At 39.6% G+C, this 288,358-nt stretch overlaps 11 protein-coding genes and 1 long non-coding RNA gene across 30 annotated transcripts; 4 read left to right on the top strand and 8 right to left on the bottom strand.

Annotated features, from left to right (window-relative positions):
* The first annotated feature begins 2,265 nt into the window (after nucleotides 1–2,265).
* Nucleotides 2,266–31,675, top strand: tmtopsb (teleost multiple tissue opsin b). 2 transcript variants are annotated; one of them, XM_044177302.1, is made up of 4 exons: nucleotides 2,266–3,031; nucleotides 9,646–9,974; nucleotides 21,844–22,077; nucleotides 27,062–27,555. In XM_044177302.1, exons 1-4 carry the CDS (start codon nucleotides 2,539–2,541, stop codon nucleotides 27,086–27,088), a joined length of 1,083 nt encoding a protein of 360 aa, XP_044033237.1. In that variant the 5' UTR covers nucleotides 2,266–2,538; the 3' UTR covers nucleotides 27,089–27,555. The 2 variants fall into 2 exon arrangements, with proteins under 2 accessions (XP_044033237.1, XP_044033236.1); XM_044177301.1 differs by lacking the exon at nucleotides 27,062–27,555 and adding an exon at nucleotides 30,456–31,675 and having other exon boundaries at nucleotides 2,282–3,031.
* A 26,878-nt stretch (nucleotides 31,676–58,553) lies between these two features.
* and1 (actinodin1) lies at nucleotides 58,554–66,975 on the bottom strand. The gene is made up of 7 exons (XM_044177247.1): nucleotides 66,742–66,975; nucleotides 66,017–66,108; nucleotides 62,107–62,151; nucleotides 61,623–61,768; nucleotides 60,551–60,964; nucleotides 60,157–60,411; nucleotides 58,554–60,019 (listed from the first exon to the last, which is right to left on the bottom strand). Exons 2-7 carry the CDS (start codon nucleotides 66,087–66,089, stop codon nucleotides 58,997–58,999), a joined length of 1,956 nt encoding a protein of 651 aa, XP_044033182.1. The 5' UTR covers nucleotides 66,090–66,108; nucleotides 66,742–66,975; the 3' UTR covers nucleotides 58,554–58,996.
* Nucleotides 66,976–69,402: 2,427 nt separating this feature from the next.
* On the bottom strand, nucleotides 69,403–73,291 carry cops9 (COP9 signalosome subunit 9). The gene is made up of 3 exons (XM_044177248.1): nucleotides 73,100–73,291; nucleotides 71,970–72,042; nucleotides 69,403–69,590 (listed from the first exon to the last, which is right to left on the bottom strand). Exons 1-3 carry the CDS (start codon nucleotides 73,160–73,162, stop codon nucleotides 69,553–69,555), a joined length of 174 nt encoding a protein of 57 aa, XP_044033183.1. The 5' UTR covers nucleotides 73,163–73,291; the 3' UTR covers nucleotides 69,403–69,552.
* Nucleotides 73,292–74,372: 1,081 nt separating this feature from the next.
* otos (otospiralin) lies at nucleotides 74,373–76,021 on the bottom strand. Its single transcript, XM_044176723.1, has 4 exons — nucleotides 75,920–76,021; nucleotides 75,672–75,738; nucleotides 75,140–75,163; nucleotides 74,373–74,811 (listed from the first exon to the last, which is right to left on the bottom strand). The coding sequence occupies exons 1-4, from the start codon at nucleotides 75,962–75,964 to the stop codon at nucleotides 74,624–74,626; spliced, it is 324 nt and encodes a 107-aa protein (XP_044032658.1). The 5' UTR covers nucleotides 75,965–76,021; the 3' UTR covers nucleotides 74,373–74,623.
* Nucleotides 76,022–76,556: 535 nt separating this feature from the next.
* apodb (apolipoprotein Db) lies at nucleotides 76,557–81,469 on the bottom strand. The gene is made up of 5 exons (XM_044177289.1): nucleotides 81,316–81,469; nucleotides 79,775–79,890; nucleotides 79,568–79,689; nucleotides 78,667–78,752; nucleotides 76,557–77,511 (listed from the first exon to the last, which is right to left on the bottom strand). The coding sequence occupies exons 2-5, from the start codon at nucleotides 79,883–79,885 to the stop codon at nucleotides 77,279–77,281; spliced, it is 552 nt and encodes a 183-aa protein (XP_044033224.1). The 5' UTR covers nucleotides 79,886–79,890; nucleotides 81,316–81,469; the 3' UTR covers nucleotides 76,557–77,278.
* Nucleotides 81,470–83,275: 1,806 nt separating this feature from the next.
* On the bottom strand, nucleotides 83,276–167,546 carry LOC122866543 (rho GTPase-activating protein 21-like). Of its 7 annotated transcripts, none has more exons than XM_044176308.1 (26): nucleotides 167,124–167,546; nucleotides 165,890–166,116; nucleotides 124,177–124,365; nucleotides 119,920–119,941; nucleotides 109,218–109,310; nucleotides 108,210–108,288; nucleotides 107,765–107,819; nucleotides 104,524–104,547; nucleotides 101,154–103,134; nucleotides 96,201–96,347; nucleotides 96,000–96,102; nucleotides 95,783–95,819; nucleotides 95,143–95,262; nucleotides 94,479–94,778; nucleotides 93,047–93,111; nucleotides 92,753–92,901; nucleotides 92,510–92,652; nucleotides 92,067–92,225; nucleotides 91,832–91,910; nucleotides 91,640–91,713; nucleotides 91,303–91,392; nucleotides 91,098–91,223; nucleotides 90,958–90,999; nucleotides 90,353–90,458; nucleotides 87,831–87,862; nucleotides 83,276–86,172 (listed from the first exon to the last, which is right to left on the bottom strand). In XM_044176308.1, exons 2-26 carry the CDS (start codon nucleotides 165,965–165,967, stop codon nucleotides 84,505–84,507), a joined length of 5,961 nt encoding a protein of 1,986 aa, XP_044032243.1. In that variant the 5' UTR covers nucleotides 165,968–166,116; nucleotides 167,124–167,546; the 3' UTR covers nucleotides 83,276–84,504. The 7 variants fall into 7 exon arrangements, with proteins under 7 accessions (XP_044032243.1, XP_044032244.1, XP_044032240.1 ...); XM_044176309.1 differs by having other exon boundaries at nucleotides 167,315–167,546; XM_044176305.1 differs by lacking the exons at nucleotides 165,890–166,116; nucleotides 167,124–167,546 and adding an exon at nucleotides 129,330–129,913.
* Nucleotides 167,547–174,132: 6,586 nt separating this feature from the next.
* On the bottom strand, nucleotides 174,133–184,141 carry prtfdc1a (phosphoribosyl transferase domain containing 1a). 4 transcript variants are annotated; one of them, XM_044177072.1, is made up of 11 exons: nucleotides 184,001–184,141; nucleotides 183,631–183,725; nucleotides 182,801–182,907; nucleotides 182,529–182,712; nucleotides 180,407–180,472; nucleotides 178,177–178,194; nucleotides 177,554–177,636; nucleotides 177,143–177,189; nucleotides 176,623–176,699; nucleotides 175,089–175,130; nucleotides 174,133–174,746 (listed from the first exon to the last, which is right to left on the bottom strand). In XM_044177072.1, exons 2-11 carry the CDS (start codon nucleotides 183,661–183,663, stop codon nucleotides 174,648–174,650), a joined length of 756 nt encoding a protein of 251 aa, XP_044033007.1. In that variant the 5' UTR covers nucleotides 183,664–183,725; nucleotides 184,001–184,141; the 3' UTR covers nucleotides 174,133–174,647. The 4 variants fall into 4 exon arrangements, with proteins under 4 accessions (XP_044033007.1, XP_044033008.1, XP_044033010.1 ...); XM_044177073.1 differs by lacking the exon at nucleotides 180,407–180,472; XM_044177074.1 differs by lacking the exon at nucleotides 174,133–174,746 and having other exon boundaries at nucleotides 174,801–175,130.
* A 112-nt stretch (nucleotides 184,142–184,253) lies between these two features.
* On the bottom strand, nucleotides 184,254–187,238 carry enkur (enkurin, TRPC channel interacting protein). The gene is made up of 5 exons (XM_044177071.1): nucleotides 187,004–187,238; nucleotides 186,349–186,494; nucleotides 186,033–186,256; nucleotides 185,621–185,767; nucleotides 184,254–185,058 (listed from the first exon to the last, which is right to left on the bottom strand). Exons 1-5 carry the CDS (start codon nucleotides 187,081–187,083, stop codon nucleotides 184,885–184,887), a joined length of 771 nt encoding a protein of 256 aa, XP_044033006.1. The 5' UTR covers nucleotides 187,084–187,238; the 3' UTR covers nucleotides 184,254–184,884.
* On the top strand, nucleotides 186,200–192,464 carry LOC122866871 (threonine synthase-like 1). 8 transcript variants are annotated; one of them, XM_044177068.1, is made up of 3 exons: nucleotides 186,200–186,280; nucleotides 188,201–189,598; nucleotides 190,887–192,464. In XM_044177068.1, exons 1-3 carry the CDS (start codon nucleotides 186,275–186,277, stop codon nucleotides 191,688–191,690), a joined length of 2,208 nt encoding a protein of 735 aa, XP_044033003.1. In that variant the 5' UTR covers nucleotides 186,200–186,274; the 3' UTR covers nucleotides 191,691–192,464. The 8 variants fall into 8 exon arrangements, with proteins under 8 accessions (XP_044033003.1, XP_044032998.1, XP_044033001.1 ...); XM_044177063.1 differs by lacking the exon at nucleotides 186,200–186,280 and adding an exon at nucleotides 187,554–187,639 and having other exon boundaries at nucleotides 188,206–189,598; XM_044177066.1 differs by lacking the exon at nucleotides 186,200–186,280 and adding an exon at nucleotides 187,645–187,694.
* An 8,169-nt stretch (nucleotides 192,465–200,633) lies between these two features.
* Nucleotides 200,634–207,371, top strand: LOC122866560 (patched domain-containing protein 3-like). Its single transcript, XM_044176339.1, has 4 exons — nucleotides 200,634–201,422; nucleotides 203,095–203,216; nucleotides 204,935–205,080; nucleotides 205,319–207,371. The coding sequence occupies exons 1-4, from the start codon at nucleotides 200,661–200,663 to the stop codon at nucleotides 206,887–206,889; spliced, it is 2,601 nt and encodes an 866-aa protein (XP_044032274.1). The 5' UTR covers nucleotides 200,634–200,660; the 3' UTR covers nucleotides 206,890–207,371.
* LOC122866561 lies at nucleotides 206,720–213,492 on the bottom strand. Its single transcript, XR_006375745.1, has 2 exons — nucleotides 212,353–213,492; nucleotides 206,720–208,730 (listed from the first exon to the last, which is right to left on the bottom strand). It is a non-coding gene; the product is annotated as an uncharacterized LOC122866561 (long non-coding RNA).
* gpr158a (G protein-coupled receptor 158a) lies at nucleotides 210,816–282,247 on the top strand. Of its 2 annotated transcripts, XM_044176337.1 has the most exons (12): nucleotides 210,816–212,186; nucleotides 224,266–224,371; nucleotides 244,733–244,835; nucleotides 248,420–248,646; nucleotides 251,556–251,624; nucleotides 266,445–266,554; nucleotides 268,077–268,315; nucleotides 270,533–270,671; nucleotides 274,118–274,223; nucleotides 275,189–275,335; nucleotides 275,437–275,520; nucleotides 276,005–282,247. In XM_044176337.1, exons 1-12 carry the CDS (start codon nucleotides 211,309–211,311, stop codon nucleotides 277,871–277,873), a joined length of 4,077 nt encoding a protein of 1,358 aa, XP_044032272.1. In that variant the 5' UTR covers nucleotides 210,816–211,308; the 3' UTR covers nucleotides 277,874–282,247. The 2 variants fall into 2 exon arrangements, with proteins under 2 accessions (XP_044032272.1, XP_044032273.1); XM_044176338.1 differs by lacking the exon at nucleotides 275,437–275,520 and having other exon boundaries at nucleotides 210,818–212,186.
* The last annotated feature ends 6,111 nt before the right edge of the window (nucleotides 282,248–288,358 follow it).

Genomic DNA, 288,358 nt, shown 5'->3' with positions numbered 1-288,358 from the left:
CATTTTTTATGAAGCAAGTTTCATTAAATTAACTTATTTTGTTTAATTAATAATTCATCTCTCACTGGAGGTGCAAGAGTATATCTGTTGGCAAGGTTACATTTGAAATCAAAGGAAAAGAAACGCAGACATAAGAGAGCCAGGGAGCAACACATGTATGTGTGTATGTGTCTGTATTATAAGTGCATGTGTTTCCGGGCATTTCCTGCATAATAAGTATGCAAGGCCTATTATGTTATCGACTGCACTCACCAGAAACAGTCCATATGCTTTCCTGACGAGTGATTTCTTGTGGTTGTGCGAATAATGCAGCCCAATTTCTTTACGTCCATAGTGAACGATTTCACACTTCCTGATTTACGTCCAATGCCAAAGTTCATTGCCAATTGATCAGAGTTTACATCCCATCACAGACCTGCAATGAATGTTTTCCTTTTTATTAAACGTAACCCTATAGTCAACGTTGGTTTCTTTGATTCATGACCACAGTCCTTCCCTAACCTTAAAGGTGCCCTGTGGCGTTTTCTTGTAAACAAACAAAAGTTATGTTTACATTCAGTGTTTCTCGCCAAAAGGAATTGTGTTCATCCTTGAGGTCTAAATGTGTTGAATTAATTTCCTTCCTCATAAATCATTTGTAAAGCAGATTTTTTTCATGTTTACTTGCAAGCAGTCTTCTTCACTGCCTCCATGGGTGCATTGCTGTGCTTCGCTGTGTGTTATTGCCACCCGCTGGCCAGTGGAATAGTGTGAAAGCAGCTGCAGGAAGCCCCTACAGTGACATTCGTTTTGAGCATTTCGTCATTGGGAGCGTCTCTCTGAGCTTTTGAGTCTTCACTCTCTGCGTCAGCTTTGAAAATCAACTCATAGGTTAAATATCTGACCAGGGATTGAATCCAAAACCCTTTAGACATATGGTGCTGACATGCCATGTCACTTAGAAATTAATTAACATTTTCAAATAATAAGTCTGGACAACCAACACTTTGAGATGCTTGGATGTGTTTTTATCTTAGAGTCTTTTAATTATTATTATTGTTTTTTTTATTTTATTTTTTTTTTTTACATTTTTTTCATCTAAAACATTCCCTCATGCATAAGGTAAGTGTAATTTTATGGACAGAAGGGGAGACATGTACAACCCGGTTTCTTAAAAATGACATTCATATGCAACTCATTTGCAAGTATGGCGAAAACATAATGTTGCCTAGATTACAGTGTGACAGTAGTGTGATATTGTACCCCAGTAAAAACAATTAGGTGGTTGGTGGATAGTTGGGTGGGTTCAACTCAGGGTTTACGTTATTATTATTTAACCAAGACCATTATCTTTCCTTAACCTCAACCAAGTAGTTTTAGTTGCCTTAACTTCACCAACCTTAACCATAAAGGAAAACGGTCATATGAATCACTTTTGTAAGGGTCATATGGATCGTTTTGGAAGCCACTGACAAACAACCTAACTTGTCATTTAGGTGAGGACTTGCTTTAACTTTAAGGTGCAAAAGAAGTATCTGATCTAACAGTTTCCCTTTTCTGCTGGTTTAAGTCTAAAAAACAACAACGATAACTCCCTTTTGAAATGGTCAAATGTGGGTATCTGTGTGTTCCCGCAGACGGAGAAAGGAGAAGACACAAGACAAGTACTGTGGAATAAGAAAGAGCAGCGGGAGCAATATGAGTACTTGACCAGAGTAAAGACAGCCGATCAGCCAATACCATTGATTCTCAAGCTTTTGACAGTTACAATTACATTCCCTGACCCCTTACACCAAGCTGTGACCCAATCAGGCACAGTCTTATCTATCTATCTATCTATCTATCTATCTATCTATCTATCTATCTATCTATCTATCTATCTATCTATCTATCTATCTATCTATCTATCTATCTATCTATCTATCTATCTATCATCTTGATTTACCTGGTTTGAAATAATGAATGGCCTACAGTGAGTATTTGAAATGAGCTCAGAAGAAATTAGTCCTTGTCCTTCAGACTATAACACACTGATCTCATGTCAGGCACCTTATGGATTCTCTCCACAGCATTAGTGTTTAGATCGATCATGAAGGTTTTCACTGTAAGAGAAGTGGAGTCTGGATCTATACATGCACCTGTCACGCTTTGGAATCAGTTTGCATGGTGTTTTATCCCAAACAAATTGTTATGCAATGCTTTCATAGATGATGCGGGTCTGATGGTGGTTTGAGATTATTACACACATGCACGCTCACAGACACACACACACACACACACACACACACACACACACCACCCCGCCGCCTTATGATGGAGGTTTCTGTCCCACAGCGCGTAAAAAGGCTCTGTGGGTGATAAAAGCTCAGGCGCACTTAGCGCTTAACCGTGGCCGCGCAAGAAATTGAGCGCACCTCTCCGGACCCGGAGCGCACGGCGGAGAGGCGATCATCTGCTCTCTGAATCCTCACTCATTCGCCAAGTAGCTCTCTTGGACTGGACAGTCAAGCTTTTACACATTTCTTCTTTCTTTATTAAAAGCTGCCAACATGCGCGTAAATGCGCCTTTGCTTCTCCAGATGGGTTGACCGAGTTAACAGCAGCGAGACCGGATCGTACCATCCAGCGTGCAAACTTCGGGCAGGTCCAAACTTCGCGGCTCAGCCCGGTATGATCGTTAGCAACGTGAGCCTGAGCTGTGCGCACTGTCCCGGGGTAGGAGCCGGCGGCACGGCGGCGACGGACGCGTTCGAGGAGGTGTCCGGTTCTCTCCCTCCTGCGTCGCTGAGCCCGAGGGGGCACCTGGTGGTAGCGGTGTGCCTCGGCTTCATCGGCACCTTCGGGTTCCTCAGTAACTTCCTGGTGCTCGCTCTGTTCTGCCGGTACAGGGCTCTGCGCACGCCCATCAACCTCTTGCTGGTGAGCATATCTGCGAGCGACCTGCTGGTCAGCGTGCTGGGCACCCCGTTCAGCTTCGCGGCCAGCACCCAGGGGCGGTGGCTGATCGGACGTGCTGGGTGCGTTTGGTACGGGTTCGTTAACTCATGTTTAGGTAAGCAGCTGTTTTCATTTTCTTTGGCATGAGTGAGTGGAGATCTAACGACCAAAACAACACCTTTGAGGTTATTTAATAAAGAATTTAATCGTTAAATCTATATCAAATTTTATTTTTTTTTCTCTCGTTTTCACAGTTAAAAAGAGATGAAACTTTGATTTTGCCAGCCAGTGTATGTGTGTAATTTCGGACATTGCTGATGTACATGCACATGTTGCTGAAAGTGTAAAAATGCCCTTTTTTTTATTTCACCACTCTGCACATAATGCACGTTTATGCGAACCCGTTTTACAAGCACCAAACGTCGCATCATTTCATCAGTTCTTCATCTTTAAATAAGAATTTAAACATGAAAATGGACAACATCCAGTGTTTTCAGGTTTAGCAGCAGCAGCTCACTTTATAATATGTTTGATTTGCTCTGCTGTAAGACATTCACCTCATTATACTTGCTGTAGCAGCTTGCAAGAGCATGAAGAAAATATGATTTTATTGCCTGCAGCAACGGGCAACATAAAACTCACTCAAAAAATTAACAACATGATTAAAATCCTGTTAACCCATTTCATTCTGCAGTTAATTTTAATTAATATCCCATTAAGTGCTGAAGGTAATGGGCTGTTCACTGCTGTGCTAAGCTTGCTAACTGAATTTCCTTCAGAGACATAAATAATATGATACGGTAATGTGTCATGAGTCAGATTTTGTCCCAGAGGTAACTTTACATTTTGGGGGAGGAGGGTAGATGCAGAAGAAATGAACACTAAAAAAATCATAAAACATGAAAAAAGCATTTCTGATCTTATTACATAATAAATCTGCAGTTTTTAGGCTCTTATCTAGGTCCTTAGAGGTTGTGTCTGGTGTTCAAATTTGTGCACACAAGACTGTTGACAGAGCTCTACACCAGTGCTGGGATCAAACCTGTGACCTTTCAGGGTCAGGACAATCACTCTAATCACTGATTAATGTCACCCCTCTGGCTCAGAAACTATATCCTAATTTTCTAGCCATTGGAGCGAAGAAGACCAGAGGAGAGAGATAATTGGGTGTGATCCTGCTGTGCTTGTCAGTGTTTTCATGCTCTCATTGAATTTACGTTTCCTTTTTGTACTTATGGGACTCTGTGATTGAGTGCAAATGTAAGTGAATAATCAGTTGTTAATAAACTTCGTGACTGAGTGGAAATGGAAGTGAATAATCAATTTGTTAATAAACTTCAGTACAGACATCTCTTCTCCTTTACTCAACTCTTCACCTGGAGTGGTTATTCCTCTTAAAGCTCTTGTTTTCTCTGTGGAGTCTGGACTTGAATTACTGTAAGGTGCACTAAGGTGTTGTTGTTCTTAAATCAGTTGTTTTCTCTATGGAGTCTGGAGTTGCAATAAGCCGCCTGCTCTCCTCAGACCATTTTCGATCTGGACTCTGTTTTCTTTCTTTTTCCCATCAAATTGAAGGATTGTGACTAAATCCCTCAATAACTCAATAATACAGCTACTGACAGGGTCAACAGCTTTCCAGTACAATCCTGGATGCTTCAAGCACATCTTTCAACACACAGACATTACCTCTGTAATGAGACATGCACAATTTATATGTAATTTGCAGTGTATCCATGACTTGAAAACTTTCATGTTTAATTCTGCACAATGTTTCTCAGTGTTTCCGAAGCAAAACAAAAGTGTACGTGAGAGGATCATAGGCTCACTGCTGAAAAAGACCTGAATAAGATGCTTTAGGGATTCATTTGTGGACTGGGCTGGTCACTGGCTCTCTAAAACTACTGGAGTGCAGATGGGCCGCCTAGCATCAAAGATTTATGCGAGTAGTGAATGATTGATGACAGTTTGGTCAGAATTGATCAGATAGTGGAAAAACAAGAAATGCAGCCCAGTTTGAAAATGTCCAGAAAAACCTTATAGGGTATTTCACATTGTATTTTGTAAGCAATGGTAAACATAGTGTACAGGTGTAATCTTTACTCAAGAAGAAACAATAGTAATTATTAGAGCTGAAACGATTAGTCAATTCATTGATCAACAGAAAATTAATCTGCAACTATTCTGATAATCAATTTAAGTTTTCAAGCAAAAATGCTGCATCAAAAATTGTGATGATTTGCTGCTTTTATCTGTTTAACGTCATTATAAACTGAATTACTGGATCATTGGTCAGAGCAAGCAAGCAATGTGAAGACGTCATCTTGGGTTTTGTACATAAAACGATTAATCCGTTAATAGTTGCAGCTCTAAACAATTGAAGAATGGAAAAAGTATCACCTTTAGTGGAAGTGAGAACAGAGAACACCATTAAAATTGATCCTTATACATTCACTAGTGGGTTTAAACTCTGCAGAGTTCAAATCAAGTTTGTGTTTTAACTGGAAAAAAATTCTTGCCTGAGGAGGAAATTTAGCTTGAATTGCATTTCCTCTTTAGAGTCCATATTTAGCTACAGTATCTTTGTGCATCAAATTTAGCTGAGCAAATGTTTTGCATGCAAGTGGCTTCCCAGTGTCCATTGGTTGATGTATTTGTTGATAAGTGCAAAAATGAGAAAGGCAGTAAAGTGTACAAAGTAAATGTCTCCTGGTCATTGGCTGGCCATTTGATTACTGTATGACTTTTATACCAAGACAAATACACTAACAAACCTGGATCAGAAGTGATTCCATCTGTGCTGAAGTGAACTACATCAGTCAAGACTTACATGGAAACTAAGATGACCTATTCAGGGTTCACCAAGTTAGCTGTACTGGGTCACTTACAGGCCCCACGAAACAGAAATAGATCTACTTCAGGACTGAAGTGAAAACAGAACTGAGACCTCTCGTTTCACCTACTGCCTACAAGGTGGAATCCAGTTTGTTTGTCAATTCACTAATGAGACATTGCCCGCTCTGCTGCAATTACCCAGACAACATCGGAGCTACTGTACCATGCAGTCAGGGACTGTTAGGATGCTTCAGGTCACAGAGAAGTCTTTTGTTTCTTTCTTTCTCTTTCTAATTTCTCTTTTTTTCTTGGTCTATCTCTCTCTGCTGTCACCGTCTAGCAGTCAACAATCATAATGTGTGTGCGACAGCTGCAGGACATGTGAAAGTAAAAGTTGGGTAATATATTATATATTGGGTAACAGAGGGATTAGTTGTAAGTCTTTTGGCCATTTCTGCACTTTTTAAACTGGCATAAAGAGAAGCAGGAAGCATTGACTGGTTTCTTGATTGAGCCCACAACAAACCAGGTTACTAGGAGAAATCTGATGATTTTATATGATATATTTATTGTAAAATCCTCATACAAGCAGCAGGTCAGTTATAAGATTTCTCCCCTAACCCAACCTTATTTTGGAGCTATAGCTTTTTTTCAATTTTAAATGTATTAGTGACACAAGGCACTACTTCCTGAGGACACAGTTATTCCTTACAGCACAAATACGCCAGATTTTTTACAAAACTGCTCAGCTGTGAAAACTGACTCATTCAGATTTATAGATGATACTTAGTGTCAGCTTCAGTCACACTTTGAATTAAATTATTTTGAATACAAGGATGCATTTCTCTGTGTAGAACTGAAACGATTAAATGATTAGTAGATTGACAGAAAAATTATCGTCAACTGTTTTAATAATTGCCTAATTGTTTGAGTCAGTTTTCAAGCAAAAAATGCAGAACATTCCTGACTTCCTGCTTCTCCAATTGGTTTTCTTTGTTTTACATCATTTTAAACTAATTATCTTTTGGTTTTAGACTGTTGTTCGGGGAAATTAAGCAAGTTGAAGCAGTCTCATGAGGCTTTAGGAAATTATGATGGGTATTTTTCACTAATCTCTGACATGTTATTGACTAAACAATTAATAGATTATTCAAGAAAATGTGTTCATTGCAACACCTAGCTATGCAAAATGATAATTTCTTTCATCCCATGACACTGTTTTGACAGCGATACTTTCCCTGTCTGTTTCTGTCCTGCACACTTGTAAAAAGTCAGTTAGAAACCTAATAGATCATCTGTCTCCAGGACAAATCTAGCTGGGGAAATCAGGTTTCACTAATCGCCTACCTCTTGTTATATACATGATGTTTAAGATATTAGATTACTGCATAAAGACATCATTAACTTGGATACTTGCAGTTAGTGCATGTTAAGCGCACTGTTTGTGTGCTGGAAGTTGTGCTAAGTGTGTAGCGTCTTGGTAATACTGGTAATAATGGTCTGAAGTGTTTTTGCTTTGCCATCAGTTGGATCTGAAACATGAAAGAAGAAGAAGAGAGGGAAACAAAGAGGGAGACAGGGAGAAAGGTTGAGACAGACATGCACATTGAAATAAGGAATATTTACTTTAATAAGTTTAACTCTGTAATCTCAGATTTCAAAGAGCTAAATGACCTCTCAAAATTAAAAATACTCCCGGGAGAAGTAGACAGGGCATATCTTCCTGCCTAATATGTATCAACATGCCACAACCCGAGGGACAGTGAATGACCTAGACACACACACACACACACACACACATTCATAAAAAAAAGTTGCAGTGCATAGTTTTCACTTATTTGTATTTGTATCATTTAACTGCAAGTCTACAATTTATATTATTATTATTATCTTACTTATCTGTATATATTTTAATAGCACATGTCTTATGTTCATGTAAATGTTTTTATTTCACACTTGCTTTGACAATGTTTTTTGTCTGTTTTCCGTGCTGCCAATAAAGCCCATTGAATTGAACTGAGAAAGAGCAAGAGGGTAATACAGATTGAGAAAAACAGAAAGAGAGAGACAAAGGAAAAGAGATGGAGGGAGAAAGAGCACAAAAGCAGGCGACAATGAAAGATGATTAGCTCCTGTGCTGACTCTGGCCTAGGACATTGGGTCATTCATTTTACCATAAATCTATTCCACACCACTCCGGAGTTGGGTGAAGAAGAATCAGGCCTCAGGTGAAAAGCGCATTAAAATGCATGGTGGAAAATCAGAGTCGGCCATGTTTGAATCAAAGCCAACATCAGAGACTGATACGTTCCCTGAATCCCCACCAGGCTCAGAGTAGAGACTGTGCAATCATTACAGGAAATTAATGGAAAAATGGTAGCTGTTAGGAGAAGTTGCCCTGTTGCTGAGGTAGCAGACCATTCATATAAAAGAAATCCACTAAACTAGGCTGGAGAGATCTATTTATTCATGATTATATAATCATTTTGTAATTTCAACATAGTTTATGTTTTCTCATCCTTGTAATAATCTTGCAGGTGATTCATAGTGAGCCTTTGGTCATCAACATTAGATTAAACATAAAGCAATCTGTCTGGTGATTGTATGCAATTACACAATCATGCGAAAACAATGATTGTTATGTTGGGATCACAAGATATTTATTGAAGTGATCACAAGGCAATAATTACATAATCACAAGAAGACAAAGCTTGTTATTTTAAATTTACAAATCGATCATCCCATGATCATATGAAAACAAAACATTAAAGCTGCACTAATCATTTTATTTATATTAAAAATGGATCAAATGACTATGTTAGTTTCGTTTATTATCCTTTCAGAAATTCTCTTTGTGTCTGTGGTAACTGTCAAACAAACACAACCACAACAAAAAAGACAGACCTGTGGAGTCCACGTGCTTTATCTAACCAGAGTGCATCAGTAATGAACAGAGAGAGCTCTTACTCCCTCTTCATCCATCTGCGCACACACACTGAATTTATACTGATATCCAGTGTGCACAGACACACAAACAAAAAATTATTTCCATTATTCTCAAGACTCTCACCCTTTGCTGTTGCTCTCAACTCATCGTGTGCCCACGACCCCAGCCCCCTGTCCACACCAAACACGCCACGGTGTCGGCCAATCAGAAACCTTCATTATGAATAGAGGTGCTGTGATTGTCTGTAATCAAAGTCTCTGTCTGTGGGAGACTCAGTGTAATGGAGGTAAAGTGCCCCTGGACTGGCACTTGCACCGTATGTGCTGATTAGCTCTGATTTAAGACTTAGCCACTTCAGCAACAATTTACTGCTTAAAAACACATTCATCGATTATGCAATTAACATGTAGAAAAAGATTGCACGTGGCTGTGCTGCCATCTGCCTCCGCTCCCATGTAAATTAGTGTTTGTTTCAGTGTGAACAGATTGTAGCCACTGACCAATGAGGAATAAGTATACAATTAGCTCGCCGTAAAATCACGATACTCACGGGTTCACGGTTCGATCCACTCACAATACTTACTAAAAAAGTTTGACTGAAAATATTTAGCTATTTAGTTTGCATTTTTTTAAACCAAAGGGAGATTTTGAGTCACTATTAATGCAAAGAAGGAAAAGAAGCAAATGTAGACAAAAATATTCAGATTTGTTCAACGTGCTGTAAACTGAGGCAAAAACACATCTGCACGAGTTACAAATGTTACAACTTTAGTGAAAAACCACTTCAGTGATCAGAAGAAGCAGAAAATGCACTTCCCTGTAAAGGTTCGTTCATTATCTTTGAGTGAAAGAGAACACAGATGGTCTGTTCGAAGCTGCTCGATGTATTGATAAGATTTACTTGATATTTTGATCCGTTTTTCACTTGTTCTGTACTTGCCCTTCCTCAGGCATTGTCTCCCTAATTTCCCTGGCCGTTCTGTCATACGAGCGTTACTGCACCATGATGGTGCCCACTATAGCCGATGGCAGAGACTACCGCCCGGCGCTGGGAGGGATCTGCTTCTCCTGGCTCTACTCTGTGGCCTGGACTGTACCTCCGCTGCTGGGCTGGAGCAGATACGGGCCCGAGGGTCCAGGCACCACCTGCTCAGTGGACTGGAGGACCCAGACGCCAAACAATATCTCCTACATTGTCTGCCTGTTCGCCTTCTGCCTGGTCTTGCCGTTTGGCGTTATCCTCTACTCCTACGGCAAGCTGCTGCACGCCATCAGACAGGTGCGATTCTGCAAATGTGAATGTTATATGAGAGTTTGTTCCAAAGTGAGATAATTTGCCTTTGTGAGTGTCTATGAGACAGCAAAAGGACTTTAAGGTAGTTTTGAAATAAGACACCAGAAAGAAAGTATGTATATTAAAGTAATTCAAATGCATACCAGCAGTGCACTCCCGTATCTGTGACCTTAACTGATCCACTGACTGTTCAATCAGAGGTTGCGGAGTTGACAAGAGAGGAAAGAATATGAGTTCATACATTTCAAAGCTGAGAAATGAAGCCATGCATCAGCTAATCTCAACAATCTCCAATCAGGTTTGACATCTCAACAAAGTAGTCTATCAAAGCTGCCATCACTAATTTATTTTTTCGTCTTCTGCTTTACACTGCTGCTGACGGCCACTGTGAGATTTTTCTTCAAGTGTCTGAAGCCATGTCCTATTTGCAGAATGTAATTTACACCTTGATGCAAGAACAGTTGGCACAAGAGAGGTTAAGACATGATCCAATTTCTAGATGACAGCCAGCATTTTCTATTCTGATATTGCTGCTTAACCGGTAAAGTATTTTGTCTACTCCTGTCATGTATTCCTAAAAGTAAGTTATGTGCTAATGAAAGCTTCATTTTTAGGGGCTTTTTAAAAACGTTAATGGTGGCACTTGCATTACGCAAACACGAGGGATGAACGGTGAAAGTTTGGGAGGTACGTGTAATACATTTGGAGATGCAGTTTGTGTGAGTACACATGCTTGCTTAGAAATAATATATGTTTTGTTTCAGGTTTGATCTCTTTCTATTTCTCCCCTCACCTGAGTCAAAAATTATCTAGTTCAAACAGGATTGAGTTTGAATTAGACTAAACTGAAACTGAAGGTACTGGCACACACATGGTGTACAACAGTGAGAAAGTTTGAAATAGGATTCATGGCAGCCTAATCTGAGGTCCAGCAAGTACAACGAGATGACGTAATTAAAAGAGCGTCGATTCCCAAATGGTTAACAATGTTGAAAACGTGATGGAAATATGTCATTTACGATTGTTTCATGTATTAATTTGAGGATAGTTAGTCTTCTCATCGCTCCACACAGATCTGATGTTTTCGTCTGCCAACATTCTTCTCTCTTCAGTGACGAGTGATGTCAAGTCATATACATCATGAGTTATTAAGTCTGTTTCTATTGCACTTTGTTGCATTTTGTTTTTAATCAGTAAACCAACTTTTCCACCTCAGCCAAGCATTAAAAAATCTTGGCAGTGCCTGACTCCACCGGGGGCCGGTCAGAGCCACCTCACTGAGCTTCACACTGGCTCCTCGGAAACCTATGGGTGATGTCTCGGAGACTCCGTCCATATTTTATTTCAGAGCTCACTCTCCTTTCGCTTCACAGATTTTCAGAATAATATCCACCTGTCTATTAATTCAATCAACATCAAATTAATTTCTTTCAGACACAGAATAAATAGATTTATTTCCTGCAGCATTCTAAATAAATAGACACCCTCAGTAGCCCTCTATGCTAACAGGGTTACAAAGGCAAAATTTTCTAATCTAGTAGTGTGATAATGTACTAAATATAGTGATGAAACAGGCTAGAATAATAACTTCTCCATTTCCAAACACAGTGTAATAGTATTTCTATTGGCCGACCAATCACATCTGCTCGGTCAAAGCTGAAAAACAGTGAAAAATGTATCTGAAAACAAGTATATACTGATAAGTATGTAAAAAGATGCATAATGCTTATGCTTGTGTTACCATAATCTAATATTCTAATGCTCTGAGGATTGATTGATAGATTTGTTTATTTGAGTGTCCTGCACCTTATGGTGCCCAGTCCGTATGGGCTTACAAGACACTGGACAACAACAATAACCAGGATGGCCACTTGACCAATCACAACATACAGTTCCACAAATTTAACATGTCAGAACATTCACTTTCCATAACAAATAAGGTCTTATTATGATGGATGTGTTCTCTGTCTTAGTTTTCATGCATTTTCTATAAATCTTGCTAAAGCAAAAACCTCCTCATTAAAGAGCCAACTCAACATATTACCTTCAGACAACCAACACAAATCATGGATCCTCAACAGCATTTTTCATACAAATGATTATACAAGTTGCTGTACATGGGGCAATGGAATACAAAATGAAATTCATCCTCAAGAACACTAAGATCACAAAAAAATGCATAAACGCTGCTCTTCAGGAATACCTTTTATATCTGCCTACCTCAATTGCCAGAGGCAAGGTACCAGTTCTTAACTGAGCACACAGGGACCTGCCCTCTCTGTAAATTTAATTGTGAAAGGAAGCAGTGACTCTCAATTTCACCATTACACACCGGTAAGCTCAGTATTTAAAATAGGTCAGAGTACATAGGTTAAAATAAGCAAAGGTCCTTATGCTGAATTGCAGGTTTAATAAGTTAAAACAATAGAGTTATGCAGCTGTGTGATGGGTGTAACCTAATGGGTGTAATTTGCCTAATCTTCGCGAGTCTTTAGACTGAAGTGGAAACGCACACAACAGTGGGCTGAAGAACATTTTACTTCCTTGAAAAGTAGTTCCTGGGGATAAAAGTTCCAGGTACTTTGGGTGGAAACGCGGCTTAAAGTTGTTTGTGCATTACGATAGTGCCAGGCTTACTGTGGAAGTTTTGGGTTGCAGTGAAACAAAGTTGAGAAAACCAGGTAATAGTAGGTCAGAGTAAAGTTGAGAGTGGTACCTTCTGGTGGGAGCTGAGAGAATTTCAAAGAGTTAAGTTAGAAAGCTGAAAGTAGTAGTTAAGGAATGGGAGTAGAGAGCAGCACAAAGGTCTTGTCTACAGGCTGGTGTTAACGACAGGATTACAGACAACTGTCATTACACTCTGCTGAGGCTCTTCATTAAACCTACAGACCTTCACACCAACTGTCAGCTAATCACAGAGAACAAAAACTCTTCACTTAGCTGTATGTGTCTGTATACATGGGTGTCTGTGTGGTGTACCAGGGCTGCAGCTACTGTACCACCGACAACACCAAGAGCATGCATTCATATTGTTTCAAATAATGTGGGGGTTTTAATGATCTGAGGAGGAGTTTATAGTCTACAATTACACACAAATTATACACAGTGGGTTTTGAAAGTTGATCTTTTTAGACTCAATATCTTTAACTTTAATGCAGGTTTGAAAAAGCATCATGTTGGGAGATAAAAGTTACAAAAAACTTAATTGATCAGTTAAATGAAGAAATAAATATATATGGGTGGTTTGCACTGGGAATTTGAACTCAGTATTTCTAAAATCCTGCCTGTGTATCTGCATGTTTGTGTATGTCAGACTGTAGGTGGCAGGTGTCTGAGCTGTCCTTGTTCTTCTGCAAATGTGGCTGCTTGTTTTTGCCTTTATCCTGATAAAATATATCTTTTATGTTATTTAGACCTAAGAATTAGGTTTGCATTGATGTTTGGTTTTCTGCGTCATATGGCTTCTCCAAACTTTGTGTGGGATGGTTAAATGTGTTTGTTCGCTGCGATGAACCACACTGTTCGTTTCTGTGAGCCCTGGGTGTTGATGCGTTGCTGTTTTCACAAGAATTTAATTTGCCACACCATTTGCTGGTTCATGTGCCATGCCTCTGTGGGTTTCTGCCATGTCTGCAAGCACAATGAACTTTTTTTGTGTAGCTTTATGGAGCAGTATCTTGATTAAAGTGTAATTATATAAAATTATAAAAACATAATTCAATAGAAAGTGTAAGATTGGTTGAAATTTCCTCAATACCTCAAAATAGTGCTCACTAGAAGGAAGTGGAAAAGAAAATTAAACGAATTCCTAAGATAAAAGCATAAACCCACATCAGCTGTTCAAACACTTTTACTTTTACTGCTAACAATATTAATAATTTTTAGCCATGCATGCGGCATGGCTCTATGGATGGCAATGGTGGTTGGTCAGTCCACCACTTTGGTCCAGACTATCTAAGTATCTCAACAAATATTTGATGGATTTAAATTTTATTCAGACATTTGAGGTCCCCAGAAGATGAATCCTACTGACTTTGGTGATCCCCTGACTTTTTATCTAGAGCTACCAGCAGGTTAAAGTTTTCACTTATCCTGTGAAATATCTCAACATCTACTAGATGGATTGGTACAAAATTTGGTGCAGAAGTTCATGGTTCCTAGAGGATGAACGACCTTTCCTGTAGCGCCACCATGAGATTGACATTTGTTTTTTTTGTGTGAAATGTCTCAAGAACACTTGGATGGATCGCCATGAAAGTTGGTACAGATATTCATGTCCTCCTCAGCAAGCATTGTAATAACTTTGGTGATTCTCTGACTTTTCATCTAGTACCATCATCAGGTCAAAACGTCTCTCCAATAGTTTGTTTTATGACCAGATCCCTGCAGAACTAATGAGATTCCCATCAGCCTCTGCTGTATTTTGTGTTTTCTACCAATTAGCAAATGTTAGCATGCTAACATGCTCAACTAAGATGGGGTGAAGAAACATTACACCTGCTTAACATCAGCATGTTAGCATTGTCATTGTGATCACGTTAGCATGCCTAGCATTTCACTCAAAGCACCGTAGTGCCTAAGCACCGTGGCTGTATGAAAGAGTACAGCCTCGCAGAGCCGCTAGCATGGCTGTAGACTCTTGTTTTACAAACCCATTCTAATTCTCTAGTGGATAATTTCTTAAGTTCAGGAACCCTGATCACTGATATTAATCTTGCACTATTTTTAAGATCATTGGAGATTTGTATGACAGTCAGATGGAACAAAGACCAAAATATGAATCATGTGCAAATCACCTCAAAGCAAACATCTGTAAGAAAAGCAAGAGACAGAGCCCTAAAAACATTAATGTGACCCAAGAATGATTATGAAAGAAAAAACACTTCAGCCCCACAGCGGTGGGGATTTGTGGTTTCTCGGGAACAGAACATGGACGTGTCCGGGGAGTGGCCTATCAATACAATATTTCGTCCACACAGGTTTATTTATTTTAATTTTGTTAGTACTTTATACTGTGACTGTATTTTTGAATGTGCATTGTTTTCTTTTGTATGTAACCTACTTTTGAAAGCACACTTTCTTTCTGAGGACTTAAAGTATATATAATGTATGGAAGCTTTATATTACATTTGTATGGTGCCACTCTGTTGTGTTGTAATTTGGTAGGTCTACAGAACCATTACTTCCTGCAGTGTCAGAGAAGATTTGCTCTCAAGATTAGTTAAAGTCCTTATACACAAGTTGATTTCCCATCATTGATCGTGCCAGACACCTAAAATTAAAGGTGTTATTGATAACATAGTAGGTATGCTATTAAAACCCACAGCACTCCACATTAGACAGACAGCTACAGTAAAAGTTGACCCTGGCCCAGGCGGACCAGTGACTGGTCAATCAACTTGCCCTGCAACTTGTACTGGCCCCAGGCCATGGGTTATGTCAGACCCTGGCCCACTTCTAAATCCCCTCTGATACACATACACATACACGATACTCTTTGTTATAACGTTACATTGTTTGAGGGGACTATTTTATGGGTTATTGTTGTTCGGACGATTAAGCTAAGATAGCTAACGTGCTAACTTCAGTTTCCGTTTTTTCCACACTAACTGGCAACTATACCATGTGATACCAATATTGTTATACTATTGGCTCACAAGCCTTGTTAGAAGCAGGAACCAAACGTCAGACATCTCACACAGAGATAAATAAACGTTAATTTTGGACCTGTCTAAAAGCTCTGTGGATGTTTTTATATATATATTCGTCTACATAAAAATGTTATCAATGTAACCTTTAATTTGGGCTATTTTCACTGACTAGGGTTGACATCACAACCTGAATTTGACCTTTAGACTGATAAGATGGGTGCATTTCCTCTCTTGGTGCAGTTTTCAGAGAGAGAAAGTGACTCTTCAGATGATGATGATGATGCTTTCTGAATTAATTAAACTGAGAAACAGAGGAAAACAAAGCCAGATGTAGTGAGAAGTCTCTCAGCATCCTGTCAGTGTCAGTGTCAGATTAGGATGGATGGCAGGTATGTTGATGGATCCTCGTAGGCGTAGAGAAGAGGAGATGGAGAAATAAACAGAAAAAAGGGATGGTTGAGAGAGAAGAGGCCTGTGGAAGAGTTATGGCTGAAAATTTTTTCCCTCTGCTTTTAACTACACTGCAGAGCTTGATATTTCGACACCAGGTCACACCAGTCTCTCCGTCCTTTTACAAAATTATTCGAGTTTAAGGGTCATGTGTGTGCATGTGTGTTTGTGACAGGAGAATACTCTTTCTACTACTCAGGAGGTCATCTACCACACTGAGCTAAAGATAAATAGTTTCTTTAAAAACTGTATTTGACTTTATTCTAAACATGTGTAAGTGCATAATTGATTGTTTATTACCCTTTATAAATAATTTATTAACATTTATTAACAATATAACATTTATAACTGCTGACTTGATGGGTTAATGGAAAGTGGGAACTCATGAGCATTTGTTAATGACTTAACTGTTAATGACTCACCAGCAAGAAAGATTTTCTACAACCTGGAAACTCAAAAATTACTCTTAATGGATTATTAATGTTAAGAAATCACTTAATAATTCTTTATAGATAAATTATAAAGCCATTAAAATTTTTAAACCCTTTGGGTGCCTAATGAGAAAGTGGCGGAGTACCTTTTATGTTGCCATGTGACTGTAAATTCTTTTCAACCCATTTCACTCATGGAGTACCTCAGGGATCGATCCTTGGTCCTTTAGTATTCTCCATGACATTGCATTGGGCATTTAAGTTAAAACAACAAATCTGTTTCAATTTCTTCTCTTAACTTGATTTGTTAAATTGTATTTGATTGAATCATATGTATTTATATTTAATTTCACTTTGATCTACGCATTTCTTGTTTTTTGGCTGTGACTTGTTTTTGAAAAGTTAAAAATATTTTGCACTAAAGTTACTAGCATTCATTGACTGTGAGAAGTTGCTCTTTTTCCTTTTTTGTGATTATTCTATATTTTAAACTTTTTTTGCCAACCAACCCAATCTGTAAAACTGATCTAATCAATATCCTCACAATAACAATGGCTCAAATGACTGTGTAAGCCCATAGCCAACTCTGCAGTTCCCCTCAGCACTGTGGAGCATTTACCATCTTTCAGTTCATTGTTTTTTTTTTGGCTCTCAGCTTTAATGTTTTGGTTCACTGTCACTGCTCTCATAAATGTTGTTTCCAGGCACAGACCTTAAGAGTTGTCAAAGACCAAACAGAGCTAAAAGGAGACTGAATATTGGATGTACCTTCATCTGGTGGCACAACTCCAAATGGATGTTAATAGGGAACTGTTTGCTAACTTGTTAGCCATATCAGCTTTATAATGTATAAACTCTAATTTTTACTGTTGTCTGTGAACTGAATAGTTTGGTGACCTACTAACTGCTGAGCAAACCAGTTCAGTCACGTTTTTTTCCATTTCTTTTGACCACATCAAATGAACTGCTGAGCAAAATAAACAAATTAAAGCAGTATGCAGTTTTGGTATCACATACTAATGATATTGTGGGAAGGTTAAGAAAGCTGTTTGTGATTTTGTTGGATGATAAAGCCCAGTTTTTGCAGAGTTGTCAGAGAACCTGAAGGCAGACAGATAACTTGTCTTTGTCCCACGTATTAGTTTTGCATTTGCAAGTGCTTCAGCTGGCTTTGAGCACATTACACAATACACAAAATTCATAGCTACTGGCGATCCACTTCAGGTTATTAAACTATCTTCCAAATTACCAAATTGATAAGTGATTCAACTCATTAAAACAAACATATTGCCAGAATCTGAAAACAAGAATCGTACAGATAACCGCTTCAGTTAATGAGCTGATAACAATCCTAATCATTTTCACAGCTTTGTTATGATGTGATGATTTTAAAATCTAATGTGTGAAGATCTTTGACAAAATTGTTAATTTACCACAACAAAATACAACTTTATGTGGAGAAAAGACAAGAGAAAATGCTCAAGGTGATCAAGATTGGCATCAGGCGTGGAGTGTGTTGAATTTTTCTCTGCTGTCTGCATATTGAATATATGCATGAGTGTGTGTGTGTGTGTGTGTGTGTGTGTGTGTTTGGGTTAGCATGTGTGTACTACTGTCTCTCAGCAGCCTAGGTGTAAGGTTACCTGGGGGGAAGATAATCCCCTGCTTACATAGCATGCTTTTTTCTTACTTGCAGAGCACACACACACATCTGCACACACACGGACTCATTCCCAGAGTTTTGTATTGTGATTAAATCTCTTGTGTGTGTGTGTGTGTGTGTGTTTATGTGTGTATACTGTATGTTGAAACCTGAGACACTGTACAAGAGAAAGAAACTGAGGGGAGAGGCGAGTTTCTTGAGGCTTTCGCAGTTTTTCCTCTCATTGGGAGCTTTATTTGTTTTTATGTGGTATTTATAATGATTTTATTGTTATTAAAAAATCTTACAGCACTTTGTTTAAAATGTTTTAACATTAATGCGTATTATGATGCAGTTATGCAATCATCTGCATAGTTCTCAGTCTGAATGACATGATTTGTTTCCTTTTTTCATATCGCGGATATAAGATTAATAGTTCACATTTGCAAGAGTGATTACATCTGCATCAGTGCTTGTAATACAACAACACTGTTTCCTCTTCTCCATGATAGCTTTTCTATATAGTGTCTAATCAAAAGAGGAAACGAATCACAGTTTGACCATTTGAAAAGTGTAAATCCCAAAAATAGATATTAAAATCTTTTGATAGGTTTATATGTAAAAGAAGTCCCTGGTTAAAGTCCCTGGTACCAACAGTCCCTGGTGGGACCACTTTCCTACGCACATACGGATACAACTCTCCACACATATTTGCAAATAATATTGCTAGAATAATACCTCCTGTAGGTTTTCAGGGCCTTTAAATTCCAATAATCGCTCTTAATGCCAACCAAACTTTGAGCAGACATGTCAGGACACATCATTAATTTTTTACCTTGGCTCAGGTGAGGGTTTTAGATGCAGCAAATAACTGTGAAGTTTTACTTTTCTGACAATTTCATTGTTTTTGCAACTGACACCTTACATCATCATCCCAACTCCTATGTGTGACTGTCTCTCTGATTTGCACCAATCTAGGTTATCACTGACTGTAGCAACAACTTACCTTTTCCTGTCTTGCTCTCTCTCAGGTAGGTAGAGTGGGCTCAGACATGTGTCCTTGTAAAAAGAGAAAGAAGCTCCTTCATCTCTCTGACCGTCCTTGTACTTAAAATATGTTAAATGATGTACTTGATGAAGAAAGGAGAAGAAAATTCAAGATTTGCAGTTGTATGGATATTGAGTTGTATCTACTCATGCACCAGAAGCATTTCTGGGCTTCCTGAAAACAGCTCAACAACAGCAGCTCTGACACAATAAATATCTATAGGCTAATCTCTGCCATGTTTCAGGACTCCTGTGCAGCTCTGGGGCGCCTCTGTCTGCTTTTTCAATTTAAGGTGTGGACTTAAGATTCAAGCCTTTGCTTCTGCACAGAAATGTACAAATTTTGTCTCCTTTGTCCTTCCTTTCAGTGTGATGGACAATCAGGCCGTAGACTTTCCACCTATGCAAGTCTTTCTCCTGAAGCATAGACTGCTTTTCTAATTTGTTTTGTTTTGGACAACTGCACATGGAGACTGAATTAGAAATTTGCCCTTGGTACAACTGGGCAACCACACAAAAGTTTTTACTTTGAAGAACTGATCAAACTAAGTTTGGTAATTGCCTCATATTAAAAGGAATAGTTCAACATTTTTGGAAACACATATTTGCTGTTTTGCCAGAAGTTAGATAAAAAGATCGATACCACTCTCATATCTGTAAGCTAAATACAGCAGGCAGTTAGCTTAGCTTAGAATAAAGCTGAGCAAAAGTTGGTGCAGAGGCCTGAAATATTCGTAAGACATCCTCGACAGCTGACACAGCACCTGTCACCAGGAATGAGAGGGTGCACTAGCTAACATAGAAGGTATGATTTAGTTTAGCAAATCATTGTTCAAAGGGTGGAAGCTCAGAGATTGAGAATTGTGGAAAAGCTGACTGTTGCCTCAAGTTTCTTTTCTACTCTTTCTACTCTTTTCTAAATAATATCACCTTTGGTTTATTTCTCTGTAAATTATAAAACACACACACACCAGTGCTGGTTTTAGCCTTATAAATACTTTACAATACTACTTGCATTTTTCCAAAGCATACAGTACTATCATTTGTAATAAACTTTCAGAGACATGAAACCTTTTTAAGATAGTAATACATCACAGCAAACATTTTTGTCATCTTTCATTTTTGTCAGTTGCACGCCGAGTTTTCAAAAATCTCCTCTTGGTGAGTTTAAGAATGCTAAGACATCTGATTTGCACAAGTACAAATTATTAACAAAACTGCATGGCCCAAAACCACAGTCTGAATCTTTCTCATGCTACCGCTCCCTGACTCTCTCATCTGTTCAATTTAGATTTTCAAATTACATTGCTTTATTTAATGAATATTTAAGAGTTTCTAAATGCAATATTTATACTGGCAGAAGAGGGTGTGATTGTTTGGGTTTAATGTCACTTGAGTATTTGCAGCTCCTGGAAATGAAAAATGTAATAGATTCAGTTTTGTCATTGTTGTGGGGGATCTATCAGTCAATCTATTGAATATGTGATTGTATGTCTCTCTCTCCTCTGAACTCGGGTGCTTGGTTATAACAAGCATCTGTTCCTAGCAGAAGCAGACATTGGCAACTTGTCCCTCTCTGGGAGTCTGTGGTTTTTTTTGCAAATAAGTGTTACTGCAGTGTAAGACAGCAGACTGCAGTGTTAAATCTATTGCATCACCTAAAGAGTGTTATAGCCAGCAAGATTGAAGAACCACGGGAGGGGAGGGCAAAATTCATGCCCCTCTGCCCCCCCCCCCCCAGTAGGGAGAATTCTGTCATTTACTTTATTGTCTTGAAGATTGAAGTTTGAATTTACCAATTGTAGTGGCGGTTTGTTGTATAGGCGACATAGGAGAAGAGGAAAAATCGCTTTGCACTTGCACCCCAGTTTCTTAGAGTCATAAATCTGTCAACTCTCAACACACAGACATGATACACACACTCCTGGAATCAGCAGGAGCTACACTTTACAGAGATGTTGATATCACCAGTGTCTATCATAGATACACATCTACGAATCAGCTTAAAAATCTAACAAATTACTACAGATTCTGTGATGAGGTCTAAACCCACCATGAAAAGACATGAAAATGAAGCAAAGGTTTATGTAGAAGGACAGACATAACATTTTCATGATGTTTCCTCCCTTTCTCCAATTCTGTGGCATTTGTGCTTCCTGATGGAGCACATTGTCAAATTCAGTCATAATAATTGGAAAGAATATTATACAAAGTTTATAGTTTTATAAGGAAAAGTAATACAAATTTAAGAAGTCATAATATTACATAAAAAGTTTATATTTTGCCAAAAAAAAGACTCAATCTTTTAAAAATAAAATTTTCTATTATAGTAATAAGGCGAGAGCACTCTGTAAGGTTATGTGTTAAAATTCTCAAAACCCCAAGAATGGCCTTAACACTCCGAGTGTAGGATGTGGGTGTTTGTTTAGTGTATTGTACATAAGCTGGCCCCAGGTCAGTACACACTGACAGAGAAGAAGTAGGATTGTCTGATTTGCTGAATTTTCAGGCTAAATTTATTGTACTCCAAGTTGATCAGACTGTACCAACAATGTTTTTTTTCTTCTTCTCACCTGGCTTATTTTTGTGTTTGACTCATGGCAATGCACCAATAAAGTTTTTTCCTCTCCCAGGTCCGCAGTGTGAGTACAGTTGTGACCCGCCGCAGAGATCAGCGAGTGCTGGTCATGATTGTCACAATGGTGGTGTGCTACCTGGTCTGCTGGCTGCCTTATGGAGTGGCAGCTCTGCTCGCCACCTTCGGCCCCCGTGACCTTTTGACCCCGGAGGCGAGCATCACACCGTCGCTGCTGGCCAAGTTCTCCACCGTCATCAACCCTTTTATCTACATATTCATGAACAAACAGGTGAGGCATTCTCTGTCACTGTAACACTCTCATCTTACTGCCGGTTTCTTCTTCTGTTGTCATCTCTCTCTGTCTTCGTGCCGTATCTGTCCACGTGTCTTCTGCCTGTTTTCTTATTGTAAAACATTCTGGGTTAGAAAAAAGTAGCTTCTGTGTATGAAATGTTCTTGTAAAATGTTATTTTATTATGAGGTGGACACACACAATAGTAGTTAAGATTTAGGCATCATTACTGATTGGCCCAAGTTGGACTGAATCCCCTCCAGCTGCTGTTAAATGATTAAAATCAGCTGTGTTCTGATCAACTCGCAACTCGATTATTTTTGACATGATTTTTGCAAGTTGAATTGGGACTATTGACATCATATCATATGTGAGTGGGGGAAACAAAAACACTGGCCAAATATAATGAGCAAACACTAAATGAAAGGTGTGCTGTGAATGAGAAGATTATAGTGCTGTTGATCAGGTTTCAGTTAAAGTTTAAGTTCACTCTTTTAAAATTCACTCACCTCCTGCTGTCTTTAGAGTTACCATCACATCCAAACTTTTTCCCATTTTTGCTTTTCCATGCAAACCGCATGCATAAATTAGCAATTGACAGATCACGGTTTCCATTTTGGTACAGGCATACACAGTTCTTGGCAGAATTTTGAGAGCATGAATTTGACTCTATTCATAGTCTACCTGTCGTCTAATGCATTGTCTTCTGTATTTACTCACTTGTTCAGTATGCTCCCTTCTGAATGTCAAGGCAAAAAAATTGGAATGTTGGTGGAAATAGTCGTTAAGTGTTGGGTGCAGGGTTGGGCTCCAAAGAGCCAAATAACTGGATTTTCTAAGCTCTGATCTTCAACAATCTCTTATCGAACTTTTTATGTCTCTTTCCTGTTTTTCTTTTTTAGCACAGTGTATAAAACATTCTAAATTTTATTTGAGGCTGACCGTCGCTTTCGCTGGTTGAAATGAATGTTGCCAGCAGCTATAATCTGCTGTAGCAATTTAATGTTAATTCAATAAATTACTCCGTGAAAGGCCAAAAAAATGAAAGTTAAATATTGTTTAGTTAAGTTGCTCCCTGCAAGCCGGTGTCTGTATTTGGCCAAAGATAATTTGTAAGAAACACAACTGTACGATTGCAGGTGGCCGCAGCTTTTTGCAGTTCAACAAGAACAACTCTAGTGACGTATGTTGAAAACTGAACCTGAATGGATTCAGGATTTGGATATGATAGAAGGATTTCAAACCGGATTCCAGTTTAATAAAGAAACCATCATATCCCAACCCTAGTGGATTTCATTGTGAATGACAATATAGTAAAACACAGTTGTAATAATATAAAATATGTCTTCATAAGAGAAGTTGACAAATAATGTACATTAATAAACACCTAGACAATGTCCTTTATTTTGGTTACGACTACATTATAAACAATTTATGAAATGTTTATATAGTGCTTATAAAAGCTAAATGAGGAGGTTCAAGTAAAGTGTTAACCTTTTTGTGTAAATTCATAACCTAAACTAAACTGCTGTAGATTAGAGTCAGCTGTGTCTAACAACAGATCACATCTAATTATCTGCTCTGCAAAGAATTAGGCACCCAGGCCAGTAAGTTATGAGATTCACACCCAGGGGAGGTTTAGTTGGTGCAAGCAGACCTCACTCTCCATCTGCTGGCTCCTCATTTATAACTTCAGACAGAACACACACTCCCACATCCAGCTAAACACACATGCGAACACACACAAAAAGACAGAGGTGCGACATTACTGTCATGGTGTCAAAGCCATAACAGCATTAACACATAACACATTCAAGGACACAGCAGTTAAAAAAAAAAAAACGAATGAAAAAGCAAGAGGAAGTAATCTGGTTGATGCCACTGGCCTTCCTAATTGACACCAAAGCAAACTTCAAGGTGCTTTGTGCAGCATTTCACTGTCAATAAATCATTACCACAGTCATTAGTAGATTAGTCTAATACCTGCAGACAAACATGAGCATCACACAGAGGACAGCTCATGTGTGACTCGACACTGCTTTGGACATTTTGACAAGAGTTTCTTTTATCCCTCTGCAAGAAAAACTTCCACTTCCAACTTCTTGTTAGTTTAGCTTGCTGTTCTAGGTTGTTCTTGCTCTTTAAAACAAAATAAACCAATAACAAAAACAGGCAGGGTCATGTACTTGGATGAACATAACCCTCCTTCTGGTTGAATCACCAGTACAAATGATGAACAACTGTATTAGAAAATATCTGGTTCTGGTTGAAAGTTGATGCTTGTGTAAAAAAAACCTAAAAACCATAAAAACCTAATGTGGGAAGTTACCTACAACTCCGAAGGTGCATTTCAGTTTGAAACAGTCAATCACTGAGCTTAAAATGATGTTACATGCGCCGCTAACAGCAGGTGGAAGCTAAAGGTTATGCTGTACTCCACTAAAGTCCTGCATTTAAAACCTTACTTAGGTAAGTAAGTATTATTTACTTAAAGTATCAAAAGTAAAGAAAAATGTTCCCTGTCAGTGTTTTACTCTTATATATGATGTTTCAGGATTAATTTTAAGTAAGAGAATTTCCTCAAACCATAAAGGAACACTTCTTCAGTTTATCAGAAAAATTCACATTCAAAATCACCATATTTGGAGATACATGGCTTTCACTGTACAGGAAGGGTATGAACAATTGTGATGTGAAAAGTAACTAGTAACTAAAGCTGTCAGATAAAAGTAGTGGGGTAAAAAGTACAATGTTTGCCTCTGAGATGTGGTGTAGTAGAAGAATAAAGTTGCACAAAATGGTAAAGTACAAGAACCTTATATTTGTATTTTAGTACAGTACTTGAGTAATGTTGGATTCCACCACTGATCTATACAGGCGCTCAGTTAACCAGGAGACTCCTTAGTTTCTATGTAGAGTAATATTCAGGATATCATTACAATAAACATTTGAAACGGCTATACAGAACGGAAAAAAATACTTCCAAAACCAGCGGCTCCTCCCACTTCACAACTCCAGTATGATGGTTGAAAAATGTGGTGTTGATTAAAAAATAAGTGAATTAGATGACATCATCACCAAAAGCCTTTCCTCACTTCTCTCCCTGACATTTATCTCATCGCCTACTAGTGTCATGTATAATTTCACAATTTATATGACATTCTGTGAAGACACTGACCCTGGATCCCTAATTGACAGATGTAGCTCCAGTCAGAAAAAGCACAACAGGATTAGTGCCATAAAAAAAACCCCATGACAACAGAGTGGAGAGTAGGACAAGACAGGAGGGTGAGACGGATGGACAGATGGGGGAAGAAGTGAGGTAAAGAAATTAAAGTTATGATTGCCAGTTGTGACAGTTGGGAGATAAAATCATTGAATGGTGTTCAGTGATTCTTATCATTCGCCTTCTGATTCGTCATCCTCACTGAGATAGTTTTAACCACGTTTGAGTTTTGCAACTGGAATCAGGACCGTCAACATCGTGTGTGAGCGGGAGAAATAATTATATATGTTACAGTAAAACAGTGCAGTTTGCCGTGAGTGCTGTGAGTAATTAGTTGTAGTTCGCCTCACTCTGATGACATCTGGCACCACGTCTCTCCAACCACCATTTCACCCAAATTTTGCCTTTTTTTATTTATTTCTTTGCCTTTTCTGCACAAACTGCATCATAATTTAGTGAGTCAAAACTTTCACAAATGAAAGATTATTGGGTAGAAGTGAAGGGAGGAAAAAAGAGAAGAAGCAATGACAAAGGTGGGAAGAAAGTAAGGGAGAGGAAACCAAGAATTAAAGAAAGCAGGTAAAGAGAAAGGGGAAGAAAAAAAGTGAGGGACAAAGGTCAGATGGAAAGCTGGAAGAAAAGAAAGAAGAGATGAAAGAAGAAGGAAGGAGCAAAAAGAAAGAAAGTGGGAGGATATGAGGGCTAAAGAAGACAGAAAGTAGTTGAGGAGGGAAGACAAGAAGGGAGGGTGGAAGGAGGGAAGGAAAGAAAAAAAGATATGTAAAACAAAATTAGAAAGATGAAGGTAGGATGAAGGATAATGGGAAGGAAGGAAGGAAGAAAAAGAAAGAAAGAAAAGGAAGGAGGGACAGAAGGAAGGAGGAAAGAAATAAAAAACAAAGATATGAAGAAAGAAAGAAAATAGAAGGAAAGAAGACTGGAAAAAAGGAAGAAAGAAAGAAAGAAAGCAATGTGAAGATGGAAAGTAAGGACGAAGCAGTCTCCGAAAGACAGGAGCAAGAAACAGAACAAAAAGGGTTAGAAGGAATAAAGAACAGAAAATGGCAGTAAAAGTGGGAATGAAAAACGGACATAAAGATGAAAGACAGGTAGAGAAAGATGAAGGAGAAAGGTGACGTGCAGGACGGGTACAGGAAGGGAGTTCTTTTTCATCTCCGAAAGGTAACGTAGCTTTGATTTTGATTAGCATGTGATGTTACTATCAGGTGACCTTTCCTTCTTCTCTCACACATTCACACACACTCTTTTATCAGTCTCTGTCTTTTTTTATCTGCTTCTACCTCAGTCCTGTCTCTCAGGTTGTTTTTCTGTTGGACCGCCTGTCTTGGGAGACATTTAACTTTCTTTGATGACTGATTTGTCACGACGGCACTCTGTCTGGTAGTGCTGGAGGGAAGTTTTCCGCTGCATATGTGTGTGATGATTAAGCTACTAACTGAACTTTCAGGGCCACAGATAAATGCACAGGAGGCCGCACTGTGTGGCGCTTTCAGTCTTCAGTTCCTCCCAGCCCATAACTATGGCAGCAGTGTGTTGAGGCGAGTTGAAGACTTTAAGCGCTGCGCAGATTCATGCCGCGGACCTGAGCTGTCATCATGAGATTCACACCTCTACAGGTGTTTCTGCGAGAGGTGCCACTGCTGATGTCGCTCTGTGAATGTATTTTCTATTTCAAGTCAGTCACATTAACTGTTTCACATCATCTTTTGTTGTTTCTGTTAAAATGTTGCACAGGGTTTAAACACATTTCTGAAATTTTGAGAATAAATGCGAATCAGTGCGTGTTTTCATCGACTGCAAGGACCTCTACGCCTCCAGGACCCTGAGGCGAGCAGGAAAGATTATGGCCAACCCCTCCCACCCCGAACACAAACTTTTTGAAACACCCCCTCTGGCAAGAGGCTGCGGTCCATCAAAACCCATCTTCCCGTCTGCAGCCGGCCTTATCAACAAGGCCTGGGGCCCCCACTGACACTGACTCTTATCCTGCCCCATGGACACTACACGCTACATTAATGTAAAGTCTCCACATCCAACTCAATGCTTAATGTAACATCTTTTGGATTATTATCTCTGCACATTGCACATATTCTTTATACTTTATACTCATGAACATTTGTACATTCCTTGATCAATGTTTTGCATCTTCCATCCTCTTTGTTTCAAATAGCTCATTAAATTTTAGAAACAGATTTATTTTACATATTTTCCTATTTTTCATTTTATATTTTCCTATTTTATATTGATATTTATATATGATTTTTGACTTTTGCATTACTTGTTTTTTCTTTTCTCTTACTATGTTTATTGTTGTGCACCAATATACCAAGGCAAATTCTTTGAATGTGAAAACCTACTTGGCAATAAACCTGATTCTGATTATATGTGTGAATATATTCAATTACAGTACTTTAGTACAATTGTAAGGCACTTTACTTGATTATTTCCATGTACTTCTACTCCACTACATTTACATGATAGCTATAGTTACAAGTTACAAGTTTTGTAAAAGCTGTTTTTTTCTTTGTCCGGACTGGACAAATTCTGGTTGTGGCAATTATCTTATCTTATTGAATTGTATGTATTTATTTATGTATTTCTTAATTTTTCGTTTAAGAAACATTGACTGAGTCAATCTAAAAAAATATTGGTTTCAGCCTTTAATAATTCCACTGTGTGTAACTTCGTATTATAAAATGTAAACTACCTCTGTGACATGTGGTGTTTTTATCAGCTACGATGGTGATAGAGACGGTGTTGACGTTCTGCAAGAGTGCTTTTTCTGACTGGACCTGCGAACATTGCGGTGACAGACAGCCTTGATACCTCTCCTTTTATTCTTATTTTTGGGGCTTTCTGGTAGAGTGAAGGCATGTAACAGTGAGTGGCAGCATGACATGAAAGCTTTGTCTGCAGTAAAAGAAGAAGCAGCAATGTGTATTCAAAAGTGTATTCGAAAAATCTGTTTCCATCTGCCTTCATTACATCCTCTCTTCCTTCAGTCAAGCTAAAAGCTTTAAAAAAAACAAAAGAGTTTCTTGTGTTTCCTGTCAGATTAAAAAAGGTGCATAAAAACAGGTGATGAATGACATACATCACCAAGATTGTGTTTGGTCGTTAGAGAGTTATTATATTATTGCACACAAACTTATCACATGTCTGTATGCCCTGCAGACACGAACACACACACAGATTTTGATTGGCAGGTGAGGAGGTCACTCCTCTGCCTTAAAATCCCAATCTGTGCCTGATTTTAGCTGTAATCCCTCATGACATCAGTTTGCCCTCATGTTCCTCCTGTTTTTTTCCCATCCACCTCAGACATCTCTTTCTCCTTCACACTTCTCACCCCCACGTCACACATCGACCCTTTTTGTTTCCCCAGAGGTTTTGCTTTTAAACCAATGTGGGGTTTTTTATTTCCCAAAGAAAGAAGTAGATTAATACATTCGGATTTGAGACACTAGAAAAGTTAAAACAGAGTGCTAATTTTGTAAACTGCATAATTTCCTTGGGGTAACAAAAATTAATTGGCTCATATATGATGAATTGTGAGCCAATGGCTTAAGTATGTTAGTTAAAAAAGCACGACAAACTGGTTTCATTTGTCATATCAATTACTGGATGTCACTTTTTTCAAAGGGTATAAACATGCTGGAGGATACTTACTATGATAATGTTATAAGATGTACTGAGGTGTCATGTTTCATGCAGCACGCCTGTTTGATCTGCGGCGCCCTGGGGAAATGTAGTAGACTTTAAGTATACGTGTGGAACCAGAGAGTATACTAAGTACACTACGTTTATCCAGGGGAGCACGCTGCCTGCTGGACTCCCAACATGGAGGAAAGAAGAGGGATGAGCTGCAGCTAAATGATATTTATCTTTCTATCTGTCTGTCTAACACTTACTGTTACTGTTACTAAAACATGCATTTATCCATACATTTACCTAGACTCGACTACTGTAACAGTGTCTTTACAGGTCTCTTTACAGGTCTGTCTTGATCAGACAGCTGCAGCTAATTCAGAACGCTGCTGCTCGCATCCTCACTAAGACCAAGAGAGTGGATCACATCACTCCAGTTCTGAGGTCTTCACATTGGCTTCCTGTCTGTCACAGAATCGGTTTCAAATACTACTGTTGGTTTATAAAGCACTGAATGATTTAGGGCCAAAGTAAATTTCTGATCTTCTGCTACGTTATGAACCATCCAGACCTCTCAGGTCGTCTGGGACATGTCTGCTTTCTTTTTATATTGCCCTATGTTGCTTTTATGTTTTATGTAAAGCACTTTTGAATTGCCTTGTTGTTGAAATGTGCTATACAAATAAACTTGCCTTGCCTTACTACAACTATTATTCTGACTATACCACCACTACTACTACTACTTGATCTACTACTGCTTCTACTTCTACTATTTCTATTGCATACATTGTTACACGTACTGGACCACAACTATCACTACTTTTAATTGCTGTTACTGTTACCTTCTAGTACTATTATTACAGGATTACAACCATTAAGTGTGCTACTTTTTATACTGTTTCATGTGGTACTACTTGACTACTAATACTACAAGGTCATCTATTACTATGTCTACAACTACTGTTGCTCACCTGGTCTACTGCAGGTCTACTACTTCTGCTACTACTACTATAACATACACTCACGCATACACTGTACTGAACCACTGCTACTATGTCTAGGCTATGGCTACTAGGTGTACTACTTTTGATATTATATCATGTACTGCTGATTACTGTTTTTAACTATGTATCCATTATTTAATTGAGTAGGATCTGTTTGAAGGCTTTTCCATCAACCAATTAGTAGAAGGATAATTAAAGTAATTGTATGTATTTTCTTTCATTTTATCTCATTTAAATCTAATTTTGTTCTATTTGAATTGATTTATTCTGGTTTCTATTGCTTATTGTTTTTGAATGTCACTCTAATGCTTTTCTTTGCTTAAAGCATTTTGAATTGCCTCTGTGTTTGAAATGTGCCTTACTATTAGTCCCATTATCACAACTATTACTATTGTATGTAGTGTACAACTGCATTTATTACTACACTCTTAATAATGACAGTAATCCTGTATGTGTCTTTGTTTGTGTGTGTGTAGTTCTACAGGTGTTTCAGGGCGTTCTTTAGCTGCTCCACCCCTGAGCGAGGCTCCACCTTAAAGACATTTTCGCGACCGACCAAGACGCTCCGCACCGTCCGCCAGGAGAAGGAACACCACTTGTCTGCTCGCGCGCCCTCCTCAGCCCTGCCCACGCCCAGCTCCATCCACCAGTCCTCGCAGGGAGCCAATCACGTGGCTCCATCGCCATCGAATCGAGATTCTGCTGCTTCCCAGATACCTGCTGCTAACAGCCCCAAACCCAAACTGATCCTGGTGGCTCACTACAGGGAATAAAAACAGAGAAACAACAACAGGAGCTGAACGTTTACAGAAAAGAGAAGGAGCGACAAGCAGGGCGCAGGTCTCCAATTAGGAAACAAATCCTCTTAATAGTAGAAGAAGAGCGAGGGCAAAGTCAGCTCAGTGGGAGTCTTAAACAGAAGCTGGGACGTTTTAATCCCAGAACAGGTTATCATTGCTCTGTGAAGTCGGCATACAGGGATACACACAAAATGTCAGTCTCACCCTGTTTACCAGAGGCACTGTATACAAAGCAGGAGACTAAGCACAGTGCTTCATGTTTCATGTTGTTACAGACTTCTTTACAGACCAGATTACAGGCGAAAAAACCCCACATAAATAGGTCGAGGTGTCTTTGTCACGTAACTAAATAATGTTCTTTCTTCATCTGAGAAATTATTCAGGAACATTTTTGGGAAAGCACAGTGTTCTTTGGTGGAGATTTCATAAACTGTTTGGTTGTGTTGGTTTTGTTTTTGGTAAACAGGGCAATGAGGTATTTTGTCAGCTCAAGTGTGTAGCTTCCGTTAGCAGGATTATTCTTTTTTCGATGATAATTCAGTTGAAGAAGGGGGTATGCATTTTTTCCTGACCCCATTTCCATGCCTGATATTTGAGGATTTGATACAGAGTATTAAAGATCTGTTGAACAATTTAATGCAATTTAGAACTGCGAAGGTTTCTATTATGCCTTTATTTACACTTTGCTGCATATAGGCCCTCTGTCATCTATGCTGGGACTGTAATGAAAGCCATTAAAGGGACATTTCACCATGTTATGAGGGATGTGTAAAGAGATTTTGAGTTGTCTTGATGTTTCTGCTGTTTCTTTGTTTAGTGGAAATGTGGTTTTGTGTTGTCTCTTAATGTATTTTCCTTTGCTTATGTAACATAAATGAAATCAAGTCACAAACAGATTTGAATGTCTCAATCTTTTTCTATTTACTTCACACAAAAATTGTGTGTGTCAGCGTGTGTGTGTGTGTGTGTGTGTCTTCCATCAGAAACTGGAGCTCAGTGTCATTTTACCTCATTCTCTTTCCTTTTAGTCATATTTGCATGTGTTGATTAAGCCATGAATTATTAACGCAGGCATTATTTACATGGAGGCAGGCAGATTAACGTTCTAAATTACAGCCTTGTCTCAGTGAGAAACAAACAGCAACTGGCACGTTAGAGTAGAATATAACAACTGACAGCCATGAATGAATAATGAGCTGGCGGCTGCAAACACACAAACACTGGCATAAAGTCAATAATGCGTGTCTCGCTGCACATCTGAGCAGCCGCTCAGTGTAAGCATTTAGAGTTTGGGTGAAGTATTTATCTTTTGGGTATTCAAGTCCTGTAGGATTTAAAAAGTGGTTGAATAATATTAAATCATTTCAAACCACCACTTGCTTAGTATTATTAAGCACCAAGTCTATAGATATATTGGAGGTTTCAGAAAAATCTTGAGTTTTCCAGTAATAACAGACTTGAATGTTGGCGTAAGCGCTATTTACAAGTCGGAAATTGGTTATATCCGTAACTTTGATATGGCATAAATGTGGCATTAGTGTAGCATTTATCTTTTATTTTATACCTTTATTAGATAGTACCAGTAGACAGATGAGAAGAAATGGGGGCGAGAGGTGCAGCAAAGGTCCCCAGTCATACTTGAACCTGGGATATTGCAGTTCATGGTGGGCGTTTCTCAACCCCTGAGCCATTGTCCTCGTCCATTTTCCTGCACTTAACAGGGCTTTCTGAATGAAAATAGCAATGAAATGGTAATCCAGGAAATCCAGTCTAAGTAAAAGCTCTGTGAGTGAGAAGGCCTATCAGACAGCAAAACACTACACAACGATTTATAATACAATAAGACTGTGGAAAGTCATCATAGCAACAACTATTTTATCTTCTATCTTGACGATTGAGAGGTGAACAATACAATTACCTGTTCCCATGACAGTGTATTCTTCCTGGAATGTGCGCTTGCATGTATGTGATTGTCCAAGGAAGTGTGTTGTTGGATGACGTTTGTTTCTATGTTTCTTGTTCGTTTATTTAGATCCCCAGTAGCCACAGTAACAACAACAGTAGCTACTCTTCCTGGGGTCAACAAACAAACAAAAGAAAAACAACACATGACACATAACATCTGGCATCCATACAAGACTCAACAATAATAACGACAAACGCTTAGATGAAACAACGCAGTAATTCAAAACCCGCCTAGTACAATAACATAATGTTGCATCAAAAGTTGAGCCTGGTTCAACTTTTTTGCTGTGCAATCCAGCATTTCTTTTTGCATCAGCACCCCTGTACTGTACTCGATACTGTATTAGAAATGGGTGAGGGGTATCACTGAAATGAGTGAATAGGCTGTGTTTTTACACACTGTGCTAAAGTTGGACCAGAAACGGCCTTTAGGTGCAACTGCAGTCAGCATTTGAAAATCATGATTAGACTTTGTTTACAAAGCATCTAGCAGCACTGAAAAGTTACATTTTAAAAAGATAAACAGCATAAAAACTGTGAGAAAACATAATGTTTGTAATTTGGGTGAACTGACCCCAGAGGAAAAAAATTGCTGCTCACAATAGTCTTTTCTTTGTCTCATCAGAAATAAATCATCTCTTATTTGGAGATTACTGAATCCCCTAACTCCCCCTTTTAGGAGAAATAAGGGAAAAAAACTAAATCAATCTAAGTCAAATTATCCTGTCCAGTTTGAGAATAAATGTAGAAACGCAAAAAAAGCAGTGTTTGAAGTGCTTAGAGGCTTCTCAGATTTTGTTGTTCTACAATTAATGCTCTTGTTTAGAAGGGATTTGAAATGTATTTGTGACAAATCAATGAGAAACTCAAGTTTATATGTAGATATGTGATCTTGTTTTGACTCTTTAACTCTGAGAACAGATAAAATACTGAGACTTGAATTTGATCACTGGGACACATTTCTGATATTGTGCAGGCTCATTTATAAGCAAATGAAGTTTTCTTTTGGATCTAACTGTTATCTCAAGTAATTATTATTATTTCTGACAAAGTGAGATAAAAAAGAACATTTCAAGAAGTATGAGAAAATGGTCAAAATCTTGATGTTAAATTGGGCAGTTATGTCTAGGACATTTGGAATTTTCTTTCCTCCGGGACCCTTTAATAACATTTCTTAGATGTTTTATACAAACTGGCCCTGGCCTTTTTCAGCATGAATATAATCTGTCAGGGCTGCTTTGTGCATGTGTAAGTGTTTGTGTGTGTATGAATCTGTCTGTCTAGGAGGCAATTAGAAACACTAAGGAGTGAACCAGCCATGGTCTTATCACTTGCAGAGACACAGATTACATAATCAAACAGATTAAATGTGGACTGATTATTAGTTCCAGACATCCAAACTAACAGCAACACCCTTTATATAATGTTGGATAGTAAATAGTTACTTTGTTGTGATGGAATGTCAGGACACAGTGTTCACATTTTAATCAAATTATACGGAGAAGTTGCAGTAAATGTTACAAATTGGAGTAGCAGGCCCTAACACTGCTCAGCTTCAACTGACTGTATAATGTTTTTTATTTTAATCCATGTTTAACTAATTAACAATCGCTTTTTGCACTGGACGTTTGGATGCCACTGAAGAAACTCTTTTATAACATGCTACAAAAACTAATTTGATCTCACAGTGCTACAAAAAATAAATTCCTGTAATCTCATTTCTTAGTGTTACAGATACTGTGTGTTGCATACTGTGTGTCCGTTTACAGGTTTGTGTGTTTTTTGAAGCACAGCCTAGTTTAATGTTTGCAGAAAATGATTTGTCAGCCATCCTTGGACCCCTTTCCGCCCGAGAGATCCAGTTGATGAAGTAACACAGGATGTGCTAGGTTCGGAGCAGGTTTATTATCACCATGACAACATGACAAAGTTCTTAGTGTTAGCGATACCATTCGCTAAGATAGCCTCCATTTTTTGTTATACTGAAGAGCAACTTCACAGCTGGATGCTTTTAGACTGTTTAATATTATCAGGTTATGATATTTAATGCATGCTGTCATGCATACACTCAGCTGCAGTTTATACATTTACATGGAGACAGAAATGGTGAAAACAAGCAAGAGTTTGTCAAATGCTATCAACATTTTCCCAGTTATCTACAGGAGAAAGAAAGGAAAAGTACAATTAAGCAATGAAATTGCCCCTTTTTTATGATACATATGGTATACGATACAGTAATTTATTTCTACATACAGTCAGAACAGTGACACTTTCAGCAGACTCTTGAAACATCAAAATGATAAAGAAGCACAGACTTGGTGTTAGTGTTCAACGTGAACTATTTTAAAGGAGATAGTCTTTCATTCTGACGCACTCCCTGAACTATTCATTTTACCACAATGATTACAACAAATGTAAATAAATATTGACCCACACACTGAAGATGAGTCATAAATGATGAATGAGCTCATTTCCAGCGTCCCTTTGTTGCCAGAAAACACTTAGCAAAGCAGAAACAATAGGAAAACATCTTCATTATTAACAATTTATTGTTTGGCATGTCCTTAACATGTCCCTCCTCTGATTCAGTTGTTATTGGATTTAGAAGAAATATCCTATCATCACAACACTGTCTCATTTGTAACTGGATCAAATCCAACCCCACCTGGAGTCGTATTGGAAAAGTGAGTGTGTATCTCCACTAAATTGCTACATGCATCCTCATTAGCAGCTTGATAAAGAGAGGGAAAATTGGTTTTATAATCGCTCCATTTTCAGGATGAATGTCCACTTCGGCTCTAGTGAGTGAAACAGTTTGTAGAGAAGAAGATGCCAAAAAGGCTCAGAGGTTATAGAGACTTGACTGAAATTTTGCTGTTTGCTCACAACCAATCTGTGGATTATCTTGAGTAACCGGGTCATGATTTCTGGAAAGAGACATTGCTGTTGAGTTTTTCAAAATGTATTTTTTTGTGCCATACAGTCCCATTATATTCAAAAAATGCAGACATCTCTACCGCCGATATCTCCAAAACTCGGCAACTCACACCAAAACAATCTAGATGGATACATGGCACTACAGGTAAGGGGGAAAAATTTATTTTTGGTTTTGGGGTGAACTGTCCCTTTAAGTAAAGGTAGCCATACCACAGGGTATGAATACTCTGTTACAAGTAAGTCCTGCATTCAAAATTTTACTTAAGTAAAAGTACAAAAGTATTAGCATCAAAATATACTTAAGAACCAAAAGTAAAAGCAACAATGCGCGAATTGAGGCGATGACATCATGGTTTCCCAAACGCTCCATTTTTAAAAAATCTGCACTTTAGAAGAAGTTTTAAAAAATCTCCCTAAAACTCTGTTTACATGTGGATGAAAGGCCAAAACTTAATGGAAAATGTTTGTTTTGCAAAGTATCCGTATAAGTGTGGACATGGTCTTAAGGTCAGCACTGTCAAGACAGTTTTTCACCATGAAATTTAAACATTTTAAATGCTGGTTTGACTGGTCCTTTAAACAGTTTCAACTGGAACAAGGGCCGACTTCAGTTGAGTAAATTATTGTATTTTAATGAGACCTTTTGAATCCTTTTGTGTATGTTTTTGCTTATTTTAAACTGGGGTTTTCCTTTGAGGTCTACTGCTTAATTGAGCCCAGGTGAGCTGTAGTGTAATCAGCCAGGTGCTCATTGTGTGGCAGCTGCTGCTAGTTAGACTTATTGGACTCCATCAAGTGGGTGAATTGGGAGGGGAGTCAGAATGAGTGTTTGATCAACTTTTTTGTTCTCTTTTCTTCTTTTTATCTCCTCTGTCATGAGCAGAGATGTTGGTTGATTAAATACTGAAGTTCTAAAAGAAATGTTATCTGTGAACAGACTAATGAAGTCAGCTGTCACTAAAATTACCATTTACATATACCTTTTGTTGACTAAATCTTCCCTGTATCTAAAGTTAATTAGACATTCCAAAAGGTATTTAAGCTCAAGTTTTAGATAGCGGTAGCATTTTGACTGTAAGCAGGGGGACCTTTAACACCCAGATTTGTGAAGTTTGCATCTTTTTCGTATGAGCTGATAAATAATACTTGTATACAGTTTGAATAAACCAAATTACTTTGAAACCAGTGTGATGCTGCTAACACCACACCATTCCCTCCAGAAAAGCCAAACCTAGAATTACACTACATACACACAAACTGAGATTACACTTCAGAACATACTAATGTGGTTCCTCTAAGGCATTACCCATACTGTTCACTACATACAGTTGCAGAAATGGGGACTTACAGAGCGGCTACCATTGTACTTTATCAGTGAATGATGTTCGGTTTGATAAAATAGTCAAAAATAAAACACCAGCCATGCTTTAAGATCTCACTGAGGTTTTCACCTTTTAAGTTGCTGAGTATAGATTTCACTTACCAACCATTAGCCCACAAAACCACCTCTCACACAAAGGATAGAGACCTCCTACTGACAAATTACCCTCATTCAGCACAGCAATTATTAACTCCTAGTTGATATGGAGAGGCTCTGGCATAAATGCCACTGAAAACAAGACAATCAAAACACCAAGGAACACTGATCACAATTGCTACTGATTGGGAATCCATCACAAACACATTGCTCACTCAAAGAAGTGCAATTAAAATGTGTTATGTTGTCAGGAGAGAGAATTGATTCCTCCACCTTGAGCACATTAGCCCTTGATAGGGAAGTTGGATTATGGATGCTTAGAATCTGCCAAAAGTACGTGATAAATCAGGCTATTTATGGTAAAATAATTATTTAAGAAAAACAAATTACAAAATTAATACACATCAAACTGGGGGAGAGAGGGAACTGAGACATATGTTAAGAAAAAGAGAGGACAAAGATAACAGAGAAACAAACATGGGCAAAATCGTTAAGATTATATTATTCAGGGAGATCTTTTGCAAAAGAGTCCTGAGAACAAATGACATTATTGCGACAGCTGTCTTGAATCATGAATAAAATGGCTTTGTGGTAAAGGGCATCCTTTGGTTTAAGGGTATAGTGGCAGCAGCATGAGCATATACAGGATATCGCCATAATCCAGTGCTGATAGCATAGTGGATTACAGAGGTTTTTCCTGTTTTTTTAATGGAGAACAACCTCTGTCCTAAAAATACAATTTGAGTTTTTAGTTTAACAAGGTGTTGGACAATTTGCTATCTAAATTCCAAATATTTACAATGCTGTACTGTACCAATTAGATCTCCCTTCAGTGCATCAGTGGGAGTAGGAACATCATTAGTTCAAACTATTGTGAAATGTATACAGTTTGTCATGTTTGAAATTTAGAACAAAGTTTAAATAATAAAGATGTGGAGGTTGTCAAAAGCAGCCGGTAACCTGGATATATTACCAAAAAAAGCCTGTTCAAAACAAAACCAGCTCACCAAAAATGACAACATTGCCATTTGTAATTTTTCCAACATCAATTCATTTACCTCTGACTGTGGAGAACGGGTTATGATTAACATTATTTCCTCAAATAATAATGACTTTATCAACTCATGCCAATAAAGCAACAAGCTGTTTTACCTGTTATTCCAGATATAAATTGTGCAGGGTATACAGCCCCTTTTTAACAAGCTTAATTGAACATATTAGCATTAATATTGGGTTGATGTGAATGATTTTCCCTACTTGGCTGATTGTATTTTCAGTCTGCAATGAATGCAATTCAGTTGACAGGTGGTAGTGTCCTGGAAAAAAAACAATTAATTTGGAGACCAGGTGTGTTAAGTACACGGGTAGCAGCTTTGAAAAAGACATATTTAAACTGCTGTTTGGACTTGTTGAGCCTCTGTCGACTCACTCAACCGGGTTATCGTACAACTTCAAACAACAACCTGAACTCAGACGCACACCACCTGGTTTGGGCTCTTGAGGGAACTGGCTTAATTAGTCAAATTACTACTACCACAAGCCAACAATTCAGTGTGAACCAGCCTCCTCTGTGACTCTGTTCAATCACACAAACACACATGAGAGCCATTTTCCTAACAATGACTAGCATTATCTAACCTTTTACTCATAAATGTAAATCATGTAAATTATTTTTACTTCATGGCCTTGTAAATTCAGACATTTTCATGGTGCCACCATCAGTTTCATCCACTGCCCAGTTAATTTTGACACCTATTTCATGTGAATTATATCTGCCAGACCTGGCTGCATACTAATAATCACTATAATGAAAAGGTCTCATTTTCATCCTCTTATGCCTGCCTCATTACACTCAAGTGTTGGCATGGAAAAAATGGTGCAAATTATCTTCTGGTGACTCACTTTGATGTCTTTTTTTAACCCCTATCATTTGACCAGTAAGTTGATTAACAGCACAGTCAGGACAACCCAACACCTAGCTACTGCTTATGCTCAGTACAGGAGAATGGCCAGTCTTTTACATGTGCTCTGTTTTTTTCTGTCTCACCTCATAACCCCTCTCCTCAGTGCTTGAGCTCACTGTTTGCACACCTGTGCTTCTCGTGCTTTTTACCCGCTCTTAGATTACGTCCACACTAAACTTGCTCAATCTAATAATGCCTTTTATGTGTGAAAACAACATACATTTTCAGGTGGTTTTCATAAAGACCTCTGTACATTTAAGTACACATAAGCCCCTTGAGGCAACTGTGATTTGTGATATTGGGCTATATAAATAAAACTGACTTGACTGCACACTTGCAAACACCCAAACAATAGAACGGCGAATGGCTGTGGTGTAGTGAACAAATTGGTTTGAACAATGGGGTGTCTGATCACGTCTGAAGGAAAAAACCCTGATTAAGAGGGGCAAGACGGGGTAATTATTCAAATGAGGATAACAGCGAACACTAAGGATTTAATGTTTTTGCACTCTGTTGTACATACGAAAAGTCACGAGTAGTTGTGTGACAAACGAAAAAAGAGCTTGAGAGAGAAAATCAAATCGTACCTACTATTGGGCATGCTTGTCAGACTGTCAGTTTCAGAAAGTTTAAGAAATTGTCAGATAGAGATTCCCAAATTGGGATACCAGAAAAGTAGGGGTCTTGAGATGTTTGACAATCCATCAGGCACTTCATCTGAAGATTTGGAGACTCAGTTGGTTAAATCTCTGTTCTGCACCTCTCATCACCTATTCTGCGTTTTTAATGAGTACAAAACTCATGTATTAGTTGTTCTTATTGACATATTTTTCTGTTTCTGTTGTCAGACAACTGAAAGTATAAAACAATGATTTGATTGCAGCTCATAATGTGTTAATCATGAAAAAAGTAATTCATATGCTGCTGCACTAAGTCGTTGATCAAATAACTTTCAATTAATTGTCAGACAAAATAAATGTAAAGGTTAATGGCACATTAGCAACACACTTCCACAGTTCCCAACCGTGTCTGAGAAATCTTCCGTCATCCACACTAAAACACAGTGTTTTCAGGTTAATCCACTCTGGAGACCAACGAAACAAACAAAGGACTTCCACCCAGGAGACCGGGGTTTGTTTAAAGTTACATAATGTTACGTATGTGACTTACACAACTTAAGTACATTATGTTAGTTGCGTAACTTACGTAACATACTTATTTTAACCCAAACCACAATCTTTTCCTGAGCCTAAAAAGGTAGTTTTTTGTTGTTTTTTTTGCCTAAACCTAACCAAACTGCGACCGTTTCACATTTACGATGCGTTTAACGTCACGTGACTTATGTCACATGATTTACATAACATATGCTTACAGCCCATCCTTAACTGCCACCGGTAAGGGCGCTAATTTAAGAAACACTCCTGTGGGTCGTATTAGAGGGTAAAAACAAATGACCTATGTGGTTGTAAGGGCTGGAGGACTTGTTGCTTAGTGAAATGTTGGACCACCGTTTTGGATTGACGACCAAAGATTTGACCATGTTTCTCTCTCTCTCACGATTGTCATTGATGGAACTTGTCTGGCAAAAAAATACCACTAAAAGGTGTGGAAAACCATTTGTTTTGGAGTAATTTTGCTGTCTTACGGTCCTATCCTCCCTCTTTTTGTAGTGGCTATGTGCTGCTCGTCTGTAATCACAGCTGTGAGCTAACATGGTTGTTGCACACACGTGCACACATAACACATTCATTCATTCATTTTGTGCTCTTGGGAGCTCTGAATGAACTCCGAAAGTAAATGTCAAAGGACATGTTGAGTAATGAGAATATTCATCACAGCAAATTACACTCAAACAGTTGCGCGCGCGCACACACACATGCAATATTAGCACAGAGCCTTGTGACGCTTGTTTATTGTCCTGCCATTGACTTCATCCATCATCTCTCACCTTTGTCCTCTCCATCCTGCGGCTGATCACGACGATGAAGACAAATGCTTCTGTTCCTCACCTCAAACATCCTCACCAATACCCTTGACTTTGGGTCCTGCCTGAATGTGGTCGTCACCTCTTTCTTTGCCCTTTGCTCTTTCTCTCTTGTGTAAGAGTTGTAACACACTGTGGCTTGGATACACGGGCATAGTGTGGAAACAAAATACTGTGCTGCTGAAGAGGCAAAATATAATGAAAAATAGGCAGGAAAGCTTCCAGAAGTGTCTTGCATTTTGTATGTTTGAGTGACTCGCATGTTTTCATCTTTCCAGTTAATGTTTACATTTTTACATTATTTAGGGCCACTGCATACATATCTCATTTTACAGAAAATGACACAATTTGAAAATGAGTTTATTGCTTGTTAGATGCTTACCAGTTGTGAACATCTTGGCAAACAATGGGCAAGCCAAGCTCAGCTGGACTGTGATGGATCCTGTGGGGAAAACTGTCAGTAATTGTGCATCTTCTCACATAGGTTGAAGATTCTTCCTCACTTCTCAAAGTCGCTGAGATGTGGGAGATTTTTAGGGTGTTCAGCATTGCTGAACAGCTGCTGTTTTGCTTGGAATATGGATGAGTGCTGTCACTATGGATGACCTTTTCTCCATGTGGAAGAGATGGTAAACAAATGCAGCACACCTACTGCCAGCTGTCAAAATGTGAACCCACAGAGTGTTTGACACGTATTACAATGAAATTATAGCTCAGCCTGTTTCATAACATGTTCTGCTCTATCTAGATAAAGGGAAATGGCTGAAAAGCAGGTAAACAGTGGCTACCATCAACAATGATGTATTAAAGCACACACACACCCACGACGCTCCTACCACAACATTTTCAGACTCTCATTCTACTCTTCACACAACTGGGAGAAACTGCAGCAAACAAGAACAATGTCAAGCGAGTGTGCATGAAGCAACAAGGAAAAGGACCCAAATGCAGACAATCCAGGCAGACAGGAACAGTACAGTGATTTATTGGAAAAATTATGATACATAAGTTTACAGGTAGGGGTAGCAAGTCAGCCGTTATGGCAAACAAAAACAAACTAAGACACTGTAGAAAGTCTCCTAATATCTCCTGAGACTGTCATCCCCACTTTTTGCCGCTGGCCCCAACATTGTCACATTATCCTCCTGTTTTGGCAGGTTGACTCATGCTCTTCTGCAACAGTCTGTACTCTACTTTTGTCCAGACTGTAAAAACAAATTTCCACTATAGAGACAATGAATCTGAATCTTATGGTAAATGGAGTGCATTTATAAAGCGCCTTTCTAGTCTCTTGATCACTCAAAGCACTTTACACTACATGTTAACATTCACCCATTCACACACACATTCATACACTGATGGAATTATAGGCATTAAAAAAAACTTGGAAAAAGGTTAAATTGTGAACTGACTTCAGGCAAAGAAAAGAGACACGTATTAAGAAACTAAAACAACCGCTGAGCTCAAAGGTGAGGTCCAGCCTGGAGCTGACATGTCGATGAAACTGGTTTGCTCAGCTTGCCAGAGGAGGAGTTTGGGTGTGGAGGAAGGCTTTAACGCCGAAAACGCTATTCCTTTGTTTGAAACCTTTAACACGGCTCTTCATGTTTTTCTGACTTTCAGGGAAACAGTTTAACCAGCACTGATTTCAGGAGATCATTAAATCACTTATCTGAGACTTTTCATTAACTTTAACCTTATGCCACTTATTAGTAGTATTACAAATGTGTGTTAAACAATACAGTTTGCTTTACATAATACCGAATAATAGCTACTGTGGTATACAGATTCATAATAGCGATGGTTGCAGATACTTCTGTCGGTCAGTAGGTGGCAATTCTGTCATCTGGTAAACAAGGGGTTAACTTGCTCATTTCATGTCATACAAAAATAAAAGTTGGGTTACACATCAAGGAAACGTGCTGATAAATGTTAGCTGGATTACTAATTGGTTATATAGCCAATTCACATTAATTCAGACTTGGGTTGCAAAGCAAGGACATCAGTGTTTACTTCCCTTAGGAATGTACTTTCAGCATTTATGTCTGGCAAACCTGATCTCAAACCATATCAGGGGGTGAGAGAGGAAAGGGTGTTTGTTCGCGTGTGTGTGAGACAGATAAGGGAGGAGAAGATGTTTTTTAGTTTATCTTCCCTTTTAGTTAAACTAATCCAGAGAGTGAATTTATTGTCTTTAAATTTTGCTGTTGCTCTATTAGCATGACAGGACATGTCTTTCCAAGTTCTGGTCTTGTCTGGCAAGCATCCAAATTGACACCTTTACTGTTTGAGAGGGGAAGAAGTCAGTTTGCAGATCAGAGGTCTGAGCAGAGTTTATTCAAACCTCCTCCTATAGAATTCCACCAGGTTGTAAACGGTGTTGCTGTGTAAGCAAGCCGTGGATCGCTTCTGATTATTGGGCGACCCACTCTACCTCTAAGCCTCGGCCACCCCTATGTTTGAAGTGTTACAGAAATGTAACTAGGTCCAAGTGACTTGGGGTTTTTTCAGACATGAGATGACATTTTGAATTGCCATCACATTAAGAAATAAGGAGCATGTTTGAAAACGGCAAAGACAGGTCATCTGAAGTTTTCCACAAAGCACTTAAATGACAATGCTGCAAAAGATTGTCATTTAATGAAACAAAATGTAATTTTTTTGTCCCGAAGGCCAAATGCTACATCTGACACAAACCAGGTATCACTAATTACCTGGCTAATACCATCTCTACAGTGTGATGCCTGGTGCTGGCAGCATCATGCTTTTCTGCAGCCGTGACTGGGAAGAACACATGTCTTGTTGAAATGTAAATTTCAACAAGACATATGTGCTAAAGCCAGGTCTTAAGCCTCATTGAAAATATTTGGAGGGTCCTTAAAGTAACACTTCAGAGATACACCCCATCTGATGTGACCAGAGCTTGAGAGAATCTGCATAGAGGATGGGAGAAACAGCCAAAAACCCAGATGTGCAAAGCTGGTAGACGCAGAGAGAAGAAACTGTAATTGATGCCAATGCTGTTCCTACAAAGACATAAAGGCTCTGAATACTCATGTACTGAGATATTTGAGCTGTTGATAAATTTGCAAAACAATATTTGAATTTTTTCTGCTTTCTGTATGGAGCATTGTATGTAGATTCATGACAACAGAATGAATGTCTAACACAAGAAATGTGGGGAAAGCGAGGAGATGAACACACTATTTAACAAGGCCACTTCATTTCCAGAGGGAGACATCATCCTGAATATATCAGGACAATTTGTCATGCACACTTGCCTCCAATTCAATTCACTCCTCAGCTTGAAGTACGCATGTTTCAATGAAACTCACACCATACAAACTAGTTCTGCATAACGACTGTTTTGGACTCAATGGTCATGGTTGGGTTCTAATTGGTAATCAACACAAGTTAAACTCTGTGCCAAAGCACCACGAAAATTGGTTTTGCCTCTGCAAATGAATCCACTGATCTTGACAATTCCATTGAATGTATATATTTGTGGAAATATATAGTGGCCCAAAATTTTACTGTTTTAAAATACTGGCGTGACCAAGCTGTTAAATGTCATTATTTTAGTCAACATAAATCAGAGAGGAATCTTAACTGTATTAAATCAACATAAAACTAAAGGTTTGAATAACAGTCTATTTTACTTTGATCTCCTCCCCTTTGTCTTTCCGTCAAGAGTTAAATGTGAAGGGCCTAGGGTTGGGAGCCATCTGTTGCTATTTTAAACAGCTGCTACACACACACACACACACACACACACACACACACACACACACACACCAAAGTATCCAGATGGCACTGCTTCATGGCCACACATGAAAAGTTAGGAAAACATACACAGAAAGAGACACACTAACATAATTCGGACACACACGCTTACATATTCAGACAAATGTTATTAGAATGGACTTTGTCACGAAGGGCAAATGGCTGCTCCACTTTCACGGCCCTTCAGATTTAATTTTCAGAGCATTCCATTACTTTGCTTTAATTAAATGTGGAAAAGTAGACACACAGGGGGAAGCTGAGCAAACGTTACTTCTGTACTCAAGTTTGGACAGCAGTCATCACCAAACTTGACTTGCAGGAGAAAAACCACAAACACACACTCTTGTACATGAACACACATGCCTGGCAGTGTTTTAAAAAGTGATTAATATTTAATCAGACTTGCTGTAAGCGAGGGATGTGCCCTCTTTTAGTGGAGGGATGATGAATGAGAGCTCATGGCGAAGGATAGCAAGATAAACACCAGAGCATCGCCAAGACGACAGCGGGAGGCGGGGACATCTATCACACCAAGGTTGCCCCGACAACCTGTCGTCTGTTGTCGCCAGGCGACCGTTCCATGCCGCTCGCCTCAAAGAGCTGTGGCCCTCAAGCAACACATAGCACAGGATCCATCTAATCACCAAATTATACAACGATGAGAGAAGGAAACAAAAGGGGGAACTTTGAATGGGGACAAAACAGGTGTGTGTGTGTGTCATCTGGCCTTTTAAAAACTCTTTCTTGGTTTGTTTTTCAAGTCCCAACAACCAGATGAACCGTCGACTCACATGGGGAACAGAAACAAAATTACATTTACATAATAATGTCTGCATGTGGATCGTATAATTGTTTCCAACATACCTAATATCTCTGAGTAATTAATAGTAATTTTCATGTAAATTTGGTATGAAATTACTTTATGGTTTTTTGTCTCTAAGCGACCCTGTTTCACAATGATAAAACACCACCTCTTTCTGTCTCTCGCTTTTTCTTCTCTTCCTTGTCCTTGTTTCTCTGTTTCCTCAGGGAACAAGAACATTAATGACTGAACTAGAAAGAGATCCTATGTCTTCAGTAAGAAAAAGCCCTGCTACATACAGTAGAAGTCAAATATTCTAATGTAGAGAAATGCTACATTAAATTTATTTAGCAGATATTCTTGTCTGAACTAACTTATAATTAGTGCATTCGACACCACAGTAGGAACAAGACCTAGATGTCATGAAATAATTGTAAGTGCACCCCTTCCAAACATAGAACTAAGAGCACGTTCACTGCTCAGAGGTTTGTCTTATTTTTGGTAATACCAAAGTGGGGCCAGCCCTATGAATGTGAAAGTCGTTAGGTTGTTTTCCATCCACCTGTTAAAAAACCTGAGTGGAAACGCCAAAAATTAGAAAAAAGCTTGAAATATTGCAAAAGTTTACGCTTGACTGAGGGGGAAAAGTTGGTGTACCGATAATAGCAAAATGCGACAAGGTGCAATGGAAACAGACTTGAAGTACATGAAGCATGTGACTCAAACCTCCACTTAAGTTTCTTCTCCACTGAAGAGATGAAAAATAGCAGCAAACGAAAACATCAGATCTGTGTGGAACGATGAGGAGAATGTATCCTTCCTCAAATGAAGATTTCCATAATGTTTTCTACATTGTTTTTCACCGTTTTAGGTTTGACTGGCGCCCTTTCCAAATCTATCGCACACTAAGAACGGAACATTCTGCTGGTCTTGGATATTATCTGAAGACTAAAGACTTATGATTTCATTGACCAGATAATTTTGTCTCTCTCCAAGGTAAGTGAAATGCTTCACTAGTAGACATTTACCAGAAATGGAAGTCTTTAATGTTACATGTTACAATGTCTTTGCCCAATGTGGGCAGGAGTGACCCAAAGTTTACGTCTCAGTGGTTGTCACCATGTTGTATTTGGTGTAGTGCATCATAGATAGATAGCGACAGACTTTAGACGCAAAATAATAATCATTATCGATGAAATCAGCCTGATAAAATCAGACATGCTCTGCCAGCATTTTAGACTTTCCAAAAACATCTTTCAAAACAATTTACCATTTGGAGGCATTGAAGATATGTTTCAAATAAAACCTCCTCTTGGTGTTTTGATGTTCAATCCACCCAAACATGAGACATCCAAAATGGCACATGCAAAAGAAGTCATATCTTTACATACAAACCACAGACAGGGTGAGGATCGACAATATGTTGATTTACTAAATAGAATCAGAATAGGCAAATACAGACATGTATATAGCACTTTTGAAAAGCAGAATACATGCCAGAAACAGTCCAGATTTGCAAGAAAATGCACTTGTGATTACAGGAACCAACAAAATAATCAGTACGGTCAATAGTGCTAAATCAAACCAACTTCCAGGTTAAAGAACATACCATTACAATTTTGCTTACGACTCAAAAAATTGACACTAAAGTAATGCTAACATACAATATAGATTATCGTAGACAACCTAACTGATGGTGCCTTAAGGAGATATCATTGGATTCACCCAAAGTGAATATGTAATGGCAAAGACAGAAGAAAAAGTCTTAACTTGATTAATGATAAATGTAATGCTCTCACGAGTACAATGCTTGTCACAACTCTTCATACTAGACTCTTCCTGCAAACAAAATCAAGCAATGGCTATGCTATTGATGAATGCTATTGATGGACTGTCTGGATTAGAATGCATTGATATCAGCAAACCACAATAAACTTCACCTTCAATTATTTAAATAATCTCCTTGAACATCCGATCACTAGCAGCCTACATTGACCATATAAAAGCTTATTATGAGCGTCAAACTTCTTGTTAACATCCTCCACCTGGTCAGCCAGTGCAGGTAGTGATCTTCTGCACAGCTCACAAACACTGTAAATCCCACAGAACTTTATACACTAAACAATGCCTAAATGGTGCAGGCTTGCAACCTACTTTCCTCCGGAGTTTGTCTTGTTAAGCCAAGCTACAGAAGACAAATTCCAAATAACCTCAATTACTTTAAATGTCCTAATTGTAACAAACGTGTATAGATCCACAGCTGCTAATATACATTTCTTAAACACCTTGACCAACTTCATCCAAGACTATTCAAAAGCCTATATTTTAATGAGACATGAACAAAGAAACAGCCCAAATCATTCAGTCAAAAAACTACTAAAAAATCGTCACTTCCATCCAGTAATAGTACCTCTTACATCTATGCATTGACTCCACAAGTTGAGTCCAAAAACATATCAGTGACAACTTGCTACTACTCAGATCATGAACCAATTTCCATTAAACTTAGAACAATAAATACGCTGTACAAATTTGATCAACATCTTGTCTCTTTGTTTAAAAAGACATGATATATAAGCAATGAAACACCCTAAAATTCAACTTCAACTTCAGCAACATCAACAATTTCACTACAACTAACCCAAAGTTTTAAGTCAAAGGCTGACTGTTGGAGAGTGCAGGTCTCTGATGTCCTTGACCAAGAGCAAAAGCAAAGTCAGGCTGCTAGAAAGCTGGGGGCAGGCAAGAAATGAATAAGATACTGAATAATATGGGAGGTAAAAGTTTCCCTTAAATCTCCTCATATGGATATTGTAGACTCTTCTTCAGTCTAATCCTGCAGATATAGAGCCTGTGTAAATCTGCCTGTGAAAACTGCTGACAGTGTGTTCGTCTGACCTCTTTCTCTGATTGATACGCAGATGAATCTACATACGGTGATGTAAGGGGCTCTCACATCCATGACTGTTAAAGTAATACACCAACACCACTAACGTCGTCATTATTAAGGTTAGACATCTTACTTTAGATATTGGATATTTATTTTAGTCTCAGGAGTAACTTTATGTCAAAACAAATCATTAAATTGATGAAATAATTCACTTGTTCCCAGTGAAGTGTATCTTGTTTCTTGAACCTTTTGAATTGAGCCTCAGAAACCTGAGACAAGATTTGATTCCCCCCAAAAATTGTCTTGAAGTTTGTATCAGAAATAGGTAAAATAATCTCACAGCAGCAGATTTTCTTTTCACTTGTTTCCTCAAAAGATTTTTTGCAGTGTTTGGACATTGAAAATTTTCAAACACTGGAGAGTTAACAGTGAATTTTAAAGTTGCTACAACAGTCGAAATACAATCAAAGCATATATTTAAATTTTGCACAACAACACAATTGGCATAATGTTGTCATGTTTTTGTAGTGGGAAGTTCAACAATAATCTGAAAATGTTGCTTTTTATGACTGAAAAAAACCGTTGGCAACTTTTTTACTTTAAAAAGCCATTAACTCTTAACACCCACTTCTTTCAGTGGTGGTACATTTAATTTTAAACAATGGATTTTTTTTTTGATTGTGAGACTCATGATGAATTTGTACATAAAGTTTTCAAGGTATTTATTAGCATACTGTGCCATGCATTGTACTTAGATTATTTTTTTGCAACTTTAGGAAAACAGCCAAAAGAAATGAATGTCTCTATCTATACATGTTGTAAATAAAACTTTATTTATATAGCACTTTTTAAAAAACAATTACAAAGTGCTATATACAAACACACACACGCATGAAAAGTATAAATAAGTAAATATATGAATACATTGTTCATGTAACTTTTGATACAATAATAACAAATAATGATAAGCTTTATTTATATAGCACCTTTCGTACGCAAAATGCCACTCAAAGTGCTTCACAAAATAAAATACTTAAAACGCAGTCTGTAGAAAATTCCATGGTGGTAGTGTCCAGTATGCGGTAAAAGGCTGAAGAAGTAGTTATAATCTTAGAATTTTATTTTACTATAAAACTATATATACAATTAAAAAAAAAAAATTAAAAATAATTTTCCATTTAGTACTTGTGTTGGATGGATGGATTTTTATCTGTCAAAAGGTTATTTTAAAGAGTCTTTTGTAAAACGATTTACACCTGAGAGATTTAGTTTCTGTGAGGGAAGGTAAAACAGATAATAAAGGTCTTCATGAGAGACTAATGAGGAACTTTTCTTTGTTTATCAGAATTTTAAAGGGCATTAAGTCATTTGTGACCTTTTTATCAACCTCCACTGCTGACCAGAACAAGCTGCACGAACGTCACTCACCACTAACACACACAGATGATAGAGTGCAGTATGTTTCTGTATAAAATACACCTCTCTGACAGAGAGAAGAGGAGGGAGCGATGATGTTTTGTAATGGGTGACGTGCGCTGGAATATTTCTGTGCATCAAGACACTCTGTGAACGCGGCCTTTTAACAAGCGCCTGCTGTGTGTTTGTATCTCACCCCTCTCCTCATTATCAACTCCCTTTTCTCCTTTCTCGCTCCTAGTGTCTTTTCCTCTCCTCTTTTTTTGTCTTATCTACTGTCTCCTCTGTTTTTTTTTCAGTTTCTTGCTCTCCTGGCCCCGCTTTTTACTTTTTTAAAGATCAGTTATTGGCAAAATGAGCAGAGATGGACCCCCCGGAGGCTTCACCCCATCTGGTACCAGGTCCCAGTTCTGAACACAAGGTGACAGAAGTTAACACCTTTTTTTTATTTTAGGTGATGCATCACGCTGACTTACAGCTTGTGAGTTATTTCTATCTGTCCATCATGTAGAGGATCTCATTTTCCTCAGTTGCTGTGGCAATGTGGTCGACACAATTTATTTGAATTTTGCTCTCCCACTCTCTCAAGTGTATCTACAGTTAGTTTCGAGTGATGGTTAGAATTAAAGCTGTGCTTGTTATATATGTTACCACCAGATTTTATGTTTATTTTTACTCCCAAATTGTTTTTACCTTTTTTATGAATGATTTTAATATGTAACTGTGTATACTGTTTTTTTTGTACATGTGACTGTCTTCTATCCCTGCAATCCCTTGTGGTCCTTGCTCGAAAAGTGCTATAAAAATAGAATTATTATTATTTCAGCCCAATCCTGAAATAGGAAAAATGCTTGCACACTGCTGACTGCCAACTTGAGTTTGGAGATTAATTATTGACATTAGTTTGACAAAAAAAAAAGAATCAAATAACTGACAATGTTTTGACAAGTTTTCATCAGGTAAAGGTGAGGATGCTGCCATACCTATATTGATATATGTTGACAATTAGTGATGAACTGTTGCATTAAATATCTTGCTGGAAACCAGGACACTATTCCCATTCCCAAGGATGAAGAGTACACATGTACAGCGATGGCTCAGTGTGGCTGCAGCCTAAATCTCAAAAATGTTGTCTCCTCCCTACTGTGAGCCTGTAAATTCATCCCATTTAAGGTGGAATTAAATGTCTTGTGTGGACAGAGGTGTAAAGGATGTGCAGTAATTAGTTTGACAGCATAATCTATTGTTAGTCTACAACAAATAATGAGCCTGACTGTTGTTGACAGCGACAGCATTGATGGACATCCACCTTGTCCTCTCCTGTACATCTGCAGCCACATGAGGGAGTCCTGACTTACACTGTGTGTGTGTGTGTGTGTGTGTGTGTGTGTGTGTGTGTTCCTAGCAGTGCAGGGGGTATGGCTTTGTCAGCAGCTGCAGGCAGACTGACTCAGATATATTTGGAGTGACAATCTCTTTCTCTGTCACACTCTCAAACAGATGAGACAAATGCCATCACTCACTTCCTCATTTACTTGCATGGAGTTTGTCTCATGCTGTCTTCTTTAAATTTGTTTCTTTTTATTGTCTTTTGCCCAGCAGGAGTACTCAAACACAGAGGTAAAGATGGAGGCCCTTGTACTTTTTTTCTTTTTACAGCCTTGTGTTCTCTAGCACAGTATTTTATCTCTAAGTATTTGCCCTGTTTTGGGATTAGGAGATTAGGTCAGCAATTTGTAATTTTGTTTTCCTTTTTTGTTTCAATGGGTAATTGAAAGTTGGTTTAAGTTAGTTCCTTTTTGTTTATTTTTGCTGTAGCCAAAATTTCCCAAATATCTGAGTAATAAATACTTTCATGGGTGAAATTTCTTGTTTCTTGTTGGGAATCTCCTTTTCAAGGTACACCAATGTTTACTTTAGCCCAGGTGAATATCTAGTCTGTTTGAGGATTTTATGTGTCTAGGTTTTGACGTATCTGCCTCTGAATCTTTAATTTGTCACCTCAATACAAGTGGATTAATTTAGTTTATGGCACTCACACGATTGAAAAATTATACACGTTGTCGCTGCACTCAAAGTTAAAATTATTTGAATTGTCTGCTGACTTTTTCGCAGTGCATCTAAACACATTATTACGGAGCCCTGGATTGGCCCACAAAATTGTTCTCACACTTTGACTAAATTGTCGAGATAAGTGTATAACCTGCACAACAGACCAGCCTTGTTTATCAGAGTGAGTAACGGGAAACACTGATTCTGAAGGACTATGAGTTAACAGTTTGAGTCAAGCATAGAGGCTGAATTATGTGTAGCTCTGGTTGTTTTACAAACGAACCGCAAGAAAAACAGACCCAAACAGCCAGCAGCGGTGCTGATACATCGGATTATGAGCTGTAGTTTCTCCGGTAAACACACCGACCTCTTTGGCTGTCACCGTCCCTCCTGCCCGGGCTGCAGCTCCTCTCGCTGTCACTACTTCTCCAGAGCCCTCTTCACCCTCTTCGAACTTAGCTAGCGTTTAGCCTTGGTCGTAAACAATTATGTATGTAACATTAGAGCCTGCAGGAAACAAACACGTTTATTATTCACAGGCTGTACAGGTCGTTTTTAATGTCAGCGGTGGACAGAGCCAGGCTAACTGTTTTTCCCTGTTTCTAGTCTTTATGCTAAGCTAAGCTTATCAGCAGCTAGCTGTAGCTTCATTTTTAACAGACAAATGTGAAAGCGGTATCAATCTTGTAATCTAATTCTAGGCAAGAAAGCGAGACAGTTTTTACTGTTATGTTTATGATTAATTGTGCCCTACAAGGTCACAACAGATTGGCACTTTGGAGCAGTTTAATCTGCTGTAATAATAAAGCTTTTTTTTATTTCTGTGGTCAGTTACATTTTGAAGATAAACTGCAGGCACAAGTTGATTTCATAAAGACACAATATCCTTTTTAGAGCAAAAATCAGATAAAAGAAGGGGAAGAACCCAGACAACAACCAGCTCTGTGAACAGAAAGGAGACAAATCACTAATGCAGTCATGACTTTACTTGCAGTGGAAACTTTGTCAGGGCACATTTTACGGTAACCCCTAGGTTGTTTTTTTTTTTTTTCTGCGGGCCACCCAAGAGAAAAACACAAATCAAACAGGACAACAGTCACATTCAGGATGAAAATGGCAGAAGATAAATTACAAGGCTCAGGTTTAGTCTGCAAGCACATTTGTTTTTCTGCCCCCGCAGGTGTTAGTGAAGGAGGGGCAGGAAGATATCAACAATGACTACACATTTCATGGACTTTGTGGTGCAGCCACACCTATCGACGAGCCACTGACCATTCAACTCAATTTACTCCAACCAGAACCACTCCTCTTCTGTCAGTCTTTTATTTGCCTCCCTGGAAACCCTTGCGGTAACATGCTTGAAAACCTATATGCTTATATTTTTACATTGATTCTTAATGTTGAGTTATTTCTTATATTTTCAGAAAAATGTACAGTATTATGACACATTATTCTGCCACAAGCAATTGGTTTCAGTTGAACAATCTGTTGCTAGTAGCAACCACTACTGGCAGAGTTCGTGCAGTTTAACTGACACTGACTGCGTTCAAAACTGCTATACTAGCATTACATACTGATTTGGCCAGAATGTAGCATATAGTATGCAAACAAAAGCTAAATCTATAGTATGCCAAAAAATACCCGGATGTCGAACTGATTTGGGAAAAAGTATCCAATATGCATCAGACCAGTCTACCACAATATAAAGTGCTGGAACAGTCACCATGGTTATTAAAAAAATAAAAACCTTTATTTAATCAGGCAGTCTCAAATACCAGTCACCCCGTGTCAGTGGTCGACAGGGAGGAATACAACCGCACTGTACCTAATAACAAAAAATATAACTTAACGTTAGATTTAAGTTATGTAGGTTAACGTTGCTGTCTTTGTGATCTCAAACGTTAGCTTAGCAGGCTTAACTTAAACGTTATGGCTTTGTTATGGGTAACGTTAGTAGGACAAAAGTAGCGATGTGTTGGTTACAGATAGGCTGTAGCCTAGTCCCAAATGTGGCTTGTTCTCCTTACACAAGATTAAATTTGAAAAAAAAAAAATTGTAAATGGTATTTACATTTATATTCCTCTTATTGTTTACATTTACTTTCCAAAACCGGAAACTGACTAAGCCTGGCCTAGCACTGCAAAAATAAATCAATTGAACAGTTTCATACTGCATACCACTATGAAAAGCAGTATGTAGTACATACTGCGTTTGTCTGTAGTATGTAGTAGGTCGTTCCGAATACAGCCATTGTTATATCCACCATTTTGTCAAATCTGTTACCATGCCACCTAAAAGCCCTTGTTCGACTATTATCTAGTTTTGTCATTGGTGACTTATGATTTCTTAAATTTATTTTTTTGTGTGTTCCGTTTACAGCTAACCAAGCTAGCTACTACTGCATGAGGCTAACGTGTTGCTAACTGTTATGTATTTTACTCACTTTTACTCTTGTTGATCTTTCAGAATCAGCTTTATTGGCCAAGTATGTGTACACATAATTTGACTCCGGTTTTTCATTGCTTGCAAAGTTACACGCGGTTCCAAGAACGATTTTCAGGAAGATAGAAATAGGCATGCAGCCAAAATCAAGGACAACAAGCTGAACAAAGATACGTATAAATATTGAATGATTAATGCAATAGATTTCTTTATATTTGAAGTAGATGTGTACGTACAGAATATACAACATGCACTTTGACTGGTTTCTTCCTGGTATAATGCACAATGTAACTAATTTGACACCTGTTCTAAACTTTTGTGAATCTAGTTTCCTTGTTACTGTACTAATGTGTTACCTACCTATGGTCTAACTCTTGTTTGTTATTAAGTGTTAAGTTTTTACGTGACAACTGAAAAGGTAAATGTTTTTCCCTATCTGGGATCCTCAAAAGAGCTGAGATCTTGGAGAAGACTGTCTCCAACAAGATCTCCAGATACTGTTCCTACAAACTCTTCAGAAGAGGTTTTTGCCATTTTACCCTTTTCCATCCTGTTAGAAGCACAACTTTTTAAGACACTTAAGAAAAGTTGGACCCTAGAATCTTAAAGAACTTTAAGATATTCTCAAACTTTATCTTGAGTTGTTTTAGAAGGTCATTTGCTGTCAGATTTGACATTTTTGAACTTCTATATCTGCCTTAAAGATTGGATTGGCATTTCCTGCACAACCTCAATCTCAAAAACAAGTTTTTAGAAAGTAAGTCTTCTATTCCATTATCTACTTCTTCTTACTTGTCTTCAAGTTTATTTGATAGTTTGTCCATCTAGATTCAATATAATAGGTTTATGACCATAAAAAGAGGGGAACACTTTTTTTAAAATCCATTTGCAGCTGCCCAATTTGATTATTGAATGTATCCTTTGACATGATTTACAGTAAATAAGTACTCTAATGAACAGGCAGCTCCCTCATCCTGCTTAAACAGTGCATGAAAGCAATGGAGATGTTTTACAATTAAAACTGAGGTGATTAGAGTAAGCATTAAGTAGTTTTACTGTCAGTTGTACATAATAATTAGCTCTTTCTTTTAGTCATCGCGGGAAATTATTCCTCCTCTATGCAAATGCTCCTTGCAATTAACGCTGCAGTACAATTTAAGTAATAGTTTATCAAGTAAATACTGATACATGTCTCCTTATATTTATAAATGCCAAAGCCTGTAAACCAGTTAACTGCAGGTAACAAATTATATTAGCAGTGGCCATGATGAGCTCCTTCCAACTCTGCATCCTACTGTATGTTTAAAAAAGTACCACACCTATGACTGTAAAGCCAACTTAGCAAGCAACCCAATCATAACTGTTATCTGCTGGGTGCTTTTTACATCCCTCTCTCCTTTGTAATATTCGCTGTAACACCAATATGTAATGACACAACTTTCTTGGGTACATTTTTCACACTGGAGATGGGAATATTGTCTTTAAGAGTTGCTAAAATCAAACCTAATCTAGAGACATATGTAGGAGTCATTTACACCCTGTGAAAACCCAACATTAAAAGTTTTTATTTTATTTTATATTTTTGTCTATTTAATTATTAATTTCAGTCCAGTGTTTCAGTTTATCAGATAACTTAACAACCAGGTTATATAAATAACACAAGCTTGTAAGTGAGAAATCTTACATCAATGTTTGTTAATTATTTCTGGTTGATTTTGATGCTTGCTCTCGGTTTAGCTCACCCCTATACTTACCTGGGTAGGTGGTATGTTCACTGAGCCATTCACTGGAGTAGGGGGGAGGAAAGAGTTGGCACCTTGCTGTGAGGCTGCAGCTGTCATTTGTTTTTTGTTTTTTGTTGTTCTTTTTCCTGCAGCTTAATTTAGTTTTGTTAAATTTCCATTTAAGGGTCCATTTTTGCCTCTGTTTTTAGTCATCTTTTTTTTAATAAATGCAAGCTTTTTGGTACTTCCTCCTGCCTATTGACCTGCTTCTTCAACATCCCTTTCAGAGTTTTCTGGTTCCAAGCAAAATCATCTGCCCTTTTATATGGGGTGGCGGCACTACACACCCTAATTCTCAATTAAATTACCAAATTAAAGTAAAAAAGACAAGAGCATAATCTCTCTTATAACCACCAACCAAATCCTGAATCTTTCACCAAATCTCTTGACATCAGTGTTTTTTGTTTCCCAGTTTTGTTTATCTCTAGAAGGAGCTACAGTGATGATTACTGTGGTGAATTTTTTTAAAGGTAGCTAAAGTCCAAAGTTTTCTATAACTGTCTGAGCACTACAAGAGCTTCCCCAGAGACGTCTGAATGGCTGCTGCTGTTAATGTGTCTGAGAACTCCCGGATCAATAAAGTCAAGCCTCTGCTCTCTATGTACCACCACCACCACCCCCCCACGCTGTGTGTATTTGGAGCTGGAGAGAACCAGCATGACAAAAGATGAAATCAGAGGAGGCTAAGACAAGAGCAAAGGGGCAGAGAAAGCCCTTTTGAAAAAACAAGCTGTGGGTTGTTGTTTGACTTGGCTGACAAGTCAACCTGAAACCTTTTTTAGACTAAATGGAGAGTTAAGGTTTATATCAAATTAATCAATTTTAAAGGGAAAGAAAGTTAACATTCATCCTGTTTGAATATTGTCTCATACTGAGTTACATTTTTACATATACACTAGACTTATTTTAACATTTTTCCTAATATTTTTTGGAAAGTTAGTCTTTGCTTATTAAGTTTTATTACGGTGCTACTTCACCCAAAATGTATCCCTTTGTAGAAAAGACTTCTTCTGTAGGGCAATTTTGCAATGAGAACAGTAGACATGGTCAGATTGAATTCATTTCAGTTACAGTATTCCAGAGGTAATATGTTTTCATTGTGGGGAAAAAACTGCTATGACAGACTCCATTTTAGGCTGTTTTGAGTGCACTTGTGAGCAAGCAACAAACTGAAGGTGAAAGGAAAAGAATTATAAAAATAGACAAAATCAGTCATAAATAGTATCTCAGAATTTTGACTATTTATACAAAGTTAAGATTATCACTTGTTAAATGAAAAGAGACGTACGTCAACATTTTGACTTTCAAATTCAAAAGAAAGATAAATCCTATTATGAGACAGAAACTGGGAGATACAAAGCACATAAAAACATGTCAAAATATGTCAAATGTCAAATTGACTTACAACTTCATTCCTAACTTAATGTTTTTTCTACTGGCTGAAACGTCGATAGAATCTGGATGTACATGCAGAAGAGGATTAAGAAGTTTCTCTGGATGCTTTGACACTAAGTGGTTGATTACACATAACAGGAAAGGTAGATTCAAGCAGTTATGGAGTTTCATTCATGCTAAAAATCTGAATATCTGGGTCTTTGCTGCTTTGATTTAGATAATTATTTTCTACTTTTTTTTAGCCATGTGGCGTGGCTTTAGGGATGGCCAGACTGAAATATCTCAAACTATTAGCTGAATTGCCATAAAATTATGTACACATTCATGCCCTCCTCAAGAAACTGGAATCACTTTGGGTTTACCTAAACTTAATTTAGCACCATCATCAGGTCAAATTTTCAATTTGTTTTCACTTTGGTTTATGATTAAAACTAATAAAATTCCCATCAACCTCAACTGTACTTTGTTTACTGCTAATGACCAAAAATATTAGCATGCTAACAAGCTAAACTAAGATGGTGATCATGGTAAACATTACACCTGCTTAGCATCAGCATGTTAGCAATGTCATTGTGATGTTAGCATTTAGTGCAAAGCTCTACTGTGCCTAAATACAGCCTCACAGAGCCACTAGCATGGCTACAGACTTTCTTTTTCAATCGGTCACTTGTGAGTCCCCCAACTTTCAAACTAAATCACTGAAGTACCCTTTAATTACTTTATTAAAAGTGGTCTATATCAACCTACATATGTTAGAAAACAAAAACATGTTTTGGGTGTTTAGGTGTCAGTTGCAGGTGTCAGGTGTCCCATGTTGCATCGGTGGACAATTATGGTTGAGTCAAATGTCAAGATTCAGTAAATTAAATGCAAAAAAAAAAATGCTTCCTAGAGCTTTTTAATAGAACATTCAAAATTATTTTTTTTTACATAATCCATCACTGACAAAAAGCAATAAAACATTTTTAAAAAGTGAGACGCATAGATACAGAAGCAAAGCTGAGCATTGAAGTCATTACACATTCGAGTGGTTTGAGGAGGTGGAAACTGGAAAGCAATAGGCCAAAGCAACAGGTCTAAAGCAGCTAAAGAGATGAAAATGTTGCTGAAACACCCTCGGCTTTCTGAGCATGCTCCTACAGCTGAAACCTATTTGTGGATGTACACGCATGTACTCGTTCATTGGGTCCATAGACTTCTCTTGAGTCCCATATCTGGTCCAGGTAGGTCTTACTGCGCACTGCGTGAGGCGGTCAAGGGCTAAGCTACAAGAACGCACAGGGTTGTGTATTCATGTCCATCTGCATGCATGTGTGTTAGCATGTTTATTTCTTGCGGTAGTCGTCTGCATAGGCTCTGCGATCACCCTGACCCGGGTACTGGTCTCCGTAGCGCCTCAGTATGTCCTGGAGGCTAGGCATACCCTGTGAGAGTGGCTGGTAGAACATGTGAGGCTCCTCCTGGCCGCTCTGGTAGGGCTCTGCCTCGTACTGGTCCTGTTCCTGCTGCTCCGGCTGCTGCTCGCTCTCTGCTGCCCCCTGGTTGTGGTCCTCCTCGGCGTGATACTCGGGCTGGGCCTTGGTGTGGATTTGCTCCGGCTCATAGCGACGCAGGCGGCAGTCAGGGTCGTGTTCAGGGTCGCAGTGTGGGTTGGAAGGCTCCAGGACCCCGTTTCGGGTGCCGTCAGCGTTCAGGTGGGGCTCGTAGGCTTCAGCAGGATAGGGGATGCGGCGGTGAACTCCAGAACGTGGCTCGTTGGGCTTAATGGGGTAGCATTCACGATCGTAGCCGATGAAGCAGTCATAGCCCTCCTTGGTTTTACCTGGGGGACCCAGAGGGTGGCGCTCCTCCTGGCCCTGGGCAGGCTCCTCATAATTGGGATAGGAAAAAGAGTGCTGCTGCCTGGGAGTGGGAGGGCCGTGGCGATGCATGGCTGCCTCCGCCTCATGGATTGCAGAGAAAGGATCATTGGGGTTAGACTCTGGAGCAGCCTCCATGCGTGGAGCATATGGGTCATTAACTTGAGCTTGGGCCATGAATCGGCGCAGAATGGCATATGGGTCACTAGCTGGAGGAGAAGCTGGAGCGCTAGCCTGGCGGTACATAGCATAAGGATCAGTAACTCTGTTAGCATTAGCATAAGCATCCCTAAACATGGCATAGGGGTCATTCTGTTCAGCAGCAGGAGGGGCAGCACGAATGGCAGCAGCCTCCTCTTTTTCATCATTTTTGTATGCCTCAGGGGGAGTGGCAAATCTGGTGGCGGTAAGAGGGTTGCAGCCTTCTTCAAAAAGAGGGTTACAGGATCCAGGGCCAGCAGGGGCAGGGGGGTTAGGAGCACGGGGTGCCTGGAGGAACACATCACAGTAGAAACACCATAAGTCATGATAATCAAGGCATAGATGCAAATGAAAACAGAAAGCAGCTGTTAAAATCTGTCAAATAGAATTTTTAAAAATCTATCATGATAATAAATAAAGCATACCACAAGGGAGGCAGCATAGGCACAGAGGGGATCCCGGAGTGGATCACAGTTGGGGTACTGCAGGTAGTGACCAGTGGGGGCTTTCTGCACCAGTTTGGGTTTACAGGTGGGGTCTTTCTTGGGGTCACAGCCGAGGTGGGCGTAGGAAGGCAGAGGTCCAGCAGAGGGTGCATACCCGTGGGCCGCTCTCAGGTGGTACTGCAGACACTCCACGTCATCAGAGGAGCAGATACGCAGCAGCTCGGCCTTCTGCTCCTAAAGCATGAAAAATAGAGGCAGAGATGGTAGCACGCAATGTACCAAATACACTTAATACATCATCCTTCTAACAAAAAGGTGACAGACTAAATTATTCAATAAATTGGAGTCTAACAAACACTGTCTGAAAGCATACCTTGGCAAGGAAAGGCACTGCAGATGGAGCGTAGTAGTAATACCCTGACTGCGGGTCCTTGGCTGGAGCAGCAGAGCGGACATAAAGAGGGGCTGGGGCCTTGACTGGTGCCGGGGCGGGGGTGGCAGCTGGGAGTACCAGGGGCAGGTAGGGGCTCTTGCCCTGGACCAAAGCAGCATATAGGCAGTAGGGGTCCTTGGTGGGGTCACAGGTTTTCACTGGTGCAGGTTTTAGAGGCTCTGGTTTAGGTTTGGGCCTGCTGGTGTAGGAAGCCACGCAGTTGGGGTCATCAGAATCGGAACAAGACTTGTAGATCTCCCCCAGGTGGCGCAAGTAGGCCTTGTATGAGCGGCGTCCCTCAGCACGGTTCTTGTTCTGGAGGTAGGCCAGGTAGATGCGGTCCATCTCCTGAACCTGAGAGGGGAGGAGGAGTTTGATTCAGATGATGCTTGGACACAGTTTGGAAACAAACAAAAGAACAAAGACCATGAAGTGATATCCTACCAATAACCTACCCAAAGAAGGCTGTTTAATATCATACCCATTGTGGGGTTAAAAGGAGTCAAGAAGCACAGTAGGTGTAGTCAGCATTATTGTAGTCAGCTGTAACTAACATGAATTCAAGCTAAGTTTTAAAAGCAGAAAAGCAACAGCAGATGACAACTGAAAATACAGATGGACAGTGGAGAGGTGGATTATGCTGCAGGAGTTTAAAAATTTCTATAGACTTTAAACCTGCATTAATTTTTTGAGGGGTTTTTGCCACTTGGGGCAGCACAACAAGCTATAAACACAACATTCATATATTATCACATTATAAAGCTGATATGGCTAGCATGTTAGCAAACAGTTGCCTATTTACATGTCCAGCAGACATGGAGCAACATTATCATTCATTTGGAGTTGTTTTTCTGTCTACCTGAAGTCCAGTATTCATTCTCTTTTAGCTCTGTTTTTTTCCATACTAAGAATATAAACTTAAGGTGGACTGTCACTTTAAGACTTTCATTTGGAAAAGTAGTAAATGTAGGGGGGAAAAAAGAATTTTTGTTTTGTGTGTGTGTATACTTACTGCCTCCTGGTTGCCGTTGTCGGTGAAGTACTTGTACCAGCCCCAGAAGTCAGAGTGCTGTTTGTACCAGCTGATGTTCCTGCGGTTGCGGATTAGCCTCCTGTGTAACTCTGCAGCAGCAGCGCTCTCTTGGATACGGTCTCCCGCTGAGGCAAGAAAAGAAAAGAGAAGGCACTGCTGATCCCAAGGCTTCTGTACTCACTTGGACATCAAATTCAAGGACTTTCTCATGACTTTTAAAGTTTATAATGAGATATTCAAGGCCTCAAACTTCTTTATATTTGGGGGTTAAACATCATTTATTGTTACTTGTCAAAAGTTACTTTGGGTAACTAATTTGGGTGTTACGCTATAAGCAAGTACTTTCATGGACTCATTTTTCAACAACTTTCATGGTCTTTTACCCTTGGCAAATTGCCACTGTACTTTCTAAAAACAAACACCAATGTGTAAGTATATGCTAAGATCAAAATCACATATTTACCATCTCCTTTTGGCTTTTGCACAATTGGTCCAGCAGACAAGAATGCTACAAAAACAGAGAAAAGCAAAAACAGATGTAAAATCCAGAAGTTGCTGAAGTCAAGATTAAGTCCTGGAAATTGCTTACTCTTTCTATTCTGCCTTTTAAATGTGTCTGTAATAAGTGATGATATATGACATTAAACCTCAATCACTTACAGACAGATATTATTCATTAAATAGGACAGGGGTAATTGGCACTGCCTGAAGCGCTGGTGACTGCAGCTCTTTGTAGATTTTATAGGTGAGCCTGTAACATCAAACCCCATGCTGTGTTTTCAAAAAGCTGTGTACGCACACGTATGTGTACGTATGTGCAGTTTGACCCCATGCAGCTGAGAGAACGGCGGATTCAGCTCTCTTCGATGTTTCTTTCATCTCCACAGGGAAAGGGTGTTAATGCCTTACAGAAGGTGAGGAAGGGGGAAGAATAAGAAGGGAACTGACGACAGGTTTAAAAGAGACATCCAGAGGGGATAATTCAGGGTTATGGGACGTGAGTCGGAAGTGGAAAAACATCAATCTCCTAATTTGAAAAGAGTTTTCCCTCGGGGATCAATAAAGTATTTCTGATTCTGAGTAATCAGGAAGATGTGATATGCACTGTAGCGTGTAAGGTCACAGTTGAAGTGTAACAAGCAAAGGCATGAATTTGCAGAGAAAAACAGAATCAAAGAAAGACGAAGAAGTGAAGGTGACCCGAGGTGATGGAGCAATGTGGAGGAGGAGGAGGCTGGGCTAAATGATGCTGTCTCAGTGTATCCGCTGTATTGTTTTTTACGAGCCTGTAAAAAACTGGCTGGCACATCTGGAAACAGCAGCGCTTTAAGAGGGCAGAGGAGGAGGAGATGCTGACAGGTACTAATTTCTTACAGGACCAGAAGCGATGAAAGGATCTCCTCCTGCTACTACTCTCTTTTTTCCCTTTTAGCCATCACACACAGCAATTTTAAAAACCATTTTTAAAGGAAAGATGAGACTTAAGCAGAGCCCTGCCCCTTTTGTAAATATGCCAATCATGTCTAAAGCAAACTGGAAACAGGTGGTGGAGGAGCAAATTGTCTTCGTGTTGAAGCAATATAGATGATATATGAACACCACGGGCTGTGTTAGAGAGCCACATTATGATTATACATGAAGCACAGTTGAGTTACAATCACTCTTGCAATGCGTGGCAATGACATAAGTCCATGTCCATGAACTGGTGAAGGGCAGAAACCAGTCCAACTAACCCTTAGTCTTAACAAAACCTTGAAATGTAGATTGTGAAGCTATAACTCAAGTATAATTTATTTATTAAGAGTTTTAAAGAAGCAGAGTAACAATGAGGCTTGAAAGCAAACAGAGGAACAAAACACAGACTGCAAAACAACATGAATGTTAAGCGAATAACTTTGTAGATGATAAAAGTAACAAAAGAGGGGGAATGTGGGGTACTTGTACTTTACTTCAGTATTTCTATTTAATGCTACTTTATACTTCTACCCCACTACATTTCCAAGGCAATTATTGTACTTCCACTACATTTATTTGAGAGCTATAGTTTGAAGATCAAGGATTTACATACAAAATAATATGATCTGCTTATAACACGTTGTGCACTGTTAGATTAAAGTACCCAACAGTATATAAAGTTAAAATTAGCTTTACTTCCACCAGCTACAACATAAAGTGCTGCAGACACAGTAATGTATCCATAATAATAATCCAATAATATAATACCACACTGACAGGGGAGATTCTGCTTCCTAATGAATACTTTTACTTTTGATACTTTAAGTACATTTTGTTGCCAATACTTTTGTACTTTTAGTGAAGATTCTGAAATTAGGACTTCTACTTAAGTAAAAGACTTCTTCCACCACTGCCTAAAAGCTAAAACAAAATGATCATGTATTTCTCTACAACCTTCATCCTACCGACTGGGGTACCTACAGACCCGCAGAGGTATACTTTTTATCATATCTGGCAGGTGCTTTATTCTATCATTCCAATTTTTCATGACTTTGTCAATCAATTTGTTCCTAATGGTTTGACATAATTTTTTTTGTTTTAATTAGTGCTTTTTAAAAATACCAATGTATTGAGGACCCCAGTCAAAAGCACCCAATTCCGCGGATGCAGTTTTACTAGATGGAACTATTATTGAGTTAATGTTTGCCATGGGTCCTAATTTAAGTTTAAATTAATGAAAACTAAAAGATAGCAGAATCAAAGGATGGTAAATAAGCTTTTAAGTACTAATGTGGATTGTACTTTGGATAAAAGCTGCAATTTGTATTTTAAAAGTATATATTTTCATTTTTACACAATATGAATACATTAACTCTAACTTTCCTTAAATAATAACATAATCAGTTTTTTTCAGATGACATTAATTACATAACTAATAATGTTTTGAGAAGAAATAAGTTAACATTTTGCTATGATGGTTGTTTCTTACAGTATCTTATTCCTGGTAGTCCTTGTATGTTTAAATATGTTGGTAGGATGAGGGTTAAAAAAAATCCAATTATCTGTAGTTATTTGAAGGTTTCTTGGCCTCCCAAATCTACACAGTGGAGCTTAAAAAGAGACAGAAAACTGATTATTACATGCATACTGTGGAATGAATAGCTCAATCAACAACATGATTATCACTAAGTTGTCATTTTGAATGATGTGAAATTACTGGATGTTTCTCATTTCAATTATTTCTCATTCACAATACTTTTTCTCCATTATTTTGGGGTTGTACGTATTGAACTAAACTGAGCTATTCATTCAAAAAACATTACATACGCTCACCATTCAGTGCCTACAAAATTACCAATTATCATGTTGGGATTTTATCAAATTGTGGCTATGTTGTCTTGAGATAAAAGCTCTGAATTATGACAATTTAAAAAAAAAAAAAAAAAGGTAGGTCATCAATGCATCCCTGTGTAATCAGGACTTGGATGATTCATACGTAACCATAATAGTGCAGAAATGTGGAATATTACTCATCTAATGAGTCATTCTCCATCCATTCATTCAATATCATAATCAGTAAAACCTGAAAGATGCATTTCTGTTATATTCTATATTTGTGGAACCACCAGTGGTGGAAAGTACATTTCTGTACTTAAGTACAACTTTGAGGTACTTGAGTATTTCCACTTTATACTTCTACTCCAATACATTTCAGGGAAATATTGTATTTTTTACTCCACTATATATTATATTTATATATTTATTTGACAGCTGTAGTTGCTTTTCAGATTAAGATACAAAACATATAAGCTTATAAAATGTTTTATTGTTATAAACTGAACAAGAGCTGAAACAGTTGAAACGATGAATCAATTAGTCGATCAACAGAAAATGTGTCTGCAACAGTTTTGATAATTGAATTAAATAGAATTAAAGAAAAATGTCAACCATTCTCTGGTTCCAGCTTCACCAATGTGATAATTTACTGCTTTTTAAAAATATTTAAAAATTTAAAATATAATAGATTGTTCGATAAATATGAATAAAATAATCATTAGTTGCAGGCCAAAATGAAACCCAACAGTATAACACTCACGGGGCCCATTTTCTGCATTGAGTACTTTTACTTTTAATAATTTAAGTATCTTTTACTTGAGTAACATTTTCAACACAGGACTTGTAATGGAGTATATTTACAGTTTGGTATTGCTACTTTTATTTAAGTAAAGGATCCAAGAACTTTTTCCACTGCTGGTGATTACATACGTTTTACTTAGACAGTTTTAGTTAACCATGAAAGCCATGTCTATAGATACTATATACTACCATAGTAACTGTCTAGATGGTGACAGATATTTCACATACTGGCTTTGTTATGTGATACTGTTTGTAATGTCTAATCCACACTGTGTACTCACCAGGCAGCAGCATCACAGCCAGCAGAATGGTAATGAACACACCGGTGAAACTGGTTTTCCTCCTTCCAGCCATGACTTCAGCTCCTACTTTCCTGCCAATATCAAAGACATCAACCTTTATTCCCAAAACATCCCACTCCATCACTTTTATGCCTTAAAATCTTAAAATGTTTAGCTATTTTTTAGTTTCATCAGCTTTTTATCACCAGCGTAATATCCAAAAATGATGTTTCCGTATGTAATCACGTTTTTTTTAATTAATGCTACAATGACAAGATTACAGTACACCCAGCCAGGGTAGTAACATTACATTTTTATCAAGCTATTTTCACTAACTCCCCATACAGCTGCTTTTTAAGAAACAGATCCTCTCAGATCAAGAGTCCAAAAATATGTTTGGTTAGTGGTGAGTAGTGCAGATACACTTACAAACTTTATAAATCACTAGTGGGAGGTGTTAAATTTAAACTCCAATCACAACCCCAGACCTGTGCTCTCCTTGCACCTGGAGAGCTGCTGAAGCGACCGCTGCAGCTTGGAAGTGAACTCTGATTTGGAGGCTTTAAATAAACACGTTGCCACAGGGCTCCTGGCTGGGCTGAAACATTGTAATAAGAGAACCAGGTGCTGTTTGGCAGTCAAACTTGACTTCAACCTGAACTTGAATCCTCGGTAAGTACCTAAAGTAAACATACAGAAGTGCAGAATCACCACAGATCTCTTACCTGTGGTTATCTTATCAGCGTGTGTGTCTGCAGATCCAGATGTGGACTCAAATGATGCCGACAGGCCAGATGACTCAGTCCACCTGGGCTCAAACACTAAGTGTGTGTGTGTGGGGGGGGTATGATAGAGGTTCCTGGTGCGCCCTGTCCCTGCGGCCCTTCTGACAGACTGTCCTGACGAAGGGATCCGGGCAAGGTTTTAAACCAAAAACACACGCAACAAGCATTCCTTAACACTCACACAGAAAAAACGCACAGGGACCACCTGAGGGGGTTAACGGCCACCTCAACAAGATGCCTGATTGGTCCGATGTTTCAGCCAATTGGAGGCACCGTAATTAAAGACAGGAAAAGAAGGAAGATGGGAGGGCTTGAAGCAGAGATGGAGATGGGGAGAGATGGTCAGAGAAGTTGTCTCAAGTGGTTGTTTTTTAATTTAAAAAACTTCATGATTGATAAGCAATTCTGAGAGTCACATTTAAGGTTAGAAATCAGACTCTGGATCTCTTTTTTTGGGGGGGGGGGCAACAATCACTCCCAAACAGGAAAAACAAAGAGTTTCAGAAAGGGACAGAAGAGAGAAAACATGAGGAAATAATGAAGGGGAGCTGAGGTGCCACATAAGCACTTCTCAGAGACCCTCAATGAGAGCCAAACCACAGCTTCTGTCTAAACCTGAACACACACCTAAGGGACAGCTGGTCCACACATGAGGAATTTGATAATCTACAGTTTCCTCCTCAGTTTAACTGTGTTCAGACATGCCAGCGTTGTAAGACACATGGACTGTGATTTTAGTGGGTCTCTGAAAAAGCCATATAGCTGTAATGAAATATCAGCACATCTGACTGACGCCTGTAATTCCTTTATGACACTCCAGCCTTATGAGGTTTGAGTCTTCTGAGGAGGTTTTATTAGTTTATGCAAAAATTAAGATTTTCCATTTAAAACAATATCTGCTTTTTCATACCAAAAGTGAATTAACTCAAAATAAATCATGTTTGTTGAGGACAAAATCAGTTTTTAAACATTATGTTAGTATAGTTTAGAAAGAGGACACATTTTTCTATTTTTGGATGTATTGAATTGAGAAAATGGCCACTATGTGAACACTGGCTCTTATGCAAGTGTTTATCTAAGCACAGAGACTAAACTTCTTTATTTCCCTATTGTATGTTAGCTGAGACAAGCTGTTAAAGTATAGTCAAAGTACTTTGTGCTATATTAGGGCTTTTTGTTTTATACTTTGGGCTTGGTCCCTTAATTCCAATTAAGGGAAATCTTAAAGCCCCTGAAAACTTGGTTTCAAATCTTACGTTTTTCTCATTAAACGTTAAATATTCATGACTAAATATGCAACAAAACAAAAAAAACATACTTAAGAGTTTAATACTCAAACTCAGCTAATCTGCTTCATCAGGACTATGTGGGTGTCTTTTTATTCAGATTTAACTGACAGTGGCCTGTAATCACATTTTGATTTAAATGTTGCTAAATTCTGATTGGTGCACGGAAACATGTGACATAACCATTTTCCAACCGAGCCCCACTCACTTCAAACCAGTGAGAGGAGCACAGAGAAAAACACAAATACATGAACTTATCATGTGCAATAACCACAATTGTTCTTATTTTGGCAGAAAGTTCTGTTCATGTAGGATCCTGTCTCTCATAGTAAGAAGCTGGTTGAGAAAATGTCTTTTCAGGCCTTTTACGTTCTATAAGTTCTACAGCAAACAACAATATTTTAGATAATAGTGTTCTTTCAACATTGTGGCAGCAATTTTAGGAAGGCCCTTTGCGGTTTTAACATGACACGAGGTTCATAAAGAAATGCTTCTCCCAGTTTGGTGAGGAAGACCTTAACTGGCCTGCACAGAGCCCTGACCTCAACCCCATCGAACACCTTTGGGATGAACTGAAACCACGACTGTGAGCCAGACCTCATCACCCGATGTTAGTGTTTGCCCTAACTAATGCTCTTGTGGCTGAATGGGAGAAAGTCCCTGCAGCCAGGTTCCTAAATCGTGTGGAAAACCTTCCTAGATGAGTGGAGGCTGTTATAGCAGCAGATTGATGCCCATGGTTTTAGAATGAGATACTCAACAATCACGCATAGGTGTATTGTTGGGGTGTCCACATACTTTTGGCCATGGACTGTAACTTCTTTAAACTGTAATCACCTGCCCTGAACAGCACTTCTTTCTGTCTCTGTGGTAAATTCTGCAATATGTATACAATTCTAATGTACATGTGTGGTGTAAATACATTATTGCAAACTGAGTTTTCCCTATTTATGATACCTGACTGCATCTCTATAGTCATTGGCTCAATGACAGCAAACCATTTCATTGCCTGAATGAGAATGCTTTATTTGCTATATATATATATATATATATATATATATATATATATATATATATTTTTAGCATTTTTGCAGCCCCTTTCCTGTCCCATCATGTCCCAACTGAACATTTAGTGGTCATGTTAACACTGTATGTCATATGTAATTAACATTTCCTAACAGGTGTTTCACAGAGCCCACAAACCTACAATCCAGCCGGGAGCAGATTCAAACACGACAACGCCAAAACCATACTCATAATTTTCTCTAAAGCTGGAATGTAAAGGATTCTCAGACACCTGGTTCACCAAGACAGCTTTTTTGTAAAAACGAAAAAGACTTTATTTCAGTATGTTGGTATGTGACATGTAGGAGGTGGGGGACTGTACAAATAAGAGAGAACTTGTAGTCAGAATAAGCCCATTTTCTTATGTACACGTTCACAGAGACACGTTCAGATGCTGTTGTCACTGCAGGTCATCGTCGTCGAACAGATCCTCAAAGTCTGCAGGTGAAAAAAGAGCAAATACAAGATGGAAAGAAAAAAAAGACAAGATCAGGGTTAGAATTAGTCAAGCTGCTTCCCAGAACTCCTACATTCACACTTCTATCCAGGATGTCTTTTACTTTGGTTGAAGATTTCATGCTTTGAAATCTTTACAGTCTGTCTGGGCTGTTTATCGTTGGTCACCATTTGTGATGTGTCTTTCCCTGCCCTGCGTGATTTATTTGTGACAACCAGTTAAGCGATCTGTGCCCGATCCAGCCTCCCCTTCTCCAAGCCAAACACATTACTTTGACCGCTGACATCCTTGTATCAAAAGCTGTGAGTTTGATGTAAATTGTACTCTGACCTTTTGAGCTGTCTGCAGAAAGTCTTGCACAAGAATTAGTTACAGGACACATCCACTATGGAGTAACTGTTGTAGAATATGCTGAAATATTTCTTGAGGATTTTTCAAACTCAGCTAAAAGTGGTTTGCAGCCATTTATATAGGCTATTTATGTAGACTTTATTCATATATATTTACATAAATCTACCAGAATGTCCATAGGCTGAAACTGATTTAGCATACCAGGCTTGAGAAACTCTTTCTTTCATGTCTTTGTTGTTTCCAGGAACAGGATATTCCTCTGTTTTGCCTAATAAGGGACAGTCTACGAGTCAAACACCTCGCCCCTTGGCTACCCATAACTCCTTGCAACTTTCAACACTGTACACAACCCAATGCAGCACCAGGGAATGGGAGTCCTCTTTTACATACCTTATTTTCACAACATGGTCTAAATAAAAACTGCTCATGTTTCACACGGCTCAGTTGACCTTTTAACACAACTTAACATTATATTGTCATGTCCACGTCAGGGCAGAGGGATACCAACCTAAGCAACCTAACCTGAAAAAGCATTACATTAAAAACCATTAAGTTGCATCATTTTGGACACATACTGTATGTCAGTGTAATCATGTGTACTACCTGTGTCTATTTTAGAATGAAACCTGGCATTACAATACTTTGTGTGCATTCATTATTAGCATGAAGGGCCCTTAAGTGACTCAAATCTCTGTTATTGCTACGAGCTAGGACGTGCCACACATGAGATTTCACCCAATGGCAGTTTTAAGTGTTAACAACCCAAGTGATCTAAAGGGGGGTGTGTGTGCGTGCGTGCGTGCGTGCGTGTGAGTGTGTTTAAAGCAGCTGACTGGCGAGGTGTCCCGCTGAGTTTCAGTCTCACAGCAGCTATAAACTCACTTTATCATCCTCCTCTTTTCCTCTTTTTTTCTTTCTCTCATTCCCTTCTTTTTAACAATCAGCTCTTTTCTTTCTAGGTCATGTGCTGCTGAGCCAAAATTGCTTTGCCTGCAGCCAACGATGCAAGACAGAAAACAGATTAGCTTAGTGCTTTTTGTGCGTCCTCTGTATATGTGTTTGTGTGCCTGCTCACTCATCAACTGGTGTTTACAGGGGAACAACAGGATTTGAGGGTTCATTTGAGAAGACAATGTGGTTAAGGCAAAAAACTGGATAATGTGCTTACACTAAAACTCCTGTTTCCATGCAGTTTCCCTTTAACCTTTCATATTACTGAAAAGATATTGGAATATTTTAAGTGCATTTAAGTTAATATGTTCCATATGAAAGTTTCCTAAATGATATGATGCTGCTCATTGTTGGAGCTTTTTTACTTTACAGTAAACATGTGTTTGAACAGTTCAGTCATGTGTTTCAGTTTAAGTGTAAAAGAAAGCTTTATATGGTCAAATGATCAGGTTTCTCTAAAAGAATTCCATGTATGTTAACCAGGTTTCTGTTAATCCCTGATCATTAAAGGGAACAAGGTTTCTTATTTACATGATGTTACAGATGTCACATTACTACCAAAAACCAGGATTGTTCAGATAACTTAAATGTATGTAAAGACAGCCATTCATGTCTTAAATCCTTAGTGTCTAATGATAAATGTGGGTCATAAAGCAAGAGTACAGATGGAAACAAATCATAATGATTCACTTGCCTGTAACTAGGCATTAGAGGGGTTTTACTTCTTCATCTCACGCTTCTCAATCAGATATGATCCTTAAAAGGAACAAAGGAGTATTGTGCTGCTTCTCTTGTTGCGTCACACTATGTGGCTTTGATCATTTTAGGAATAAGCTTACATTCTTTGATTTCTATGGCGATAAACTGAGACTGGTTGTCACACTGGATAAAAGTGCCACATAAAAGAAGATTTCTATTTCTTTTCTGCTCAATTCTGCAAGCTTCGTCCTCATTGTATGCAGTCCTGTTGACATATTCTGCTACCGCGTTTAACGAACAGACGACTTAAGTGGTGCACATATTCTCTACAGTGTGTGCAAACATGAACTGTGGCTTACCGTTGAAGAAATCAGAGTGCACTGCTTTTTCATTGGCCGCCAGGTCCATTAGCAGGCCGCTGCTGCCTCCTGCCTGTTAACACACAGCAGTACAGCCAGTTTTATGGCATTAGCGGATCACATACTCACTCATACACACATACATACATACTTTAACATTACTTTAAATGTAAACCATTAGAGGGACAATATGATAACTGGAATGGAACACACACAACATAATACTTTGTGATAATTTCTCATTCAAGGTATCCCACAATTAACAATGAAACTAGAGGGCGGAGTGTAGGAGAACAAAATGCTGCTATTTTAAATGGCAGACGATATGCAAGTTTGAATTCAGGAACACATTACTACAGGGAGATGAAGATGCTTAAACTGCCTTGTAGAGGCAGTAAGTCTAATTATCTTCAAAACCTAATTGCAGGGGTAGTTGTTGAGTAATACAGTGCAGTAATAGATACCGTTCAATCAGATACTGGTACTTCAAATTTTGAGGTAGTTTTCTTTATCAGACCACTGAAGAAGTGTTCAGCTCGTAGAAATATAAGGACAGCATCACGATTCCTTCAAAATGTCTTATTTATTTGTATGGTTATATTTGTGCCCCACCTTTACCAGCTGCAACATTAAAGTAAACCGTCTATCAATGATTATAATCCAAAAATATAATATAGCCTACATGATTCTGAAATGGGTCATTCTGCATAATGAGTACTTTTACTTTTGGTACTTTAATTACATTTTGTTGCTCCAACTTTTGTACTTTCACTTAAGTAACATTTTGAATGCAGGACTTTTACCTGCAACAAAGTATTTCTACACTGCGGCTTTGCTAATTTTACATAAGTAAGTTTGTGTTTCCCTGGTTCGTTTTAGGATGAAGGTTAGGTTCAATTTAAAGTTAAATTAGGGGAAACAGACCTCGACACAAAACATGTTTTTAACCTTAACAAAAAATAAATACGAACTGAACAATGTTATTGTTGTTATAATGCTATTTTAAAACTCGCAAAACGGTCACTGAAAGGCTACAAATCAAGTGTATCTAGAATGAAGCTAGCAACGTTAGCATTAACCAGTGTTTGGACGATTATGTTAGTATTTTCGCTCCAAATCTGTAAACCCACCTCGTCCAGATCCACGTACGGTCCAGCTCCTTCAGGGAACATCTCGTCCACTGCGGGTTTCATTATTTTTTAGTATCAGTTCAGCATAAATTGGTTTAAAAGATGTTGCTTGTGGCTAGCTAGGATAGCTTCTCAGCACACGTAAACAAAACAAACGTGTGCAACACTAAATTGGGCTCGGCTGAATCTACTAGCTTGTCGCAAATGTCCGCTCTTTTCTTGAAGTAACAAAACATACTGTAACGTTATATGATGTGTAATAGGAGCCGTTTTTCTCCGTAACAATTAAGGAAATTGATTCTAGCAATATTAACCGTGGACATATTTTACCATATCAGTGATGGAAGAAGTATTCGGGCCTCTATCTCAATTAAAAGTACCAATACAACAACGTAAAAATTTACAAGTAAAATCCTACTAAAAGTACAGCAAAATACAGTTTGTTTTTTTTACAGTATCAAAAGTTAACGTAACTCATTCTGTTGTAGTTTTACAGTTAGGTAGTTTAGTCCAATGGTTCCCAACCTAGGGGTCAGACTCCTCCAAAGAGTTACAAGATAAATCTAAGGGGTCCTGAGATGATGAATGGGGGCCTGATTTTATTGATCTGAAGAGGTCAGAAGTCAAAAAGTTTGGAAACCATTGGTGTAATATGTAAAAATGTGTTGTAAGTTTGTTGGGGGTTTTTAAAGTTAAATTCTTGAACTGAAAAGTAGCTAGTAACTAACTACACCTGTCAAAAAAATACAGTGGAGTAAAAAGTTAAATATTTCCCTCTGAAATGTCATGGAGTAGAAGTCCAAAGTAGCATAAAATGGAAATACTTAAGTAAAGTACAAGTACCTCAAAATTGTACTTACAGTACTTGAGTAAATTTAAAGTACCACTGTATCATATAAACTCCATGTCAATAAAATTAATCTGTTGGTGAGTAAGGCCATAGTTTCTGGAATACAATTAGTAACAAAAATAATAATGCAATACCAACTTTGATTTAATTAAGGGTAATATTATTATAATTCCAACAGGTACTAACTAGGTAATAATACAATGCTTTGTATGGAAAAGCGCATGGCTTAAATTCTATCACCAACAAAATAAATTGAAAAATTCTTCGCAAAATGTATCTCTGTAATAGTATGATTGCTAATATAATCTTGACATTTGTTAAGACCTTATTTTATATCATTTCTCTTTAAACTTAAAAGTAACAGATTTTTTTTTTAGGGAAAAGGTTGAGAAGAATTTATTTAAAGACATTTTATAGACATCATTACATATTAGGAATTTTTTTTATTTATTTGTGGCACATTACATGAAGATATTATACAATCCTACAAAAGGGCTTCATACTCTACATTTGTATTCTATATGTATGGCTACGCTACAAACAGTGATATACTTGCTATGTCTTCCCTTCACCTCATTTAATTTCAATATTAATTTCCTTATTTCGTCACAATCTTTTCTTTCTGTTTCCTTATTTATTCAGGATATCTCAACAGCTCCCCTCCTAACTCCCTTTCAGTGTTCATGTCCCTCATTGGTCTCATATCCCAGGGTGTCTCCGAGGTGCTGGTGGGCGAAGAAGGCTCGGGCCATCTCGTTGATGTGGTTGTAGGCGCCGATGGATTTGAAGTATTCAATGTAGTTCCAGAAGTCAGAGGTGGAGTAGGGCCAGTAGGGAACAGCTGGTGATTCATCATATGGCACTAAAGACACACAGAAGGTCACATTTTTGTACCACATATATATATATGTCCCTTGAATTGTCCTGAATTTACAAAACAATGCAGTTACTCATTATTGGAGCATTCGGTTGTTTATGTGTGTTTATTTACTTCTGCTTGAGGCCATTGTGTCAATATCTTCAGTGTCAGAATTTTTTGTGTGTCTAAAATGTGTTTATTACAGTAGAAGACAAAGCTTATTAATTTTTGGATTTCAGAAGAGGAAATGCAAGAGATGGAAAGCAATCTATAACATCTGAGATATTTTGTTTGTTGCAAAAATATGAAGGCCTCTAAAAAGAGATGTTACCTCCTTCTGGGATGACTCTGGCCTCTGTGAGGAGAGAGAGAGAAAAAAATGAACATTCCCAAGCATTCCAAGGCTTCCCATGTACAAAGACGGGATTCAAGCACGGAAAACTGAGCTTTCTCCCAGAGGAGTGCAGGAGACCTGCTCCCTCCTCAAATATTATTGCTGACCATTTCACACACTCACGCACACACACACACACACACACACACACACACACACACACACACACACAGTCTGCAGCATGAAGAATTCATCATCAGACAGAGTCCTCTTTGTGCACATGCAGTCACCAAAAACAAATGCTTTCCTATAGATGCAGCACCGTCACATCTGGGAGAATCGTGATTCATACACAGCTATTTTGATAAGAATGTATGCGTGCATATATCAAATTGGGTTTTAGTACTTCACCACTACAGGTTTTTACTGTACAAACAAACTAAACTTCAGTCATAACATGCCAATTGTTGCCTTTAAGAGAATATTAAACCTGAAGTATAATTTAAAGATTAAAAAAAGAGAAACTCACCACTGAGATGGCAGGCAAAGAGGCAGAGGAGAATACTGAGCCACACCAACAGCTTCATCTTGCGTTCCTAAATTAACAAAAACGGCTATGATGCTTTATATTTTAAACCAATGGTCAGTCTATCTGTACAGTCTCCATATATGCAATATAATGATCCCTAATTCCTAAAAAAAAACTATTTTCTTGTAGTTTACCATTGTTTTGTGAGAGTAAAATGATATTAAGATGAAATTTTAGCCGATGTTTACCTGTAAATGGTTTGTGAAGCCGTGCAGAGAGATGCTGCTGTTCATCTGCTGGTTGACTGTGGTCTGTGGAGCTCAGCGGAGGAAGGGCCAGTGGAACCACAAACACACACAGTCAAGCCTTGCCCAGATTATACTGTATTTACACAGAGAAGTCCTTCCTTGATATTTCCAGGTGCTATAAAATCTGTCCTTCTGTAGGTGCACATATTGCCCTCTCACTACTGATGTTACATGAATTAGCACTTAACGGTTATTTAATTTGTTAGTACAGAATTAAATCACAAGGCTTGATTTCAGAGAAAAAGTTCAGACAAACCAATCTGAATCCAACTCTTTGCCACTGGAGAAGGTTTTGTGCTCAAACTTTCATACCACAAATCTTTCATACCAGTTTTGGTTTGTTTGATTATGTGTGCTTCACAATCAGAGCAGAGAGCTACACAGTACAACTTGACTTTTCTGTCATAGGCTAAGTGCCAAAAGGATATTCCACTGTAACTTTTTTCTTCCCCACAGTAACCATAACTGTGGAACTTTTGGTTATCTTCTCATTTTGGGCAGAAAACACTATCCTGTCTTCTCGTTGTTCGAGTCAGTTCAATGCTCACCAGGTAAATGACAAGAGTGACCAATCAACTGCTTAATGAATACAGCTTTAATAAACATAACTCACCCCCATGTTTTTTTCCCCCCACCACCACGAATATGTTTCAAACTTATGTAATATTATTTTACATAATGTAACATGTGCTACTAGAATATTAAAATACAATATATTCACAATGAGTAACTTCAGTGAGCATTGGTGTTGATGTAAGTTTTACAAATTCCATTTCCTTCATCTTTAAAGTACTGAGCAGTTACAACAGACTTAAAATATAAAAATATATTAAGATGTTTTCATATCTGTAACATAGCAGATTTAACAAGTTTCTGTCAGGGAAATGAGGAGAAGTTACAACATGAAAATAATTGCAATACAAAGGTACAATAAAATTGCTTGAATTACAAAATGAGTTCCATTCCACAAGCTAACTTTTTAATGAAATTATGAAATATGAATCATTTTATTTAAATGTAAATTGTATTAAGCTAGATTTTTTTTCTTCACATAATTTATTCTGATCTTAACCAGCATCAGTGCAACCAGTGAGATGCAGATATATGGGATTTGATGAGTTTGGTTCCATTAAAATTTAAGATACTGATGCTCGAGAATTGATCAAAACTGAATCCTTCTGTACCTTGGAATTAGCAGTGAAAATTTATTTTAATATTAATATTTGGAGTCCAGTATGTTTGCCTCATGTAAGTGTTGTGATTGGTTACAGTGCAATGACTGGAAGTCTCCATGAATCCCTAGTTATCCTTGCAGCCCATCTGATCTGTGGCCTTCATCCTGAACAGGTCGATTCCTTCGTTGATCAGCAGCTGTTTGGCGTAGCGCACGGTGTCTGAAGGCGGGAAGCGTGACCGGCTGAGGATCCAGGCGTAGTCGATGTGGAACAGGCGGAGGATGTCCGTGCAAGAGTACACGACGGACAGGCTGGTGTAGTCGGTGGTCAGAACCCAGTAGGGGCTGTAGGGAGCAACTGGGAGCAAAAGTCACAGAGACAGAGAGAGAGATGATCATGATGATTGGAATTTGACTATACATCATATTTCTAAAGCAGAGTTTATACATTGATTTGCAGAATGAATCAATGCAAAAACATCATACTGCATTGGCATAATCAGAATTAAACAGTTAGGTAGAATCATAAGTCTGTCTCCAGGTTTTTATGTGGAGAGAAAACTTTTCATCTTTGAGTTTTGAGTAGAAATTCTATTTTGATTTGATTTAGTTTGAGTAAGCTGTTTAGACATACGTACTCAAGCTGAGATTGTTTGTTCAAAACTAACAGTTTAGCGTGCTAACATTTACTAATCAGCACTAAACACAAAGTGCAGATGATGCTTAGAGCGATGCCATTAGGTCATAAACCAAAGTATTGAACACATTTTAAATTTTGGTCTGAGGCAAGCACTCGCATAAAAGAAAGGATCACCAAAGTTATTGCAATTCATCCTGACGGGAACATGAATGTGTGCACCAAATTTCATGGCAATCCATCCAATAGTTGTTGAGATATTTCAGTCTGAACCAAAGTGGACTGACCAGCTGAGCGACCCTAGAGCTCCATGCCACTAGCATAGCTAAAAATAAAACTGGACCAAGCACTGTGTCCTGATGGACAATCCATCAAAAGTTTTAAAATCTTAACATCTTCATTCACCATGGCTCACACTAGAAGTCCTGCCTGAGAGGTCAGACTTAAACCTTGTCACCTAAACAACTGCGCCAGTGATGTAATGCTCAAATGGCTGAAAAAGGACATAAACATCTACTGATAACTAGGTGGACCAGAATAGATAATTCAGAGACAGACAGTCTCATTGTCATTGACATTACAAATGCACTGAGGCTGCTGCATCATGTGTCAGCCAATGTATCACCATTCACAAGACATGAGCTCAATTAAGCTCAGTGGTGAGGGGAAAGTCTGCTATGTGCCATTTGTACGATTTTGTAACAAACTATTTAATGATTTTAGTGATACAATTAACATAAACATTATTATCTCTATGACACTTGACACAATAAAAAGCAAGACAAGAAGAAGGAGGAAGACAGTCTAAGAAGACAACAGCAAAGATGACAGGAACAAAAAAACATTAAGAGGATAAGGATGAAGAAGACTACTTACAATACGAGAAGCCGACTCCAAGTTTGGCAGGTTCTCTCAGGTCTTGAACCACTGCTGTCCCTTCTGCTAGCCTCACCTTGTCTTTACTGAGAGAGAGAGAGCGACAGAGGAACAATTAAATTTTAACTTTAAATTAATATGAGGGATACACCAAATCAGCAGAAGCACATGCCAATGGTGAATGAGATATCACTGCTGATGATGGTTTACAGGTACATGTGATGAATTAGTGAGATATATAACAATATCACAACCAAAATGAGCGATCATGCTTGCTTGTAACTCCTCCTCCTCCTCCTCCTCCTCATGTGTTATTATGATGATCCAGTCAACATGTTAGTATCAAAGTCTGGGTGTGTCCCATTCTACTTAATGGCAGAAGAGGCTGTAAAGAACTCACTGAATAGATGTTATTTATTGGTTATGATGCTTTAGTGAACTATTCACATTCTAGGAGTTGACCCTTGACATTTATGAAGTCAGAAAGATTTGTGACCTGGTTTGATTTGAGTAAAACCTGAATAAGTTACTTTGAGTAAATCTTTGTTTTACTTTATTAATTTTCGCCTCTATTTTATTTATTGGTTATGATGCTGTTGTGAACTCGTAGTTCCTCTCAGTTTCACCACAAACCTCACAGATTACACAGAGTTGTGTTACTGTTCTGTAATATGAGAGAGAGAGAGAGAATTGGATCACGGAATAGCAGCTGAACATACTATGGACTGACGAATCAAGAAAGCGATTAAGCGTATTACCAAAAATGTTGAACTATTCCTTTAACAGAGCACAGACAGAGAAAAACTGAAGTCAGATGGGAAGGATGTACAGAGCTGCGACTAGTGGGAATCTCTGATACTAAACATCAAGTCAAAATCAATAATAAAAATCCCTAACTCACTAGAACTGAGTGTTCAGCACCTGAATGGTACCATCTTTCCTTATGGCGTAGTTGGCTTCGATGCACTTTCCTCTCTCGAAGGAAGCAGGGAGCTTCTCGATCTCATACCACCTGCCCAGATACTGTTAACAGAGAGGGTCCATTAATTCTGTGTGTACGTATCTCTGTGTATAATGTGCATGAATGAATGTTTTTATGTGTGTTTACCTGTTGAAGGTTGAAGTTGGGCTGCACCTTAGGAGTAGGACAGGGGCCCCAGTGATAGGTCTGTGCTGACACCAGAGGGAGCAGCAGGAGGAGAAGGTAGACAGAAGACATTGTTCCTTCAGGAGAGGAGGGAAGATTAGAAAAGCTGAAATTAAAGAGGAGCTCACATCGAAGTCTGTTTACAGGTGTTGGGGAGTACTACTGCACATGCGCAGGTTGTGTAAAGCCTTTTGTGGCTCCAAAGGGAGCTGCAGTAAGTCTGATAAATGTCCTCAAGTGATGTCACTTGAGTCAGCGTCGGTGTGGGCTGAGTTTTAAAATGAAAAAACAAAAATCTGGGGGTGTGGAGTTAAAAAGAAGTGAGCTTACCAGACCTCTGCAGCCCGCTTCTCATCTCTGCTTGAGGCTAGCAGCTCCGGGCACCAAATCTCCGACCAAACTGTCGGTGATCGAGTTGCATTGTGGGTAATGTGGGTAAGGGCCAGGTTTTGACAAGGAGGAAGGACGCAAGTAATAAAGAAGACGATATCTCTGGTTCTGCTGCATCTATTTTTATACTTTTATTTTTTACTTTTTTTTTATACAAAAAACTGTCCATCGTGAGTCCGACAATCAAATTTAAAGAGATAATGCATGAAACAACCTTCAATCTTTCTTTGTGTAGCCCTTATGTCAGAAAAAAGGGACTATAATAAATGTAAATAGTTGTGTGAGGGATTCAAATGTATAAAACAATGTTAGTGAAATGTTTCATGCAACAGTTTAAAGGCAATTCTTGTTGTAAGTATGTATTTTAGAGATTATTTGCACTAGAAAGTAATGTAGGTTTTGAGTAAACGTTTAGCAAAGTTTTATTCTGGTGGTAGCTATTTAAAAGTATAACTATGTGTGAATTGGCCCAAATGTAGTGTGTATTTGTTTCTGTTGGCAGGCCGTGATAATTTCATGTTAAAGGATTAAACTTTAGATTATAATGATGTGGGCTTTCAGGTTCAGTTACATCTAACTCCAGTACATGGAGGGTGTTGTCTTGCTGCTTTTGCATACCTTAAAGTATTTACATTTTAGCGCCTATTGTTCCCCATACGGATTTAAAATGGTTGACTAGGAGTTCATGGTCTTGTGAAATAAGATAGGAGTGAAAAACAATTCAGAAAACTCTCTCTCTCTTTCAGTGGGAAGCTGAGAATGTCATCTTTTCTTTACACAACATCACGTGTAGCCACACCTGTTCTTCTGGTTTCACGTAACAGCTGTAATATTACCTGTATAACATAGGCTACTTCTTTTAGGTAGGAGATACTACTGTGCAACAATACAAATTATATTTAAGTTTCTCAAGGCATTTCAGCCTATTGTTAAATAAAAGCTGTACCTGTTTGTGCTGAAATATTATAATAAAATACTAATTTAGGTAAGTGGAAAACAAGTTCTGGTGTAAATAATCAGTGTTTAAAATGAGAGTTAATTTAAAACACTTATCTTGTTAATGTTACATTTTAGTATAATTCCCATCAGCCAGTATATAGAAACGTCCTTACCTCAGGTGTACGGGGGTTAAAGACGTCAGGTGGAGGTCTGAGGCCGCAGCTCACTTTGTCCCTGCCGCTGCTGCTGCCGCTGATGATGGAAACTGTCTCGAGCTCTCCGGACAAACACAGACTAGGAGTATTCACGTTCACGTTACGTCACTCCGACAGCACGAGGCAGCTCGTTAGCAAAATTGTCTTCACGCGCACATTCCCACATTGTGAAAATGCAGACACGTGATATTTTTAAGTATACTCTTATTTACGTCTTCATCACTGGAGTTTCGTCAGAACAACGTTTTATAATTTATATATTTACATTTTTCTCACTTACTATGGGCAGGATTTTATGTTTATAGCAACTTTTAAATTATTAATTAAAATTCAAATATATGTCGGTCTGTAGGTAATCTGATAAGTAAAACTTATTTTTTCTGTCCCAGTTTTTATGTGTTTTATATTATTTTACTGTTTTTATCTTATTTTATTGCATTGTGGGCATTTTAACCTATTTTATTCTCTGTACTTTTATTTGCTGTATTTTATTTAATTGTTTTCATTTTGGGTTTTCAAATGTAAGGCACTGTTGTAAAGGGTACTATATAAATAAAGTTTATTATTATTATTACCATTATAAGTGGCGTACATAGCGGTCTGTTCTTGATGTTACCACCAGATGGAGCCAAAGCAATAAAAAAAATCTAATTCTACTCAGAGTGGTAACTTTCAATAATTCGTATGTTATCGATGTGTAGTACTTTCTATCTGCTTTAACTGTCCTGAGTGAAATTTTAACTTTTGTTCATACAATGTCCGTGCTGATTAATGAGTCATGTCCCCTATAAATAAATAGTCTTCATCTGGTGCTGACATTGGACAAAATTTTATCTCCCAGTATGATGAGCTAATTTTTGTTTCAAAGCCTTCACCGCACTGCCAGGAATATAATTCTGGAAGAGATAATGTAAAACTATAAATTAATGTTTTTTCCCCTATCAAAGTTAAATATCAGAATCAGCTTCCAATGTAAATCTTACCTCAGGTCATTAAACCTCCACATTCCCAGAAACAACACGTGCTGACACATAAGAGGGTTATTCTTCATGCATCCATCCGCTCTCGTTCAGTATGGACTTTCCTTTATCAATATTCATTGAAATGCAGAGGACCATCTCTTTGGAACAATCTACTTCCATCTCTACAATCTACATTTTCAGAATTCAAAAAACATCTTGAAGGACTCTAAGATTTATAACGTTTCATTGTAATGCATCTCAACTTGTAAACATGAACCTCTATGTAAATTATTATTATTTTTGTATTAGTACTTAGTCTTGAAACGTTGAATTACGCAATATTTGTTTTTTATGTATTTTTTCTATTTTAAGTATGACTATTGATATTTAGCCTGTACAGGGGAGATATTTTCATAAGCCTCCCCTGCAAATGTTTAAAATTATTTTCGATATTCTTACTGTCTTCTTTTAAATATATGTGCAAATATACTCAACTTTATTCTGATGTCTACCAAAATTTACTTTTCTTCTATAATAGGTGCGAAATACTGTCAGCAGGCTATGAAATAATGAATTGGATGGATTTTGTTTGTAAAAGTGCTCAATATCTCCACCTGAAAGCTCATACCATACCATAATAAAAAGTATACTAAAATATTATTTACATCAGCACATCATGCCATACTGCTGTCTTGAAAATGAAGTGACATTAGGTTGTCAAATTGTACTCAGGTGGACTATTTCTGACATTTCGAGGTGACACCGTCAGCCAGACATTTACTCCAATTATTATTTTATGTGTGTCTTTACTTTTCTGTTACTGTTAACTGAAACTATGTGACCTTTTCAGTAAAAATAGAAAGGATAAGCATGACTAAATTTTGGCAAAGATTACGAACAAGATATCTTTTATTCTTTCTAGGATATAAAACAATGACACCAAACAGACACGAGGATCTAATAAAGGTTATTTATTTCCAGTGTTTGTTGAGGGAGGGCATTGTGCCCATGTTTTGCTGTACATAGGCGAGATGTTCACTGTTCAGAAAACATTGTCTCATGCAGTTTTAAAGATGCCTTTTGTTGTTGTTTTTCTCCCAGGTTTTAAGCGCCCATGCATTTTACTGCACTTGAAAAATACAGAGGGGGGAAAAATGAAGTAAAAGTATAATGAAACGCAGACAATGACATAAAGTTGAACGCTCTGATGTTGCTGTGAGTTTCACTAAAAACAGGAAAGACCACAAAACAAAACAAAACAAAACAAAAAAATCTCTGGAATGCCTGTGAGGTTATTATCTCCTAAACATGTTTTGTAAAAAAAAAAAAAAAAAAAAAAAAAAAAAAAAAAAAAAAAAAGAGGCACTTTTTCTTTTGGAGATAAAAACAATTGACACATGTAAAAACTTTTTGGACATAACTGGACAAAGTGTGGAAATAAAAACTACTGTACCAAGCATTACATACTATAGTATCAGCATTTCATTACTGTTTTTTTTCAGTATTTATTTAATAAAACTATAATAATCCTCCAGTCCCTCAAGCTAATATCTGGCTGTTGTGACTGTACTGTGAAAAACAAACTTCCCACAGCACCCAGCCCAGAAAGCAGCCCTCAGTTACATCCACATACTTCAAGTACAGGCAAAAAGAAACCACATACATGTTGTTTTGAAAATGACAACATTGTCACAAGCAACTAGTGTTAGTCCAAAGAGAGTAATACATTCTTCATACCGCTTATAATAGGAAGAACTGAACCATGATTCCTTAAAAATAGGCTTCCTCCTGCATTCTTCAGTAATAGTCAAAGTTGACCCCTTTAGTGCTGCATAACAATCAGTCCATTTAATGTCCTATTAACACCACATTTCATCAGCAAAGTCACATTCTTGCATTAGTAGGGTTCAGTCTTGCAGGAGGAAGTCCGAGTCTTTTTCCACTTCTGTTCCAGTATGGCCAACAGGTCAGTGGAATTACACACAAACATCTCTTCAGCATTATTCCAGTAACAATCATGTAAGCCTTTACACAGTATGTACAGTAGATACATAAAGCATACTTTGTAGAAAAAATATTGTGCAGTAACCTTCGCTAAAATACACACATTCGCACATTTACGCATTCATTCTCTGTATTTCTTCTAATCCTCACAAACACACTAGACAAGACCACTCTTGCCGTTTCACAGATACTGGTAGAACCGTGAGCGGACAACTTGTGCTCCAGACAGTTTGTGTGGGTGAGCGTCTGCCCCGAGGCTGGCTTTGTTTTTGCCTTGCAGCCCGCTACCGTTAACGTGCTCCCCTGCTAGTGGCTGTGTGACCGGGGACGCAGATGGAGGAGGTCTTTCAGTAACTACATCCTGGGCTTCTGGATGATCATCCTCAGGGACGGCTTTGGGTGCAACCTCAATGCTCGAATCAGAGCCTCTACACCGCTCTCGAGCGATCCAGTCCCGGATGGAGAAGTCCTGAGAGGAACATCTGGGCTTTAGGCGGTCCAGAGCTGACAGTTCGGCCGCCTGGTCCACCCCGCCCTGCTCCCGCCAGTCGTTGATGACCGCCAGCTCTGCGAAGTCTCTCTGCCCGCCCATGGTGTGCCTCCGGCGGATGTTCTTCTTCTTCCCGCGAGCGTCTGGAGTTCGGTTCTTCTGGGTGAACATGTCATCAGCAGATGTGCGTAACCTGAATTTGAGCCGCTCGGTGATCTTAAGGTGCCAGGCTGGTTCGGAGCGCTCTGACTCGCTGCGTGAGGACGAGCTGAGGCTGCTTGTGGACCGCCCTTTCTTCATCACATCCAGGACTCGAGAGAGCCGTGTGGATGACTCCGCTCTGCCCTCACTACGCTCCCCACTCCCAGCTACACCCTCCACTGATGATTCACTGTCTGTTTTCTGTCTTAGGGACCACCTTCTGGAGAGGGTGTCGCACTCAATCATCCTGTGTGACGGGAAAAGGCGCCGTGCTTCCAGTTTTGGAGTGGTGCTCACCTCAGCTGCTCCACCTCCTCGTGGTTCAGTCTTTCCCAGAGTCTGCTCTGGGCAGGGTGTAGACTGGCTGCTGCCACCGCCTGGGGCAAAAACCGGGAAGTCACTTTCACTGTCTGTCTCCATGGGTCGTCCCTCGCTAATGAGCTCACTGCGTTCGTCATCTGCCTCCTCCCCACCCTGCAGCTCCGGACTGAGTGCACTGGACTCTGCTCCAGTCAAGAATGTGATGGAAGAAGTGGTGGAGTAGTCTGAGGTGATGGAGCTCACCTCTGCACCGGCGGACGCCCCTGGACCTGCTCCCAGTCCAACACATGCTCCTGCAGGAAGATCACCAGACGCTCCCGCAGTCCACTTTTTCGGTCTTGAACGTGGCACTGACGCTCCGGAGCTCATGGTCCCGAGGTCTGAGGTGTTTTCATCAAGCTGGGATGGGGGATCCGATAAGGAGGATTTCCCCTGAGGGGCTGTTTGGTAGCTACAGATTTTTGGGGATGGGGAGGGGGAAGGTGAGGGATGCCTGGGTGGAGTCTTCTCCTTTAGGAATAAGGAGTTTCTATGCTCTCTCTTGGCTTTAGGCGTGAGCTCCACAGTTCTCCCGTTCTCTTTCCTCTCCTCTGCTCGTACTGGTTGCTTTGCGTTGGGGCTAGGGCAAGTCTCGCTCTGTACCTCAGTCTGGAGGCCGTGGTGGTTTGGCTTCTGGCCAGAGATTTCCTTTTTTGGGAACACAGCATCCAGATCATCATCTGAGCTGCTAGGCTGCGGCTTCTCCTTTGACTTCTTTCTTTTGCGGCTGGCTGCAGCAAAGATTGAGGAGACCAGGAGCTCTCGACTGCACTGGTCCTTCCCTGAGCCCCAGGAACCCTGCAGACAAGGAAAGACAGGGAGAATAAGAGAGTAGGAGGAAACCAAAATGAGTATTTCTGATGCTTAGAAACACAAGGAAGGAGCACATCGAAGAAACCAAAACTATTAACCCAAGCCTGGAAACTTAAATCTGTACTCCACCTGCTCCCATGAAGCACCACAAACCAGAAAAGTGGACAGAGAGAGGAACATTAACAGGCGTCATTAACAGGGAGCACATTGTTTTCATGCCAGGCTTAAAGCAGAAGCAGGAGAAGCAGTAGCACAGCATGAACTGAAGCATCCCCACACGAGCCTGAGCTCTGGCATAACTGGGCTGAAGAAAAGTAGCCACATAACAGCAGTGCAGTGATGAAAAGCACCTGCTTTTGCAAAAAAAAAAACAAAAAATTTCCCTATCTCATAAGAAGCAACTGCATAATTCTGAGCTTCTAAGCCACAAGTATTAACTTCAATGTGTCATGAAGCAGAAACTTTATTAAACGAGGCTGTGGCTCACTCAGTACTGACAGACTGCTCACCCAAATTACAAGAAAACATTTCTTATTTAGCCCTCGTGGTATCTACACATGCAGATAGTTTTGATTTTCTCTGTCTAGGTTTCGAGATATCCATCTCTGAAATTTCTGCTTCCACCCTGACACTATGGAAGTGATTGAAGTATAATTTGTGGTGCTTATACCATTAAGAAATTACATTTAGAAAGTTCAACAGAAGCTTTTCCACCCCCAGAAACAGCGTCCTGGTTACTCTGGATGATCCACAGAGCAGGCTGTCAACAGTTTCCATTGGGACTGTTTCTTTAGTAGAAAGTAGTTCCAATGAAAACTGTTCACAGGGAGGTCGGTGAGGTTACTGTGAGTAAATTCCCCAATAACAGCGATCTTGCAAGCTCACTGCATGCCACACTGCGAGATAGGTTTTTATCTAAACATTGGTTGTACTGTACAATATCAAATTTGAGGTATGTTAAATTGTGTGATGACTGCCTGGTGAACTAGAGCACACAGACACAACATCAACTTGCTAATAATCTGCATCACTCTCATGCAAAAGCAAAATGCCAAAAAAAATTTTTTTATTTTTTTAAATGGTGCTTACAATGGTGTGTTTTCAGTGTATCTTGAGTCATTTCATGCCGAATTTCCATGAGTTGTAGCAGCAATCACATTGTGAGAATTTGTTCCTCAGTTTCTGACACTGTCAGGCTGTCTTTAGACGATTAAGGATCGCTGTTTTAGATAGATGAGCAAAGATTTTTCTATGTTTATCTCATGTGATTTCGGGCTATCCCAGATGAAAGTTGGCCACAATTTTTTGTAACGAGATGTTGCTGCTGATTTTCCTAAAAGTACCTTTTCAATGCTGTACGCACCATAAATGAAATTCTATTCCATTGTATTGAGGTGGATGCAGAAAAGTGAGATATCTATATAAAATGGGCACATGTGACTGAAACCTAGATACCACAAGAGGTAAGTGAGAAAAAGCTTTTTGGTTTTTTTGTGATTTGGGTGAAACAGCTATTCAAGTGTAGGCTGCAATAAGTTTATTTTATGCTGATCTTGACCGAAGGTGGAGGCGATCTTTCCTGCTCGTCACCTACCTCCTGTCATCCTACACTACCAGTGGCCCGAGAGGGTTAACACACTCACCTTTGATTTAGCTGAGTCACTAGTCGGTGAATCTGTGGGTAAAAGAGAGAAGTGTTAGATGATTTCACAACACAGACGAACACATCTATGAGGTACAACATGGGAAAATGAATCAGGGAGAAAAAAGGAGAAGAGAACCATGTTGATGAGAAGGATTATGTGGAGAGTGAAAACACAGAACAGACAAGACTGATGATAAGTGAGCGCAGACATGAGCAGACAACAGGCCATGCTTCACATGGAGACAGATGAGCTCTATGTTACACTCAGGTCCACATCTACCTGGCATGTAACGTTCTTCCCCAACTCTGACTCGCGCCTGAACATCGAGTCCAAGTTCAAGTTCTAATCTTTCCTCAAGTTTCTTAGTGATACTGAGTGCAACTTTAGCAACGAACACAACAAGTACATTTAACAGCAGCAGAACAGTGAGGCAGATAATGTGCCATGCAACACAAGGATGGCGAATGATTTTGTGAAGTTAAAAGGGAAATCCAGGTATTCAGGCGTGAACTTTTTATTCATTGATAAAAACATCCAAAACCAAAAATAGAAATGGCTGGGTATTGTTTTAAATGTTTCAATGTTAGTGCTGATACCAAAACAAAACTTTTTACCATGCCAAGTTTCTCTATAAAACCCTTTTTTTCTTGTAACAAATGAAGCCACAGTTCTCATATTTTAAATGTGATCGAAACCAGTGGTTCCCAACATTTTTGTCTTAAATCTGCGCTGTCCTGTGCAAAAATCTCCATCTAAAAATGTAAACTCTTCATGTGCTAGTAAAAATAGCTTTGTTTACAGCTTTGTGAATATGCTTTTCTCGATCTCCCAAAGAGGTTTTAAAAGGTTTATTTAGTTGCCAAATATGGAAATACATGGTTTTCATTGGACAGCATTAAATCCATGAGCTGTGAGAAGTTCAATCAAAGAGTGACGTTCCCTTCTCAAGGTAAAGACTAGACAAAACTTATTTTTTCTTCGTTTCCTACCCTGGTTATTATTTCACAATCCCTTTGATTCATCTTATGACCCCCAGGTTGGGAACCACTGGTTTAAACACAAGCAGCCTTACAAGAAATGCCTGGACATTCAATGCCAGCTTTCAGTACTCAGTACTACAGACACATTTTGGTTAATACAAAAAAAAATACTGAGGTTTCATACCCAACCTCACCGGTACAGACACTATTCAAAATTCTTGACGATGGTTTTTAGCTGAAGTGACGAAGCAATGTAAGGTGACGTGAGCTGCCATGACAACAGTGACACGGTGATGACAGAGACGGCTATGGAGGAAACCAGAAAATAAAAGAAGTGACAGGGGGGTCACAGAGGGGCTAGCTATATGAAAAGATAGGACACTACATGAGAAAGAGAGTGTCAGCAAGGAAAACCTATAATCAGTCCTCACCTGCTCCATAATCACATCTACTTACATCATCCTTCATTTCTAGCTAAAATTTGTTTTTGTTTGTGTGACATAGCCAAGCCCCCCTACACACCCCTTACAATACAGATGATGGCACAATATGCAAGTGCACACTGACGTAGAAACCATACCATGCTATCTCTCCTGTTGGCAAGCTTGCGAGACAGTGAGGAGAGACAGCGGAGAGCCTTTCAGACAGTAGCACCGGCCTGTGTTAGGTATACTCTGATAGAAAACCCACAACACCGGACACTGCACAGTACCGTGTAGCCGCTTTGCTTCCCCTGTTCCTCACGGTTTCTTTGTTTATTGCTTTTTTCCCTCTCTTTGGCATTTCTTGCACTTAAAAGAACTGCGGGTTCCTGCAGACTAGGCAGCTACACTGGGGGCAACAATCCTCCTTCTTCCTACAGTTCCAGCTGTCCATCACGGACATTATAGAGTCCATCAGTGTCATCATGGTGTGATAGACTCCTCCCACTTGGCCTGTGTCAAGATCAGTATGTGTGAATGCTGGGAAAGCCTTTAGGACACCCGACAGAGCCTCACTAGAGACAGAGGAATCAGAGGTCGCCTTTCACTGTAAAAACATCTATTTCTGTCGTGGGAAAGAACATGCCTTATAAGTGCAACAGTAGGCAGAATATGGGGGGGAGAAAACACAGCCCAGGTGTGGCGTTTGACCAAAACGAGGTATTAAGGGGCAGAGGGATGATTAAAAAGGACATGGAGAAGGACATTTGAATCTATTAAGTGTTTAAAAGACTAACAAATACCGACGAGGGGGGACAAATCTCTTAAAGCAAATGAAGAAGCATAACAATTTATTGCATCCTTTCAACTTTCAGTGATGCAAATAAATTGCCCACTGAAACCCGCACAGGTGTTTGGACTCATGGTTAGCCATAGACATTTTTATCTAGTGGCAACAGCCAAAGAAGCAAAGGAGAAGCTTGGCCTAGGGAAGAAGCAGCGTTATCATCAACATTTGTTACTAGTTTATACAACGGTCCCTCTTTGACCACAGCAGAGAAAGGATAGAGAAAGGTTAACCCACCAAAGAGTCGGTCTGCCAAAGGCAGCGTGTTACCTGATACTTCACCCTGCGATGTGCCCGTACGGCCGATGTTGGTGAGCAGGTGGTCGATGTTGGGGACGGGCTGAGACTCCACTGCACTCTCCTCCTGGGACACAGTCTGAAAGGAGCAAACATAACACAGTTAGGACCAGATTCACAAGGACATTTTACAAACAATTTGCAGAAAAAAACAAAACTATCTGCTAATCCTCAATTGTGTTGCATTTAATTTTTTTTAGATTGTCTGTGAAACCAACAGAAAGGAAGTCTGGTTTTATTCCAGAGGCCATACAATCTGTGAAGAGCCACAGTACGTAAGAGATGTAAGAGATGGTCAGTTTACCTTATGCACAGATTGATAAATGCACTTTTTTTCTGTAATGTTGGCTATAGCTGACTGGCTTTAGATAGGCTACTGCCATTAACCCTTTTTAATTTCATCTCTTTTCATCATATTTTGTATTTTCGGGTGTCTAAATGAATTGCTTATGTGCATTCACTTGCCAAAAATTGCCAAGTATTTTGAATTGAAATGATTTGGAGATGCTTAAAGTCAACCCTAAAGGGAGGACAGAGCTGGAAGACAATAATTTAATGGCAGTGATGCCTGTACCCACCACTGGATCTCCATTTCCCTCTTCAGTGAAAAACCAGTCATACTATAGGAAAGAAAAAAGATTAAAAATTTTGTTTTTGTGTTTTAAATGTAAACATTTGGTTTAATATCTTTAATAGCTATTAAAGATCTGATGCTCACATTTTGAATGAGGGCCTCCACTATTCTGTACTGGTCTGGCATGTGTGTCACCATATGGGTCATGTTGTCCTCAGTGGTACGCACCAGAGTGGGACCAAACACAATGGCCAGGTTCCTTGGCTCCATCTAACAAACAAGAAACCAAGGTTTATTTGTACATTTGCAATTCTTTGATCAAAACTTAAGACATTTCTAAGTTACACACCTTATTCTTCTCTGAGTTTTCAGCCACAGTTTTGAGATGAGCTGAGAGGAACTTGAGGGTCTCGTAATGATGATCTGGCAACTCACGAAGCTGTAAGTAAAGAAACAGAGACATTATACACGAGGTGGAGACACAGACAACAATTTTTAGTTGAGGACTTCATAAGGTCACAGCGCTCCAGTACATGATGTGAACAGGTTGCAAAAAAGAAAACTAAAAGAAAACCTAAATGCTTTAGAAATAAATAAACAAGTAAATGAATAAATTATTTAAAAAAAAAAAAAAAATAATAATAATATATAAAAAAAGGATGAAATGAATTGTCAAAGCAACTCACCAGCCTCTTGAGCACTTTGAGCCTCTCCACTGGGTCCTCTGTTCTGTTGGCCTCTATAAAATCTGCGTACCTATCTGCAGGTAGCAATGAAAAATTAGGCAAAGGCTGGAGATAAAACACACGTTTTACTGGGTTGTAATTCTCATTTATGGACACTAGATGGCATGCAAAACCTTTGAAAGAGCAACCTACCATTGGTGAACAACGGCTCTGGAAGTTTCCGGAAGAAGGACTTGAGTAAACTGCTGATCACATTGAGGTCCCTCCATTTCTGTAAAACGTGCGATTAGGGTATGATGGATAATTATGCAAAAAACGAAGAATATGTCACATCCACTATCAGGGTGCTGTAGCTCTGACTACTGCAATGTGAGACTCCAAGTAGAGTTTAATTAAAGCAACGATCAATCAATAGAGTGACACTCACATCATCCTGGATATCGATATCATTCATGCCCTTGTTATTGAGCTCCTCCTGCATGTTGGAGATTGCTGCGTTGTTTCCTGGGACTCTGTAGATGCCTGTGTACTCCAACCCTCTCTCTTCCACCAGTTTACAACAGACCTCCACAATCAGAGGCACAAACTACAATACAGAGAAATGCAGAAAACGTTTAGCTTCTTGGACTTACAGTATGTTATTACTATGAGGAGAAAAGGCAAATTCAAGAGCATAAAGAGTGAATCAAATCTCATTGTAGTCAAAATGTATAAAGAAAATGTAGAATAGTACATAAAAACCCTGAAATGCTTAATTCAGATGCAAAATTATAAAAAGGACAATGATTTTACAAGCGGTATGGATTTTCTATTTTTTCCTCCACAAATGTATTCACTCTTTTTGGTATTAAAAATGAAATCAGTACAGACCTTGTTGTTCTGTGCAGGAGGACAGTCGTCCAGCCTCACTCCAAATGTGACACCAGGAGACGGCTTCTTCTCAAAAGGTTTCCTCATCAGCCCCGGGATGCCCTTCCTCCATGTCCCTTTATCCTTGGGAGGGCTAGTGTCATCTGCATGCACAGTGCAACATACAGTACAACCACAATGCATAAGTATGTCATATTTACCATTCTTAGTTTAAAATATAATGCAATTGTTTTTTTCTCCTACCTTTGTGCATGTTCTTCCTCTCCGGCTCAGGTTTGGGTGAGTGTGGACTTGTTGCTTTGGTCTCTCCTTTACCTCCCAGCAGCGTCTGTCTGATGCTTAGCGACTGGCGTGAGGGTTTGGGAGACGGCTCCGTCTTGCTGCCTGTCGGGCTGCATAAGACAAGGACGTAAAACACAATATTAGCTTTCCAATCCGAGCTAACTATCCAGCACTGTGTGTGAAGTTCTCCCAAGTGTGTTGACCTCCCTCCTCTCCCACCTACTCTCTCTTCGTCCCCCTCCCCTGACCCCGTACCTCATCAAGGTGTTGTACTCCTTGATCTTCCTGCTGATGAGGTCATGGCTGGTGAAGGCCGCGTTCTAAAAAAAGGAAGGAAAGTGGAGTAGAGCAGAATGGACAGAATAGGTGATGATTAAGGTGCAACAGTTCCCTCCACCCTCCCCGCCCTTTACAGGCCATAACGGATCTTTATATAACCTGCTGCTATCAGGAGACACAGGTAAGGCCATTGGAATGCCATAATATGGACGTGTGGTTAGGTCCTAAAAAGAGCGGAAAGACCGGTTTAAATTTCTTATGAGGGAGACCCATTTATTAAGACACAGTGGAGTATGCATATAGCAGGAAATATCCAATATATATTCTCATCATATGCTCAATAACGTGGCATTTGTGATACATCTTATTGTGAATGTCAATGGGAAATGCTAAGCTACAGCAGTGAAGAAAATCTAGACCTGATGAAAACAATGGGCCTCATGCATGAACATTTTTGTATTCTTATCCTAAATCTCGCTTACTTTTTCCAACCAACAGTCCAAAATCCAAAGATATTCAGTTCAGTGTCATATTAGACAAAGAAAACCAGAAATATTCACATTTGAGAAGCTGATCGATCAACTAAGCTCTAATTATTTGCATTATCGATACCCCTAAAATTGCCATATAAGGCGAAGTGTTCTGCTGAGTTTGTTGGCAAGTTTCATTCACAAAAAAGAAGAATTTCACGCCGCGGAGCTTCAGGTCCCGCTGTCGGAAATCAGCAGAGGATCTCATAACAAATTTAGCAGGTTCAATAGCAGTATTAGGAACCCTAAACAATTAGAAAATATTTATAGTACTGCTGCCAATGACGTGTCAGCACAGCAGCATCGTACTGTGACAGTCACAGACATAGAGGGAACGGTCTGACATAAAGTTAGATGCTAAAAAAAATGTCTTGCTAAAGCATAGTGGGCCATGACGTAAATGGGAGGAGGCCAAGGGGATGTGACAGTCACAGTAAGGCAATAGGACAATTATACAGTAGGTCATGTCACACTGTCAGGTGTTATAACAGGGTCTTAATGCAGGTCGCTGTCCAGGTGAACAACCTCTGAGGCAGCTGTCCTAGTGAGAACTAATGAACTGTATATGCTGCCTTGCCAAAGTATGCCAAATCAGAAATTATAAAAACAAAAACATGCTGCCGAACCAGTAAATTGTCAACCCATGACAACGATTTTATTTTATCTATTTTTATGATTTCGGCATATTTAAATTATATTAATATTCAAATTAATTCAGATTAAGGCATTACATGACTTATACAACAGGTCTGGACCACTCTTAAATTTAGGGTGTACGTACTTGTACTCTTAATCACTTGTGGGTGCCACTAAGGAATTAATCTGTTTGTATGAGTGGTTCTTGCATGAGGCCCGATGTCTTGATGAAGGATTCTCACCTCCTCATCCAGGTTGCTGTTCTCCTGTATGACTCTAATCCAGGCCAGCATGTCCTCCCGGTCCTCAGCCTGGAACAGGTACTCACAGTCCGATGTGGTCAGCCGCAGCACGTTCTTACGCTTTGTGTCGCTGTATGAGATGTCAATCAGACAGGCCTTGATGCTGATTGGCACGGGCTCGTCCACTGCTTGGCAGTTGGCATGAGCCTGCCCCTCCCTTTTGTCTTTATATAGGCAGAGGTAGTGGCCTCTCAACACGGCGTACATTTGTTTCCACGGGCGCATACCCCCTCCGACACGCTGCAGAAATAAGTCGTGTGAAAGAGACGTGTTTAAAGCAAAATAGAGGAAACTTCTGTAAACGTTCCTATTGTTGGCATCATAACACATAATCACTGCCTTTAGGACAACATGGGAGACAATATGAGACCTCATACAAGGAGGTCAAAGGCAGCTATGTGTCCAAACTGGTCAAACAGGTGAAACATACAGTACAGAATAACAAAGTCAGACAAAGATATACTCTGGAAACAAGGCCAACCCTGCTACCGTTTATAAACCAAGTTATACAGTAGGTCACAGAATGATTGATGTGCACTCTGCTTTCTGTGTCAGTGTGTGAGTCATATGATGCAATGGCTATGTATGTAGAGACAGTCCACACCTTGCCCTTGTCTGTGTTCAGCTGCTTGAAATGCAGCAAACCCTCCTTGGTGGCGTCACAGAAGACGTCTGATGAAGAATCCCTCCTGGACCCTGAATCTTCGGACGACCTGTCCACAGCCTGTAACGGATAAGAAAATTACACAAAGCCTCGAAAACACCTGTGAGACTGAAGCGTTTTGCTAAAGAAATGAAAGTATGGAGAGAGAGAAAGTGATGTTTGTGACCAAAAGCTTGTTAGTTCTGACGTCCAACACCCAGAACAGGGTGAAAATCTAGGATGGTACAGTGATCATCAGTATAAGACAAGGGTTGTACTGGACAACTCTAATGTTCATTAGCCGAATTTCAAGGATATATAAAGGCTGATGTTAATACAGAGAAACAGTAAATACATAGAAATAGACTCCTACACCCTTTCAATCAATTATTTAAAAATTATCTAAAAGAGCCTGATGTTGCTTTTACAGCCGTCCCTATTTTCCATAATTTAGTTACATTACAGTGCAAGAAGTTTTATCTTCTAGGTGTGAACTAATGAGCTGATAAACCTTCAAGCAAATAAACCAGTCATGTGGCAGGTGAGCACACCTGGCACTGAACAAACTCATGTCTGATAAAAAAATGTGGATTGGACTCACCTTCCTAAGACTTTTCAGACCAGGTATTAAGGACCTCCTAAATGGAAGAGAAAAAAATATGATGATAAAACTACAGCTACCGTAATTTTTAATTAATGATATTGATATTTAAATTCATTTAAACAGTGTTTTCCCATCAAAATGTGTATTCCCAATGTGTGTTCCCCCAATCAATCCTTTATTCTTATTTGTAATGACACTATTATGGGTAACTTACCCTATACTTTCTTCCCGGTAGTTATCCAGGCCTTCATCATACGACTTGGATCGCTCTGTTTTAGTACCAGAATCTGACTCAATAATTGTGAGACGGAGAGAATCTATTAAGAGAGGGTTAAACAATAATTTGTAGCTGTTCAAAACCTGTACTGTCAAGTTCAGTATTTGTCATTAATTTCTTGCTTTGACATGAGCATACCTTGGTCATGTGACAGCTGGCGCCGAATGAGAGGGGATGGAGAAGTGGGGCTGGGTGGGATGGTGGTGATGCTGGGCGTTCCAGATATCACAGCAGAGGCAGGAATGTGTGTGCTGTCCTGTTCAATACTGGGACTAGATGGTTCATCTGAGGACAGAAACAGGGGAATTTAGTTACAGGGCAAGAAAACACTGAGCATTTTATGTTAGAACTGACCATTAGCTGAACCCCTCCCCTGAGTAGCGATTGTCCAATCACAGCTTAGCAACCGTAACTAGGCACAGCAGGCCTGTCAAGCTTTGGATTTTTCCACATGTTGTGGAGTGTGGAGCTTTCTCTTGTAACACTAATGATAAAAGTGAAAACATAGCTACTGTTTGATAATACATGCAAGTACTATATGTACGCTAAGCAGCCAAACAGGCTTAAATTAGAATGAAAAAAGTATTTTCCTTATCATGCTTAGGTTATAATATTAAGACTAACTAACTAACTAACTAGCTCTAGACTGTAAAGGTATGGTCACATTACATTTCCGGCATATGAATATTTGCTCCGTCTCCCATTAACTTCTATTGAAGCACAAACAACAGACAAAGTCAAGTGTGCGTTTCCTGTTTCTCTGCGATCTCCAGCCGGCACCGGTGGATTCGCAGGTCAGAGTTCACCTTTCATGGCCGAGTGCAGGGAAATGTCATTGAACGAAAATGTAATTTGACCGTACCTTTCTAACTACATGGATCATCAGCTGGTGAGGATTCTGATTTTTTGCCTGGAATGTGTCAGCTGGACACATTAAATAGTCCACAGACAGCATTTTCAACTAACTCATGGAGCTAACGTTAGCTTAATTAGCTATCTAGCTAACTATTAGAGCTGATAAAATCTGTCAGTGACCGTTGTTATTTTAGCCAGCAAAATCAACAGTCACCGGCTGCTTTTGTCTACCTACCTGTCTCAAATCAAGGACCCATTGTATCAAAAATTATTATGAATTTTCGTGGTAAATCTGCTACTTTTGTCATTGCAACAAATGTGGCATGCAAGAAAAGAAAGCTTGACAGGCGTAGCAACATTAAATAAGGGTCACAGGGCTAGCAAACGGTTAATTACTATTAAATGAGAAGATGACCAGGATTCAACTCCTATACAACTTTGGCATAAATTCAGCTGTAGTCTGCAACAGGAGATATCATATTGTAAATTAAATCATCCAAAAACAATGTCGAATTCATCTCTGCTACCTCTATTTGAATAAATATTTCAGCAGACCGCAATAAAATGCTGTGATAAGGGCGCATGGGGCTAAAGCAAAGTGATGCAGACAGAGACGCAGTCAGCCAGTCACCTTCCCTTTTAGCTACACATAAGCAGGTAGTCAGCTAACATTACATCATCACAGACGAGACTGTCTGATACGCAATATCAGTAAGCCCTAAAAACAAATTGAGAGACACATACACTGAACAAACACCTCTGGAAATGAATCATATCTGCGACTGTGGACATGCAGGTAGGCAGGTGAAACCTAATGTAGCACTACCAACATTAAGTGTTTAATGTTTTGCAATTTTGCTTTTGCTCTATTTTATTATAAAAAGAGTGTTAAAACAACGCACTTCATACTTGTTGTCGTGTGAAGTGATACCTTTTTTTGAAATATGGTTTCAAATTATAAGTTATAAATTCATCTCATGAAATGCAACTGTCACTGTTATTTAACTGAATGAAACCCCCACTGTGCCTTCACAATGCTGTGAAAAAGAACTAGAGATAAATGATTAAATTCCTCCAAGTGCCAATGCTCTGATGCAAAACTTTCAACGGCACAACTTTAATATGAAACATCTGATCTGTACACTGCCTGTGCTGTGTACAGATTACTGCTGTGAAATCTCTCTCCCCTAAAACCTCAAAGACATCTCCCATGACACTGCAAACCTTATTTATGCCAAACAAGGCAGAGGCCTATTTCATTTAATCACTTGTTTGTATACCTCCAAGTCCTGTTTCTGGGAAAACGATGGCAGTCAGTGATGTCCGACACGTACAATTACAATTTATTTTTCAGTTGGAAACAGGAAGATGCACTTAACTTTATACAGAAGATGCAGATCCATAAAAATTTGTAAATAGTTATACATTTTGGGAAATACGTTTATTCACTTTTTTGCTGAGAGGTAGATGAAAAGATCAATACCAGTCTCATATCTTTTTTTCGTTAAATATGAAGCTGCTGTCAGGGATGGTAAGCTTGGCTTAGCATAAAGTCTGGAAACACATGAAAGCAGATGGCCTGGTTCAGTCCAAAGGTAACAAAAACTATGTGTCAGACTATTTCTTAGATGAGCGCAGTGACTTTCTGGCATCTTGTTGTTGCTGTGATTAAACAAACAAGATATAACATGTTAATAAGTGTGCTTTAGAAGTTCTGTTAGGTGGACTTTTTTTTCTTTTGACAGTGCCAGGCTAGCTGTTTCCCCCTGTTTCCAGTCTTTACACTAAGCTAAGATAACTGGCTCCAGCTTCATATTTAGCGTACAGACATGAGAGTGATATTGATCATAACTCTCGGCAATAAACATATTTCCCAAACTATTCCTCTAAGGTCTGCCCAAATACAAAACTTCAGCCATTTCTACATGATCAATGTGAAAACATATTGATTTAATGTTTTCCCTTCACAGCACACCACTGGTGTTAAACACAGAACACTGGGAAGTGCTAAAATTTTAATCTAATCTAATCTAGATCTGAATATAGAGAGCTAAAAAAGCAAGAGCTGAGGTGTGTTTGTGTATACAGAGGATATGATGAACTCCTGCAGGTTCTGGGACATGACGAAACACAAGAGCTGCTCTCATTGATTGGTGATGAGTCACCAATGAAGAAACAACTGAGGATGCAAGGTCGAGTTCAAGCTTGTTAGGTTATAGCAGCCAATAAATTGGCAGAGATATGAAAAGACACAGAAGAAGCCACTTCAAACCATATTAAGCAACTTAATTTGAAACACCACAATAAGTAAATATAGAGTGCAGTTCCACTCGTACGCATTTGCTTTGTTATGAATGCGGTTTCTGAGTAAACACACACAAAAAACAATTTGTTGAGGGGACGTGACATTTTGCATGTACCTCAGCAGTACCAATTGTGTTCTGTTCCAGTACAAAATGTCTGGCAGACACCTAATGTACAGCAGTTGTTTGGAACTGTACTATGAAATTTAATTGAAGCAGATTGCTGCAGGAATGCTCTTATTTCTTTTTATGTCACAGTCCATTAGGATGATGTTCTTAGGTTTCTCTTGCTGTACAACACTGGGGGAAATATGAGACATTTTGTGAAGTGGGTGGGGGTGTATTGAGTTGTAGAGCAGCTCTGTGTGTGTATGTGTGTGTGTACCTAGTGACTGTGTGTTTTTGTGCTGCCCTACTCAGATGCCAAAGGGTGGTTTGAATACATCATGGTTGCCTGCAGTACAGTGTCACGCTGCACATAATCACACACCTGACTCTATGTCATCAGGAGTTCAAAAAGCCACAAGGAACCATTTATTTTAGCATTTAAATATCTATATAACATGCTGTGCTGTGACTGGCTGTAACTTGAGTAATGTACAGTATCCCTTAAATTACACTGCCTTCATGACAAGTGGTTTTACTGGCAACACACTAAATTACATAGGCTTGTTATTTTTTATTCAATCCAACACTTTTCTAACAAGAAACAAAATTCCCAGGGTATTTCCTGAGTGAGATAACCCTACCATTACTTCTGATGATCCAAAGCATATTCACGATGTCATTTGGACACAATAGACTTCCTTGTAGTATGATAAGTAGGGCAACAATGGACATACTTAAACTTGATTTTCAATGCATTTTTGTGTTTGAAATGCACCAACTCCTGAAGGAAGCTTCGGGTTGTTTTTTGTAATTTGGCTCCCATGGAAAGTATCCACAAAACAGGGAGACAATTCCCCACATAGCTAATACTGGACAGAAATAGCAGATAGGCCACCTTAAAGTGTAGATTTTGAGTTAGGACATTAATGCGATTAAGAGTATACACTATACTGTGAACTTCCCTGCATGAAAATCCTGCCAGTTCCACCTTGCATGGAGAAAATAGCATACTGCATAGCTACCCTAACTGCATTCAACATGCTATATATACACAGTATACACACACACACACACACCCTCTCTCTCTTGCGAATGCTAGAGGTATTAGAGCATGTAAAACTGTGATCGAATTTCACAATGGAAATACTATCTAGCATATGAAAATAATGCCCACTTGTCACGTACATCTACTGTATATAGGGCTGGGTAGCATTGTCGTTTTTCCATACTGGTGCCAATACAATACCCAAGTTTCAGTACAAATACCGAAACAACATTTTTTTTCTTAAATTGAGGAATATAAACATGTTTTTCTACAAAATTAGCCAAACATCTTAATGCCTCAGTATTGTATTGTTGTCTTAGCACAAGCAGTTGTACAAGGACTTTCTCTAAATAAACTACAGTCTAAAATGTCCTGATTTGCATCTACAGCATTTCCTGATTTGGATAAGGAAATATCAGATCAATACGTAAACACGATTAAGATCTAGCCAAGCATTTGATGCCAACTTTCGATATTTGATGCTACAAAGTTTGGCCGGTACTAAAAAACTATTAAGGTTTGAAGCCGAGCCCTAACTGGACATGTCAGAGCATGCATGTATTGTGCTTTCAGCTAAATTTCCATTAAAAGCATGCTGCGAATATGGTACAAATTCCAATTGGCTCAAGAGTCTGCCATGCTTTCACGCATAAACATACTTTTTCACTCACACAAACACATGATGTGTCTTTTTTTCTACAGGACTACCCTGTCACTGCTGTTGCTATAGAAACAGGAAGAGTTTAAAAGGAAAGTGGTATAGAGACAATGCAGTCTTACCTATGAAGGGGATTGAATCCAGGGAGTCATCCAAGTTGTTGGAGCCAGACTTTTGTCGTATATCTCCAAGCCTCCTTAGATGCATCTCCCTACAGCTGTCATTAGACATCCAGCACATAGCCCCATCTGCAGAGCCTGCCTTCACCAATGGTGGTGACTTATGAGTCACTCCTCCCTGTTTGTCATTAACAGCTAATACATAGGACGGAGGGCGAATGTGAGGAGGACCGGAGTTTTTGTCCCTTCTTAAGACAACAACTGTTGCATCTGGTCCTTCTACGCCCTCTGCAAGACCGTCATCAGTCTGTACGAGGGCATTTGTGGAACTGGAGGTTTCTCTGACTTTTGACTTTTGGGTCACAGATCCATTAGTGGTGGAGGAACCAGAAGAGGCAACAACTGCACTTTGTAGTTGTCTCTGCATGGGCAGTTTAGAGGAGGGACCAGAGCAAGAGGAGGACCTGGCTGCCAACCCAGCTTCTGACCTGCTCTCCATTTTCAGACTGTCAGCCCTGCTTCTCAGCTGCAGGTGCAGAGGGGAGGAGTAGCCCAGGTGGTTGCCCATGATGTTAGCTCTTTGGTCTTTGAGAGGGTCTGTGGTTTTAGTGGAGGATAAGGCAGGTGAAGGGTCTAAGATGGAGTTTTTGACAGGCAGACGTGATGGTCTCATAATGAGACTGTCTGTCCTTGATGTTAGTACAGAATCCGTCGTACCTTTAGTAAACACAGGAGCAGCTAAAGGCAAGTTAGATAATCCACTTCCTCGCCCTTCTTCCTCCTGTCCAGTGAGACTCCTGTTCAGATGAGGTAAAGCTCTCAGGCCTGCTCCCTGCCTGCTAGCTCTGGCTTCCTCTCCCCGGCACAGCAGCAGCCTGTCCTCCAACCCAGCACCTGACTCTCCAGGGTGCTGCCCCAGGTAGTCACAAGACCGTGCCCTAGGTTTGGTGACTCCTGTGGGGGTGGAGAAAGGCAAAGCATCCTCGGAAGCACTCCGAGGCCAATTCCTGATTGTTATTGTCCTCTCTGTTCCACCTCCAAGCCGCTCTTGGGAGGCGCTACGTAATGGAGTCAATGCAGTACCCTGGCTACTTGCATCCACCCCGCGGTCATTGGAGGTGCTTCTCTGTCTGATCTGGGAGCCCAGTGCCCCACCGGTGCTAGGAGGAGGCAGTGTACGTTGCTGGGCATAGGCAGAGCTAGAATTGGCAGCCGCACGCAAGCTGTCCAAGCGCTCCTGGATGGTGCGGCAGCCATACGTATGCAGCCTCTTGGCATCAATATAGTCTTTATAGGTGGTGTAGTTTTTCCAGTCAATGTTCTGGTGTGGAGAGGTGGAGGGGGCTGTGGTATAGGGTGAGTAGTGGTTGGCGTTGGGTGAGATCGCAGTGGAGAATGTGTCTGGGGACGCAGGTTTGAGAGGGGCCCGTATAGGTGGAGATGTGTCAGGATAGATGGGGCCAGGTCTAGAACTTGAGGAAGGGGAGTAGACTGGGGTTTCTGTGGGACGGGAAGAGGGGTACTGCAACTGTGCACCCCCAGGTACTGAGGGAATAAGGGGTCTGGGTCTAGCTGAGCTGGACTCTGATGCGGGACTGTACCGGTTTTCCTCTGTCCTGTGGCTGGGTCCAGCCCGAGCCACCCGGGACCCCCTGTCAACTGGATCAGAAGGCATGGCCACTGTCCTCACATTCTCATTACAGACACACACCACTGTCTGAGACTTTGACGTCTGTTGGGGAGGTGGAGATGGCGGAACAGGGATTTCCACCCGGTAGCTCTTTTCTGTGGCCCCACCTCGTCTTCCTGGTCCCTGAGCTGGCCCTCGGGGGGTTTCACTGACTGTGGCCGGCTCTGATGCCTGAGCCATGCCTGCAGACTTAACTTCTATCCGAGGGTAGCATATGGGAGGGGGCTCGGGGATGTTCTGGGCATTTCCGCTGTACGCCTCATTTCCTTTGAGGTATGCATCCTGGGAATATGCCTGCAAGAGATTATAGGACATTATGTCACTTCGGTTGTTGAGGTTGGAGCGCTAAATAGATCACATTAAACCCTGGGAGAACATCATACCCAACCGACAGGATACATTAGACTTTTCTAAAAGACAGGGAGTGCTGTAGACCTGTTGTGAAACTACAGCAGAACTTGGTCCAACCTCTTCTATCACAAGATGATGAATTTACTGCCACATCTCAACCAAGACTTCATATTCCTCTGCCATTACAGCTACAGTATCAATCTTTTCTAGAATACCGCAACTGCACCACGCCAATGTGGTTGCTCAGATTTTGGAAGTAGAGAAAGAATGGTAATCCACTAGTGCCATTTATTGACAAGAGTCTTTGTGTGAGCTGATGAGATTATCAGCAAGACAAACACTGTTACAGCATTCCCTCAGAGAACTGTAAGTGACAGACAGACAACTGGATTCAGCCTGTCTATGACAATAAAACAACAGCATGCTAAAAGTAGACACAGCCCTCCAGTACTCTTTCTCAAAATCAAACACAACAATCACTCTGTTAGCAGCATTATAAGTAGAAAATGAAGGCTGGAAAGTCTAGAATAAACCAGTGGAGCCAGGAGAGACAATTAAGCTGGCAGGGGCTTACCCACCTTTGGTACTGGAGAGTGTGCCCTGAGGCATGAAGAGAGGGTGAACGGGGGACGCCTCTGTCTGCCGTTGGCAGCTAACGCTACTTCTGTCAGCATGGCTCCACAAATCTGCTGTCGCTGTAGCAACTAAGGTACTTTCCTTGATTAAAACTTGAAGAATAACACTAAAATTTAGCTAGTTATATGCCTGCCCACTCTCCAGTGAATGACCGCCACGGACGGCTTCAGAGAAAATTCCTGGTTGCATAGTGAACACGCTATATTTCCTCATCCCTTCAGCGCATAAGCTCTTGAGAAAATGAAAGGGAGAGAGTTGTGGTGTTGGACTTTAATCGATAGCACTCTACCTAAGGTGTCAGGTTACAATTGAACTAACAGCAGCAGCAGTAAGCCTGCTGCTTGGTGCCTCCCTCTGGATCTGCATAACTTATACAGTCAAAGAGAAAGCAATTTCCTGAATACGGAAAGTACAGGGAAAAATGTTTGACATCTGCTGACATGTGAACTCAAGAGCATTCCAGTACACACATCTTTCTCTCAACCTGCTATTCAGGAAAATACAACAAAAATTAACCTGCATATACTAAACCACAGTACACAAAGTGTGTATACAAAGTAGGGGAAGTATATTTTGGGTTTTGCCAGCCTCTATATATGCAAATACAAGCTCTAAAGGTGGTGCAATATGTCATAAGAGCTATGAATCATCAAGAAAGAGAACGTGAAGGAAAGTTAGTGTAGTTTCCCTTCTTACCAGAGCAGTGATATCCCTGGAAAACTGCAGTCCACAGGTTAGAGAAGTGCAAGCAGAGAGAAAAAAGGGAATAAAGAGAAGTAAACAGGTGAGCATAAAGAAATGAGAGGTACAACACCAACGATGGAGGTGAGATAGGTACTTCTCTGACTTCAGCACAGGTTAAAAATACAGTCCTCTGTGGGAACACTGAGCAGAGGCATCAAAGTCGGAGAGTCGTAGTGGAAGAATAAGAAAGAAGAAGAATAGAGGTGAACTTCAGCAGTGTTGGTGTCCTTCTCAAACCTGAATATCTAATGAGATACTGTTCATCCCCATTATTTCCTCCTCTTACACCACTTCTTCCTCTAACCCACAACACAGCTGCAGTCAAAATACATTGGCAAACGTATTCTGCTGGCTTTCTCTCTCTCAACATACTCAGCATTTCTTTCCTTTGCTCTGTCAGTCTCACCTGTTCACTGTGGTACCTCACCTCCCCCTCTCTGGTTTCTCAAGCATTTCAGTGGCACTTGGACTACACACATCTCTATTAGCCTCTTTCCTCCTCTCTGTCAGCCTCTCGCTCATCTGTTAGGCGCTGCTCTTTCATATGTTCACTTCTGGGTGAGCATAACAGCATGCTTGCCTGATCTGCACTAGCTTCCTCCCTCACTCGCTCCTGTAAACAGTGAGCTGAGAGGAGTCAGCTGACTGCAGCTGCACTCCCTCTGGTAGTGAGTGGGCTCAATGTCTCCCAAAACACAAAACAGACAAACATGAACACATTTAAAAACAGACAGATACATCTACAGACACCACCATGTGCCTCCTCCATTCACCCTCATCAAAAGAATATTGATGGAAACGTTCATTCTGAACTCTGTAGCAATAATGTAAAGCATATGCTTATACTATAATAGATACCTGGTGTATTTCTTAGTATGCATTTTTTTAAGAGCAGCAGCACTGAAACTGTCCAAAATCTTTCATTCTTCTTGTATAAACAGAATAAAAAGGTCACACAGAGCAGCATTTAGGATTTGTATTGATGAGGACTACATATGTATTTCAATAATTGAAAGGAATGACTTCTACTATCCTTAATTTTACTTTGTTACAGAGGTTCATAGCTCATTATGCAACAGTTTAAACCCATGAATTGGTCTAATGGCAGCCAGATTTTAAAGAACTGTAAAGTAAAAAACAATCCCTAGTTGGCACATCAAACACTGAATTTAACTTTTGTTTTCCTCAATGGGGAGAAAGAGCTAATTGCTTCATCCGAATCCCCCAGCCTTGTGAGTGCTCAGACTCATTCCAAAATGCCAAAAGCAAGTTTCTGTGGCTTTTGGTGAGCTGCGGCCAAGCAAACAAGCTATGTGTGGAATTTAGCAACACAGTGGGATCTGACTCAGTTCTCTGCTCCAAGATAGAATTTCCCGAACAGAGGTGAATAACGTGTGGTGACTGGTTTGACGTGGCCTGGCACTGTTTTATCGTCTGTGGGGCTCTGGACCCTGACTGATGGCGTGGGCTGGCTGTTTGCATCTCTGAGCTCATCAGCCTGATGGGTAGAGGGGATGTGGAGCTGTGGCATGAGGTCTAGCTCTGCTCCTCCTGTTATTAGCTTTTTCTCACTGCTGGGTATTAGGGCTTACAGCAAGGAAAATTTCTGTGCCTGAAATGTGTTTGGGGGTTAGGAGAAAGAATGGAGGAAAGGGGGGTTCACGAAATTAAGAAATGAATTAATTGAAAATGAACATGTTTATTAACACAATTGATACAAATAATAACAAATTGTGCAAAACGAACAAAGGTAAAGTGCACTGTCTAGTTCCTGATTCGTTTGGGATTTTGAATGTAATCCTTGAGACAATCTAAGCCACTCTGTTTCAACGAGACTCTGGGGACTACTGAGGAGGTGGAGGGGTTGCTGGGGATGAATGTTGAATTAAACACATCATCTTTTCCGGACCTGATGATGGAAGTAACGAGTAACAAGTGACCCTTCTCGCTTCCTTCTCTGTAGAGATGCGCAGTACTGATCAGGCTGGATGTAGTGACAGTGGTATAAGATGCTAAAAACATAGCCTAGCGAGCTGTAGGCTACAAGCCAGATGGAATCGTATGACGGCTGTGGCGCATATCGCGACCTGTTTCAGAAAGACAAGAACACCAAATCTAATCGTTTCTAAATGTGAATCCTCTTGATAACTTGAAAGGTCCAAATGGCAGAAAAATGCATTATCTACTCACCCTTTCCTCAGTCAAAAACCATAGTCTGGTAAGAAATTGTATCCAAGTCCAAGCACAACTTTCAAAGCCATATAGAATATCCAATACGCCTATCTTTCAAACTTTTCAACGCTCATTCCTCCGTTGGTCTCTAAACAGCGTATGCGGCATAATAGGCCTACTATTGTCAAACGATCGCCAAATTTGTCCAAAAGATCGCAACAATGATGTGAAAACAAAACAAATTGCCTATTTAATGCAGTGCCTTTTCAAAGTATCACGGTCATGTGCATTATTGAGCTGACACTTTGCTGAGCCACAGTGTAAACAAAAGGTTTTTATTAATAAAGTAGGTCTACTTTATTAATACAAAATATACATATATATGTATACAGCCATATTCTTGCTACGCAACAGTCAAAAAAAAAATACGCACAAATACTTTCCATAGACATATAATTATCTTTTCGAATCTAAAATGGCACAGTGTTGGAGAACTTTAAGCCCTGCGGTACTGTTTCATACAAAGTTTTCTGAGCTACGCTTGAAGGAATAGTTTCACATTTTGGGAAACATGCTTATTCGCTTTCTTGATAAGAATGAGATGAGAATATCATGTCTGTGTGTTAAATACAGAGCTGGAGTCAGGACGTGTTTATCTTAGCTTAGCATAAAGCCTGGAAAAATAGGGAAAACAGCTAACCTGGCTCTGTCCAAACGTTGTGTCTGGTTTGTTTAACCTGTAAACAGAAATGTAAAAGCAACAATTTGTGGTTTTAGGAAGAGTAATGTCCCTAAAACCATAAATAGTGATTTTGAAATGTTCTGTTCGTGAACGGGTTAAACAAACAAGATACAGCCAAGATATGCCTTTCATGGCCGGGTTGAAAAATTAATTTTTTCAACTAACAGGTCTGGTATTAAAACTGCAAATTATCACAAATCTTTAATGCACACTTTCCGACTGTATAAACAAAAAAAGAGCATTTTCAAGTACACTATTTAGTGATGAATGAATGCTTACCAGCTGCAAAATGTCCTCATCTTTTGGCATCACACAGAGTTCCAGTGAGGCATCGCTGAGGGAAGCAAGGGTGCGGGGGACGAGAGAGAATGAGAGTCAAAGTGAGATAAGGAGAGAGACTGTTATAGCACAGAGCTCAAACTGTGGAAGGCCATGGCACTTCTAAAGAGAACAAGTTTTACTTGTAAAATGTAACTTTTAATAGCTGCAGTTTAATAAGTGGGATTAAATGTTACATGTGTGCTTGCCAGTGATAAGAAAATGATTCTCTCTGAAAAACTGAATGCGTTTTTGCTAGAAAGTTTCACAATGGCTCTATCATTTTCTGCGTTGTTAGTCGAGTGTTTGCAGTTAAGGGTTTAGATGGAAACTCTGGCATCAGTCAGCCAGGCTCACATATTTCCCATGAACCATAAAATGAAATGTGGAATGATGGCGATCTTACCTGTTCTGGATCAAGGCTATGACTTGCGAGTAGGTCTTCCCAATGATGCTCTCTCCATTCACTTTTACTATCCGGTCCCCTAGACAGAATTAGAGAATAAATTACAAACCTGCTGTTTACTGCTAACAACAACATGATAAATAATCGTCTCACTCCTGTGTTTTTGCACTCAGCTGCTCAGAAAAATGATCTGGAATCCAGTCAATATGGTTATTGACGAAGGAAATCACTCTGGAGTAGCTTCTTCCAGCACAAACACACATCTGTGTTTAGATCAAAAGGAGAATACCAATACTTGTTTATTTGAAGAACCCCATGTGAGGATCCATCTCCATTCAAGTTTTCTGAAGATGGCCATCTTACAGGAAGAGAGGCGAGGAGAGTTTAGGAGAGAAACTAGATTATTGTGGGAAAACACTGCACTCCCCTGTCCCAGGAGAGGAGAGTGAACAGATAAAAGCAGACAGTTTAGAGGGCTTGTCCAGGCCACTTAACATTTCCTGCAATACAGAGTGCTAACCTGGCAATAATGCTGACAGTACAGAGCGCAGAGCTTCAGCTGTCACCTCCATTTCAGGGAAATTGGAAGGAGCTGATTCCCTTTTTCATCAGAAGGGAGTTTGTTTAAGTATTTTTATCCTTGCTGCTTAAAATTAGAAATGGTACACGCAGTAATAAAAGAAGAAAGAAAGTGGGAGAAAGAATCAAGGGAAGGTTGGAATAACAGTGTGTATATTACACTTTGTTCAACCCCCTACAAAGGAGCCATCTGTTATTTTGTAACTCGTATCTGTTTTGCCTGGCAGGTTACAAGGAAGTGGAACTACCTACAGTAAAGATGTGAAGAAATCTTGGCATCTAACAGCGCTTTGAGGTCAAATGTGAGACAGGCAGAGTTAATCATAAGATCTGTCAGTTATCAGAAGGAGTGCAATGATCTCCTTAGAAACTGTGTGTGTGTGTGAGAGTTACGTTTGTGTGTGTGTGTGTGTGTGTGTGTGTGTGTACCTGTACAGAGTCCAGCTCCGTGGGCGGGGCCTCCCTCCTTCACTTGCTTGACGAAAATGGTGTCCATTGGCTCCAGACGGTTCCGCTGTCTCCCTGGCAACGAGAGAGAGAGAACATGCACCGAGGCGATTGGTCACACAGTGTGGAAGAGCAGCAGTGGAGTCAGAACTAGGCCACATTGCACCGGAACTGGAAATTCAACTGCGGCAACAGTGTGGCATCAGTGCACATATTTTCTGCAGGGTTTTTCCACTTGTGTTATATTGGGCAATTTACTGTCTGAGGATGCAATGCAAGGGAAAGGATTTCCTGGTTAGAAAACAGCTTAGTTCTCAGTAGAGCTGAAACGCTTATTCAATGAATCAAATACTCGATCAACAAAACATTATTCTGCAACTATTTTGATAATTGATAAATCGCTGAATTAGTTTTTAAAAGCAACAATTTAAAACATTTCCTAGTTCCAGCTCCTCAGCTGTGAGGATTTGATGCTTTTCTTTGTCTTATGTGATAATACATTTAATATCTTTGAGTTTTGGACTGTTGTTCAGACAAAATAAGATATTCTGTTCTGTTCTGCCGATCGACTGACTGTTTAAGATTCTATTTCTTCCATTTATTGATACATTTAACAGCTCCTTATTCTCAATTGTGATTAGCATTATTGCCAGATTTCTAAATCAAAATACACACGCTCTTCCTCAGTGGTATTAGTAGTATAAGACAAGTAAGCTCTAAGGTTTTATGAAACAAGACACAGGGAAACCAATTCTTCCTCTTTTCAAAATATTCCTTTACATCCCAAGCACCGTATCAGTCTTTTCTTTGTGCCATCACATCCTCTGTCCCTTGATACATACATACTCCACTGGATGTCAGATGTGTCCTGAGCTGCAGAACAGTACAGTGAGGAGAGGTCAGAGTGTGCTGATAAGGCTGCATGGGAACAAGCCACAAGGGAGTTTAGTTTCATACGGCAGAGGAAGAGACAGCACGCCATGTCGTGTGATGTGCATGGGGCACGCTAGTGGAGGACATCCAGCTAATTAAGACCAAGTAAAATCACTAATAACTTCTTTAAAATGCATGTATAATGTGTGTTTTTTAACAACAGCAATTATGTGCATGTGTATGTGATAAAGAGGGCGTGACTATGTCTAATTAAGACAGTAAAAAGCGTCTTTCCTTGAGCCATAAGCCTCAATCTCAGTTGGCCTCATCTGCCTCTTAGAGCCCCGCAGGCTTTGAGGAAGTGCAACATCAGAGAATCCCACTGTTCTTTCCTCAGGGACCGCTGACAAAGTACGCATGCTCTTTTAATGAATGCCCTGCTTCACATGTACACAGCAACAGATACACGCATGTATGACCCAGTGCAATCAGTGCTCCGTAGAGCCCTGAACAGCTGGACTGGAACAGATGTGGTGTTTAAAGTGTTGCTGAGGAGCAACTTCAAAGGAGTTGGTTCAGGATCTGAACCTGTAACCTGTTAGTCTCGAGACGTTTTCCTTAAAATCCTGACAATTGCCAGCTTGCGTCTATATATATTTTTAGGTTCCTGTTGGCAGGAAACGTGCCAACGTCACCTTAGATGCCCTTTTCCTTTTGTGATGATGGCATGACAGTATATTAAATGCATTTGCCAGTACACTCTGCTGCCTCCCTCCTGTGGCTGAATAAGTTACTGCAAACAATTTTAATTTGTGATCAGTGATTGATAACATCTCAGAGCAACATCATCACAAAAGTGAGTTTAAAATGACACTCCGGCCCATTTACACCTTACAAAGATGTCATCATCACCAAAACCTTTGCCATAAAGATATTTCTACAAAAGATGATCATAATATCATCATATGCATAGTGAAGTCACTATTAAATACACTTCAGAGTTTGACTGAGATATTGACAACAGCTGTAGGCTTGTTTTTGATCCAGTAGAAGGCAGTGCAGCACATAAAATTACTCATCTTTCTTAGTGAGGAACAGTGTAAAATTGTTAAGGGCAACACTGTATTTCCATTCATGTTCTTGCTGGTTAGGATCCTACTGGATGACCCGGTGGCTGATTACGTGACAAAAACTTGACATATGAACAAAAGTGCTGCAATGTGGCTCTATTGCAGGTACAGATCTACCTCTGCCCCCTCCTCTGCCCCCCTCCCCTCTCTCTGTCCCCCCCTCCTCTCTCTCTCTCTCTCTCTCTCTCTCTCTCTCTCTCTCTCTCTCTCTCTCTTTCTGCATGGGAAACAGATGTTAACATTGCCAAAGCATGTATAAAATAAAAACATACATAAACAGAAGAATTGTGATATTAAAATATATACAGATAAGTTAAGATAGGACAATAATAATAAATTGTAAATACTACATACAATACATAATACAAATAAGTGAAAACTATACACAGCAACATATTTTTTTTTTATGAGTGTGTGTGTGTGTGTATGTGTATGTCTTCCCCCGCCCCCGGCAAATTCCCAATCCCGAGCCAATCTCTCCGAGCTCCAACTCTGTAGCACAAATTGGATTCAGAAAGTTTCCATGCCCTGCAGCTGGATGAACAGGATTAAATGTGGAAATCTAAAGCTTTGGATATTTTTAATGCTCCCAACTGTCTTACCAAAGCATAAACTACTGTGTGGATTAATGAAATACATTAGCCTGCCTCAAAATGACTTTGGCTGTTCCAAAATGAGGGTTGAATAACCTCAGCTACACTTGGGGGCAAATGTTTCACTAGTGGACAAGGCACTCAATACTCCATGTTGATAAGATTATACACTTTACTTCACCATTTTACACTATGGTAAACAGGTGCATGCTTGAAGCAGGACTTGGTATAAAAGCATATTTAAATAATTGGAGGTTTTGTTCAAACTACAGTAGATGGCACATACTGAAGTTTACCACATCAACACCATTCAGTACAGCATTATGTAAGCTGCCAGTGTAGTAAATTAATTTCCTATTGTATTTTATGCCTGCTTCACTTATTTATGTGGCAAATTCTTTCCCATTTGGCATCTAAAAGACTGTCATAAGTCAAAACAAGTGTGAAAACACTCCCTGAGCCAAATTTGGCATGATCGTGTTGGTTTTCTTAAGTCATAACTGATCCTTACTGAAGTTGTTAATTGTAAACAGCAGTGATTTTAAAATGTAGCGTTACAACTTGCCCTGCAACGCTTATCCTCACTGTCGATTATCTAATGATTATTTTCTCAATTAATTTACTAATTGTTTTATCTATGAAATGTCATAAAATATTCCAGAAACCTCCCAACGGTGATGTTATCAAAATGCTTGTTTTATCCAACCATCAGTCTAAATCCCAAAGATATTCAGTTTACTATCATATATGACAAAAAAAGCATCAAAAGTTCCCATTTGAGAGGCTTGAACCAGTGAATGTTTGGCACTTTTGCTTGAAAAACAACAGAAACTAATAATGTAATGATAATGTATCTAAATTTCAATAACCCACATAATTTCACACAATCAAAAACTATATAATATCAATATGGATGTAGAAACACTTGAGTCTGAAACGCCACAAACTGACCTGGTGTGTTAGACATTTTTCTGCTTTTCTGTGCTTGAAGCTCACATTTCAATTATATATAAAGCAAAAAATGGCATTTCTTTTCCTTACTGTAAGTTTTATACAGCCCAATCCAATCTAGCAGTGCTCAGTCAATGTCCATCCACTGGCTAGATGTCTGCTCTCTGGCCTCAACAAGCTCTGGTTTGGCTGTTGTCCCTGGCTGCACAGCTGGGCCCGCTTGTGTCGGCCAGCTACCCGCTTCCCCGTTGTTTTGGGTTAGATAATGTTATTCTTCAGAGGACTGGGCCCGCTGCCCGCTCACTGCATTAAACCTGGCGTAATACCTCTCCATGCAACCTGTTGTCCTTTACCATTTGTCACTCTCACATTTACACATATACGAGTAAATAAAAATATACAAAAACCTATGCAGATGTGTTGCTTGTTCTTCGCTCTGATACTGAGAAGAAAAGGTGTTTTTCCCAACACTTCAAACACTGAGGAGGAGGACTGTGCATGTGTTTAGATGGCTATCTGTCAGGTCTCTTCCAGCAGGGAAATATGAAAAGGGAAGGCACATAATCCTGGCATAGTGTATTCCCCATAGTGTGGAAAGGTCAAAGCACAAGTACGCTTCACATAAATCCATAAACTCCAACTTTCTTCAAAAGCACAGCGTGTTTTATTCTCAAACTTCTGCTCAAAGAAACAGGACTGCTTAAAGACAGCAGAAGAAGCCATCATGAAAATAAATACTGTAATTCTGTCTTTGTTTCCCCTATTCCCAGGAAGAAACACTCTGTTCAGTTCACACACAAACTAGTCCAAACACAACTCCACTTTGAAAGCTTAAACTCTGCTAAAACACCTGCGTACCCCAGTCCTGACCTCCTTGAAATACTTAATAAACCCACATCCTTACAAACTGCGTCACTAGACTTTGTCAGATGGCGAAACGACTTGTAGGTGCCAGTCTCAGACGGACAGGTCTAATTTCACTAATCGCTGCACTTTGTAAACAGCCACAGCTTTATGTCAGAAACCTCAGCACACACTGGGGGAGAGTATGTCAAAACACCTTAAAGCCCCTGTCATCGCCCACATTGTCAAGTCAGGAGTTTGTCCTTGTAAAATAAAGTAAACTTTATTTATATGGCACATTTCTAAACAGTAGTTACATAAAGAAAAAGAGGAATATGGCCCAACTGATACTGTATTTTTGAGGCCAGTACCAAATTTATATTTAAAAGGCTAGTATAAAAATTCTGATAACAATACATCAGCCGATATTTGTTTTTTTAACAGACGCACGTAATATTAACAAGCATTTTTGATAAGCATCTTTTACATTTGGTTATTTAATAGTTCTCAAAAAAACACAACACTGAAGCTTCATTTATTGGTTACGCTGTAGCCACGCCGTAAGCTATGCTGTAGCTGATGTGCACCTCCTCAAAAATGGCTACGGAAAAACCATGTAGGGACTGCGAGAACTGCGATTGGTCAGTTTGGTTGCTTGTGTTTTATCCTACAAGTATCTGATCCCAGTAGAAATCCTTGACATTGAAAACAACATGAAGCTGAAAAAGGCTGAGTTATTGTCTCCTTTTCAGTAACACACATCTAGCAAAGGCATTTCCACTTCTCACTGTGACCACCACTCACAATCACAGTGAATGAAACGACGTAACTATGGCGACTGCAGAAAACAGTCTCAATGTGTCAATGTGTGACATCTGAAGCTTTTAAACTGTTAATTTTCTAAATGATGCATGAAAGTTCACTCTTGACCTTGCAGTAGGACCTCCTGGAGGGCCGGGATCATTTTAAAATAAGTCACTTCCATGACTGTAACATTCCTAACCTGGAAGAGCCGATGTAGAAAAACATGCCTGACACCAACGCTACATCTGTCCATTTGTCCGCTGATATCTACAGGTTCACACTCACTCACTCACTCACTCACACCTGGGTTTTTTCCCCACCACAGACAGGAAGGTGGTGGAGTACTTTTTATCAATTTTTCTTCTAGGAATTCCAAATACCAAAACCCACCCAGGGGAAAGAGGATATGAACTGACATTGCTCTGACCACATGGCAAACAAGGTTGATTCAATGTTTTGTTTCCTTTCTGTAAAACAAGCCAAACGATCTACCAAGGGAGTTTAAGTTCATCAGAGGTAACAAGTGGCAAACATCTGGAAACGTGTTAAATGAGCCAACTGGCCGTAATACTCTTTAAAGAGTGTGTAGCGTGGTGTCTGGTTTTTTTATAACCTTTCCAAAACCAAAAACACAAGAGCAAAAGTGGAAGGAATTAATTATATTGTGTGTTTATCTGCTCTAACATCAGCTGCAATCGTCAGCACGTTCGGCCTACTACCTAGAGTAGTAACCAAGCACGTTATTAATGAACTACATAAGTTTGTGGGGTTAAAGGTTTAAAAGCCCTTTTCACAATAGAACATTCTCTTTGTAGTATTTCCCCACTGTGTGGGAGCCGGTCCTGGATGCAACTTTTTGTTTAGGTGAGGGTTAGCAGATTTGGGCAAGTTACACTACAGCAACCCCAGCCAACATTACTAGAGATAACGTTGTGTTTGCCAAAAACATCTGTAAGTCCTCATCCTAAAAAGCCTTTTCTCTTATAACCCTCAAAGTGAACTCATACTGTTGGAACATACGAACAAGTATGTAAAGTAAACAGTATTATGTTAGAATGAAATAACAGTCTGAACTTTTTCCTTATCCTACTTATAATACAAGAACTAACTAGCTCTACGCTGCAATACAAGAAGAATGCTGTCTACATCGGTCATAAAGTAGTGAGGATGCTAACTTTTTACCTGAGACAAGCAGCTTTAGCCTTAGACATTTAACATGATATTATGTATGTAGCCATCAAATGCATATTTGAGACGCCTTTAACAAGATTCACCCATCAAAACAAGTCAGCGGGAAACATTTATAAAGTCAGTTTTCAACCAACTCATGGAACTAAAATTAGCTTAATTAGCTAGCTAGTTAACATTTCAGCAAAATTGACATTTGCCAGCTGGGAAAGAGAAGTCTGCTTTTATCTACATCTGTCTGAAATCAAAAATGAATTGTTTAAAAAATGACTAAGAATTATGAGTGGTGACTCTCTAGCTTAGCAACAGGCATAGCAACAGTAACTAAGGGGGGGTGAATGGTCAATTGTATTTGGATATTTGCTTAAAAAAGTTTTTATGACTAGAGTCTTAATGTTAAACAACTTCTACGTGGGTGGGTGTCAGAACAAATAAACTAGTTGTCAGCTTTACGATTACTCACACTTAAGATAAAAAAAAAAATCAGTGTACAAAACTGGTTGGGAAATCTAGCTGTAGTCAGAATTAAAAAAAGAGAAAAACACGCTATTAAATTAATCTAGACTTGGGGAGTTCAGTGTAAGGCCTAATGGTAACAAACTTCAAACTGGAAAAGATGTAGACAGGAAAAGAAAGACAGTAAGAAGGGTCGAATTAGAAGAGCAGAGAGAGAAAAAAAAAAAGAGTCAAAAACTTTGGACACAGCTTTGCAAAAGAAGGTGGGGCATTAAAAAGCCCACTGGAGAATTTTGGGGAATTCTGTTTGCTTGTGCTGCATTACGTTCCCTCTGCAGACTTCAAATAAATATAAATAATAAATATTTGAACAGATGGAGACATTTTTTCTGTTTCTTCTCTTGCTGCGCTGAGGTACCACAGCTTCATAAGCATAGCACAAAACGCCTCATTCGGATTTTACCCTTCAACACACAAAAACACAATTCACAGCTGAAGAGAGAGAGAGAGAGAGATACAGGAAAGGGAGAGACACCAACAGAGGAGGGAGGGAAGATGAGAGGAAGTGAGATAAAGAGGAAGATTTGGGATAACAGCCGCTTGGTATGTAGGCAACCTCTGTAAAGGAAATAAACAGATCCATTCTTGACACACACATTTCCATGTTTCCACTATCCATCTACATACTGTATAGAAATTTTTACGTTTGTTTATTTGTGTATCAGGTTTGAAGTGTTTCCAGCGGCAACACCCAGCTAGTCAACATGCGGTCAGCAGCCCCATCCCCCCTCCTCCAAACACTAACAGCCTCATCACACACTGGCCCGGAGTCAAGCAAATAAACTGCACTCCAGCGCGCTGGGGAGGCCGGGACTCGAGCACAGAAAACTGGAGAAAGCTGCAGAATGCAACTTTTTTTAAAATGTTAAAACAACTAAGCACATGGGATGTATTAACTGTCTGGGTCTGTGTGAGACCCTGTGCGTTTGCGTGGTTTTTCGATGATGTTACGGGTGTTTTGGGGCGTATGCCGTTTGCTATGATCGTGACCAGCAGAGTGCTGGGTTGTCACATAGCAACAATAACAATTTCTAGGCATCGGTAAGAAGTGACACCAAACCCAAGTGTCTAGAAGTTAAAACACACATCAAATGTCTTGTTTTCATTGCATTAGTTGTCGGTTCCTTTATTCTCTGGCTGCATGTTGTTTCATAACAGATAGTTAATGAAGTTGAGATGTGAGAAGGTCAAGAACAAACTTTCAATCTCAACTTTTTTTAAGTCAACATGGACAAGAAGTCCTTCAGTTTCTTAGGAAATGGAAAATTTGAAGACGGAAATTTGACCATCTACAATTCCATGACACTTGGGCAAACTCCATCTACTGAGTGTACAGTATAATACAACACAATGGAAAGCTCCAGAACAGCTACTAAATGGACCTTTGTGGGGATATAGTTTTGTCAACTGCTGATTCCAAGGTCAAAAATGAATTTTCAATCTCAGCTCATGCGCTGTGGTGTGTGATCATTAGAAGGCGTGGAAAATTAGTCAACCAATACATTTACTGCATAATAATACATTTTGAATAATATTGACTATATAGTATACATATTGTACTGACAGGTGTTTATATTATTCTATTATATAACCTTCATGTAGGTAGTATTTTTTGCAGGACTGTTGTATTAGACTGTTTTAGCTAGGTATACCTAATGAACTGTGAGATACTGAGTGTATTTTTAAAAACAGTCACAATCACTATGATAGCACACATAATGAGCTTGTGAGTGCTGTGCAGAAGAGAGAGTCAATACATTACATTTGGACACTACTGCAATTTTTCCCTACACACATCAGGAGCAGTTTGGTGTTCAGTGCTTAAAGGCACTTTGGACACTAAACTACACAGAAGTAAGTACAAGATTAATTAATTTTATTAGATCTGTCTATCTCGGAACCATACAATTTAATCAAAAGTTACAATTATAATTAGCAAAATCTGAGCCATTTTTGTCATACTAAGTTCCAGTGATCAACAAACCTTTGTACGTCGCTGTCCTGTGAAACATCAACTTTTCATGAGCTAAGAAAGACAGCGCTGCTTTTTAGCAATGCATTTTTCAGATAATTTTTTAATGGTTTATTTAGCTTAAGATGTAAAATATTTTTCTCAAACCATAATGGGACACTTCAATCCTTCAGGATATCTGTATCTATCTCCAAATTTGGACATACATGATTTTCACTTATTTGATATTCCTATTGTTTATTCTTGATTAATTTTGCTGCCCTTGCTGCTATCAGTGGCCTTGCAAAGAAATTCATTGCTGATATCCATGATGCCCTATGACCTGTCAGTTTCATCACCACTGCTGAGCCTGCTGAGAGGCAAAGAAGGACTTTTGGGAGGCTGGAAGCAAGCCAAGTGACTTCCTGTGGCAGCATGGGGGCTCTTCAGGCGAGGATCGTTATTCACCATCTATTGAGCTTTGCGATGAATGGTTTTCATGCACTTACAACATACTATTTAATGACATAGGCACACACACACAGTCACACATGGGTTTTACATGACTTCTTTCAGGTAGAGTCACACAAAGGAATTCAAGTGTAAGAATGTGTAGCCATACAAATTCCCTGTAGGGTTTCCTCACACCACAGCAGGGCCCCGTAGTGTGTGTTGTTTAATGTTTTGAGGCCTGTGTTGAATGAGGCGGGTGGACATGGAGGGGTTAAAATGGGTGGGAAGGGGGTAGTGTGAGGAATGTGACACCAAGGGCCAAGAGGGATGATGAGGGACACTTACAGGAATCTCTCAATTTCCCGTTGAGAGCCGTTTAAGAGTCAGATTTATCACAAAGCGCTCACCCTCCTCTAACCCTGAAATCCCTCACTTTCACTGTCCACTTATGCCATAACAATTCTCTGAATCACACCTGGTAGGGCTTTGGGTTCATTACAAACCAAACAAACAGCTAATGATGATTATCTTCTCCCTTTTTCCCCATTTATTACAGACAAAAATTAGTGCTTCTCCCAGAAATGTTATGGGTTTGTTTTTAAAAAGAAATATCAACCAAACACTGAGCTTAGATGAGAAAATACTAAAGCTTACACAAACTAGGGTATAGGAAACATCCCTTTTGTGTTGAATCAGTTGAAAACACAAAAAGTGGATATTTCTTTAAATAAGAATGCAATGGATTACTTCTTTAAGACTGCACTGTTGCTGTTCTGTCTTTGTGTATGTTTATGGGAGCCCATGCACACATGCTTTGTGTTCTTATATGCCACACAGACATGAGATGCAAGGCTGTTTAAGAAGGCTTCTGATGAGGGACAGCAGAGCAATCCTCCTGCATTCATGCTGTGCTGCAGACGTGAGCTGAATACTGAGGGACTGGAAGGACGAGCTGGATGCTCTGAGGAATGCTGAGGCCTTGCCAAGCTAGCAGCACAGCTCTGACTGCCACTCTGGTGTTTAAAGCTTTAGTCCTTGCTCTTCAAAGTGCACCACAACACCGCCTGTCTGCCTGACAGCTTGCAGAAAAGACAGCTTCACCTGCAACATGTTGTTTACACTGGCTTTAGTACCATTCCCAGGCCAAATCAGTGCTTTTATAAAGCTATTAATGGGACTGAAACGCTAATGAAATGTTTAGACCAAGGCACAAAGAATCACCAAAATGCATCTATTTCAATCTATAAGGAGTGAGAATACATTATGTATTCTACATAATGGACTGTCAATCCTAATTTGCAACACTTGAGCTCCCAGATCACACAGCACATCTCTAATGCATGTAGTAATTTAAAAAAAAGGTACAGTTTTTCAACACTTACCTCGGCTGCCATTCTCTTCATCCTAGAAGAAAAAAGAAAGTAAATGTCAGATGATTAGTGATTTTATTTCATCAATTAATTTCCCCCTTTTTGGGACTTATTTCTTTTGCATCAATATATTCACAGATACAATCTGCCATGTAAATATATGTTGAAAGACTGTTTTACATCATATGGTAAATTAAAATACAGATCATTTCTGTCACTCCATTCCCAAATCCTCCTCCATCTACCAATCCCATCGTTTAGTTGATCAACAGAAAATTAACAGACAACAAGTCGACTATTGTTCAAACAAAACAAGCAAGTTGAATAAGTCTCATTTACCATGGCAACTTGAAATTTGAAGTAACCGTTTGCTAACAAGTTTGTTAGTTAAAATGTGAAACATTGGTTATTGCAGGTTTAAGTATATGCTGACATATATAGACTAAACAATTAACTGATTCATCAAACCAGTACTTAACAGATTAATTGTTAATCAAAATAATGGTTAGTTACAGCCCTAGAGGGACTCTCTCAGCACAGAATGACGGATGAGATGATCCAGAGAGAAAAAGAGGAGTGTTCATTATCATTTGACACAGCTAAAGACAAATGAGAGGACAAGACGACCCAGATCAATCCCTGTAACAAAAAAGACACTTCATAGCCATGTTTGTGTTTTTTTACATTTGCTCAACATATGAAACCTTAATTTCCCTCCAAGCCTCAATTAAAATCCACACACTCCTGCTTTAATCCACCTCCCCTCAGTGACACATATGTTATCCATGTATCCTTTAAGAGTCCCTGCTCTCCCAAGGCTTTCCTTAAGACAGTCTGACCCTCTTCAAGCTAACCCCAATATCCTCAAACCACGATTAAGAGATCCAATCCAAGACCCTAAAAGTAATTACAATGAAATGTGATGAATGTACAAGGATGAGGATTTTTTTTTTAACCCTCCTCTTGTCAGTTTGGGTTACGTAATGGGGGAACTGGTTAGGGTGTACAGTGCGTGTGTGACCTGACAGATTGAAATTTAAGGTTTCAGTTTGAGTAATTCCCAGAATCACGTCTTATGATGAGACGGCCACAGTTGACTCAAGACAGTCAGCCAAAAGACAGAATTTTGCTAAGCAATAGCTTGCTTTAGTTAGTGTAATTCTATAAATCAATGCCACAGAATTAATTACTTGAATGAATTACTTGGAGAATAATGCCAACTTCTTATGCAGGAGACTAAAGGCTAAATTCTGCTTTGTCAGGAGCTGCCAGTGTTTTAAGATGAATTTATTGCCTTAATTTTGCGTGGTATGCAGCTTAGACCACTGGGCTAGAGATTTCCTGTTTTTAAGAGATCAAACTTGCCAATGTCAGTTTAATTCAAATTCACAAAACCTTCATATCCTTTTATTAAGTTATAGAAAGATCATAAAAGCATAGTGGCCCAGACTGGACTTAAAAGTGGCCAAAACAACATTGTGATACCCAAGAACACCTCTGGGGGAAACTGTCTCTCTTTTTGGTTACACAAATGTCTGAAAATCCTAACTGTCGTGCCATAGCTTCTCTTTCAACATGCAGAACCAAAGCCAAGCGCTATAAACAGAAAGCACTATGCTAACTTTGTAGGAAATCCTTCTGTGTAACCTAAAGAGGTTGTCAAAATACACTTCAGAGAAAAGTAAACCCAACTTATCCTGAATTATCACTTACAAAAACTAATAGTCAGGAGGCCATGATAAGCTTTGAGAAAGCTGACTCGAAACACCAGCACATTTTCCTATTAAAGAAGCCCTGTCGTATTTACCCAAAGCCCTTTAGTCTCCGTTAGTCTGTGCCCATTAGGAGCCGGAAGTGCTGTAACGTCAGGATTAATACCAAAGGGCAGATTGGTACTGATGTTATCCAGAGGACGGCTGGCAGACTTCCCAGGTGGGATGATACAAGTCAGAGAGGCTCTTGCTGCATTAATGATACTACATGTGCATTTTAATATAACAGTTCAACTGCAACATTGTACTGCTCTTTAGTGTGGTGTCAGTGATGACAACTCAACAAATTCAATGCCTCAACTTTAACATCTTGAACAGAATAAATACTGATTATATCTCCAAGTGCTTATGTGGTTTCTACAATAGATACCATTTAATAACCTAAGCTGTATCCCCATTCCATACTACATACTAATTACAAGTATGTTTCAGTATGTAGCGTGTCCACACTGGTAAAGTGACAAAATTAAGTATCAAAAGATATCAGTATGCAACAAAATCTGCTTGATTTTTTTAATGTTCTGTTGATGGACATAAACCAATAATTATTTTCATTATCGATTAATCTACCGATTATTTTCTCGATTAATCGGTTAATTCTTTGAAATGTCAGAAAAAAGTGAAAAATTACAATTTCTCACAATCACATTTTCCTAAAGCGTCTTAAAAAGTCTTATTGTGTCCAATCAAAAATCCAAAAAAAAAAAAAAAAACAAAAAAAAAAAAACAAACCCAAAGACATTCAGTTTACTGTGACCTAAGATAAAGAAAAGCAGCAAGTTCTCACAATTGGGAAGTTGGAACTAAGAATTTTTGGCTTTTTTGCTTTTGCTTTTTGTTTTATGTAAAACGATGAATCAATTATAAAAATAGTTGCCGATCAAGTGGCTGTCGATCAACTAATCCATTAATCGACTTATTGTTGCAGCTCTATCAGAATGTATAGAGATGTGAAGTGGGAGGAGCTATTTTGGGAAGCTAAAAATGATGGTGTTGAGAAAACTGAAAACACAATCTGTAGCTTCACTTTTAAATTCTGGGTCAGTTTTAGATGAATTCACCGCTGTGGTGCCATGTTTTGTTCCAAACTGCAATAATTAAGTATTCTCCATGGCAACAACAACAGAGACTTGTGGGTTAGGGTTTGGCTGATGGCAGACAGTCATCGACCACAGAACCCTCTACCATCGTAACATCATGACCCCAAAGAAAGTGTGTAAAAAATGATAGTACCTTTAGGAGAAGCCCCCCCCCCAATCGCAATGTTTCACTGTGGACATCGTAATATGCCCATTAAGTAGATATCGCCCAACCCTGTAATATTTGACAGAGCATGATTTCTCAGAAACCCATTTGAAATAATTAAAACTGGTGGCCATAACATAAACCCATAGGGTCATTACATTATTCAGTAGAGTCCCTGGTTCCTGTGTTAATTAACACTGAGGATATCATTAAAATAACAATTTGAAATGGGAATACAGAATGGGGAAAAACACTTCCTCCCACTTCACAACTCTGTTGCACAAAGGAAATTGAGGAGCTCCTCACTGCTGGAAAGAATTACAACAAGTGGTGGATGGTGATGAAAGAGCTTCAGGAAGATCTCAAAACAGCAAAAACAGTATGCTATGATAATTAGTACATACTGTATGCAGTTATTAAGTATGGAACCGGGACATATCTCTAATGTCCCAACAGCACTAAATACTGTAGTGTTTGTCTAGGGCTGTGTTCAAACAGCAGCTGAAAGTCATAATTATTATTATAAATTATGTTTTCCACTCGTGTCACAAAAGTCTGATGTTCTCTAATCATTGCAGAAACTAAAAAGCTAAATAAAGTCACAATTTATTATTACAATCTGAACAACACTGACCAGTAGTTACAGTTTTTGGGCCCTTGACAGTGAGGCCAGAGTTAGCATGGAGGACAAGTGACAGGTATTTGGAGAAAGGCCTTGATTCAGTCGAAATTTCAAAGCACAAGTTGTAATCTGTTTTTTTTTTTTAAACACAAACAATTTTCAACACTCCTAGAGTCCATGTGAAGATTATATTTACTTTGTCCGATCAAATGCGTAATATACAGTTACTGCAGGGGTCTGGATCAGCTATTGGGTAATGCATTCAGTCCCAAAAATCTATTTTCTATCTTAAACTATATGTCAAAATAAAGTTTTATTTCCTTAAACAACTGCCTGTGGCCTGATATTATTTCATCTGTTTCTAATATAATGTCTCTTTTAGCAAAGATTTTTATGACAGTGTCTTAAATTAAGTCAGATCTTCCTACTGGCCTGAGGCTTACTCACTTGATTCAACAAAAGTTATTTAATTATGAAACGTCAGTATATTTTCTTACCCAACTGTCAGAATTTCTTGCTTATTTTAAAAATGATTCAGCTCAAATTTCATTAAATGCTGTGCAGGTTGTTTTGTTTTGATATATTTAGGTCATGGTGTTGTCAAAGGGGTAAGACACGATGTTCTGTCACCTTTAGAGAGTTGTGGACGGCAGACTCAGGCGGGTAGACGATGAAGTGTCGCAGTGTGAAGCCGAAGCCCTGGGAGGTTCGGCGCAGGTTAAGCGTTTTGGGCCCCGGCCAGGAAAAAGGCTCCTCCTCGGCCCCGGGAGAAGCCATGGCCGATGCCTCGCTCTGATCACGCCCATCCTTCTGCTTGGCCTGAAAGGAGGACAAACAAACACAAAATGTCAGTACTGATCTTCAGAACATTAACAGTGTGTAGAACCTGCACTGCGTTGTCGACACGGATAGAAACTGGAAAGGACAGGAACACTCCTTTTAGGAAATAGGCTTATGCCTTCTTGTTTAGAGTTAGATGAGAAGATTGATACCACTCATGTCTACATGGCAAATACAAGGCTACCAGAAGCCAGTTAGCTTAGCTAGCATAAAGACTGAAAACACATTTGGACAGAAGCATGCTAGCTGTTTCCCCCTGTTTCCAGTCTTTCTGCTAAGCTAAGCTAACCGGGCCACTGGCTGTAGCTTCTTATTTAACATACTGACATGAGTGTGGTATTGATCTTGTCTTCTAACTCTTAACCATGCTGATGAATGCAAAAAAATAGAAAAAAATGTATTAAAGTAACTGGCTGTCAACCTTTTTTTCTTCTGACCTTTTTGCTGAAAATTAAGCAATGCCTACTTGTGAACCCTCATCACAGGTTATGGCCTTAGTGTGGAGAAGAATTGTAAGCAGTTCAACTAAAGCGTAATTTTTCTTTTGTTTTTTTTTATTTGAAGGACTTTTAGAGGCCTATCAGGTGAAACTATCCTGTATTTAACAAGAAAAAAATTGATAAAAGTCAGAAAAATTATACATGATGTGTAACAAAAATATTTTTCCCCTTAAGTATTTATCACCTCCCACAAAATGTATCTTGGGACTGCTTGGGCAGTCTTGACAACCCAGGTTAGAAACAACTGCTGTAGATGATGCACCGCTCCACAACAAAGAAATCAAATGTGGTTGTGAAAATAATGACACGCTGATAGTAAAATTGCCATTTCCATGTGTTCACTGTTGAGAACAAACTCTCAGCCATGAAAAAAGTACAGTCACTCCATTCACTTCACCCCTGGTAATTGTGTAAAGAAAAGTTGTTTTGCTAAAACAAAGAAAAGTGTGTTTTCATAGATGAAACAGCCCATGGCTAAGCATAGATCTTATTAATCAACTTGATCTAAAAACACAAGAAATCCCCTGTTGGTGATTCTTCAGTTATCAGGCTAGGCTTTACAGAATAACAAGGTATCATTTTGTGGTCAAGGCTTACGCTTTTGGGAATAAGAAGAAAGAGTAAACAAGAGGGTTCATTGTTAAAAGGTTGTAGGGTGTTTCTGTGTTAAGTAATACTTCATAAATAAATGATAACATATTGGCTGTAGACTGTAACCTGCAAAAAAGGCTGATTTTGAATAAGTGGAGCAGGTTTGACCTGCACCCTTTCTGCTGTCTGTCATCACAAACACTATGGCTGATTGATCACAGTGAACATTTAAATGTCGGGAATATAAGAATTGTGAGAAAGTAATTACCTTTCTGAAACCACACAAACATACAGCATATATATATATATATATATATATATATATATATATATATATATATAAACTCAAATTTTCAAACAAAATCAAATCACCCCTTTTCCACCACAACATCATTAGTGCGTCTTGGGATTATTCTATTGATTAACTGTGTTAACTTTTCTGGACCTGATCTGTAATTTTAGTTCACATACATTAAGTGTCACAGAGCTCAAAATATTCCCTGACTCTTAATGCCGTCAGCAGTTAAACAAAAAAAAACTAAAATAGTCTCAAATACCAGCAAACTGATCTCCTCTGCTGCTGTGACCTGTCTAATTGTGAGAAATATACTGTACAGTATATGTATATGCACACCCGGTATCCTTAGATGAAAACAATAAGAAAATGCAGTCAAATAATTTTGTTCCTAACTTGTGGTTAATGTCAGTGATCACAATATCCATCAACATAATCAGGATTGTCATTTAAGCCAGATTTGTATTGCCCAGATGTCCACACAACTATACATATGGCTTTAGTTATTGCACATTTGGGGCTTTGCAGGGCTATTTGGCATGTTTGCATGATGACAAACTTATCTTCTACATTCCTACTGTGACTAAAAACAACCCTTAAATGCTGGCAGCTCTCAGCTTGCGTACTATGCCTACATAACACAACACATGCTCCACATCGGCAGCAAAACTCTGATTTTCAGTGTTCTGTAACATAAGCTGTTTATTAAAAAAACAAAGTGTTTACGCTAAGTCGGTTTCAAATGGCAACTGTAGCTAAGCTGAAAATACCGTGAGTCACTCTAGTTTACGTTCAAGACCCTCTTTTCCTGAAGATGATGTTACAAGACCTGAGAAAAACACACAGAAATACACACATGCACAGAGGGGGTATTGGTGGTCATATATTAGATCTAATCTTAGAGATTGCATTTTGATGAAAGGCTCAAAATAATGATGCAGGGCTGCAACTGACAATTATTTTCTTTACTGATTCATGGAGAAAATATTCTGTAGATTAACTGATTAATTGTTTGGTCTAAAAAATGTCAGAAAAATAGTAAAAAATATCCATCACATCTAAGGAGACGTCTTCTAATGTCTTGTTTTGTCCGACTAACAGTCCAAAACCCAAAGATATTCAGTTTATTGTCAAAGAAGACAGCAAGTATTCATATTTGGAACCAGAACAGAAGCTGCTGCCAATGAAGTTTTGCTTAAAAACAATTACTTTAACAATTAATTGATTATCAAAATAGTAATAGAGACAATTATATATTATATATTTTTGTGACCCCCCAAAACATTCTTAAAGAACACGTAAAGACATCCAACTAACTTACAGCAAAAGTGAGAACAGACTAGTAAAGCTGAAACGATTAATCTATTAGTTGAACAGAAAATTAATCAGCCACTATTTTTAGTAATTAGTAAAGGCATTTTTCAAGCAAAAATGGCAAAAACAAATACTGTTCTACCCTCTCAAATTTAAGGATTTGCTGCTTTTCCTTCATAAATTATTGTGACCTTAGAGTTTCGGACCATTGGTTGGACAAATCAGTCAATTTGAATATGTCACAATGGTGTGATGGTCATTTTTTATTATTTTGTGACATTTTAGAGACCGAACGATTAAATAATGAATCAAGAAAATACCTGGCAGATTAATTGATCATGAAATAAGCGATAGTTGCAGCCCTGCAAACAAGTATCATTTTCTTAAGGAGAGATTTTTGGTATTTCAATTCAGTGCTGCAATAGTCCAAACATTTCAAGAACTTTACAACCCAGTTTTATCATTACCCTAAACATACAACAGAAAATATTCTGTAACTCTAAAACACAACGACGCCATATTGCGCCATCACTGAGAAACACTCCGACCTCTCCTGTTGCTGCGAGCTGTGTGAGCAGTGAGACTTCTGTCACATCCATCATCAAAGTAATGATGGAGCTGAACCACTGCACCACAGGGCATGCATTAGCGGTTATTGCTAACACTACCATAGTGACTCCAGGCTACGACAGCCTGCCAAGAGTTTCAGCCTCAACCCAGATCTCTACACAGGCTCTTCTCCTACCAAAATACATCTTAGGTGTGGATCCAAAACAGAGACATTCTCCCCACCACCCCTCTGGGTTCTCTATCCACACATCTCCTCTGCTTGTCTGGGAGCAGCAGATGTAGAGGCCTCCAGAGAGTGGGATGGGTGTGGGCTTTATGGTATGACTGGTGAAATCACCACCAATACCCAGTGGTGTGGAGCTGGAAGTAAGCCACAGTCCACAATGTAACAGAGAGGAGAGGAGAGCTGACAGTCCAATTCAGCTGTTTGTTTTGATTACATGCTTAAAATTTTATGTTGTATTATGCAGTAGCTAAGCCATTTGGCTCAAATGCCCCATAACTGAGGAGGACACACACACAATTTTCCATCTCTCTCTCTCTCTCTCTCTCTCTCTCATTACTATATAAAATGTTGAATTATACAACAAGAGAAGCAGCAGCATAATACAGTGTGAAGGGAAACTACTGCTGCATGGTGCTGCTATAGATTCCCACAATGCCTCAGTAAAACACAGTCATATTCAAAAAGGTACAATACTGTAAATCTGCTCCAAACAAGCTCACACAATTACCTGATAAATACTACTCAATTATGCATGCAATCTGTTCATGAAAACAGTCACCATTATGTGTACACTGAGGGTTTGATCTGTGTGCTGCCATATGGCGCCGTGGCCTACAGGATGGTGCATTTGCATGCCTATCCCTGCTTCTTTATGTATATGAGATGAGGAATTTGAATGACATTACTTGTGGACTCAGCTTTTCACCACACTATTTCTTTTTCCTGTTTTTTTTAGTCTGTGAGTCACCCCTGGGTCATCTGACCTCATGGATGCTACCTCTTTCATTCCTTCTCGCCTTTTGTTGCCATCTCTCCCTCTCTGACCACAGACATTAGTCACCCTCAAACACTATACCATTGGAAAATATGCCTTCAACTCCCTACTTTGGTCCATGACTGAACAAAGACTTCATTCCATTAAGCTTCAGTCCATGCTACATAAAAAAGTAATGGTTGTTTTTATTTTAAAAGAAATTCTGAAAATGAGGCTGCCATATATGGACAGCTGGAAAACAAACCATATCTTCCTCTGACAACATAGAACAAAGTGTCACTCCGAAACCCCCAAAGGGACCAACAATAAACAAAACCTAAAACCCAAACACACACCCAGACACACTCACATTACAAAAGATATCGGTCAGTGAAACAGAACTGCCCTGCTGCTGCAGAGCAGGATGACGCACACGAAATTCCACAGACAGCACAACAAAGTGTAGCCGCCCCTCTCCTCCCCTCTCAAATGCTTCCTATGTAAACCTATAAGCCTCTGCCAGACACTGATATCGCCTAAACACATATTTCAGCCTGACTGGCTGAAATATGTGTTACAGTTTTGAGGCATTCCTAAATGCCTCAAAACTGTAACAAAACTTGCCACGGACCTCCTCAAAATGTCAATTCACAAGGATGCTCTCCATCTTTTTTCCTACATAACTGTCCTTACCCGAGATCGGACACAGTTCTTCCTGGAGGCTTCTCTGAGCCGAGCCCAGGACACGCTGCGATTAGGACTGGTGAGCCCCAGTTCCACTTCTCCCCAGTAGGCTCTGGCCAAAAGCTGGAACCAAAGACAGTAAGGCTCTGACAGGCAGCCGTCCACCCCGGCCAGCCGTGCCCAGGGACAACCTCCAGATGACGGGGATGGAGAGAGGGAGCAGCACCCTTCAGCATTCACGTCCACATCCCGCAGGTCTGGGTGATCCTTCAGAGGAACTGGCTTACAGCCTGGAGGTAGCCCGTTCCTCTGGGCCAGCATGGCATAGCCAGGTCTGAGGTGGTTAGCCCAAATGGCAGAATAGATGAAAACTATCCTCAAAAATGCTCTGGTGTCTGTCTTTTTGGTTCCTCTCTTCTTCTAGATAGCCTACTTCAAGCTTCTGGTTGTGTCCATTCTGCACCTCCTTTCTCCCTCAGTCAGTCTTTTAACTGTTTATTCTGGTTTTAGTTCGGAGAAACAGGGCTGTTCCTCTGGTCGTCCCAGAGACACATGATGTTTCCACTCAGCCGAGAGGAGAGTACAGCAGCTGAGTGCACTGCAGAGAGCCCAGGCCGACTGACTGACGCACCCACCCACTCACCACACAAAACTCTCTCTGAAGTATGCACACACATATATTCACATACACACACCAGGCAGCCTGAAGTGAATTCTCTTCCTTTCCTGGCTCCGCCATCTCTCTCTCTAACTCACCAACTCACCTCTCCTGCTGCCAACCTTTAAAACTTTTAGCTGTTGTGCGCTTGCCTCAACACAGGCACACAAACAGACTCACGTGTTGAGGCTAATCAATAAATCATAAGAACAAATGAAAGGAGAAGATGAGGCGCACACACAAGTCAAAGGTAAGTTAAATAGGAGGAACATTAAAAAGTTTTTAGAGAAGGAAGCACAAGCAGCACAAAGTTGCTATCTGAAAGGAAATTAGATTGTTTTCACAGCCAGTGGAGGAAGTCAAGTGGGGCTAATACAGATAAGAAAGCATATGGGTTCTGTGAAATCTTTAAGGCACAAAAATGTACAGCCGACCCACCCGCCTCTGCATGCCTGCAGCTCATCTGGCAACTACAAAGAACTAATGTCTGGGTGGCAGGCTTGGTGGTCAGAGAGACTACCACAAGTTGCATAAACACACAGTAACTCCTGTATATTTTGGATTTATTTTTTTGTTTATTTAACAGGGACCATACAGATAAACATTGTTACATAAGGATAAGCAATGCAACAGATGTAATGCATATAAGTTGTCTAATTTTCGGCCCTGGTTAGGCTTATTTCAGGGATTTCTTCCTTTGTGTGCCAGATGATTGGTAAAAAAACAAAGTGTAACATAAGAATGAAATTAGTCATAAGCCAGGTTTGGTGATTACTACACAATCAGATGATAGAGATTTGTAAATCAGTAAAGAGTTTGCTATAAAATGTATATAAATCCATTCCTTTAACTTGACACACATACTCACATGCCCATAGATACATTGGAAGCACTGTTGGACTCTTAAAAATTGTTCCTCCTGTCCATACTGGCTGCAAAAAGATTCCTTTCTGAATAACAATCTCAGTGTAAGTGATTGGGGGGGTCCAGTCTTTATTTTGTGTAAAAATGTATTCCAAACTTCAGCTGAAGCTAACGAGCATAACTGCTCCTTTCAGGTATTTCATTCACTAAATTAGCAAAAAAAACAGACATTTCAATCTGATTTTTCAACTGAATTTACAAGAAGTTTACTATATCACAAAATATATTGCACTTACAAAATAAAATAGCAACTACAATGAAGGAAAATGTTATCTATATTGCTCACACCCACTCTTAAAGCCCCAACACACCTACAGCCCATCTACACAGGTGCTTCTTCTCAAGATTGTCTGGATTACAGACTGCTTGGTTAACAGCTCCCTCACTCGTTTTGTTGCATCTGTTAGGGCAGGACAATTTACGCCGTTATCATTGTTATTAGTTCATAGAGTTTGGTTGACATCACTTATTTCCCATCATAGCTCCACCCAACTTCAAACCTGACTTTAGGTCTAATCAGTAAGAGTGATTATAAACACTTGTGTGTAAAATAACAAAAATTAGACCAAATTCATCCTTTGTTAAACTAAATTTTAGGTTTCATGTGTCACCAAGGATTATCTAGCTTCACCAACAAGTTTGTGGATGTGATTTTCCAACAAAGGTCTGTTACAAACAAGCTCTGGAATCTCAAACTATGGACAATGGGAACAAATCTAGACAAGTGCCACAAACCCAAAGATCCCATAATGGCTAATCACCTTGACCATGACAGTGAAACCCTACTTCCTCACTCAGGACAATCGGCTGTGAATTAGAGCTTAAGTGAACATGTAAATCTAAACTCAACCAATTCTCCGTACGTAAGAGGCCAGCCATGCCACAAGGTAATATCCTCCTCAATACTTTGAGGTAAACAAAATTACACAGACTTGGCAACAGCTTTTATTTTAGTAGCAGTGAGATGGTTGGGAGCAAGATGGACTCAGCCCTGATACCTTTTAGTAAATCTCTCCGGTAGAGAGCAGGGCCAAAACATCAATTTAATATTTAATCACATTTTCATCTCAGGACTCTCTAGAGCTTCTGTGCTGCTCCAACAGCAACATCAGGACTCTGTGCTGTGATATGGCCTGTTACTAAATGTTGAATAAGTCTCTGTAACGTTGCTAAAGGACAATGAATCCATCTTTAGTCTCCAGGGTGAGTTATTAGTTGAAAAGATTGTGCCTTAATCGTACGTTTACTGGTTCACGTCCAACAACAGCTAATGCACGTCCGTCAACAGCCGGTGTGGTTTGTAAAGTCGCTCTGGTTGAGAGCGTCTGCTAAATAGCAAAAACGTAAATACCAGTCTATTTTGATTCTGAGGAATATTTGCCATCCAAGACAGCGGCGACCATGAAAACAACATCAGGAACCCAGTCGTGGAATGTTCCCTCTCAGCGTTTTGTTATGAGCATCTTGTTACCACATTCACTCAGCTCAATATAGCATGTGGTATTCTGTATGGAAAAGGCGGCAGAAATAGAAGTAGCCAAACAGTTGAGACACTTGACTTGGAAGCCAAAACAAGGATTAAGTCTCACAAGAATGGTTATATATGAGAACTGTACAGTCTGTACTGCATATATAAGTGAATATGCGAGAATGTCATGTGTTGTTTCCATTTCTACAAAGCATTACAAGCCCACATTACGATTAGAGGTACAATTTCCAGCCAAACAATACTTCTTACCTTCACTAATACATTTCAGACCGTTAAAGGGTTTCAGACCACATCATATATGTCTCTAAATTCCTGTAAATCTAAAACACATGAAAAGAAAAAAGATCCCTGAATGGAATTCCTGTTGGCAAGGAAGTGGATTTGGTGCCATTCAGACACAAAAACTAAACATGCCGCCCAGAAATATTATGCTGTTGTCAGGGCAACAAACCAGACCACAACAATGTCAGCCACTGGACTGGGGTGTTCTCTGTGGGCACTCATGTGATTTCGTGTACATGTTTATGTATAGATCCGTGTGTCTAAGGGCGTCATATGAAGGCCAGCAAAAAGTGTTGCGAAGGTGATTTGAGGCTTGAAACTGGCCATCCATCTCACTCCTGCAGATTTGACACGCGTTATTAGAGTTGAGGATGGACATGTTTGCTACGGCTCAATGTGCAAATACAGAGCAAAAGTGAAAGGAAGGATTTATGTGTGTGTCCTGGATTTAGCTGTGCTCTGTTTGTTTTACTAGTGGGGAAACTGGATCATGTTTTAACATCTGGGCAGAATTGACACAGCTTTAAGGATAATTCAGGTCATCTCAGGTATTGTTGTTGCAGAGTAAAGTAAGCAGAGGAGGCATTTTAATGTATTACAGTAAACAATGCAAGGACTTTGTTTACAGAGATGTGTCATGGCAATATTCATTACTTGAACACAAAAGATCAGAAAAATGCTGACAATAATTACCATGAACAATATACTGTATAAGAAGGTGTACCCTTGATGCTTTTACGTTATCATTTAGGCCCTGCAACTACAACTATTTAAATTTAGACACCTCAAACATCTTGGGCAGATCGGATAGCTATCCCATCTCAAAAAAGCTAAGTGTGAATGCATCCAAGAAGCATTCTGAAAGGATTTGAAATCCGTCTGTTACGCCAGATGTTGAAAAGGTGTAAATGCATCCATCTCTCCAAGACGGCAATGTAGTCTTTACTCCTACCAAGTACAACTACAGTAGTAAGCGGGGAAATAGCCACTTACAGTGTCTGTCCCATAATATCCACTTCTTCTAATAAATCCATGATCTGCCCCTGTGATAAAGGCAGCTGAAGTTACACCAAAATTAGTGTCACCAAAGCAACTTTTCTTCCTGTCTCAAGGACCTTCAGTGATTTTGCCACATACGGCCATAAATAAGTACTTATCTAATCCATGATTAATATGACAATTGAAAGACATGTGGGTGAGAGCCAGTGAAGACAGTAAAACTTCTGGCCGGAGTCTATAAATTCGATTCATCTGGAGATGCATATATGTGGCTAAGTGTAAACAAAAGTGTATTAAACTGCATGTGGATTTTTTCCAAATATGAGACACTTGAAATTAAACTTTAACGTAAATGGGGTCTATTATCAACTAATCTGTTGACTTTTTTTCCAATTAGTTGATTAATTGTTAAAATGTCAGACAATAGGGAAAATGCTCTACACAATTTCCCAGAGCCCAAAGTGACGTCCTCAAATTGCATATTCTGGCTGTCCAACAGTGAAAAATCCAAATGTATTCACTTTACGTTGATATAAAACAGAGAAAAGCAGCAACAGGTTAATGGGATGACGGCCATGTTCAAACACACAATAAACTGGCCACAGCTCTTTAACACCAGCTAGGAAAATGCTTTGAAGAAATTTATGAGATCTCACAGAGGTGTAAATTGTACACTGTACATTGTACAATTTAACACTGTCCATCCCAGAAAAGCAACAATAACAAATAATACCAGCGTAGGACCAGTTGATAACATCGACTTAAGCATGGCTACAGACGCCTGTGAAATTCTACCAGCAGGTGTGGAGGGCGGTACTATGAATAACCAACATACAGAGGGTTTACTGATGTTTGTGTTGTAACATTTAGAGGCCAACACAGCGCAATTCAGTCTTGGAGTCCCCCTGCTGATAATTCTGCAAATGGCCTTGTGGCTTCACACAACATCACATGCAGGGCCAAATACAACATTCAGACTTCGGCTGTGGTGAAATAAAGACAAGGATGGAGAAATCAACAAGCTTTTTAGAGGCTGGTGTGGGGGTTTTAAGACCACTCATGAGTCTTGCTGAAACACCAGGGCAGGCAAGTCCAGTTTGTGCATTTGGAAAAGGCTACAGAAACAAAACGGGTTAGAGGAAAAGTTGCTGTTGTGTCTTTTACGTTTACATTGAAAGCAGTACGCCAACACTTACCACAGAAAGTCGCTGACAGCCAAAGTTGTGTTCCCTGAGATGTGAAACTCATTTCAGATGTTTACATATCTGGAGAACACAACACAATGAAATCCAGGTTGTTCCATGAGGCCGTTTCATTTTAATCTACTCAAATCTTGGAGTCTAGGATTTATTAGATGATTATCTGCAGCTCTGATTTGTGTAACAAAGGAAAAAAAGGTCCGTGGTCTGTAAGCAGCTGACAGGATCTTTGGATGGGGATTAAAGACACAAGGCACCGACAGGGCTCTAAAAACTACAATAAGTAATTCTGAAGTCTCCACTCGGTGCTCGTGTGTGACCAACTTTATGTATCTGCGGCTCTGTGTGTGTGTGTGTGTGTGTGTTGTGTGTGTGTATGTCTGTGTGTGGTACAGAGAGCGAGAAGAAAAGAGAAAGTCCTGCAGGAGGATTAGGCTCGATTCGGGGTGGCTTTTCAGGACTCCTGGCGGGTGTAAGATCTAATCTGGACCTGCTGCATCTGTGCTCCGCGAGGTATGGCTTACTGTAACAAAGGACTGACTAATGAGGGCCAGGGAACAGACTGCTCCCACTATGCACTCACACCACTGCACACCCATAAAGCCCTCCTTCATACGGCCCTCAGGGGGTACTGAGAGGTATGAACCTCAAATTCGACTACCCTGGGGATGTAGCAGGCTGCCCATCGCTGATCAGGCAGATACTGGAGCAGACTGATCTCGTTTCAGGCTCAGGTAAGTGCCTCAATCTGAGTGTAGGAGGCAATGAATGAGTCAGGTACTAAATATGAGGGCCTATAATATAATTTCACTGCACCCTCATTTGCCAATACACTAGGAGGAGGGGAGGGTGTTCTGGGTGTTCACATATAAAGCCAGACTTTCTTTCCTGGAGGGCAGGGAAGAAACTGAGACAGTAGATGAGGAAAAAGAAAGTGAGTGAGAGAAGCTGTTTGCAGTTGGGAATATTATAAACAGACTGCTTAAAGCAATGAAAGAAATGTAAAATCTGGAACATGCTACATGGCAAGCTTTTCCTTTTGGTCAGTTTAAGGAGAAAATAAAATTGTAGCAGCAACACAAAACATATCCTGATAAGGTTTCACACAGTTTATGTTTTAGTAAGTGCTGAAACAATTAGTCAATCAATTATTCCGTTGACAGAACATTAAAGTGCTATAAATTATATTTTCATAATAATGTATCAAATGACAAAAGTGGCAATGTGAAAGGGGTCGCTTGTAGTGATGAACCTATAGAGAATCATCTGAATCTGTAGTTCCCCTCATCTTTACGAAGCTTTATAGTGACTTTCAGCTAACTGTTTAGCTGTCCGGCCCACAACTTTAATAATTTAAATAATTTACCAAGCAAGTCAAACATTTGCTGATTACAGCTCCTCAAATCTAAGGATGTTCTGCATTTCTCTGCTTTATGTCATTGTAAATTGAAAATCTCAGTTTTTCACCTTCCTTTTGACACATAAAAACAAGAAATTTGAGTGAGTCAACTTGGGCTCTGGGAAATCATAATTTCCATTTCAATACACTGGAGGCCAATCACGCACAAAGTGTAATGAGTACACTAGCCGCCACTGTCATCCAATTATCCTGCTTCTAACATGCAGTAGTACTGCAGAAAATACATATTGTTCCTCTTGCCAAAATCACAATATTAGTTTCTAGGAGAAACCAATGTTTCCCCTATGTAACAAAAGAAAAGTTCATGCTACAACAAATGTCAAAGCTACTATTAAAAGACCCCAAGTTTAAAATCCACTAACAACACAAAGACTGCCTTTTCTCATGCATGCTTTGGTAGTGAGAAGGAAGTTGGCACCAGCTTTCCTCTCATTTTAAAAAGTATCCAACTCAAACATAAGTCATAACGCAACAACTCCAAAGGCTACCAGTTTAACTCCCTGTGAGTCATGCCCACGACATATTTATGAGTCCGTGTATCACTTCTCTTCCACTGGCAAAAACAACTATCAAAATTCACAGTTTGCTATGGAGACCATCTGTATAGGGCAGCGAAGAAACACACGACAGCACTAAGCTTCCAGTAGAAAAAATACAGGGGATTTCCTTCAAGAGTGAGCGCTGTGGCTTGGACACTAACAGGGAAGACAAAAGCCCAGAGCCCAGGGGGGGTTCGCATGAGCTTGGCGTATTAGCGAGCTCCCCAGTGAAGGAGCACTGCTTGATCTGGACAATTGTCTCCTGAGGTCCCTTGACACTTGCAGGCAAATGCCTCTGCCAATCACGCATTCAGTAGCCTGCTCATTCACTCCTCAGCAGCTGCTCTCAGACAGCGAAAAAAGGAGCAAATACGTTTCTGATGACAGCCATACCCCACCCCATCTAACACCTCTTGAATACATTTTTTTTAAACTCTCTCTCTGCCGATGTTTAATTATTGCATCTCTCCTCATCGCTCAGGCAGTTTTCCTCAGGGAGATACCACATGGTTAAGGAGAGGTGAGAGGAGAAAGAGCCTCAGATCATCAGAAAAGCGCTAATGAAGACACAGTGATACTCCTGTCAGACTGACACAGTGATGTGAGATGAGCCTGTGTTTGAGGTCAATATCAGTGGGTCAGCACGCATCATCCGACCTGCCTTTGAAACCCTGCTTCCATGCAGGTCTAACATTCTTGGCTTAAGGACGAAGGAGTATTTTTAACAACTATATGATTATTACACTGTTGCAACGTTAGCGCAGGTTTATCGAAATATTCAAAATAACAGTTGGGCACCAGACGGGAGAACAGCCATAATAATGAACCTGTCACTTTTAAATATATGGAAATAAGTCAACTTAAAGTAGTCTCTTAAATGTCCATCAATCCTAATTATTACAGGATTACTATTAGTGCTGAAACGATTAGACAATTAAAATGATCAGCTAACGTTTTTGATAGTGAATTAATTGTTTGTTAATTATCATGCAAACCATTTGTTTCCACGTTTCAAAATGTAACAATTTGCTTATTTTACCCTTTTCATAGTGAAATTATTATATTTGGGTTAACAAGCAGTATGAAGACGTAACCCTGGGCTCTGAGAAACTCTGATAGACTTTTTTCACGATTTTTGGACATTTTAAAGACTAAACGATAAAAATAATTTTAAAAAAAAAAAAAAAATAGTACTCAACCGATTTAGTATTGCACTCCTATGACATGGTCGGACTCACAATAAAGAGACAAAAAGGATCGGTGCCGCAGAACAAGAGATATCGTCTTTTTTATTCCATGCATCCCTCTTCCTTGTCAAAACATGATGCCTACATTACCCACAATGCAACTTGACCGCCGACAATTGGGTTGGAGATTCACGCGTGTTATGCTTGTAGTGGCTAATGAAGCCTGGAGCCTTTAATTAATTAATCAGAAAAATAAACAACAGATTAATTAAAAATAAAAATAGTCGTTAGCTGCAGTCCTAATAACTATAGCCCTATAATAGATATCGTGACTGACGATAACATTCTGCTCTTCTAAATCTTGGAGATTCCTGAATATCATGTAGGGTGTATACTGTTGTATTCATCTTTTATTAAGAGCTCTAATAAGCAAAAACATTTATTAAACAACTCCCATTTTATCCACACTGTCAGGTATGTACAATTTCCAGTATAAGCACTGCAGTAACCACTTTTGATAAACTTAAAGTAGACAACTCTGTTTAGCAAATATACAGATGGGTAACAGAAAGGAAAAAAAACGACATGAAGTGTCTTAGTATGGAGTCAGGTCACCACGAGCCTCCAGAACAGCTTCAGTGCTCCTTGCCAAGTCTGTGGAACTCTAGTGGAGGGATGAACACCATTCCTCCACAAGATATTCCCTCATTTATATATATATATATATATATATATATATATATATATATATATATATATATATATATATATATATATATATACATATATATATATATATATATATATATACATACATACAATCTTTATTTAATCAAGTTATATCATTGCGATCAAGATCTCTTTTGCAAGACAGACCTGAGTACAGCAGATAGAAAGAAAAACAAACATAGCCAGACATAACAAAATGACATATAGTATCAGAGATAGTCACAGACATCACTAAATAGATTTGAAGATGAAAGTTTCTATCATTTGGTCTTATGGAGATGGTGGTGGAGAGTATCGTCGTTGGTCGAAAATCATCCATAGGTGGGAAACTGGGTTGAGATCTGGTGACTGTAAAGGCCGTAGCATTTTATTCACATAATTTTCATACTCCAAACCATTCAGTGAGCACTGGTGCACGGAAGCATCTGCATTTGATATGTTTCGCCACTCTTTTATTCAGGTTTTTCCTTTAATTTGTCCCTATACCAGGCCTGGTTTAGCAGTGGTCTAAACAGCAGTAGCAGACAGTAGCAGGTGAGTGAGTGAAAACGGATTAACCTGTGTGAGCAGTCTTTATGAATGGGTCAGGTTTAACACGTCAGACACAGAGCAAGTGATTCTAGAGGGTTGGCTGAAAAACCCCCTAAGTAAAGCAGATTCACCCTACATAAGACACTACTATTCCATCCAAAACCCACCCAACACCATTAACCGCCCATGTCTGGAAACTCCACATAGACATCATAAATCAGACACGCAGACAAACACCTGATTCAAGACTCTAGGCTACTAAAATGCGAGAATAGGACGTATAGACTAACCTGTCCACCCTGAATGTAAACTAAGTCATTGAGGCTTTTCAGCCATCTGAAAGGCTCCTTTGAGAAACTGTGACACTGCTGCTAGCCAACGTGTGTGCTTCATAAAGAGCCCATATAGCAACAGTGTAAGTTGATCTTGGAATTCCCTTGGCTGAGGTTTGAGGTTGGACTGCTGTAGACTCAGAGGGAGGCTAAGGGTGGAGGGTCCACTCATTCCAGACGCGTGCCTGACGGATGCATAATTACGGTGTAATGGGTGACTACACACATGGAGGGAGAACAGCGCTCATCCAGATGCATAAACATAGCTCTGTGGTGCTCAGCATAATGAAACCTCATTCATTAAGATGTTTATCCATTAAAAAGGGGATAAAATAGTCCAGGTTGTCTGTATGGCTTAACGGCTGGAACAGGCATTTATGTAATTAATGCAAACAGAGCTGCATGACGAAAAGTAAACCAGGCTGGTTTAATGAATGGCTGACATGCATTGACCAGTACATGAGTGCAATCATGGTATGAAAAGTAAGTGAAGCTTACATTGAGTAGGGTCCTCTACTGTGATTACAACCTTTTAAAACTGGATTAATGCTGGGATGAGATTATAGTGATTTTGTGGGACTGTTTTACATGTGAGAATATCACGTGCAAAATATACACTTTAAATTTAATCTACAACACTTAGCATGGCACCAAAACATATTGATGTAATACAAATTACAATGTAAAAAACCTATGGCATTTACCTTTATTTGATATAATGACAGGAGAGAGACTGCGTGATAACATGCGACAAAGGTCCCCGGCCGAAAGCAAACCTGGAACAACGCAGTTACATGGTATGTGTCTTATACCACTCAACCACTAGGAAGCCGCCATTGTTCAGTTTATAATATTACAGACGGAATAACTACAAACAATTTAAACCATTTTTTACATTTTATACAATAAACAATTATTCCATTCACTGAAAAATTGTCTACAGATTAATCAATAATCCTCATCAGACCTACAGTACAGACATGCAAAAGCTAGTACAGCGAAGTGCACAAACACCTTTGAATGCATCAACCTAGGAAATACAAAACATGTCATCTCCTGCATCCAACCCGGCTATTCTGGTCGACTGGTGAAATATTCACAAGTGCCATTTAAAATTCATAAGCAACTGGAGAGATGCTCCCAAACTCTAAAAATACTCTTTACAGCGTAATGGAATATGAAATATTCATCTTGATATGAACTCCTTTGCCATGTCTGTCAATCTCGTGCTTACCTCTCTCACGTGCAGCGGCTGTAGCATGTGTTCCTGCCACAGTATGCTGCTGAACACTGCAGCCAAAACAGCAGCTGCTATTCTGTTGATTGTAATTACTACGGTAGAAACCCATCCCACATGACAGAGGGTTGACACACAGCTCTACAGAGGAAAGATGGGTCTGCATACAAGATTGTCTCACCACTTAATGTGACTTTTTCATGTTGTCTCTAGTGCTAAAACAATGGGTTGATCAGTCAGTTGACAGAAAATGTATCCAAAACTACTTTGATACTCGATGTTTAGGCAATTTATCAAACTAAAATGCCAAGATTTGCTTGTTCTAGCTTCTCAAGTGTGATGATTTGCTGCATTTCCCTTTTATATCATTATAAATTGAAATTGGGTTTTTGACTGTTGGTTGGACTAAACAAGCAATTTGAAGGTGTCACTTTTGGTTCTGGGAAATTGTAATTTTTTACTGTTTTTGACCCTCCGTTTCTCTTAAAGACACCACACGGGTTTTGGTGCTCTAGCTTTTATGGATAAGCTGCTTATATTCTGTTCACTTAAAGGTGAGTGTCAGCAATACTAATGTCATTGAGTTTTTGTAAAGGCATTCAGTGGACTGTAACAGATTTGGTATGGGACAGATCTGGTATTAGTTATGAAGAGAGGCGCAATGCACTGGAGCCAACACTGATGAGGGCTGTGGGACACACCCTTTAAACAAGACACACACACAGCCCTGGGCTGACCAAGAGCTGCAAATTACACCACTATTATGATCCAGCAAGAGAGGGAGTGTGAGGGAGAATGGGGAAAGAGAAAATGAGAGAAACAGACAGAAAAAGAGAGAAGAGTTCAAGAAAATGTGGACTCAGTCATTGTGGATGCCTGTAGTGTCTGATAGAGGAATGATGGTCCTTGGAAAACACCATGGTGCTTTCCTTTGCGTACACATGGCCTGAGTTGGAGCACATACAGTACTATAGATCTGCCCTCCCCTCCTCCTTTCTCCACTTCCTTTCATCCTTCACTTTCCTGCCAATGGGTGTGTCTTCTTAACTCCCCCCTTTTGCAACCACCCTTTGCTGCACTTCAGACCTCCGAGTTTAGCCGCAGTGGCTTCATCAATTAAGACGTTGACATGCAAGCCCAGAAACTCACTTAGTGACATCATGTTGCAGCTCATCAAATGGACCATGGTGGTGTTTCAATGTTATATGGTTAAGATCAAGTTCAGCAGATACGCCAAAGTGTCGCTTAAGAAAATTAAAAACTGTAAAGCTGAAACAATTAGTCGATTAATTGATTAGTCGATTGACAAAAAAATAAGAGGCAACTATTTAGATAATTGAGTTTTAGTCATTTTCACGCAAGAATTGTGAAAAATCATTTTATGGTTGCAGCTTCTGCAATGTGATGATTTGCTGCTTCTCTCTATTTTATATTGTTGTATATCTTCGGGTTTTGGACAGTTGGTCAGGCAAAACAACACATTTAAAGACATCAACTTGGACCCTAGGAAACTATGATGGGCATTATTTTTAGTATTTTCTGATATTTCATGGACTAAATGATTAATCTAAAAAATAATCAGCAGATATATTTGATAACAGAAATAATCGTTAGTTGCAGCTCTACGTATCAGTTGTACTGTGGCAAGTAAAAAACTAAAATGTCATGACCTAAGAAAACCCGACAAGATTCCCGAGATAGGATCAGTTTAAGTTTGGCTTTATGGAAAAACATTGATTGTCGGTCAGCTGCTTGCGTGTTGCTGCAGGGATAGGCGTTCCTTCTGACTTCATTTGGCAGCATCTCACAGAGGATGCAGGTCTGATTTATGGCCTAAGTAATTCTGTGGATCAGCACGACTGTAATCAGAGAGGTTTTTTTTACATCTTGTCTGAGCTGCCTGTCTAATGTCAGCTGGTACTTCTCACTGAAGTCAGTGCAGGTTCTGGGGCCGGAGTCTGGGTTTACAGGACTGGGCTTACGGGTGGGTGGGAACAAAGATTGGGATAAGAATTTGACATAAAAAGCTGGGAATACAGATGGGAATGGAGCAGAAATTGGACGCTGCAGGTCAGTGTCCTCAGAAGAAAAGAGGTGCCAGGAGCAGTTAGTGAGATGAGGCCATGAATTCAGGGTGAAATAAGTGAATACAGATAATCTGAGAGCCCCAAGAGATGATGGACTTGAAAAATGGTTTGAACGGTGCACAGCTGTTGCTAACGTCAGCCAGGACTGCCGTTCAGGGTGGGGTTCAGTAGAGTTCATGTGACCTGCTGCAGACATACAGACAGACATGGGATTTATACCGGGCTGGGCCGGTGTGACCGAACAGTAATGCCCTGTATTAGCCGAGGAGAGAAGAATGTCGTCTTTCAGCTGAGCGCTAACGTCACTTGGTTGAGAATAGTTCTAGGGCTGCATGCTGTTTGATGTCTGCCAGCGTGTTAACAAGTAGCCAGACACATGTGATGTATTGACAGACTTTTTGAGTGAAAAGCCCGTCTTGTTTCATTCAAAAGAGCCCATCACACAAATATCAAATTGGATCAAAGCATTCTTTCAGTGCTGACTGTTTACCCAAGCAGCATCTCCTTTAACAGCTGACATCAGAGGCTCTTTAAAGCTACAACAGTCCCTGCTTTTCTTAAGCCTGTTCTCCGTGTGTCTGTCCAACAAAACCCAGTTATGTAATGAGGACCTGGGCCAGATAAGCTGAAGAAAAGACCATTTAGCTCTCCACCTCTCTCCCTGCAGCATGAAGCAGCTCAGCCATTATTCACTGGAATGTTTTCCTCCCATGTTTGTCCAGGGGGGCTGAGACCCCGAATCCGCAGGGCTGACGAATCAGTGCTCTGTGTGAGTGTGTGCTTGCCTGTATGTATCTTTCTTTCTCTCTAGGGTAAATGAGCCCAAGTTGACGTTGATGAGTAACCCTTTACAGGAACTACTTAATAATAAGAGTTCTTAAGTGATTTTTCTGTGAAACACACCCTTCACTTAACCACTCAAGAGTCAAAAAAACATAATTGTGGCATCAATGATACATCTTGTCTTGCTTGTCAATAGAAGGCAGTCAGGGCTATATGTTTTTATCAGTTTTGATACTGTCACCAATACAAAAAGCCCACCAAAAGGACATCAAATAACATCATACATGCTTGCCATAAATTGTTATGTGTCCTTAAACATGACAGTTAAGTCTTTCTTACTAAGTCACTGTCAGTCATTTTGTATTAACTCAACAGCTAAATGCCAAGTGTGTAACTTAAGGATTTTTCATCAGGGGCTCCCCCTGAGAACATCCTGTAAAGATGCAGCTTAACACCAATGGATGATATTCGAAACATTGTGGTCTGAGTGATAGGCACAGTAGGAATAGTAAAGTGTATGTAAATGTTAAAAACTTCTATTCACTCAACCAGCACAGACTGTTACTCAGCTGGGTGCAATTACATCAGGTAGGTGTCTGACATCAAGGGCAGCCAAAAATGTACACAACAGTAATATGGGTGGACTTCAGTTCTGGCCTTTGATACACTAAGTTTGTGTTGAAAACTATTGGTTGCATCCATACTGCATGTTCCTAATAACCAAGATCCAGCAACTTAACTGGCTCGTTAACAAAATTTCTTAGATTTGTAGTTAACAGTTTGTTACAAACAGACAGGAGAATGATCAGTTATATATATATATATATATATATATATATATACACCACATGGCTGGTCATTTGCATAAAGTTGATCTGATAAATGAGTACTTCTTCCTTTGTATTTTGTTGTCATGCTGGTGTGAATACATGGTTTGTGCACTGAAACTAAAATTACTTGGGGGGGGTAATGTGCAAAAAGGTCTAAATATGAACAACTGATGAGGCTGTGTCAGTCAATTACATCTTGACAAGAAAACAAGCCACTTCCTGCAAGTGTCAACAGGGAGGGCAACAACGTGCACTGCCATGTCTTCTCACAAGGATGTGTGTCATATTGATCACACCTTTCGGTCTAGTTTGGTAAGTTTGGGGGGTTCTGAAATTTTAACCGAGTTGCCATTATCAATAGATCAGACCAAACACTATGTCCAAACATAGCCAACACTGACATGCCATTTAAAGGAGACTGGAGGACAAGATAAACAGTTCCTGCTGACCTGAGACACAATCCTTGAATCTTTACAAATCAATTTTAAGGAGACAGATGAAGGTAAAAAGCCATAGCAGGAAAACAAAAATGTCCACTCACTGTTCATTTTGTTTTATCCCAGTCAAAACTACATCAGTTGGCACACTATTTGTATCCAAAGACAAATATACTTAGTTTATTGTGAGAATTATCTCAGCAGTGCTGGAAACAAAATGTCTTATATTAACATCCTAAATATTGTCAACCACGGTAGGCACCAAAGTGAAATATTTAAATTATCTATGGTTATTAATTATTTTAATTTACTATCTTGTCCCTTGAAGGGAAACTCGCCTTGCAGCAGCCATTAAAAATAAAACAGACTACATGCAGTACAAACATACAATGTAGAATTCATACAAATAAACACATTCTGTCAACTAAAAAAACAGCTACTATCAAACACAAACAAACTGAAGACCTGGAGGCAGGAGGCCAAAACTTTAAATTACCTTTTAAATTACTCTTAAGAATATAAAACAATACAGAATGATCACATGCACTAGTTGAACAATATTTGTCCAAAAGTGACTCAGCAGTGATTGTTTGCGCTGGGATGTGGCACATGTGTGAGCTTAAGTGTTACTGTAAGAGGAAAAGAGAAGAGAAAGGGCTGCTGGTGGTACTGAAAGCCCAGATTGAGGGCCAGATGGCATCACCAGCAAACTCAACTGACTGCCACTTGCTCATGTGGGTGGGAGGAGGGGCAGGAGTGTGTGTGTGTGTGTGTGTGTGTGTGTCATGTAGAAGAAGAAGTCAGTGATGGTGGCTGAGCTAGAGCAACTGATTAAGCATTAAATCTGTTTATAATCTCTTGGTGGGAGAGTGGATGATTTCTACTGGGGACAGAAAGGACTCCTGCATGGCACCCACACTTATATTTATGCTAACAAGAAAACAGTGGTGGAAAACACTGACATGCATGTACACACGTGCACAAACACACACGCGCACATACACACACACACACAGAGCTTTCACTGGCATGTAAAATGGAATTAGGTTTCAAGGTTAGGGCTAAAGGTGAAGGGTTACAGTACGTGTGAGTAACACCAGACAAGACAATTTGCCTTAATGGAGACTTGGACAGATGAAGCCACTGCCTCTTTATGTAATGTTGCACTGATTCAGACCAGGTGGGTGGGTGTCTGTGAGTCTGCAGGCTCGGCAAACATCCATATTATTTCAGAAACCTGCAGTATTTCTGCTACTACTTGGGCAACTTACTGCATTCATAAATCTGTAACTGACTCAAACCACAAATGTGTTATATATTTATATTATTCCTGGATTTTAATGACTTTGAAGACTCATCAGGTTCATCCTGAACATCAAACAGATAAGACTTTTTTTCTTTCTAGCTATAAAAGTAGTATTACGTCACAGTAAAGAGTGTCCTGCCATTAACCTGTTTGACTCCACAGCCAAGGAAAAGGCAAAGATAGTAGAGAAGAAAAGTAGTTGGAGCAATCAAACAAGTTGCTCATGTCCTATCCATAGTATTGTCTTTTGAAGTGGCCATCAACCTGCCAAGTGGCATCAGTAAGAGGGCTGGGGATTGTTGACAGGGCAAAAAGTCATGATTAAATGGCTAGCAAGGAGACACAGAGAGATAGTAGTTGGGTATTAGCTAAATCCAGAGCTCATTAGTTTAGTACTTTGCCAGCCTAAATTGACAAGGACAAATCGAGTATGTGGACAAGAGTGCAGGTAAGTGCAGGACAGCTTGGCAGTCATACAGTCACAGACAACTATAATCTACAGTAGCAACCATCAAGGGATGACCAATGTCTACCCTATAGGTACAAACACTAATCCTTTTAGGAGAGCCGAGATCAGCTGCTAAACTGAGCAAACCTTACTCAGTCAATCCCATTGACAGGAATGTTCCACCATCGTGTCAGGAATAGTGGCAGAAGTCACTCTATATCCCAGCTCTGCTGCATGAGACCTTCACTGCAGTGAACTGGCGGCAAAACCTAATGTTGGTGAAAAGTTTGCTGGCACTTGCTGAGAGGACAGTCTCCAAAAAGGGTACTCATTGGGACCTAAGATCTGACTGAAGCTTGCTCTGCCCACAAAACTGGCAAGTCCCTCCCTTGTTCTTGTATCCACTTCTTTCTCTTGTCTTACTCTGCCTGCCAATTGAGCGTCAGGGGGCAGCTGGTCGTGCCTCATTTTGGCACTCAACCACATTCTCAGTATGGGGACAGGAACCTCTCTGCTGGGGATGAGCTTTGAGGAACTATGTTAGATCCCATTCCACTCAAAATATGTGAGACTATCCCAGACGTTTCCTGTAGTGTGGATGTGTTGTGACCTTCGCCCAGGGTGTGCGCCCTGTGAGTATTAACCCAACAGGCCTGTGCCGAGAATGAGACGACGTCAGCCCCTGTAACGAGAGACCTCAGCAGTGAGTGGAAGAGGTGACGAGGGGAGAGAGGAAAGGGGAGATTAGTACTACGGTATCCAGGTAACGGCCATAAACACTGTCAAAGCAAGACTGAACATGGAGCGAATCAAAGCACAAGACTGTATAATGACATGTTGACAAAGACCAGCTATTGTGATAGTTAAACAACTGAAAAGATGAAATTACTCTGCGTGTTTTTGAGCATGCTGTGTGTTGGTTTGGCTACTATGCAAGAAGGAAAGTGAATATTACACCTGCCAACAGAATTCTTGCCATCATGGTCCAGCTTTGGACTGCTGATCTTTTGGTTGCACTTTCATATTCAGGATTCCTTTACAATATCACCTTCTTTTTCCCCAATTTTCTCCTCTTTCCCAATCTTAACTAGATAGGACGTGTGGGATGCTGACCAAAAATGATGCCGGCACATCCATGAGGTTTTATTCCTACTCTGATTAGGCTGATACATACTGTGCTAAGATATTCCATGCACGTTCTGCACATATTTTGTCTTATGGCCCACATGTCCAAGATCAAGACATTCTGTACTCAGTGTTCTCAAAATTGCAGAAAAAAAGTTGCAATGTACACCTACATCTTTCCTCAGACTTTAAAGAGGACATCCTGCAATGAACTCAAAAAGCACACAGTGCTCTTTTCAAAACACTCAGAGCATGCAGTCTGACGATGGAAAATGTTAGCTAGTAAAACGTTGGAAAAGTGAGAGCCTTAGAAATGCATGCACTGAATATGGCAGAGCCAATGTAGCTCAAGCTGTCCAGCACGGGTCTCTGAGGAGGGTGACGCAATACAGGACGGGAGGGGATGTTGAGGATAGAGGAGAGGGGGCACAAATATGTTGACTATTACGAGCTCAAGCCCCCCTCCTCCTCAACCACGTCCACGGTAGTCCCACCCAACACTGAGGCCCATCTGGAGTGCCTCGTGACCCAACTGATTAAAAGCATTTGGGGCCTTTAGTGAGATACGGCCAGTGGAATGTGGAGACTGTGGAAAGGCCCAGAGTAAGCGTGTCTAAGAGGTGTGTGAATTTCTCCAATGTGTATGTGATACTCTGCATGCTGATGTGTGCATGCATCCATTTGTTTGTATTGTATCATGTGTGTGTATGCAGCCACATGTCCATTAGTGCCAGTCATTAGTAATCAATCAAATCAGAGAAGAAAAAGCCCTGTAGCGAAGTTGATGGATGCCCCCACTGGGACTGATGGGATGGCTGGATGGGAGCATCTCTGCACCTGAATCACAGCTCTATATCCTACTGTTTCTTGACCCCATTAGCCTCTGCACAAACACACACTGACACAAAGGCTAATACAGATATAGTGCTCTGTATTATAACCATCAACTTCTACAGTAACCACAACTAGTAGAAACCAAATGTCTGCTCCACTTAGGCTAAAATGTCTCTTTCTGGCTCTGCCGTCCCTTTTCTACCCACCCATCTGCGCTTCATCCACGCCAAACCTGGCAACCTGGCTCTCTGCAGTCTCACCCTCCAAACCAGAAGGTATTTACTAGGTGCACCCGTCGTGCGGCATCACCCTTGTTCACCGGAGGTCCAAATGGAAACCAGGCTGAGTCTCATCACTGCTGATGGAGCATGATACAAGAGCCCACGAGTGATCTTTACTGCTCTCGTCCCAATAGGGAATCCTCCGTGCGGTTAATGTTAAGCTTAACATGTGTTTTACTGCTTAATTGAATAATGAAGCGATGAGAGAAGAGGAAAAACCACATGACCGAGGACTGCACCAAAAGGCTGCCAGAGGAGGATTGTGTGGTGAATGCTTAATACTTTGGTTTTAAAGCGGTGTTTTTATAAGCGCTGTGGCTACATGTCTGTCAGAGACACTTACATTATCTTTCATACATGCCAAAACTAAATCCTGCAAAGAGTAAAAAAAAAAAGACCCTTTTGTCACACTCTATCCATCAATGTGATCACAAAAGCAACTGCTTTAAGTGCAGCATTATGTTATGTAATTAAATCCATGCTTTATAATTTAGTTTGACTAATATCAGCCAATTGAATCCATGTTAACTGGCATTTTCACTAATGGAGCCTTTTCTCAGTCCATCTGGCTGCCTGTTTTCTTCCCGTAACTGTTTGGATGTTTGGCTGTTCGAGACGTCTTTGTTGCTTTTTCCATCCCATTTGTACACTGTGTTGAATTATATTCAAAATGTGGCGCAACAAAGTAATAAGGGAATGTCTCCATACAAATTAAGTTTAAAGTATTGATTAATTTGCAGGTGTTTGTTGCTTTTCGGGAATCTGAAACACACAAACAAGGTATTTTTTCCTGTCATGTAACTCTCATATGCAAAGTGACAAAAAATGTACTAGCAATTTGTCTCCCAGTCATAGAAAGAGACAACACTGATGACAATGTGGATATATGCCAGCCTGGACAGGAAGTGCTGACAAAGTTACACCGCTGTCACTACCTCAGCTGACCCTCAACAGAGAATAAAACATGTAAAAAACTGATGGTAGTCACAGCAAACAATAAAAAAAAAAAAAAAAAAAAAAAAAGAGCAGCGTCCAATTTGATTTACAGCTTGGAGACACATATTCCATTTGCTGGGTTTCCTACTATTTCAACAGCTCATCCTGTAATGGAAATGATGTGTATCCTGCAGCCTAACACTACCTCAACCCACTCCAATTTACAGAGAAACCCATAAAATGTAAATATTTCAACGTGAAATAATAATATCACACAACAACACAATTAAATAACTATTAAGTCGAACACGTGCGGGACCATATGCGGACACAAAACAACACACAGAGAAGCCATTTGGCAGATGGGTCAGAGACTGTGAAGGAGGACTCGCAGCAGAACTGAACACAGCAGGTCTCCAGGCCATTATAACCACACCCAGGCCCAGCTGGAAACAATAAAAACCTCATACTCCTCATCTCTTCCTCTTTCCCTCCATCTCCTGTCCTTTATTGTTGCCCCTTCTCACTGCACCTCACAGCACTTTTTAGGATCTCAATCTTTAGTCTCATTTCTCTTTCACCTTCTCTCTTTCGCTTGGCACCTGTCTTTCTTTTGTCTGCCTTTATCAGACTGAGTTCTAATCATCCTTGGGTCCCAGTCAACAGAGAGGGAGTGTCCACTGAATTCTCCATCACCACAGTAAACACTCAGTCAACTAGTGAGCCATTCTCTCTGGCATGCACGCACAGGCCCCTTTAAAAAATAAAAGCCAAAGGAAAACAGCGAGGGAGAAACAGATGGATGTCATTTGTGTTATAAAGACAGACAATGGCAACAGAATAGATTTCCTTGGGTCGGGCGGAGAGGTATTCAGTTTTGCAAAAATAGCAAATTTGACACCATCTTCCTCTGGTGACCTCTCTTGTGACACTGTCAGATTGGTTTTTCTTGCAATTCATCAATGTTGATTAGTAAATCAGGGCTAAGCCCATCTCTGTCACGCTGTCAGAGGACCATAGGTGTGGAGGTGCTCTGAATGCTAATGTGGTTTTGTCTCATCAGCATCAGAACAAAGCGGTGTGTGCACACTGACTGATAGAGGACAGAGGGCATCATTATCACTGTCTGTATAGCTGTGAAGTCTACACTGGCTGGCCAATCGTGTGCTCTGGCACTGAACAGGCAGCCAATTAACGCCACTTTTACTGGGATGCCTCAGGGCTGTGTGAGGAAAACAGGAAAATATGCCAGGCTCACCATTTTATGGAGGAGCTGGAAGCACAGGAGAAGGACATGATGGGGATTGCATTTTTTAGAATTCAGATTTTTAAAAGTATACTGCAAGCAAACTATTCTCCTAAATTTATTCATCCATTTATCTCAGCTAAATGAGATTGTGAAGGACAAGCTCTGGTAGCAGTAGTAGAGAGGGTTAGAGTATAGAGAGGGTGACCGACACACACCAGTGATCTATGGATTCTCTGTCAGGGCTCTGCAGAGGGATTATTCATCCCCCCCCCCCAACTGTCTTGCATGACGTAACTACTCTTAATAGGTTGATCGAGTTTAGATGTACCGTGCACCACAGTGGCGATTCTGGCATTCAAACCTTGAGAAAACAAACAAAAAAACAAAAAATAAATAAAATCACCATAGCAACCCTCTTCTCTTCCAGCATACTGGTGATATTTACAACCTCACCTCAAGAGAGAGAAAGAGAGCATGGGGGGTTGGGCAAAAGAGCCAATGTGTAATCACTTATACATGAAAACAAAACAACACCTTCTAACAAACACAGTCACACATGCACTCTTGTACGCACACATGCATGCACATACAGCTCCACCCACTGGCGAGGCTCCTCCCAGCCCTGTCTGCATTGCACCAAAGAGAGCTGCATCTTTTCCAAGCCAGTTTTTCATCATCCGCGCCAAGGAGACTCAGCCGCATCCAGCTACTTCTTATTCACATCCTCCGCTGTCTTCTTTCTCACTGTCTCCTTTTCTTTTCTCTGGCATAGAAGAATAGCGTACTTGAAATATTATAGAAGAAAGGCATCTTTATGTGCCATCCTTTTCTGTGTTACCAAGGTTACACTCCAAGGACAAGGTGTTTCTTGGTTTTGCTGAGCCAAGCCTCTAGAGACAATTTCTTTTCAGCTCCTTGTCTGCAATTCTGCCCTATACAGACAAACCCTTACATACAGCATCACTGTATGTTTACTGCACATATGTCATAGGGATTATGTGTCTGTGTGCATGCGTGGGGAGGGAGAGTGAGGGGTTACTGTGGCAGCATGAGGTGAATCAGCATTCTGTTCACACCGCTTTTCACTACAAACTCAGCCAAACCGCTGAGGACTACAGTACAGCTCAAATTTACGACCACATGCCCTCAGTCTACGGTGAAGAAAACCCAGTAGTCGGCAGCTGTATGGAGTGACAATGACACAGCAATAGTAGCCACAGGAGGAATATCTTACATTTCTTGGTACTGGTGTATTAAATGTGACCTATTTTTGAAGTTGAGTAAAAACTGCAAACTGATTCAGCAAAAAGGTGTCAGCACAATCTTTGGCATTCTGACAATTTTGTGATTCTCTTGTTGTTTTTCTACTCCAACCCTCACATTAATTTAGTTTTCTTCTAGATTAACTATTATTTTATATAAGCCCCCTTGGTTTATCACACACTCATAGTTTAGATCTGTGTAAAGTACAAATTAACTTGCTTCTAACAACTGCTGATTGCTGCTTGTAACAAGATCCTGTCAAAATACTTAGAGGTGCAAGTCAGAGGTTTAAGATAATCTATGGTGCAGCACTTAAAACTGCCCTCTGTGTGTGAACATTAACCTGTCTCAGCGGGAGGTAGTACTTCATAGTTTAATGCCTCAGTACATCCTACCTCACTGACACAACACATGCTTTACAGTTTGTCCACCAGAAAGCTGCATTAATTTCAAAATGAATCTTTTCCTCTCTTTTTTGGCCTTCTATCCAGTTGAAGGCTTCACACTTGAAAACAATACTTTAAATGCTCTCCACAATGAATACATCTGAAAGGGAACTGCAGTGTGGGTAAGGAAAACAAAGCTTTTCCAAAATAATGATGGATGTTTTCACAGACATGATCAGGTGGAGTGTAGCAGTAATGTTAAGAGGCCTCCGATCTATTCTGTGATTGCCCATTGTGAAAGCCAAATATAGCACACAAAACAGGTGTTTTCATTCAACTATTTATGTTTATGTTGTATAAAATAGTGATCACAGGTCTCCAGATCAAACTGATATCTCTATCACTATCAAAACAATTAACAATTAATTATCGAAACAATGTCTGAATCAGTACTTCTAAATTGTGTGCTCTGCTACAATGAAATACAACACTGATCATGCAGAATAGGAGGACAGAACAGAGGTTTAAACTGCTGTTGAGAGTCAGCAGAATACCCAGGTCAGTCCTGCTTCTTACCAAATGATGAAAGCAATGCACTGAAAATGAAAAAGTGAAAAATGAAAAGTCATTTTCAAATATACAGCATTTTTAGATTCATCCACCTTATAAAGCCATGAGGACATGGCCTCATTTGGGACCACATTAAGATCTCAAGAGAGCGAAGCAAATCCTTTAGATTGATTGATTTTATGCCTGAGATAAGTGTATAAGGAGCCGGCGATATCACCATCGAGGTTTGGACATCTTGGGTTGAAGACAAGATTTGTGCCAGAGGCTGAAAAGATAAGCTTGTCAGTTATCACTGACATGCTGAAACTGTCAGGTGGAACAGTTCAACACAGAACAATGTCCATGGATAAAACCCCAGGAATGAAACAGAGTCTACAGAGACTAACTCTGTTCTTTTTACATTAGTACGAAAGGCTTCCCTAAGGGAAATATGTGCCACATAGGCTACCATGAGGCTGATTAAAGTTCTGATGTCTGCTAGGGACTGATTTGAAAGTTTTGTGACTCTCCTTCCCTCCCTTTTTCCCGCCTCACTCACTACCCCTCGGCTGCTTTCATATGCTAATGTGCGGGCAATTGTGCGGACCAACAGCCTGGAATTCCTCTCCACAAAGGAGAAATGGAGATGGAAGGAGAGAGGAGAGAAAGGGACAGACAGACAGAAAGAGAGACCAGATAAAAGTGGGCTGATGCACATCAGAGGCCCAAATCACCATCCAAAGAAGGGTTTGCTACAAGAGTACAAAGAGCCCAAGGATGGCTTTCTACTCTAGTGTATATTAGTGTACTAGGCTAGTTTAATTTGCTTGGGGCTTTAACAAACAATTATTTTAATTACTGATAAATTTGCAGCTTATTTCCTCTAATAAACTTAACAATAATAAATATTCAGTCTATACAATGTCAGAGAGATTTGAAAATATTAATCACAATTTTCCAGAGCCCAAAAGGACATTTGTCCAAATCAGAAGCTAGAATAAATGTTTGGCTTTTTACAATTTTTATGTCTTGCTTGCCTTGTAATTGTCTCTTAGTCCAAAAAAACATTGACAAGCACATGGGCAGCCCCTCCTAATGTGTTGGGTGTGGTCCATCACTACAGGGATGTCAGATCAGCCTCATGGTAAAAAAATTTTTTTTTTTAAAATCTACGTGGTATTTGCATCCCCCCCAAAACCCTAACACGACAGTGGCCCACCATTGAGTCTGGTTCTGTCCAAGGTTCTGCCTTTTAAAGGATGTTTTTTCTTGCCACTGTCGCCAAATGCTTGCTCATGGTGGGATTTGTTAGGTCTCTGTAATTAATATTATATAGTATAGTACAGTCTATACCTGCTCTATAGGAAAAGTGCATTGAGATAAATTCTGTTATGAATTGGCGCTATATGAGTAAAATAAAATTGAAAATTGAAATAGATGAAGTGGCTACCAATGCACCATTGAGGAAGCCATCCCCCCACATTAAAAGCTCAGAGGCATTCAAACAAAGAGAAGACATACACATCACCCTCACATCCAGCCAGCCACCTCGGCCAACCCTTCAGCAACAGAGAGCAGGTGGGCCAATTAAAGTCCCCAGGGTCCCCCCCACCCAGATGCGAGCAGAGCGCTGTATAATTGGTTTCCTCATCTATGAATTATTAATCCTGGTTGCTCTTTGAGGTTTTTGACAGAGCTGGGTCATGACAGTGTGCCCTCTGACACATAGACTCTCCTGTTTAACACCCCTGTGCCATGTTAAAACTACTCCTCTGAGCAAAGTGGGGAGACTCAGACATATCCAAGAACGCACACAACAAAAACTGGTGGATTGATGCTATCTTTGATTGTTTTAGTTATATAGAACATCCTCCATAATGGACACTTTGAAATTATGTAGCTTGAGTATGCTACCCGTTAAAAGTCTAACAAAACATTACCTTGTATCCATATCGATGTTGGGGCAGGAAATAATGCAGGGAAGCATACTTTTGTAGTGTAATCCAATGGTGTATCCACTAGGGGCAGACGCACTGGTCAAAAATCTGGATGAGATTTTATTTACACCTGTTAGCACAGAATGACACAAACTCTGTTTCCCAGGGAGTAATGGTGTTAGGGCTGCTACTAATGATTATTTTCATTATTGATGATTATGATGAATCTGACATGTCGAAAAACAGTGAAAAAAAGATCGTCACAACTTCCAAAAGACCAAGATAATGTCTTCAAATGTCATATTTTGTTCAAGCAAAAGTCTGAAACCTAAAGATATTCAATTTACATTGATGTATGGCAAAGAAAAGCAGCAGACCCTCTCATTTGATAGGTTAGAGCCAGAGAATGTTTGGCAATTTTTGCTTAAAAAAACAACAGAAACAATCAATCAAAATAGCTGCAGATTATTTTTCTGTTAATCGACTAATCAATCAACTAATCATTTCAGCTCTAAATTGTTTTGTTTTTCATTCTTTGTTTCAGTGAGACTTAAATGAATGCTATTGTTCATGAGAACACTAAATATTAAACCAAAATATTTTTGGCAGGCCAACATATTAATAGAGCTGTGGCCTCGCTGTTATTGGTGGCAGTGTTGTTGATTCCCTGGCTTCTCTCTCTCTGTCTCACACCAGGTGTTAGCCTGTAAATATTTCATGAGGCCTCTGTGCTGTGCTACTGGCGCACAAAGGCTGTTTTCAGTGCCTCGGACAGCAGAGGCTCTCTGGAAACAGAGGCCTATCAGTTCGGCTTGGGATGCAAACAATTTTCAGCACTGCTAAAATTAAATTAGGGCAAGGGACATACCAGAGAGCAGCTCTGCCGCAATGTTTGACACGGCAAGATGTCTTTACTCCTCACATCAAGCATTCCATGGCAAAATGAAAAAGGGGAGAGGGAAAAAAATGCATGAAACAATGAGCTGTCTGTGTGAGTTTCCAGTGAAAACGCTGAAAAGGCATGTCAGAGATGTTAAGTGTTAGTAAGGGTGCCAAGTTGACTTCTGTGCATATAGAGACAAATGGATACATACAAGATAGCACCACAAAGAGCACTGTATGATAGAGAGAACGTCCACATTCATATGCTCAGATTCACAGGCAAATACGCCCTTTTCTGAACATAGAAAGGTTTCAACCTTTGCACCCTTGCACTTAACATCACATCCCATTACAAGTGAACATCCTCCACTGGATTTTACCAGCCAGCCTTTGATCTAAGACTGTGTCCAAAATTTTTTGTTTTACAAAGTGCCAATGGGATGAATCATTTCACCAGTTTATGTAGTTACACTTGCTGAAATGTCTAAATGAAGCCATTTACTACAAAAAATTCTTCAAGAAAGTTGATTTGAATTGGAGCCAAGAGAACAAGAAATTTCAGTCAAAGAATCACTTGTTAAATAAATTGATGACTGATTTTCTCAAAATCAAGTTTAGTCTCGAGCCACCTGAGGCTGCATGAGGCACTCTGTTTGCAGCAGCACGGACACTCAGAGTTCAGCATGCCTTGCACTCCAGAGTCTCCAGTTGCATACTGCACTACTGAATGAATGCTGGCTGCCTATTAATAAGCAAGATGTCAGGGATGCCTTTCCATGGAGAACTCCAGAGAGCAATAGGGGACAGAGAGGAAGGCAAGCTCATAAAACAGGTGAGGAAGGGTGACCAACATCTACAGGTATAAAAATGTGTAGATAAACCTGCTGCACATCCAGCTGCAACAAGAACGACTCTTGTATGAATGCTTTACAATATTATTACTTTATGACTGCCTCTGTAAGGGGTATAGTGTAGCCTGATGCTTGGAGAGGCTGTCCTGCAGCCAGGAGGTTGCTAGTTTGATGCCCCAATAGCTGCCAGTTTGTCATATGATAAGAAACTAATGGGGCGTTGTGGTGGCCTAGTGGGTAGGATGTACACTATCTAGCCTACAGTAATTGCAACATGCCCGGTTTGATTTCGGCCACGGACCTTTGTTGCATGTCACCCCCTTATCTCTCCCCCCATGTTTCCAGTCAAGCTCCACTGTCACTATCAATAAAAGGCTAAAAATGCCAAAATAATATTAAGTCCTTAAGTCAAATGCTTAAAAAAATAGAGAAAACTGACCTGATTGTTCCAGGCGCAGTATAGATCGCAGATCAGACTCCAGTTGTTGTTAATCATACAGTCGAGAACTTTAAGATGAGCCATTTTACGTTGCACTGAGGAAATTGAAGCTGCCCAGACACCTGCCCCTCAGCTGTGTGTACCAAACCCTGCTGTGCCCAGTGGCACCCTGCTGGCAGCAACACTCCTCGATGTCACCTTGACAGAGAGGAGGGTGCAAGAAGGCGAGGGAATCATCAGCAGAAGGCAGAGAGAGCGTCTCCATGCCCATCTGCGAGCCCAGCGGGCATCCTATCCGCTGTGACCATTGCCCCAGTCGCGCTTCATTAGAAATATGTTAATGATTCATGCTGCACAAAAACCCAGGGGATTATCTTAGATGTAACATTTAAAAAAACAGCCGTCTTGAGAGAGGGATCCAGCAGAAAAGAGTTTTCAGCAGTCCGGAGCAAAAAAGTCCACCTGGTTGTCGACGTGCAGGAGAGGCATCACCATGGTTACGCAACAGAATGTAGACTGACCGGTAGAGTAGAAGCCTAAAAGACGATGGAGGAGACAGCACTTTTTCTTGTGATCTGCCTTTGCATATTGGTAACCCTCCCTCTGTCTCTCTTCCTGTGATGGTGTCTCTTCCCGGCTGGCTGTGCCTCCCTGTGCTCGTCTCTGCAGCGGTACCAGGCTGAGGCAGCCAGAGAATCAGAGCAGCAAAGGCTCACTCTAAATCATCACGCATCAGGCCGCAATGCAGGACATAAAACCGGTGAAGAACAGATTTCCTTCTTCTCTCCCTCACCTCTCTCTCACTCTTTAGGACACAGCCAAGGAAAGGCAAAGGTCTCTGTCACTGACTCAATGTGCATTATGCACCTTCCACCGCTGTCCCTCGTTCAAGTGAAAATACACCTAAGGCTTATAACACCTCAAGAGGTTTCAAGTTGTCTGGGTGATTCTGTGAAAACCGACAGAAGAGAGGGCTGTGCAAGCTCTCTGCCTCTAACTCCAAGCCTGAGTGATTCTGCACTTTGCCGGCAATGCGGGTCTCTATCCCACCAGAGTTATTTATTTCATTACTCTGCAAAAAAATTTCACTCTACTTTGCAGGGGCAAGACTCCCCGCCGCAGCCCCCACCACTGCAAAGCAAAAACTCAAGCCGGCTCTCTTAAGTAAATGAACATCAAGTTAAAGACTTCCTCTCACCGCGGGATGTCAAAAAAGTCAAGCTTTTGAGAGAGGAAAATATGCCGGAAGTGTATGAAGAGAGAATTAGGAAACTACTGGATGCCAGTAAATACTTGTCTGGGATTGTTTATGCTCCTTCCACCCTTTGATGCTGTATGACGTCCAGATGGTTGTGATTGTGACATTAGCTGTAAGGCGGCTGAGCTCACTTCAAATGAGAAACGCCATAACCACTTAGGAGCAAGGAGTAGCCTGAGGGTTTAAGATATTCATACATTTTTAATAACCCCTTGGTTCTATGTGTCACTCCAGTCTTTTTTCTCTTTCTCCAAATTACAGGGATCCCCAGGATGTCAACTGACCACGAAAGCTCAATATCCGCTGTGGCTAAGGCCATCTAAAACCAACATACCACTGTGACAACTCTGGTAATTGCACAGGTGCAGCAACATGTAGCTGTAAGCTTTCATTCAGAAGCAGTAGTACTGTAATACAAATTCTTTTTGTGCACCAAATATTGTGTAACAACTGTAAAGATATATCAGAGATATTTCACAAACAGAAGGGTAAAAACAACTTGAGTGATAATACAGACACAAGACTGTGTGTTAGGTCAGGAGGCTACACACACAGTCTGGTCAGAAAGGTCAGCCAAGTCCCACAGGCCACACTCAGTGACCAGACATGGCAACCCTGGGCCCCACAACACACTATCAACAGACCAGTTGGGGAGGTGATCACTCACTGCTCTCGTCTGCTTGCCCCCCATAACTCTTAAACCGCCTAGTGTTCCACATAATCCACACCTCTTTGCTTTTTCCTAACTTGTGAGGCCAGGCCCCCAGCGGGAATGAGTCACTGGTAGGGGAAAAACATGTAAGACAGAACCAAGACAAATTCTCAGAGACCCAAGACTCTTAAAATGTGTTGTCAGTCCAAACCGCTCAGCTGTCTCCAAATTGCCAGATTTCTCTTGGCAAAATGAAAAACATCAAAGTCCCCGTTTCGCTATGTTACGCTTAAAACAAAACATTACAAATGCTTAAGAAGTCAAAGGGATTAATACAAGCAAATCTTCTACCAACAGTGACGTACTGTTCTCAAAATATCTAGGCCAGGCAAATCTAACAAATCGCCTAAATGCAGGGCAATGTTCCAAAACAATTAACTACCTTTTAAATTAGATGAAAAAGCTTACCGAAATGTTAGTATTAAATCTATAAAATATTCACGATGCAGTGTGTAAAAGAGGACTTGCTATCTCTTTATAAAATGTGCTATATTTTGTTTTAAATTTGTGCAGCTATTTGGAAATTGTAGAAATCACTTTAGTCCAAATTATCTCATGTTGAGATAATTGAAAACTTAAAACTGTCTGTGAATAACATCTACACAGTAAACCGCTATGACATCATGCAGCAACATGTGTATGAGCGGCGGCTGCAAAACTCCCCCCATCACAAGCTGAGTAAAAGCATGTGCCCTACCCCCACACTGAAGGGTGTATAATCCAATCAATTCTGAGTTATGGATCTCATGGTGCTCTCTGGACACACACACACAGTCCGTGCCACACACACCCTCCTACAGTTTTCAAAACAACAGGGAGCGCATGCATGTTTTAAAGAGGTTGAGGTTACATCATTTCACTGGCAGAAAATAGATGAGCACGTCAGGCAGAGAAATATAACCCCATGAGCCATGTGGGGACCTGAAGCTTATTGAGATGGTTGACAGACGAGTTAGGTTATTAAATTCAGTGAAGAAGAGGGAGAGATATTACACATTTTAGTCAACAGCTTTATCCACTGCAGTCCAGTCCAATTTATTAAGACTGCAGGTGGGAGTTTAGTGTTCATCAGCTGAACTAAAGATTATTATCATTATTCATTAATCTGCTTAATTTTTTGATGATCTCTTAAGTCTATAAAGATGATCTCTTAAGTCTATAAAAAGTCAGAAAATGGTGAAATGGGATTTGTTGGGTCTCTGTAAATAATATTATAAAGAGTACAGTTTAAACCTGCTCTATAGGAAAAGTGCAATGAGATAACTTCTGGTATGAATTGGCGCTATATAAATAAATAAAATTGAATTGAAAAAGGCCAGTCACAAGTTCCCAGAACCCAATGTCATGTCTTCAAATTGCTTGTTTTGTCCAACCAACAATCCAAAATTCAAAGATATTGGATTTAAAATTAAGTAAGACCCCAAATCTGTGTAAAATTATATTTTAGGATTCTTTGATCCAAATAACCCAAAAAAGGACTGGAGCTTCCAAAACAGAGTCAGTGGCTTCTCTGCCATCCATTCATGAAATCATTCCTTCATCAGGGTGCCCTTGTTCATTTCCACTGCTGATGCTGACAGGAAATAATGTGGTTTCCTGCCAAGACCTCAAAGCCCACACTAACACAGCGGGTTAAGATGTGTCCTGATAACACCCTGTTACATAAGGATCAATTAAAAACAAATACTGCTCACACACATGGTTTTCTGCAGTTTTACAAACAAAATAAAATAAGTAAAAAGTGCCTCCAGGATTCATAGGGAAATCTTTCTTGCAGGAAATGGCTGAAAATTGTGTTAAATGTCATGTGAAATGTATGGTCTTTCAGATGTGAAAATGCTACATGGCTGTAGTCTATATGTTTATTATCTACCAGCCACTACACAATGCATTACATCATTTTTGGCTAATGGAGCCTGTAAGGTGTAAATTATGATAGGATGGAAGATGGTGAATACTGCCTTAAGAAATGAGCTACTGAGTGCTTTATGCTCTTTACACACACACCCCTGACTAGTGTATGTCATGTCTTGGAGCCAAAGATAGAGCCAGATTTTTTTTTTTGTTTTGACGGAGATGCCTTGGGCATGTGTAATGGATAGCATCTCAGCCTCACTGAGCATTAGACTGGTTCTGTCCTGTCTGCGTCTGCAAAGCCCCCACCACCCCAACTGCTACCTCTCACCATCTTCTTTCTGCCCTCCCTTTATCGTACAGAGGGATGGGGGCAGCCAGGCAGAAGAGGCTGTGACATTGAACCAAATGGCAAAAGACAGAACAAAAAAAGAAGAAAAAAAATAGGGTGGCATTTTTCTTCCAGTGGTTAAACTCTCGTCTGCCTTGACACCCCTTTCCTCTTCCCGCTCCCTCCCTTCCTCCCTGTATGCATCCATCCATCAATCATCCATCCATGCTTGTGGCCAGTGGAATAATGGCGTCTAGTGTGACTGCTGCTAGTCTGGGCAGTCTGGGCTCAGACTGAAGGATGACATGCAGAGGAGACACACTGAGCATGAACGTCACCTCTCCACAAGAGGAAGTGATAAGGGGGCCGCCCAACACTCAAATTTTGGGTGACCTTGATTCCGGTGCAGCACGCGTACAGATTTCAGAATAGCTCGGAAGTTTGATTCCGATAAGAGATGCCAAAACAAGCACTCCAGTTTCAGTTTGATGACAATAACTGTGAGGCAAATCTGGTGTTTCCAAACCGGGGGAAAACCCTCAGAGAGCATGCTCCTGGTTATTCCCAAGACACTTTCTCTTTGTGTGTATGTGCTAAGACAGAAGCCAGGTCATGTCCAGGTCAGTGTCTTGTTTGCTGAATAGGAAAGAACCCTGATGTGCTGCACGACACACATTTGCTTTTCAAATGTATGCAAATCAAAATCGTTTTGTCTCTGCTCTGATTGATGAACTGCCATGCCTCTAAACACTGATAAATGTGTAGGTAATTTCCTTTTGGAGACATTGTAATCTCTTTTCTAATGTTTTTTTTGTCTTGCAATGACTAAAATAAACCTCCAGACTTTTAAAAAGTGAGATCATAGTGAGCTTAATTAGGACTGGGATGTGACACTGGAAATGTAAGTTGTCTTTTGACACTAAATGCTACCAGCTGGGTATGTATGTGGAAAAACTGAAAAACACTAAGTCTTCCTAGTTTCCAGGGAAAAAACAAGCTCTCACGTGGCACAAACTGACCACTCTCGCATTCCCCGACACCTAAAATGATACTGTCCTGACCAACATTCACATATTAACTGCTTGTAACAGCATTCAGGAGAAAACGGACAGCGTTTCCAGTACAGTGATTCCATTTTTCCCTCTCTGACACACATAGCATTCATCTTTCCACAAGTTAAATATAGCATCACTAAAAACACGCGGGAATAGAGGACGGGTGAAAGACAAGCATGTGGACGGGGGAGAGGGGGAAAAAAAGAGCAGGGGTTTATTGAGCTGGGAGGGGCTATATTTAGAGCAAAGCAGGGAGCATCACCAGCACTCACAGCACCGCCATTGGTCTCAACCGCCTGAACATGAATGAGGGATGTGATCAATATATGCTAGAGAGAGTGTTTCACAATTGTGTTTTTGTTTGTTTTTCATTATTGCTCCCCTTTCTTGTATCCACTATTTTTCTTTTTCATATATCTTGGCAACAAAATTTATATTACAGGTTTTGCTAATTGAAATTGACAGAAAAAAAAGAGACAACCAGCAGAAGTGAAGTGCTTATACGAGGCATATACTGACTCCCATTTAGAGCTGCAACTAACAATTATTTTCCTAATCGATCCATCTGCTGATGGTTGATCGTTTTGTTCAATTAATCAGTTGGTCTACCAAATGTCTTGTTTTGTCCGACCAACAGCCTAAAATCCAAAGATATTCAGTTTACAATTATATAAAACTGAGAAAAGCAGCAAATCCTCACACTGGAGAAGTGGTGGAGGAGAGAGAGAGAAGCTATTACTTTTAAAAAATGACTTAAATGATTACTCGATTATAAAAATAAACTTTTGATTAATTTCCTGCCTATTGACTAATCGTCTTATCATTTAAGCTTCCATTATTTCACTCAATCAAAAATGCCAAAAAAATTGTGTTTCAGCTTCAGACTTTACACAAACTTTCACTATTTTCTGATATTTTATTGACTTTGAGAAAACAATTGACAGATTAAATCGATAATGAAAACAATCGTTAGTTGCAGCCCTAAGTCTAACAACAAGAAAGTAACTGTTTATCAATCTTTTTTTCAATCGTCTTTCTCTAAGATGTATAGATCTGAGGGCCTCAGCTGCTTCATAACTACCCTGCTAGCATCAGTGTGACAGCAGGTCGAGTAAGGTGGGGAATATGAAAGAGGCCAAGAGAGAGAAGCAGACGCTTTACATGTGGGGTGTTTTTCTCTTAATGACCGGGGCAGCTGTGACTAAATTACCCCAGCGTTGCTACCATCGCTTTGGCGGTAGCAGGGTGGGGTGGGTAGTCTTAGAAAGGACACCCCTTGCAGCCTTCCTCATTAGCGAGCCAAGATGATGCAGCTGAGTGGGTGGAGGAGAGGGGAGAGGGAAGCCTCGTCCCGCCTGGGGTGTCAACTTTCATTAGACCCCAAGGGGGGAAAGCAGTTCACAAGCAGCGAAGCTTGAAAGTTGGGCGAGATTTGTGTTTGTGTGTGTGTTGTAGGAGGCATCAGGTGGATAAAAAGACCTGCCTCGCACCCATGTCAAGCCCCGGGCTGCAAACAATCAGGCTAAACACTGGTACTGACTCACAGGTGATTCACATATTCTGCAGCGATGTAGAGATGTGTGGCGATATTGTTCCAATCCTTAGGTTAATAAGAAACTGATGGAATCAAATTTCACTTTTTAATCAGGCCATCCTGGTGATTCAGTGGGCAACCATGCACCTGCAAAGTCTTGTTTTTTTTATTCTACTGTCCTTCTGCACATAGCATCCTCATCTTTCTTTTGCCCATTTTCAAGCAATAAAGCTGAAAAAAATCTTTAACAAAAATAAAAATAAATCAGGCTTCATCTGCAGGTTTAGCTGATTTAAAGCTGACCAATGCTCGAGAGTATCCGAGTCTAAGAAGTTAATGGAGAAGCAGCTTGTGTTTGGGAAGTAACTGATGTATTTTTGATGCTTCTGCTCAACAGCTGGGAGTTTGGTAGGCTGTGGTGGTTGTAGTTTTACTAAGTGAGGGAGAGATAAGTAATGTTACGGGAAACATTTATTAGACTGCAGAAAACGGATGTGAGGAATCACTAGAAGCAGCCAGTGGAGAAGAAAGAAAAAAGTTTTTCATGGTAACTACTCATTCCTGTCTCTTTATTTTAGAGATTCTGCCTCATTTTCTCACATTTCTTGATCTGACAGTACACAAAAGATTGGGAGGGAAAAAATAGTGCCATTACAAAAACTGACAGAAACAACCACTTTCAATAAAGCAAATGTTCTGCTCAGTGTCCTGTACTCCTCCTCTACTCCCTCAACTGTTTCACAAACTCCAGCATTGTTAGGTTGCTGCCTTACCCTATTCCCATAGATTTATGTCATCTATCCACAGCTAGTTCTGACATAGTAAGAGGATTACAGCCACACACACAGAGCACTATTGCCATTTTCTGATGATGGTTTAATCCAAAACATGCCACCGCTGCAATGCTGTTATGACATGCATCAAGCCTAGCTGGACTATGATGATGATTATGATGATGTAACCACTGAAGCTACCGTAAGAGGAAAAGGATGAGCTCTACAATGTGCCATTTATGAGAGTTTGGCATGCAGACCCACAAAAGACCCAGTAAGATTAGCACTGCAAGTATAAAATTGTGCACTTAAACAGTTGTCAGAGTGGGGGAAAAAATGAACTTATTCACCCCATAAACTGGCAGATGTGATGTGCTGTGCACTGGAACACTTAGCTCACACTCTGTTTCTGTGAGTGCATTGAGTGCAAAACACACTTTGCAACTTCTGCGGCATGTCACAAGTTTTTCTGAAAGCAAGAATACCTTTGAAACAGCGCTGATGAAGTTACTGTAGTCTGATGGTTTTCATGGATGCTTCACATGTATCTAGGTGACAGTTGAAACTTGTGAATCCACATGCAAGCGTTTTCCACTCCAGTCAAGTAGCACAAAGCTTACATTGTGTCAAAAATAGACATACCATAAGGAATCTGGCAAAAATGTCAATCATTTTAGGATTATAATTCTTCTCTGCCACACTGATAAACTGTCAAAGGTCACACACGATCTATGTATTTAATATGTCAGCAGATACCTGTGAATACACCACAATAGCTAAATAATCAAAAAGGCACCATGCCGGAGCTGTACAAGCATGCACACTTATAAAAAAAGAAAAAACAGACTGCACAGTGAACTGTAACAGCCTGGGATCCAGACACATCTCCATCCAAAGTCCTACCTCGCAAGACGGAGTTATGGCTCTGTGTTTACTCTCTTCATTGTCCTGTGGTGAATCACTCCAACGTGCTGCCATCATTTCATTTCAAACAGCAGAGGAGGAAGAAGTCCTTTAGAGACCACATTGAGGTGAGGAGGATGAAGCCAAAAAATAAACAAAAACAGGAAAAGGAAAAAAGATCCTAATCCACACCATCCTCCTTCTTCATGTCCATCAGTGGCTGAAATCTAAACACAAAGTAAACAAGTTAGTGAAATAAATGCAGCCCAAAAGAGACAAGAAACATTGGCACACTGTCCCTATCCCATGCAGGCCAAATAAAACTGTTATTTTTCGCATTTTTTCCCCAGACTAATGAGCCTGGACATCCAAGTGTAGCTAAATATCAGCACCATCAACAACAAGAGCCACAAAAAGATACCCTGAAATGCATTTTTGAAAAAGACTATAGCCATTAAATGTCACATCAAACCTTCAAGTCTCTAAATTTATGATGAGCCTGGTCAAACAAGGACAGCCTAACATCTTAACTCTCCTAACTCTGAATGATTAGATATTCCAGCAAAATTATAACCATCTAAAAGGTCCCTATAATACCTTAAATTCTTGTAATATAGAAATATTATAGAGACATCATAGGAGCTTTAAAAATAAAGTACATTGAGATCAATATAGGGTGAATATTATAGTGATTTTCCAGATGATGTAGCATGACTTTAAGGCTTATCTAAAATCCAATTCATGGTTAACATTCACCCAATACTTCTATTCAATTATTGGAGAGTGCATTTGGCTAAAAGTGGGCAATGGCAGTTGGATAGTCAAGCTTTTTTGTTTATTTTGTAACCCTTGATTAAAAAAAGTCACCTCTGTAATATTGTCTGCACACAAGGGGGTGGAAACGAGACATGCATGTCAAATAAAAGCGGAATTCGTGTCTCTCTGTGGGGGGAAAGTGCACAAGACATTAAGGATTGCGGTGTAAAAGCACACCAGCCTTCACGAATTAAGCCATAAGCTAAATATAAACAGCCAGGATAGGATACTAACTACTCTTTCTCTTACGACATGGCACACATACACCAAAAACTAACCCATTTTCTTAATTTTCCAGTCACTTCAAGCAAGAAAATCCCCTTGTCACTGTTACTACGGGTGACTGTTAACATATACTTGCTAAGCAGGCGGACGACAGGTTGTTGCTGTGGTTATAATTGTGAACACCAAAACCTACCCGTTACAAATTCAGAAAACTACTCCGAAATGACAAAACAAACACATTGTCCATGTTTCTGGGAAGAGTAAGGTGTCCGTTAAAAGCGTCCGTCGATCCAAAGATGGGTTAAAAAGGCTGTCAAGAGATTACAAAGCGGGATATTCAGTCTCCTTTTAGAGCTACACTGACTGACCGCTGAGGCTCACTACCTGTTAGGAAAAACACACTGGAAGAAACACGGTAAACGCCCTTCAGTGTGCATTTCTTCGTCAGGAAGACCCGGCAAAAAATAAGCATCTGGTGTTCATTCATTTCCTATCATTTCAGAGCTTCAATTCGATGCTAAAACGGTCAAATAGAAACGACAAAAGTACAATGTACTCCTACGTGGTCCCGGTTGGCGGCGCGACAATCTGCCAGTAGATAAACGAATCTCCCGACTCTGCTGAAGCCACGCCCCTCCGCTTGCCCCCATACAGCCCGCCATCCAATCAGATGGGCAGTTTAAATTTGGAACTTTGAAGCGGGCCAATTGGAAGCGTTGTTACATAACAATTCTAATAAAGAGAGGAAGCTGGTCCATTCTGGTCACTGGCTGAAAATCACTATAACGTTCCTACACTACTCCTGTAGGAACTTGGTCTTTTATGGTATATTCAGTAAAGAGCATTTTACTCAAGTACTTTACTTAAGTACAGTTTTGCATTGAGGTACTTGTTAATTACTTGAGTTTTTCCATTTTATGCTACTCTACTACATTTCAGAGATAAATATTGTACTTTTTAATCCACTACATTCATTTGTCAGCTATAGTTTATACTAGTTACTTTACAGATTAGAATTTGTCTTATCATCATTTTAGAAAATATGGTGCATTGTTCGAGATGAAACTGCCAAACACTATATAAAGTAGTTAAAATTTGCTCCAGCTGCAACATTAAAATGCTGCTTACATAGTATATCCAATAATATAATATTCATGACAATATAAACCTCTGAAATAGACCAGTCTGCATTTTGAGTACTTTTTCTTTTGATACTTATATTTTGCTGCTAATACTTCTGTACTTTTACTCGAGTAAAGATTCAAATGCAGGACTTTTACTTGTAATGGAGTATTTGTAAACTGTGGTATTTTACTTAAGTAAACGATCTGAGTACTTCTCCCACCCCTGATTAAAAGTTATTGTGAGGTGCGTATCATATTACTGTTAATGTTTTTTTCCAATAAATTGTATGTATTCATTTAAGATGCTGCTGTGATAATATATTTTTTTTTAGAATTTGGTAGTTTCTTTCTGTAAGAGAAAATACTATTTTTATAGTGCCAAAAATAAACTAGCAAACTGTAGCAAAAGGTAGGAAAGGTTGGCATAATAATTATATTACAGTGGTGGAAAGTAGCTAAGTATATATACTCAAGTACTGTACAATTTTGAGATATTGGGACTTTACTTTGATACTTTCTACTCCACTACATTTAAGAAGGATTTTACTCTTTTATACTGTATAATAATATAACACATACATATATAAAGGGGGCATTTTGCAAATGAGTACTTTTACTTTTAAATTTAATGCTTTGAATACTTCTGTACTTTTTACTTTTGAATGTGTGACTTTTACTTGCAACAAAGTATTTTCACATGGTGCTATTACCACTTTTACTTTAAAACCTCTGAATACTTCTCCTACCACTAATGGAAAATGATCAGTATCCATGAAGTTCACAGAGATAATATAATGCATTTAAATAATCAGCTAGCCATGAGCTAATAAACACTGTTATTCCCACACTCTGTCATTAGACCTTTCAGACCTTTAAAGTGAGCAAATGAAATCACAGGGACATCATTGTGAGGGCAGCGGAAAAGCCCTGAGGCCCAAACATATGCTGAACTCTCCAATTTCCTACCGTTCAATTGGTGAAACATATTTGCCTATACATTATCAACTGTAACAGCAGTGTCCTTAACTTTATTATGGTGACATGTAGGGCATGGCAGCCACATGGGACTCCACAGAGCATGAAAAAAAAGGGCTGCACAGCTGATCTGGATAAAGACAAAGGCTGATAGTGTTCTGTTTTGCAGGCTACTCCAGCAGCACAATAGAGATAGGACAATAGGACTCTTTTGACCCACACTGTGGTGAGGTTTCCCTGGTTTCAGAGAGGCGCTATTGTCTAAAGAGCTGGTGCACCCTCGTCAAGACAATGGAGAACTTAAACTGATTTAAGTGGGACTCTGCATTATGTGATAACATGAGACTCATATTCATTTAATGCAGTTTATTTATTAAATTTATACCACATTAGTAATGCAGCATGAAGATCTTAATGATTTGACATAAAGCGTGAATCAGAAACAAAACTCATTATGACAACTTGAGTTTTCCCAGCTAAGCAATTGCTATTTTAACATATTGAGATTGAGATGATTGCTGTTTTCCCACAAAACAACTCACAATCTGTATCTTTCTGGATTACATGTGTGTATAAAAATTCACAAGCAAACTATAAAAAGTTTTACTGGTTCACCAACTTAAGAGCCAACAGTGATTGTTTCTGTGGTACTTTCCCAAAAAAAAAAAAACATTTGGCCCACTTGAGTTACTACAACAGTGCACTCTCCTCTGTGCAGAACACTGTTGCAGCTTGAGACACACATGCAGTGTTGTTTTTATGAATGGCTAAGTGAGGACAAAGGATTTCAGATCAATGAACGGTGAACAAAGCTCACTGAGGAGTTGTAGTTGATCTGTAGTCTACCTTAATAACTGAATGCATGTCTACTGTATAGTTTAAGATGCTGTTGTAAACCATGTATAATATACTTATTGTCTTTCTGTATGTTATTGCTCTCTGAAGCATGCTTGTAACTTTATTTTACTGGTTTCTATCCAGATTTTTCTAATAATTTCTGTTAGCAATTAGGTTTTGTTGAAGCATTTATATGAACAGTCACGGCTAATTCCTTTATACCAAAATGTGCAGTTGCAGAGCCAGAATGACTCAAACATTCAGCAGAAGAGAGATTACGAGCTCTCTCGTGGCAGCAAAATGTTTGACTGGATTAGGACATCACATGAAGCCCAAGTTCAAAGCCGAACAGTGCTAGGATTAGGGCAGGTGGGAATGACTCTGCAGCACAGCATGCTCAGTATATGAAACAGCTTTTCAACACTCCTTCATGCAAAACACCCATCAGGCAAGACAGTGTATATTTCATTCATAAAGGTTTTTTTAAGCTGTAGTTGAGTTGGGAGTTTAAGAGGATGAGGATCACCCCCCACTCCAGGTTGTATAAGTGGATCTGGCACTGAGTTTGATGACTGGATGAAACCCAGCAGCAGTCAGTCTATCAAGCCCTGTGGCCAACCAGTCTCTAATTGGAACACAATGAACACTGGAGAGGATGTTCTTTCTATTTATGTACCAAGATGCGTCAGTGAAGCAGTATTTATTAAGTTCCAAACTGGGAATGAAGAGTGTTTTCTTTTAGCGTCTGCTTGCTAAATTCTGGTCAAATAAATGGTCTAGATTTTAAATTAAGGCTGGTTCATTCATTTTAGAAATGCAGCAGAAGAACACATAAAAGGTATAAAAAAAATCATGTAGCTTTGACACTGAAGAGGTCTAATCTTAAAGGAATAGTTCAACATTTTAGGGAAATATGCTTACTGTATTTGCTTTCTAGCTGAGAGTTAGATGAGAGGATCAATGTAAGTCTCATGTCTGTCTGTTTAATATGAAGCTTACAGCCAGGATATGGTTAGCTTAGCCTAGCATAAAGACTGGAAGCAGGGGGGAAACAGCTAGTTTGGATATGTCCATGGTAAAAATAACATCTGCCTACCAGCACCACTAAAACCAAAATGTAGGACTCCAGGAAGTCACTACATCTGGCCAAGAAATAGTCTGGCTCATAACCCCCTGTAAAACCACAAGTTGTAATTTCTACACCTTGGTTTTTGTACTGACAAACTATTATGGATTTTGTTACTTTCACTGTGAAGGCTAGACATCAAAATACCTGCAGCCTCAGTGCTCTGAACTACAAACATATATGCAACACACATACACACACACACACAGGTATTTTGTATGTTCTGTTGCCATCATTGGGGTCTAAGAGAGTCAATTGTGCATGTCGACAGGCAGACCAGAACACGCTTCACTTCACACAGCATGCACTCGGGGAGTGTTATCATGTGCTACGCACTCTTGAGCCTCAATCACCTGAAACTCCAAACAACCGTCACATCACATACAGGAATGCATGGGCACACACAGGCATTATTATAAGAGTGTAAAGATTTCAGATGATTTGTCATTACGATGGGATACAACATTCCAAATGAAAGATGGAGCTATGATTAAAGTCTAAGTGTTGGTCTCTTAACCCCAACACCCTTCACTGCTCCATGTGCATACCATGAAGGTCTGCAAGGACTAATGGCTAAAGTCAAACAAAATATATTGTCATCTTTATAGTTGTTCCAGTAACTTTTGTGTAATTCAAATATCAAATTATACTGTGTGTTTTCCTCACTTTTTACAAACACATTCCTAAGTAATGGTCCAGCTCCAGCTACAAGGCCTCTCCAAGTTAAACAAGCTGATAAATGACTTGCTATTTGGATAATATGAGTGACTGCAAACAAAAGGAGTTCTGGGAGGTTTGGAGCCCTCAGATTCCATGTTGTGCTTTCAAAATGCTCTCTGGTTTCATGTCTGTAGTGGTAAACACCTTCACTAATATATTCAGAGGAAGCCTAAATTCAGTCAGGTTTTAGTACTTGTCCATGACACCTAAGGTGCAGAGGAGTGAGAGTTAGCAAGAGGGAAGAAGCTCAACCAATTACACAACTTTTTAGTTGGGCACTATTTGTGCAGCCTCAGCCACAAAGACCCCCATTGTACCTCCGGCTGCAGCCCTGTGTGTCCTTATCATAAAACATCAGCACTTGGCGGTGATGGTTAACTTATCCCAGCAATAATGCCCCCCACACTGCCCTGGGAACCCAGAGGCCATTGTCCTTCACCTTGATGCAGATTTTGGTGAAAGCGAGATGGGACAAAAAGCCTTGCAGGTTTCACATGTAGTAGTAGAGGATGGGGCCGACTGCAGAAAGCAGGGTACAGGTAAACTTCACTCCGCACAGAAGGAACAAAACAGGAATTATACATTTGATGATTTCACACTAGCTATTTCCCCGTTTCCAGTTTTTTGTGAGAAGCTAAGCTAACCGGCTGCTGGCTCCAGCTACATATTTACACACAAGAGTGATGCCGATCTTCTCATCTAACGATAACTCTCAGCAACAAAGCAAATATGTGCATTTCCCAAAATGTCAAACTATTCCTTTAAATATGAAGCTACTGCCAGAAGACATTTGGCTTAGCCTTGCGTAAAGACTGGAAGTAGTCGGAAACAGCTAGCGTGGCTTTGTCCAACAGTAACTAAAATCTGCCTACCAGCTCTTCTAAAGCTCACTAATAACACGTTATATCAAAAGTGGCTAGCTGTTTCCCCCTGCTTCCAGTGTTTATGCTAAGTTAAGATGACCATCTCCTAGCTGTAGCTTCATATTTAGCAGAATGGTATCAATCTTCTCATCTAACTCTTGGCAAAAAAGCTAATTAGCTAATTTCTCAAAATGTTAAACTATTCCTTTAAAGGCAGAATAATAAAATAAGGTTTCGGGAGTAAACATGGTCTATCTGTTGTGTTGGTGATGTGAAATTAAATGCCACTGCTCTGTCTCTAACCACAGGCTTCATATGTCATATGCATGGATGTGTGGCCATTCAAATGTATAATTCCCGTTTTGTTCCTTTTGTGCGGAGTGCAGTTTACCTGTAGCCTACTTTCTGCGGTCGGCCCCATCCTCTGTTCCCCTGACGCAGGTTTCACTACATGTGAAACCTGCAAGGCTTTTTGTCCCATCTCGCTTTCACCAAAATCTGCATCAAGGTGAAGGACAATGGCCTCTGGGTTCCCAGGGCAGTGTGGGGGGCATTATTGCTGGGATAAGTTAACCATCACCGCCAAGTGCTGATGTTTTATGATAAGGACACACAGGGCTGCAGCCGGAGGTACAATGGGGGTCTTTGTGGCTGAGGCTGCACAAATAGTGCCCAACTAAAAAGTTGTGTAATTGGTTGAGCTTCTTCCCTCTTGCTAACTCTCACTCCTCTGCACCTTAGGTGTCATGGACAAGTACTAAAACCTGACTGAATTTAGGCTTCCTCTGAATATATTAGTGAAGGTGTTTACCACTACAGACATGAAACCAGAGAGCATTTTGAAAGCACAACATGGAATCTGAGTGCTCCAAACCTCCCAGAACTCCTTTTGTTTGCAGTCACTCATATTATCCAAATAGCAAGTCATTTATCAGCTTGTTTAACTTGGAGAGGCCTTGTAGCTGGAGCTGGACCATTACTTAGGAATGTGTTTGTAAAAGTGAGGAAAACACACAGTATAATTTGATATTTGAATTACACAAAAGTTACTGGAACAACTATAAAGATGACAATATATTTTGTTTGACTTTAGCCATTAGTCCTTGCAGACCTTCATGGTATGCACATGGAGCAGTGAAGGGTGTTGGGGTTAAGAGACCAACACTTAGACTTTAATCATAGCTCCATCTTTCATTTGGGATGTTGTATCCCATCGTAATGACAAATCATCTGAAATCTTTACACTCTTATAATAATGCCTGTGTGTGCCCATGCATTCCTGTATGTGATGTGACGGTTGTTTGGAGTTTCAGGTGATTGAGGCTCAAGAGTGCGTAGCACATGATAACACTCCCCGAGTGCATGTTGTGTGAAGTGAAGCGTGTTCTGGTCTGCCTGTCGACATGCACAATTGACTCTCTTAGACCCCAATGATGGCAACAGAACATACAAAATACCTGTGTGTGTGTGTGTATGTGTGTTGCATGTATGTTTGTAGCACTGAGGCTGCAGGTATTTTGATGTCTAGCCTTCACAGCGAGCATTCTCCTCCAGAGATTAAGGGCTAAGAGTTTAATTGCAGCATTATAATCCTTGTAAAAACACAACAGTCTCACAACAGTTTATGTGCATTTCAGTGGAATTAAGAGATTTTTTAAATTAGGAATTGTAATTCAGGAATTTTTGATGAAATAACTAATGGGATATCAATAAATCTGATATTCAAAAAGTTTCCTTTCAGTTTGTGCTCGCTGGAGCAGTGGCGACTTCATCATAAAATATACAATTTAACCAAGTCAAATGTTTGTTTTAATGACTATGAATATCTGTGAATTTGCATTTCCATGTAAAACATAGTTATACATAATAAACAGACACTCCTGGTTTACTTTTCTTTTTAGTTTTGCCAAATACTGAACTCTCTACTGAAATCAGAACCAAATGCATATTTGGTTCTGATTTCCAGTAAGGCCTGATTAAAGTTGGGAACAAATAGATACAGTGTGGTGAGGAGAAGCTGCTCGGCCTGCCTGCTGCGCCCACTGTGTGTTTTCCATGAGTCAGAGTGGGCGTCATCCGGGCACGGGAATGCCATCATCCATAAGCTCTCTCCATCTGTCACCAACGTCCTCTCCTGGCGGACAGCAGTTCTTTCTTTTATTTATCCATTTCTTTGTTCCCGTGTGCATCACAACAAAATACAAAAGGGAAGGATCAGGCAACAATTACATCACATTATTTTTTTTAATTTAAAGACATTTTCTAAAGAATCCTCGAAAGCTATGATTGCCTGCTTTGAGAGGAAGAATGTTGTTTCAATTTAAAGCACTTACAAATTTAAATTTACAGACAGTTAAAAATACTTTTTTTCTAAAACACAAGTGCAAAGACTGACTGTTAAAGAAATGAGAAACAAAACTGAACCTTTACTTATTGCTGATGAAGGTAGACAAACAGCTTTATGCTGCTAATGTAAAACTGTGCATGACTTATGGTTTTAATTCTTCTCAAACCTTGTACTTCATCTTCCCAGTCTTGCTGATGACACAGATATGCTGAAAGAGGAAGAAGTGGGAGAAAGAAAAAATAGCTTGTGTAACTTTAATGTTAGATTGCCCTTCAGTATGTTTCAATCTTGTCCAATACTTTGCATCTGATGATGGCAAAATATTTGTTTAAGATCACTCTGCCCTATGGAAAATTCTGGCACACAGCACAGCATGTTCTGAGAGCCTCAATATGCCATATACAGTATGAAATGGAAGGTAATCTACAAAGATATGACATATTCATTAATCTAACTTTGTACGTCCCAGGGGTTCAACTCATATTTCTTCTGTAGCATAAGGACAGATAAGAGTGGGAAGCTTCAACTCTGCCTGATAATGAGATCCTAACCTTTTACATTCCACAGGTCACCCTCTTTCAAACTTTCGTAATGAATACCACCCCCCTCAAACATGCACAAGAGACGCACACAATCATACAGTACATACAGCACACACACCCATGTAAATACACACACACACACACACACACACACAAAGCTATGGGAGTCATCTAGGCTTAGTGTTTCACATGAGTCAGAGGTAAATTTGAGTCCACAGATATAAAAACGACAAAGTTCACATAAGTTTGCACTTACTAATTTCAGACTGAGAAATTTGGCTTGAAATAAGATGTCAGGGGTGCAACAAAGAAAACAGAGGATAGGTTGTAGTCCTGACTCAAAGCTTGTAGAGCAAGAGTAAGCTGGGTTTAAAGCACCAGTGAAGTAGTCAGAAGAGAAAAAACCAAAGAATGGCAGAAATGCCAGACACGATTTTCAGTTGCAAAAGGGGTTTGATTTCTTTGCATGGTAGTTGTTTTAATTATGCTGGATTCAGACTACATTAGATGGTCACAATGTCAGATTAGGTAATCATGATTTTGTGGTAGATGTTGTGGATTTTGTCGTAGATATTATCAAACTAGGCAAGAGAAGGCAAAACAAGACTACAGCTACACTAGCGGCTCTATGAGGCTGTACTTAAGCACAGTGGTGCTTTGAGCTAAATGCATTAGCATGGCAACATGCTCACAATGACAATGCTAAAATGCTAATGTTTAGCAGGTAATGTTGACCATGTTCAGCATCTTAGTTTAGTGTGTTAGCATGCTAACTTTTCAAAGTCATTAGGTTTCATCCACTGGGGATCATGAATGCCTCTACAATTTTTATGGCCATCCATCCAATAGTTGAGATATTTCAATCAGGACCAAAGTGGTGGCAGCGGCTAGCATAGCTACACACACACACAAGCACACACACACGCGCGCGCACACACACACGCGCGCGCGCACACACACACAAATACACAGAAATAAGTGCTTTGAGCTGGTTTGGCTACATGAAAAGTCTCCTCAGGCAGGGAAGATACCTGTTGGGTGAGTTCAGGTTTCAGGGAGAGGAGTGCATCTCTTTGATTTGTGGTGTTTACCCCCTCTCCCCATCTCTTTCTCTTAGCTCTTCAAAAGGTCATGTGCTGTGTGTAGCAGTGGACTTACATTCAGGTCACGGAAGTATTCATTGTAGTCCAAGGCATAACCAACCACAAAGCGGTTGGGGATTTCAAATCCAACATCTATCAGAGCAAACACAGACATGAATGTTAAAGAGTAACATGATATGCATAAATTCTACAATGACATAAAAACATACATTTAGCTTTTTTAAAGACCATAATTTCAGATAACCCAGATAATCTCAATTTGGTCAAAGAGGAAAAGGTGTGTGGACCTGAAGTGTGACAAGTAAATGGCAACTATCATGGATGACTAACTGGCTTGGACACCTTCAAAACACACATCTCCTTAATGAAACAAGAACTCTCAAAATCACCAAGAAGACACAGGTTAAAGCGATGAAATCTACTGTTGAGACTCTAAAGTCTAAGAAAAAATTCGGTACTTTATTTCAAGAGAAAAGGTGGGACTTTTTTGTAAGATTATTTTTATGGCATTTTATTAAATTTTTTTTAGTTAGACAGGTAACTTCTTGAAAGACATTAAAACCAGGGGTACTTACAGTCTGTCAGACTTTCAGCCATGTTAGGGACCCTTTTCACCAACAGACTGAAACACATGAAATATAAAGTTAATTTCCAAAATGCTAAAGTGCAGTACTACAGTAACTAACCATGACCTAGGACTTATCTCAAGTATTTACAAAGTATTATAAATCCAAAAATAGTCCATAGTCCCAATCCAACATTCCAGTAACATGCTAACACATACAGTAAAAGAGGGGATACACTTTCAACATGAACCATGTGTGAGGAAAGATGTTTATCTTGTTTCTGTGATCCTGGAGCGCATAGGAACAGCCCACGGACATGAGATAGTGACTGCGGACAACTGATTTCTTCCTCTTGTGTTCGTCACACGCTTGGCATTTCCTCTGATAGGGAAAGCACAGATGACTGAAAAACTGTCTCACCCTGCGACCTTGACCATCTTGGGTTCAAAGGTCTCCACATGCTTCAGAAGGGCCTTCATGGTCTTTCCTGTGTCAACTATGGCCTTGGGGAAGCAAAGAGCAAAGGAAAAGGGAGAGATAAAGAGGGAGGGCATGACAACATGCAAATATGTGGATTGTAGGATGAATTGCTTTTTCTAACTTAATCTTTCAAACGTGATCACAAAGACTACAATCTCTGTTCCATGTCTTTTCCACGTGCAGAGGAAATTTCCAGTTTGAACAACAACTGAAAGTGGACATTTTAAATGACATAACTTTAAGATGCCACCCATTCAGAACAGTTTCTTGGAGTAAACAACCACTGTGATATGGCACTTATGTGTTTTTGACTTGAGTCCAGAAACTTTTACAACTGAAACATGATCTCAAAGAAGATTGTTCTTTTGTAGACCAAAAAACAAAAGAGATGTGGCACTTACAAGCACAATGGCCTCTCAATCAACAAGACACTAAGTGCAAACAAAACAAGTCAAAGGCATCAAACAAGGCAGAGATTTAAAGGACATGCTTAAGTTAAAAAAAGAAACTACACTGCAAGTCAGAGCACAAGGGAGGAAGATTTATTTGCATCTGAGACTCACCTCAACAATGAGCACATTCTTGATAATATGTAAAAAAAAAAAAAAAAAAAAAAACATTAGTAAAACATCATCTTTGAATTTTAATACTGTTCAAGCAAAGTGAAAATAAAGGCTTGATTGTTTCTGTGAAATGTACAATTCTTACAGATGGTATCTATAGCAACAGTTGGCAGTATCATCAGTGCCTTAACAAAAACACAGACAACTCATTCTCTTCTCCCCAGCGATGAACATCTGTGTCTACAGAAAGCAAAAGTCACTTATAAGTGTCCGGGTGTTGCACATTTTCCCTGCTGCAGGGTTTCAAATAACTCCTTGTTCCTTTGGCCGGGTGTATGGGGCTCTTTGTGAGCCCAGTGGAGAGTATCTATGGTTTGGGGAAAGTGATCGGAGAGAATGCAGGCACCCGGCCAATGTTCTCTCAGTCTACACCTGAACACTGTTACAAAACACTCAGAGAAAGTCGATGGGGACGTGTAAGGAACACGGAAACTCAAAATTTGACCTGACGATGACGCTAGAGGAAAAGTCAGAGGATTACCAAAGTTATTACAGTTCATCCTGAGGGGAACATGAATGTGTGTGCCAAATTTCATGGCGATCCATCCAATCATTGTTGTGACATTTCACTCAAACCCATAAATGTTAACCTCATGGTTGTGCATGCCGAAAAGTCAGGGGATCACCAAAGTCAGTAGGATTCATCCTCTGGGGACCATGAATGTCTGTACATAATTTCATGGTGTTGAGATATTTCAGTCTGGACCAAAGTGGTGGACCAACCAACAGACAGACAGACTGACATTGCTATCCCTTGAGCTAAGCTGCTAGCATGGCTAAAAACAGTTAAATATATACATTTCAGGGCAAATTAGAAATTTGGCAAATGAGATGAAAAAGTTTCTTTTCTTTGTGAATATAAAGCAGTACTGTGAGTATATTTAGCCTCAAGCAGCAATACATCTTCTCTTCTTATGAACAGAAACAGGTATTTCATCCATGCACCAACAGTTCCTTCTTCAGAAGTTCACACACTATTTCACGTTTAAAAATGTGCTAAATTTAAACTTAACTACTCAGATTACCATAGTAAACACTTGGGATTAAGACATCTGAGTGCTATGAATTCACAGTGAGACAGGGTGAGTAAGAATTGCATGAGAAACTTTCAACAGTGCTGATGAATGCTGCTGGCTGGGATTCAACTCTTCAACATAACATTTACTTTTTCTATACTGTCATTACGTTGCTATTATCATTAGGTTTAAAAGGAGCAGTGTCAGTAGAACCACACTCATAATCTACTTGGAGCTGTGACTCAACAACATTTCTGTATAAGGCTTACAAAGACTGATAATACTAATAATTTGTTTTTATATATGATGGAGGCTTGCATTTAATATTTCCAAGGAGGTAAAGGATAGTACCAAGAGCACAGACAAAATGTCTGAGTGATTCATGTTTTCTGTGCAAGGTGGTGTTCAGCCTTTCTGTTTTTACTCCCACTGACCTTTAAACCCACAGTGAAAATGCATCTTGGCTACAGCACATTCTGACATCTCAGCTGAGGGAATTCAAAATCAGCTTTTTTAAGCAAACGCGTGTGGGCATATTTGCACACCCATTCAGCTGAGTAATTGAAGTTTCTGTCTCATACATCTCAGAGAATAATGTAGAGAGGAGGGATCATTCCTCATGATCCTGAATGCTCTAAAGACTTCTCAGTCATCGATGCCTGAGCTCAACAGGGGTGAACAGTAAGTAAATCTGCCTTGTGGGAACATTCGTTTTACTGAAATGTCTGATTCATGGCCAGGCTGGTGAAGGGCATGCCACTTGTACAAGTGTGCACAAAGAAGACAGTTGTGAGGAGAAAGCTTCAAAAGTTGAAGTACAGGGGTGAGTTCTGGTCCAAGGGCAAGTTTGAGGCAATAAAAAACTATTTGAAACATTGTCACATATTAATTGAGAACAAAAAATGTAATTTGTTAAAAATGTATTTTGTTACGTTAGCTAAAAATTTGATAGATTCTCAAAAGAAAACACAGGTCCATGAGTGAATTCTCTATTGTTCACCTGTGTAAAAGTGTTCAGCTCCTGAGGGTTTAACTGACAGCTCCCTCTTGAGGCCAAGGTAGTTTCTCTTAAAAAAAATGTAAATACTGACAAAGAGTACTGCCCCATTGACCACATAATATCCAAAACTAAGTGGGAAACTTATTTCGCGCACCTTTCCACGCAGAAAAGACAGATCTCGGCTTCCTATGATGTGAAGCTCCTCTGTTGATTGGTCATTCTGGGGAGGAGAAGATGAAAATGGAGAGATGATTCCTATTATGTGATTATTCTAAATAAAGTATGTAGCTGTTTTTTGCTGCATTTCTGCTGATTTCTTACACTTTTGCTCCTTCCTCAACAGGGGTTGTTTATATGACATCAAGATTTATTCTTTTCAGCCACCAGAAATTACAATAAATGGTCTGTCGGATTGAGAAATAGAGATGTATATGGTTTCTTATGGACATATACTGTAACTCTAGTGTTTGTCAATGATTTGGCACTTCTGTACAGTTCAAGAAAGAACTATCTGCAGCATTAATGTAAGAAAAATGCACAAAGGGAGATTTATTTTACGAGGACAATGAATGTACAATATTATGGTTAACATAAAGACAGGCACTCTGTGTCGCAGGAAGCACAGTGCAAAGCTTTGAAGAATGACGGCTTTGAGGTTAGATTCAGTCGGCTACAGATGCATCACTTGGATATGAGGAGCAGTGACATGGACAAAATCCCTGACCCTGGGGGCAAGTCACATGACTCCATCATGACCTGTGAGATTGACTAACAGCGTCATCGCTCACACGCTATCCTCTAATGTAGTAATAGCGACTTCTGCTTGCCACCATGTTGTTTGTTGACATCAAAGTGTAATTATGTTTTTATGCTTTTGTACAGACTCATTACTTTTTAAAATATTTTTTTAGATTGTTTTCATTTATTTATTCATGTATCTGTTGATCTGGATGGCAAGCTGCTGCATGCAATTGTCCTTACAGAGATAAATAAAGTTGTATTGAAATAAATTGCATTTATTGTTATTTGAATAATTCTCATGTTGCCCTGTCAACTCCCTGCAGGTATATTTTGGTCATTTTGTCCTCTTGAGTAGTAAAAAGCTTAAGTCGTTTGCCTTTTAAAAAAACGTGACATTACAATATGACCTCAGTGTGGTTTAACTGATCCAGCAAGGCAAACCTTAATCTATAACTCAATTTTGACTATCCTTATAGCTACTTAAACCTCTGTGAAAGCCAATTCTGAAAGGAGAAATAGTGACTCCTCCCCTGTGCTGTTAAGGGAGAGAAGGAGTGGGACCACATGCAGAGAAATGTAAATCATAACACTTTGGATGTGCTGTGTGACAAAATACACTAAAGAATAATAAGTGACTGTGGTGACAATTGCAAGGTGATATCATTGTAAACATTACTATATCATTCCCAAAGTTAATTCCTCGGTTTATACATTCCAGGTGTAAGACAGTATCATAAACTGTTTCTCTTGGCAGCAGCAACAGCACCAATTAGCAGTCTGGTATTTTCATGAGCTGAGCTCTGCAGTCGCTCCACAATCAATCGTCCCTGCGATGTCCTGCCTGAATGGGCTCTCTCCTCACTAAACATGAGCAACACTGACATCTGGTGGCTAAGACAGAAGTCAGCCGTAACCCTTGGTTACAAATGGGAAAGTGTTTTTGGTGCATGAATGTAGGGCTGTAACTAAGGATTGTTTTGATTATCGATTAATCTGTCATTCGTTTTGTCTATAAAATGTCCAAAAATAATGGAAAATGCTTATCACAAATTCCCAGAGCACAATTTGACGTCCTCAAATTGTTCGTTTTGTCCATCTAAAAGCAGGAAATCCTCACACCCGAGAAGCTGGAACCAGTGTATATTTGGCATTTTCTCAATAAATGATTTAGACAATTAATCAGTTCTCAAAATTATTGATTTTGTCAATACATTTTCTGTTGAGTGACTAATCAAATAATCGAGTAATCATTTCAGCACTACGAAATTGCGTCAGAAAAAAAGCAACTTTTTGAAGCATTAAAGATGGGGAACCATTTGACTGGACTCGAACAGGGAGACGTTGCAGGTCTTGAGTAGCGTCTTGGGAAACCCGAGTGCCACTAAAACAAATGTTAATGTGATCGGTCACATTTCATTGCAGCGCACATGCTTGATATCTGATCTGCAATAACCTCTCAGAAAAATAAAACAACAAAACATTCACTCAAACAAGAGTATGTAGTAGTGTTTCAGTACACTACGCAGATCACCTACCTGGTAGCTCTTCAGACGGATGAACTCCACCCGGGTCTCCAGGTACTTGTTGGAGTTGCGGCCGAGAACCTTGATGAACTCCACCAGGTCTGCACAGAACTTATAGCCTCCCTTCAAGACGCACAGCACCATTATGTTGTTGTCCCCGAAGTCATCCATGATGTAGCGGGCCAGACGCTCTATCCTGCAGGAGAGATAACATCAAGATCAATACAAATAACCGGGATCTGATTCAAAAATCACTTTGCAGGTGTGTTTATGCGTATTTTTACCTGTTCATGATTACCCCATGTGGAATGTAAACACTCTCTATGTCTTCATGGTAGTGTTCAGGGTAAGTGAACAGGTCCAGACTATATCCTGGCCAGTCATCTTTTATCTAGGACAGACGGCTTACTGTCAGGCACTGAAGAACAGCACTGTTTAGTGTACGAACTACTCAGTCGTGCAATATTTGAGAGGGAACAGCCAAATGTGAACAAGTCCTGTTCAAGGGCAGGAAAGGTCAGTGGATTTCCAAACTCTAAGAGAAATATAATTTAATAATTTTGCTGTAGGGAGTCACTTAGCACCTTAGTATTATAGTTTACCTTAGAATTACTAAGTAATTAAAGCAAGGATAATATGACACCAGTATTATTGATTTTGGAAGTAGCTAATGTAACGTTTAGCCAAAGAAATGCTACAAATTAGGATTTGTTTATAGTTAAATTGTCAGGGAAATAAAGATTAAATATGAAGTATAAGGGATATACGCAAGGATAGCTAGCCCTTAGCATGTGTAACCTTGAAGCTCCAACAGGGAAGTTGTATTACTGCCATTATTGACTTTAGCTTAATTATATATATTCTGGGTTTAGAATAAATAAAAACCGTGAAGGTTCTTTAAAAGCCGCTTACTGTAAAAATCAATCAAATAATGACTTCAAGGAACTCAGAGAACAGCAAACATGTTTTATCTTCTTACAGCAATTCTGAGAGCTGAGCAAATAATTACAAAAAAATAATCATTCTCTGTTGATGTTGGACTGTAAAAATGTGACCTAAACTTCTGAATTCACCACTAGATATTTTGACTGAATGATAGTCATATTAAACATACCACAATTCCCCTTTTCACCCCGGCGTTGTCCATTTGTAGTAGGTGACTGGAGGTCACTCGGGTAAATATTTAGAATAAGATACAGGGAGCAGTACCTTCAGTGGAAATACACAGAAACAGTTTACTGCACATACACTCGACCAACTAATGAAAGGCCTTCCATCTTCCTTTGAAAGGTTATAGCACAGGAAAAAGGTACGACAAGAAGAAGAGAAACTACATGAGGTTTAGGATGGATATTGCATCTCCTGCAACTCAGAATCACGATTTATTCATTTAAACCTGAACGTTACATTCTGCCTGTGCATGTGAGCTACAGTAAACAACTGTGCAGCATTTCTAATGCAGTTATTGCCAAAGCATTACTTACCGTTTTGTTTCCTTCTTTTCAGCGACCATTCACAAAACAAAGAGAAACAAAAGAAAGTCAAAAGATATCTAGAGAAGTCCTGGCCAGCCACATGGGCTGTGGGATCACGCCTGAGTCATTTGCGTAAAAGGACAACGTTGTGTTAGTCGTGGAGAATTACATGGATAATCAGTTTCATGTGATGCTATGCTGGCTTGTGGCCACATCACAAGCCACTGCAGGAGAATGAAAAAAATTACCAACAAATACTTGGTTCAGCTTCTATACAGTACATTTTATTCAGTCAGAATGAAATTGATTTTAAAGGATACTCTTAGAGCCTACACACAGCCAACTATTTGCAAAGGAGTTCTCAAAGAAATTCCATTTATAAGACAGGAAGGTGAAAAGAAAAAAAGGGAAGGAATAAAGGAATAATTGTTTGTCATTATCTGGTGCTCAAAAAATCTTAATAGCTCAAATTTTCCTTTAAAATTACGTAATATTTTAGAGAGTACATCACCTCCAAAACCTATTTTGCCCTACTAGTGGTAGACCTAGAATGGCAATAGTCCACAGTAAAATATCTCAACTACAGGCCAGACTGCCATTAAATTTGGTATGAATTTACATGGTTCGCAGATGGTCATTCTGAATGATTTTGGTAACCATGTGATCTTTCATTTAATACCATTCGGGTCAATGCTTCTAATTTGAACATTTTTTAATTTGCAGTTAGGTGGGCTTTAGATTTTAGTTTTGCTTCATTGCTCATATGACAGATCATGAGAATATACAAACACACAATTTTATTTTACTCAAGGCTATGTGATATTTGAAGTAAGGGTGGGGGTCTCAAGACACACAGTACAGTGCATATGATTAAGTAAAGAGTTTTTTATGTCCTAATTATTGGGTATGTAGACGGTCTTGAACCTCTCAAAGAGGGTGATGTCATTCTCCAACTGCTTCATCGCCACTTCGAGACGCTCCTTGTGGAACTTCTTCGACATGGTGTCTGTGACGAGTGAGAGGCCCTGGTACTCATGGTGCAGCTTATCCCAATTCTTCTTCAGGCCCTGGATATTGTATCCACACAAGGAAACCCATCACTGTCACGATAAAGTCAGCTTGATAATGTAATGGTCAGCATTCAAGGCTTTTATATAGCAAACAGCCATCAAATCAGAGGTATTGTCTATGTTACAGGGATGGCTACAGGGCTAATTCTCCAGTATTGATGTGTGTGAGAAATAATGTCAGTTGATAAGTGTTGATTAGAGAGTTGTTTGTGCAACCATAGTGGAGTAGCAGTTCAGAAATACCTAAAGTGTTTTATTAATTCTGATGGATGTGGCAAAAATCTGCAGTGTTGAGTTTTTTACACTCTCAGAGGTAATTCAACACCTCTGATTTTGCTCTCCAAGCCTCTTTTAAAGTATGTACAAATAATGATCAGCCATGACGGACATTCAACAACCTGACTTACTTGGACTGAATAAAAGTATTTTCCTAGAAACGTCAAAGACATGAAATCATCAAATTAATTTCCTGTACACCTCCAGTTGTTCCAGATGTCCGTATGAGCCCCTGCTGTTTTAGGGAAAAGAATTGCCATTGTGCAGCCATGTGTTCGAGTACCTCCAGGACGGCTTGACGCTCCTCGTCAGACAGGTGTTTCATGGCTCCCTGCTCCCTCTGTTCTTTCACAAAGTTGTCATACTCCTCCTGAGCTCTCCGCTCTTCTTCGTTGCGCTGCTGCAGGTACTCAGGTACTTCTCCATAATGCTGTAAATAGGAACTGGAAACTTTAGACAATATGTTCACAGTGGACCTAATAAAATATTGAATCAGGCCCCAAAGATGGATCACTTCATCAAAAGAGGGGAATTTATTTTAGGTTTTTGTATGTGCTACTTGCCATCTTTCCCTGGTGTTCAAGGCTGTGTTATAGTAATATTTCCTATTTTTCTAAACGTATCCGACTGTTTTAGCAGACTTAAGCAAACAATGTCTCAATTTTTTTCTTGTGTGTAATATTGTAGAAAAATACCTGTTTCTTGATGTACTTCGGGAGAAGTCCTGATTTCTCAAGGAGCTGTTTGTGTCCCTTGCTGGTGTCAACACAGGTAGGCTGGGGCTTCATTGGCACTGCTGTAGCTGTCTTTATAAAGTCTCTCTTGGTGTGAATGCCCATAGGTGGGTTGTCTGTCCTCGCAGGAACGGCTGGTTTCCTCACAGTGCAGGTGTGACGAGACTCTTTCGAACACTGTGTCTCTGAAAGAACATACAAATATGAAGGTAAATAACACAATCGCTGCTCAAAGACGCACCCACACATTGGTCAAATACTCTATAGGAGAACTCACTTTCGGTTAATATGGGCTCTTTTGAATGCTTCTTGAGGTATTTGTCTGGGGATGGCACCTCGACTTTTGCTGGTCCCATCGTCCTCATTGCGGCCTTGGTTGACTTTTTCTCAAGAACAACTGTTGGCCTATACTTGGATATATACCTTCAGATGCAGCACATTGGAGAAAATGATCAATTCATTTCAAAGTAATTCACTGTGAATAAAATAAAACAGACTGACGGTAAAATTCTAATGACTTTCCTTTATTTATTTCTTTATCTTTATTTATTATACATGCCAAAATAAAATAAAATACAATTTGTAAACTATTTAGAGGCAACCACAATAAAAATACTTGTTATTCTTATTAATTTATATTTATTTATGAAATAAGACCAAATGTTTGACTATTAGCCAGATAACATTAGCTAACTTTCTTCGCTAATTCGTACTTCATAATTCGTAATTCGGTTTGTTTGATTCTGTCAAATTTGGAGCCGAATTTCAAAGCTAAACCATCTTTTGTTTTCTATGACTAGCTAACTTCACTAGTTAGCCTATGGTCTAGCTAACTAGTTTCTGCTTACTAACTAACTTGGCTAGATAAAGCTAAAAGTTAATTTGACCTAAGATACGTTAACGCAAAATGGCTATTGCTAGTAGCTAATTACCTTGGTGGTTTTTGAGTATGAACCTCTTCCTTTCGTATAAGATTGTAGACGCTTTCTGGTGGATGCACAATTTCAAACATTTTTCAAACAGGCAAAGGATTAAAAAGACACGGTAATTAAGTTCACCTAACTAGCTAGCTAGTTAACTTGACCGAGCTAACATTAACTTTAGCTAGAAAATCCTTGGGTCAGTGTGATTTGTTTGACAACACGTCTCCCGGCTAGTTGCTAAGCAACTGCGGGAACAAATGTTGCATTTCAGGACAGTTGTAAAGCGATAAATTTGAAGTATCTGAGCTTTCCCCATGTAAAGTTAACGGGCTGTGTCTTGGTTTAGAGCACCCAGACTTCATATGCAAGTCGTTTTATTCATCCAACTAAAAACATTTTATCCTTTTTTTATTCTGCTACGGCACACTTGCTCTGTGCCGCTTGATTTCTACAAATTATCAGCTGTCACTAAAACTTGATGTGTCAGGATATATTTGTAATTTGTTATTGATTCTGACTCTGTTTCCATGTCTTGAATTATCAGAATTTGCATAAAATTGCTATTTTCGAATGAATGCGAGTCGTACTAAGAATTCGAAACACTGTAGTACAACGTTCCGAGGAGCGTCTGAATGCAGCACAAAGGTCACGTGTCACACTAGCAGTTTCCGCGATGCAAACAGTTAGCGGTGTTGAAGTGGTTCGCTCTTTTATATTGTTACATGTGTAAGCCCGTGGTTAGATTATAAATCATAGAAAAGCATAGAAAATAAACCTTGGAACAATGTACATTGTTTTTGCAATGAAGAGCTTGGTGAGCTTTCGACTTCTCATGGAAGATTAATCAATTTTGTCCCTCCAGGCTGCCCGTAGTTGTTTGTGGTATACATAGACTGTACATGGTGGTAGATATTTGGACTTTGCCCGTTAAAATAACCATATAGTTACCACAGACTAACTTACTAAAAATATAATCGGGTTTGAAGTACGGGAAGATGACATTTCGCGTGTGCGTCTCGCTCATTAAACTATGTCTTATGATAACAGATCACTTGAACTACCTGCTGTGAAAGACGTGCAAAGTTATCGCAGCCACTTGCAGCACTGTATCAATGCACGAGTTGCTATTCTGGAGCCTAGTCTAAATTTTGTTAGAAGTGTAACTGAATTTGAAATGTCCTCTTTAACATTATTTCTTTTTCACAGAACAGGCTTCTGTCATTTGACTCCTCAATGGGTTTACTGAATGTAAGTCAGCTTGCACTAAGAGCTGGCAGATGCCTGAGTCCCTTTTCAACACCAGTATCATGGCTTTCCACCGAAGCCACCCTGCTGGGGCACAAGAACATACTGCTCATGGGTCCACCTGGAGCAGGGAAGACCTCAGTGGGGAGGATAGTGGCCCACAGACTGGGACTGCCTGTAGTTGACGTTGACGACGATGTCTTAGAGGTGGCATGGAAGATGCCTGTGGCTTCCAAGCTTGCAGCAGTCGGCGGAGAGCGTTTCCTGGAGGAAGAAGGCCAGGCTTTGTGTAACTTCTCTGCCTCTGGGTGTGTCGTCTCCCTTACAGGCTCCAACCCTCTTCACGCTGCAGCGATGCAGCACGTCAAAGAGTCCGGACTGGTCATCTACCTGGACGTGGCCAGTGAAGACATCATACAGAGACTCGCCAGGATGAAGGTGAACAGGATAGTGGGCCAGGAGGCAGGGGTGTCCATGATGGACATTCTGCGTTACAGGAAACAGTTTTATGAGAAGTGGCTTGATGTGCGGGTGTTGTGTGGAACAGGGGACACGGTGGAGGAAGTAGCGGAGAAGGTGCTGAAGGCTGTGGAGAGATATCAGAACCATGCTGCAGAAACCTTTGTGTCAACCAGGAGTGACAGCGGGGAATCGTCCAATCAGGAAACATACTTTAGTGATGTGGTAGTTGAGGGTCTGGCCACAGATGAAGGCCTCTATGTTCCCAAAAATGGCTTCCCAAACATCGATGCTCGTGAATGGCTTAGACTAGTTGACATGTCATACCCAGAACGAGTGTTAGTTTTACTTGAAAAGTGCATACACCCATTAGATGTCCCTGCTTTGGATCTCAGAACGATGATATTCAAGGCATATGGGTCTAACTTTTCTAGTGAGGCAGTAGCACCTGTAAAACATCTCATCCACAATCAGTATGTTCAGGAGCTTTTTCACGGCCCCACCGCCTCATTTAAAGACCTGGCCTTGCAGCTGATGCCCCAGCTCTTCGCCTACTGCCTCCCACCGATGTGCAACTACCTCATTCTGGTAGCCACCTCTGGAGACACTGGAAGTGCTGTGCTCAGTGGCTTCAGCAGGCTCAGTGGCACTGACAGACACAGGACCGGGGTGCTGGTGTTTTTCCCAGAGGAAGGCGTGAGTGAGATTCAGAAGCTTCAGATGACGAGCTACAGGGAGGGCAACGTCAGAGCCGTCAGTGTCCTGTCAGACTTTGACTTCTGTCAGAGAACCATGAAGAGGATGTTTGGAGAGTCTGGGCTGACCGGGCACCTCGCTGTAGAGTACGGCACAGTCCTCAGCACCGCCAACTCCATCAACTGGGCACGGCTGTTGCCACAGGTGGGTTGATCACTTTCTAGAATAGGGCTTTTACCCAGCAGACAATTTGACTTAATAGCAGGGGAAGCTGTGGTGTGTTACTAATAACATTAAAGATGGCTTCATTCTGTTCAATTGTCCCAGTAAGTCATGACTGTGTGACAGTTAGCCAGCATGCACAATACCAGGATTCTGAAACTGAAGCAGCTAAATGGAACTCAGCCATCATTCATTTTATTATTTCCACCTGAGCTTTTCCTACTGTGACATGTAAAAGATGTCTTTGTTTATTCCAACCAGTAGACCGAAACCCAATGATTTTCAATTTACAATGATATAATACGGGGAAAAGGCAACACATTCAGAGAATGTTTGGCATTTTTGTATGAAGAATGGCCCAGAAAATGTATTGATTGTTTTTCTTCAAGACCTATGAAATAATTGCTTAAGAGGTGATATAATTCAATTTAATCCAATGTCCCATTTCTTTGTTTCATCTTCTTAAACTTGCCCTACATCACACTAAATCCTATCTTTGGGGTGCACATGTCTTGAGTCACAGCAAAATAGGTCCGATATGTGCTCTAGTATCAAAACAATGAAGCTTGATTTTGTATCAAGTGTATTTTTAAGGTCATGAATCCAAATTCAGGTTTTGATCAGCCACCAAAAAAGTCTATTTTATTTTTTCACAATTATCCGATTATTCAGCCATTTATTCAGTGATGTCTGTACATTTTATTTCCCAACATGATGGGATGCTGTGTATCAAAGTTAAGCTTTTGCCTAAAAACACATGCAAGACTCACACCGAGTTTAACAAGAGTGTAAACTCCTCAGGTCATTAAAAGCCCCATATTTCCAGAAACATGGCCCGTCTGGTGGCAGATTGTTTAATTTGTTTTAAGAAACTAAGATCAACTAAATGGCTACCAGTGATAACTGGGCATGGTGATTTGTGTGTCAGGCATTCATTAGTCTCATTCTAGGCTGCAACAAGGGTATTAACTTAAGCTGGGTTAGAAACAGGATCTCTGTAAAATGCCAGTTACAACTTTATTAGCCATCCGTTTGCATCTGTTATGTTTCAGAACTGCTATATTTTGACACCTGCAGAAAAAGGCCCATACACTTAATTCTGGTGTTTTCATGTGATTTTTCATCTGTTGTGTTTTTTTTTTCCAGATTTATTCTTCCAGTTTCTCTCATTTGTACAGATTTAACACAGTTTGCACAATTACACTCTAAAAGTTTTTATCTTGCAACATGCAGTATAACACAGTTGTGTTAACTTTTCCTCCCCTTGCAGGTGGTGTACCATTCCTCAGCCTATTTGGATCTATGCAGAGACGGTGTTATCAAGTTCGGGGAGCCCATTGATGTTTGCATCCCTACTGGTAACTTTGGTAATGCCATGGCAGCTGTGTACGCCAAGCAAATGGGCATCCCGATAAGAAAAGTAATCTGTGCGTCCAACCACAACCGCATCATCACAGACTTTATCACCACAGGCGAGTACGATCTCCGGGGACGGCCTCTGATGCTCTCCCACTCCCCTGCAATAGATATCCTGAAATCCTCCAACCTTGAGAGGTTTATCTACCACGTCTCAGGCGGAGACAGCCGTCTTGTCAAGGAACTGTTCACACGCTTAGACAGACAACAGCGCTTTCAGGTTCCCGAGCCTCTTCTTGGTAGGATACAGCAGGAAATGCTGGCTGGCTGGTGCTCAGAAGACGACTGCTTGGCTGCCATCCAGAGCGTACACACACAGACGGGCTACGTCATGGACACACACACCGCCGTGGCTAAAGTCGTGGTTGATAGGCTGCAGGATGGTTTGTGCCCCGTGGTGCTTTGTTCCACTGCTCACTACGGGAAATTTGCTCCCGCTGTCTTCAAAGCCTTACAAATCCAAAATGTTCCAGAGGATCCTGTTGAGCAGCTGAAGAAGCTCGGATCGACTGCATGCAGACCAGAAATACACAGAGACATGATGAAATGGCTAAAGGAAAGTGGCAGGAGGGGACACACCGTTTGTCAGGCAGATTACAGTGTGTTGGTAGAAGAGGTGGAGGGTATGGTACAGGACTCCTTCTTGAAAGTTATGTAGAATTATTTTAACTTTTGTTGATGTCCACCTTAACTGAATGTTAATTTAAATCAGAATGAATTATTCACATAAAGTATGTTCCTCATGTGTCCTGATGTTATCATGTACTCATTCAAACAGAAAGAGAACAAATGAAAGAAAAATGATGAAAATTGATTTTTAAGCCTGCAGGATTGAGAAAAAAATGAACAGCACATTCACTCTGATTGTACTGTAATAGAGCTCTAAACTGTTTTCTGACTCGATTTAAAGCCTATTGATTATGCAACATTTCTTTACATCATTATCCAGAGCCCTGGCCCACTAGATGGGGGTGTCTACCTCTTGGCCACTGCCGTGTGGAAACACTTGTGCCAGCATCGCAGTAACAGTATATGGGTATCGCTGTATGGGGAATTAATTACTGGCTAAGTGAGAAGGTCAAATAGACTAATGTGTGTAAAATCAATATCTGCAGTCAGGGAGATAATCATCTTCTTAAAGTTAATTGCATGCTTATGAATTGTACATATCTGCAGTATATTTCCTTTGGCTTTTTATTTATATAACAATGTTTTATTTACGTCATGTTTTTTCTTATTACTTAAACTTTACTCTCACAGCGTGGCACTAAAATACAGCTAATGAATTGATCTCCATGAGTTTCACAGTCCACTAATTGCCAGGTGAAGCTCGAGTAGCTGGTATGCTCCTCCTAATAGTATCCACTGACTCATTAACTACTGTTCTGAAGGTAGAAAGGTTTTTCCCCATTAATAAACCTTTTGAACCACACCATTTCTGTCCTTCTCTGTTTCACATTCTTCCTGGCTGCTAACATTCAGGATGATATAGTCTTTAAAAAGCCTGTTAAAATTACAGTGTTACAGGAAGAGTTTGACATTTTGGAAAATATGCTCATTTGCTTTCTTGACGAGTTTTTTGGGAGTGGCTGAACTTTCATCTCATGTTTCCTCCTGACTTCATCAACAAGGAGGGGCATTGTGATTTTTTTTTACCCTAGAAACACCTGCAACTGAGGCATTTCAGATACTGTTTAACCAACACAGTGAACTGTGCTTCTGTTATAATGTCTCCAAGGCAGAAAACAGGAAGTTACCTTTCTGAAACTGTTGCATTATGTGTTATACTACAAATATTATATTTTGACTGATGGTTAAATGATGTCTTATTTCACATGCAAAGTGTTATTTTTCAATAATGTTATTTTCCTCTTATATACTTAGATACAACATTTTATAAGCCGGATTGTATGTAGAACTGAGGGCACCAAGGTCATGTCCTCTTTTTCTGTAAATCTTCCATAAAGAACATTTGTTTTGGAAAGGAGTGAAGAGGAAAATATCTACAAATTTAAGACTTCTAGCACACCCAGAGACAAAACCACATTGCTCTTTTTAGCCAGACATCTGTCAGAAGAAGCATCATGTAATATAGAGCAGGGGCGGAGTGGCCCCGAGGGTAATTTTCCACCCTCTGACGTCACACCACCCATAACAGCAGAGTCCAGAAATGAATCCTGTCTCTGTGGCTATCAGTCGAGTCATTTAAATCCAGGTGCTGCCTCAGCAGCTGCGGGGGGAAGGTGTGGAAGATAAGTTTCATAGATCTCCAGGATTGCTTATGACTGCAGTTGTTAAAATAGATGGAAAGACAGACCAGATTTGACAAAGCACTTAGCCAGCATGCCCTCTGATCACTGTCTCTGTGTCTTTGCCAGAACCGAGAGGAAAAGTGTTTTTTCTCACTTCCTGACTTTATTTTTTATACTTTAAAAAAAATATAAATTGGCCCATTAAACATACACTACGTGGCCAAAAGTACGTGGACATCTGACCATTACATTCATGTGTGACTGTTGAACAAAACCATGGGATTTAATATGCAGCTATAACAGTCTTCACTATTTCTGGGAAGTCCTTCCACAAGATTTTGGAGCCTGGCTGCAGGGATTCGCAACCATTCAGCCACAAGAGCATTGGTGAGGTCGGCCACTGATGTTGGGTGATAAAGTCGTCATTCCAGTTCATCCCAAAGGTGTTTCCGAACCTTAACTAAGTGTTTGTCATTGTAACCATGACGGCTCATTAACGAAGTAGTACTTTCAGATCATGTGTTGTTCTAGAGGGCAGTTACAAATGAGGTATTTTGTCGTTTAATTTGGAGGACCTGTTGGGCAGGCCGGTCTAGTTCTTCCACAAGAAATCTGGGATTTCTTTATGGACCTGTCTTTGTGCACGGTGACATTTTTATGTTGGAACAGGAAAGGGCCTTCCCCGAACTGTTGGAGAAGGGTCCAACTGTGGACCTCATGTCTGAGGACCCAAGGTCCGTGAGCCAACCATGAGATGCCACTTCCGTTAGTGGTCCTCTTAAAAAATAAATAATTTTACCTGATTCTTTCTTTTGTGCGTTAGCTGTGACAGAAATACTCTGCTAAATCACCAATCATGAATCAAAGTTTATTTAGTATCGCACCTTTCACAGGGCAAGGTCACAAAATGCTTCACAAGAGTAAAATGATTAAAAATAAGACCATAAAACAGTGAAAGAAACAACAATAAAACATAAGCAATAGCACCATAAAAACAATAAAAAGTATCAAACAATAAAGCAACCAACAACAGACCTTACAAACACACAAGATTACTAACACTAGGCAGCACAAGGCATTAGAAAAACTACAACCTGGTTGACGTTACATAAAGTGCAGGTGAGAGTCATTTATATTAGCCATATAAAACCATGTGAAACTGATTATTATATAATATATCCTCTGGAATAAAACTGGAAACATAAACCTTTCTTGTCAAAAAGGTCGGGAAGCACTGGTCTAAAATATCATTGAATACTGCAACAAGTAGTATCAAGATTTCCTTTATTTGGGACTAAGAGGCCTTGCCTAGACCATGAAAAAAAGTCCCAGACCAAAAGCACATACAAGTGTACAGGGGTGTCTACAAACGTTTGCATATATAGTGCATATATCACCTTCCATCACATAGCTTGTGCCAAACCCCTACCCCATTTACTAAATGTTCCCATTATTTCTTGTTACATACAGAAAAGATATTAAATTTCAGAAGAAAAGAAAAAAAGTCAACAATTTCTACAAAAACATCTGGAGATAACAAACACAGGAGTATGTCGCATATTAGTATTTGCTTTCTTTCCAAGGCCTTATATTGGACAATCAAAGTATCAAAACAAGAAATTTTTTCAAAACTACACGTGTGTGTGTGTGTGTGTGTGAGAGAGAAATGAGTATAGCTACCATATACAGTAGCTTGATGGTTTACTTGTCAGTGTTTGTGTTAAAATGAGAGCGCAACAGGGAGATATGCAGTCTGTGGTTTGAAATGATCCATTCCTCTTGACAGAATCAAAGACTGATGTTATTGGGCTTGTGGCAAACAGACAGAGAAAAAGAGAAAGGTGCTGAGGGGCATCAAGATAAATTACGACTTGGGCTGTTTTTTTGAATCATTGCAATATTTTACAATCACCCCTCTGACTATACTTGCTTACAGGATGACAGATCACTTTTTTGCTGTGCATGAATATACTGCATAGTACATGTTCTTTCCCCCTTCCTCCCCTCTGTGTCTGTGGTTTGCTTCACTGTGAGCACTCGCTTTATTAATCAAGCCGCTTGGCAGGTGAATGTGAGGAATGGGTGAGTAAGTGTCTGAAGGGGGAGGATGGGTAGTGTGCAGGTGCATGTATGTGTGTGTGTGTGTGAGTGGTGAAGGGAAAGAGAGAGCCAGCTGTTGCTCAGCACCTAGTGGCCCACGGCTGGGTGAGCAAGGATAATTGCAGGTACCAGCCTGTTCCCATCTCCTTAATGTGAACCTGTGGCATAATGGAAACTGCTCTTTCACAGTGGAGGGAAATAGAAAGGAGAGAGGAGAAAATTAACGTATCGGAGGAGTTTGGAACGAGGATCCGGTGAACCGGGTTGATTTGAGGTTCTGCTCCCAAGATCATTGACTCTATAGTTTCTTTTCTTTCTGTTGAAATCCACAATGAAGTAATGAGATTTGAAACAGTATTTGGCACAGGCATCACTTTGATCTACAAATGTGGTCTTTTCAGGGTTATTGTACACTATAAAATGGGAAACTTAAAATTGTTTCCCTTTATATTAATTTTGTTATTGTTATTTGCTAAAACTACCTTAATTTACTTTTTTTTCATAAAAGTTGGGCTCATTAATATATACTCATTAACAAAATGTTGGTACATCAGCTTCGCCAACCACTTTTGTCTTTGTTGTCTTGGTTACAACATTTAAAAGTGTTTTGCGTCCACCATGTTTTCTTCTCCTTGCACTGGCTGACAGGTGGAAACACATTTCAGTATTATGAAATTCATGACAGCATCACCACACAGACAAGTAAACAATTCCTCAACACTCAAAAAAGTGAATGTTGTTCATTTAAAAAATTGCGTGTCCAAAGATTTGCATTGCCTTTCGTTATACATGGGTCCAGGGGTGTAGCCAGGATTTGACAAATACTGAATTCCTACATCCAAGATCCCCACCTTTCTCACTTAGAAAATTAGATTAGACTCGAAAAATGATCAGACAACAAAAAGAAGTGTTTGTTTGGTTGTTTCTAAACCTTTTCTACACTGCCAGGACTACATTCTGGTGAGGATATTGTGAATACTTAAAAACTAGGCAAATTTAAATATATTCACCCAATTCATTATGCACCATATATATATTTTTTAAACTGTAGATCACCTCCAGGTTGCTAACATTTCCAAATTCCCAGTAAAACTACAGAAGACATGATCTCAGTGCCCTTAAAGTAGGGGTCAGTGATTCTAACCCAATAAACTTTTTGTCAAATCCCAGCGAATATCTCCTCACGGTCCGCTAGCTGTCCGTTCAGTGTGTGTGATGAAAATAAAATCTGGTGTTTGTACACAGGCCTAGCTTTGTTAATGGAAAACAAACAAAGTGGCCACACAACACTATTCCACCCAATCAGCAACAAGGGGAGTTCATGCTCGTGCTGTAGACTGTTAGGCTAGGTTGCCAGGTTCGAGGCTGCTGGAAGTAGTTGCAATAAGACCTCTGCCTCTTCCTCTGCTTCTGCTGGCTACTCTCCCTCTCCATGTCCTTGCCCACGAGGAACGAAGCTACACTATGATAGTAAAGAAAGACTTAGACTTTGGCTTAGATAAGTCTTTGGCTTCAACACCTATTTAAATACTGACAGGCTTATTGTCACACTTGCTACAGTAGCTACTACAAAAAACATATGCCACCTGTATTTTCACAGCTATTAATGTTGCTTCCCCTTATTGAGGCTAACTTACCCTCGGGCAGCAGATGCTCTGGATTCCGCCGTATTGCCTGGTTGTTAGTGTTGTTGCCTTGGCAATGCATGGCCATGAATTTGGGGGTGGAGCTTCTGAAGGAGCCATGAAGGAAGGGGTGTTTGGCTTTTGAGTTGAAATATCAACAACCTTTCTCCGGAATCACAGACAACACCTTTAAAGGTGGCTATGGCCCTGCATGGGTCTCAACTATTTTGGTCGCAGATTGATTTATGGGGCTGATGTCATGTTTTAATACAAAAATTTGATATAGATCAATGGTGTGCAAAACGTGCAATGACGTTTTATTGCATTTGTAGTGTATTTATTAATTCAAATTGCACAATGATTTGTTTTATAAGTTACTTTTCAAACTTGAGAAAGTGAATTGGATCAAAACATCCTTAAACAGAGTCATTAGCATTGGTTTCAGTGGAATTGTACTGTCCCGTGATGGTTTAAATAAATGCTATTTCAGAGGCCTTTCCCCCCTGCCAAGAATAAAACCTACAGAGGGAAAAGAGAATCCTTGTCCATCTTGGCACAAAAAATAGCCACATTTTAAAATGTTGGCATGAAATACTGGCACTAAACATTGGTTCTGAAGTGGAGGTAAAACATTCGCTCACCAACTGCAAAGATCTGAGTTAAATTCTTGGCAGTGGTGCCTCTGCCTTGGCCAATGTGCTTTGACAAACACAATTTTGAGTATTCAAGTGGGAAGCCAGTGAGGGATCGTGTCCTGGGCCGGCTCACATGTTGGTCTACACCCTCATGGGGGGTCTGTAATGACACAGACTGCGCTACATTGGGAATTTGCAACAACTAAAAGAAAAATATAGTATTTGTCACTGTATTATGACAGTCTTATGTACAGTCATAATGCAAAAGGGTACATACACGTGGTGCAGGTTTAGTGGTTACTAGGTCTCTTCATCATCATGACGAGGAGTCAGTAAGCAGTTGAAATATGCACTGGGGACACTAGGCACAAATTATACGAGAAGACAAATATACCACAGTCTAATGCTCAGTTAGTTTAAAATAGATTTACTTATTGTTAATTACATTTGTACTTAATGTGTAATAATGTTTATTACAACTATTGAATAGACCCTCACAAATGGTGTAACTTTTGTAACTGATGGTATAAAATATTATAACTTGTAATATAATGATAATTTCTTTAATTATTAGTAATATTATTAAAAGAGACAGTATTGCATCTTAAGGTATTGCATTGTCACTAGATAAGCTGTTGTTTATTATTTATGGGAAATGTTTTATTATATCTTTATGACATTGTAATGATTTTATTAGTTGCTACAAAAGCTCTTTATCCTCTACCCTCTATCCACACTTTAATATGTTTGTGTACCAACAAATTAAACTGCTAAATTAAGAACATGTGGCTTTTGGCAACGTTTTTTGCCATTAAAATTACCCAGAAATGAAAGGAGATTCACTTCTGTTAAAAATGAAAACAAAAATGTCCCAATCCCAGTATAGTTTGTGTTTCAGGTATATATGACCATATGTATCGGAACATAGAGCACATTTAATCATGGTTGATTGTGAAACTCTAGAACATCCTACACATGGGGTTCATGACCTTTCATTATGAAATGAGCTTGGCTGGAGGATGCTTGTTCTTTTGTACCAAAATAAGTCAACTGATCAGTTCTGACAACACAGTGAAAACAGTGTGTGTGTGTCTGTATATGTGTTTGTGTAGTTGCTTTTTTAGACTATCAAGAGTATTATCGCATAGTGAAGTGTTTTTCTCCGTGATCAATGGTTTCTTTCTGGAAGCAAGAGCCAAACAATCAGCCAACACATCTAAACATCATGTTCACCCGAGGCTTCCCTGCTAATTACCTAAGACATTGATTCGTACCCCAACATACCTCTGCAAAGTGTGAGGAAGAGGAGGAGAGAACTAATGAAGGTGTCAACAGGAACTCGCTACCAGAAGATGATTGTTGTTGGATTGAACTCATTTGCATTTTGATGCAAACTCAGAGCTGAACAATATGCATCTGTACCTATCTGCTGTTAACAGTCTCTGATAACCACACAGACAAAAGTAATTCAATTCAAGGTGAACAAAACAACTGAAGGATCCTGAAACAGATTACACTTAACTGATGCCTCCATCAGGCTTCTGGCGACCGTCTGCCATCATCTTCCCTCTCGGTGATGAAGGCGAGAGAATCCATTTCTCACTCGGAGTATGAGAAATCAATGACCCCGAGATGGATCTGTGTGAAATGAGATATGAGCCTCATCTTGGAGGACTCGGCAGGGCTCAGATTGACAGCTAACTGACGAGGGTTAACTGCAAGGGAAGGCCGACTGGCTTGGAGGTGTAAAACCGACCCTCTCGGACTCTCACTCCAAATATACTGTGGAACATAAGGTTAAAATGTTACATGTTGAGGGCAGGGCTGATACAAGTAGGCCGGCTGTTACTGAATTCCCAAGATATCCCTGTAATTGACCGTTTGCTAAGCCCCAGACCCCTTACTTAGTGTTGCTATGCACATATGCAGAGTACAATGAGAACGGTGGCATATTTACCATTATTTGTTGAAACAATAGATACATACATGATAACATGCTCATGATAGCGACTGGGGCTAAAGCTACATGTCCCAGGCAATAGTCTGCATCCTTACCAGATCCATGCAGAAGACATGTACATAAAGAAACAGTATTGTTCTTGTATTGCAGTGTAGAGCTATTAGCCCTATAGTAAATATTTTCAAACACTGTGTTTAAACTTTTAACGTTACAAGAGAACAGGCTTTTAGGATGAGGACTAACTGATGTATTTGGCAAATGTAATTTGGGTAACACTGCGTGGGGTTTCTGGAGTGTAAATCTCACCAAATCCAATAAAAAGCAGCACATAGGTGCTAATTTTAGCCTAAACTCTAAACTTCTAAACTGAGCATCCAGGACCGGCTTACAGTGGTGAAATACTACACACCTAGTTATGGTTGCTATGCTACTATTTATTTATAAAGGTGTGGTCAATTTCCAAGGTATTCCTATAATTCCAGGAAGCTCCAGCCCTTATTGTGGAGGACTTGAATAAAAATGCTGTAGTAACTGTCTGGCTTCAGAGTTACTGCCATTTATAATTCACACTAGTTGTACGTTCATCCCCAGCATAGGAAACAAACATGTGATTCTCAATATTTTTATTACCTTGTTTTCATATGCAACACCAATGAAATGACATAACACACACTGATTTAGTTATATAGTTACTTAGGTATGACGCACCTGTGAATGCTTGTATTGTAAAGTAATTTATTGTGTCATCTCTGTCAGTGAAATTGTGCAAAAGTCTTTTTTTCCTTCTTGGAACTGGGAACATTTCTCTGTTTTAGGGTTGAACTGTCTCCTTTATTGCTTTAAGGCCCGTCTCTTTCCTCTCTTATCATTTTACAGTCTCTAAGAAGTATGAGATTACCAGTAACATCACATACTCCCTATTGTTTTTTTCATGGTATAAGGGTAATAATCAAGCCTATATCAGCCAAAGAGACTTAGGAGGAAACAATTGTAAATTCCGGCCTTCCAAAAACTAGGAGTGTAAGGAGTGCTATAATCTGCGCAGCCTTTAAAAGGATGCAATTCCTCCACTGTGCTGACTGTCCTGCATGTCTTAAGATGGGCTGGAGACGCACAGACTGCCTGACAAAGCCTCTATCAGGCCTTTTTGAAAAACTTGGATCACTTGTAGGCACCTGTCCTTTTTATTTTTTTGTAATTCCTCTTATACTCTCAGCAGCACTCGGCGGAGGCTTCACTTTTCTCAAAGACAGGGAGGACAATGACTTTGAACGGCAATTCACACCCAGGAAAGGACCCTCGAAGGCAACAAGAGCATTTGTCAGGGAAAACTTCCCCTATAATGAGTCATCGTTTTCAGAAGACAGGTTGTACAACAAGGGCAACTTTGCATCCCTCATTGTTGTATCAAATGACAACTCAAATGTACTAGCAAATCCTGCCTTTGATGACATCATCCGACTCAACAATAAGATCCTTAGCATCACTGTGTACAATGGGACACTAGGATTCAATGAGCTGTGTGCAAAGGCCAATGGAGAATGTGTCTCAAACACCATCTTGGAAATCGTTAGCTCTAATGAGACCGACCAAACCAGCATCATCTTCCCTGTTTATACACACAGATCCGGATCTGTGTTTCTGGGCTCTGTGCTAGGTGGGGTTATCACAGATGCCAACAGCTCAGTCATGAGTGCTCAGGCTGTAAAACTCTTCTACTACTTAGATAGTAAGGAAAGCACAGCGGACGCCTCAAAATTATGGCTGAGGGGATTTAAAGAACTCTTATCAGCTGAGTTGGACAGCAAACACATTGATGTACGTATCCCACTGATTCTATATTTTATTTTCTCACATGGTGTTTCTTGCATCTTGCTGAAACATGTTCCTATAGGTTTTCTGTCCATATTCTTGAATTATCTTGAATATTTGCTACAGTATTGTGTGGTAAAATCTGAAAACTTCTCTTTGTTGAAACTAAGATATAACAACGATTATTTATTTAGCATTTAACAACTACAGCTCCCATGAGGCTTTGACAGTGTACCAACGGCTCAGACTCAATGTTGAGCTTTCAGAGAGAGATGTTTCAGCTTTTCAGAGAGAAGAAGACCAGAAAGCCCATTAAGATACAGAAGCTACTCTAAAAGAGGCTAGCTAGAACACTGTGGAGTTGATCCCTGCATGCTTTATTGAAAAATTCACCTTGACACGAATCCAACGCTTTAAAGTTGCTCTCAATGAATGTTGCAATTCTGGCACAATTTTGTTGTCTAATAGGTACAGAAACAAATCTTTTAATCACGACAAGAAGAGGGACTTTGGTTCTTTATGGTCAAAACAATGCAGAGCTTTACTTGTAGGCGCAACTCTTGGCAGCTTGAGAGATGCTGGCCTTGAGTTGAAAAAATCCACCTTGAAACAGTTCATTGCGTCAAAAGTGCATTGCATTTTTGGAACAATTTTGTTGTTAAGTGGTATATAGTTCTTATTTTAGAAAATATCTGACTGTAGATAATTTTGTGAAGATTTTATTGTTTTTCAAAGTCACTGGAGGTGAAGGTCAGGTGTTCTGCGGTGAAAGCGATGTGCAAGGACATATATCATAGTGGAAAAATACCAGTTTCTCCACCTGCATTTGCCTCACTAGACCACAATGCACTGCAGCAACAAGACTTTTGAATAGCTGTTTTGACTGGTAAAAACCCTCTTGCTCTGTTTTATGGCCTTTTCTCTCTGCACCCACCTGTAAAACCTACAACCACTTGTAAACTGAATTTTAGAAATTTTGAAGTCATAAGTACAAATCCCCCCAACAAAGTTTACATAAAATATGCTGATTATTCTATTTTGTTCCCACATTCTTTATTCACCCAACTGTCCACTTATATTTTCTGCAAATTGCCCAGGTGATTGTCTAAAGGCCGTTTTAAAGCCCCCTTGCACTGCCACGAATATAATTCTGGTGGAGAAATACTAGTTCACATTTTATTTTATATAGATTTAAAGATATCAAGTTTAAAAATATCATAATCAGCCTTAAAAAACCCTGCCATGGTTCATTTGTCTGTATTTGTAGAATGCTCAGGTCATTAAAACCCCACATTACCAGAGACAATACAGAAGACATGACCTTGGTGTCTTTACAGCCAAATACAATAAGTTTAGGTGTTTGAAGGTCATTCTGGGAATTGTAGTATGTCACTTACAGTGGTAAATGAGGCAGGTTGAGGCATAAATTGTAACACATCATTAGAAAATAACTCCTTGAATACATGGCAAGCTCAACATGCTGTTGCACTGAGATGTTAAGAGAAGCATTAGCTTTACACTTCTTTTTGAGATAATGTGGTTGGCAAGGTTGCAGACCCTCTGCTTTGTCCTGAAATCCAAGCTGTGATATCACACTGGTTTTATGACATCCATGTGTAAATGCTGTTTTCTGACCTAAGTGCTCATGTTGGCTTCTTTCTGCTGTACTCTGTTGTAGGTGTCTTACTACACCTCCAAATCCAAGCAGGAAGAGATTGACAGCCACACCACAGATGGCTTCCCTTTATTCCTCATCACTTATGCCTGTGCTATCACCTTCTCTGTGATATCCTGCCTGAGGTAAGAAGTGATCAGTGACTGTCACACAGTGAGCGATTTCCTGACTGCAGGCCAAGTCCGGGACACAAGGAGCTGTTGTTTATCAATTTGACTGATACGGGAACACAGGTAACATGTAATGATCATGACAATTTCAGTGTTCCTGTGTCCAAAGCAGAGTTATTGCAATTTAAAAATGTTTAATTTTTACTTAAAATTCAATTTACATTTCTGTTTTTAGTTATTTTCAATGCAGATTTAGAGATTTTAGTTCATATTTAGTTTCTGTAAGGTGTGGTTTAGAGCAGGTATTTCATATATATCTGTAACAGCTAGATTGTGATCTTACAGGTAGTGGACAAAATAATAGAAACACCTGATAAGTGAATACAATGCATTAAAAAACATCATAAACTATGGGACCAAAAAATTATAGAGCTGAACAATTACTGAACATGAAGCTGAACATATTGTCGGTAGTTTTTATTACACTATCAACCTTGATTACAGGTCTTATTATTTTGTTGTATAGAACTTTGTTTATTTTTTCCCAGAAGTCTTGGGAAAAAAATCTAAATTTGATGGCGGGTTTTATAGTGAGACTATGTAACATTTGAAAGAAGAAATAGCACATTCATCCTCTCACAAATGAAAGGTTGAATTCATAAGCAAACAAATGCACCCTTTCTCAATTCAACACACTCATTTTTGCTACAGCTTACTTGGTCTGGAATGACCAGTAGCTTATGATGGCTAATGTTAGCTGACGTTAGCAAGCTTTAGATAAATATTGCTATGTAATTGACATTACTAATTCAGTTTGTTGACTTTATGATTCTTCTCTACTTGTGCTACTGTAGGTTTTAGCACATACCATTATCCTGCATTTATCACTTTTAGCAAAAGTTGCATAGTCCTGCTTTAAAGAGGAACTTAAAGGTGGTTGTGGAGTTTTCTTGTAAACAAACAAAGTTTCTGTTTGTATTAAATGTTAATCATCAAAATGTATTGTGTATAACCTTGAGGTCTAATGTGTTGAATGCATTTTCTTCCTGATAAAACATTTGCAATGCTGTTTTTTCTTAAACGTTTGAAACCTGAATTGTTTACATCCATGTTTCTAGCTAGCAGTCTTCTTCTTCGCTGCCTCTGCTGGCACATTGCTGTGTTTGTTGGTGCGTTACTACCACCTATCGATCAGTAGAATAGTCTAAAACCATTGGCAGAACTGTATTGTATCAACTGCGTTCATGTGCTCATAGTGATCAGAAACCCCACAGAGTATCTTTAACAGCAGCTGAAAATCTTATTTTTTGCTGATCTTCACTAGTGTCACTGCTCAGCTTGCTGCAGTGATATAGAAGTGCTCCCCAGGGTGTATATATAGTATATACAGTATATAGTGACATGACTATTGGGTGTAGTTAAAGGTTCAACATACTCAAAAGTTTGAACCAAAGAGGGTGAACACCTGCTTTTCACCCTGGTGTTAAGTTACTTGTCAAAACCTCATTTTTGGTTTTACTGTACAAAAAATAACTAAATGCCACTAAATTGTTGCTAAAAATGAATGCATGTTTGATGCTTTTGTTACAAATATCCAACAATAAGCGAGATTACAATATGGCTTCTCAGGTTGAAGTTGTCAAGATAAAGTTTGGAAAAACGGACCTTCAAGCATGAATTTGCATGAATTTGATTGCTACAACAACAACAGCCTATCTTTACCTCCTCTACAGATTGGACAATGTGAGGAACAAGGTGTGGGTGGCTGTCTTCGGCGTATTCTCCGCTGGCCTGGCTGTTACCTCCTCTTTTGGCTTGCTGCTTTACATTGGAGTGCCGTTTGTTATTACAGTCGCAAACTCTCCTTTCCTAATACTCGGTGGGATAAAGTACACTTGTCCTTTTTTTTGTTGCATACTGTAGTTTTAGGTTGTAGTTTAGAGTGCAACATCAATCGAGTAATATGCCGAATTTAAGTAAAAGTGACCACAATGTAAAAAATACTCCTATGGTCTTTTGCAGAGCATTCAACTGTTATGTTTTACATTAAAAATCTCGTAAAATGTTCCTGTTGTACCTGATGTTAATTTTACATCACAAACATAATTTTTTTCCAGGAATCGGTCTCAACAACATGTTCATAATGGTGTCCGACTGGCAACACACCAACGTGAAAGACCCAGTGCCGAAGCGGATGGCTCACTCTTACAAAGAAGCTATCATGTCCATCACCATCACCGCCCTGACCGACGTCCTCAAGTTCTTCTTTGGAGTCATGTCCGACTTCCCATCCGTGCAGTCCTTCTGCCTGTACACCAGCACCTCCATCATATTTTGTTACATCTACACGATCACCTTCTTTGGAGCCTTCTTGGCTCTGAATGGGAGGCGAGAAGCCAGCAACAGGCACTGGCTGACCTGCATGAAAATACCATCAGGCAATCCTGATCATCATTCTGAGATATATAACATCTGCTGTGTGGGAGGCGACTATGATAACAACACTGGAGCAGAGAAAAAAACACCAGCGAGTAATTTCTTTAAGGATTACTACGGCCCATTTTTGATCAAACACTGGGTCAAGGGAGTTGTAATCTTCCTGTATGTGGTATATTTAGCTTTAAGTATTTATGGATGTTTCCACGTACAACAGGGAATTGAGCTTTATGATCTGGCAGCTGATAACTCCCACCTTACGATATTCAAAATGAAGGATAGGCAGTATTTTTCTGATTATGGTCCTTCTGTGATGGTTATTGTAAGTGAAGAATTCCCATATTGGGATAAGACCAAGAGGTACCAACTTCAGGGATGCATAGAGGATTTTAAAAGGCTCCAATTTGTAGATGAGGATGTCTATACATCCTGGCTGGACTCTTATTTGTCATATGGACAGGAAACACATTTAAATCTTGATGATAAAGATGTTTTTCTCAAAAATCTATCTCAATTTTTTGATTTATCTCCTTTTTTCATGCAAGATGTGAACCTCACCGGAGATGCCATCTATGCATCCCGGTTCTTCATTCAGACTGTTGAGATTACCAGTGCCAGCATGGAAATTCACATGCTTAAAGGTCTTAAAACCGCTGTAGACAAATGCAGTGTAGCATCTTTATTAGTCTATAACCAGAAATTCATCTTCTACGACCAGTACGAAGTAGTAGTCAGTAGCACAATTAAAAATGTTGGCGTGATCACAGCTGTGATGTTGGTTGTCTCTCTCCTGCTGATTCCAAACCCCCTCTGCTCATTATGGGTGACTTGTTCGATTGGTTCAGTGACTGTGGGGGTAACTGGTTTCATGGTGTTATGGGACGTCAGTCTTGATTCCATATCCATGATAGTTTTTACCGTCTGCATCGGCTTCACTGTCGATTTCTCCGCTCACGTGTCTTACGCCTTTGTCTCCAGCAAGAAAACGAGTCCTGATGACAAGGCTGTGGATGCTCTCTCTAATTTAGGCTATCCCATACTTCAAGGGGCCTTGTCCACCATTTTAGGAGTGTCAGCTTTGGCTTGGTCTGAATTTCACACATTCAGAACATTTTTTAAGATCTTCTTTCTTGTCATGTTTATTGGGATGCTTCACGGCCTCATTTTCATTCCAGTAATTCTGACATTATGTACATGCCACTCAGATAAGAATGAAGATAAAGACAAAAGTTTGAAAATCAGCAAACTATGACCACTGTTACAATGCTGATCATGTGTAGGTAGTTTGGCATATTGGGTGACGTATTCCAAAACAACATTTGCTTTGAAAGTGAGAAGATAAGTCAGTATAAATACTTTTTTGCAGCAAAAACTACCCTTTTATGAATGTTGTTTTTAAAAATCTGAATGTATCCAACCCTATAAATAACAAAGAACCTTTCAAATTCAATGAAGCCTTTTGCCATAATATTTATGGAAGAACATGTATAAGTTAAGGTGTACTGAAATTTTGTAGGTTATTCTTTTTTATATTAATTTGGTTGTATTTTTCTTAATGGATGATCTTAACAGATGACGATTTTCAGTGATTTTGTAAATAGCTATTTCTGTATTCAATGCTATATAATTTAATCATAATTCATTGTATTTCAGGTTTCACACAAAACAAAAACTTCATTGGAGGTGTTACTATTTTACCATTTTATACATGACAATAAAGTCTTCTGTTTCATATTGAATTGTTTGTGTACTTTGTATGCTGTTGCCACGCATAAACTTTCTAGCAATCATTCTAGCAATGAATTAATACATGGGACATTTGTATGCCGTGCTGCAAGGCCAATAACATCTTATTATTATTACTGTGCTGATTATATTATATTATAATTAGTGGAGCACATTAATGTGCTGCTAAACTCTCAACTAGTACCTAAGAGCGCAAAATACCACCTGCAATGACTATATAATAAAAAGGTAATTTTATTTCTGACAATTGTATAGTGGCATTTCTTTCACTGGCAGCAGCGTGAGCAAATATATCAGTTTGTATGACTTACTTTTCCTTAACAGATATATAGTCCAGTCGTTTGTTTTTGCACTCTTCACATGGTGGTGGAATGAAACACTTCAGTGTCACAATGATGACTAACTTGGGTATTATAAATAAAACTGGTAAAGGATTACAGTTGGGTTACAACTTAGAGGTGAATTACTGGTTGAATCTCTAAGCAGTGTGGTGGCTTTGGGTTGCCTCTAAGCCTGCATATACATATGATACAAGGTCATTTGAACATATACCATTCACAAATCTGAACTTTCATTTCAACATATTACAGTGATGCAACTCAATAATGTGTGGCTGCAATTAGTGCCCTAAAATTCCAGTGATCGGGGTTCAGAAGTAATCAAACATTCATTTAGGGCAGAAAACTTTTCAAATGTCACATTATTCCAAATTGTACGTAATTAAGCTGCACCACAATTTCTCAGTTCCAGGAATTGGTGTTGATGACATATCATGGTCTCCATCTGGCAGCACATTAACATTAAGAACCCACTGCCCATGCAGATGGTTCACACCTCCAAAGAAGGTGCTATGTCTACCTTCGTCACCGTCATCATCACCATATCTGATGTTTTAGGATTTCTTTTTTGCTTTAATTTCCCTCTCTGCTGCATTTTGGTAGCACCGACATCAACATCAAAATGGAAAGAAAATAAATGTTTCTGTTCTGTCAGTGAGAAAATACAGCCATTTTGATATACTGGCCACGCAGTTGTATAGGATCAAGTTTTCCCAGTTATTTTCTGTACAGTGCTGCAGTGATGGCAGCTGCTGGGTTTCCTGTCTCATGCTGTTTGCTTGCAGATATAAAGATTTCAAGACAGGACAAGCAAGCAGCCTTGGATGCCGCTGTATGTAGGTTGGTCTAGAAATCCAGGAGGTCTTCAGATTCCAACGTCAAGCATCCCTGGTGGCCTGTACAGGGCATCAGCCGACTCTCAGCTCTGTCACCCTCCGTCATGCCTGTCTTCCTCACCCACCTTCCAGGACGAGATGCCTGTAGCCACACAGCGTGACGTGACATGTCCCTATAGGCCCAGGAGAGAGAGAGCAACCTTAGCGCTTGAACTAATAAGAAAGAGAGAGACTGATAGATTGGTGACGAAGAAAAGAAATAGATCAGATCCCCCTTTTGCTGCTTAATAAAACCCAGATCCTTCAGTGTAGTTTGCAACAGCTTGCCTCAACTATAAATTAGTTTATTGATTAGAAACAAGGTTGTGGGGGAGGCATGACTGAATTTCCACATCACAAATACGCCCTGTAGGTTTGGAGAAATGGTTGCCCATTTGACTTCTGTTTTACTCTGCTAAAAAAGAATACACAGTACCATGGTTAAGGAATGCAAAGTGCAGTGTAGGTGAAGAAGCCCAAAGGACATCTGTGAACTTTGCTGCTGAACTGTTTTTGTTGGCGAAAATTAACTTTGAAACTTGATCTTGCATATGGCCAAAAGTATGTGGACTCCCAACATTATCTCCACATGGAATTGGTGAACATCTCATCTCAAACCCATGGTCATTAATATGTTGCTTTAACAGCCTCCACTCTTTCTGGTTTCAGGCTTTTCACAAGATTTTGGAACCTGGTTGCAGGGATTTGCTCCCATTCAGCAACAAGAGCATTAGTGAAGTTGGCCACTGATGTTAGTCAATGAGGTCTGGCTCACAGTCGGCGTTCCAGTTCATCCCAACGGTGTTGAATGGGGCCAGTCAAGTTCTTCCACACCAAACTGGGAAAACCATATCTTTATAGACCTGGCTTTGTGTACGAGGGCATTGCCATGTTGAAAAAGGGAAGGGCTGCCCAAACTATTGTCAAAATTGGAAGCACACTATTGTCTAAAATAGTGATTTGATTTCCCTTAAAGGTCCTGAAAAAGTTCTCAGTTAGCTTCTTAGAGTAATGGGAGCCTACATGAACACACTCTTTTCTGACAAAGTTAGAACAGGTTTAGTTATTTCACATAAGATATTTCTGCTTTTCCACCTCTGGGCGCTTCTCATTGGCTTGAAGTGGGCTCAGTTGGAAAAAGGTGTTGACACGTACTTCCATGCACCAATCAGGATTTAAATCAGAATCTGCTGACAGTTGGTGGGTCCTTTGGTCAATGTCAGTCAAATGTGACCAAACCACACCCAAACAGTCCTGATGAGTGTTAAACACTTAATAAATAACACCTAAAGATTTTGAAACTTTGATTGCTGCTTATTATCATGAATATTATTATTATCATTAAATGAATGTCATAGAGAAATACTTATATTCAAGTTTTCGGAGGCTTTAATTGAATTTAAAGGGCCTAGCCCAACCCATAACAGTATATGGACAGAAAAACAGATAAACAGAAAATGTGTAAAACACCTCCCACCTCGCCCTAGTTTTGTATTTCCTATTTTTGACCCAACAGTGTAGTCCAAATGCAGAAATTATACTGGAGATGAAGTTTACCCCCAGCATTCAACATTGGGATTTGGAGATATTTATATCTCTAAATCCCAAAAGAAAATAAGTCATGCTGAATCCCATTGGTACTATTGGGCCCCCAGGGACATTAAGGGAAATTAAAACAAAAATAAAATAAAATAAACATATAAATGAAACAAAATACATTTTCAGGCTGATATTCCAAGTCTATCTTCATGCACAAATAGATATGGATATTTTCCCCCTGCTCTCTTTAGCATCAGAGAATTTGGTTTTTCAATATTTTGTTAAAGTATGTTTGTTTGTTTTACAACTTTGAATTAAAGTGGATGTAATTACGCTTTTTTACACTAATCAACAGCAAAAATGACTCTTGGATACCAAAGCGAGAACGAATCTCTATCAATTGATCTAAATTAAGTGCTTAATTTGGATAAATTAGCTGACATTATCTGTTTCAGCACTGGACAGCTCCTTAACTGCTTCATTTGTTTCAGCACCGGACAGCTCTCTCGACGCTCCACCAAACGTTGCGCCGTGATTGACAGAAGAAGCGGCCATACGGAGCCCTATGGGATGATGAAGAAGACGGGCTTTAAGGGCGCACAGCTCCTAATATGTCTCTTCGTGGCTTTTGTATATCTACTTAATGCTTGTTGTGGTCGGAAGAGGGCGGAATGCGTCTGTCATCCAAGTGAGAAGCTCCCTGGCTCGGTGCCACCTAAAAATATATAAATATAATAACAACCTGCCCCCTTCCTCCTCGTTTTGATTCAGTCTGTGTAGCCTACATGCAGAGGGAGAACGTCCGCCGCACAGCAAAACGAAGACAGTCTTGTCTACAGTGAGAGAGAGAGAGAGAGAGAGAGAGAGAGAGAGAGAGAGAGAGAGAGAGAGGTGGGAAACAGCTGCAAGCGGATACTCAACATCAACAAGCTGAGGCATCTGTAAAGAAGGAGAAGGGATTTGGCGAGGACAGCGAGGGGGTTCCTTACGTTTCCCCCCTCCTCTGCTTTTTAAATTCAACAGAGGCGTGGAGCTTGCAAGACTATCCTACAAGTGGTGAAGCGATGGTTTAGCGGAGCAATTTAGTAGATTTTTTACAGCACACCCGCCCAACGACACTGTATTACCGATCAGCAATCCCCCCAAACATCTGTGGACGCTTACAGGAGGGAGATGGCTGTTTTCCGGCTGTCGTTGCTGCTGCAAGTGGGATTTGTGATCGGATCAAACCATAAGTACGCGGAATGGTCAGCGCATGGGGAAGATATCAGCGCACAGGAGGCGATTTACGAAGCTCAGACGCACCGTCGGCAGCTGGCGCATCTCCGCGCGCCTCATCATCCTCCCGGGGAGACGGCGGAGCTGCAGCAGAAATTAGGGGAGCATCTCCCCAGGGTGGTCACGGCTTTTCTACACACTGGGGACTCGACCACGTTAAAGCACGCCAACTGCTCGCGGAGGTACGAGCTCACCTCTGTGCGGGGAAGGTCACAAGCCATCCCGCATTACTCCATGAGCAGCGTGCTGGATACGGTGCTGCACGCCACAAACTTCCTCAACATGATCTTGCAAGCCAACAGGTCCAGGGAGCAGAGTCTCCGGCGAGACATTGAGTGGTACCATGCCTTAGTCAGGAGTATACTGGAGGGAGACGCCAAGATTCACAGGGCTGTTGTCACTTTTAGCGCGGATTCGTCCATGACGGGGCCCTCGGTGCTTCTCCAAGCCACCAGGGCCGGTGGAGAGATAGTCCTCCAAGACCTCTCCAGCATGGCCCATCACCACCTGCACAACCGCACAGCTGAAACAGAGTGGTACCACGATGTCAAAGACAGGAAGAAGCCCAGTTTCCATAAGATGGTGCTGAGCCAAGATTTTAGATCAGTTGACAATTCTTTGAAAAGAGGAGAGAGTTTTATCCCAGACAAGACGCATGTCAAGTGGTCTGCGCCCTACCTGGAGTGTGAAAATGGCAATTTTGTTCCCCGTTGGCTTTTGACCTTATCAGCTGCTTTCTATGGCCTGAAGCCCAACCTGACTCCTGAATTCAGGTAAGCACACAGATGGTAGAAAACTGAGCAGTGATGTTGGTACAAATAGAAAAGCTGAAGCTCAGCTAAACAACATTTTTGCCTTCCTGTCATTAAAAGACCCTGTTCATAAAGCTGTTCACACACCTGCGATGCCTTTACTTGTGTTATAAAACTACATACTTACTGTATGTGAGGAAGGTGTCAACCTAAAGGTGAGTTCAGGTGGGTTAAACCTGAATATGGCCTAAGGTGATCATGTCTGCCTCTCTTCTCTCCCCATACATACTGCAGCTTCCCACTGGCCTCCCCCTGTTATATGAGGGGGGTTTTTCTTCTATCCTCCAGTCTGACAAGGCAGCATGATGCTAAAAATAACCCTGGTGTTAGTGAATGTAGCAGTGGTGGAAACCTCTGGCTACAGGCCCTAATTCATTTTTCAAATTCACTCTGCTGCATGCTTTACTACTCAGGAAGTGTCGTGTGTCCTTTCTTTTCCCTTCTTCAAGGGGGGAGGCTGCTAAATCTGCAATGAGTCAGACCCTTCCTGAGATGAGAGACAGCCAATTTTTTTTTAAAGCACAGCAGCCAATTTCAGCAGATGAAGAAATGCTGAAATATGTCTGATGTTTGGGTGCTTTGTCCATGTCCTAAAGCCACCCCTGCTGCAGCCTGCTTGTGTAATGTGCCATGTTTATGCCACCAGTCCTGATATGTGCTGGAAAAGTCAAGTGTTATTGCTCCATAGGATCCTGACCAACATCTTCCCAATGAATATTTAATCCAGATCACTAGTTGTGTGTGTACAGCCTTCGATGAATCTTTAATTGATACACTTGAGTCGCTCACAGGCAGGCACAGATTGCAAATTAGTCAAAACCTGCAGTGATTATACTGTAATAGGCTATCAGCTACCTGGTGTTATTCCAGACTAAAGCCTCTCAGAGCAGCTTCACACACTTAGTCTGAGTCTCCTACTGAAGCAGTCTGATAGGAAATTAGCCTGCACACTCAACTGATGAACAGTCAAACCTGTTTTACACCAGAACTCTAGTTTACAATTTATTTGTGAAGCCAAATATATAATTGACTTTTCTTCAATGGCCAAAGGAACCATTTTGTTGTCCATTTTTTCCCCTTTTGAGGTCGAAGATCGAAGGTGTGACATGTGTGGGCATTTGGTATTGTTTAATGTCCCTGGAGAGTGGCCTGTTCAGTGGCACTAAAAGCTGTGTTTCAAGGAACAGGAGAGCAACATCCATCATGAGTTTGTTTCTTATGGATTGCATGTAGATCTATTACTGATGAAATGTGGAAAAAGGAAGGCTCTGCGCACTTAAGACCAATGCAAGTATTTAACACTTCGACATTTCGGGAAATACGTTTATTCACTTTCTTGCCAAGAGTTGGATGAGAATTGATACCACTCTCATGTGTGTACACTTAATATGAAACTACTGCTGGCAGCCATTTAGCTTAGCATAAAGACTGGCTTGTTTGTTTAACAAACTGGATACAACATGTTTATTAGTGAGCTTTAGAGGTGCTGGTAGTTGGATTTTGTTACCTTTGGACAGAGCCATACTAGCTGTTTTCCCCTGTTTCCAGTCTTTATGCTAAGCTAACTACGCTGCTAGCTGTAGCTTCATATTTAGCGCACAGAAATAAGAATGTCGATCTTCTCATCTAACTCTCAGTAAGAAAGTGACTACGTGTATTTCCCAAAATGTTGAACTATTCCTTTAATGACCAAAATGATCCTTTTTTTTTATATTTTCCACATTTCAATACAAATTTCAACATGCTGTTCTTTTTACCGCCATGCAGTTGTGTTGCCATAACACTCACAAAATACCTTGAAAATCTTGCTGATCATAGTTTGATTTATGCATATACATGGCTTTGGAACTGATGGAAATGATGCTACTCAATTATGCTTAGTCAGTGGTATTCATAATATTGTCTTAAAAAAATAATAGTGGAATATTTCAGGCCACAAACCATCTGTTGCACCTTCTCATGTCGAATATGCCATGTATCATCCCTCTCTTAGTTTTTTCTTAACAGCCATCTTTCAGATGCTCATATCAAAGTAGCAGGCGGCTCATCCTGCATCCTCCCTGTGCCTCAGCACCCTGCCAGATAAGAAACAGGAGAGGAGGGGATAATATAGCTGCTTCAGTCATCAGCTCTTCTCCGTTTCCTCTCCAGATGAATATGCAATCAATACAACAATGAATTAATAATGAAAGATGTAGAACAACAACCCTGCATGGACCATCTTGATTCCAGCCTTTAAATGCTTGAGTCACTTCCTGTTTGGTGTGATGATGTCGCAAGGTGACTTGTTTTGAGTTTGGCATATTGAAATAAATACAAATTTGAGGCTGTGTTTCTCTTGTTTGTTTGTTGAACACGCAGGTGCTAAACAACTAATGTGACTTGTTAGAACAGGAGTGCATAGACATGTGTTTGTGATAGATCGACCTGTTGTTTCTGTGAAGGTGTAAGAAATCGCACCTCTCACACTTCGTCTCTTCTCTTCCCGTCTGTCTCAGCTGCACTCGAGTCACCGGGGAGGCAGCTTAGACTACACAGAGAGGACTGGCTGTTTTCAAGCGTGCAGTGTGTATCTGTGTGTGTGTGTGTGTGTGTGTGTGTGTGTGTGTGCGCATACCATTGTTGGAGGCTGAGACATTCTTCAGGATGATACGTACCGTCCTAATTTGTAGATCACTCAGACACAAACTTGTTCCTACACAGCCGCACAAATGCAAAAACCAGTTTGAACAAACACACAAAGTGGGAATACACAGAAGAGGAAGAAAGGGAAGTGGAGGCATAAGGTGGTGTATGTGTTAGGTGAACACACACTGTACTTCAAACTCACCTTTCACAACAAAGACCTTAATTGCTTTGAGGCTGAAGCTCAGGCAGCAGCAGCACTATGATAAGGCAAACTAATTGAAACTATCTAAAAAGTACAAACAAATGGTAAAGAAATATTTCTCAATATTTAGCATATTTCTCCAAAGGCCAAACAGGTTCTAATTAGATGGCAGCGTCGTCTTCATTTTCGGTAGGCTTAGTGCCCCATTTTGCTTTACAAGCAGCTAAAGTTTGGACAGCCTGACTGCTGTGGGACGCCCAGCTGTCTAACAGAGTGGGAAGCCTCAAGCTCCAGGAGGAGCCAGCAGCATTTGCTTAGATGGACACCATCCAGAAACAAAGAGGAAGGAAACCCACAATTCCCGTGGCTAAGCACAATAATATATAACAGAAAAGTGAGATGAAAGAGAGCAGTAGGGAAAAAATTGCATCCAAGAGGAAAATTAGTGTAGACTCGGGGGTAAATATTTCAGAGCAGGAAGCTTTCTTACCCAATAAAGTTAATGTTGAAATTATAAGTGCACCTGAAATGAGTCTGACCTTGTAGATTTTCCACTGAGTGCAACCTAAAGCAAGCAGGGGTCAAAGATCCCTAATGTGCTCCATCTCCCACTGCTGACGTCACTCGGACTCCTGCTTAGTAAGGTGGCCTGTCAATACGATGCTTTCAGCAAGTAAATGTCAACCTTAAAGAAAATCCAACTACCAGCCTTTCTGGCTTGCTGTAAAGAGATTTTATATTCCTGATAATACTGTTAATGATGGGAATAATCTCAGTAATTTTCATACTATCACGGCGATGTAATTCGGTTGCCTCTCAAAAGATTATAAATCTGTAATATCGTTACTGTAGGAATATCCTTTAATAATCTGGTGTGAGAGAAATAGCACTACGGTATTGTAGAGGAGGCCTCAGAATGGAGAACAGAGTGCTTTGTTGGGTCTGAAATGTTTGCAAAGATTTGGAAAAGGAATTTAGCTATTTTCAGGTTTTGAAATATTTTGTAAGTGGACAAAAGGTGTCCACGAAACACAGGGAAATTCACTGTTAAAGCTCTGCCATCTCCCGAATTGTGATAGACCCTAAATATTTCATACTCCTTTCATGATGTATACTTATTACAGTTGATGTCTCATAATAAACATATGACACTTATGAAGGAGGACAAGCACATAAGGAAAATAGACAAGTTAACCACCATTTTGCAGCTTTAAGACATTTGATATTGAAAATATGAAAAGTGCTGTAACCTAATATAATGCAGATATCCCTTTGTCCTTGTGTTCATTTAGTGTATCTCGCTATAATATTTCCACAATTTCAGCTTGTCCATTCTTATGCGTCAGCTGTCAGCAATAAAGTATGATTTTTAATTTGAGGGCAAAATATAGAAGAGAAGACATTTTTATGCAATTTTAATATGCAAAGTGGATGCAAACCCTGTGTCAGAATAATGTTGAATAGCTGAACATTGCTTGTTGCATGATTTGTAAGATGAAGTTACCAATTTTAAGGACATTGTAGATGATAATGGTGGAAGTACCAAAGACCAAGTGCTGCTTATTAAAAGCCATGCATTAGTTTTCATTCATAATTAGACAATAATTGTGATGTAGCTTGACACCAACTACAGTCAGACTATCAATCAGCTAATGCTCTCCTCACAACTGTCAGGTTTCCTTTGTCAGCAGCTCAAATTATTGAACAACCTTCCGACTTGGTGTTTGTTCTTCAGAGGAGTGCCTTTAATGACAAGAGTGTCAAGAGTCCAGAAGTGTCAGCTCTCATACAAATTCTAAAACTTCATTCGCTTTCTGTGACAGCCGCTTCGCCACGGGCGTCGTGTCTTTTTTGATGACCAGCGACAGAACTCAATAAAATGACCCAGGTCGCATTGAAATGCTGGTAGACAAGCAGCATCATGCCCAGCGGCTATACTCACATTAGCTTCTGCTCATCCTGTCAGCATAATGCATTTCCATCACTTAAGAGACATTTTCCTTGGGAGGGCTGCATGTTCTTGCATTGTGATTGTTCCATGACATAATGCACGAACTGTGCCCTTCTAAAAGGACAGCAATGTGTTCTTGTCAAGACACTGGGGCGGGAGGAATGTGCATGCAAGTTCATGTGCCAGTCATGCTCACCTCTCCTTTATATTATTCTTGGTTTATCTGCACACAGTCAGTGTAACTGGAGACATCAGGGCTTATTCATCTTGCTTCAGAAGAAACCACTGGATTCATTCTTGTGCAAATATACAGTATATATAAAAAAAACACGGCTACAGTATGCATATTAAAAATTGCCCAGTAAACATGAAGTCTTAACATAGCTTTGCAGACTATTTATCGGTCCAAATCTGTCATTAATTCACACGGTGTCATTAATTTATATATTGTACTGCTGTAGTTATGGTCAATTAGGTGACACCCACAGAAAAATCTCTACCAAAAACATCATTTAAGATGTAACATTACAAATAGGACGTTTTAGTTGTTTCCAAATTCCATACTATATTCTAATTCTAAACAGGATTTGAATATGTAGTTTTCCGGTTATTCAGAAGTGTGGTGTTGATGTGCATTACTGACTAATGACGCAATTGACAAAAGTAAATAGAGGGACAACTCACAGCTGGTTGTATTCTAAAGGTCACGACGAGAATTTTTTTGAGAACTGCTTTTGAATTCCCTCGTAATATGTTTTGGGTTCCCTCACAATATTTTGTGTTACCTCGCAATACATTTCTTCTTCCATTCCTTCTAAGCCATATCTCTATTTCTGCTCAGCTGCTCCCAGTGCAACGCCCCAGTATATCAGCTCATTGAATTTTACTTTGAACTGGGCATTAAGTATGCTGATATAGTACTACTGCTCTATAGGCATGCATGGTTATGTAGTTAGTAAAAGAAAACTTAAACAAATTCTTAGATCAAGAGGTCTCTCCAGAAGAGAGCAGTATGGTAATCTGCAGGATGCTGTCGGTTTCATTCGAGAGCAGTTACTGTACTCTGTACTGTACTGTACCCCAGAGGGGTTTCACTGAGGAAAAGGAGACGTCTCCAGAGGCAGAATTACAGATGTGCAGTTGAATCTACCTCATAAAGTTAATGTGCTGTATTTGTATGAGTCAAAAAAAGCAACAAACAAGAAGGCGACTGAAATGCTGCAAACAGAGTCTGTGGTTCTGTCACAGAAAGAGCAGAAAACATTGAACCACTTGCAGCGCTACATCAGGAATGCAGACCAACGCAAGTTGGACAGCTGTTTGCGTTTCTGCACAGGGTCCTCTGTTCTTTGCACAAAACACATCAAAGTTACCTTCAGTGCTGAACCAGGTTTTGGTAGAAAGCCTGTTGCTGTGAGTGTGGAGCAATAATTGATGTTCCTTATACATGCAGCTCCTACCCAGATGTTTGATAATGTTCCATCTAATAACTTCTTTGCAATGGACATCTTCAGGTGTCCATAAACAATGCTAAATGCATTAATTTGAGAATCTCCACACTACCTTCCATTCCAAATAGACATACGGCTCACAAGGAATGGAAGAAGAAAAGTATTGCGAGGTAACACAAAAGTATTGAGAGACAACGCAAAATTTATTGCGAGAAAACGCATAAACATAAAACATACTGCAAGGGAATGCAAAAGTCCTCAAAAAAAGTCTTGCTGTGACCTTAAGGGGGCTCCGTAGTATTCAGCCACACACACACACACACACACACACACACACACACACACACACACACACACACACACACACATATATATATATATATATATATATATACCGGTGGCTAGTTAGTAGCTAAGAAGACAAGAACATATAAATAAGACAACTTTGCAGTTACTCAAACATGTATTCCTTCTCCTTTGGCAGCAGCTAGCTGCCTTAGCTCATCTCTGGCCTCTACGCTAAGCTAACGTATCTTGACTGGTCGTCTCTCCACTGAATGCACAGAGTTGAAATTACCTTCAAAATGTTGACGTAACAGAGAGTTACTCAGATTAGTAACAAAATTGAAACGTATGTTGACTTACTAACAGCAAAAGCAGTATATTACAGTATGTACTGTGTACTAGAATGGAATCAGGACATAGCTCTTGTTAGCTAGTAAATTATACCAGTTAACCATGTTAATGTTTGCATTTTAAAAAATATTTATGTAAATTATATTGCATATGGAAAGCACAAAAAATTATTAGCTACATTGCTCATATCAGCCTTATGTTATCACACTGCAGTGTCCACTCATCATGAGAGATAACTAATAATAGCTGTTAATAGAATAGATTCTTATGCACCGCTTCATCTGGTATTAGTTTTAATCCATTCATTGCACTTCATTGTTTTACCACATCTCCATGCCAGAGCAATGGATTTACTATAAAATTAACTATGACAAAGATCATACGACTCTCTCCTTACAGAAGTTTTAGGTGTCTCTTCTGGGCTATGATTATTTGAAATTCAGCCTCCTGTTCTAAATGGGCAAATCAATCTGAGAGACCCTTTTCTGGGCCTGAATAGAGACATACAGCTCAAGAGTATAGCCTGACATTCAGTAGTCATTCATGAATACATTAAAGACTGACTTGTAACAAAGAGGGCACACTGAGGCCTTCATTGCGAGTATGTTTTGGTGAATGTCCTTTTGTAGCCTATAAGCAATTACCCAGATGTGTCTACAGTCAACTTCATAATGCTGGCACTAACATTAGCACAGTCTGACTGGTGTGTCAGAAAGACCAGAGCCCCTGCTGGTGGGATGCTCCTCTCTTTGCTGGCCTGGCCTTTAGACCCACAAAGAATGGAGGATGAAAGGGGAGAGCACTCTGTTTCCTGGGGCACCACTATCTCCTGCTCTCTGTGATAATCCTGTCTTTGTTCCCCGAGGGACTTGATGGCCACCATGATGCGTTTGCCCATGTTCCTCGTTGCCACTCTCAAATTACGACCCAGTCTTTATGCTGCATGCATTTTCAGTTGCCGTCTCTGTTTCAGATGCAGCGCACATGCTCTTTCTTTTTTTTTCTCAAGCTATTTTAAACGCCATATGTCCACTTGGGGGGGCGGGGCTATTTTTTCTTTGTATAGACGCTCAATTTCACAAGCAAAACCCAAGCAAATGTTAATGCTTGAGCTGCCAGTGAAACAGACATTTAGGTGAAACCTACATCCTAAACAAATGGTTCTGTTCTTGTGCAGTGTGTGTTTCAGTGGACTGTTTCCTACCCTTATTACATAACAGAGACTTGAAACGGAGGTAATTTCTCAGCAAAACAACCAGCAGTGCAAAACAACAGCGAGGTCAGTTTGCCCCAAGGCAGGACCAGAGCAGCAGTTATTAATAACAGAAGTACAGACAAAGAGAGCGCTGCCCTCGCCTGGTGTCCACTGGGAGCTGGACATAGTAAACCAGCTTCTATACACCTGGAGAACATGCCACACTAATACTATTTGTGTGTGTTTGTGTGCATATGGCAAAAAAAGTGAAAGCTAGATGGACAGAGAGAGATGTATTTCATGTCATGTTATAAATATTTATAGGTATTCAAATGTTCTCATTGTCAATATTTAAAAGTACTGAAGATGTTTTGTGGCATAGTTTTAATGTAACTTTCCCACTAATTAGGGAGCGGGTTAAACTCTTGACTGGAACAATATTTGCTGTGTCTTGTAATACAATTTTGACAGACTGGACCTGGCAGCCAATCAGAAACAAGAGTTTTCCATTTTTATTAAAAAATTATAAGACTGTGAAACAACAGTTTTATTGACCATTTTCACAGCAGACATTTTGACTTGTCATAGCAGAAAACGCACAGGTGCAACCAGTAACACTAATCATAGCTCCATTCTATTGTAGTATCCCAGTAAGCCATGTGATTAATGTTATTAATCACCTGTGCTTTTTCTGCTATGACAAGTCAAAGTTTTCTGCCGTTAAAAAGGCCAAACATAGATCAGTAGAGTTTTAAAGTCGAAATGAAACGAAAAATGCCGTTTTAACCGTTTTAGATCACATCCCTGGTCATATTGTACACCTATTTAACAATATATGCCAAATTGTTTTTTTACAAAAAATCAACTTCTTTGTAATCTTATGTGAAATGCAATCATGTTTTCTTCCGGTAAAACAAAATATGATGCGTGCTTACGTAAGCTTGAACCAACCAATTTCAACCAATAATTTCATGACATCCACCAATCGATCAATCTTCCACTTTTAGCAGCACGGAGCTAAGATTCATCAGTTAGCTAGCTAACAACAGCATGGCTTTCTCAAATTTTTATGACGCCACTGGCGTGTTTCTTGGGGCCGGGCCTAACACATTCAGCGCTAGTGGCTAGTGTAAATGCCAATCAATATCCACGACAAGTCCCAGTTACAGAAAACTTGAACTATCACTTGAAGTCTTTCTTCACAAAATGATAAAGAAACACTGACAACGTCCTCTGCCGCTTTCTGTTTGTGTTGTTTAGTTACCACAAGAGACGGTTTGACAAAGGCGTTACTACAGGAAACCAGACTTTCTGTGTTCTCAAAACTGAGCAATCAGTGTCCCAGCTAATATCAGCACACCCCCAGTTGTCTTTTTCTAATACGTGGAATATAATAATCCTGGCATCCCTGAAACAGAAGTGACATTTATCCTTACTATAGCAGAAACTAGAAATGTAAAGAGGCCTCTCCCAGTACTTTTAAGACACAAATCCTGGAAATTGGAAGACCAAAGTTAATAGTGACTGTACTCTGCTTTTCTCTCTGCTATCTGTTAATCCTATAACAAAATAAAACCCATGTGAATGTCAATGCTCAAACAAGCATCACGGCAGTAAAAGGTTATTACAAAGTCACTCACTGATTTATTGTCAGTGATGCAGCTCCAGGTTTTGGCTGATTAAACAGATTACAGCACTGATTCAGTTGCTGGCTTTGGAGGAGAGTGGTGTATTTTATTCATACTGATCTTTTGTGTGAGTTGCACTTTATGCATATGTGCGGGTGTACTGTAACAAGAAATTTGTAGCTGGAGCAGAGAAATGTCTTTTTTCATTGGTGCACATTATCTGGGTGTCATGACACTCACGAGCAATAACTCTCGAGCATGTCTTCCAACCAGTTTAAAGTCTGTATAGATTTTCTAACAACACTAGGCCTCAGGCTTTTTAAGTCTGCCAGAAGGGAAAGCCTGGATGTGGGCTGAGGTCGCCAAGACAGTTCAGCGGTTCTTGTTGAACTGCACGTCTTAAATGTATTGTCTTGTATTAAACATACAGAATAAAACAGGGATCTACTGTATACTTGCTTGTTTTTCTTGTATACATATATATACTTTATTCAGCCGCTGGTTTGTCCTGTGTGCTGAAGTTGTCAGGTAGAAAAGACATATGCCACACCAGTGAAAAGACAGAGAAATCAGAAAGACTGACCTTCAGAATCAACAACGCTGACCTTCTCTTCATAGAGCTTTAGGCAGCTAAGTAAGTGTAAATCCTGAGCTGCCCTGTTAGAAGTTCCTGCCTGGCTCAGCTGGACGAAATGGACCAAAGACCTTTCCAAGCTACGGTTGCTGAGTGTTTTGTTGTGTCAAGTGATCTATCTGCAGTTTATCATCTCTCTGTCAGCCTGAGTTAGAACTGAAGCACATTTGTTTTACAGTTACTCCATACTATTTTCTTAATTTGCATTATAGACTGTCATTTATGATACATTTGTGTAATAGTTCAGGGGTTTTCCTAAGTCTGACGCTGCCCCCTAAAATTCCCATGGTTGCTAGCTGTGGGCTACAACTACAGCCCCGTTTTTTTTAGCTTATATTTGTTTACGTTTTGACACCATTAAAAGTATGCCAAATTAGCTATTAGCAGTTTCTTTTTTACACTATACCCATTAATGTACAGACAATTATCACTGGATTACTTTGATACTGAAGAAAACTTAAAAATGTGATAATTCTCAGGCAAGTTCTGGAGTTATACAGAACGTCTTTTTTCTATGATTTCTAAGCGGATTTATGGACGTTTATTTGCATGGATATTCGATAAAATTATATCCTCAGAAAGTGTAAATCACACTCAGTCTAAAAATATATGTGCATCAAATATGTGTATCATGTCAATGTGTTCAGATTTGATTGAGTTATGACTAAGTTACGTGATGGAGGCGCTAAGGGTTTTTAAGTACCTTAATTGTCGGCATGAGCAAGCTGTGTCACAGCCACTGCTGATGGTTTAGAAGATACTCGATTTACCTTACACTGTGGCATAAAAGTGGCTAAGAAAATGATAATTCCTTCCCTTTTAACAACACAAATAGAAACATTGATATGGTTTAATTACCCTTTCTACTGTGCTGTACTGTACTGGACTTTTTTCCAATTGTATCTGGCCTCATTTCTATGTTTAAATGTCCCACCAAGTTAGTTCTATTAAATAATAAAAAGTAAATTTTAGAAGTTGTAGAAGGGGGTTATTATTATTGATTTGGTGATTTTATCCAGTTTTTTAAATTTATGAAAATGCTCACACTTGTCTGGCATGTCCCTAGTTAGAGTGTATTACTAGTTTTGGAGATTTCGTCTAGATTACTTTCTAGCAGAGATGGGCGATAACACACACACTTGGTTTCGCTCCAATACCAAGTAATACCAGGACCAGGATCACCGATATCATTGATACTTTTTATTGTTAAAAGCAGCTAATATACTATCATGTAAGGGAGAGAAATATGTAATGATTTATGTGGTAAATGCATTATTAATAGGCTACTTTTGAATATATTTTAATTACCACCTCTCAATTTGCCAAACATGAGGCATTTCTTTTTACTATTCTCTATTAATTATTTAATCACATGCATAAACACATGAGTTTTTAACGGTAAATAATAAATGAAGAAGAGAGTGTTCATGTTCCCAGGATGTGATCTAACATGATGGATCCATTTTCTTTTTTGATGTTGATCCTACTGACGGTAGTATCGATACTCAAAACAAGACTTTGCATCAGTAGTATCAATACTTTGGGGATCAATTCGCTCACCCCGATATTCTGCCACCATACTGACATCCAATCATGGATTCATCAATTTTAACAGTTCATTCCCAAAACTCTATCTTTGAGAAAAAATACTGAACCTGCAAAAATCCATCACTTTGCATTAACAGTCAGGCTAATGGTGTTCTCCTGTCTTGCAGGGGCGTGGTGCGCGTTGACATTAATCTACAGGATGTTGATATCGACCAGTGCTCCACTGACGGCTGGTTTGCTGGAACACATCGATGCGACCTGACCACTATGGAGGTGAGTGTGCCGAACATGTGGATTAGACAGAAGATTGATTTGCTCTGGAAAACTGAACTGTAATGTACACGCATTCAGTCACATCTCCACGAGGCACCAAATGGAAAAGCATTAAATCTGTGCATCTTGTGATGAATGGGTGGTAATCTTCTTCTCCTTTATTGATACTGTTATAACCCACTACCACTTAACGAAACACTATGAGGCTGTCTTTCAAATTATGTGCATGAAAATGTCTTTTTTTTAACATCGCCTTTAAGATAAAAAACAATATGTATATGAAGATTAGTTTGACTTGTTTCCAAAGCAGATCAATGTTCTGCAAAAAGTGACATTTAGTACTTTGCTTGCTTTTTGTTGTTTCCATTAAACATATATACAATAAATTATACAATAGTTACAGCTGTTACTGTGCAAATAATCACTTGATATTAATCCTTTCGTGTGTTAAGGTTGTAGTGAAAAAATATGTTTTGGTCACACCTGAAGCTTTGTTAAACGCACCTGCACCTCCTCCACCCACATTATTACCTCTATCAAGGTTATGTTGTTATGAAGTATGATGTGTCTGTCTGTTGAGACTGCATGTACAGCTTTGCGTGAAACTAGGTAGACAGATGGGCCCAACTGGATCAAGGCTTACTTAATTTGTACTTTGTAGTTTTTTTTTTGTCATCTGGACGACTGTCATGTTTTCAGACATTAGGCAACTAACAGAGATATAGAAATGAAGACTTGGTTCCAAATCTTAAGGGTTAATCTTTATATAGGGTCAAGAAATATATTTAACTTAAAATGTAAGTGATGGGAATGAAGATAGAAACTTAGAAACGTGTTCAGCATTGGCAGAGGAGAAAGTAGTCCTGGCCATTTTCATACTGATGAAAAATAGCCTGTCTCAAGGCGCTGGAACATGTGGGCAGAGCTCTTGGACAAGATGATAAAACTCTCAGCGCTCTGCTATTTATAAGAGGATGTCAAATACCCACATGCTGCATTTTGAATTGGAGAACTCTCATTCATTTCTATTTTCAACAATGCTAGCTAGAATAGATAGCAACTAATTAGCAAATAATACAACTTGCAAGTCAAAATATTTGTGCTTTTACATGGCTGTATGGCTTAAATCTGCCCAACAACTAATGTTTTGGGCCACTTGGGAGCAGCTGACAAAAGCTGTAAACACAATACTTACACATATCACCTTTTAAGTTGATATATTAAACTTGTTAGCAACAGTTAGCAACAGTAGCTTATTTACATGTATCCTTCAGTTACGGAGCAACATTGTTATTCATTTAGAGTTGTGTTTGTGTCCACCAGATGAATGTAAGTCAAATATTCACTCTGTTTTACCACTGTTTTTAGTCTCTACCAACTCCTGAGAAAATATCTGGCTCCGTAGCTGACAAATTTTCCACTATGTTCACCAGCTAGTCGCTCACTTTGTCTATGCTGGGCAGGTATAGTGTACAATGGGTTTATTATCAGCGCTTCTTAGTTGAAAACAGCTGCTGCTGTTGGAAACAACGCTGAGAACAGTGAGAGTATATCAGAAAATCTGTAAAGCACATAATCAGCAAATAGATGATAAAATGCTTCAAATCCGAGGGAACCTGCAGAGTCGATTGATAATTCTCTGTGTTCGTCACTATGGGTGACCCCTTTCGTATACAAATGGTAAATTGTAAATGGACTGTATTTGTATAGCACCTTTCTAGTCTTCTGACCACTCAAAGCGCTTCACACTACATATCACATTCACCCCATTCATACACTCATCAGAACAAAGTAACTAACTCAGTCACACACACTCACACACTGACGGCCCTCGGGAGCAAGTTGGGGTTCAGTGTCTTGTCCAAGGACACTTCGACATGTGGGCTGGGGAAAACCAGGATCGAATCGCCGACCTCCGCTCTACCACCAAGCCACAGCCGCCCTACATGTAGTCATGTGTTCCATTGTTAATATAAAAATATTGATTATAGCCGCCTTTACAGATATGTATTCCCTGAAACATTGTTTTTTAATCAGTATAAACAGGAGAGAAACTTACACCAACAGTTAGCCTAGCAACCAATAATGCCATGTTATAAGCCAATTGATAGCATGCTTGGCTAAAACTTTTTGTTTGAACACAAGTCATTAATACTTTCTGCCTACTTTCATAGGAACCTTTCATTCACAGAGTGCTGCTGTCTAGCTAGCAGATAGCCTTCTGGTCGATGGACCCTGATGCTTCTTACCTGCCGGTTCAGTCTCATCGTTAAGAGTAATAGATTTTGAAGATGTGCTGTAGATCACTGCTTCATAATGCATGTGATGTAATGGATTTCAGGGAACCTCTTTGAATAATTTATCACTCTCTTTGTCTGAGTACTTCCACCTCTCTGTGGACAGTCAATGCCAGAGACATTTGACATAGTGTGTGTGTAGGGTGGCTACAATACATTGTAACTGGTATAGATTTTAGCTGGGTTTGCAAAATAATGATCTCTGTGTGCTTACAGTGCAGGAGTGTGTTAGGAGTATGCTTACTTACAGCTGAATGATGAAAGCTGTTATGTTGCAGGATGTTTCTTGTCTTGCATGACAGCTTTATCACACAGGAGTGCTCGTTATCGTTGTATCTGCTAGATAAACAACATAGATAGGGAGTGGTATAGAGGAGGGAATATATACATAGAGGGAAATTTAAAATGAGCAGCAGTGCTTTTAACCACCTCATTATCTTTTGTGAATGTGTATCCCCAAGTTTGTATCGTAATTCATAAATTAAAAATAAAAATAGGAATTATAGCAAACCATTTTGGTATCTGCTACAGCTAACAACCTACCTTCCTGGTCCTAAAGGGCACGACCAGGTAAATCAGAGGTGACGTGGGAGGCTGATGTCTCTGCAGCTATGAATAGAAAGCACGGCTGCTGTGTAATAAAGTCTTGTAGGGCTGCGTGTGTGTGGTAATGTGATAAAAACGGCATTGGGAGGGATGCCCCATATTTGCAAACAGGGATTCATTTTGTGTTATTGCTGTATTTTTTTTTCATGCAAGTATTCTATCTGCATGTGCAGCAATATGTTATTTAATGGGTTTCTTTGAGGCCGTTTAAATAAAAAAGACAATCATTTGAGGCTGCTATAGATCCACGTTTTAGGAGTATTTTCTTTGTTTCATTGGAAACAAAGCAGTTGGTTTAGTTGGTGTTGGAGCAGTTTATTTACTTTAAGTGTTTCATTGACATAGTCACATTTCAATTCCACCCTCGGATGCTCTTTATAACCGCATTTGCAGCAACACTGCACTTCCACTTACATGTAGACTCAACATTCTGTTTTGCACGCACAACTCTGACCAGATTTATCCAACATCTATGAATTCCTTTGATCGCACATCCACTGTTGTTCTTCTGCCTCTTAGTAGCGTTTTAAGTGCCACCATCCCAGCAATTGAATTTGACAAAATGCAGTCGTTCCAGTCAGCCGCCTCCCTGGCCTCTCCTCACATCCTGCCTCTCAAGCTGCTGTTCGCCCAGCCAAGCATGCAGGCAGCCCAAACTCAGATGGAGGCAGATGCTATGGATGACTGATTAACCAGGCAAGCAGAGGAAGGCAAAACAAAATGAGGCTCGGACTGTTGACAAGAAAAATACAATAACCTAACAGTGTCAGAAACCTAAGGTTATTTAAAGTTTTTGTTGAATTGTTGAACAGTTTTCCTCGAATCTTTCCTCACTGGTCATTTTCACAAAACCCTACTTAGTATTTTCTTCCAGTGATGCCACAGTTGACCTTAGCTATAGAAAAATCCCACGCAAAGTCATAGGATGTCAGAGTTGTAGCACAGTGTGTGCTAATGCTTACATGCCTGACAATGGCTTGTTTTGAGCCACTATTCGTGTGTTTTAGGATAGAACTTGCATGCAACGGAGAAAGTCAACCAGAGTATGCCAACGCTGCTGTCAAGGAAAATATATAGCAATCAATTTTATTATAAACCAGACCAGTAATAGATAATACATGCAGACCAGTATTGGTCAAACCAAAAATTGTATTTTCTTTGATTAAGTATACAGTACAGCTCTGACTTATGCCAATCATGGTTAAGCTATGAATCATCACATAGCCAAGCATGGAGCCCAAAGATGATCAACCACAATGTCAACTTAATTTCCTGTTGAAAAGGTGTATACATGTTGTTTGAGACTGACATGTTCCTGTCTTTTTTTCTACCTCTCATCTCTCACTAATGGCACTTCCGTTAGTGTGTTTCACCGTTCTTCAAAAGTCCAGGACTTTGCCGCACCTTTCATACGAGAACGCGACTGTGGATGATGATGAATGTTTCAATCAATTAGCTTATTGCTCAGAACAAGTGGTGGAGCCCTGGGGGACTATAGTCTGTGAAAGGCAGTGACACATAACCTGAATGATTACTCCAGCCAGCACGACAAGGACTCCTGACTCTGCACTGACTTCTTGTTGAGGGCTGCTGATTGAGAAGAGTGAGGGCCACTGGTTAGAAATGAACATTTATTAACTGAGAATGATACGAAAACATCAGACTTTGACCATACGTAGCATCACAATACCTGGATTTTGAGTTATAAATCTAAGAATTCAATACATAGATTTTGTTTAATATCAGTGACAGTAACCAGGCATTTGTAGATTACCACTGCTACTCTAAGGTCTGACATTCCAACTTTTGGTCTGTACCTGTTTTCAGACATGCTAGCAGTGAGGCTCTAGGGATAGTAATGTCAGTCCACCACTTTGGTTCACATTGAAATATCTCAACAACTATTTGATGGATTGCCATGAAATTTTGTGCGGACATTCATGGTCCCCAGAGGATGTATCCTACTGGTGATCCCCTGACTTTTTTTCTAGCTCTACCATGAGGTTGACATTTGTGTTTTTGAGTGAAATAACAACAAACAGCGGATGGATTGCTGTGTAATTGGGTTCAGATATTCATGTTCCCTTCAAGATGAATTTTAATAGCTTTGGTGATAACGTGACTTTTATCTAGAGACATTTTCAGGTCACCATTTCAGTTTGTCTCATACTTTGGTTTACAACCAAATACCTGCAAAACTAATGACATTCCCATCAGCCTCAGCTGTACTTTATGGTTAGTGCTAACTAACACATGTTAGCATGCTAACACACTAAACTACGATGGTGAACATGGTACACATTATACCTGCTAAGCATCAGCATGTTAACCGTGTCTTTTTGAGTATGTTAGCATGCTGACATTAGAATTTAGGCTAATTTAGCCACATGGCTGTGGACTCTTGGTCTTGTTAGCTAGTTAACCATGTTGCTTGCCAGTTTCATGTAGTGGAGGGCTACAATGACAATAACTTTATGTCCTCTTCTTTATTTTTGTCTTCGTTTTTTGCCTTTTCCTCTTCTTATAGCAATTCCAGTCTACTTATTCACACCTTTTGGAGGTGACATTGAAGCACAAATTCACTTTCCAGAATGCATTTGCTAAAATATTCTGTTTATAAAATGCAATTTTGGATTCAAACTCTTGCCAGTGTTGAAGTAATATTATTGAAATTTCAGTCATTCTAGCACTAAAGCTAACAGCCCATATGGCTGCAAAGGACTGACTGTCCACACCAAGATAGGTGTCAAACCACTGCGTCGCAGGGGTCATTTGATGGTGTTGGTGTTTTGTACACTCAACAGCATGTGTGGTTTATTTTTTGTCTCGCTGTGGTGCTTTTTCTGTTGTTGAAAAGCTGAAGTGGATATTTCAGCTCTGTCTGTTGAATCACTGTTACATCTTGACCTTGGTTCACAAGGTTGTCCTGGCCCAGCCGGCTATCATCTCAATCACACGCTGATTTCTCCGCCGTGTACCTTGTGCTGCTGAATTAATAACGCCATCACTGTGTTAAACAACTGCTGCTACCCTCCTGATCTCACCTTCTGTCTTTCTCTCGCTCTCTCTCTATCTCTCCCATTTTTGCAAACAGAAAAGTGCACAACACCCTTGTTATTACATTGACTTACATTTATTCCCTGGAGGCTTACCCTAGTCCAAACCATGACCATTATATCCCTAAGCCCAACAGTTACTCTACCATAAGTGTAATTTAAACCTAAACCAAAAACCAAGTCAACCCTATAAGATTTGGGTAGCTTTGTGGGGACCAGCTTTTGATTGTTTTTGTGCAGATGTCAGATTCTTGTTTAAGTTTTAAGTGTGTCCCCACAATGTCACTATGTGATCAGATTTTGTGACCATGTGAACAGACTTCAATTTTTGCCCTAAAAATGTCACCATGTGTACAAATTTAGATGTCCCACAGCGACTGTTTGCAATCATATTCTAGCTTCCTCAATGTGACAGATTTGTGTCCTCACAATGTCATTAAGTGCATTTCCATCCACCTTTTTTTGCGCATTTTCAATTTGCGCAAAACCCCCCAAAACAGAGTGAGAATGAAATATGAAATAATATAAAAAAATACATGGAAAAGTTGGTGTACTGATAAGCTTAATTTAGAAATGAATCATTGTGTACATGCAGCATATGACTTAAATGTCACTTAAGCTTCTACTCCACTGAAGAGACATAAAACAGCGACATGTGTGGAGCCATGAGGATACTGAAACGTTCCTCAAATTAATACATGAAACAAACAAAAATGACATATTTCCATCAAGTTTTCCACATTGTTTTCATTCCTTTGAGCTTTGACTGGCACCCTTTTGCTACCAACTGTTTATCTTGATGCAGCTGACCCTTAATATACACATAACAGTTGTGGATGGGAACGCAAATTAATTCGCTTTTTTTTGCAGATTGTCTGGAAATTTGGTTAGAATTTGCACTAAATTTGGATTGAAACTTCAATACTGAGCAATCAGACTCTTGTTCCTGCAATGTGTGTGAGTGATCTATTCAGATGTTTGTCCCCACAGTAAATGTGTGAATAAACTTTTCCCCCCACAATCTGATTATTACACAGACATTAATGACATGGATCCAAAAAATCAGTCCACCATCCATAAACAGTAATCTTTCACATTGATTGAACCAAGTACTATAGTTGGGTTGAACAAAAAACTGATTGGCATTAACCCCTGTGGTGACCTACAACCCATTCATTTCATGCATTGTTTCTGTGATTTACATGCATCTCATTGTCTCATGTCCTGCAATCTCCCCCTGCAGCTGCCTATAACTTACAAAGATTAGACAAAGGTCATGTATCGTAAGTCCTTTATCTGCAAAGCATGGGAATGGCTACAGAAGAACATACGTTGCCAGGATCCTGGCACAAGTGTGTAATGTACATTTTTGCTCAACCTCTAGCACTTGATTTGAATTATTTGAGTGCACAAGAGCCAATTCCCTTATTTTGGTTGGTTTATTCCTTCAGCCTGAGAAGGATGGCAGGTTGGATTGATGGTATTCATTTTACAACAATTTGAAAAATGATTGCCAACTGAAATTCATTAATCAGAGTGTCACAAAAAAGATTGACTTGGGCAACAGAAATGTTGCTTTATTTGCATGCAAAGGTTTTAGGCCTCATTCTATCCCATAATGAGTTGTCTTTCGTGTTAGCAATCATTTTCTACTAGAAACCTGTCAGTTGTTTTTTTTTCCAAAGGCGGATACACTGTAAATGAAACTCTGGGATTTGGCCAGTATTGCACTGCTGAAATGAACTCTGAGCAACATAAAAAGCAATGAAATGTGAAATTAAATTGTTGTTTTCGTATTAACTTTGCTTTTGTTAACCAGTAGCTCATTTAAGGGTAGTAATGAACACCAGAACACAGTAATACAATCTATTTTAAATGTGATTTTGAAGTTTTATTAGTCTAAAAAGATTTTTCTGCCATTGTAAAAATGAGAAACGTTTTATGATACAATGATTTCTGGTTTGAAAATTAAACTAATTGTTAAGATATCTCCTATACAGTATGTTACCGTTGCTTACAAAATGGAGAATCAACTTTTATCCTTGATAAATAATAATGAATGCCAGGAATTTATTTGTTTAATGCACAATTTTGAAATGAAACTGCCATTTGGTCATGTTTTCTTAAAGTCATACACAAATTCGTAACAGAGCACATAGTTTGATGTCACAACCAAATATGTTATTCTTCACTGGGACTTGACAGTTCATTTGACATGCTGTATGCTCTGTACACTCCCTAAGCCCCCTTTGTGAATGTGATTCACATTAGTTGAGAAACGGTGAGTAATGTTTATCGGCTTGTTTCTCTGACAGCTTCCCCCGTCCAAGTGTTCCCTCTACACTCATTCAACAAAAATGTTTACCCCTTCATCTGTAGGCCCAGCCGTGTATTGTAAGGTAAAAATAGCTTTTTAGCATCTCGGGAATTCCCCTACTGTGCGAAACATGGAATCGTAGTGGGGCTGGCATTCCTTCAAGGGACCCAAGTAAAGAGTAGTTTCACACCAGGCCACGGCCCCTTTCAACCTGCTGATCTCATTTCATCAATATGGGTGGAGAGAAAGGGCTTGAAGCATCCTAATTAACTACGCTCCTTGCTATGTTGCCTATTAGAGTATGTTCAGGAGACTATAAATAGGGTAATTGCTAATTATCTACAGTGATCTCACCAACGCTGTGATTATGCTTCAGAGTTGATAAGGGTGCTTGATAGGAAGGAAATAGAATACTGCTGTGCACCAGCAGAATTAAATTCACCCTTCAATTTGAGCAAATCCTTTTGTGCTGTGTGAATTGCGCAGCATTGTAGTAAAGTAATAGAGAGACCAGGACATTAAGTCCTACTCAAGACCAGGAAATAAAAAAGGCAATAATATGTGTGTTTCTTTCTACTGTAGAAAGAAAGATTAAGGAGTTTAAGGATGATGTGACCTGTCTGCATCTCGGCAGATGGATGGAGTGTTACATCTTGGAAACAGTTTTTAAAAGTTTTCAGTGCTGGAGAAAGAAAAACAAACCTTTTTTAAATGTTTTTATAGCAGCACGAAAATGAAACATCCAATACCATGCCGTGCCAACACAGTCTTGGTCAGAAGACTTAAGTATACTTTGAATGTTTTCTGTAACATTGCCTACATTTCATCATTTGTAAGTGCGCTATTCTGTCATCCAAGGATAAATGTTATTCATTATACAGGAAATTTTTGTGTTACCAATAAATAAAACCACTAATATACAAAATTCAAATCCCACACTAGACAGGAGTAAGATGCTCTGAGTCCTGCGGTTCTATCTATTTAGGGGTACTGGAGATGAAAACATCAAGGTTGAGGGCTGTTGGCCATAACGCAGTGGGACGAGAGATCACAGGACACTTCTGGTTTTAACTCTGGCCCCCGGCCCTTGGCAGTTCAGCCCTTTCTTAACCGCTGTCCCGCTAATTGGCTCCGTGGATAATGCTGGAACTCTGAATTTACATGGAAACACTTTGAAGACTTGAGTACACTCGCCCCCGGGCGCAGTCTTAGATCCGCTCTGCCCAGCCTCAGCAGCACACCGTAAACCGAGGCAGAAAGCAAACACTTAGTCCAGGGAGGATGGGAAAGAAGTGGAATGTAGAGGTAACATTTGTCTAGGGACCCATGAGATTGGATGTGAAATGAGTACAGCCGTATGCCTACAAAGATAAGGAAATAGACAGAGAAAGAGTGAGGGACACAGACAAAAAGATATAGAGTGACGGTAGCTTGGCTTCACTTCAGTTTAGGTCTGATTAAGCTGTTTACATAACCCTTGCCCTGCACTGAGCCTCAGTGTTGCCACAAGTACACCTGCGGTCTGCCCCATCTATCCATTATCACTTATCTGGGTCCATGTCATGATGACAGCAGGCGAAGCACGAAATCCCAGACGTCCTTCTCCTGCTCCTCCTGGGAGATCCTAAGGCGTTTCGAGACCAGTAGGGATATATAATCCCTCCAGTGTGTTCTGGGTTTACCACGGGGTCTCCTCCCAGTCAGACTTGCCTAGGAATACCTCCACAGGGAGGCATTCAGGATGATCAGATGCTCTAGACATCTCAACTGGATCCTTTCAGCATAGAAGAGCAGGGGTACTAGTCCGAGCTTCTTGCAGATATTGAAGCTACTCACCGTGTCCCTAAGGGTGATTCCAGACACCCTGCAAAGCAAACTCTTTTGGCTGGTTGGATTCACAATCAAATTCTTTCAATGGCTTCCCAAATCTCATGATTTGAGCCTCTGACTCAATAGTACCCTGCCACAGTAAGCTATATAATATAGGAACAAAGGCAGTTGCATTTTACAAGGTCAGCAAACAGCCTCTTTATGAAGGATTCTTCCATCTATATTGTTGAAACCAAAATGTTACTTCAAAGTTAGTTTGGTGTCATGATTATCCGTTTAGCACAGCTCGCTAATTTTCTCCATTTTGTATTGACAAAGATAACATCAATGGCCTGCAACGGATCAGATGGACAGATAATTTTAGGAACGCTTGAGTACAAGGAATCGCCTGTTGTACAAATACACTGAATTTTGGATTCAAACATGTCATTAAAGAAAATTGAATTTTCGCCTATTCTCTGGTATGATTTTTAAACTTTGGGAACTTAAAACATAAAAAGTTAGACTCGAATCACTTTCAAGCTACAAATTAGGATGACAGGAATTTCAAGTAAGGAAGAACTGTTGCAGTTACTGTATATGAGGAGAGTCGAGAGTCATGTGGGGTGAGTAGACATCAGCGGCAGATTTCCCTGTTCTTCATGACCCATGACACTATTTGTGTCTGTTGTCGCTGGAGGCTGCTATAAGGATGTCAGAAAACTCTGTGCACTGATCCCTCTTTTTTATGTGCTCATTGTCCTTGTTTTGGCATGAGTGTGCTCATGTACACGAGTGTGTGTACGTGTGGTGAGTCTATTTGCAGGACTGTCTGTTGCAAGTTGCAAGAGTCAAGATTACTGTGCATTTTACTGTGCGAACATGGAATAAATATGTGCCCAGCTGGTTCACTTTGACACTTACATAAGCTGTGAATGTGATTATAAAAGCAATATCCCAGTGTGTCTGTGTGTTTACTAGTCCCAGCCTGATGGCAATGTTAAGCTCCCTCTAGGCCAGAGTGTTTATCTCACTGGTGTTTAGGCTTTGGTCTTTGGACGGCACCCAAAGCGAGGCCCCACTGTCCGGGCAGCTCTGCTCCAGCTAACTCCTGCTAGTTGACCTCGTTTAAAGGCCTGGCTGGCTGTCTAGCTGTCCCTCTGAGCACAGAGCCACATCCATCCAGCTCCCTGCAGTGTTTCTGTGACTGTGGATACTTTGTTCATTTGTCTGTACATCTGAGTAATGCACAGTCCTGAAACTGTGGTCTGAGCCAGATCCAGCGCCAATTTATTTAGCCCAGTCCCTGCCCAACAGCTAAAAAAGCATGAAGCTGACCTGAAGCAAATATACTGACGTCAAAACTCATTCCTCTCTCTCTCTCTCTGTTTTCCTTTCTGTCTCTTTTGCTCTCTCTCTCTCTGTCATACACAGAGCGGCACACAAACACTAGTTCATTTGTCAGTCTTGCTGCTCTAACTTATGGACCTATTCATCATGAAGCATTAAGTGACTAGTGAGCCAAATGTATATTGTACCCTTTATATTCTCAATGAGAGCCAATTAGTCAGAGGGTGGAGTTAGGGACTTACTCTTAATCTACTTTATATTGTACTTTACTTTTTTATAAGTAATATAAGTAATTTCTTTTCTCCATATTGTAATTCTACTACTGCTACTACATGTTACTCTTTACATACAGCACCTATAGCATGTAAATCCAGCCTGAAAAGATCAATCTCACCTTTGTTGCTCTTCCTGATTGTATTCCTGTTAAAAGATGGAGTTTAGGGTGTCACATTTTGTTTGAGTTGTAAAGCCCACCAGATTTTTGGCTATAGACATACACTTTTAACATTTAAGTAACAATAACAGTTAATGTTTAATTGTAATATTTATATTTTAGGCTTAACCTGGCCTGAATCAAGCCTGTTGCTTCCTATTTCATTACATTACATAACAGTTATTTGGCAGAAGCTTTTGTCCAAAGGGACTTCCAATAAGTGCATCCAAACTCAAAAGAAACGAGAGCTAGATGTCCTCAAAAATTGGAAGCACAACCCATCCAAATAAACAGCTAAAAGTGTGTTAGAGAGCTATCTCATATCCCATCGGGCTTTGGCCTCAAGGCTCTTACCTTTAGTACAAGTTAAAGGTGCATTCCAGCAATTTAACCCACATTAGGCTGGGGAACTTGCAAGAGACTAGTAAAACAAAAAGAATGGTCAACACAGACCGAGGTAGCCTGACTTTTAGTCCCCACAATGGGTCAAACTCCAAAAGCCCTGGAGCCTACACATCCCTAAATGCAACTTGATGGTGTCTCTTTGTTAGACCATGTCTCTCCGAGCCCAAGGCAAGATAACCCTGTTGAAATCACCAAGATTATTTTCTCAGACTTGACAAAGCTCCTCCAGAGCAACAAAAGACATTATACAACTTTTTTCACTTGCTGAATAGTACTCCCTGTGAGGAGTGATTTTACCTTAATGTGTAACATCGATGAAAAGGTGTGCAGGTGTACAAGTGCATTTATTTAATTTAATGAATCTCATTAGGCTAAGTGTCAAGAAGAAAAGAATTGCAGCAGGATTCTTGGGTGTTTAACAGAGCATGTAAAACTCCTTTGTTTTACACTCCTTCCTTTAAAACAAACCCCTTTCCCTGGTGCTTTCATACACATCCCGTGCTGGCAGTACATACATGCAAACACACACAGAGACACAACTGCAGAGTAAATTGCCCTCCAGCCAAGTCTTCCCCTTCTAACCTTCTTTCTGTGCATTCTATAGTTCAGTCTGTAATTATTGGATGATGAGCTTTCCTCAGGGTATATGTTGCACTCTGAAGGATCATTACAAATATCTACAGAGGCCTATTAGTGGTTGATTAGGCTCTGTGCTGGACCGGAAGAGTGTGGGCTCATTTTAAAGAGAGGGAGAGTCAGCAGGCCCTAATTAGCCAGCAGAATTGAAATAGGTCCTGGTTTCCTGGTCAGATGGAAGATGCCTGGCCTCCGCATCAATTAGTTATTATAAGGAGTTGTTTTTTATTCTGCTGCTTCATGTCACAGAAAGGTGATGGAGGAGAACTGCTATGTATGATGTCAGGAGAAATAATATGAAGTGTCTGCACATTTGTATGCAGGGAGTGCCGCAGTCTAATGTAGATTAATGCAATAATGTACAGTAGCTATGCAGTTATAGTGAATTTATATAGTTGTTGAGGTCCTCGCTGTTTTGTTTGTGCAAGTATTTACACTGTATTATGTTTAAAACAAGACATATTTCACATGCACTTCTCATTTCTTATTAAGCATTCAAAACATACGCGATCAGGCATACAACTTGATTTACATTGTATCGCTTTAATTCATTTTTTTTCTTTGAGCACTAACAACACAGCTTTTAAATTATGAGCCTTTCCCAAACGGCTGAGTTGTCCATTTACAGGAAAAGTACACTTTCAACAATCTGCATAACTTTTGTTTTCTCAATTACAATGAAATAAGGACTTTTTATGGAAAAGAACAATGTGTAAAACCCTGGATTTGCCTAATTTGTTACTGTATTTTCATAAAATCATAACTGAATCATACTGATATAATAATTTCAACAAATATAAAAAGGAGTAACATTACATTTATCATACTGACAACAGTTTATAATCAGAAAATATATTGCAATGTTAATTTTTGTTTAAAAAAATTGTCAGCAATACCACCTTTACCATTAATGGACATCTCTATCGATTGGTTGAGCAAGCTTTTAAGAAATTACAAAGTCATCAGACTTTGTAATCAGACTTTTTGGGGGGGTGTTCATTTACATTATTCTGTTCAGCAAACCCTCTGAAATAAAACAAAATCCAAAAAATATAATTATTTTTGAAAGCTCCATTATAAACAGACCATACGCCAAGAGGGATTTTTCTGCCACAAACTTCCTGGAAGGAAGCCACTTGAAAAAGTCTGGTTCTGAACACCTCAGTGCACCCTGGGGATTTTTTGGGGGGCCTAAAATACTACAGACTGCTTGAGATGGCTCAGTAAAGTTGAGTTAAGTACAAATCATTTTTCAGCAAGGGATCACAACTCAAAATGTGCTCTGCCAAACTCTTCTGTTCATTGAAGACCATTAAAGGGGTATTTGACATCCGTCACACATGAGTACAGTTTTATTTTATAATGTAGAAAATATATTTAACAAAAAAGAAATGTCAAAATGATATTTTATTGCCCAGAGGTAGTGAAAATTATAGTTCCTATGATATAAAACCATTCAAGTCTGTACATTACATGCTGTAAATGCTGAAGTGGTCTTTACTGAATCACAGCAGTGGCCTTACCATCTGTGTCACTAAAATTAATGAAAACTTTTAGGCATCTCCATGCTCAATGCTAATCCACAATCCCTGTCATTCTGCAGTTCAGAGGTCATGCACTATGCGAATATCAGGTAGTCTTCCAAAGTAGGGTCAGGGTCAACAGAACAGCTCTTAAAATAGCCCAAAGTCATAAACAAAACAAAAAGCCAATAACTGGAATCTAGTGCATAGTCATAACTCTCCCAGCACCACCACTAAACATGTCTATCTGCTGGTGTGCCTTTAAATTTTTAGTGCTAGTTAGGGTCAAACAAATGCATTCTAAGCATTGTAGTATATACAACAAAATGGATTTGTATAATGAAAAATTATTTCTTGAAAACATGTACATATCTTGCAACTATCTATTCATATATAATTTATAATCAAATGTTTCAAGAAAGTTTTGTCACTGATTTTTATATCTCATGCTTGATTTAAAAAACGCATTAACATGTAAATTATAGTCTACATATAAATCTACACATAGACATTTAGATTTCACAAAATTTAAATACACTATATGTATGTATGTGGACATTCATTGCATCCTAGTGGTTCACTGTCATGTTGAAACAGGAAAGGGCCTTCCCCAAACTGTTGCGCACTATTGTCTAAAACACTGGCTGCCAAACTTGGACCCCCCAAGGGGTCGCAAGAGAAACCCGAGGGGTCAGGAGGTGATTCACAGGACAGGAACGAGCATACTGTATTTCTGCAAAATTTGTTTATTTTTCTGATTTAGAAATGTTTTGAATTGTGAAATTCTGGATAGTTTTACCCATTCAGCCCCATAAAAAATATTCAAATGGGACAACCATTTGAGAAAAAAATCACTTTTTGGTTAAACTTCTCACAGCTCATAAACATACAATCTTTGGCAAAGGAGGTTGCAAGTAGACATTGCTCTATTTTAAGGGGTCACAAGCCAAAACGTTTTGGAGCCAGCCTCTGGTCTAGAATATCATTATTTAAGATTTACTTTAATTGGAACTAAGGGTCTAGCCCAAATCATGGAAAACAGCCCTAGACCAAAAGTGGGGTGCCTCATACTGGCAATATAGTATTCAAGCCTACTTCCCTTGGGCCAGTGGTGAGAGGAGCTCTGGTTTTTGTTTATTGCTTCTATATGGGTTTAATTCATATTTACGAATTTCCATTTAGATCACTATTAAATTATGAATTGATCACAATGTTACAAACGGCACTGATGTAGCAAATTTCATACAAGCCAGAGAGGGAGAAATAATAATAATAATAATAATAATAATAATACACTTTATTTATACAGCACTTTTCAAAATCAAAGTTACAAAGTGCTTTACATGGTTGAATCTGGGTTAAAACATTTCAGGACTGAGGCAAATACAATCGGGCATTTAAATATACAGCAATACAATGAAATAAAACAAAACAAAATAAAATAAATATTAAAACTAATAATAAACAACAATAAAAATAAATACTAATAATAAAACAGATATTATATGTTGGCAATAAATCAGAGAACTAGAGTTAATAAAAGGCTTTTTTGAAAAGACTCAGATCCTCTGGCTGGTTGTTCATGAGCCGAGGGGCCCTGACTGCAAAAACCCGGTCACCTTTAGCTTTGAGCCGAGAAAGAGTGAGACTGAGTGTGTGTTGTGTCTGTTTTTGAGTCTTACAGTCCTTTTGTAAGTGCTCTGTCGCAGGCAGACCATGCTGGTCTGACAGCGTGACGCACTCCGATAAAAAGGCTCTCGCTTCCGGTCACACACATGTCACCATAGCAATTAGCATGTCAGAGTGTGCGTGATTGACAGCTGCCACAGCTGGAATGTAGACAACAACGAGCGGGGCTGGTGGGGAAACCTGGGGCACAGGAGACACATAGTACAAGCTCTAGGTGTCTCTCCTACATGTGACTGTCATAAAGAATAAATGAGGCGGATCATATTCACTTATCTCTCTGCATCCACAGGTAGGTGACAGCAATAGATGGACTAAAACAAACACTTTGTTTTAAAGTTAAATTATAACTCAGTTTTAAAGGGCAAATGCATCCATATCAGATCTTATCAGAAACAACAGTTAGAGATTCTGAACAGTCAAACACATTATTCTCAATCATATAGACTTAATTAATTATCAATTAATTTGATGCGATTTCTGCTCTCTGGAAGCACAGTTGATGCCTTCAGCTCATTATGGAAAGAACAATATGGTCGCCTGAGTTGCTATCAACAGAACATCATCAAACATAATTAATAGCATGTCATGCACAAAGAAGTAGGTCACTGCCTATGTGTGCTCTATTTGACATACTAGAACAGGATGTTGTCTCATAAGTAGAAAAGATTTAGTTGTATATATTGTATATTTGACAACAGTGTAATCCTATATAGACCATGACAGTTTTTCATGGAAGTAATTTACACTGATATATTGATTTTTACTTTTCATTGTTGAATTAATGCTAATTCTTTTCTTGATTATTTTTTTAGTCTATGCCATAGGTGACGTCTTCAACTGTCTTGTTTGTCCAAAACCCAAATGTATTTCATTTTCTATTACTGAGAAACGCAGAAATCACCACATGTGAGATGCTGGAACCAGCAACGTTTGGCATTTTTGCTTGACAAAGTAAAATATCCTAATATTTGCCAATTAATTTACTTTCAATTGACTTATATACTAATTGTTTCAACTCTAAAGTTTAGTTTATTTAAATTCACTCTTTGACATAAAGTATAGAGATCTCAGACAATATAGTTATGTCGACCTGAGGACGACATAAAACGACAAGTTTTCTTCTAAACCAACTAAGCTCTGTTTACATTCAGTGTTTCTCACCAAAAAGCATTGTTTTTATCCTTGAGGCCTTAAGAAATGTGTTGAATGCATTTCCTTCCTGATAAAACATTTGCTTAGCCAATTTAAAAAATAAAAGATTTATCTTTTTTTCCCCTTACATTCATTTTGCTTGTGCCACTTGTCTTGCATTACCACCACCTATCGATCAGTGGAATAGTGTGACACCATTGGTGGGAATGTGTATTGCATCACGGACACGTTTCTAGAAACAAAACGGGGACCCACTCATCAAAACACTGAAAATACACATGGGTACCTTTTAAAATGCCTGCTGATATGATCAAATAAATCATTTTCATAAAAAAATTTTAATCAGTATTTTTGTGAGAACAGGTGTTACGTGTTTCAAATGATGATAATCTTATCTTGGAACAGAAATCATCTTCAATCAATCAATCAATCAATCAATCAATCAATCAATCAATCAATCAATCAATCAATCAATCAATCAATCATCTTAATATAACTTCACCCTTCACCTTGACATTCATCCCAGGTGTCTCCTCAGCTCCTTATCCCTTTGTGAAGACCTTTACAGCTCCGGTTCATTTTATGGCCTGTTGATATGAGTCTGGCTCCTGGCTGGACTGTTGCCTCTAAGATCACATGTGACTGATGGCACGTAGCTGGGAGGCAGGCTGCGATGTCTGGACTACTTCCCAGTTCAACATACTTCACATCCGAACCCCCGCATCAATCACCTCAGCAGCCAGGAGTGGGATGCACTGCCAGGGCTATTTTTGGCTCTCCCTGTCACACACACGAAAAATATGCACACTCACGCACACACACCTGTCTCTGGCTGTTTCTTCTAGTGTCTCTGTGAGGTGGGCATATTAACAGGAGCAGGCAGTAGCTGCAGCATGCTCCACCTGTCCTGAGGAGACAACTGAAGATGAAATCAGTTACCTGACTCATGTTGCACCACATTGCTCATTTAAAGCTGCAGATTTTTATGAAGGGATACACAACTCAGAAGCCTAAATCCAAACGAGAGGCACCAGTATGGTGGAACTTGCCCAAATAAAGTAAACTTTGATGCTCTCAGGATGTAAGCAGAGACAGGCAGATTTACCAATATCAGATTTGCCTCTTTGGTTTTCTTTAAAATCTCTCTGGCTGGGTTGGTTAATTTGACCTCTTGCAGTCATTTAGAGACACTAACATGCTGATTTGTTGCAGGTTTTAAAAGCACAAATACACATTATTACAAACAAAACATAAGCTTGGATTGCTTACGCCATCCATCAGATAATGTTTACGCTCTTTCTCATTGTTCTCTGAAATATTTGTTGTTGCTTGCCCATGCTTGGCTACATGATGCTTAGTTCTTGGTAGATTCTTGGTGGTTGCCATGGTGGCTCGCTTTCCCCCCTTTAATCCATAGAGGAGTGGGTTACTTAAAGCAGATTAGAGCAACATCAACAACTGATTTTTTTTGGACACTTGGGGGCAGTGGAACAGGCTGGAACAATACAGTATTATCTTCATACAAAGTTTAAATGACAATGTGTTAGCAGACAAACAGTTGCCTATTTACCCATCCAGCAGACAGAGAGCAACATTAGCATTAATTTGAAGTGATGTTTCTTGCAACTTGTGGAATGTAAGTCCAATATTCACTCTGCTTTGGGCTTTTTTTTGGTCATCACCATTTCCTGAGTGAAATATCTGCCTCTTTATAAGCTGAATTCTTCACCATGTTCACCAGCTATTCACTAACTTTTCATTCTGCCGTTGCTGGTCAGTTAGTGTACAGTGGGTTTATCAAAGCTTTTCGCTGAAAACAACAAACCAGGTTGATGAGAGCGGTGAGAATGAACCAAAACAGTAAAGTTGCGGAACACTGAAACACGATGAATTTAATTAATAAACAAAAATAAATCAGTCTTGAAATAGGGAAATATTTCAATACAAGTCATGTGGGTATAGTATGCTGTTGAAGACTAAATATGTAGTAGCAAAGTACTGCACACCCTTTTCAGGGCTGTCACCTCTGAAACGAGGAGTTGTCTTCAACAGATTAGTGTAGTGCCACTTTAAATGCTTTGGTCTCTTCAGTGGAATTTGTATGAGGTTACTTCAGTGAATAGTAACCTAGTAATTACTTTGTGCTTTTGAGCCCTGGCCGGCCTCTCCAAGGCTTTGACTGAGGGCCTTCACTCTCAGACAGAAAAATGCATTCGGACCTCACCAAGGACCTTGCGAGATTGTCAGAAATAGCATCCTCTTAAGACGTGCAGAGTCCAGTCCGCTGTGAAGAGCATCACAGTGACTGATGCTTCATTTAGATGCTGCCACTGGCCTTGCCTCTAGATCTCACAGTCAGGTCACAAACACTTCATAACGTGTCAAGTGTCATCTGAAGTACCGTTGCTATTCTGAGCCCCTCGTCGTTTCTTGGGTCTCATAAGTCATTATCATCTGTGCTTCGAAAAACATGTTCACGTTGTGTGAAAATAAGACTGTTATCTAGTCTTAGGGAGAGAGCTTTATGTCAATGACCCAAATGTGTTCATACAGAAGAGAAGATGGAATCTCATTCCCACAAGAAATAGAATTAATGGTTCTCCTTTAATCATGCAAATAAGTCTGTTCTTAATTTAGATATTAATTATATCTTGTAATTTGGCAAACAGCACACAAAGTCTGCCAAGGATGCCCCCTGACGCCCCTCGTGTTTTTCACAGCAGCCCTCAGTCTGTTTCCTATCAGACTTTCAATCAAATGGAAGAGGCTTCACTAATTTAATATTGAGTGGCGAGAAGGCACAGTTAGAGGAAGAGAGGAATCTCACAACTTAAATAATTAGACCCTTGTCCCTCCCACAAGACATTTGATCTCACATTCTGCTTACTGATTTTCAGCTACAGGCTTTACATTTGGTTTAGTAATGACATGTTTTAATTGCTTTTATATTGGTGCTTTTATATCAGTCTGTAATAAAATGTTTAAAGTGTTTAAAATTCTTTCAACTATTTATTGTCAAGGAAGTTCAAATTGCATTCACCTTCTTGTCTGTGTGGTTGATGTATATGTTTTTTTTTTCTCTTCACAGTGTTTGCCAATCCATGGTCATGGATTCATCTTAGACAAGTACAAGTGCCACTGTAAGAAAGGATTCTACCACCCCAACAGAGTGGCTGTCAATGGCTTTACAAGTAAGTCAGTGACAAATCAATCACCTGTTAAAATATATTCTTCATTACTGTTTCGTAAAAAGGATGATTGGTCCCTGCAAGGTGACTTCATAGGTCACTTTCAGAGGTAACCCATCAGAAGAATTTGTATTGTTTTGGCAAATTACAACCATGAACAACCTGTATCTCGATACTTTTTGGTGAAGGTACAGTTGTTGACTTTTGACCCATATAATAAAATTCAATACATTAGATAATTTTTTATATAATCAATTTGAGGCTCCCTCGATGTGCCTGAAAGCAGATTAACAAACTATGTCATACTTGAAAATTGAACTGGTTTGTAGTTACGTTTTAGGGTGACCAATCAGAACTAGATTCTTTTTTGTTGAGTTCATTCTTGACCTTGTTTGACAAAACAATTTACATGTACAGTTACAGATTTTTCTGGAGCTTTGCTCACTGAATAAACCTTGCTGATTAAGACCATGATATGTGGTTTAATGCTCTAGAAAAACTTAGTAAGTGGACTATGAGTTAAGATTATTTTGTTAAACTGTTTTGTTTTGATCAACAAATTTCAGCTCCTTAATATATGGCCTGCCTAGCTAAGACATGCAATCATAACCCTGGTTTTAGCCAATACAGGGAGTGAAAAGTGGTAAAAAGTTTCCAGGGGTTAATGCCAGTTCAATAAGAAAGAAACAACTAAGAAGTCTCTTTCTAATGTTACGATATGCTAATCCCTCATGCACATGTTAATTATCAGCTATTGAACAGGGTTGTACACTCTGTCCTTTATCCAGCTCAACCTTCAGATGCATTTTAGACTTTGAGCTCATCACAGAATTTTATGAGATCACATTTCAAGTAACTTGCCAGCAAAGGTTAAACAACAACAAAGCAGCCTGTCTGGAAGAGACACTTTGTTAAGGTCTTTTCATGCAAATACATTTTCTTCTTTCTTTAGTACAAAATGTAGCAGATGAGCTCATTTTATTAGTTTCTGACTTCTGGCTTCAAAGTTGCACGAATGTTGATTATCATGACGATCAGCTGTTAGTAAAAGAACCATATGTCCACCTTATATGTTACATTATATAACATCTATATTTTATAACTACGGTAATGAAAGAAACACGTGTTACTGCCCTGTCTGAAAATTGAAGTAGCTCCAGTACCTGGGGAGGCTAATCAGGTTAAAGATGGGAATATCTTTTTAATGGTAGTTACATTTCCCAGTTTATTCTGTCTGCTGTGAGTTAATTAAAATAGACTTTTGCAGACACAGAGCCCCAGTGGTTTTCACCTGCCCTCCATCACTCTCTCTGCCATACTGTCACTTCGATCCACTTTCCCTTCAGTCTCATCCCACTCAAACCTCATACAGAATGTTGTCTGTGTTTATCTCAATTTTACTCCTTTTCTCACTCATTTCACTCCCTCCCTCCTTCACTTAATCTCTGCACCCATCTTTATGCACCCATTTTTTACCCTAAAATATTTTCCCTTCATGCACAGAAAAGCAAAAAGGCTCCACAGTGTCTTTCTCAGAGAGGTGGATATCTGTCTGCTCCTGCCTGTTTGTGCTGTTTGCTGTGTTGCTAGTGCACACAAATGTCCGTGTTCATGTGTGCAAGTCTGCATGAAAGCTCAGTGTGTGTGTGTGCATGTGTGTGTGTCTTTGAGGACACAATAATAGAGAGGAGAGGCAAGCCTGTTAGCGAAGCGTAGTGCTGCAGTCTGGCCCACCATGGGGCCAATAACAAGCCTGTTAATCCACAAGGGGACATCCTTGACACTCCTTTGCAGAAAAAGCAAGTGCAACTCATTTTCCTTTGTCTCCCAGTGATTATCCACTGTAGATCTTGTTGCATATAGATATGTGAGAGAAGTTACTGTAGCTAAGCGTCCTCTACCTGTCAGTCAACTGTAGGAGCAACAAACCAATGAAAATGAGCTAAAGGATATGACTCATTGCTATGGAGATAAGTAGTCCTTTTGAAGGGATCAATGATGTGCAGAGTCATATCTTTGAAAAATAGGCCAGTTTCTTTTTAAAGGCAAAATCCCTGCAAATCTCTGAGACAATGGACAATGTTTCCAATAAAGCCTCCATAAAAGCTCTATATAAGTCCACCAATCGTTATCTATCCAACCATATGGGCATCTCTCAGGGGATTTCTATACAAACCAGTCCACTAGCTTCTTGTTGTCCCCGTGGGTTTGTTTGGGTTTTACCTTAGTTTACCCTGAGAGGGATTTTTCCAGGAGGTTTTTTTTTTAGCATTCACTGCTGTCCAGTGCAACCAAACACATCCACTTTTGGCAACAGAACAGCTCCTTTTGAAGCAGTTAGTGGTTTGGTGGCTTGTTTATACCTCAACCTCAGTGGTAATTCTTGAATACATTTACTTTCCCCACCCAGATCTTGCGGCAAGCTTCAAAAAGCATAGATTTTTATGGTTTCAGCCAACCTGCCCTGTCTTTAGACTCCCCATCGTCTCTGTCCTAGTCAGGATAAAATATCTAACTTCTGGCATGCCTCTGTGTGCTTTTTCTGCAGTTATTAGCCTCGTATGATATGCCAGTGACTGAACAAGGTGCAGCAGTGTTGACTTTTCATGTCCACACATACAGCTCCATCTCCTATGTGTTGACACAATGTCGATGAATCCTTGTAAGGTCAGAGAGGGATAAGTATATATATATACTCAGGACGATTCAGTCTGTCATTGAAGCACTTCATCTCCTTCATCTTTTAATGCTGGTCTCAACAGATCCAGAGGAAAATTCAATGATAAAGAAACTTAGGATTTTTTTTCTTTTCTTTTGCTACACAACCTGCTTCTATTTGCTATAAAAATCATACAAACATGATTAACAAATTCTGAAATAACATTGTGTAAAAATAATGACAAATAATAATGACAAAATATAATACAACAAATCCATCCACCGTTTATCTATTACTTTTAGCTAACAATTTCAACTGTTCAATTGCTTATCCGTGCGTCACGTTTTTCTAGCAGTTTTTAGATGTGCATAAAAGTTATATTAATAACTATATATTAATATGTTAATAATTAATATAATATTCTCAACTTTTCGGCGCAAAGTTGCATCACTTATCAATGGCCCAGGCAGCCAATCAAATCAAGCAAGAAGCAGGCCTTACAACTTTACCACTTTCTTCCTGTTGTTTGAGCAGCCCGGTTAATCTCTCTGGTGAGTGTAATGCCATTTACTATGCCGATAAGTTGGACTGTTCCTTTTGGCTAACTGCTGGCTTTCTAACCAGTTCTCATGCACTTTCAATTGCAACACATATGGTTTTCAGCTGTTATCAATATGTATCAATATGGGGATACAAATTTATAATCAAATCATAATTTCATCTTTTTCAAATTAGCTGAGCTACTCCACACTCTGTATTTACAAGTACCCCTGGTAAGGAATCACTGTCCTAAAGCACAAAATATCTGCAGAGGGGTGATAAACTTGCTGATCAATACCAATGACTACTAATGATTACTGGGTCATTTGCTGAGATTTCTTGCCTTAAATATTTGGAGTTAAACTCCTTTATTGCTTGTTTTTGACAGGGATGGGGAGAAAGGGAAAAGCTGCAGACAGCGGCCCCAATGCGGACGAGGGGTCTTCCAGTGACTGCATGCCATGCCAGCAGGGCTGCGCCTTCTGCAAGGACGACACCCCCTGTGTGGCACGAGAGGACGGTGCTCTTCGCATGGCCGTGCTCTCCTTCCAGTGCCTCTGCTTGCTGATTGTTTTTGTTAGCATGGTACTCATTTACCACTTTCGCAGGAATAAGGTATTTATCATTATATGATCATAACAAACATTCCCTTACGGAGTTTGATCCATTTATTATGATTTAACTGACATTGTTTGTGAGTGATTAATGAGCCTATAGACAGGCATTGTAATGGGGACTAAACTGAGATTGCTACAGAGATGCTGAAGCTCTGTTTTTCTTTTTCATTATTCCATTATTAAAATCTTTAAGACAGGTCACCACACAATATTCTCACAGTTAACCATTTTCAGCTTGTAGGGAATTTGTCCTGTCACCTTAAAGAGTGAAAGTTTGAAAACTCAGCAGTGTATAATTCACAATTACAACATCACATCACGTGTTTGATGTTTTCTGGGCCGTATGGTCATCAAAGCCCTTTGGATCAATAAACCAGTGAATCTGTATGTGGGTGGTCACAATAAAGCTTTGAAATCATTTCAAACAGCTCAGACACTACAGATCAACATCAACAACTTGGACAGTGACCAGTTTGTGAAAATGAGAGCACTAAAAAGAATTTACTCTTGATTTATACATCAGGCCACTGACTGCTTCATCTTTCACAGTTTGAGAGATAATATGTAAGCATACAACCTTCTAAAGTGAGTGTGAAATATAGCAGCGAGAAATGATTGAGTGATTGATTCAGTTTGGAGGTTCGCAACTGGCTGACACTTTCATTGCGGTCTAATTTATTCACTTTAGTAAATAATATACATTACCTTGAAAGGTGATGACATTTTCACTGCATCATTAAAAGGTGAAACTACTTCACAAACACAAAACTTGATGCTCTGTATGGAAAGTGAAGATTCAGATTTAGCTCAAGCACTACAGATTCATAGCACTTCTAGTCTCTCTAGATTCAATGGTGTGGTATGGCGCTAGCAATGTAGGGTTTTTTCATCCAGATCACCAGAAAATTGTCAGATTATTGGAATATTATTGAGTAAAGTGATAATTGATTGAGATTCTTGCTTCTTTATTTGACCAAAGCTGTGTTTCTGCGCATGCAAGAGAGTGGACAGTGTGGAGTTATTAAAGGTTCAGTAGATAAACTTTTGAGCGTGCTCCCTCTTATTTTTTTGTCTACTCAGTCATGATGTCTGTTTCTACTACTATCTGTTCAAGTCTTATTCTCAACAAATTGCTGCAGTTTCTACTGAAAATGCCAGATATTACCCTGCAAATACAAAAGGTTTCATGAATTGGCTTTTAGCTGAATCATTAATATATCACATACACATAGAGCAGTAAAACAGCGTAAGTGTACAATTACTACTCACTATACTGTATATGTCACATTTATCATGGTCAAAAGCCTTGTGTTACAGAACTGCTGAGCTCAATTTAAATGAAAGTTGGTGATTGTAGTATTTACAGAATTCACTTTCTACCCAAGTAAACTTTTGACTGAACTTATAAAATCCCCGGAGCCTGTAGTTGCTACTGTCAATTAACTGACTTAATTAAAGGCTTTGTTTTGAAGATTAGACATGTGAGGATTAGCCTGAAGATTCACCACATTCCTGACAAGGGAGCATCTAGCTGCTCCATCTCCCACACACCTGAAGACCCTGCCATTGTATCAGCCAGTGAGTTGAACAAAGGATCACTCCCATTAATAAAGCAGACGAAAGTTTTAGATACTCCAGGGCTTTGTCATAATTATGTAATCCCCATTAATCTTATCAAACTAAATTTAAGAGATTAGTTTCAAAACTCTTCACAGACTTTCAGATAAATTAAAAAGTTTATTTTCATAAACAAATTAGTTCATTTGGGCTGCAGATTTATGTTTGTTTTTATATTTTAAACAAGATAAACATCACTAATCTGGTCTACATAGCTGTGGCTAGTGTTCTGTGTTGTCTTTTGTATGTATTTATAAATGCGTGGCACAGTTGTCTTCTGCTCTTTGAAAGCCCCCTCAAGCATCTTGTCAATTAGGACGATATGTTGTTGAATACGTGCCTGAAATGGTGAACCCTAAAAAGTCCTTGAGGCCGGAGCTTTCACTCTACGTTGTTCTCTTTCAACCAACAAAGAAGAAAGCTCCATTCCCCTGTTAAATGCTCCTGGAATATTATGATATCCTGCTGTTTTAGACTTGTTTAGACCTCCTGCAATATGAAGGGCATTTTAAGTGTTATTCCAAACTGCCATATATCCATTTTATAGAAAGGAAAAATATAATTTAGAGATTTTGGACATTATTATTATTATTATTTTCTTTTTCTTTTTCTATAAACAAAAAACATAAATGACCTTCTATCCTTTAAGAAATGACTATCAGGTGTATGTTATTTCACATGGGACTTTCTGCATAGTATCTTGTACATAAGTGAAAATGAAAATGAAAGCTGCTGTAATCAATATTTTATATCATGAATGTGTAATGTAAAAAGAGTTGTTGGTTGTGGTGACAAACCTGCAGAGAATTATCACTCAACAGCTCCCTTCAGCTTTACGTAGCGTTTTAGCTTCTTTACACTCAATGATTTGGTTTTACTGTAGGGCACGCCACTTTAATGTTTTGAGCTCTCAGTAGTGTTGTTTCCAGCATAAATAATAATAATAATGATAAACATGCTGCTCAAATGACAGACAGCAAAGTTAGCAACTAGCTACTCAAATACTTGCATTTGACTGCTGAAGAGCAAAATGTTTCCTTCAGGAGTTGGTGGAGAACAGACCAGAGCTAAATTGGACTTACATTTGCGAGGTGGCCAAAAGCACAACTCCAAATTAATGCTAATGTTGCATCATGTCTGGTAGATGTGTAAATAAGTAATTGTTTGCACTTTAACAACTTTATAAGGAAATAGTATGTCAATGTTTTGTTTACAGCTTGTTGCATGGGTTAAAGTATATGATGCATGAATGAAAAGTTTAATAATTGGTGTATCTTTCTTTTTTGGCAGAGTATCAGAGCATCAGGTCTAGTCCTACTGGAGGCCATCCTGTGTGGAGCTCTGCTTCTCTACTTTCCGGTAAGCCTGAGACATTTGCTAGTTTGTGTGTGTGCGTGCACGTGCAGGCTCGCATCCTTTCATGTGCTCATCTCTTGATGTGTTTGCTGATAATCCTCATGCCATGCTCCTTTGAGCTGAAAACTAAAATCTTCTCCTTGACTGAAGGTTGACATTTAGTTTGACCTTCAGTTCACACTGTCTCTCATTCATCTAAAGCAGAATCAGAGCTCAGAACAAAGTTTCATATCTGCAGAGCAGCGGCACAGAGCGGGACTGTTTGCCTTGTCAGATAGTACAAACCTCAGTCTATAAATCATATTCTGATGTTTTTTTGACAGCTGCACGGAGCTGTGATAAGCAGGGTTTTCACAGCCAAGGTGTGCGTGTGATAAAACGGGACCGGCACAGACAAACATCCCAGGGCTTGTTGGTGACCCCCTGCTAACTGTACACAGAGCTGGCCAACGAACCCAGAAGCCTGTCAACAGTACCATCTGTTGACCAGCCACTCACGCTGCTTCAGACAGACTGCGCTCTTTCAGACCTTCACACAGAATAAACTCCATTAAATTTTATTTGACCTTAACCTTTTAAGACTTTTTTTTCTCAATTCATATTCTGGCCATTTTTGATCAGGGACTTATTTTCGCAGTTTCTCCAGTCCTTGATCTTAGAACTTTGCCTGTTTTAGCCACACCCAGCAATTAACCTTTTAACACCCACCCCCCTTTTAGGGATTGTCAACCTAAATTAAACAGACAATTTTTTAGAGCTAAAACGATTCATCGTGTATGTCATTTTTCAAGCAAAAATGTCAAACATCCACTGGTTCCAGCTTGTCAAGTATTTGATGCTTTTCTTTGGTATATATGATAGTAAACTAAACATCTTTGGATTTTGGACTGTTCATCAGATAAGACAAGCAATTTGAATATGTTAGCTTAGGCTATGGAAAATTATAATTGGAATTTTTTGGAATAATTGTTAGTTGCACATCGAGGCTTTACTACACTGTTGGACTGCCAGACTGCTTTCAAGGCTGGGAGACATCATATTTTTAAGGTTTCAGTTGTATACTCTACCGTGCATTATACCTGGAGGATTTTACAACATGGCATTCTTTCTTAAAATAACCACAATGAGCGAAAAGACAAGAACCTAACTGATCAATACATTTATTACATGTTTATACTCACTGAAACTTTTCATACTAGCAGTACATAATGATAGTGTCCTGCGGGCAGAACAGTGGGCGGTAAAAGGTTGAAGTGTAAGCAAAGGAAGTATCAAAGTATTGGCCAAAGCTAGTGTATGTCTTATTATAGAGCAAACAATCAATGAACATAGCATTCTTCGATTTTCACTTTTGGCATTGGTTTTTGATTGTTTTCTTTGGCCTCATATGACTAAAGAATGAATAACTCTTAAGTCCAACAACTGAAAATGGCTACTGGTTACTGGAAGCTTTATGTCAGACTGAGACTCTTTCTTCATTTGATGTATCAAAGAATTAGATGAATATACAGTGTAATAAAGCTAAATATTGTGGAGACAATAAATTCAGTCCAGTCGTTATTATTATAATCGACATCATCGAAAATCAATCAATCAATGTAATTTTGTATCAATTTAAAAAAAGTGACATTGTTTTCCAACTTCTGAAGCACCTCATTATTCTTGCAGATGACCACACTCACATACCATTGATTTACATGAATCTACCATTATGTCTTCCTCTTGGGTGCTCGGGGCATTGGCTAATTGCAATTTAGTTGCAAGCATGTGGAGCTATATGCTTAGCGAAGCAATGCAGAGTAAAAGTAATTAGAGCCAACTGACTTGGAGCCGGCTAATCAATGCAATTTGCTGCGACAAGGTCCTGGAAAGTAATAATGTTTGAAATTTGCAGAGTGGTGAAAGCAAGCTGGGAGTCAGGTTATTGGTAAGTGAATGAATGAATAGTAGATGATAATCCTGTATCCAGCTGGTGTGGTGATGGCACTGAATGCTAAAAATAGATTGCTTGTAAAAAGGTTCTATAAAGGGAACTTGACTTTGTAGCTTCCTCTATAAATCCTACCTCGTTCCAATGCTTTAAATCTAGTGAAATTCAGTCAGATTATTTTGTACTGTTATGCTGAAATGCCCACTGTGAACGTGACTTTGATAACATTTCTCAGCCCGATCATGTGAAAACAGCATCTTTCTGCATGGCTCTGTGCAGCACGCTAGATTGATCTCCACCCTGATGCATTTCCATGTCTCCCCTGCGAATCCCACATGAGCCATGGCTGTGAGGGTGAGACGCATCACTCCCAATCTAAATATAGATTCAGAAATATTCTGCCACTGCTGCCGCCTCTATTTTAAATAATTCCACTGTTATTAAGCAGCAGGAGATACATCTCATCCTGCTCCTATGGCATTTGGCTTTGTGGAGCAATGCCCCCCCATCTCTCCCGAGTTTGTCACATGCAATAACTTCAGCCCCCCTGCTTTGAAATGAAAGGGAAGGAACAGTGAGTGCAGAAGGAGAGAGGCAAAATTATGGCAGTGCCAAAGCCGGCTATTTCCGTCTGGCTGTGGAGATGAGAGAGGGGGAGAGCGGACACGCATTTGTGATTCACAATGTGATCCCTGGATTAGCTTGCAAGCCCTGCGTTTGTCTCTTTGCAGCTTCTTATTGACGCTGCTGGGGAGGCTTAGATTGGAGTAAAGTAACAGAGTTTGGATTGCTATTTGTTTTTTTGTTTTTCAGATGCCACCATCTCCTCCAGTCAAGCCAGCAATACATTCAGACAAGAGTAATGAATCAGAGGCAGTGCACCTGGTCTCAACTTGTCAAAAGACACTCTGATAGGTGTTTCCCAATAATGGGGAAAATGGAAAAAGCAGATTAATTAAACGTGATTAAACTTGTCATAACAATATTTTTAGAATCTTATTGTCCAAACTGCAGATCATGTGTCACACAATAGCTTGCAGAAGAGATAATAGGGAGCAAAGAAATCATCAGTTCATCCTCTTTTCCAGTCACTTTGCCTTTCCTTTTTTCACCTCATTTACTCTCTTTTCCTAGTCGGTTACTCTAGTTTATTTTCACTTGTTTTCCTGGTGATTCTTCACTTCTTCTCATTTTTCCTACCTCTCAGAAGGCTGACAATAACCAAGTTACTTAACTGCATGAAAACAAACCATATGAGACTTATATTCCCTTTGCTACTTCCTACCCATCTGTGTGTGCACCAGTGCAGGCTGCCACAGAGACAGTACTAGCTCTCTCCCTGCATGTTCTCCTCTGTGAGACATGTCACGCCTCCTGCTCTACTGCTTATGAATTCATAAATGTTAACTCACATGTAAAAGTGGCAATCTGCAAGTTTCTATTTATAATTTTGGTGACACCTTTTGTGCTAAGCATTTCATTGCAGTGGTGTTTTTGCAGAGCACTTCCCAGAGATCACTTGTTAATCAGACTTTCCCTTAGATTTACCTTTGATAAAACGATCACTTGATGAGTTTCTGTTTTGTTTTCTATGTATGTTCAGCTGTGTGTACTTTCACTGCTCATATTAACTACCGAGATCTTCTTCTGTTTATTCCACACAAACTCTCGTGTTATATTAATTGGTGATTGTTTCAAGAAAAATAAGACTTTCTATTTGAGAAAAAGCATAACCCATATACTACTGAAAATGCAGCATGTCGTCTATCAGCTGCATTGCATTCTGGTCCATTGAGGCTACTGTCAGTGCAAAAAAAGAAGGTAGATTAAACTTCAATATAAAAATACTTTTTCACAAGGAATTTTTCAATGTGTCTGTCCCTAGTTTGAGCAGATGATTCAATTTTGATCTTTAGGACATAACATAGTATTTGTCCTCAATATTAAGGACTATAACCTAGGGTTATTTGGCAACAAGTCTTCCAAAAAATACATAGTTTGTTAGTGCCTGTCTGAACAACCATATGAGAGTTTTCTTCCTTCCGAAACCATTACAAATGACATAACAAAAACAGATTTATATGATTGTTTCCTGCTATAGTTAAGGTTTTAGCTTTGTTTTATGCTACACATGTAAAACTGCTTGGTTTAGGATAGAAGAAAGTCATGGTTATTGTTTAAAGAAACCAACGTCAACTGCTGGTATCAAGGAGGATGTGAACAGCAGTGTCAAAGTATCAAAGTCAGAGGCTTTGCACAACCCAACCATCATCCCTGACCTCCATGCTAACAATCCTTTTATTATGGGCGGAGTGGAGATCGTCATGGGTGTCCTGTTCAAGAAAAAGTATGTGGTCAAACCAGTGACCTTTGGGTACTATTCACCCGTCCTCATTCCTTGTCTTTCCACCTGTCCAATCTCAGCATTGTCTTGGTTCCAAGCTGGGACAAGGTGCCACCTCATCCCAACTCAGGGCTTTGCCGTGCATGGCAGGCAGGCAGGCAGGGCTTCACAGCACATCAGGGGGCTAATGAGAAACAGTATGGCCAGGGGATAATGTATCCTGACCTGACAGGCCATGAAACACAGTCTGCAAGCCATTTCTCTCCCGTGCTCTGCTCTGCTTTCCATCCAAGCTGTTCTGACACTTTCAATCTGACTTAAGTGAATCTGAAGGGTTGCTGTTTGCATTTCCAGTCCTCCCTTCATACCCTGCTTCCCTTCTTCCTTCTGCAAAGTGCTGAAGAGTCTCCCAAAATGTACTGTTGCTAAGTTGAAGTTGAGTACGCACTGCTACAGCTGGAGTGTTCCTTCTATCTACATGAGCAGAGCGATAGAAAGTATGAGAGATTGGAAAAAGAAAGATAGCATCACCACATGCAGGCAGGCTATTCCCTCTCTGATATGTCCCTTTGTGCCCAAGCAAGATGGGAATATCTCTCAGGATCTAACTGGGTGATGAAGAGGGAAGGGAATTGTGGGGGGCGAGCGGCAGCCAGCTCTGGTCTTGACTGTGCAGAGGCCGAGCTGGATGTAATTTACACTCGGCCCACCTCAGGGAGCAGCGGGAGGAGAAGAAACCATTACCTCCCTCCAGAAAGCTGCCCTTCCCATGTGGCAGTGAGTGTCGGCTTTCATATAAAAATGGATCCATTGCTATTACAACACCCCACCTCTTCCCTGCTCCCACCTCCCACTGGTGCCTCCACCCACTCTCTCATACTGAAGGTGTTTTGTAGATTAGAAAAGAATGAGCAGGAGATGATGACCAGAAAAAGCGGGGCATGGGCGGACCGGATGGCTGTCACGATTTCATGTCAAAACATTAAAAGTAGCACGAGAGCTTTGTTGTGACAGAATGATTCCCGAGGCTGCACCATCCCATTCTCTACTCAGATGGAGACAGACACAATAAGTGGTGAAAGTCATTTTTCTCCCCATTTAGCTGGTAGCAGTTTACAAAGAAACTGTGGTAACAAAAGCCTGAAATTCAGCACTGTCTGTTCTCTTGACTGGAACTGAAACGTTTTCAGTTTTTTGTCATTTATAAAACTGATGTGTTTGTACTGCATCACTGATAGATATATGCAACATTTTATTTTGGCATTTTCATTTCAGTAAGTGCTCCATTAGCACGAGGTTGCTCTTCTAGCTGTCCTAGCTGCCAACCCTAATAATAATTCTGCATTCAAATCATAATTTAAAATTTCTACTTAGTCTTACAGAGACACAATTCAAAGATATTTAAACCATTTGGGTCACACTATCAGTGTCTTAACTTTATTACGTTCTGACCAACTCCAAACAAGAGTTACATTTGCAACTGTGGTTCTATGATTTCTGTGTGTAGAAAGTATATAAAATTCTTGGATTTCCACCATTTATTTTGTCTATAGAGGACAGACTAACTAAGAATTGCCCTTGCAATGAACACACAACTGCTACCAGATTCAACTGATAGTATAATGAAATGGATGTACATATAATATGTTGTAAAAAAGTTACTATTGTTACATGTAACTGTTTAGGTATAGTCTACTTGCTAAAAAACACTTATTGAGTATGCAGTTCATCTGTAGATTGTCAATGTCTGCAGAACATCTACAGACAAAACTTAAGCAGGTCAGCAGCCTACTGTGTGTGAAGTTAGAGAATGAGAGTATATAGGAAAACAGACCACAGTCTGGTATTTTTACTCTCTACTAAGAGCGGTAAACTCATTTCACGGCATTGAGGAAGAGGTCTGACATCCTATGTGATTGATACCCTGTGGGACCCTGACCTTCACGAGAAAAGGGGATCAATCCCTGAAGCTTTCACCCTCTGCATCGAACCCCCCTGCACACATACATTTGCATTTTTATTGTCTACACATTACAAGTTAATTACACACTGCTGCTTTTGGGTGCTTTTTTGCTAACTGCATTAGTCTAATAAAAGCATCCACCCACTTTCTTTTTTTAAGTGTTATTTGTTGAATATCTCCTGTTCGCCCTACAGCGAGAGCTAATTATGTAAAGCGGTCTAGCACAAAATTATTTGTGTACGCTCTGTGGTGCATCCAGTTGGGCATCATATTTTGGTTGTGGGTGTGTTACCATTCTCACATGAAGCCTTTGGGAACTGCAGAGTTTGTGTTTTCATTACATTAAAGTTAGGCGCTAACACTAGCTATGTTTATATTTATGGGGTAAACCTGGCTATTACTCCAATTAAGGTCATATTTAAGGCCTCAGTGTGCTTCAAACAATCTAGGTTGTACAATATCTCAAACACCCACGCCTAAAGGCAAAACCGAGTGACCTTTTCTGAGTGGCCACAATCAAAGGCAGGGCGAAAAGCCTGCGGTCATGGAAATGGTGGTAATGGCACACATGGACGGTCACTCCGCAAGTAGTAGTTGCATGAAGAATAAAAAAAAAGGCTTGAGAAAGAAGTTTAAACCCTGCCTACTTTAAAGAGGAAATAACACATTATATATTATATATATTAGTTATAATATTTACCATTATTCTTTAATTGCCACTTGTGGTTGCTGTTGCAAACGTTACATAGTCTCACTTTAAGCTGCATCTATACGCCTTCAGTAATTTATATCTGTCACAATGAATAAACCACCAGGTAACTAACTTATCTACCTAGAAACCACCAGCACAATCAATTTCCAGCTAAGAGTTTCAGTTTCAGCCCTCACAATTTCACCAAGGCTACTTCAAAAACCAAAAACTCCTATTACATACTAGACTAAATAGGACACTTGTCAGTTGATTCAAAAAAGACCCTTTTAACCATGTAAAAAAATTAACTATGATTTTCTGATGAAGTGAGTGAGTCAAGCAGTTCATATGTCATTTAAAAAAACAAACAAACAAACAAACAAAACAAAGACTGCTACCATTTTAATGGAGAAGATGTAAATTACTCACATGACTGAGGTTGGTTGCCAGGAAACCATCGACACTGATTGTGGAAAAATGGTAATTTATGAGGAAACTGAAAGACTTACTAAGTATCATGCTATACAGTTAGCATTATTTGAAATAGACAAGGGTACGTGTGTGATTTTATGCTGCTTTTTACAAAAATCATAGGCCAGGCACTACCGTCCTTTGATGAAATCTACACCATTAGACTATGGAAAAGGGGTCACAAGATTCTTCATCACTCCTCTCACCCTGCTAATCATCTTTTTAACTTCCTCCCATCTTTTAAAAGACTGTAAAATAATAGAACCAGGACAACCAGGTTCTGCAACAGCACCTACACAGAGGCTCCACCATTTATTTGCTTTATTGAACTTTTTTTTCAATATTAACCAAATACAGCCCTAGATGAAACATCATTAGTATGAAATTAACTAGTTAAAACATGGCAGTTTACTTCATAATCTTCCGATCAATCCTCCGTTTAGCAACAGGCTGCTGCCCTCCTCTGTCTCCTCAGTGTTTCTACAGTATAAATGTTAACAATAAAGAGTGGAGACTGTCCACACTCTCCAAACAGATAACTCAAAACAAAAGTAAAAAAAATCAGCTTCAATTACTACAACAGGAGAGTTGAACACAGAGGTAACCGACATCACAACAGCTCCCTGGGTAGCCGCTGCTCACACCACAGCTGGCTGGCTTGCGTCACCATCGTATCAACAGGGACACTATCTAGCGGGTAACCAACCCACTGAATCTCTGTGTGGAGCCAGCTGGTGGGTGCTGAAATGAGAGATGATTAGGAATGAAAGATAACTGCTAATTAAGTGACTGCGTGTTGATTAAATGAGTAAGTGGGTGAGCGTGTGAATCTTGCTCTTGTCATGTTTGTCTGTTCTTTTAGAGTCCCATCAGTTTAACCAGTGATCACTGTTAAATATCCTAATAGATATATGAAACAATAAATAGATGGATCATACAAATTAATAATGTAAATGTACTGGGATGTCTCTACTATATATGGTATATGTCTGTGTTTTAGTCTGACAGTCTTGATTTGTCTTAAATATCAAGCAAAGAAGCAACATCTCAGTGGAAAATATTTTATTGCAGGGACCGTCTTCTCTTTCTGTCTTGTGCATAATATGTTCGATGGTGGTGACACGTTGATGTGGTGGTCAGAGAGGTTGCCCTTTATCCACACCATCACAGGTTCAAACCCCCAACAACAGCTGATGTTCCCATCAACAGCCATCATGTCCTGTCATTGTCCAAAAACAAAACACAGATCACCCACCTGCTTAGTCACTGTCCTACAAGTCACTCTTGATAAGAGCAACAGTGAAGCCCCTAATATTTGTTATAACATCTGCTGTCAGATTTATATCTCTTTCACAACAGATCATGTGCATCCTTAATTAAAGAAAACATTTACTAAGGCATTATGTAATGCCAGTTTTTAGAACTTGGGATGGAGAGACCTTTAATAGTTGTTGATTCAACTTTATGGTCATTTCGGAGGGTGTAGTTTGTGGTGCTGTTGAATTGTATTGCATTATACTGACAGGTGTTTCTGTTATTTTGTCCAGTCTATTTATATCAATAAGGGTACGCTGAATAACAGAAAACCTTTCAACAAAACTTTTTCAACAAAGACTGAACATTATAACCTTCATGAAGGTGAGATTCATTGCAGGATTGTTGTATTAGACTGCATTTGTTTTAGTTAGGTGTACCTAATAAACTGGGTTCATATTAAACTGTACAAAGTAATGTGTAAACATACAATGATACACTATTAATAGTTTATGGAAACTTAACTTAAATACTGATAAGGACCAGTAAGTGCTCAACAAATGTGATAATTTTAGATATTTTACTTACTAGAGTGTTATTGCTATATTGGTGCTTGCTTGGTAACATCCAATAATGCATTCACAATAATATTCCATTGGTTAAAGCTCAAGCAACCATATTTGCACTTTGCACTTGCCCCAACTCAAAGCAAATTGATCTGCCATGTCTAAAGAAACACTTTGACATTTTTGGAAATACATTTATTTGCTTGCTGCGAGTTAGGTGAGAAGATTGATACCACTCTTGTAAATCTACGGTTAAAATAAAGCTACAGACAGCAGCTGACAAGCTTAGCTTAACATGAAGACTGTCCAAAGGTAACAACATCTGCCTACCAGCACCTCTAAAGCTCACTAATTAACACGTTATATATAATTAGTTTAATCTTTATTTCTTGACTTGCACCAGTTACTTCCTGGCAACTGGTCTGAACCAAGAAGTAGTCTGGCACATAATCCCCTGTAAAATTGCACATTGTTGTTTTTACACTGTTTGTACAGGCTAGCTGTTTCCCCCTTTAAGTCTTTATACTAAGCTAAGCTAACAAGCTAAGAATTCCTTTAATTTTCTGCAAATATCTGGTCTAAATTTCCTCTCGTAAATGAATAATAAGGGACAGGTTTGGTTGGAAAAAAGTCCTGGACAGAAGGTTAGTTATGAATAATTTCATATCTATAAAAAACTGAAGCCTTGAGAGAAAGATAAGCCATGGAGGAGTGCTTCCGTCAGCCAGTTAGCCACTGTGCACTCCTCCAAATGTGCCATTGTGCACTTCCACAAGTTTTCAACAAAAGTTTGCCTATGGAAGCTAAATGTTACTCTTCTCAGGTGTGTGTCTGTAGAACACACTGTTCTTTTTTGTAGTTTCCACATGGCAAGGCTTTGTTTTGGAGGGCAGATGCAGAACCAGGTTGTGTTAAGTCAGGTGTCTGGGGAGCCTGGAGACCAGGCAGGCAGATGAACATCATCATCAGGGCAGACATCCAGCTGGGACGTGTTCACCTGCCTGCCTGAAACCAAAATATAACCCTAGATATTTCCTAAAAATTTCCTCAGTACCAGTTATAAAATCTGTGCCATTTGAGCAGAGGGACACTTAGGAAATTATGAGCAAAGTTAAAATGTTGGGTGTTAAGAGGCCTGCTAGATGTTGGCAACGCTCACTCAGCATTTCCAGAAGCCTTTACTCATGCTGTAACTGAGATGAGTCAAACAGGGGGGAGGCAGGCTGAAGAGTAGTGTGTTGATAATTGTCTCCTCAATATTGATGTGCATTAGACAGCTATACAGCACCCTGATTCTCTCAATCCTTTCACGCGCATGCTTGCATGCACGTACACACACGTTCGCGAATAACACCCAATCCCTTTTCCTTTCCCACAGCGCTGAATCTAAGATTCACAGCACTTAACATTGATTATTAATGGCAGGTTTCAAAAGAGAATCTGATCTTACTCTTTATGCACACTGGCGTTAAGAGAAACGTGTTGGAGGTTGAGGGCCAGTCTCTTCCCAGAAACCCCACTGATGGAAAGTGCATGGCTTGTGTAATGAATTTCTACTCAGCACTGTGTGGTCTGCGGGTCATGGCAGTGTTTGAGGACAATGACTATGCTTATTTTTGCCCTAAAATGAGTATTGCCATTGGTCTGAGCATCAATGAGGACACTGGGGATGGGGATCTTCCTTATTGTATCAGATGAACTGGGGAGAGCTGAGAGTCCAGGGGGAATGGACTGTTGGTTTTGTGTTACTGTGAGTACTGGAACTAGAATTTGAGCCTCATCATATTCTGTAATATTTCTGAAGATCGTCACAAACTTCAGTGGTTGGTTTAAACTGCATGGAAACCAAGCATATTTGGCATTTTTGTCACCTGTCCCAAAAGGTAAACACTGCAGAGTTTGAAACCAGTCAAACCTAGTGGCACCAAATATCAGCATAGAGGCTGTGTTCATGTAAATCTGAGTATGACATTCTTTTGTTTTGTGCTTTCAAGAATGATTAAAGATATATCAAACTGAAATCGTCATAGAAATCCACTATGACCCCTGAATTTTAAAAGACCCCAACCCCAACTTGAAAAGTAACTTTCTGTGAAATAAAATACAGATGCTGACATCTGATTGCTAGCAGTAACTTATGCTTGGAAAGCTTTTTTTTTTATAAAAGCTTAGAATAAACAAGACTACAGCCATGCTAGCGGCTCTGTGAGGCTGTTTTTAGTCATAGTTGAGCTTTGAGCTAAATGCTAACGTCAGCATAGCTACTGTACATGCTCACAGTGACAATGCTAACATGCTGATGTTTAGCAGGTATAATGTTTACCATGTTCAACATCTTAGTTTATCGTGTTAGCATGCTAACATTTGCTAATTAGCACTAAACACAAAGTACAGCTGAGGATGATGGGAATGTCTTTAGTTTTGCGTGTTTGTATTGGGACACTCAATGGCGCTAAAGGACAAGACGGTTGATCACCAAAGTTATTTCAATTCATCCTGAGGGGATATGAGTGTTTTTGAGACATTTCACTCTGAACCAAAAATATCAACCGCTGGTGCAAGAGGTAAAGTCAGGGGATTACCAAAGTCATTAGTATTCATCCTCAGTGTACAAAATTTCATAGAGATCCATCCAATATTTGTCGGTGCTGGTGTGGCTAATAATCAATATACATCAGTATAGTCAATCAATCCAAATGGAAATCCCACATGACCTGATCTGCTTTTCAAGCTACCCCAATGTGGACTCCCATTTTCAATCTTGGTATAAAGACAGATCTAATTGCTAGCAGTTACTCATGCTTAGAGGGCATAGCATGACCAAATTAATAAAATTCAAAAAACATCAAAATGTTTTGTGTGATAATATGGCTTACAAAACTTTGTGTAATACCCAACTTCACTGTCACAGTCTGGCTTAATGTGGGCAAATGTGACCCTTACACAACCAAATCTCTTTCCATTGTGGTTTTGACCAGTGAAAAAGAACAGTAGGGAAGATTGCACCATTAAAAGAGAGCTTAAACTGCTAAATGTGTTAAAAAGTTTTTATGACAACTCATTCAGATCAGTTGGAGTCGGCCCTCGAGGGAGCAATGGTGCTGATAACACCTCCCCGTCTCTATCTCATCACAAACAACACCAGCCTTAAACTGGCACGTGATAGAGATCCAGCTTCTATTTTGTAGTTTATCTAAAGAGGAGTCATGAGCTGTGTTTTCCCCTGGTGCATTTTTACTCATCTTCCTGTGCCCTCTTCTTTCCCTGTGGACCTAAATGTGCGTCAGCAAGTTGCTCAGTGCCTGCCCGGCCTGCTATCTCTTTATCAGCTCCTGTGCCTCACCTCTCTATTAAAAAAAATGCAGTCACACATTGTTATTTAGATGTTTTCTTTAACCTCACTGGTTAACATGAGTTTTGGTGTACATTGATAGACTAAAATGTAGTTTCAAGCTTTTCCATCCAGTCTAGAGTAAAATTCTGCATGAAACATTGTATGCATTTACGATTAACAACTGAGCACACAATCTATTCTTTATTTGCTCTGTGCCACATTCACTTTGCAAAGCTGAGTCAACTGGAGCAAGCTTTGCTTGAGTCAGAAGTTTCTGTGTTTGGTCGGCCAGCATCTGAGCAGATGAGGATGTGGGCCACCCTTTCTCCCATGGGACCCTCCGTGTCCCTTGACTGACTCAAACCTAGCGAGCAAAAATATCCACATGCCTGCATCTTCTCCGCAGCCTGAGGGAACGTAATAATGCCTCAGCTAATCCGATTAACATTAACAATCCCACAGGGGAAATCGCTGCACATCTGCAACGGACAGATAATTATGTAGCCTCAGATGTTTGTTTCTTCCCTTTTTGTGTGTGTTTGTTTTTGCGCTTTTAATGTCTTTGGAAAACCAAAGACATTGTGTGTGTTTTTTTTTTTTGTCAGCCTGGATGGGCACCATTTCAGTGTGTTTTTACGTCTTTGTAGCAAACATGGGTGAATGCCCTCCTCCTTGTCTCAAGGGCAAGCATTGCATTATGTTAGCAAGCTCAGATGGATTAGTTTTTTTGAGTAATGCAAAGAATGGTTATAAAATGACACTGCACTTCACTGTTTTATCTTTTTTTTAACTATTATGGCCAAGTTCATGAATTTTCTCTTTGATGTATCAGGTGTGAATTTCTTGAGAAAATGGCTCTATAATGACTCACCACCATTAATATTAGTAATAGTCCAGTAGTGTCAGTAGTACTACCCATAGTAATTACAGTAAATATTACAGTAAAATGTGTCTTTCTTAGCCTTTCATCCATTAAATCTTACTCTAAGACATCATACTGTACACAGTACATGCCAAAATGCTTAATTGCTGCATGCAATGATTGCACATTAAGGATTTGTTTAATTGTACAATTTGAAACCATCAGCTGTACCGTTGCAATGTATCTGAGGCAGTTTAGCAGACAAGCAGTGAGGTGTAGTAAGTTAATGTAAGGGTATAGCTCACCATGTGCATATTAAGAGTAGGTTTCTTTGACAGATTCTCTAAACTGAGATGCTGGCAGTTGGTTTCAAATGATTTACAGCTCCACTACATGTTTATACTTGACATACTGCCCCATTTTCGATCATATCATCCAGCCCTATGGAATGGGAAATGAGAACTTCAGTTAGGTGCTAAACTGTGAGTTGAACTCTAACAAGAAACCAGCAGTGCCTTATTGAATAAGACAGGGTTGGTATCATATTTGAATATATTGTCCTTGGACTGGAAACTTACTAGATGGGTTAATTTTTGCCCCAAGTTAGTACTTCAAACCAGCTTGAAGTATGGCCATCATTAACTGGCACTGAAGAGCAATAATAACAGCCTAAAAATTTAAGAAATCTGTTTATTTGTAACTATTTGTTTTAGCATTTTACAATGGCCCATCTCAAGTTCCATTTACTAGCTTTTTCTGGAGCTTTCAAACATATCACAGTCTTCATCAGCAGATCAGTTGTCATGGAGATGGAACAGTTGACATGCAAATTCTCTTAGGATTGCTCCAAAGTTAATTCTCTACCCTGGAAACAGCAGTCCAACAAAATAATCCCAACTCACCTGCCCTGTCCAGAGCTTTCAAGCTGATGATGACCATGTGACAGGGAATAAAGCCCTGGAAAAATCTAATAAGTGGACCTTTTGTTGGGATTGTTTTGTCAAAAACAACTATTTCCAAGGTTAAGAATGAACTTTTATGCTTGATTTTTTGAAAGTGGAAAAAGTTTTTTGAGGAGGGGAGTAAAAAGATCAGTGAGGGAGCATGTGACTGTTGACAGTGAGTTAATGAGTGAAACAGAAAACAACGATATGAGCCCACTTGTGCACTTGCTAGATGCTAAAATAGGTCAGCTGGAACAAACCAACATTTAAATAAGATTCATCAACTGTTCAGTCTACTGAGAGCACATTTAGACAGCAACTTCCTAAGACTTTGTATTTCATTTTTACAGGGCCCATTGCCATTTAGATGGAAAATGCTCACAGTTGGATTGCTCTCTTATTTAGTTCTTACTTTGTTTTTTACACAACCTATGTTATTTAAAGCTTCTTCTGTCCTCTTGCAGGTTGGGATTCTTTATTTCCAGCCAAGTGTTTTCCGCTGCATCCTGCTGCGATGGGTTCGACTGCTGGGTTTCGCTACCGTCTATGGGACACTGACTCTTAAGTTATACAGGTAATACACACACATCACACACACGTCTTCACAACACCATATGTCCAACATCGTTATCCATCCCAGGAAATACCTATCTTATTACATTGACCTCTTTAAGTGCAATTACATTTTAATTCCTTGTAAAAGTAAGAGCCTTATGAAGTGTCGAGGCAGCGTGTTTCTCGGCTAATTCATCAGCAGACTACACTGCTGTACATGTTTAGTAGTGGATTCACTGCCTCATTAAATGGAAGAGGGAAAAGCCAAGTAAAAGTAATTAAAATGTTTTGGCCCCAAATGATCTCTCTATATAACGTAGTATTGAATGAAGGTTGGCAAGAGACAAACCGAGACAAATGTGTGTGAGATCAGAGGAAGGGAAAGAACTGCCGGAGGATTCAGGAGGGAGAGACACGAGGGGGGTTATCCAGCACTGAATAGCTGATAGTGAGACAGGGGTCTGCTGTATTTAAAGTAACGCACTTGAAATTGTTCATCTGTGGGGCTTTTTGTCGAGTGAATCTGTCAAAAAGGCCTAATGAAGATGCTGATTGAGGATGTGGCTAATGCGAGTGGGAGCCGGGTAAACCCTTAGAGGTGCAAGTTAACATATTGCACAGATCAATTTTTGATGGGGGGCTCATTAGTGGGGAGCACAGTGGACACTTCATCAATGTGCGTGAAGGGCAGCGCCTAAGAATAGCGATGGCTGGTCATGTGTTTGAGCACAGTTTAATTCCTGTTACACTGTCTTTGTGTTTGTCGGATGAATTTAAAGCTACAAAATGTCATGCAGACATGCACAGAATAACTGCTCTGTATAATGATGCATTTCAGAGCTGAAAACTACTGCTGTGTTGCATTATATGAAAATTGAAGGAAAAAGAATACATCCTTAGATACTTGAGCTCTTTTGAAAAACAGCTATAGGACATGTATTGTGTACGTCTGGGCTTAGGTTTCTGTTGTAAATCACTGGTTAAAAGTAGACAATCTGATATCACACCCTCACCTTACCTTACATAGAAATGATTCCAATTAGCTTCACACAGTGAGGTTCACAGAGGTACTAGTCAGAATAAGATAAAGAATGACAGATAGCATCTTACATTACATCACATATTCAATAATTGTATGGTGAGAAATGTATAACAAATAAAGCAAGTACAGTAACCTCAATAGACCAGAATGCATTGCGACCACAAGAAAACTTAGTAGTGAGTAAGAGTGCTTTTACTTCACATGGAAACTTTCCCTTTCCCTCTAGCAATTTTGCTGTATGCTGTATCTCGTAAACCTACACATAGTGATAGCAGCAGGTTATGGTACAGGCTATAAGGATTGCTGGAGGGAATTCTGGGAAATGTAGGAATTCACTAAGACAAGTAGTCCTCAGGCAGGTTTGGGGAAAGAGGGTAGTGAGGAAGAAAGGGTGAAAATGTTTCTTAACTGATGCTGTCTTTACTGTTTGAAACAATTCTGCCATAATCTACAATAATTTTTTTTGTTCTTAAAGTGAGTTACTCATCTCTTTCCACAGGGTGCTGAAGGTGTTCCTGTCCCGGACAGCCCAGAGGATACCCTATATGACCAGCTGGCGAGTGTTGCGTCTGCTGGGCATCATCCTGCTCATTGTCTGCTGGTTCCTGGTGGCTTGGACATCTGCCGTCTGTCAGAACCCGGACAGGAAGTTGGCTCTCATTGACGTGGGCTACACGCCTGATGGGCTGCAGTTCAGCATGTGCCTGCTGGATCGCTGGGACTACATGATGGCTGTCGGTAAGCCCTGCCACTGCCCTCTGCCTCATTAGGGTGTTGTGAATAGATTTTGTAGACACTAAATTCTCTTTGTGAGAGAAAACATGGGTTATTTGAGGTATTCATGGCATAAAATCAAGAAGTAATATGTTAGGCGTGATAGCATTTGGAGTTCAAAGAGAGTGAGAGAGACAAGAAAAGAGTGAGTGAGTGAGGAGAAGTTGGATGAGTAAGACAGTTTGCCTTCATCTACATTTGGCAATGCTCTTATGTTTCGCATAAGTAGACATTAATCCTCTCCACCGGCGCTACACTTTTGGATGTTTGCCTCTCCACCGGCGCTACACTTTTGGATGTTTGCCTGTGTTGTGCGTGGAGGCGAGGGCAACCAGCAGCAGATAAAGACAGATGAGAAATCAAAGATGCTCGGAGGGGAGCAGCATCTTGCATTGAGGAAATCTGCATGCTGTTTTACGCCCGCTGACTCATGAGAGAGACCCATGGTCCTTTTTGACTTCTGGGAAAACAGATGGACCCCCAGCAGAGCCTACATGCTGTGATACTGTATAGTGAAGGCACATTTTCAAACTGTTTATTAGAAAGTAAAAATAGGCTTGTAATAGGGAGGTGTGAGTCAGCTCTGACGTTGCCTACATACAGGTCATAAATTACACACACACCCAGACGCAATAAATCTGTCCGATTTAGAAATCCGCACCTGCATACACTCGCAGTCAGTCGTCTAATTGTAATACATTTTGCACACAAAAAGCTAGTTTCAAACTAGTAAGGATTTATTGTTTAGCCCAAGAATGCACAACAAAACTGCAGTTTCAGCATTGCAGTAATGTGTTCATTTAATCTAAAATATTATATTCCATTTAATTACATTTCTCTCATGTTCTTGCTGACCCACCAGCATTTTTTATGCCATGGACCTTTGGTTTATGCACTGTTAAAACTTCCTTTTGGTCAAGTAATTTTTGTCTGTAATATTTTCTCAAAACAAGTGAAAGATTCTTTGTACAACTTTTTCATAAGATACCATAAAGGGCTCATAAATTGTAACATGACTTTTTAAAATGGTTAATAAATTTTTAGTAATGCTTTATAGATAGTAATAAGCCATTATTAAGAACTGTTCGGTTGCATGTTGTGAAAAATGGCTTTGGCTGGTGGTCATCCTCCTCAAGTGTCTTACATTCTAATTAATAAAGGTTCATAGGTTCCACATTTTCTAATAAGCTATCAGCAAACATTACTAAGTCATCTGCAATAATAAATGTTAATATGTTCTAAATAAAAAGTCCAGATGCAAGTGTCATGTTGGATGAGGATATACACCAGACAGGGAGGTTTTTCACAAACATCACTTACAACATATAAACCCTGTATAAAGGCTGCTTTATTAGACAGTACTACCCAATATTTTTCTATATAAAAACAACCTTTCATGCAGTGACCTGCCTTATTCTTTCTTGTTTCAAAATACAGACATATATTTCTTTTTTGGGCATTCTGCCTTTATTTGAAAGCTCATAGTATAGAGGGAGACAGGAAACAAAAGACCACCTATTTCTAGAAAATACTTCTGATCAGACATAAGTTGATTTCAAATGGAAACTAGTTGAAATATTCTGGTGGCTCCTTGGGTTGACTGCGAACATCCTTGAAATAAGTCTGAAAAATCTGAATCTCCCTATACACTGCACTGTAGATGTCCTTTCATTCATTTGAGATATTTTGACCTTGCAAGCCCTCCCTAACAAATAACACTTCTATGAAGGGCCAATTGCACCTAATGCTCATAGTTGTTGCTGTTGTGAGGAATACATGCGATTCACTAGGACCTGACAGCCCCACAGTTCAAGCAGGCAACACAATAAATGTCAAAATAATGGCAACAGGTTTTCGTGGAAAAAGCAGCATGTTTGTTGCTGTGGAGTTTGCTACCTAGGAGACGTTAGATGGGGTTGCCATGGAGGTGCACAGGGATTCATTTATTGTCAAGAGAATACAGCCACAGCTGTTACAAATGAGTCTGATCTGTTGAATGGGGCATTTTCCTGTATACCTGTATTGTACAACAGTTTGCACCAGCTCCATGAAAGCATTGAACTGTGAAGTGGTTGGTTGTTGGGCGCATGTCCCTTTTTTGGCCTGTGCACTGCATAGAAATGATTTCTTGGCCTGTGTGTTAATTGTGTTCGCCACTTCTTTCTCATTCTTGCTTCACAGCTGAGTTCCTCTTCCTGCTCTGGGCAGTGTATCTTTGTTACGCTGTGAGGACGGTGCCGTCGGCATTCCACGAGCCTCGCTACATGGCCATCGCTGTTCACAACGAACTTGTCCTGTCGGCGATATTCTATGTCATCAGGTAACAACTCCTCCTCCCAGTTATCTGAGGTCCTTAGTGGGTATATGTGAATTAAAATGACTCACAAGTTCAGTTCACCTGCTCACTTAACCTTTTATGGTATCTATCTATGCAGATAGTTTTGGTTTTATTTGTGTGGGTTTTGAGATATCATCTCTGAGATTTCTGCTTCTTCCCAAATACAATGGAAGGAAATGGAATTTAATCTATGGTGCTCACAGCATTGAAAAATTACATTTAAATCTTTATATCTCAATACAGACAATAGCTTCCCTTCACTAGATGTTGTACCTTCAACAGAACATATTTCCTAATATCAGTCAAATGCTATTCCATGTGCTTCACTGTTACAGTAGCTTGACAGTTAATACTCATAAAGTGTAAAGCTTCTTACTCTCTCTGTTTTTATAAAATGGGTCAATGAGGTTATGATGTGTCTTTGAATTGAGAAAATGAAAATCACTTTAAATTAGTTACTTAAAGCAAGACTATATATACTTTTTATACTGTGGCCACAAGTCACAATTACAGGATAACGGTACATTTTAAAATCTATTGTAATGTATTCTAATATTAGCACAAGTAGAAAAGAGGCATAAAGTCAGTGAATTGCTAACATTAGCTAACCAGAAGCTACTGGTCCATACCAGACCAAATAAGATTGTAGCTGCAAAATATGAATTAAACTTTTTATTTGTAAGAGGAAGAATGTGTTAATTCTTCTTTAAAAAGTCACTTAAATAACAATATCTAGCTTCCATTAATATATTATGTGGAAAATCTATCCTTACCAGTACCAACTTGATTGCTTATTCCTAATATTCAAAAAATGTGTATTGTTTGCATTGTGGGTCTTTGTTTTTTCACTCTACCTCTATACCTGTGTACCTGTGATATAAGTGGCCTACTGCCTATACGATGGGTTTGTTGTTGTTGTTGCCATTGACATGTTTGAATTGGCTTACGCTCTAATCATGGGAAAGTTTGCAAATGTAACTGTACAGACTTTATTTGTATGCTTTTTTCTGATTTGTTTTGTTAATATAATTTTTTGTTTATAATAATTTTGTATAAATAGAATGTTAACAAGAAAAATTGAACAGTAATGTGTTTTTGCAAAAACAGTGTCCAGGTTACTCTGGATAATCCACAGACCTTACAACATTTTACCACAAAGTAAAAGTCCATTCCCCTCCATTGTATTGATGTGGAGGCATAAATATCAGAGATAGATATCTCAAAACCTCAGCAGAGAAAACCAAAATTATCTGCATGCCCAGATATTATATAGGTATATGGATAAATTTTCGTGAACTGACCCTTTAAACGTAGACAATCACAGCAAAATCTTTAATACATATCAATTCCTGGCACTATCTTAATAGTCCTGGTGCAGTAACCCCCACCCATGTAGGGCTCCAACGAGGATAAAACAAACATAATTACTGACAAAAACATCTTCTTCAACATACAGATGCTGTCACTTGCATTCACAACATGTTCCACATTTACTAGCTCCATATTTAATCATCATAGTCTTTGATTGCCCTCTGCTGTTGTCATTTTGACGTTTATGTCCTCCACTAGATTGTCTCATTTCCATCTCACTTATAGGGTACCACATGAGGCTCAACCTCTCTGTTCATCTGGGAGTTGTTTTTCATTGTAGTGAAATCAGCCCTCTCCCTCCAGAGTACACGTCGAAAAGCTGCACGATGCAGTTTAAAAATGAGATGTTTCAGCTGACACCACCACAGCTATTCCTAGCTGGAGTCCCCCTAATTGAGAGTTCAGCTCTATAACATTATTTACTAATGAACCATGTCAGAATGATTTATGTTTTTTTCAAGACAGCACAAATAGCTTGAATTATTGGCACCCATATTCCAATTATAAATTAACATCCATTACCAATAAATTGTGTATCATCGACGTATAGCCTGATAGTTTCTAGAAAGATATCACAGTTTTTAACAGTTTTGATTGTATTTGAACATCTGGCTCTTTGTGATTACTTTGCCAACTATTTTAATCAGCCTCTTCAGCCTTGTTGTGAGGCTTTTCTCTGCAGAAAATGGCCAGATGAGACCCCTAATAAATTGGAAAGTTGCCCTGTGTGGCTAGTTATTCTGACTGGCTGTCACCAGAGACCACAGTGTCATCTGGGGCTTGTTAGAGGCATCCGGCTTCCATTTGTGTTACTCACAGAACCTGCTATTTGATCCCACAGTGACCAGTTAAAGCTCAGGCTTCCTTGTTCGCTGTGATAGTCATCAGGTTTTAGCAGGGTCCAGGTGTGAATGGGAAGCTGAGAGAAAATGAAGGGAATGTAATAGCAGGAGGTGGAAGCGTGAGTGATGGGGAGTGTTTCAGTGAGTTGCTGCAGGCCAAGAGGAGACAGCATGCCAAGGTTATTAAATCCTCATATGCACAGAAACTCCTCACAAAACATGAATGAGGAAAGACTTCAAAGCTTTGGGACATTGCATATGCTGGACCTTTGCCTTCATTCATGCCTCTAAGCTATTACCACAGTAACTGTTCATTAATTAGCCATTTGCCAACTTCAGCAACGTAATGAGCATGCTAGATGACATTTTCTTGGATAGAGGCTCTCTAGTGGTTGAATTAGCATCTGACATACCTTCATATCCTTAGTGTGGTCCTTAGTGAGGTCTCACTGTGCTGAAAGCATGTTAGGTCTTTTTAAATAAAAGGCTGGAGCTACTCCTCACACTACTATTGTTTCTGCCAGTAATTATCTCATTTTCCACCAACTGCTGCGCCACAGTCAACCCAGTGTATTACTGTCTGATGTATAAATAGGCAGAATCTTGTGATCAGATCAAGGTCACTCCCCTTTATTGTGAATCCAATTGAAAGAATGAGGAAAATATTATGTCCTTGCTGGCAAAAGGATCACCCAAGTGGAACAGTATATAAGGCAGTGGAATTGACGCCTAGACAGACAGTGTATAAATCTACTTTGGCTGAAAACACATTAAGTCTGCTGGTCTGTGTCTCTCCAGGCTCCATCTGTATCTAAGAGGTTTACTGCAGACAGAGCCAACGTATGAATATCACAGCATAATTTAGCCATACTTCACTGCATTTACAGTATGCACATTTGGAATTTGACAGTCAGCTATCATAGCGATGTTTACGATGTGTTTATTAACAAAATTCTTGTACTGGAAAAGAATGTGAGCACAGATCCTAAAATACACTGTCAATGAACATGCTGAGGTTGAGCAGCTTGATTAATGATTCTGCATTATTATTTGTATTATTATTATACATACTGTACTATAACCAATAGTAATGCTATCTGCAGCCAGTGCATTCATACTAGATTAAACTAGATTCAATTTAGATTTAGATTCAACTTTCCTGGTTCTGACGTCCTGTATATCTTTCCTCTTTGTTTTCTCTTTACATCCTGACAGGTTCACTCTTGCTCCGGAGCTCCATCCAGACTGGATGCTGCTACTGTTCTTCACTCACACCCACTTAACTGTAACAGTAACATTGGGTCTACTACTCATCCCTAAGGTAAACTTCACAAGTCATGTTTCACATGTTACTCTACTTTCCCAAATGAAAAGTTAAAAAAAAGAAAAAATGTTTGCTTTTTTTTGGACAAATTGTTAGTACAGCCCTACAATTTAACACATGCTACATTTAATTGTTGTATTCTTACTTTTAATTGAATTTGTTAATATTTAATTTGGTTTGATTTCACTCTAATCTATGCATTTTCCTGCTTTTGTCTTTTTTGTTAAGCACTTTGCAACTTGCTGTTAAGAGTGTGATATAAATTAAAGAATGAAGCTGTCAGTATTACTTTTTTTTGTCAACAAATCACATTATCCTAGTAACAGGTATTAACTGTGTATCCAAGGCCTGATATATCTTATTCCTCTTTGCCATAGAGCTCCATGGTCCAAAAACTATTAAAAATACATCAGTGAGCCACACTGTTGCACTGGGTGACTGGGTTCCTTCATTACGATAAACATGGGAACTGTAGTTTATTTTGAGTGAATACCACATACTCCGTCCAGCTGTTGTAAATACTCACTAGAGCACTAAATGTATATTAATGCGCAGCTGAAAATAGTCCCGAACAAATGCACTATTTACTCCTGTTTGAGTAATGCTTGTTAAGAACCACACTGCCCAGCTGTTTTAGGAAATAACTTAGCCTTTGTAAAAAATAAGATATACTGTATATTTGTGACGTGTTTTTAAACATTTACATCTTCAGTGTGAACCAATGGGCTTGGGGGTGAGAGTCACAGACAGATTGGGGAAGTTGATTGAGATTTGTTGACAATACGAAAGTTCTAAAGTATTATTATTATTTAATTTGCAACAACATTGAAAGATATAGTAATTTTCAGCAGTACTATACTGTATAGCCAGGTTTCAATAGCATCACCATTGTTGCTCAAGAAATGTTATTTTCTGAAACAGTTCAACAACCAATTTTATTCTTTTTTATGCCACTCCACCAGTTCCTGTTTGCTGGCACCCACATGAGAGATGATATAGCCTCTGAGGCCTATGAGGACGAGCTGGACATGGGTCGTTCTGGGTCGTATCTCAATAGCAGCATCACATCAGCGTGGAGTGAACACAGTCTGGATCCTGAGGACATTCGGGTAAGCAGTGTTTCCTTTAACCTTTCATTTTCCATTGTATAACCTGGTGAAATCTTTTGAATCCCCCAAAAATACTGAGCCATGGCAGTTTTTTATTGCAGACACCAGACGAAATGGGCCATCTCAGTTCTATTAATGGCTGTGGCGTAAGGTCTTGCGAAAGTCTTTGGGAAAAACGTACCAACGTGAGCAGAGATTTCTGTTTGTCTGTTAGAGCTGAAGAAGTCTCTCTACCAAAAGATTTGGGCATGTCTATTTACCAGAGGGAGTGATCTTATGATGACATCCTACTACTTGAGAGCATTCATTGTATCGGATGGGCATAGAGACAGAAATATGATAAATTCAAGACCTAAGCTTAGAGGCTGTTTCAGACCTAACATTAAAACACACTCCGTTTCCTTATTTGATGCTGTCCAAGACTGTCCTGTCTTTGCTTTTTTCAGCACGCATGTGATATTCCGTAGTGCATCATTTAACAGCCATTTGTAGTCACGTGTCATGAATTTGTACTGCATGATCTCTGTGCAGTAGAATGTCTGCTTTTTTTGTAACAGTGTTTTGATTAGAAATCCCTTTTTTAAGCTGTATAAATGCAATTATTTGTTCTAAACAGGCAACTGATCACTTTGTTTCTGTCCTTCCCTTGATTCTTTCATGAATATGTAGGAGGAGCTGAAAAAACTCTACTCCCAGTTGGAGATTTACAAGAGGAAGAAGATGCTGGCAAACAACCCTCATTTCCAGAAGAAGCGGAGCTCCAAGAAAGGGTTGGGTCGCTCACTGATGAGGCGCATCACTGAGATTCCAGAATCGGTGCACCGTCAATGCAGCCGTGAAGACAAGGAGGCTGGAGAACACGGGAGCAACCGTAACAGCATCTGCATGTTGAAGAAGAACCCCTTCGATCCAACTCATCCAGGAAAGCCAGCGAAGGAGGAGACACTAAAGAACAAGGTTTTTTCCCTCAAGAAGTCCCACAGCAGCTACGACCATGTCCGTGATCAGAGTGAAGACTCCAGCAGCTCAGCGACAGACAAGATGGAGGTGACCACAGCTGAGGGCTCCCTCTTGGATACACTTATGGGCAAGAAGCTGGTCAAGAAGAAGTCCAATGAGAATATGAATGCCCCCAGTGAATCTACAGAATCAGTTCCTTTGGTCTGCAAGTCAGCCAGTGCCCATAACCTCACTGCAGACAAGAAACAAATTCATCCTAGAGCCTCCATGCTGCAGAAGTCCCTCAGTGTCATCGCCAGTGCCAAAGAGAAGACTTTAGGATTGACAGGAAAGACCCAGAGCACGGAGGACAGCAATAAGAAGAGTCAGCCAAAGAGCAAAGACACAAGGGCCAATGCTGAGCCAGAAAATGAATGCCAACCCAAGATGATTATTAGCCAGTCGGTTGAGTACAAACAGAGTGTGGCAAAAGGCAGGATCATGAAACAGCCAGTGGGTGGCAGCCAGCCTACAATCTGCTCCGATCCAGTCAAGGGAAAGGACCTCTATGATCTCTCAGAAGTGTGTCCCTGGGAAGTGGAGGATCTCCCAACTCCATCTGAAAACAAGGTCCAAAAGCATGTATCCATAGCACCAAAGGAAACCACAACGGTTCACGGAGGTAGCACCAAGGGAGGCAAATCTCAGAAGCAGAAAGCTTCTGATCAGTCTCCATCGAGTGGCAGGCATTCAAAGGAAATTCAGAGGACAAACTCTGTACGAGCAGAGTTATGTCCGTGGGAAGATGGAAGTGAAAGTCAAGGCAGTCAAGTGGAAGGTTCGAAGCAACAAATATACAGTCATGCTAGCAAACCTGCTAAGACCCAGCAGCCTGATTCTACAACAGAAAGCTCCACAATACATCGGGCAGAGGTTTGTCCATGGGACTTCGAAGAGACTCAAAAGACAACAGAGTTAGCTTGTTCACCAGATATGACAAGACAAAGAAAAGGCACCTCTCCTGTGGATGGGAAAGGGAGAAGTCTCCTTTCAGATCCATCCAAAATAGGAGGCTCACTCCAGCCACCATCTTCAAAAGCTGATGTATGTCCCTGGGACTACGACAGCACTGCTGTATCTCCAAATTCTGGACAGAGGACACCTAGTCCTTCTCGAGCATCCAAAACCAAGGAATCCCCTTCAAAAAAGAAGGGGGCCCCTTCCACAAGAACAGTTGAGAAAGAGAAATCAAAAGACACTGATGATGAGAAAAGTAGAACAAAAGCTAAGGACAAGAGTAAATCTTCAGAGAAACACGTGAGCCAACAAAAAATGGCTGAGGTATGCCCATGGGATGTAGAGAGTCATCAGGAAGTTCCAGTGGTAGAAAAAAGGAAAAGCGCAAATGTTGGAGCAGCCAAACCAAAGCCGGCTGAAGTCTGTCCGTGGGATTTTGAGGATACGTCAGATAAAAAAGGTACAGACAAAAGTGCTTCTGTAGTGAAACAGAATCCTAAAGGCGGGGTTGTAAGTGCTGCTAAAAAGGCAGATGTTTGTCCCTGGGACTTTGAGGATAGCACATCGAGCAAGAAGGCATGACACTCAACCTTAATGGACCACTGAAATTAGAGTTATTGACGTATACTTTTTTTTCACTTTAAATATTACCTTTTACTATTAGTATGGTGACTTGGAAGAAAAGTTGATCAAGTTCCACAAGTTGCCTTCCTTTCCGAGGTTTTGTTCCTGTTTTACCTATTTTGAAAATAAGTAAAATGTACAAAAAACAAAACAAAGTCATGATGAGCATTCCAGATTATTACAGGAAAATCCTGAAGATAAATCCTAGACTAATTATGCAACTTTTGATTCAGCCTTTTCACTTCACGAGCAATGTTGAAAATCTGCATTCATCATGTTCTGTATCAGTCAACAATTCTTACATGGTTGTTTTTGTGCATTAACATCATCACTTACTGGAGTTGGATATAACATGACAACAGGAGGTGTAGAGAAAAAGAAGTATGAAATTGAGGTTGATGTACAAAACAGCAAAAGTGAAAGCCAAAGAATAAGGGAACATTTGCAAAGAAGGATGTTGGTCTTAAGGCGGTAAAGTTAATTTATTAGTTTGTGTCCAGCTCTTGGCACAGAGGGAAGGACTCAGTGAGAAAAGCAGTCTATAGCACTTTAGCCAAATCCATAAATTAAGAACTGAGGACAGACTCTGTTCTACTTGTACATTTTGTCTTCTTATTTTCAACCTCATGGCATGATATCACACACCGACCAAACTTAGACATGTTTTCTTTTGTTTGGATCTATTTAATTGTAGTTCTCGGCAGATTAAAATGCTTCCAAGTCTGCAGAGATGTACTGTATGTGCCTAACTAACTAGCATTGTCTTGTATCAGTCTGAAGTGAAGCAAGTGGCTTCTTCTTCAGCACTTTGTGACAGTGAATTATATAAACAGCATGCACAGCCAGGTATCGAGAGTAGCTGGACACTACCGGTTTGTCAACTAAAGCAGTTAATGTATTGACAAATATATAATGTTGTTTTTTGAATACCAGAGGCACTCCTTTTCTTGCTTTCATATTTCCAAAAGCTCATTCAGGGTGGTAAAGAATATATGAGGGCAGGATTAACATGAATGTGTGTCAAAATGGCTCATACACTATGTACACTGTAAAAAGTAGGGATAATACTGGGGGAATACTAAGCAAACAATTTGCACCAGCTTTGTTTATGAATCCAGCATGGGTCTTTGTGTTGGCTTGCACCAAGTGTGTGTGTACGTGTGACACAATATCAAGTAAAAATGTAATGATGTACTCGAAGTGTTGAACCTCTGGAGTCTCATACATGATCAACTCCTGGCAGCGCTTTCTGTCCTCACATTCCCTCCGATTCAAACACCAAATTTAAAAATGTGAGCAGGTCACCAATTTAATTTTACAAACAGCTGATACAACCTGCTGCTTAAAGGATAATATTGGTTTATTATAACTTGGGTCTTATTTTCTGAGTTTTCGCCATCACTCCAATTGGTAACAATAATATTGTACTTGCTGAGACCTGGAACCAAGGCAGCATCACTACAACAAAGTCCAATAGAGCAAGAAGCACAAGCAGTCAGTGTTTGTTGGGTTTACCCTAACTAATCAGTAGTGAGTGATGTCATTTTCAATTGAGTCAACACATTGAGCTGTGGTTGTGGTTGCTAGGAGCAGTTAGGCTAACGTTTTTCACGACAATACAAGAAATATGCTAATACTAAATAATAGTAGTACTGTATAACTGTTTCTATAAGTTGACTTCCAACAACTTTTACAGCTGCCTTGATCTCATCCATGGTTTTGTTTATTATTCTGTTGCCATTTGTCATGAATGTTGTTATTATTTCTGGCTCTTGCACAGGAAGATGACGTTGCTATTCTTAATCGCACTTTAAAAGTTCAGTGACCACAAGACCAGACACCATGAAATTAACTGCTTAATAAACTGGAGATATAGGTGGTGATTCAGAGGCCTGGAACCAGTCTAGGATTATCACTTTTGGGTGCACTCACATTTTTTTGTGGTTTAGAAGGCTAAACTGTCATGTTTCCTGTCTTGTCAGACTTTGTTGTAGTGATGTCGCCTTGTTTCCAGATCTTAGAAATTACAATGAGTACAATGTTATCATAACTGATACTGACTGAATCAGAAACAATGGTCAAAACTACAAAAATAAAAGTTTTATTTTTAACTTTTTAAATAATATTACTATATGGCCATTATATGATAGCAGTATAGTGCTTAGCCTTTAATATTTTGAAATGTTTAAGGATAAGCATTATACTGCTATCAGTTTTTTCTTTGTTTTTTTGTATTGAAAGTTCACAAGTAGCGTAATGCATGTTCTTCCCAATTTAATGCAAGTAGGCTAAAGCCCAATTGATTAATTAAACTGATCATTTTAAAATCTGTCTTAGCAATGTGGTTATCAATTAATAATCTGACTAAACCTTTTGATGGTTTTGATTTGTTCAGTGTTTTGTATCAAAATATTCATCATGCAATATCCATCCTGGGATTACAGTGAAAAAAAGAACTCTCCTACTTATATTTAACTGTTTAACACCTGACAATAATTGCAGTTGTGAGGAAAACTATGTATCAATATAGCATCTACAGTACTTTACGGTATCTTGTGAGAATTACATGGTATCACTGAATGTTGTCACTGATTGTAATTATCTGTAATTGCTGTCAAATTCCTCACAACAAAATGTCAGAGCTCTGTAGGAGTCCTTACTAATCGTGGTAAAAAAAAATCTGTGCTTGTCAGTGAGAATTTTACAAAGTCAAAACACAGTTCGTCAATTGCTAAATTTCTTTGGCCCAGCTCAACTGAAAATAATCCAGTGACAAATATTTGTAGCGTTCTTATCCGATTTAGTTTAACGTGCCAACACAATTCCACAGCCAGGCTCTATAAACATGATTTAGATGCTACGTCTTATATCTGCCTCCACCTACTGAGAAATTACCTCTGCCATTGACCTGTGGGGGGCTTGTCTGAAATATTTCAAATGTGGAGTGTTTGCCTTACAGCGTGAGATTTGTCATCACCTCTGCTTTATGAGCTCCTTTAGGAACGGTGTCTGAGAAGAACTGCCAACGTGCATGGAATGATTGTAATGCTTTGATGGATCTATATGATATTTATGAACCAGATGTTAGGCGTCATCCATCATATGTACTGTGGTAGCGGATGCAGGATCATACCAAGGGACCCCTGGTATGACAAAAATGACATTTCAAAACCCCTTTCTTTTTTTAAAAAGTGACTTTAGTCTTTGGAATCACTGCCACATTGAATTTTACTGTCCTAGGTGATGGATAATATGCTGTATATTTTTAAAACAAGCCTCTTTTTTTTGTCCTTGTAGGAAAGCTGTTTTAAATGAACAGTTGTGTTTATTTCATGACAATTATTTTGAAAATTCACATGGTCTACATGACCTTATATTGAGCTCTGAAACAACTACGGGGGAAAAAAACCCATAAAAAGCAATATATTATGACATTTTCAAGCAATGAAGGTATTTTTTTTCCTGGTGTCAAAACACATTTTTATTTATTTTGGTATTTTCTTTCTGATAATTTTGCCCATGAGATTTCCAGATCAGAGATAGTTGGAGCACAAAGGAAACACGATTACAGTTGTTCTGTCTCAGAGAAGAAAATAATAACAATGCAATATCCCACCATTATACTATGGAATTACGTCCTATTTTCAGTCAGTCTACTATGTTGTTAAATTTGCATAATTTCAGATGGTATGCTTGCTGTAGCATTCCTCAGTTCAGTCAGTCCATAGATGTCTGTGTACTGACTTGTGTATACATAACCAGTGTCTTACTGTCTGTTTCTCTGGAGATTATCATTGTATTTTAGCCGTATCATCAATGAATCAGTGACAGTTTGAACCTCAACCATTGTTCTCGTACCATTTTAACATAGACGATACTGTGTCCTGTAGCTCTTTGTCGACCAATCGGATCTTTACCATGGTGCATTCTGTTGGCTAGCTGCTTTCATTTGAACCTAACTCTTATGACCAAACCAAGTCACCCGATGGCAAATACAACTACTACTATTGCTACTAATACTATTCAATGCTGTAATGTCGTAAATCTTGTGGCTTCTGCATGAATTCAAGAAAAAAAAAATAGGACCGATGTTTCACTGCCCTTGATAGAACAAAAAAGAAAAAAATTGATCTTTTATGGACTGTTACAAGTTGTATAGTGAGTGATACTGTCCCTAGCCCACTGTATTATGTGCTTGTTATAACTATTGCTCTATGACAAGCTTATAGCATCAATATATGGGAATATTTGGTAGATTTATATTGTGTTATATTGTGATAGCATGTACATAAAAGATACCTCCTCTGCAATAAATATTTATATGAAAATCAAGTGTGTGCTCAATTGTTTCTGAATATGTTTTACTGCAGTTCAAAATGTGTCATGATTTGCATTTCAAACTGAAAATGTGCCTGCTGAGAACCTTGAGACAAAGATGTTCAACCCCATTTCTACTGTGTTCCTGCTACAACATTTCTAATCCCGCGGGAAGTTGATACAAGACACTCCCATGACGCATTTGTGCTTATTAATCATCCCTGACTCAGGTTTGTTTGTTTATTCTTCATGTAGACATGTAGTTGGAGAACCCTGGCCTTTAAAAGCCTCATGCATCTTAACCACTTCAGGATATGCACGTCTTGGCGATTATCCTGAAATGCTTTTATGGCTTGTTGTGGTCTTTTGGACAGAGATCAATGGAGGCTCTGCAGGAAGCGAGAGATACAAGATAGTATAAAATGCTAACTCCAGACACCTGCAGAAAAACCGAGAGCTGTTATTTTCCAATTCTGAATTAATTAGTGGCCAAGGCATAATGAGCAATACATGAAACATCTAGTGTCTACATTGTCACAAGTCTCTATGAATGTGGCAGTGATGCAGCCAAATAACATTGCAAAAGGGCATTGTGTAAAGCAAACATGTTAGCATTGATTCCTGTTTACTAGAGTACTTTCGGAGCCTTTCTAATAAACAGAAGATCAATAGAGTCTGCTGCAGGGAACTAAAATAGAGAAATGTCAGAGAAGAAAACTGTTAACTATGAGAAATAACCTCTGACGAGGAGATACAGTAACTATTGATGTTCCATTTGATATTCATTACGGTGAGCTAGCAGTTTCTGTAATCCATAGAGAAAGAGTACATATAACATTTAAAGCAGCTATATAACATTTATATATATAACATTTTTCCAACTGAGCCCCACCCACTTCAAACCAGTTAGAGGAGCACAAGCAAAAACACAAATACAGAACTTTCCCATCTGAAACAGCCAAAACTTTAGCAGAAAACAAAGTGTTCATCTCCTTTTATGAAGCTGTTTGAGAAAATGTGTTTTCAGGGCCTTTAATGCTCAAGAAGTGAAACTTTCAGGACCTGCACCAGACATTTACACTTAAATATGGAGCAGTTATGACACAGTGTTGTTGTTAACTGTATTAATTTGCTGCTGTCATGCAAGAAAAATTTAATATTTGTAAGGTCTTCTATGAATCCTGATATTTTATTATCATTATTATTATTGTTGTTGTTGTTGGCATTATTATTATTATTATTATTATTGGGGTGTTTTTTGTATTTTTTTATTCAATGTCAAGTAACAGTCTGCCCCTTAAACAGAAGGGAAAAAAATGTTTTTGTGGCATGAAATCCTGCAAATCAAACATTTCCTTATTAGGCTTTATGTGGATTAAACAGTGTTTGGGAAAGCACTGCTACCTTGCTAGTAGATGTCTTGTATTGATCCAACCTAAAGTGTTCAGGACAGAAGCATCCAGGTCTTTAAATCCCATTAAAACACCACCCACCTGGAGGAGACTCAAGTTCTCCTTCAATTTCTTTTCCACCCAAACCACCAAGTCAACATACACTTCAGCTCTCCTCTTGTTGTTACTGCCATACTGTAAAGCCAAGCTGAAACCAATCCTACTGGAGTCTGCAGATGGACTGTAACTGTAAGCATTATATAAAATATCTCTGTCAAGCATGCTCCTTAAACCTCAATAAAAGAACAGCCACCTCCTGCAGCAATGAGGTGGCTGCAAAAGACACATCCAACATCTGCTGCAAACTGAGTCCTCTGGATCTCCCGTGGTGCATGTGAGAATCACTGTTGGATGTTTGTGTGCCTCTTTGTTGTCTTTGCGGGACAGCGGGACACATCCTCCGGCATGGCAGGACTTATTTTTAAACCTCAGACGGTGATTGGTGCATGAATCACAGTCTTTTGTGGCAGGGCCATGTGGGTAGAGATGGACGGTGGTGGGGAGGAGGAGGGACAGGAGATGAGAGGAAGCTGATCACTTGGCACAAGCCTGCACGCTCTGTCGCTGACTCATCTGTCTTTCAGATGCAGGGACGGTCAGTATGGAAGGAGTGGAGGTGGTGGTGAAGGGGGAGGAGTGGGAGTGGGCGGGATGTTGAGGACATCTCGTGTGTGTCGTGGTGGACTCATGACTCACAATGAAGGGTTGTATGCGTGGGGTGCACCTAGTGGGAGATGTGTATGGACACACACAGGTAGATGCACACATGTAGAAACACACAAGCTGTACAACATAATTACAAGCTGTACTGCACCTGACAACCCCAAGAACTTCAATACCCAGAAATCATGTAGTTTGTTTTACATCAAAGTTTTAATTTAGCTATCACTTCCTGTACCCAACATTTTAACAAAGCATTTGACTTTGATAAACTGCAGTTTCCAACCAACAACCAATATTGGTTTCTTTGAACCATGGCCAAGATCTTTACTTAACTTTAAACAACTAGTTTTTGTGCCTAAACCTAACTATACTTTACCTCAACCATAGTGGCAGAGGTGTAGACTCGAGTCCCAGGACTCAAACCAGACTCCAGTGAACAAACTGATGGCTTGACAAAAATGAAAAAAAGACTTGCAACTCGACTTAATATCCTCCCAAACCCAAAGTCATAAAAACGTGTGCAGTTAATTAACTGCTGTAAAAAAATGTTTACAGCATTTTCTTTGGGACACCATTTCTTGAAAGACATGTTCCGGTTGAATTTTCTAAATGAGCACTTTGAGCACCACAAGCAAAATTGTATTCACCTCCATAGTAGTGGGTCAGAGGCAGACATCTCAAAACCTGGAGAAAGGAAACCAAAACTATCTGCATGGCTAGATACCAGTACAGGTAAATGAGAAAACATGTTTCTTGACATCTTGTGCAACAGCTGTGTGGCTGGGAAGAGGTCAAAGTCAATGATGTAAATGACCGTATAAAGATTAAAAAGGTCATTTACATCTGACACCAAAGACCATCTTTCCTGTTGTTATGTGACCAAAGTTCCCAACTTAAATCACATGATAACGCCTGAGCCATTTGCTGAGGAAGACTGTGAAAACCTCTGAAAAGCTAGTAAATGGACCATGTTTTACATGATTCTTTTTTAAAACTTTTGGTGAACTGACCCTTTTTCACTCTTGCGAAAGCAGATTTGGTTTAAATTTTCTCCTGATTTTGAGAAAGCATAGCCTCTTGTGATCCTTGATGTATTGTAGTCTTGTAATGTTTGACATGCTGGAGACCTCAGCCAGTAGGCAGATAGCCACCCACAAGGTCCTGTTCCTCCATCCTCTGAGGCCACACTCTGGTCTAGACTCCTACACAGCATACCCCAGCCTCAATGGTGGCTTCATCATTAGAGGAGCCCCTGGTGATGTGAGCATCCATGACTCACAGAGAGCATCCGTTACGCTTCTCCACCACCACTACCACCTCCACAGCTGGAGGGCTGGCAGATGATCCACAACACACATTAACACATTTTTACACTTGTAATTCAGCATCCAGGTACACACTCACAGTTCAATTACTTACACAAGCATGAGTGCGTATAATGAATAGGTCATCCAGTGAGTAATTCTTTGCCCACCGTCAAAAAATGCCTTTGTTTGACTGCTGCAGAGACGAACAACTGAAAATACAGCTCATGAAAACCTTGAAACTCTCGTCACTCTGCTGCTGTATTATGTAGGTAGATCAGTTCTTAGCACCGACTGACGCATGTCTGGAGGACTGGCAAGCTAATGTCATGTGAAAACATCCATAGACATGCCTTTAATTTACGTCACTGACTAAAAAACGGAACATTCACACCTTTTATTTACATCTTCTGGACCTTTTACTCAATACTGAAAAGCAGTAAAATATTATTCCAGAGTATCAATCATTTGGATTGAAAGGTCAGAACTTCCCCCATTTTACACAACAGGCTAAGCATTGTGTTACTAACTTTGACTGCTCAGTTTAGTGTTATTCTCATCTGCTGTGTCATTTGACACCCTTTATCCTTGGACCCTCGATTTGGATAAAGAAATATAGAGAGATCATGTGAAATAAATGATGTTTGATGTACTGGCGTTACACAACATTCTGTTGACCTGATTCCATCAGGAATTTTAGTCTTGACAAGATCCCCTTGGGATTATGGTTGGGTGTCACAGAGTTGGTGTTAGAATTAAGGTTAGGATCAGGGCTGTAGCTACGATATTAGAAATACTGAAGTCATGAATCTACATCCTCAAACCCCCAGTGCCACCACCCAGAGACAACTACTAAACTACAATACTTGGATTTTTCACATTTTTTAAATTCTTTTAATTAGAATTTCTGTAAATTTTATTTCCCAGCATTTAAGTCTTATTCAAAGCCTTCTCCACAATGCCAGGAACAAAATTCAGATCCTTTTAATCATTTTAATATATTACATCCAAAAATATGGGAATCAGTCTATGAAATACCCATCATATGTAAGTTGTCACTTATAAATCTCCGCCCAGGCTGCTAAAATTCCACAAATTCGCAGAAAAAAATACATCAGCAGCACTGGTTGGGTAAACACTATCAGGATCACAGAATAATATGGTGTAACACTGGTAAATACATAATGATAGAATATATTTATGCCTTCCAGTGTCTTTCTGAGACACTGGAAGACAAAATTCAAATGAGAACTACAATATGAGCTGAAGAGAAAAAGCACACTGTTATACAAATATTTGCTGAAATAATTAGTCGCTTAATGGATTTGCCTGTTGACAGAAAACTAATTACCAACAATTACATTGAAAAAATGCCACTCTGGTTCCAGTTTGTGATGATTTTCTGCTTTTTTTAAATTGTAAATTGAATATCTTTGGGTTGTGGACAGTTGGTCGTACAAAAACAAAAAGCTATCAACTCTGGATTGAGAGACCCACGATTGGACTCAGCAGACATGAGTAATAGGATAAAAGCAGGCTTTACGTAGTCAGTAGGCAGAATTACGGGCAACAGGTGGAGTCAGAGGAGGCAAGCAAAACCAAAAAGGATCCCACAGGCAAAAGAAGGCTTGAGACGACGGGAACACTCGACTGGTAGGTGGGAGAAGAATGGCAGGGTTTGAAGTGACAACAAAGGCCAGTGCATAAACAGGATGAACAGCGTGATTAATTATTAATTAAATGCAGATAATTGTGGAGATGAAGTAGCAGTTGGGATTAGGCTGTGGTTATTTGTGATGAGCATTTGTCACTATTTTCTGACATTTTATAGCCTAAATGATTAATCGATTCATTGAAAACAACAATATTTATAGATTAACCCTATCAGTCCCAGTAGAACGCTCACCGTCCACTGTTTAAGTAAGTCGTGCACACAAAATGATTTGTCTATCTCATTAATTAGAAATCTTATTAATCAACATATCAATAGCCCTGGTCCTTTGAGGCAAAATGAGCGATCGTGCTCTCTTGTAACTCCTTCTCCTCATGTTATTATGATGATCCAATTGACATGTTAGCATAAAAGTTTGGGTGTGTCCCATTCTACTTAATGGGAAATGAGAGTTCACTAAATAGTTGTCTGGGTTATTTCTTGGTTATGATGCTTTAGTGAACAATTCACATTCTAGGAGTTGACCCTTTACCCTTATAAAGTCAGAAAGATTTGTGACCTGGTTTGATTTGAGTAAAACCTGAGTAAAAGTTACTTTGAGTAAATCTTTGTTGTTTTACTTTATTCATTTTCGCCTATTGTATTTATCGGTTATGAGGCTGTTGTGAGCTCATAGTTCCTCTGTTTCACTAAAAACCTCACAGATTACACTGACTAGTTGTGTTACTGTTCTGTAATGAGCTCTCACATTTGACACCTTCAGAATCCTAACAAAATGCATTTTGTAAAACAGATTTCTATATATAATCTATCATAAATCTTGACTGCAACTATTCACATTAAATAAATATTCATTTTCAAATAATCCTGGTTATTGTGAAAAAGAAAAAGGGCAATACATCCATATTTGAAGCTAATGCAAGACTTTGAGAGGCTGAAAAATGGAAGTAGCACAAAAACACAATTGCAGCTCTAATGAAAATAGTACAATAACTGAGTAACTCATTTACAACACATTTCACAAAAAGAAACATAG

The sequence above is a fragment of the Siniperca chuatsi genome, linkage group LG19 (genome assembly GCF_020085105.1).
Source record: "Siniperca chuatsi isolate FFG_IHB_CAS linkage group LG19, ASM2008510v1, whole genome shotgun sequence".
Lineage (NCBI taxonomy): Eukaryota > Metazoa > Chordata > Actinopteri > Centrarchiformes > Sinipercidae > Siniperca > Siniperca chuatsi.
The sequence above is the reverse complement of the archived record's forward strand: the minus strand, read 5'-3'. Positions and strand labels throughout refer to the sequence as shown.

Excerpts from the sequence above, each read along its gene's own strand:
- tmtopsb (XM_044177301.1), top strand. The coding sequence starts at position 2,539 with ATGCGCCTTTGCTTCTCCAGATGGGTTGACCGAGTTAACAGCAGCGAG. Across the intron at positions 3,032-9,645 it reads GTTCGTTAACTCATGTTTAG|GCATTGTCTCCCTAATTTCC; the intron begins GTAAGCAGCTGT and ends GCCCTTCCTCAG. Across the intron at positions 22,078-30,455 it reads ACATATTCATGAACAAACAG|TTCTACAGGTGTTTCAGGGC; the intron begins GTGAGGCATTCT and ends GTGTGTGTGTAG.
- and1 (XM_044177247.1), bottom strand. The coding sequence starts at position 66,089 with ATGGCTGGAAGGAGGAAAACCAGTTTCACCGGTGTGTTCATTACCATT. Across the intron at positions 62,152-66,016 it reads GGCTGTGATGCTGCTGCCTG|CATTCTTGTCTGCTGGACCA; the intron begins GTGAGTACACAG and ends CTGTTTTTGTAG. Across the intron at positions 60,965-61,622 it reads ACAACGGCAACCAGGAGGCA|GTTCAGGAGATGGACCGCAT; the intron begins GTAAGTATACAC and ends CTCCCCTCTCAG.
- cops9 (XM_044177248.1), bottom strand. The coding sequence starts at position 73,162 with ATGAAACCCGCAGTGGACGAGATGTTCCCTGAAGGAGCTGGACCGTAC. Across the intron at positions 72,043-73,099 it reads CGTACGTGGATCTGGACGAG|GCAGGAGGCAGCAGCGGCCT; the intron begins GTGGGTTTACAG and ends GTGTGTTAACAG. Across the intron at positions 69,591-71,969 it reads GCACTCTGATTTCTTCAACG|ACTTTGAGGATCTGTTCGAC; the intron begins GTAAGCCACAGT and ends TTTCACCTGCAG.
- otos (XM_044176723.1), bottom strand. The coding sequence starts at position 75,964 with ATGAACAGCAGCATCTCTCTGCACGGCTTCACAAACCATTTACAG. Across the intron at positions 75,164-75,671 it reads CTTTGCCTGCCATCTCAGTG|AGGCCAGAGTCATCCCAGAA; the intron begins GTGAGTTTCTCT and ends CTCTCCTCACAG. Across the intron at positions 74,812-75,139 it reads CAGAGTCATCCCAGAAGGAG|TGCCATATGATGAATCACCA; the intron begins GTAACATCTCTT and ends GTGTGTCTTTAG.
- apodb (XM_044177289.1), bottom strand. The coding sequence starts at position 79,885 with ATGTCTTCTGTCTACCTTCTCCTCCTGCTGCTCCCTCTGGTGTCAGCA. Across the intron at positions 78,753-79,567 it reads GTGCTGAACACTCAGTTCTA|TAAAGACAAGGTGAGGCTAG; the intron begins GTGAGTTAGGGA and ends TCTCTCTCTCAG. Across the intron at positions 77,512-78,666 it reads TGGAGTCGGCTTCTCGTATT|TTGCTCCCTACAGCCCCTAC; the intron begins GTAAGTAGTCTT and ends TTTTGCTCCCAG.
- LOC122866543 (XM_044176305.1), bottom strand. The coding sequence starts at position 129,641 with ATGCTGGCCCAGAGGAACGGGCTACCTCCAGGCTGTAAGCCAGTTCCT. Across the intron at positions 104,548-107,764 it reads ATGAGGACATTTTGCAGCTG|TTTTCCAGGGATATCACTGC; the intron begins GTAAGCATTCAT and ends TGTGGACTGCAG. Across the intron at positions 87,863-90,352 it reads ATCGCAGGGTGAAGTATCAG|ATTCACCGACTAGTGACTCA; the intron begins GTAACACGCTGC and ends TTTTACCCACAG.
- prtfdc1a (XM_044177072.1), bottom strand. The coding sequence starts at position 183,663 with ATGGACAACGCCGGGGTGAAAAGGGGAATTGTG. Across the intron at positions 180,473-182,528 it reads TCCGTCTGAAGAGCTACCAG|AATGACCAATCAACAGAGGA; the intron begins GTAGGTGATCTG and ends TCTCCTCCCCAG. Across the intron at positions 175,131-176,622 it reads AATACTTCCGTGACCTGAAT|CATATCTGTGTCATCAGCAA; the intron begins GTAAGTCCACTG and ends TTCCTCTTTCAG.
- enkur (XM_044177071.1), bottom strand. The coding sequence starts at position 187,083 with ATGTTTGAAATTGTGCATCCACCAGAAAGCGTCTACAATCTTATACGA. Across the intron at positions 185,768-186,032 it reads CGAAGTACATCAAGAAACAG|CATTATGGAGAAGTACCTGA; the intron begins GTATTTTTCTAC and ends TCCTATTTACAG. Across the intron at positions 185,059-185,620 it reads AGCGTCAAGCCGTCCTGGAG|GGCCTGAAGAAGAATTGGGA; the intron begins GTACTCGAACAC and ends TACAATATCCAG.
- LOC122866871 (XM_044177063.1), top strand. The coding sequence starts at position 187,569 with ATGCGAGTCGTACTAAGAATTCGAAACACTGTAGTACAACGTTCCGAG. Across the intron at positions 187,640-188,205 it reads CGTCTGAATGCAGCACAAAG|GCTTCTGTCATTTGACTCCT; the intron begins GTCACGTGTCAC and ends TTCACAGAACAG. Across the intron at positions 189,599-190,886 it reads GGGCACGGCTGTTGCCACAG|GTGGTGTACCATTCCTCAGC; the intron begins GTGGGTTGATCA and ends CTCCCCTTGCAG.
- LOC122866560 (XM_044176339.1), top strand. The coding sequence starts at position 200,661 with ATGCAATTCCTCCACTGTGCTGACTGTCCTGCATGTCTTAAGATGGGC. Across the intron at positions 203,217-204,934 it reads TCTGTGATATCCTGCCTGAG|ATTGGACAATGTGAGGAACA; the intron begins GTAAGAAGTGAT and ends CCTCCTCTACAG. Across the intron at positions 205,081-205,318 it reads CTCTCCTTTCCTAATACTCG|GAATCGGTCTCAACAACATG; the intron begins GTGGGATAAAGT and ends ATTTTTTTCCAG.
- gpr158a (XM_044176337.1), top strand. The coding sequence starts at position 211,309 with ATGGCTGTTTTCCGGCTGTCGTTGCTGCTGCAAGTGGGATTTGTGATC. Across the intron at positions 212,187-224,265 it reads AACCTGACTCCTGAATTCAG|GGGCGTGGTGCGCGTTGACA; the intron begins GTAAGCACACAG and ends CCTGTCTTGCAG. Across the intron at positions 251,625-266,444 it reads CTCTGCTTCTCTACTTTCCG|GTTGGGATTCTTTATTTCCA; the intron begins GTAAGCCTGAGA and ends GTCCTCTTGCAG.